This window comes from Adiantum capillus-veneris, chromosome 16 (assembly GCF_014529385.1).
Source record: "Adiantum capillus-veneris isolate H3 chromosome 16, ASM1452938v2, whole genome shotgun sequence".
Taxonomy (NCBI): Eukaryota; Viridiplantae; Streptophyta; class Polypodiopsida; order Polypodiales; family Pteridaceae; genus Adiantum; species Adiantum capillus-veneris.
Window position 1 is genome coordinate 132,911,680 of NC_140946.1, and position 288,358 is coordinate 133,200,037.

At 43.8% G+C, this 288,358-nt stretch overlaps 2 protein-coding genes across 7 annotated transcripts in view; both read right to left on the reverse strand.

Moving 5' to 3' along the window:
• Window positions 1-40,172: 40,172 nt before the first annotated feature.
• On the reverse strand, window positions 40,173-171,691 carry LOC147439895 (uncharacterized). 6 transcript variants are annotated; one of them, XM_086485612.1, is made up of 16 exons: window positions 171,221-171,681; window positions 166,272-166,388; window positions 132,766-132,825; window positions 119,094-119,207; window positions 92,896-92,983; window positions 65,076-65,218; window positions 64,883-64,984; window positions 64,702-64,773; window positions 64,530-64,629; window positions 64,359-64,441; window positions 41,558-41,635; window positions 41,341-41,439; window positions 41,067-41,117; window positions 40,923-40,979; window positions 40,814-40,855; window positions 40,173-40,747 (listed from the first exon to the last, which is right to left on the reverse strand). In XM_086485612.1, exons 1-16 carry the CDS (start codon window positions 171,362-171,364, stop codon window positions 40,676-40,678), a joined length of 1,422 nt encoding a protein of 473 aa, XP_086341738.1. In that variant the 5' UTR covers window positions 171,365-171,681; the 3' UTR covers window positions 40,173-40,675. The 6 variants fall into 6 exon arrangements, with proteins under 6 accessions (XP_086341738.1, XP_086341740.1, XP_086341742.1 ...); XM_086485614.1 differs by having other exon boundaries at window positions 166,272-166,385; window positions 171,221-171,678; XM_086485616.1 differs by lacking the exon at window positions 132,766-132,825 and having other exon boundaries at window positions 171,221-171,691.
• A 114,934-nt stretch (window positions 171,692-286,625) lies between these two features.
• Window positions 286,626-288,358, reverse strand: part of LOC147439896 (hydroxycinnamoyltransferase-like) — a 2,003-nt gene continuing 270 nt past the window's right edge. The window contains exons 1-2 of the mRNA XM_086485619.1: window positions 287,878-288,358; window positions 286,626-287,741 (exon numbers count right to left, since the gene is read on the reverse strand). The exon at window positions 287,878-288,358 is cut by the window's right edge and continues 270 nt beyond it. Coding sequence (XP_086341745.1) covers window positions 286,761-287,741; window positions 287,878-288,327 — 1,431 coding nt within the window. The 5' untranslated portion in view covers window positions 288,328-288,358 and the 3' untranslated portion in view covers window positions 286,626-286,760. The remainder of the gene's footprint in view (window positions 287,742-287,877) is intronic.

Consider the following 288,358-nt stretch of genomic DNA (forward strand, 5'->3'; position numbering starts at 1 on the left):
CAAAAAACTGATTTGCAAAGGAGTTTAGTACCTGAATTTGTTGAATATCAAAGTCTTGCTATTTCTCAAGCGGAGATGATCAACAATCTCTCATTAGAGTTGGATAATGAGAGGCATTCAAGTATGGTTGCGGCAAATGAAGCGCTTTCCAAAATCAATCAACTTCAAGAAGAAAAGGCATCATTGATGGTGGAGATTTCTCAGGTTCGAGAGGAATTTGACTTGCATATTTCTTACTGTTATGAGGTTCATAATGCTCTTCAAAAAGTTGTTTTGGATAAAAATAATCAAATTGAGGACTTGAAGCTTCAACTTACTCAAATCAAGAATGTGGAGTTTTCTTCAAATCTTGATGTTACAGAAGGTTTCTTGAATGATGATGTTGTTATCAATGATCTGTATGATGTTGGTTCTTTTACAAATTCAGTCAAGGATATTGGAAGTTCATCTGTTTTCAAGGAAGTTCACTTTCTTGATGATTTATACCAAGTTTCTGATGTCAATGGTTTTGTTGATGCTGAGGAGATGATTTTGACCGATGATTATGCAAGTCTTTTGGAAGTTCTTGGTGATGGTGAAGTGGATTTTCTTGGAGATTTTTCTACATTTCTATGTGATGTTGTTGATGGAGGAGATGATGTTGATATTCTTATATCTCATTGGTTTTATGTCTTCATGCTTGATGACATAAGGGAAGTTTTTCAAGGAGCAGAAGTCAAAAGTTTTGAGTTTCAGGGAGATATCACTGATTGGACAGTTTTGCAACTACTACAAAGTGGATTTCTTTCTATTTTCAAGGAGAAATGTGAGCAAGCCATCTTGGGGGTGTTTTTTATGTGTGAAGGAGGGCTCAACTTCTTATTTTCAAGCCTTGAATCAAATCAGTTTGATGAAGAAGCAGATCAATTTTGGTTTTTCTTGAATCAAGATTTTCAAGGAAATCAATTGTTTTGGCATGCGGAGTCTAAATCAGGTCTTCGAGTGTTGCATCTACATGCAGAGATATTGGATGTGTTCAAGAGACAGTGTCTAATGGTTGCAAAGTTTACATCCTGCCTTGAATCTTTCTTTATTCTTCTTGAAGGGAAACCTGACCCTGAACCTAAACCTGCACCTGAACTTGCTACTGAATTTGGATATGTATTTGAATATGAAAATGGGCCTAAAGACCTGAAATCACTTGAAGAAGAGGAGATTTTTCTACTTTGTAGAAGGTATCTCAATTCAACAGTTGTGGAGAAAATGAAGACTGAAGTGATGGAGTACATGAAGGGAGTTTGGGAGAAAATGAAAGTCATGGTGTATGATGTGGTGAGTAAACCATATCAGATGTTTGCAGAGGAGGAGATGAAGGAGGAAAACTTGTTTATGGAGAATCAGAATACTGAACTGAAGCAGCAGTATACTGACCTAAAAGAGCAGTTTGAGGACCTGAAGATGCAGCTGCAGCAACAAGGAGGTCAACAATCTGAGCAGGTGTTTGTTAATAAAAATTCTGAAGTGTTTGCAGGAACTAATGTGGCAGCAGGAGTTCAGGAGCATATTAGTGAAGACACAAGGAAAGGTGCAGCTACAGGACATGCTAAAGATGTTGCAGAGGAGGACACAGAAGCTGCAGGAGGAATTCACAACATAGATGATCCAGTGCAAATGATTGTGGATGAGATACTCTATCAGGACATTGAAAGTACCAAGGAGATGGTTACAGTTCAGGTGAATGCAGAGGTTGAAGAAGTTAACAGGGAAACTTCAACTGCAACAGTTTCACAACAAACTGAATTCAAGGATCAGCTAGTGGATGAATTTTTAGATCAAGGGATGGGTTCTCACAATGTTTGAGAAACATTGCCCACCAGGTGTGCCAAGTGTTAGTGCCTGCTCTGTCAGGGCATTCATGGTATTCAGGATATTATATTTTGAACTCTAACTAAGACCTTTAACTTTTGAACCTTAGGGATATGTGGACATTAGTACTTATATTTTTGGGTAGTTGTGAATGTGTCTCGTGGTGTCTCAGGACGAGGGGTAGTTATGGGCATTCCTGTCAATGCAGTTCTCTCTCTCCTGATCTCGTACATCTGTTTTTACTCTGTAATTGGGTGATGATGATGAAGATAACCTGATAGCAGTCTCTTTTCCTCTTCCTTATGGTGTTCTTTGCTTATTTACTTTGCAGTATTGTCTATGAATACTCAGTTTATTGTTCCTGATTCTTGTAAATTGCATGTTTCCTACATTGAATACCTATTAGGGCTGTGTGCCCCTAACATCCATCACTGAAAAGAGGCAACAAAGTGTCATAAATGTCATGTGAGCTTACATTATTGTCTCTAGTACATGACAGAATGCTGAACGGAATCTTCCACAAACACAACATCATGTGAGACCAAAATACTCTTTGTTTGCGTATGGTACTACCTGTAACCTTTGCTTTCAACACTATAAGCAACAAAAATACATTTGACATCCTTATCATCCAATGTTCTGACTAAACCATAAGCCAAACAGCCAAAAACATGCGCATGCTCAATAGATGGCTTTTTAGCATGCCATGCTTCATGCGGAGTTGTAGATTACAACGCTTTTGTAGGACACTTGTTGAGTACATAAGTGGCACACATGACAACCTCGAGCCAAAATGAATGTGGTAAAGCTTGACTCTTGACCATACATCTTGCCATTTCCATAAGAGATCTATTTTTCCTCTTAGCAACACTATTTTGTTGAGGCGTATACGGCACTGTACATTGGTGTTTTATCCCACGACTAGCCAGAAATGCATTAAATTTATGAGACAGATACTCCCCCCCCCCCCCCCTCCTCAATCTGAACGGAGGGTTCGCATAGTACATTTTGAGACATGAACACTTCGGACTTAACTTTCAACGGATATACCCATGCATGCTTGGAGTATTCATCAATGAAAGTCACGAAGTACAAGTAATTTCCCAAGGATGGAGTTTGCATAGGCCCACAAGCATCACTATGCACAAGTTACAATCTGCATGTAGCACGAACTAACCCATACTTTGAAAACTTAGCACGCTGTATTTTACCCCAAATACAGGCTTCACAAGTTTGGCAGGCGCTTCAAGAGGCGGCAAAGAAGCAGCCATTTCAGATTTCTGCAAGCGTAGCAAACTGGCAAAATTCAGATGCCCAAAACGTGCATGCCATAATTTTGCATATGAAACAGCCCTTGAATTGGCAAATGCATTTGCAAAATTTTTTCCACACTTTTCATACAAAGTGAGCTTATATAGCCCACGGCACTAAAGGCCAGATGCAACAATTTCATCACCAAAACTGAAATCATGAATTGTAAATATGTCATCCACAAACTTGACTACAAGTCCAAGTCTAGCACTTGCAGATATAGACAAAAGATTCTTCTTGATCCCAGGTACATAAAGTGCATCAATAAGTGTGAAAGAACGATCACTTGCAGCAGTAAGAACAATTTTTCCAAATTCCTGAACCGAATAAGAGGCATTGTTGGCACAAGTGACTGAATTCCCATGAGGGATAGACTCGAGAGAGGTGAACAAATCACGATGTGAGGTAATGTGCTTTGTAGCACCATTGTCAAAATACCACACATGCGAATCTACCACAACTGACATGCATGCATCATTGATAGCAGGATTATAGGAGGTACACTCTGCACTAAAAGCCCATTTTGCATCAACATCAGCATCACAGTCTCCTTTCACAAAAGACTCAACAATAACTGCATTTGTAGTGGAACCAGCATTTGCAATGGAACCACCCTCTTTCTTCTTTGCCTCTTTTGCCTTCAACTTAGTACACTGCTTGATCAAGTGATCATTAGCTTTAAAATAATGGCAACGCATCTTCTTTTTTCCCTTATCACCAAAACTTCTAGACGAATTGCTACCAGCAGAAGCATTAGGAACAAGTGATTTTCCACTCACAGAAGAACCATAAGAAGTGCATTGTTGTCACCACCCTTTCTTTGAGAAGCAATAAAAGCCTGTTCAATTGCACGCTGTCTAGTCTTGTTTTTTCTGGAAAGTGACTCTCCTCATGCATAATCTTTGACTCCAGCTTTAACGCAGCAATGCAAATTTTGCCTCATTGCGGCTTGCATAAAGACCAACCAGAATATCCCAAGCCTGTTTTGCAGATTTCTTTGAACAAATGTGAGGAGTAATGGTGCACTTCACAGACAACACAATCAATGCATGAGACTGCGCATCCTTTACATCCCAACGATATTTTTCTGTCGTAGGCAAAACAACTCTAACAGCAACAATCCTTGCAGCAAGACCTGCAACATCCTCAACATCACCTACATCCTCAGAACCAGGACGTACATCAATGCCCTTCACAATATTCCAAATAGAATTTGACACAAGAACATGTTTCATCATGTAAACCTGCATAGGGTAATTGTCCCCATCCAATCTATCCTCAACAGCAAACATCTTGAACACATCTGTGTTGTTGTCAGCCATGGAAAATGCATGCACCTGAGGTGATGAAAATTGCTCGAAGTGAGGAGAAACTGAGTGAGATCAGCACGTGCTATATAGCACAACCCGCAATAGACTATATAGGACATGTTATGCAGTAATTGGCACTGACAAAAATCTTCATGAAATGATGAAACAGCTTGTGCAGTACTGCCTGTAGTGAAAACGGAGGTCGAAATGAGCCCGAATCAAAAATCTAAGCAGACTAAGCTCTACAAGCCCTCCCAAAAAAAGATTCAACCTATGAACGCTTGCCAAAGCTCACTGAAATCGGAGGAAGTGAGTAGATATATATTGGAGGTGCTAACAACTAAGCCCAAGAGGATGCAACCTAATTTGATACCAATTGTTGGAATAAGGGTTGCAGGAAAACACACGCAGCTTGGGGAAGATGAAGGAAGCTCAAGGCACACAATAGAGAGTGTTTTAGTTAGTGTGCAATGGAAAAATAGATAGCCCTAGAGTGATGGGCGTATATACAATGCACGGGGGGGGGAAACCTCCTAAAGAGGGGAAAATTTCCCCGACGGTCCTAAGTGTGTTCACACACATCACTACCACACGTATATGGTAACACCAACCAAGCTCAAGGGACACAACAAAAGCTAAGGTCACCCCGTTCACAGGTAGTGGTAGAAGAAGGGACACAATTGATCAAGTCCTTTGACATTGACGCACATTTAGAACAAATCAAGCTACATTTTCAATTTCAAAGAGCACTCTAAAACTTGTGTGACTTGGAGCTGGAGGATACCAAGAAAGAGGTGGCTAAAGCAGCTAAAGGCTATCTGGAACATCAACAAAAGATTGAAGGATTACAAGTAGTTCAAGCACAACTCCAGTCGGAACTGCAGAGAGAACAAGAAAATGCTTCATATTACTACAAGGAAACTCAAGATTTCAATGAGGTAAATACAAATTTTTAGGTAGAGCAGTAGCACTTAGAAAGAGAGTTAGCCAAAGAAAAGCAAAAGAATGCAAAACTTGGAGAATCATACGCAGTGGTGAGAAAAATGCTTACACATCTCTTAGCCATGCAAGACATACCAACATCAGCGAGTACATCAGCTCAACCACCTTTGCTAACACAAGAACTATAGGATCTAAAGACTACCCTGGTTCAAGGACAGTATGTGTTGGATGGATACACTGCGACGGATGTTGGCACAGCGAACTCACCTAACAAGATTTGTCAGCTAAGCACGAAGCTCGACCCGTAGGTGCGTGGAAGCAAGCATAAGGTGTCAACATACACTCAACCGACTCCTAACTAATTCCTACAGAGGTCTCTACCAATTGTTTAAGTCACAGCCTTCAAGAGTGTATAAGAGGAAACTTCCTACAACGCTTTCTAGAGCCGAACACCCATCAAACAATCTCAAAACACCACAGAACTTGAAGGAGACCCTACTATCACCAATAGGTCGCTCTCCCTAAGGTCTATGAACCAAAATCCCAACCCAAAACACCCGATGCAAAATCACATAGGATGTCTGGCCGAAATTTGCAGGTTTTCGTTTCCGAAATCTAAAGTGCCTAATGTATAGCTCTACTCAATGTGAACGCGTGGATATGCTGCAATGCAGAATCGGACAACGTATGCTCACCAAATCACCAGATGAAGCTCGTAGAAGGAGCTCGCAAAACTGGACCGTACGCGCACAATGTATGTATCGGCGCATAGCTGTCGTCGGGGGCAACATACTACACTTCTCCGCACTCGATTCTGACCACCGGTGCACACGTAGCATCAAGATGAAGCTCACACTCTCTCTCGTACACAGTACGCTCACTCACAAACTTCAAAACTTCTTTTAAAAATGACAAAAGGTGTTTCATTAAGGTCAAAAAGTGGTATATATACCTTACAATTCTCAAACCCTAAAGTTCCAAATCAACCATCTACTCCATCTAACTATCAAAACTGGGATACAATCTGGAAACTTCTGTAAGTCCCAATATTTACAAGGTGAAAAATCAGGTTTCCTCAATAAATGAATAATTACAAAAAATGATAATCTTTCGAGTAGTCAGTTTCCGTGGGGTGTGTCCAGCTTCTAACACCCCCCCCCCTCCTTGCTCATGTCGTCCCCGACATGGCCGCTGAGCTGCTTCTTCATCGTATGGTTTCGCGCATCTTGATCAATGATTCGTATCTTGCATGTAGATTCATCATTGTGGGACCGAAAATATCAGTGTTTATTGTGAAGAAGCCTGTGTAGAACGGTTCTTCAAAGGCCTGGAGGTGATAGGATGGCAGAAACATTATCCTTTGATACAACGCATGTATCACCTCCTTGGAAGGTTGACCAAACAGATCATAGGCACATCTGTAAGTATCTTGGAAGAAGAAGATACTGTCTGTCACCTGGCCTGGCTTGAATGTCTCAAATACTGCTAAAAGAGTTTTGCAGATTTTCTTCATCATGATGCAATAAGGTCAAGTAAGCCAGTGAACAATTTGATGGCGCCCGTTAGGGTTTTCACCATGTATTGGACACTTATTCTCTCACCTGCCTTCAAGCCTGGCAGCTTAGGATAATTCAGCCAAGTGCGTTGGCTCCTTTGTAATATCTCCTGGGCCTTCCACTTCCTGATCCTTGGTAGAGGACAAAAGCTGAGGTTGTCTCTGATGTTTTTCGGTGCCTCTACCAAATGGATCAGGTATTGTGGGTACTTCGTCAGCCAAGACTTCCTCCATTTTGGCTAAGAGTCAACTATTAGCCTGACCCCTTCTGGTTGGGAGATATATGCATTGTAGAGTGGCACTGTAGGCTCTTCTCTAATCCTCTTATTGATGGTGGCAGCTTCATACTTCATCAAAGGATATGGGAGAGAGGGTTGAAGCCATTCGCACCTGAGGTTGGTGGCCTCAATCTTCTTGATAGTCATGGATTTGAAAACCCTCTGCTTCCATTCCAAGGCTTCCTTAGTCGTCTCTCTGATCTCCACCTCTATTGCCTTACACAAATTTCCTTCCTCTTCCTGTGTCAGATCTTGTGGCTCTTGAGAGGATCCTTCTAGGATTTCCTCTTGCATAGGTGTGTCTACAGGATCTGCCACATTTTCTAAATCTATGCCCTCATTGGCAGCTGGCCCTGTGCCTTCTTGCTCTCCGGCTTGCTGTCTTTGACTTTGTCCTTGTAAAGAGTCTACTTCCAGCTTTATCTTCACTTCAGTGGCCTTGAGAGCTACCATCTCACTTTCTGAGGCCATGGACTGTGCTCTTAACCCAGTTAACTTCGTCATCACCACATCCCAATCATTGGAGGGCCGGTGCAGGTCCACGGTATCTGTGTCCATCTCTTTTAGTTCTACTAACATGATGCTTTGCATTTGTTCCTTAGGTCCTGTGCTTGCCAAGTCGAATACGACTGTGGCAGCCTCTTCTTTTGTGTATCCTGCAACTAGCAGGTCCAGAAATGTGTTGTATGCTTCATTTGACTTTGTCTCCTCACTCTTGGGTTTAACCTCTTCCCTCTCCTGGCCTTGTTCTTCCTTGGACTCTTCCTGGCCTTCATGTTTGTCTTCCTCCTCTTTATCTTCTTGTGGAGGGCTGCTAGGAGGTGGTGAGGGCGGTGGGCTGGCCGGTAGAGATGTAGGCTTTTTCTTTAAATCTCGGTCTGCCTTTGTCTTTCTTTCTCTCTCTTGGTTCTCTTGCTCGTCTAGCAGTTTCTGTCGTACCTGCTCCACTTCCTCTTCTGTAAAAGGTACATGCGGGATATTTCTGATGCGGCATCAAGAATCTCAAAATTTTTAATGTAATCTTCGAATCTATCCCTTTGCACCCTTCGGGATGATCCCGACATTGCTTCTAGAGACGGTGGTGCAGCCAAAGTTGGTCCGCGCTATAAAGTGTGTTGTGCAATGCAAAGGGTGCTAACCGGTGCATGGTAAAGGGCTAAAGCCAGTGTGGGAGACCTCAGCAGGACAGTGGCAACGAAAATGCATGCTTAAAGTGTTTTTTTAGGCCAGGGGGCCTCCGAAGTGGGCTAATTGGGACGGTAGGTCAAAGTGTTTGAGATGTTTGAAATGTGCCCCGAAGTGTGGTATTTGAGATGCTCTAGAAGCTCGTCCAGACAGCTCATCAAACGGAGTTTCTGTGTGAAAGATATGACAATCCAAAGATGGAAGGCTTCGCAGGTCCCGACGGACAGGGCAGGTACAGACAGATGGCAAAAAATGGGATCAATGGATACACGTGTAAAGCTCAAGCTTTCAATCATGCTGGTCTTTTCGGTTCGCCATTCGGAGCTCAAATGTGCAAGTTATGGCCTGCGGAATATTTGCCGGGGGTCGGGTATGTGCTCATCTGGCCATGTTGGTGGGCGCACTGACAGGCATGTTTTGTAGGCTCGCCAAGATTCTAGAAAATTGTATGCGATGTGGGAGTGTGTGCCCCCCGAATCGATGACATATGTGTGTGCACAGAGAGAGTGAGTAAGATGAGTAGTGTGGGTTGAGAGGGTCGAGATCAGTAGCAGTGGTGTGTGCATATGGGTGGGTGATCTTGTTGGCAGTAGGTGCATTGGGCGAAGTGCAGGCGAAGCCCTGCTAGTGTGAGCTGCTTGTGTTGAAGGTGTTTTCAAGAGGACAGGGGTGTTGTGAATACCCTGGGCTATATAGGGGCAATTGTTTGTGTGTCGGGTGTGTTCCCCATTCCCCCTATCCATCTTCTGGTGCCCCCACAGAGGAGCACACTGATTGCTCCCAGTTAAGTGAAGAGAATCAGTTTTTGGTGTTGGTCGACATGGCGTCTCGAAGCTATGGGCCAATTTTTACAGGTGAAGAAAATCCTAATGAGTGGGTTGCAGACTTTGAGTTGTATATGCTGTCGCTGCGCATGCCGAACGAGGACAGCAAGATGCAGACATTTCCTTTGGTGGTGCGCGGGAAAGCAAAGATATGGTACGAAGCTTTGGAAGGTGAGCCGAGGCATGCTTGGCCCGCTCTGCGGGCGCGTTTCTTACATGACTTCCTCAAAGAGGCGTCCCCGGTCGAGATGGATGCCAAACTGAAGGCACTCAAACAGGATGTAAGTGAAGAGTTCGGTTTGTTTTTGGATCGTTTTGAAGTGTGCTGGGCAGAGTTAGCAGGTCATGCAATTGGCCAATGGCGACTACTTCAAATTGGATAAATTCATGGCATGCCTGCATCCTAAAGTGAGGGAGAAGGTGGATTTTGAGAGCCCAGAAAACTATAATGGTGCAGTGGCCATCGCAAAGGCAAAAAGCAGGAAAATCAAAAAGAAGATTGAACAAGGCGTGTCGGGCTATGAAGCAATGGTCCAACCTTAGGGTCCGAGGGATGTTTTTCATGATGAGAACCCTGCAAATCGAGGTGTAGCCATTGTGCCACAAAATTGGGTGCAAACCGTGCAGGATTTGTCTGAGCAAATGCAGGAATTGTGGCTGAGCGTGATGGATAGAGGTCAACCCAGAGGAGCAAGGGGCAGGGCAAGGCCACTGCCTGGCCGGTGTTACAATTGCGGTGAAGAAGGACACTACGCATCGGATTTCCCTCATCCGCTAAGAGAAAGAGGCGGTATTTCTCCACTGTTTAGCAGAGGTAGAGGCCAAGCACAGCTCAATGGCCCAAGGGAGCAGGTAGTCGAGAATCAGGTGCCGCCAGCTCCTCAGGATGGTGGTGAAGTCCCTAGGGTGAATATCATCGGAGTGGATAAGCAGGATGTTGAAGTTTTGGCCAACAAGAGAGCAAGGATGGAAAGAGAGACAGAAACCGAGCGGGAGACGAGGGCCCGTAAAGGTAAAGAGAAAGTGTATGAAGGCAAGGAGCAGCCGGAAACTAGCAAGAAGAGGAGGCATTGCAAAATCAAGCAAGCAGACTTTCAGCTAGGGCGCAACTACCCCGAATATGACTTGGTAAGCGATGTTCAAAATCAAAAGGCTAACATAACCTTTGGTCAGCTGTTGGCTTTAAATCTAAGCTACGAAGACAATGGTCTACAAGTGTCATCACGAGGCTTCCAAAGGCTAAGGGAAATGTGCATGCAATACAAAACATGGCATTGAGAGTCAGTAGTCCGACGGATGTCCTTCCTCTAGTGGATGCGGTCATTGAAAAGAGGATGCAGGTTCAAGCCTATATAGACGGTGGAGCACAAGCTTGCATCATGACGGAAGCTGCAATGAAGGAAACACGGGTCAAAGCAGTAGCTAAATCAAATGTACGCATGAGGATGGCTAACCATACCAAAGCCAGGTGTTTGGGCGTGGCTCAAGACGTAAGAGTGAAAGTGATGGGCATTGAGTGCCTGATCGATTTCTTTGTGATGAAAGCGGGTGACAATGCTTATCCAATCATCTTGGGTAGGCCATGGCTACTTGAAATAGGGGCTAAGCAGGATTGGGGGAGTAGGGTGTTCACCTTGCCTGACAAGGAGAGAGGGAGACAGGTGGTGCTTGATTTAAAGACCAAAGAGAGCCGTTTTCACCCTATGGCAGAAAAAGACAAAGATGATACGACAAGCTATGAGTATGAGACCGAGATAGCCTATGATGAGGGGTACACAGATACTGAAGAAGAGGAAATCAAAGATGATATGCTAAAGATAGATGCCGACTTGTTTGGGGTTACTGTTGAAGGCTCCCATGTAAAAGGAGAGGTGCAACCACCGGTTGGTGGCATAGGTGTGGAGGAGGTAACTGCTATGATAAGCAAAGATTTGACCAAGAAAGAGAGAGAAGGCTATGTTGAGCTGTGTGCCTCTTTTCCGAAGTTATTTGCGATGAAGTACGAGGATCTACGAGGAGCAAAGGGTGCAGAGCATAAGATATTTCTTAAAGAAGGGTGCAAACCAAAGGCATAGAAGCTAAGGAGGTTAGGGGAGATTCACAAGGAGGCTCTTTGGCAGGAGATTAACGAGTTAGATGCAGGTATCATATACCCCGTGAAGGAGTCGGAGTGGGTTTCTCCAGTGGTTATCACCCCTAAGAAGAATGGAAAATGGTGGGTGTGTGTCAATTACAAGCCATTGAATGCGGCAACCAAGAGAAAACACTACCCGCTGCCATTCCAAGATGAAATCTTAAATCAAGTGGCGGGTCATGAGAGGTACTCTATTATGGATGGATTTTCAGGGTACTTTCAGATAGGGATTGAGCTTGAAGACCAGCTAAAGACGACATTTATCTCTCCATGGGGATGCTTTGCATATCGCAGGATGCGGTTTGGTTTAGTGAATGACTACACCACCTTTCAAGACTGGATGAATAGGGTGTTTGGTCCCTACTTGGGCAGGTTTATTAGGGTTTTCATGGATGATATTGGGTGCTACAGCTCAAGGGTGGATCATTTGTCAAAGCTTCAACTGTGTTTTCAAAGGCTGGACGAAGAAGGAGGTCAATTAAACCCTAAGAAGTGCAAGCTAGCACAACCTTGAGCACAATTTCTAGGTCATGTGGTGTCACAAAATGGGATTGAAGCAGATCCGGAAAAGGTCAAGGCGCTAGTCTTGATGGAGCCTCCCTCTAGTGCGCAAGGCTTGGCGTCCTTTGTACATAAGCTAAAGTACCTGTCGCCTTTTTTTTGGATGCTGTCACAATATGTGTATCCTCTCCAAAAGAGGTCCCAACAAGTGCATGGTTTTGGATGGGATGAAGATGCTCAAGAAGCTTTTGATAGAGTGAAAGAAATTTTGTGTCAGCTGCCAGCTGTGTGCCCTCCAAGCCAAGAGGATGATTTCTATGTGTCAATGACAATAGGTACCGTGGCTATTGGGGCAGTATTACTGCAGAAGGTAGGAAGGAGCTATAAGCCTATCTACTTTGAAAGCAGGGTGATAAGTCCTGGAGAGGTGGCTTACACTGAAGCGGAGCAGTGGGTCACGGCATTGGTTTTTGCTTGTAGAAAGTTCAAAGTGCACCTCATTGTGCGTAAGTTTTATGTGTTGACGGCTAACAATCTATTGCCTGAAGTGGTGTTACACTTAAATCCGGGAAAGCGGATCATGAAGTGGGTGATAGAGTTGCAAGAATTCGAGTTTGAGTTCAAAATTGACCACACAAGTAGGTCCCATTTGGCAGACATTTTGGTTAGCAAAGCAGTGGATTTGCCAATTTATCCAAGAGTAGTACGAGATGAAGCCAAAGGGAAGCCTGACCTGATTGGAGCTTTTACCATGTGGTTTGATGGTGCATATAGGAGGGTGATAAAGAAAGCTGGTGGAGGTGTGGTGATACATGATCCACACGGCAAGGTAATCTTCTCAAAACACTACGATTTGGAGGATGTTCATACCAACAATGAAGCAGAATATATCGCCCTCCATCTAGGTTTGAAACAATGCGTCGAGTTCGGCATTTCCATGTTGGTGGTCAAAGGTGATGCGTTATTGGTCATCAAGCAACAGCTAGGCCAATGGCAAGTAAAACGCGATTCCTTAAAGCATTGGTTCTTTGCCATCAAGAAGTTGTTGAAGTTCTTTAGAGAAATCCAGTTCAAGCATGTGAAGAGAGAGCACAACCAAGAGGCAGACCAGCTAGCAAGCAGTAAGGTGCAGGTACATGTTGCAGGTATATATGTGGCCCCGGCCACATACACAGGCAAGGAGTCATTGAAGGAGGTGGAAGATTTCTTGGATACAGGGCAGTGTCCCCAAGGTTTTTCTAAACTGCAAAGGAGGAGGATAGTTCAGAAAGCACGCAAATTTACACTAGTAGGTGAAGACCTAATGACTTACGGCAGAGACGGGGTGCTAAGGAGAGTGCTCTATAAAGAAGAGATTAACTTGGTGTTGGAACAATGTCATGAGGAGAGCGGACACCAGGGGAAAGATCAAGTGTTGTTTCAAGTGTTGAGAGTGGGTTTTTGGTGGCCTTCAGTAGTGAAGGATGTGCACTATTGGTGCAAGACCTACCATGAATGTCAGACTATAGGAGAGAGGCGTTTGACAGTTGAGTCACAGGGAGCGATTATTTCTCAAAATGCTTTTGAAAAATGGGGTTTGGATGCCATCGGTCCACTCCCTAAGTCTACAAGTGGTAAGAAATATGTTGTGGTAGCCATCGACTACCTCACTAGGTGGGTCAAAGCCAAAGCTATGAAGGAGGTAAATGCACAGGTTGTGGCCCACTTTGTCTTTGATAACATTTGTTGCCGTTTTGGAGTGCCGTGGGTGCTCATTTTCGATAGAGGGCAAGGATTCAGAAGCAAGCTTATGCGGGCATTGGTGGAAAAACTAAAGATTCAACATCGGTTTTCCTCGCCTTATCATCCCCAATGCAATGGTCTTGTGGAGAGTGCCAACGGACAAATCATCAAAATGTTCACGAAGTATGTGTATAAGCAAGAGACAGAATGGGAGATCAATCTAGAAAAGTGTCTATGGGCCCACAGGACGTCCCACAAAGTGGCGACCAACTTTACTCCATTTGAGGCAAGGAGGCAGTGTTGCCAGTGCATGCACAGTTGGGTGCTTTGAAAGGTATGTGGCGCATCAATACCACTCCACAAGCTATCTTACAAGATAGGATTGTCGGCCTTGAGGCATTGCACATGGATAGAGAGGCAGCAGCAGACTACTATGTGAAGCAGCGGGAAAGGAGAATGGCCAAAGTCAATGAAAGTCTGCCATAAAAAAAGATAGAAGAAGGGGACCTAGTAATGAAGTATGAAAGCTACTTAGACTTCACCTTCCAAAATAAGTTCAAAAAGAAATGGACGGGGCCGTACAAAGTGCAAAAGGCCTTTCCGAATGGGATCTATCAGCTGGTGAGAGCCAATGGTAAGCTTCTCAGGCACAGGGTAAATGGTGTACGGCTCAAGCTGTACTTTGATAGGGGAGTGGTGCCTGATGTATATCAAATGATGACCAGGGGGGTTGGACAACCCACTTGAAGGGACTCAAGAGTAACAGACATACAGTTTTGTACATATTGTACATATGGTGGTGTGTTTTCCAGCGTGCTTGGGTGTTTGCAGAGTGTTGCAAGTTTCAAGTTCAATAAAGCTACTTTTGGTTGAACATGAATGTTCAACAGGGGGGTGGGCAATGATGGTGTAGCCAAATTTGGTCCGCGCTATAAAGTGTGTTGTGCAATGCAAAGGGTGCTAACCGATGCATGGTAAAGGGCTAAAGCCAGTGTGGGAGACCTCAGCAGAACAGTGGCAATGAAAATGCATGCTTCAAGTGTTTTTTTAGGCCAGGGGGGCCTCCGAAGTGGGCTAATTGGGACGGTAGGTCAAAGTGTTCGAGATGCGTGGAATGTGACCTGAAGTGTGGTATTCGAGATGCTCTAGAAGCTCATCCAGACAGCTCGTCAAATAGAGTTTCGGTGTGAAAGATATGCCAATCCGAAGATGGAAGGCTTCGCAGGTCCCGACGAACAGGGCAGGTACAGACAGGTGGCGAAAAATGGGATCAATGGATACACGTGTAAAGCTCAAGCTATCGATCATGCCGGTATTTTCGGTTCGCCATTCGGAGCTCAAATGTGCAAGTTATGGCCTGCGGAATATTTGTCGGGGGTCGGGTATGTGCTCATCGGGCCATGCTGGTGTGCGCGCTGACAGGCATGTTTTGTAGGCTCGCCAAGATTCTAGAAAATTGTATGCGATGTGGGAGTGTGTGCCCCCCGAACCGACGACATATGTGTGTGCACAGAGAGAGTGAGTAAGATGAGTAGTGTGGGTTGAGAGGGTCGAGATCAGTAGCAGTGGTGTGTGCGTGTGGGTGGGTGATCTTGTTGGCAGTAGGTGCATTGGGCGAAGTGCAAGCGAAGCCCTGCTTGTGTTGAAGGTGTTTTTGAGAGGACAGGGGCGTTGTGAATACCTTGGGCTATATAGGGGAAATTGTTTGTGTGTCGGGTGTGTTCCCGATTCCCCCTATCCAACGGCTTCCAGAGTTCACTCAAATCTCCTTTAAGGACCCTTTCTACTCTGAAGCTCTCCATCAGCCGCACTAGTCTTGCCACTTTTTGTGACTTTGTCTCTTTTGCCGGCACTTGGGAAAATTATTTCTTTCCCTTCTTTTGCTCTGGCTGCTCTTCTTGAACAGGCTCTAGCCATCTTTTCAATCTTGTAGCAACCCTTGGTGCTCTTTGTGGCTCGTCTTCTTTGTCTTCTTTGAGCCTCAACCAGTCGTTTTGTGACGAGAGGTCATGCCATCTTCCTTTTGCGTGCAATGCCCCATAAATCACCTTAGTGATTAGTTCTCCTGGCACAATATATGTGGGCTTCTTGTTACCCATCTTCACTAGGTTGTCATGTATATATGCTGCATAATTGATTATCTTTGGAGTATTGTTTATCATTGCCCAAGTGAATGTCGTGGCAATTGCTCGTGGCAGCATTCTGTACTTTTGTGGCCGCTTCATACACATATGGAAGTATTGGTTGTACAACTAAATCATGAATGCCACTCTTGGGTTGGCAATATCTTCAAAAGTGTAGTTACCTTTCTTCTCAGTGTACACCTTGACATCATCCCTTCTTTTAGTTACACTATCCCCCTTGTTGGAGAGGTCTAGTGCATCTGCTACAACTTGCTCGGTGATGATTATTTCTGTTTCTATCCTGCCTTGCAGATCGGTTACTCTGGCCACTCCATCTTCTTTGATGGTCTTCACAAACTCCCAGACTCTCTTTATGTCAACCCCTGCCGGCACTGCTTCAAAATAGTTATGGAGATCAATCTCCTCCAAGTACCCTGCCATCTTGCTTCTTACGAACTCATTGAGTTCCCGCGGTAGCATTGGTAGCTCGATCACATTCCCTTCAGTGTCTTTAAACACTCCTTGGTAGATCTTTACGTCGTTGGACTCTAGTAGATCTTCTTGGATCCATGTGCTGGTGGGCTTTAGTGTTCCTTCTGGTATGACGAAGGGCTCCACTTCTTCTAGGTAATCCTTAATGGTCATTCTTTTCTTCTTTGCCGGTGACTTCGCGGCTGCCATAGATCCTGTTGCACTCAGTAGTCCGAAGTTAGCGTTTTTTTTCCATATTAGCTGAGAAACTGAGTTTTAACTATCCAAATGACTTGGAAATTGAAATTAAAGCTTAAAAGGAACTTGTGAAGCTGTGCATATGCTCACAGTGCAATTCTGGCCAAAAATTTCCATTTAGACATCCTACGCGTAGGATGTCTTTTTCATCAGAATTGGTTGATACTTGACATGCTGGTAGTGCATGGCTTATGGAACATGGCTATGTGCTTGGATATGGATTTGGGCATCAAAAAGTGGATTTTTTGGGCTAATTCAGGCTTTAGGTCACAAATTGGGTAGAAAGTCCAGAACAGGTAGCAAGTGATGTCCAAATGGGTTGAAACTTGGTATATGGGCTCATTGCACCATGGTATTGGCTCCCATGATGTCACTCTTTTCACAGAAGGTCTAAATTATGTTGGAGACATCCTATGCGTAGGATGTCTATTTCATCAAAATGGCATGGGATTTGGTATGTGGGTAGTCCTTGGCCTATGGAACATGGCTATGCTCTTGGATTTGGATTTGGACAAGGATTTATGCTTGTAAGAGCCTGTGTAGTGTTTTTGGGCTCAAAAAGTGTATCTTGAAGGTGTCGGGGGTCAAAAATGATTAGAATGGCTTCAAAATTAGTATATGGGCTCTTGATGATGATGTGATTGGATCTAGAATGGACAAACATCCTCTGTAGGCCAAAAATGTCAAATAGACATCCTACGCGTAGGATGTCTACTTCACCAATTTTTGCTTCTGACCACACAGACTGGTTGGTGATGTGCTTGTGAATGTGTTGTGTAAGTTTCATGTGATTTGGACAAGATCTGGTAGGTTTATGGCCCATTATTGCCTCTATGCCCTAACTTTGCATTTTTTCATGCATATGAGGTCAATGTTGGTCCAAATGTGATGAAACTTGGTGGATAGCATGTAAAGGTCGTTCAAAAAATGTGTGTGATGAAAAATGTTGGGATCTGTGCCCGGAAATGCCCTTGAGACATCCTACGTGTAGGATGTCTCCTGATGATTTTTTTATGGAATGTGCCACTAGTGCCTGCCCTTGGTCCCCTTGAGTCCCTTTTAAGCCTAATTTCAACAAAAAAGTCAAATGGATAGAAAGTAACTCCCTGTGTGGACTTCAAAGCCTCCGAGCCGTTTTCTGACTTTTGAAGTGCTTTTTGGCGATGAAATTTCTTGATGTAGGTCTCCATAGCTTCCCGATCCCTTGGGGATCCTTGCCGTATGGTTTTTGTCGACTTTGGCTTCACCGGAGCTTCATTTGGCAATTTGTCGCTCTAGAAGCACCCGTGGTTGCGTTTACCTATCTTCGATGATTTGTGGTGGTCTACCACCATAGGACTTGGTTGTTGATAGTTTAGGAAAGCCGCTCGCGAAGTTTGGTGGCAAACGGGCATGCGGTTTGGCCGCGAGAGCTATTTGACGCTTTGTGTGTCTGATGCCGTTTATGAATTTTAGTGCCGCTTCGGGTCACTTTTTGGTCATGTGGGCCACATAGACTTTTTGAGCATGTCAAGATGCTCCTACCCATGAAATTTGGTAGCATTTGGGCGCCTTTTCGCCGATTTCCCATTTGGTCGCCTCTTGCGGGATTCTCGGATTTAGGGTTTTTTCCGATGGTTTTCTACTGCCTTTGGACATCCAAGACTGGTCTCCTATGCTAGGGTAAGCTGCCGATAAAGTTTCGTTGCTTTTGGGTTAGCCATTAGGTCGCCGCCTCTACTTGTAGGTCTCTACTGCTCGCTTTGTGTGTGAACCCTACGCTAGTTTTCACGACAAAACGACAAACATGTGCGAGAAGCTCAAGGTGGTGAGTCTACTTCTCATGTCTGAAGTCCGTCGGGTAGTCGTGCGCGTCGTAGAAGCTGCTAGAAGGTCGGTTCGCTCTAGGTGGCAAAAGCTCTCTCCAAAAGGTCAATAGTGAAAATGAGCTAAAAATGAGGTGAAATTTCTTATAATGGAGGTCCCCGAACCACTTTTCATGAAATTTGACATGTGCTCCCAACTTCTTGCGAGATATGGTTTAGGCTCAAAAATTTCTTGATTTGGACTCCATTTGCTCTGTTTACCAGAAATTTGGCATTTCGGTCAAAACCTGGCCAAAACACGCTTTCTGCTCCAGTCTCATAATTGCACCCCCACTGTACCATAGGTTTTCCTATAGTCACTTATCATCCCCATATTTTTTTTTTTCATTACGACCGTTTTTCACCTTCTTTTTGTATTTTTAAAGTTTTTCTACCGAAGATTATCAAAATTAAAAGGAAAATAGAAAATCAAACCCAGAAAATCCCCAAAAATCATAGTAAATCACAAACATCACCGCAAAACATTATATACACTCACATGTAATTTTTATGGCCGGATTTCTCCGTTTTACCAATATTTTGTCCGAAAAATGGCTATTTCTACTTATATACACACACCTAGGGGCTTGATTTGGCGTTTAGCCCCATATACCTATAGATACATACTGTATAAGGACATATATACTTGGGTTAGTCCAGAAAATTTTGCAATCAAACAACAACCCTTAAACTAGTCAAAAATCATGCCCTTTTTTGCTCTTTCTGCTATTGGTTCCGCATTTGCGAATGCCTCCTCCCATCCTAGCCGGAGTCCTCCCGGACGACAGGGTATCGCCTCGGAGTATGTGCCGTGCATAGGTTGAAAAATTTGTGCTAATGCTTGGCCGATTAATGTGGCCCTACTTTATGCATACTCGATCAAGCATGGAAAAATTAATGTTGTGCAAGAGAAGGAAATAAGCCAGATGCTTATTGGCATTCGCCGGCGAGGTTGCCTGTTTTCTTTGCAAGTATTAGCTGTACCTCTATTGCTCTCTGTTTAATTGTCTTTTTTGCAAAAGACAATCGCTTTGCCACTACTGTTGATATAGCCGTAGTTGTTTCTATGGAGAGGAGTGGCTTGGCCGGAATTGCCGTGGACCGTATTGCCCTTGCTTTCCATTGGTTGCTTGTTTTTGCCCGTTTTTGTAGGTTTTTTGCTATTTCCTTGGTTGCCACTGTGTTGTTGCGAATTGGCATCCACATAAGTCGGTTGTCCTTTTTCAAATGCAGTTGTCTGCCTTCCGTTGTTGCTTGTACTGAAGGGAGTTCCTTTTGCTTTTGTTTTGGTATCCAAATGCGAGTAACATTTGGGTTATTGTTGAGCATTTTCTTTGGGATCCATATCTGTTTTATGTCCTTGGTTTTTGGTTGAACTATCTGCTTCGGCTGAATTCTTTCGTTGCATTGTTGTTTGTCTGCCATGTCATTTCTATCCTTCTGCATCCATACTTGTTTCCCTTGTTTTGGTAACCTAGAACTTTGCATTGTGGTTGATGACTTCGTATGTATGTAGTTAGCATGGTTGGCTTTTACCTGTCTGTTGGCCTTGGGTATCATGTTGTTCTTTGGTGGCATTCTTGCTTTTGGCTCTTTTTTCAGTGATTGCGTTGCTTGCAGGCTGATTATTCGGGTATTGCTGAGCAAAGGCTATCACCTGTTGTTCTTGTGCATGCTGAATTTTGACTGTATTCGCAATCCAATCTATCTGCACATTGTACTCTTTTTGCCAAGGTTGTCCCAACATCATTGGGTGTTGTGTGCTTTCATCCCCGACTACATAAAATTTGTGTGGGTAAATAGATTGATATAGTTGTACATGCAATATAGTCCAGCCCAATGTTTTCAACGAGTGTGATGTACTACTTTCCAGCACTTGAGGCGTAGGATGAAGTTGACCTGTGGATTTGAGCTGTTGGTATAATCCGTAAGAGATTGAATTTTCTTGAGCTCCAGAATCAAGCAATGCCGTGGATTCAACTTGATTGCTACTCACTTTGACTGCAATTATTGGCTCCATTGTGTCTTCATCCAACTTCGTCAGTCGAATGGCATTGATTCGCAATGGTGCTCCACTTTGTTGTTGTTGTCGCAGAAGTCTTCGTTTTGCAATGCGTTCTCTTGCTTTTGCTTGAGCTTCTTCTCGTACTCTCTGTTTTTCCTTCATTCGTTGTTTTCCTTGATGAATTTGTTGAAGCATATCCTGTGTGAATGGTAGATGATATTTCTTCATTCAACATCCACTAATCCAGTTCGGCATTTCTTCACCTGCTAATGTAGCAAACTTGACAGCTCCACTTTGTGATAGATCACTAATCACAAAGGGTCCCATCCCTCGCTTTTTAAGTTTCTTGGCATGTTGCTTCAAAGTAGAAACAAGTACATAATCACCTGTTTTGAACTCTTTAGTGCGCACATGCTTGTCAAAAAACTATTTTTTCCTTCTCTTTTTAGCATATTGAAGCTACAGCTCTCAAGCAGAGTTCATCTAGCTTTTCAAGATCATCTATTCTTGAAGAGAGCTCATGCCCTGTCCATTCTAAGCGTTTCTCTACTTGTAGAGTTGAAATTAAAAACTCTATGGGTAGTATAGCATTTAGGCCAAACACCATGTTGTACGGTGTTGTTCATATCGATGTTTTGTAAGCTACCCTGTATGCCCATAGTGTTGAGTGTAGCTGCTGATCCCAATCTGTTCTTAACTCTGACACTATTTTAGTAAGAACCGTGCATAGTGTTTTATTTGTGGCCTTTGTCCATTTTCCTGTGAATGGTATGGGACAGATTTCCTATGTATGACCATGAATTCCTCTAGCAAATATTCAATGACTTCATTAAGAAAATGTGTCCCAAGATCACTGACAATTTCCATTGGTAAACCGAATCGTACAAAAACATTCTCATACAAAAATTGTGCAGTAGTTCGTGCATCTACTTTTTGCGTTGCCTTGGCTTCCGCCCATTTTGTGAGATAGTCAATAGCCACAATGATATATTGGGTATGGGTGAGATATGCAGGGGGTGAGATAGGTCCCACAAAATCAATGCCCCATTTTGCAAATGCTCTTACTCCCATCATTGGCCGTAGTGGCATCTCATCTCTCTTTATCGGCACTTTGGTGCGCTGACATACGTCACAATGCTTTACAAACTCTTCAGCATCCATGTGCAATGTAGACCACCATATACCTGCGGTTAAGACAATTTTTGTCGTCTTATCGCCCGAAAAATGGCCTCCACTTATTCCGCTATGTGCATGTTCTAGAATCAGCAGGTATTTGCTTTCACTTGCACAGATTCTAAGTTGATTGTCTTTTCCTCGCTTATAGAGTTGGTTCCCAATTAACTGAAAGTCACGAGCCTCCAGCTCTATAGCCCTTTTACGTGCTCTTGTGATGTTCTCAGGAAACGTCCTAGTGGTTAAGAAATCAATGATATATTGACTCCATGCAGGTGCAATGTTTACCTGAAACAATGTCGCATGATCCATTGGCCGTTTGGCACTACATATAGTACAATTGGTAACATAAGAATGTGTGTCCGCATACATAGTTGGCCAATAAACCCCTAACTATTTCACTCTCTAGTGTGTTTTCACTGTTGAACAATGAAAAGCACAATCCTGGACATGTGCTTCTTCAAGGTAGCACTCGAATTCTTCCGGATTTATACATAATCGTAGGATTTGGTCCGATCCTAGATGATACAGCCATCCTGCTATCAACTGGAAGTTTTTTGTTTGTCAAATTGTTTGTTGTTTGGATCTTTATTCCATATTATCAAACCTACTTCCAAAGGAAAGAATGCTAACAATTTCTTGAGACCATTTGGGTATCATTTCAACATTGAAAAGATAAGCATCTGGTATGTCATCATCTACTCCTTCAGGAGCTTCCCCGTTGTGTATCCTTGAAAGATGGTCCGCTTGTAGATGGGTTTTACCCTTTTTGATCACCACTGTGAAATCAAACTCTAGCAATATAATAAACCAGCGTACAATTCTCCTTGTATTGCATGGTTTATTTACCAGATACAAAAGAGCTTGATGATCTGTAAAGAACAAAAATTTGTTTGCGAGCAAATAATGCCGAAATTTCTTTGCAGCATAAATCATTCATAATCCTTCTCATTCGGTGGTTGTGTAGTTCTTTTCCGCACTGTTTAACTGTCGGTTTGCATAACAAACTGGAAAATCCATTGTTCCGTCTCTAGGTTGAGCCAGAATACTCCCAATTGCATATGCAGAAGCATCAATGTGAACATGGAATATCTTTTCCCAATCCGGTGCTTTAAGTACAGGTGCTGATATAAGGTTTTATTTCAGCTTTTGGAATGAAGTTTCACACTCCTTGGTCCAATCGAAATTGACTAGCAAACGATACGGAGGTTGTGCAATGACTGCATACATGTATATGAATCTTCGATAATATCCGCAGTGTCCCATGAAGGATTGCACTTGTTTAGCATTAGTAGACATGGGTAGGTCTACTATGACTTTGACTTTGTGTAGGTCAGTGGTTATGCCATTTCTTGAGACAATGTGTCCTAAGATGCGGCCTTGCTTAACCATAAAGATGCACTTTTCCGGGTAAAGACAAATTCGATATGTCCTGCATTTTTCAAATACCTGTTGCAAATGGTCAATATGTTCCTCTCGTAGAAGGGAGTGTACACAAAGATCATCCATGTATATTTCTAGGAATATTCTCAGGTATTCTTTGAACGCGTGCATCATTAACCTTTGGAAGGTAGCTGGGGCATTAGTTAAGCCAAACGGCATAACTCGATACGCATAAATTCCCCATTCTGTGGCAAACGCTATTTGTTGATCCTCCCTTGCAATTGCCAGTTGGTTGTATCCTGAAAACCCGTCCAGAAAGGAATAAGCCCGTTTTCCGGCCACCCGCTCAAGTACATGTTCTGTGATTGGCAAGGGATAATTATCCCTTATGGTGGCTGCACTTACCTTTTTGAGGTTTACACACACTCGCAGTTTTCCGTTCTTTCTGGGAACTACCACAATGGGTGACATCCAATCTGTATATTCAATTTCATGAATTCAGCTTCCATCAGCTTGTCAATCTCTTCCTTGATTCGTTTAGCAAATGTGTCATTGTATGTATAAGGACGTTGTTTGCTAGGTTTTTCATCCGATTTCAAAGGAATTGTATGTTGGCATATCGATGGATCAACTCCTTTGAGGTCTTTATAGGACCATGCAAACACATCTTTATATTTCTTGAGAAGTTGTGTTAGCCGTTCTTCTTCTTTATGCTCTAAATTGTTTTCTATATAGACCGGCTAAGGCTTTTCACCTGGTTCCGCGAGGTCTATCCTTTTTGCATTTTCAGACCCATCATAAGATTCTTGGTTGGTTCTTTCCTTGACTGGTGGTGTCATGATGATTTTTCTGTCTTGGATGGTAAATTTTTTATAGTGTGATGGTACATTCATGTTTCCTTTCTCTGACTCCCCTTTACCATCACTATCTTCCTCAATAGTCCACATCTCACGTAAAGACCGTTTCAGTTCTTGGTATTTCTGTTTACGCTCCAGTTTGTTCCACTCCTGGTCTTTTGTTGTTTCTTTTTTTTATTTTTGATATTTTTGTGATTTTGTTTCTGTTTTAGCTTTTCGTTCCTGTTTTATTTCCTCTCGCGTTCTTTCCCTTCGATCTTTTGAGAATCTTCCTGATATTTGATCTTTTACACAATCCTCTGCTTCTACAAGCATCAAATAGTGAGTTTTACCTTTTATCATGGGTATCAGATTCTCTCTCACTTTGTTTCTTGCTCGTTCCCTCCTATAGCGCTCCTGGCGTCTAGGGTGCTGATTAGCAAAATCATAAAACTTAATATTCTCGATTTTTCTTCCACGCTCACTTCAGGTGTCTGAACACTCATTATCAGCATCATCATTTACTTCCAGATGTTCAGAGGAGTTATAAAACTCTTCTTGTTCTAGTGGTTCTATCGTCTCATCTTCTCCGGGTATAATGCTTACCATGTAGTAGGGTAGCACATCATAGCCATCCTTATCGAAAAATTTTGTTGTTGGACTATCTGTAATGGTACAAACATCCAATGTTGCTAGTATGTGTTCCCATTCTAGAGGTTCCAAGACATCTTCAGGGAAAGGTTCTGGAATATACTCCTTGTCCTCAATCGCTCTTTCTAAGACGCATTCCTCCCTTCTTAAGCTTCCACAATGTGAAGCTCTGCACATCCATAGCTCTTTTTGTTGCCCTAACCATGCTGGGAGTTCCGATCCTGCTACTGTAGCTGAATCAAACTCTTCCACAGGTGTTTGGTTCACATCTTTGTAAATATGGTCTTTCAGGTGTATTTTAGTTGTTGTCTCGCCATGATCGTCCCAAGATGATCTCATAATTGTTCTTTTTGTCGAAATCGACTATCGCAAATGTATGCTCATACTCGATTCCACACGAAGTGACAATCACCTTTTCTAAGAGTCCTAGAGGCTTCTCCATGAACCCATCTGCCAATTGCAATTTCATTCTGGTAGCTCTTAAAGCTGGTTTTCCCCACTTTTTCCAGATTTTTTTGGTGGCGATAGCAACTCCCGCTCCACTGTCAAGAATAGCTTTGGAAACTACTCCTTGGAATTCTACTGGTAGCGTGGTGTTTCCATCTTCTCCGTTGCAATACTCTCCAACCTTGTTTAATGGTACTGGCCTAGTGTTTAGTTGAGGCCTGTCCAACTCTTTGATCCCTTCCTGCAGTCTCAAGGTGGGGTCTCTCACTCCAAATTTTTCTAAGCATTTACCTACTGTGGTCCACATGTTTGGTCGTAACCTTAGGAGTTCTACTAATGTGATTGTGCATGCCACCGGGGTGGACAATAACTCAATCAATCCTTGCGAATCCATCACCTTGTTAGAAGAAATTCTTTGAGCTGGGATTGCTCTCACTTCATACTTTGCTTCATACTCTCCTAGGTAAGAGGGTAAAGTTTTCAGCGAGTCTGGTTGGCTATGCCCCGGCTGAACTAATTGATCCCTGGTCTCCCCCTTGCGAATGTATCTCAAAGTTCATTTGTGACCTTGCCTCAAATTCTTCAATAGGAGGTAAGATCACATTCTTCTCTTTTCTCGTACTATTCATGTGGTTACTCATCCTGTTAGCCTCGTTGGCCTCACGGATTTGCTTCCACAGATCATCTAGATCGTTACAGTCCTTACCCATTTCTGTCAATGTTTTAGGCTGGAACCTGTCACTTGCCTCATCTGTTGTATTTGGCACTATGATAGGCTCTCCTCTGGACTCATAGGCATTAGTGAGTCTTTCCTTTGTTTCTACTTGTTTCTCTAAAGTTGGTTGGATAGGGGTTGGAGCTGGTGCTTCATACAAATTTGCAGGTTTACCTAGCGGGTCTTCCATCAATGATTGAGCTGTTTCAATCATCTTTTTACACATTTCCAACCTTTCTTTTTCTATTTCCGCATATGGATAAGTCATCCACCTTTGCTCCTGGGTTTGATCCTTTTTGAGTCTGGCTTCATAAGCTTTTAGAAGCGCATCCAACTGCTCATTTACCTTGTCTGCCAGTACAGATCCTCCTGATCTTGCACTTTTGGGCTCTGCTATTTCCTTGGGTGCTATGGTTGCCGTGGTGTGTGAGCTTAAGCTAGCTAGATCCTCTAACCACTCTAATCTATCCTTTGTATGTTTTAACTCCTCATATAGAGCTGTTTGCTCTCGTTCTTTCGTGGCTTTCACACACGCCTTTCTAGCCTTCCAAGTGCTTCTCTGATTTTTTTTTTCTGAACTTTGGGCATCGGTTTTTGGCTCTTCAACTATGGGTTCGTTCGTCATTCTTTGAGCTTGGGCTCGTGTCACCGCCTGAATAGGTATGATTGTTTCATTTTCCGACCCTCCACTGGAAGGTACTGTTTCTAGCATGTTCAAGGTGGTTTTTGCTCCTTTGCTCGGGTTTTTAGGGCAATCTGGAATCAAATGAGTAACTCCACACTCAGTGCAATATGCATTGACTCTAATGATTTCATCATAAGGACAGTCTCTTAGCCAATGGTCTCCACCACACTTGTAGCAGGGTCCCTTGGGTTTTTTGAGGTGCTCCTTGAGCTCCCCTTTGTTGGTATGCATGTCTATGTCTGCCCATGCCTTAGTTGGCTATGAACAACAATGTTCGTTCATCTAAGCTATATCTCCCTTCTCCTGCTGCCTGTGCAGTTGTTGGTGGTCCTGTACTTACTATCATGCTCCATGGTTCTGGTGTCGAGGGTTCTTCCGGTGGATAATAGACATATTTTTCCGCATATCCATTGGGATCTTCATAATATGCATGCATAGGCACCAAAGCCTTATCCTCTGATTCGTTTACGGTTGGTGTGTATCTTATACCGACTAGTCGTAATCCTGGTAGGGGTGGTTGTTGCCCCAACACCGGTTGTGGTCTTTCTACACCTACAGGTCTTGGTAGCTTCTCCTCAAGTTCCACCGATGCCTAGGTATCAAGCAGGCAATTTTTTTTCTCTTTCTGCTATTGGTTCCACATTTGAGAATGCCTCCCCCCCTCCTAGCCGGAGTCCTCCCGGACGACAAGGTATCGCCTCGGAGTATGTGTCGTGCATAGGTTGAAAAATTTGTGCTAATGCTTGGCCGATTAATGTGGTCCTAATTTATGCATACTCGGTCAAGCATGGAAAAATTAATGTTGTGCAAGAGAAGGGAATAAGCCAGATGCTTATTGGCATTCCCCAGTAGCGGCACCAATGTTGGACGGATACGCCGCGACAACGGACGTCAGCACAGCGAGAACTCACCTAACAAGATGGGTCAACTAAGGACGAAGCTCGACCCGCAGGCGCGTGGAAACAAGCATAAGGTGTCAACCTACACTCGACCGACTCCTAACTAATTTCTACAGAGGTCTCTACCAATTGTCTAAGTCACAGCCTTCAAGAGTGCATAAGAGGAAACTTTCTACAACGCTTTCTAGAGCCGAACACCCATCAAACAATGTCGAAACACCACAAAACTTGAAGGAGACCCTACTATCACCAATAGGTTGCTCTCCCTAAGGTGTATGAATCAAAATCCCAACCCAAAACACCCGATGCAAAATCACATAGGATGTCTGGCCGAAATTTGCAAGTCTTCGTTTCTGAAATCTAAAGTGCCTAATGTGTAGCTCTACTCAATGTGAACACGTGGATATGCTGCAATGCAGAATCGGACAACGTATGCTCACCAAATCACCAGATGAAGCTCGTAGAAGGAGCTCGCAAAACCGGACCGTACGCGCGCAATGTATGTATCGGCGCGTAGCTCTCGTCGGGGGAAACACACTGTACTCCTCTGCACTCGATTCCGACCACCGGTGCACACGTAGCGTCAAGATGAAGCTCACACTCTCTCTCGTACACAGTACGTTCACTCACAGACTTCAAAACTTCTTTTAAAAATGACAAAAGGTGTTTCATTAAGGTCAAAAAGTGGTATATATACTTTACAATTCTCAAACCCTAAAGTTCCAAATCAACCATCTACTCCATCTAACTATCAAAACTGGGATACAATCTGGAAACTTCTATAAGTCCCAATATTTACAAGGTGAAAAATCAGGTTTCCTCAATAAATGAATAATTACAAAAAATGATAATCTTCCGAGTAGTCAGTTTCCGTGGGGTGTGTCCAGCTTCTAACAGTATGATAGAAAAATCCTAACAGTAGGACATATAGAAATATAGAAATCCAAAGATGAGGGGATTGAACAGCTCCAAAGACAACTTGCCAAAGCAAAGGAGGACTTGGTTGCTCAAAGTGCAGCACATTAGGCGACACTACAACAGAAAGATCAAACAATAATGCCATGCAAGCCCAGTTAGCCCCTGTAGATATCTCTTAGACAACAGAACAAGGAGAGATGACACAAGATTGTCAACATATAGGGATGCCATGTATGAGCACAAAAATAGCATTGCCTGAGTTTAAAGATCCGGCCGATATGCAAGTTCTTGAAACTGCCAGAGACCAAATTCAGTGGTGGATCTTGGAAGTGCATGATCCTTTACACAAAGAAAATCTGCAATATGAACTCAAGGTGTTAGAATCAGCTGCTCTTCTCATGATTACACCTGATAAGGTTGTGAAGAATATGGAGCATGAAATGATCGCACTTCCATTGATTAGACAAGAAGCTCTCTTATAGAAAAGGAAAATGTTGCCTACCCTCGAGCCCAACCACAAGGGGATTTCAGGATCAACCCAACCTATTGTCCCATCAACAGAAGGCAGTCTTGGGATAGTTTCTATTCATGGCAAAGCAAAAGATCCACAATGCTCAACTCCCACGTGATAACAAAACCAGCTAATAATATTCTCCCCACAGAGAAATATATGGTTCGCACACTTAACGGAGTCATCAATCAAATGAAGTAGGTTCCAGATCTTGCATGCCAGATGCTTGTAAAATTACCAAAATGCTAGTCACAGGCATCACAGTGTTTGACGACATTGAAGTAGCGAAACATCTCTGGAAAGTGTTTGTGGAAGGAACCAGATGGTTATGCTAGAATCTGGAAATTGAAGTTCCAAGGAGAAACATCATCATGGGATTGTATGCACGAGTCATGTTTTTGTCCTCATACTAAATGCAAACCTTCGAAAAGGCATTCATGACAGGATTCTTTGAAGTTGACTCATCACTATTTAACCCCATGATGAAGGCACTTCCTGCTTGGCATATCGGCTACCAAAGCACTCTCAGCAATAACCCATTCATGTAGCTGGCAGCAAAGATAGAGATCAAAGCACGAATAGAGAAGTTCAGGAAACTCACAAGGACACTAGAAAAAATAACATTAGACTACTAAAGACTCCAGTCATTGGCCCAGCAAGCCCAAGCACACAAAGGCAGATAGATGCAGCTTACACGAGGACGTGCAATAAATAGGAAGGGGGGGAATGTTTGGAGGATGCAACTGAGACACACCTAAAGAGCCGTCTATACTCCACACTTCATTGTATTCTCTTTTTTCTAAAGAATCCTTGTAATTAGAAAGTAATGAATCTTGAAGTGTATTCATCTATCCCATTATTCTCTATATCCTGCTTAGAACCTACAAGCCTTGTAAAGTGGCCAATGACCATGGGAAAGGGTCCCAAGTCTTTGGGTCAAAACCCTTAGTTTCAAAAGTGACATTATCATTATCTAAAAAGAGCTTTTGGACATCGATAATGAGCTACAAAAATTGAGTACTTGTTTTAAGTTTTAGCCAAGTAAGTTGCGTCAACTTATTTTATGCATCGCTCTTATAAAAACATTTTTACGTTAATAATGCTATGTTTTATCTAGTTTTGTTTCATAGCAAATAAAGTGAATTTTTTTCCTCTTTTTTTGAGTCTCTTGCTTTTATAGTTTTAGGAGTGCTTTATTCCCTCTTATATTTCGTGAGTTTAGACTAATCTGAACTTATGAAGATATATCTACTAGATTCATTAAAAGCCACCAGGAATAGACAACTTTGATGTGTCATATAATGGGTGACATTAAGCATCGCGAAGGGGTTGTACTGTTAGTTCGGTAGGAGAGACCGGGAAATGGATATTCGTGATGCATCACGCGATGAGTGACGGGAACATTGTCCGCTACATCTTGTAATCAATTTTTCTCTTTGTCTGGTAATCAAAAATTGATTTCAAATAGTGCATTTTGTTCCTTGTCTCTTGCTCTTGAATTCAAGTGTGATCATTCTCAGTTTTGTTGTGGTTTGCAAAAACCTATTTATGAGCTAAACGCATGGCTTTGGTGTACATACATGAAAAATAGCCAACTTAATGCAAGCATGGTGAAAGTATAGTAGTAGATTCAACTATCTATTATAAGTTCTAGGCTATCCTACATGTATCTTGTCAAGCAAGGTCACCAAGATAGTTAGACTAGAGCCAAAATTACTATATAGCAACATTGCTATGATCATTAGCCAATACTAGAAATTGAGATCACTATAGAGCAGTCTTACATGGGTCTTATCAACAATGTCACCTAGATAGACTTGAATCCCATTATTAATATATAGCTGGCTTACAATGATCAAACAAGATATCAACTAAATAGTACTTGAAAATGAAAATTCACCACTTGCACATACCTTCTCCCTTGCGACATCCTTTGAAACCTTGTTGAGGTCCTTAGAAGCATCTTGGTCCTGCAGCTCTTGGAGCCAATCTAGCATGCATTTATAATCAGACTCCATGTTCAGTGTCTTGATCTTGCTCTTAAGGTGACCAATTAGTGGGTTTTTGAGATGACCTTCAGCCCCGTGCAGAGATCAAGTAGCATCTTCAACAACCAACCTTGCATCATCAAATATCTTTTTGGCTAAGATCACCCTTTGTTGGCCTAAAGTTATCATGTTATCCACCTCTATCAAATGTAATGGGTCAAATAGTAATTTGGTGTAGAGAACATCTTCATGTCTCCCTAGTTATTTGGTTTTTACTCACATTGATGCACCAGTATTTATCATCATCTCCTCTCACTTCTTGCACTTATTGTCCTTATTATGGTGTTCATCGCTGCTCTTCATTGAACACTCTACAAAAGGGGCCCATGCAACTGTGTACTATTCCTTACTTGTTGCACTTTTGTGGTAGAACAATGTTCTAATGCAAAACCATTCAAAAAAGACTGAGTAAACTCAAAGAAGTTAATACCTTCATAATAAATGTCCCAATGTCTATGGACAAGTTGCTCAGCCAATTTGTGTTTGATGTGATAAGCTTTCACCTTCTTGTTGCTCCCTATAGCTAGGTTCAAACATGTGAACACATCACTTTGGTCTGTATCATTGATATCTACCTTCCTATGTAGATTGGAAGGTTTAACTCCAATAAGTGAGAGGGTTAACTCCAATAAGTGAGAGGCCATGCTCATGCAACAATGAAGAAATTCAACAAGAAAAAACTAAGGAAACACACACAACAAAATAAACCACATGCATGATGCAGGAAAAACACAAGCACATACAAAACACTCACATAAACAAAACGCGACAGGGTGGAGCAAACATTAGGGCGAATGATGGAGGTAGCTTGCCTTGACTACAAGGCATCTTTCTAGGGACAACACACACAAATAATGAGAGCACACACACAACACTATCTCTCTCTCTCTCTCTCTCTCTCTCTCTCTCTCTCTCTCTCTCTCTCTCTCTCTCTCTCTCTCTCTCTCTCTGTGTGTGTGTGTGTGTGTGTGTGTGTGTGTGTGTGTGTGTGTGTGTGTGTGTGTGTGTGTGTGTGTGTGTGTGTGTGTGTGTGTGTGTGTGTGTGTGTGTGTGTGTGTGGAAAGGGGGGGTGAGGGGAAGATACCTATGTTTTCTCTACTTGCATGTTGCATGGATTTGAGATGCTTTTGGGACTTTTATTGTTGTTGTTTTTGAAAGAAGATGTTCATCTAGCTTTTTGTTAGGACCAGACTCTCTTTGACGTGATGGGAGTCGATTATGTAGAAAAGTGTCCTTGCGCTCCCTAGTACTCGCTAGGAATTGGTTTTTAAGAACTTGTGTACATTGTCTCTTCTAGCTCTTTGATTGGTGGCTTTCCCATCATTATGCAAGTGCCATAAGAAATTAGATTCCTTGTAGCATAAGAATCTATCATAACCGAATATGTAATAGTTTTGTCTCTTTTGTGCTCAATTTCCCCATCCTTTTCATGGATTAAAATTTCATGTTTAGGGATGTTTAGTTTTTCTGGCTCCATTAGAGCTTGAGATGTCTCTATGAACCTTTTGCACATTATAAAATGCTATTTCTCAACCTCAAGATGTGGATATATCAACTATGTTTGTTCTAGTGTCTAGTTGGTTTTAGTCTAGCCCCAAATGTTTATCACATAGCATCTAACATCTCCAGGACTTTGTTTACCAACATTTATCCTCCTGACAAAATCTTAGATGATTTTCCTTTCTCTACCTTTTTAGTTTGTTTCTTGTTTTCCCTTTCATCTTTTAGCTACTCCTTGGCTTGTTGCAGCTCCATTTCTAAGGTCATTTCATCTTTTAGCTACTCCTTGGCTTGTTGCAGCTCCATTTCTAAGGTCATTTTCTCTTTTATTATTTTTTATTTTATTTGTCTTGGTTTGACTTCCATGATTTTCATCGAGCCCACATCGATATGCTCTTAGTTTTTGTTTGAACACTCAGTTTAATTTCTTCCTCAATAGGTTTGTTCTTGGTAGCTTTATTGAGCTTGATCTCATGTCATCGCATTTATAGAAACCGTGGATTCTACCTCAGATCCACCTTAAGAAGCATTCTTTGTTGCTTTTCCCTTATCAAGATTTTTGGGAAAATCTATCAGAACTTGTGTGATTGAAAATTCTTCAAGGAATCCAAAAATCTCTTTACATTTACCATTGTGTGGAAAACTCCTTACCCAGTGAGATCATTTATACTTGTAGCATGGTTCTACTTGTTGCATAGCTAGTGGTGTAACCAATGGTTATTTTTGCATGGTAAGAGTAGTCTCTAACCCAGTAGTCTCTAACCCATACTCTTGGTTGGCTATGAACATTAAGGTGTTGTTGTTTATGACATATTGATTTCTCATGGGTTGTGGCACATACAATGGGTGTAGCAGGGCTATAGGGCTGCATAGGGCTCAACTTGCATGGCCACCTTGGTGGATGTTCTCCAGAGGACCTTCTCTTCAAGTTGGACCTTACTTGGTCCGCGCGCCCTAGCAACGGCGGATGTACACATGTGGCCAATCGGGGTGGGGCTCATACCACCTTGGCTAGAGAGGTAGCCTTCACCATCTAGAGAGTGGCCATCCCATGGCTACCCTTTTCAAAGCATTCAAAGAGCTACCAGACAGCACATCTTGAGTAGCCGAGGCGATTGTGGACCACACCGGGGGCTAGGGCTGTCCAATGGCCATCCAAGCGATTAATGGGAAGACTCACAAGTGGCCTCACTAGGCCACAAATAGCAGATGTTTTTAGTTGCTAGTAGTTGCCTTGACTATATATATCTAGTAGCAACAGATATGTGGTAGTCGTGCGATGGCCTTGGCTCATGGATACATACAACATTATGGATCGTAGAGATGGCGACAGTCTAGCCAAAGCTCTGAGAGCATTGACAACATTGTGAGTCTAGTCTTGTGAGATAGTCCACTATGTGTCACACTCTAGAGCCCTTCACTTCGGTTGAGCCTTGTAGTCATGTTATCTAGTTAAATTGTGTTTTTCACTTGTGTCTTGTACCATTTCACGCACCGCACTCTCCATTGCACCTCAACCTTTACACCCCCATTGTACCTTGTTGTGTAGTCGGGGACTGGGAAAAGTTGGTTGCATACAGACTAGTCGTTGTATGCTCATTTGGTTATGTACAAGGTGTTGCTTTGGAGGGCTGGTGGTTGTCTAGTCTATTGTTTCGGTTGTTGTTTCATTGTTCAGTTCTATTTCCATGTTTTGCAATGTCTGTTAGTTTTGAGCTAGCTTGTGAGTCTACATGCATACTTTATCTAGAACATCCCACCACTAGATAGAATTGTGAACCATTTCCATCTACAACTGCTCTAATTGGCACACCCGATGGGACCGCTTTGAGCCTTGTAAGCTAGCCCAGTCACCTTGGGAGTTAGATTGAGGCAAGCCAATAGTGTGACCACATTCTAGGGTGCCTTAGGCTTTCTAGTCGCTCCAAAGACCTATCCTAAATTTTAGCTTGAAATTTAGGAAACCCCATTTTTGCATCTATGCATGTATGTTACTCACTCTAAGTCAAGTGGAGCACGTTTAAGAAGTGTTGTGAAGGTTCCACATCATCGTCATTTGTATTTGCCTTCTACCCACCTCACCTGCACCATTGCCTCTACCCTCACCCAAGCCTTGCCCTTAGCCAGAGAGGTCACCTTTGCCATCTCAACCATCATTTCCCTCTCCAACCTCTTCACCAAAACCACCTTTCCACCCCTCTCATCAAGCCTGCCATGGTAGAGGAATTGACAACCCTTCTCTCGCGGGTAAGCATCAAGTTTTCTACTTTCAAGGGACTATCTCTTGAGGATTCTATCGGCAATGTGAGGTGCTTTTTGTCACTGCCAAAGATGTGGGCTGAATCGATAAGATCCCTATATGGTTCTTTTCTCCTCCACCTTGGAGGGATTCACCAACAAGTGGTATAGACAGTTTGCGGAGGGCTACTTTGCCAATTGGAATGCCCTCAAAGTGGCCTTTACTATTGAGTTTCAATTGGGTGACTATAGGGAGAAGGCCTTGGACCGGTTGGAAAGCTTGGAGTTGGGTCCTAGGGAAACCTTTGCCGAATTGATGACATGGGCTAGATCCCTTGTAGCCAAGTTACCCCAACAGTCGGGAGATTTCATGATCAAGAAGTGGGTGGATATGGCTTTGCCTGCTTTGACTCAATAGAAGCTTTGAGAAACCTTGCAGGTTGAAGCTACCATGGATGATTTTGTTGCCACTTCCACCAACATAAAAAATGCAAGACCACAATTTTCCAACTCACCAAGTAACCCTTTGTACATTGTTCTTATGAATGACCCTACTGCTGACACCCTGCTCTCTCCCAAAAGAGAGTTGGGAACCCTTAAACTGCAAAGGGCACCACAAGATGAAAAGACATTATTAGCAATATTGGCTTGGTCCTCTCCGTAGAAGATATGGTGGCACAACTCAAAGGGAGCTAGATAAATTGAAAGCACAACAAGAGGCCAAGGCCGAAGTATGGTGAAAAATCTACAACAACCCATATCATTCACCTCGGGAAGGGCCCCAGGTCCACCGTCAGTTCTCTGGTAAGGGAGGTCATGAGGCCAAGGATTGCTACCATATGAAGGTGTCCACCATCTGCACCAAAATTGTGCCTTGGCCATGTACATGAGCATTGCTTCCATAGGCTCCCTTGCCAGTTCACCTTGGGCTACCCACTTAAGCCCTAGTACAACCGCGCAGTTGTACCATCTTCCACTATGCCTACTCCATCCCCGTATGGTGGTCCTTTGATAGAAATCTTCTATACCACCCCTACCCCATACCAAGTTTCTGCTCCAATGGCACCTTTCCCTCCACGTCCAACCAACCCTCAGATAGCCAACCAACTGGTGATGTGCTACAAGTGTGGTAAATATGGTCACTACCAGACTAGATGTTCCCTACCAAAGGAGCTCCACCATGTAGACATTTTTCAGATGCCAAAGATCACTACTACACGAGAGGTTGCCCCAAGAAACACCCATCTTCTTCACTCAACATGATCTGGGTAAGTTCTCTGCTTACCTCACATGAGCCTATGGTATCCACTCATGTCCTCACCCCTCACCCTTCACATTCACCTGCTACCCTACCTCAAGAAATCTCAGGCACTAATGGAGTACCCATAAGAGCTCAAAAACTAGCCCAAAACCTCTCCTTGCCAATAGAAAAGACTTTGCCTACGAGATCCCCCAAGGCATCAACTCAATTGCAGCCGAGAGTGGAAGATGCAGAGAAAGAGCCACAAATATACTTATGCCATCGGCTTTGGAGCAAGCGTACATAGAAGCCCTACCAAACATGGAAGCCCAAGTTGTGCCATAAGGAAGGCTACACAGACTAACACCATTGCCATATGAGAAGATACTAAAAACCACCTACAAAAGTGTCTCGTTGTACGAACTTCTTTAAATAAACCCTACCTTTAGGGATGACCTTCTCATGGCAATTCAGACTCTACAACCTCATGCCCAAATAGTAGCAGGCACCTGCCAACACTTTCCTCTCAAGAGTGATACATGATTTCCTACCCTCTGGAACCCCTCACGGACTACAAGAGTCCTTGCCTCACAGTGTCCATTTATGGCGAGAAAATTACAAGTGTCATTGTGGATGGTGGCTCAGGTATCTACCTAATTCTAGAGTTCACCATGCAACAACTTGGCTTGGTGCCCACCCAGACTACCACTTTAACTTTTCCAGTAGGAGTGGTGGTGGGTGACTTTTAGGGTCGAATACTGTGAGTTGTATGAAAAATGGAAAGGAAAAAAAAAAAAAGAACACATTTTCACCACAGTTTAGGTTGAAAATGCTTTTAAACACAAATCTAAAGGTGAAGTCCCTAGCCCAAAAAAGACCCAAGTCCTTTTCAACCAGTAAGCTAACTTTGTGGATTTAGTTTACTTCAAAACCTGCTTTTATATCTCTTACAAAAAATTTAGAAATTTGCTTGCTTAAGAAATCTAGTGCTAAGTATACAGATGGCACCAATCAACCAACATCTTTATCCAAGTGTCCACAATCGCTCGCAAGATTGCCTGGTTCAATGCGGTCTTATGCAGGACAAAATAATAAAAAGGACTCGTATGTGGCTCTTTACTGGAAGGACCCATCACCCATTTTTATATAAAAACACCAAAAAAGTTTTCAATCATTCAATGCCTTTACATGCAAAAGTCCAATGTATGTCTGACTCCCTTCTTCATTGGGGCTTCATTATCTCAATCTTTGAACTAAAAATTTAACTTAACATCAAAAATTCACAAACGAGATACAATATCCTTTGCAATAATGAAAATATGTAGTTCCATTATGTTGTAACTTACAAAGTTACATGTGCAAGAAAGTAGTAAAACAATTTGTGATAGTAAAAATGATGTGACACGCATTGTTGGCCTCCACTGGCAAAAGCCTTGATCTTTGATTGACTTCTCAACTTTCTTATAAACAAGCCTTAGTGAAGAAGAGAGTTAGGCATACATTATGTGAAGTATTGACTGATTGAAATATTTTAGATTGTAAAACACTCCTTTATTCAAAATACTCGCATTGATCTATTCTAATAAATCATTTTTTTATTTTCGATGTTGATTGGACCTATTTTTCATGTGAAATCATGAAAATATCCCGTTGTTTTAGTTTTGGAGAATGTAGGAGGAAAAGTTTTCAATAACCAAGCCATTCTGGTTTATAACTAATTATCCGTTTTTGCTATCTCAAACAATCTTGGAAATCAAAAAACCTTCTAGTATTGAAATGAGACCTTGCTCAAGACAAGTTTGAAGAAATCCCATGTGTATGTTACATGTTGCTCAATGAATTGTTAAACAAGCATAAGACAAGTATCAAAAGTATACTAATGAGAAACAAAGATTAGTTACTTTTGAAGAGAAATGATCAACTTTTCCAAGTGTATGAAAACATTCTGAAAGTATAAAAATGAGTCCAATTTCAAAATGATTTCCTCGCTATTGTGATCCAGTTAGGGTCTTCAATCGCATTTACATAGCTTCCGATAAGTGAGATTTATCATCCTCTTCAAGTGTGCATCCAATGTTCCATGTTAGTTATCTGACGAAACAGCTTCGCACTAATGACAATGTTAAAGACACATGTTTTAATCGAATCACTAAGTTTGCCTCATGAACAAAAAACATATTATGGATTCTCATTCAAGGCATCATGAACACCATAAAGATTTGATTAAATGGAAGGCCAAAATTATAATGATCTCAACAATATGGTAGATACATATGCTATAGATCTACTTGGTCGAAACCATATGAAGGATCATATATTCTTCATGGACTACTACTAGGGTGTTTTGGGAGGTCCAAGACGATGATATGGATAGAGGGGACCAACCTGACATGTCAATTACATTGTGTCTAGCAACTGCCTAACAAATGGGAAAGCTCTCTAGTACCGAAGATTCTCTTGCTTTTGGGTGCTTCTATGCACGGCCTTTAGAGGTGTTATTCACTCTCAAGCATATCTCATATTTGCCATTCCTTGTTACAATGGCTCAATGCTTAGCCAATGCTTTTCTCCATGTACCTTGAACATAAGGTGTTCTTTTTGGAAGTTTCTCGATAAGATACACGTGGACAGTGGTCCAAGGATAGGTACTATGAAGAGTAGAAACTACCATTACATACATCAATCGCTAGTATCAAGTACACATTGACTTTAGCCTTACATGGGGACAACCTATCAGCCACTCAAGAAGTACAATGTAAGCTACCAATACTACCATGTACTAAGAGCAGTTGCCTCTCAAGCTGAAGTCACCCTTACAATGGTAGTTACTAATCCAAGTAGTGGTAGCTACCAACCTTTCAATGGAAAATTCCATACTAGCTTAGGTAGGCATGGGTGAAACCAAGTAGCATGATAGCTCCAAATCAATATCCTTCAGCTACTAGACTGGTCCCAGCTTCAGTATAAGTAACCTAGAAGCAGCACCCACGGAGCAACCAAGTACCAGGTAGTAATCTAATAACCACCAATGAGAAACATGCCACCATAAAGAGTCCATTCTTTGTGTTTATTGAGATTGTACTTAATACTTTGATAAACAAGTCGAGCAGTGGGATGGCACTACCTTTCGTGTGTGTGTGTGTGTGTGTGTGTGTGTGTGTGTGTGTGAGATGAAGGACGTATCCGTCCTTCATCATGTGTCCGTTACTTATCTACCCAGGAGGATGTTTGTCACCTCCTGTGGGATTGCTATGTCACTCGAGACTCTCTCCGTCAAGTATCTACGTGTATGCGGTTGCGTTTTCCCACGACGGTCTTCCATAAGCGGTTTTGGTTTTTGGTATCTTCTCACCGGCGTTGCTGTGCTTTGCAACCTTCTTCATGTGGGTCAGATTTTGGGCGTACTGGAGCTTGTGGCGATAGCGTACTGGCTATATGTTCCATCGCATTCATACAAATCCCCTACCTTTCTTCAAGATTTCCCTTCGGCAATCTTTGCGATTCGCCTTGGAAGTTGGTAATATCACGATAGAGATACGTCAGCTTTCTTATGAATGCTTTTTGATATTTTGTACAAGCCGAACACTGTTGTGTTCCTTTCCTTGTAAATCTTTTTGGTGGGTTTTCTTCTCTTTGAGATTTCCCACAGATAGATAAATCAAATTGATTTACAAAAAAAAAAAGAGTGTGTGTGTGTGTGTGTGTGTGTGTGTGTGTGTGTGAGAGAGAGAGAGAGAGAGAGAGAGAGAGAGCTTTTATTCACCTGATCTTGTGCCAATAAAAGCATGATTCTATCCCTCATAAATTTGTAATCACTATGCACAATTGAGCAAAATTACCGTTGCCTTAAATGTATGAGAATGGAGTCAAAAATGGCTCATTGAAGACACTGCAATAAATGATACTCCCTATGAAACACAATCATCAAACAGAGAAAATGAACTTCCATTTGACAGCCCAGTTGAGTCTAGAACTGTATCGACTATCACATTCGCGTAATCTCACATGTGGGTAAAACACCAGCTGAAACTACCAAGACGTGGAGTGTCAAGTACAACTCGAATCAAACCTTTGTATGCTAAAATTTCCTTTTGTGATCTATTTGCAATTGATGGGGCTTTCTTAGTATACTCCTCTTTGTACTTTCTATCTTGAACCTTAACACTATGCAGGGCTTCATCTGACAACAATATGGCATGCTGGAAAAACCTCCTAAACAATAGGATTAGTATACAAAAAGGTTCTGTAAAACTTCAAGCGATACTAACCCTGATGACCAAACCCACACTGTTGGGTATCAGTTGTAAAATTTTGTTCTCTTAATACATTCCCGTGCGCTTACCGTACAAAAACAAAAAAGGATTAGTTTAATAAAACATCCATTATTCGAACCTATTTAGGAGTGAAGTACCCTGCTTTCACTTGGAGATCACAGCAAATGCTATGACAATTTCTTACAGCTCCAACACTACGACAGCCATCTTTGAAGCACCATGAATGCAGAAGTTGTCAAAACATGCTGCAAGCTTAAGTAAGAGGAAAGGTTGGAGTGATGGCAAGGGTTGATGGTTGTACCAAAAAAGGATGGGCACCTCTCAAATACAAAGAGGGGGCACTGGATGATTCTCAAGTATTCAACTTTCACTGGTAGGAAATCATAAATTTAAAAGTAGGTTATCCCTTGGTATTTTTTACAAAAAGTCTACCAATCCCCTTTGACTTCAAAAAAGGTGCTAAAAAGTAATGTCATGAGCAGATCTTATTGGACTACCTCATTATGGCATAAGTAGATAAAACTGCATAGAGCACACCGCCGATGCATAGAAGTTTAGAACTTGGGGGTGGAGTCCAATGCAGGGCCAAAAGGCCACACAGAATGTCAAGAGGCCTAGGATGGGCCCATGTGTGTAGCCCGCCAGCACACAGTAGGAATGGTCATGCTCGGGCCAGTGTCCGGCCAAGTGCGAACAGGCCAAGACCAGACATTGTATATGGGACTCCTATGGTAGGGCGGACAGTTCCTTGTGAAGGGCCAAGGAGTACTTTCAGATACTTTAAGGTAGAGGCATACAACGCTTTAGTATCACCCCTTTCTAACTTCTGCTGGCACCTGCCTCTTGGAACTAATGCATTGAGTTTTCGTTGCTGCGCAAACCAATGCTTGTACCAGCAATGAATCCTCCAGTCCATGCATTCTGCACACCCCATCGTCATACATTAAACCTCCTGGCATTTGGCCAACATTTCTTAAATGAACTTACCTGAAAGTTGAATCCTCCAGTGACACCATCAACATTGAGCACCTGATGGTTCATACCGAGTGAAACACGTGTTCAACCAAAATTGGGAAAAACAAAGGAAAATGCTCACCTCTCCTGCAAGGTACAAGCAGGGGCAAATTCTGCTTTCCATGGAGTTCAAGTCCACCTGCAGCATAAAAAAGGTGTTGCATTCTTACCTTCAGAACACTAAGAAGCCATTTTGTTACTGCTAGAAGATTTCTTGCATTCGTACCTCAACTAGCGGTACTCCCCCAGATGTAACAAACTCATCTTTGAACTCACCCTTCAAATGGAATAAACGATCATAGTCAGAAAATCAAATTTCTTACTTGTTAATCTAAACTAAGATGGCTTAAGATTGAATAATGATCTGAAGATTTGTCTTCCTTATTTAGAGTGTTACTAACAGCTTCAGAGCTTTAAATCCAACATGTATACATCAATAAAGGTTGAATATGCTTTGCCAAAGTTTCTATCATTTTTTCATTACCAGCAGTAACTGTTACCTTCCCATTTATGTGAAAGGGACAGTGCTTTATTAAAGCTGCAAGTTTCCTTGCAGCAGTAGTGTTCAGGGTGGCCCAAACCTTATCTGGATCAATCTCCTTGAAACACCCAAAAAAAACAAAATGCTGTAAGCCCTCAATGCAAGGAGTCAAAGTTACAATAGATAAGGGGAACCCAAGAATGTCTGCGAGTGTAGTAACAGTAGATCAATCTCACCACTTTCAAGAGGAGGTATTCCCAAAATCTGCGCACCAAAGAAAGGTCACTTGGTGCAAAACTTCCAAGCTTCTTTTTCTGTGGGCAATAGAGCATATACAACTTAGATAATGGGAAACAAAAATATTGACCATCTCAACTGTCAGGGGCATCATTGCAGACAACGGAAGGAGTAAATGAGTTGAATTCAGCTAATAAATGTAGGCAATAGAACACATGAAGCTTAGATTATGTTGGAAACAAACAGTTTGACACATCACCTGTCAGAACATGGTGATTAGTGCAGACAACAAAAAGAAGTAAATGAGTTAATAGAGTGAACCAGCAAAATATTCATGACAGCCATATTCCAGACCAGAGAACAAGAACAGCTATAGCCAAGCAAAGAATAACATAGGATGATGTGACTTTACAGACATCCCTTGTGGAGGTTGCATGATAATCTACAAGACACCAGCTTCCTATTGGGATTAGGGTTGCACGTATGCACACTACTTGGAGAATGAGAATCTGACGAGCACACAGCACAAAGTAAGTAACTTAGAGCTGCAGTGGTTCCAGGGGTTCGAAGCCCTCGGTACCTTCTTGACAAGGGGTTCCACGAAATGACTACAGCTCTCCCAGTGCTTTGCCATCACCCAGTAACCCCTACTTAGCTTTTATGCAAATTTTACAGCGCAGGCTACTTGTCCAGCCCTATCAATGGACTTCGTCACCACTTGCAACCAGGAAAATGCTTCAAAAAGTTGGAAGGCCAGCGTTCTTTCATCACCTTCTCGGTAATCTGCCTATAGTCAGGCTTGCAGCGCACTGTCTACAGCTCCTGCTGGAGTTTGCGTGACCGTGTTCTCACACGTCCAGCGCATGTGTGTTAAAGGCACTAGAGCCCCTCTAAGAGATTGGCGAGACACAACTCTTAGTGCTTATGTACCTACAGAAGTTAACCCTGAGTGGTATGTGTATATACAATGAAGAGGACAAAACTCCTAAGGACATAAGAATGTGCCCCAGTGGTCCTGATGGGCCACATACATCAATACGATAAAATGGTGATTGATCCCCGAAGAGGATGTGAGAGCTGGCCCTGATATTTAGACAAGTGTTAAGCCCTATTGACTTTGAGTAATCCCCAAAAGGGTGGAAGCCCAAACCTTACCGAAAAGCTTAAATTCTCGGGCAAGGTCTATGTGAAAAGATCAGCAAGGTTGTGTCTTCTATTGGCACATGCCACATATGCCAATCTGACGTCTCCTATGAAGGGTTGTCAACAGAGCTCACAAAGCAATTCTGCCATGTGGCATGTCGATTTGGTGGAAGTGCATTCTATCGATTTGAAGTATAATGTATCAACATTTGGATAGTGTAGTCAAGCATAAGCCCACGAATCTCTACATTGGATAGCTCCACAAGTACTCATGGGGACGTTAAACCGTCTCTTCTCTTCTTCTTCTTCCATCATTCCAATGAAACTCTTGGAAGTAGGTGAAGCTGGCACTGACTTACTGTGATGTGGTTAGGAGTCAGGACAGATTAGGGTAAGTGTGTCCAGGTCAAAGATGCAGCTGATCACTGCGTGTCTAGCTAGGCACCATTATTCTCTCTCTAAAAGTGATCCTTGCCAAGTTTTGAGTCTGAGTAACTTCCTGGTTGCGCAGTGAGAACTCTGTCTTCTCTAGAGTGCTGAGGATCTCCCTCTACACCTGATTCTCTCTCGAGACCATTTATCTCTTAAAAACAGTTCCAAATTTTATCTTTTATTTTGGCAGGAAAAGTGGCTGTATACTGTGTACAAAAGAGAGCTCTGGAGATGCTCAATAGCCTATCACCCAGAGGATGTACAAAGAAGTGATAACAATGTGGGGGCTGTGTAGAAATCAAGGTTGCCTGTATGAGGAATGCAAAATGAACCACTTGGGGGGTGCATAATTGCCATGTGATGTGAACATGGTCCCGGCCAAAAAGAACTGAAGATGTGTGAAGACATGGGCATCTACGCCTCCCTGCTGCCCTAGATGAGCCTGCTGAAATATCCCACTGGCTGCGAAGTGCAGTCAGTCCAAATGTTGTCAAAGTGGTGGACGTAGGAGAAGACTGCGAGCCCAGAATGTGAGCACAACGAGCCTACCACATGGTCCAAAGAGTGATGCTGCAGATTGTAGTAAAAACAGTACCCCGCTATTAGAGGTCCAATTCATCTACAGGGTCTATATCCAATCAAGCAAGCATGAAGACTGGATCTGTCGGCAAGCCCTGGAAAAAATTGTGTGACACCGGAAATTGCAAGGCCATGCAACTGTCCCCCCACATCACGAACCCATCATGCACGCCCACTCTAATTAACAAACAACAAACTACTTTCCGCACTGGTTGAGCATATGGACAAACCCAAAAACAGTGTCTCAAAGACTCAAGCTGTAAAGTACATCTATAAGTCAAATCATCACGAGTGACCGCAGCCCGAGTGCCAATTGGCAAATTTGCAAGCGCTATCATCCACATGAAATAACATATCCTGCGGCCGATCCTGAGGATCTAGAGGCGACCAAAATTGTTGCTCAAAAGCAGGGTAGATGCGTTGATCCTGCCATACCTCTGACTGACGTGGGCAGTGAAGTGGGTGTCGTGTCCACAGGATAAGCCTCCTCCCATGCGAGACGGTGTACTCAAAGAGGGACCCCATCATCCTGCAAAGAAGGCCACTGCCACTCACCATGATCCCAATCCAACTCAACTAGAGGCTTTCCCTGCCAAATCCATAATCTCCAAAGCGATGCCTCCTCTGTAATGAAAACATGGTCAACACAAGAGCGCCTCTCTGAAGAGCCTACCACTCTAATAGGCTGCCAATGGGCATCCAACTGCTAATCAAGAGGGTACCTCACCCTGAAACTCCAACTTAATGTGATGGCTATAATGGCCAATCCGTGCAATGCCAAACACCAAAGTCCCATGTTGCACAACAATCGGGTCTCAAGAGTGAAAGTCGAAAAACACCCACCAACTCTGATGAGAAGGTAAAATAGTACGTCTCCCAATGTAGACATGCCAATCAGCAAGAATAGCCTCATCACTACGGGTAGCAAGCCCTCTGCGGATCCCTTACGTAGCACCAATGATATGTGCACAAACCAAAGGAAGCATCTGACGAACGACGTAAAGAAGCTGCCCCCATCTAGCCCAATCAATGTGTCTTCTCTCTTAGCTAACGTTTGTCACATATGCATTCCAAACAAGTGGCTGCCTTGCTACCTCCTCCACACAAGGAGGGTGTCAAATCAAAACAAGGCGCAAATCCTTCCAAATCCTCAATAACAAGCTGCACATAAAGGTGACAATGAAACATATCCAATGGAGCATCTGTAAAGATGAATCTGATGGTCGGGCACCAAGCTCCGGCACTATCCATAGATCCAAACCAAGGACACGACATGACAAAGCATGGTATAGAAAACGTTTCCAAGGCTCAGCCCCAAGAAACAACCCTCGTACTATGAGCTTAGCAACTAAAGCCTTGCTCTGTAGCTTTGGATCAATAATCCCCAAGCCTCCATCCTCTCTAGGCAATAACTATGTCTCAATGAACTCAAGGCCAAGTGTTAGTATATCCATCTAAACCACTCCACAAAAAGTTGCACATTAGGCGCCGCAAGCCTGCCATGACTCCAGAGTGAAGAGTCATGCAGGATGTAGTGAACCAAGCCATTGCAAGAAGTACCTAATTCACCACAAGGGCTCTACCAGCCAAAGACAAATGCAAGGAAGATCAATGCCAAAGCTTCCTCTGAAAGTTTGTAAAACGTGCTCAAACTACTGCTCAAAAGGGACATCAATGCTAACATGAAAAACCCAAGTATTTTTACATCTGTAGTTTGGGCAGCCATGTGAAATTGTCCTACACACCCCACTAACAATCCTCAACTCCTACAAGAAAACCAAAAGACTTGTGCGAGTTGATGAGTACAATTGCCAAGCAAAAAGGCAAGAGCATCTCCTATGAAAGAGGAGGTTCGCGAACCCAAGTTGGGTGAGTTTCAGTGTGACATAAAAACGCGTTTCGGTTTTGACAGGTAAATTTACATGTATATTCAATGTATAATTATAGGTACATACATGTAAAACGAAACATGTGTTTCGCTTTCTTTGAGCCCTGAAACGAAACGTTTCAAAAACCTTGAAACCCCAAAACGCACGAAACCCCGAAACGTTTCATGTCACACTGGCACTGAGTTTGGGCAGCGGAGTGTGTGCGCGCAAGTCGAGTGCAAAGAGGTAGAGAGAGGCAAAATTGAGAGCTAGCGCTAGTGCAGGAAGAGACTGTAATATGTTGAAGTCCTCAAAAACTCAAGTGATAAGGGTTTTGGGACCTTTTTATTAAAATGAACCATTTGGCCACTTGGACAATGTTTAAGCAGCTTTGCCTCATTCAATACAACATCTCGGCTGCATACAACCCTTTGAAGTTTAGGTAGCCATACTCGATAGCCCATTTCTCCTTCATCTCGATATCCCATGAAGATTCCTTTTATGGACTTCGCATCAAGCTTGCTCCTCAACTCAGGCCTACAAGCACAATCGAAACTGCGTAAGTTGGTCATGTGAAGTGGGTTTGCCATACCAAACCTCTTCAAAGATGCTAGCTTTCAACGTAGTGTAGAGTAAACGATTGCAAATATACCATTAGACGAAGGACTATAAGGGGCTGTTAGCTCCCTCTTGATACCATTTTCTTGCTAAAACTTGATAAATTTAGCAGATGTGAACTCACCCCCATTGTCTCTACACAAGCATTTCAGCTTTCTACCTATTTGGGTAGTCACAAATGCATAAATAATCTTCAAAGAAGCAAACGTGTCACTTTTATTCTTGAGAAAATAAACCCATATTTTCCTAGAGAAATCATCAACAAAGGAAACAAAATACGCAACACCACCCATACTCTGACAGGCATGCTACACATGTCAGAATGTAGACAATTAGATTTGCAAGAGACACCATAGTAATAAGAATTTCTCACTTGTTTTCCATATTGGCAGTCATTACAAAAATCAAGCTTTTTAAGTCTTTAGTATCAACACAAGAGGGAAGAACATCAAATCCTTTCTAGCTCAAATGGCCCAATCTTTTGTGCCAAAACTCTAAGTGAGATCCAATCTCTGCTATAGCAACAAACTTGCATGGCAAGGCTTTGCAATGCAAGAAATAAAGTGTCCCCTTCTTTGTGTCCTTAACAAATTGCATAGCACCTTTTGTGAGCTTCCAAGTATCACCACTGCCAATGGTGTTATAAACCATGCATGTAAGGTGTCCAACAGAGAGCAGACTCTTCGTGATGCCAGGAACATATCTAACATCATGCAAAACAAGTTCTTGCCCATTATCGAGGGCCAAATGAGTAGTGCCTATTCCATCAATCGTGCAAGCATGATTATTTCCAAGATACACTTTGCCATAACTACCTATATCAAAAGTGGCAAAACACTCCTGAGATGGAGTCAAATGAAAAGAGGCATTTGAGTCCACTATCCACGACTAGTACAAGCCATCACTCATAGATTGTAATGCGTCAATGACATCACCCTTGGTGATTTTCATGTCTTATGCATGATAAACCTGGGCATCCATAGGAGACATAGTGGCACACAAAATATCATCTATGTCAAAGAGTTCCTCAACCACCGCATTACATTGACCTTCTCCTTGTTCTTGGAACTATCAACTACATTTGCCTTGTCATCCTTTTCCTTCTTGCTCCCTGCATTCTTTTTCTTTTCTTACTCTTTCTTAAAGGACCTGCAACCTAGCTTCTAATGGCCTTTCCAACCACATTGGTAACAAGTGACATCAAAATGCTTTCTTTTGCCCTTGCTCCTATTCCTTTGACCAGCATTAGCATTTCATTTCTATCGTTGTCCTACCTCTAACCATGTGAACGAGGCATTAGCCTCACCACTGGCCTTTTGTCTAATTTCCTCGTTGAGGATAGAACCCCATACTCCATCAAAGGTAAGGTTTGGGTTATTAGATAATGAGACCACCAAGGCCTCCCAATATTCAGGTAATGTCATAAGCTAGAAAATGGCCTTTAACTTATCATCAAAACGAGGGAAATCAGAATCTAGCAGCTGGGAAAGATTACCTGTAAAAGCATCGATGTGCTCAGTTGCAGACTTTGCAATATCCAATTGCATGCGCATCAAGTGCACTTGGTTTACTGGCGTCTTGTTTTCATGAGGGGTCTTCAGCTTTTCCCACACAACATAGGCATGTCAAGACCCTAAAGGTCTAACAAAAGTTCATCCGCAAGAGCCATCTTTGCATACGCAATAGCCATCTTGTTTAGATTAAGCCACGCTTCATCTATCATAGTTGCAGGGCTTTACATCTTGCAGTGCACCATCGCAATCTTTTAAGAAAAGAATGCCCTCCATTCTCTCTTGCCATAAATCAAATCGAGTGCCTTCGGATCTCTTGATTTCGAAGAGACTCTTCATGTCCGAAGAGGAGGCCATATTATCAATTTTGTGCACAAAAACAGAAGATTGAATTTTTGAAAAAAAAAATGAGAAATTGATAATTTCCTCAAATTTCATTGATTTTTGCAAACAATTTGCAAAAAAAGTGCCACAAAGGTAATACAAAAATTCTAAAAGATCTCTTCGAATTTTGAAAAATTCTATAAAAAAAACAGAAATTATTAATTTCTGAATTTTTCTTTAAAAATTTCCAGCAACCGAATTTTTCGCCCAAAAAATTCGGGGATTTTCACATTGAAGCATATGAGAGGTGCAATTTTTGAATTGTGCTTGCTATGAGGGACAGGCACTGTAGTAATAGAGTCGGAGAGGAAACTTGCTTGCACGAGAGACTTCCCGCGATGAAAACTTCCTAAAATGCTAGAGAAAACTTCTCGTGGGTGTAGAACTGAAACATTCAGCTGTTCGCCACCAATTCCTCGCGAGGAATTTGCACGTGGCTCTAAAACCTGTCACAAACCAGTGACGTGGCAGCCAGCAGATACACACACACCCTCTCTTTGGCAAGCAGGCCCGAAAAATGCACTGACCAGCTGACGTGGCAGCAGCGTACGGATTTCCCTGATTTACGGCGTGAACTGCGGCGAATTTTACGGAATGCTGACGTGGCTGATTTGCGTGAGGAAAAGCAGGGAAAAAAATCATACGCAAAGCTAGAGAGAGAGAGAGAGAGAGAGAGAGAGAGCTTTTGAATAACTGCTTTATTTTAAATGAAGCTTTTGATTTTCAGCTTTTGGGGCTCTGCTTTTAACGTCCCTTGTAAACCTTTTATAAGTGTGGGCAGGGCTCCCACTTTGCAGAGCATCTGGACGCAGAGTCTGAGAGTGCGACCCTCCCACTCCCTTGTACTTTGAGTTGCAGATTAATACAAAAAGAATTATCGAAAGGGGCGCCAGTCTTTGAGGCCAATATCTCTAGGCACGGAACTCCGCCGGCCGTGTCGAATCAATTGTGAATTGTTTTGAAGTGAATCTTTGCTGTGTGGCAGTAGAATCTTGACTTGGAGTGTCCAAGTTCGTTACAGTGGTATCAGAGCGCAAAAAGATTCTTCTTGTACGGAGGATCCGATCCTTTTTACAGCGCACACTGCCACCATTCATACATCACGCATCACGCGCGCTCCCCTCTTCATCGCTCTGTCTTACAGGGCATAAAGCCATTAAAAATCCCAATTACACATGGGTTCTGGTGAAGAATCTGACAACGATGACACCTCTCAGTGGAAAGGCAAAGAAAAGTTGAAGATCCGACGCGGGTACTGAAGAAAAGAATGAAGATTTGGACAAACTTTTTTTCAGACAAGTTTGCCAAGGAGTACAAACGTCAATTGTAGATTGGCATATGTGTGAACAAATTGATTAAGTACTCCAAGGACCCGAGATTGGTGATACACCTAAAGGATTACCAAATTGATAAGATTTACTCCAAACGGCGTGTGGCCATTGCTTCTCCTCTCAGGTAGGGAGTAAAGCCGAAAAGACAGACAAGTGCAGAAAAGCAGAACCTGTACTCGCTGAAAGACATGGACAAGCGAAGCAAAAAAAGCAAAGCTTCGGAAAGGGCAAGAAAAAGGCAAAGAAACCTAGATTTCGCCCAATTTTTGACGATTCTACCGAGGACTCATCCTCACATACTTCGGACTCCGACGATCACATGTTTTAGGCAAAGAAGAAACATTTTTATAAATCCAACCAATATGACTTCCTCGAAGATAAAAGCAAGAAAGTAAAAGAATTTAAAGAAGCTGGACACTCGATTTGAATCCTTTCCAAGATGCTCGAACATGGTGGTTCACTCTTCTACTGAGAAAGGAAGCTCCGGTTAAATGGTTGAAAGGCTTTTTATTTCTTCTTGGTTGACTTAGGAGTACGAAAGAGATATATGAACAGCTTGGAATCATCTTCGGATGACCAAGGGAGATTCTTTGGACGCTTATTGCAAGAGATTTTGGAACTCCTTTCTACTAGCCTCTTCATTTACAAAGGTCTTGTTTAAAGAACAGATTGAGCGGTTTTGTTGCGGACTTCCTATAGAGATCCGAGACTACTGCTTGGAACAGAATTTGCATTCTTTTGAAGAATTGATGGATCATGTGAAATGGGGTTTTTGCGATACAGTCGAGACCTTTGACTTACCCACATGGATGAGATCTTGACTCAGAAAACCCAACAGACCTTTCACAATGAAAGTAGACAGAGAAAGAGTTCCCAGAACAAAGAAAAGAATGATACACATCCCCAACAGACTCTTAGAGAAAGGGTTATCTATCTCAAAGAGGGGAAGTGTTTTGGATGCAGGGAACATGGGCACATCTCCGCAAAGTGCCCCAAAAAGGCACAGCAAGAACAACCTGCAAACAGGCCAGAGAGTTCTACAGTAGCAAAGAAATGTGGTAGAAAAGGCAGATGAAAACAGAACTCGTACCACATTGCGTGGGGCCCGAACCGAATCAGATGAACGAAGTACAAACTTTGCCGCACCTAGGGCAAAGTGAAAGAACACGAAGCCCTCATTTTCTTTGATGGAGGAGCCAAGGCCAACTTCTTTTCACTTGAATTGGCGGCTCGATTTGGGATTACACCCGACAGGCTGAGGCCACAGGCGGAGGTAGTTCTAGAAGCACGCGGACGGGATGATGCCATTACACCGATCATTGGCAAACTTCATTTGCAATGTCAAGGGTGTTTAGGGCACGAGGACTTCTATGTAATGCCCTTGGGAGGTTGTGATGTCCTCCTCGAAATCCCTTGGTACCATACGAACAATGTCGTGGTTGACTCTCGGGCTGAGAAAGCGACTTTGACAAATGAAGGGCACGGAGATTGTACTTGATGAAATTCCGCTTCTTTTCTTGATTTTCTGGAGAGAACTGAATGATGATTGAAGGTCGAATATGTTTTGACCTAGAAAAAAGTACGAAAAGATTTTCATTGATCTGATACCTGGAAGCACACCACCGAACCGGCCACCTTACCATGTGAGCCGAGCCCAAAATGAAGAGATTATGAACCAAGTGAAAGACCTCTTAAAAAAGGGTCTTATCCAGCCGAGTACTTCACCTTATTGCTCTCCAGTGGTTTTGAAGAAAGACGGATCTTGGATAATGTGCATCGATTATAGAGCTCTCAATCAAATCACCTTCAAGAAACACATTTCCGATTCCTAGGATCGATGGTATACTTGACCGATTACAAGGATCCTCGTGTTTCAGCAGGATCGATTTGAAGAGCAGATATCATTCGATCCGAATCACGTTGGGAGATGTCTACAAGACAGCTTTTCGCACGACCTTCGGTTTATTCGACCTTTTGGGCTTACCAATGGTCCAATGACCTTTAACCGAATGATGGACAGGATTTTCAGAGAGTACAGATTTTTTGTGGGTACTTTCTTTGATGACATTATTGTCTTCTCCAAGGATGAGGCAGAACATAGAGAACATCTGCTACACGTCTTTCAGGCATTACGAGATCACAAGTTGGTGATTAATGCAAAGAAAAGTGAATTTTTCCTACCAGAGATACACTTTTTGAAATTGGGAGGTACTAGCGGGATATTCCATTCAGGATAGCTACTTGATGAAGAAAACGATGTTGTGCGTTACATAGCCGTTGAGAGAAGAGGTTTTAACCGAATGCCACTGTCCACCTTTTACGGGTCACCGCGGCATTGCTACCACCTTGAAAGGTGTGCAGAGATACTTCTTTTGGCCGAGACTCAAGGACGTGGACGATTTTGTATGCAGTTGCTTGGTATGCCAAAAGGTCAAGTTTGACAGACATAGAACACAGGGATTGTTACAGCCTTTACCCATATCCACCCGCCCCTAGGAAAGTATTGCAATGGATATCATTTTTTATCTTCCGAGAACACAGAGTGGTCACAATGGTATCTGGACTATTATTGACAGATTTAGCAAGCAAGCTTATTTCATTCTAGTGAAGAAAACAGTCAAGCCGGATCACTTAGCGAGATTGTTTGTGGCCCAGATCTTCAGATTACATGGCATGCCTTAGACAATTGTCTCCGACAAAGACCCCAGATTCACGAGTTTGTTTTGGAAGGCTATTTGGGAGAACATTGGCACATGGTTACAGTTCTCGTCATAGACTGACAGGAAAATTGGATGCGAAGTGGATGGAGCAAGAGGACCTGGCAGATACTCCTCAGATTGTGAAACTTTACCTTAAAGATTTTGGTTTAGCATAGTCTAATTCAAAATTGAACTATGCACGAGAGGGGAGTCGCTCCACTCCTTTGTCAACAGATTGCCCTGATTTTGATACTAAAGTCACTGATGTCTCTTTTGAGTTTCAGGGATACTGTGAGCTGACAGTATTCTGTTGTATGACTTTATGAACTGGAATTCCCGATAATATGATAATGATTTGTTCTTGACTTGTCTAAGTGCAAGAACTGATAGACGAAATGACTGCAGCATTTTCGTCTGAAAGATCTTGATAGAGGTGATTGCAATATGGATAAGTTAATCGGGCATCTATAAGATCCCGAGTGGATCTAAATGTGATTGCTAAATACGTTGCCAATTAATTATGGTCTGAGATCCGAACGAATTTTTTAATGTGATTTGTCATGTGATGTCCTGTGATGTCAAGTGATGTCCTGTGATGTGAATGTCGATTGGTACATGTGCTAGATGTGTGTTCCTAGTGCGTCGGTACTAACAGTCAGTGTCTGCTAAGACAGTACTAACAGTCAGTGTCTGCTAAGACAGTTTATGGCCTCTGTCTGTTTTGCAGGCGTAAGTGAGGGCAATTACAATGCTTTCAAGAGGGAGGTATGTCACAAACCAGTGACATGGCAGCCAGCAGATACACACCCTCTCTCTGGCAAGCAAGCCCGAAAAATGCGATGACCTGCTAACGTGGCAGTAGCATACGGATTTCCGTGATTTACGGTGTGAACTGCCGCAGATTTTTCAGAATGCTGACGTGGCTGATTTGCGTGAGGAAAAGCACGGAAAAAAATCCTACGCAAAGCTAGAGAGAGAGAGAGAGAGAGAGAGAGAGAGTTTTTGAATAGCTGTTTTATTTTAAATGAAGCTTTTGATTTTCAGCTTTTGGGGCTCTGCTTTTAGCATCCCTTGTAAATCTTTATAAGTATGGGCAAGGCTCCCACTCTACAGACCATCTGGATGCAGAGTCTGAGAGTGAGACCCTCCCACTCCCTTGTACTTTGAGCACAAATTTAATACAAAAAGAAATACCGAAAGGGGCGCCAGTCTTTGGGGCCAATATCTCTAGGCACGGAACTCCGCCGAGCCGTGTCGAATCAATCGTGAACTGTGAATTGTTTTGAAGTGAATCTCTGTTGTGTCGCGGTAGAATCTTGACTTGGAGTGTCCAAGTTCGTTACACACCAATTGAAAGAGGAGGTTCGCGAACTCAGGTTGGGTGGGTTTGGGCAGCGCAACGTTGCACGCAGGTCGAGTGTAGAGAGGCAAAGAGAGGCAATGTTGAGGGCTAGTGCTAGTTGCAGGAAGAGGCTATGATATGTTGAAGTTTTCAAAAACTTGGTTTTTGGGACTTTTTTATTGAAATGGGCCCTACAATATGTTGAAGTCTTAAATGACTCGGTTTTTGGGACTTTTTTACTAAAACAGGCCATTTGGCCACTTGGACGATATGAAACCTGTTAAAATAGTCCAAGTGGCCCAAAGGCCAATAAATAAAGTAAAATGCCTCGACAGGCCCAAAATGGTGGGCTAAAAATATACAGAAAATGTATTTGTGAAGCTCTCGATCAAAGCTACACGGTGGAAACGGTCCGGAGGTGACGTCTGGGCATTGACATGGCCTCAGCAAAAAACACAAAGAAGTAAGTTGCCAAAGGGCATCCCTGTCAGACTAAGCGAGGAGAGAGAGAGAGAGAGAGAGGCTCTTTTGACGACTCCAAAGTTTGGGGATACCTTCGGAGATGATACGGGCCATCTACGCTCTCTATGAGAGAGTGACTGGGAGAGTTCGCTGCCCAGGCGGTACGTCAAAGTCTATTGCTAGCACCATTGGTGTTAAGCAAGGATGCCCCCTCTCCCCAACCCTATTCGGACTCTACATCGACGAGATCTCCGACTCCATCCTACGAGCAGGAGGAGCACGAGCGGACCTAGCAAGTACTACAGTACACATTATGCTATATGCTAATGACACTTTATTGATTTCAGAGTCACCAGAGGGCCTACAAAGCCATCTGAGAGCTTTGAATGAGTTTTGTACAGGCACGCGACTCATACTGAATCCTCGGAAAACCAAGATCATAATCTTCCACACCTCCAAAGCAGTTCAACGAGCAGCCACATTTACAGCAGCAGGAGGACCAATAGAGGTGGTCACCTCCTACATCTACCTTGGAGACATTCACCAACAGACAGGGGCCTCCAAAGCAGTTCAACGAGCAGCCACATTTACAGCAGCAGGAGGACCAATAGAGGTGGTCACCTCCTACATCTACCTTGGAGACATTCACCAACAGACAGGGGCCTTTCTCCATGGCACACGCCGCCATTGACAGACTCACCAGAGGATATGCAGCATTGGGCATGCTATAACAAACTTGGATACCCCAAGCCAAGATTCTACCGCGACACAGCAGAGATTCACTTCAAAACACTTCACAAATCAAGAGAGTTGACACCGCCCGGTGTAGTTCCGTGCCAAGAGATGTTGGTCCCAAAGATCGGCGCCCCTTTCCGTATTTCTTTTTATATTGATCTTTGAGCAAAGTACAACCGGCCCGCGGGTGCTCGCTCTCATACTCTGCATCCAGATGCTCTGAGAAGTGAGCCCCCTTGGGTCACTTATACAGGTTTTACAAGGGTTGCTAAAAGCAGAGCCCCAAAAGCATTAAACTTCAAAAGCAATGTCTCCCAAAAGCAGCTAGCGGAAATCCGTACAGTTTTGCCACATCAACAGCCAACGCGTTTTACATCAATCCGTACACGCTCTTCGCTTCTTATTAATGCCACCTAGGCCCCTCAGTAAAGGTCCATAAGTTGGACATGCCGCATCAGATTGTGACATACCCCCCTCTTGAAAGAATTGTAATCGCCTCGATTACCCATGCAAAACACACAGAGCCCATAAACTGTCTTAGTAGACACTGACTGTTAGTACCGACGCACTAGACACGACACATCTAGCACTTGTACAAATCGACAGCCACATCAAAGGAAATCACATGACAAATCACAAAAAAATTCATTCCAAATCTCAAACCATGACTGCCAGCAACGTATTTAGTAGCCACATCTAGATCCATTCCGGACCTCACTGATGTCGGGTTAACTAATCCCTTATTGCGATCATGTCTATAGAGATTTTCGACTCAAAACACTGTCGTGTGCAAGTAGTCATTCGCCTCAAGCACTGTCGTGTGCAAGAATCGTTCGCCTCAAGCACTGTCGGGTGCGAGAATCATTCACCTCAAGCACTCTCGTGTACGAGAATCATTTCCACGGATCCCAATCCATCAGTAAGTTCATATTGAACAAAGTGGTCCAATCATTCAGTTCCAGCCCTGTGACCATCTCATTACGCAGCAACTCTTGATGCGCACACAACAGTTCCATTGAATCGGTCATGATTCAATATTCATTATGAGGTTCATTTGGGAACTGTCACTGCTCCAAAATCATTATCATCTCATTCTCGTTCCTATTATCTGTTCACAAATAGCAGGACCTTCATAAAACATTAGCTTCATTCAAAATTCATGATACTTATCAAGTTCATTCTGGAGCGGTCATTGCTCCCAATTTCGTCATCCATTATCATTGATTCACCTGTTATCTTCACACAACTAGCAAGTTCTTCTAGACAACATTAATCTCATAAATCAAAAATCATCTTCGGAAATTCCTATTTCAAACTTCTTCATAGTTCATATTGAACATAGAGTTTCAATCATCTAGTCTTCTCAGTCATCCAGAAGTCTTGATGCACCTAGATCCCTGTGTAGCCATCTCATCCCGCAGAACCTCTTGATGCGCTCACCACACTATCCAATCATCTCATTCATATGGGAATCTTGATGCACTAGATCATTCAACATGCCTCATCATTCATTCATTCAAATTCATCATTCTTATCTCGAATCAAAAAGATGTCCGATTCGTTCATGAGCTTCTGTCGCTCTCGATGTCACCATCTCATCCTTGATTTCACCTGCAAAACAGGCAAGGAGATGGCTCACCTCGTTGCAAAAGAGTGGATGTCCAATTCTAAGCTTCCCAATCCATACAAAAGCGAGTTTCCCGCTCCTATTTTCAGTTATCTGTCACAAACGACCAGATTGTCAGTTCATCAGTATCGCTTTCCGTGTCCTTTCCAGTATTTGGTTCATCTTTTGGTCAACAGTTCTGTTCCAGCTCTTCTTGCGAGTAAAGCTTCCGCTTCACTGCACTCGTTTGTCCTTTCAGCTTTCGTTTTGTCCTAAGAGGAGAATCAATGGCCTCAAGCCATCTTGAGTGAATCTCATCAATTGAGTACACTTCAGGTGTTTCGCAAATCTCAGGTTTCTGGGGTACTTAATCCATCATTTTTTTAACACCCATGTCAACCTGCAGTTGACGCTTGGACTTTGCTCTGGCAAAATTTTCCACCAAGAACTATCCAAATCTTCTTTCTTTCTTCAATTGCTTTTTAGATTTATTTTTCGTGTCCAAAAGCTGATTGATCTGGGTCTAAACCACCTCTTGAAGTTCTTGTTCTGTAAACATCCTCGGAGAAGGAGGTTTCTTGATTGCTGGTTTAATTAATGGTTCGATGGCTTTCTGGCACTAAGTATGCACTTCAACCATGGACTGCTGAGACAAAAATTTTGCAAACTGGGGATCTTTAGCAAACTGAAGCATCTGCTTTGTGCACTCGTCAACCTGTTGTCCACGTTGCATCTCCAAAAGTTCATAATGTGTAGGCCGAGGTGGCCCGTACTCATCTTCTCTTAAGTCATTTAAATCTTCTGCGTTGTCTCCTCCTGCCTCAACGGTTGCAGAAGAGGTCGAATGATTCTTTTCGGAATCCATGAGTGTCGCGAGAAAAGGGATCGGATTTCTCGGTAGAAGAGAAATCGTTCCTGCTCTGATGCCACTGTAACAAACTTGAACACCCCAAGTCAAGATTCTACCGCGACACAGCAGAGATTCACTTCAAAACACTTCACAAATCAAAAGCGAGTCAACACGGCCCGGCATAGTTCCGTGCCAAGAGCAAAGACTGGCGCCCCTTTCCGTATTTCTTTTTATATTAGTCTTTGAGCAAAGTACAACCGGCCCGCGGGTGCTCACCCTCAGACTCTGCGTCCAGATGCTCTGAGAAGTGAGCCCCCTTGGGGTCACTTATTAAGGTTTTACGAGGGTTGCTAAAAGTAGAGCCCCAAATACATTAAACTTCAAAAGCAATGTCTCCCAAAAGCTAGCGTTGCCAAAACCAGCCAGCAAAAATCGTGAAAATCCGTACAATTCTGCCACGTGAGCAGCCAGCGCGTTTTACGGCAGTGCATATAGCAACCACATCAACATGCTCTTAGCTTCTTATTAATGGCACCTAGGCCCCTCGGCAAAGGTCCATAAGTTAGACATGTCACCTCATCAGTTTGTGACACATGCTAGAGCGTAGATGCCATCAAGCACACATTCAGGAGCCTCGCACGAAGGGGTGGCTATTCAACACCAAAGTCACTCCAGCCCTGATATATGCCACAGCAGTGTGGGCACCCGGTTTGATCGATAACCAATGGGCATGGATTGAGACTCGAGAGACCACAGATCTATATGATTTCTCGCCTCTTTTGAGGTAAGCACACAGTGCCGCCAGACATCATCAGGGCAGAGCTTGCCACCACCCCCCATAGTAGTGGAGGCACTCTTCCAGACGGTTTGCTTCATCCAGAGAGTGCGAGAGCTTCCGACCGACAGACTCATACGACGAGCATTTGAGTGAGCTATACAGATATCAGAGACCGGATACAATAGAGCATGGTACACACATATTAGAGCATGGTTCGGAGCACACGGGCTTGACCTGGAGAGTTTGCCACCTTTCCAACTTCATCTCTCGCGCACTGAGATGACAATACCAGCTTCATCTCTCGTGCAGTGAGAGAAACATAGTGATTCGACAGGATCTCTAGCAGCTGTATATCAGACAAACTTGGATCACATCCCCCCTCCGGCAGAAGATGTCACACTACCATTTTGTTACCATACAGATGGGTTCATACAGCGACCATGCTATGTGGATACCTACATGCCACACAACTCACAAGTGGAAATTGGTCAGCTCAGAGTGTCATCACACATACTAGAGATCGAGATGGGGCGAGCTCATGACATTCCTACGGAGGGGAGAGAGTGTAGAGAGGAAGTGGAGAGCGAGGAGCATTTTGTTTGCACATGCAAAGCTTATGCGGATATTAGAGGTCAATACGAGCCCCTATTCAGAGGGCAGCCTACCTTCCGAGATATCATGCACTCTCGAGATCAGAGACAGCTGGGGTGCTACTTGCTAGAGATACAGAGGCAAAGGGACACACTTCTGCAGCCACCTACAGAGACCCTGGGGGGGGGGGGGGGGGGGGGGGGGGGGGGGGGGAGATAGTCACAGCTTATAGATTGCTTTCAAAGAGCTACACCTCTCCCACTCCCAGACCCACCGAGGGGAGTGACCCTTCAGCAAGCTGAGGCAAACCGGGCCTGACGACGCCCGCGGGCTACCAGAGGCCAAGCGCACGACTCCACTACAGATAGATCGACGAGATCCGGACTCGATCACATCGAGCTGCCGAGGAGAGACGAGCCCAAATGATGGCTCACCCAAAGGTGTATCAGGGCAGCCCTTGCTCCCGACCCTCCATGTACTACATTTTACAAACCCCCCCCCCCCCCCACCCCCCATTAGCAGAAGATGGAGCTAGCTAGATTGATCATAGTCACAGGGGATGGAGGGGACAGGGCCTAGGGGCGGGGGACCGCTCAAACCGGGACACGGACAACCTCGGACAGCAAGGAACGGACAAGTGGGGAGATTCTAGGCGAGAACGCATGCACACGTCCCGGGCATGGACCGAAACGGCCGAGGAGGACGGAGACGGACAGGGACGGCCGGCCGATCAACGGTCTTTTTATAAAAAAAAATTAATTTTGGGCCGTTTCAAACGGCCAATTGGCAACCCGACAGCTCTTTTTTTGGATGTTGAAAGTTTGAAGCGACTCGGTGGCTATAAAAGCCACCCTTTGGGTCACTTTGACATATGTCTCAAGCTCTCCACCTCAACGGTCCTCAAGTTCTCATTGCTCAAGCCTCTCCTCTCTACCTTCGGCACTTTGCCTCTATGGTCTACCCTCTCCTCGAGGCTCGGAGCTTTACCTTTGAGTCTCCTCTCTACCCACTTGGCACTCTCTCCCTCCTCTACCCCCCCAACTTTCAAGCTCTCCTCTGCTCTCTCCACACAAGCTCTCCTCTACTCTCTCTCCACCATCATGTCATCTCAAGCTGACTCCACTTCTCAAGCCGGCCCCGAAGGAGGCCCGCCGTGCAAACATGGTCGTGGTGGGATGAAGTCAACTCTACCACGCGTGGTCAAGGTGGCGGTGCAAGACCATGGACATGCAAGCTATGCCCGTACAAGAGAACGGGTGGTGCAAACAAAGTGCGATTCCATCTTCTTCATGAACCCGGCCACGAGGTGAAGTTTTGCCGACGCATTTCTCTCGAGAAGAGGTTGGAGCTTCTTGAGAAGCTCGCAGTGTATGAGGTCGCGGAAGCGGCCAAGAAAGGTCGTTTTGTTGCCGTTGATCCCTCGGCCACGGCAATATCGCGAGAGCAAAGGCAAGCCAACCTTGACTCCACCTCTCAAGCATTCAAGACAAATGCATCCACATCGGGGGCTTCCATCGCGCATCGCCAAAGCACCCTCAACGAAAATTGGAATCCTACATTGAAGGAAGAGGTGGATAGGTCCGTTGTCCGATTCTTCCACGACCACATTGCCTTCCATGCTTCGCGGTGAGTTTCCATTGTACCTTATGGCATATGCACATTGCAATCTCCCATTTTGTATTTCATTATGGGGTCTCAGCTCTTCATACTAACACAACATGCTCTTTTTTGGGTGGATAGGTCTCCATACTTTCGAACCATGGTTACGAATATAGGGGAATATGGCCCCTCTTATGTGCCACCTTCATCAGAGAGGCTTCGCACCACCCTCCTTGACAAAGAGAAGCTTGTCGTGGAGCAAGCGGCCAAAGCAACAAAGGATTTGGGACAAGCGCCATAGAGATCATCAGCCCGGAGAATGTCCTTTGTATGGTTGCAGATGGAGAGGCGTCAAATAGGGCAACCAAGGCTATCATTGAGGGCATGTATCCCACTATCCATGTCACATTTTGCATGGCGCATTGCCTCAACAACCTTCTCAAGGACATAGGGAGCTTGTCATGGATTTCACCCAGCATTAGTGACGCCAATCAAATTGTGTCCTTTGTGCTCAACCATCAAAAAGTGCGCCACGAGTTCTCAAAGAGGAGCCACTTGTCCTTGCTCATATATTCAGAGACAAGATTTGCATTCAATTGGCTTATGCTAGGCTGCTTGTCTACATGTGGAGGAGCCTTAAGGGGCCTCTTTCTCAGTGATGAGTTCCATGCCATACAGGAGTCTACATCAGCAACATGGTTGAAATGCCGAGAATGGGCCAACAACGCCGCTTGGTGGGAGGCGGTGAAGACTCTTGACGCCATGGTCAAGCCTATTCTACACCTACTTCAAGTTGTGGATAGCTTGCAGCCATGCATCGACAAAGTCTACGAAGCCATGGATCGGATGATAGAGACACTTGAGAAGCTTGTGCCTGACCATATTCAATATGCCGAGATTTGTGGCTTGTGTGAGTCCAAGTGGAATGGATACTACTCTCCACTTCATTCGGCAGCTTATGTGCTTGATCCCGAGTTTCACGGAAGGCATCAAGAGACCAACAAGGAGGTGAGCAAAGGATGGCGGCTTGCATTGGAGCGCCTTGAGCCTCGCAGTGACATTAGGCGCAAGGTTAGAGATGAGCTACTCAACTACACGCAAAAGAAGGGCTCCTATGGATGTGTAGATGCACAGGTTGATCGCAACAAGATTGTCTCGTTTTGTGGTGGGAGGCCTATGGAGGAGATTGCCCACATTTGCAGCGCTTGGCTGTTCGTGTCCTTAGCCAAGCATGTACCACTAATTGCTTGGAGCAACTATGGAGTGTGTACAGCCACATTGCCTCTAAGAAGAGAAATCGCCTTGGGGTCCACAGGGCCAATGATTTGGTGTTTGTGAGCGCTAGCTACGCATGCTTTCCAAGAGCGTCACACACAAGGCAGATCCCTTCATTGAGTGGGAGATGGCACAAGAGAATCCATCTATGGCCGAGACACTTTTGGAGGAGCTAGAGGAGGACTGTGAGCCTTAGTGCGAGCCTCACGAGGCCTCATATATCGCTGACGACCTCGACTACGACGATGATGTGGAGATTCAGCAGGCGAGCACTTCCGGAGTTTGATGATCATTGATCACTCTAGAGTCTAGAGTCTACTCCCCTTTGTACTTTTTGTTATCCTTGCGGCTTGTCCTTTTTGAGCCTTGTATGCACTTTTCATTTTGTATCCATAGATGTTTTATTAGCACATTTACGTCTATATGACTCATGCTCTTTGGTCTCTTTAGTGTAATTTGTGGTCAAAGTAATGCTCTATGTGTGTGGCATGTGTGTAGGTCAAAAAATGCCAAAAAAACTCTTTTTTTTTTTGCCATTCCGACCTCCGTCCCCGTTCCCTAACTTTTGTTGTCTTGTCCCCGTCCCCGTCCCCGCCCTCGTTTCCGACCCCGACCTGCCGTTCCATGTAACTATGAGATTGATGCATTTGCATGGTTGTACTACCCTCAGCATATTGACATGCACATACCCCTAGTACTAGAGTTCCACCCATCCCCATAGATTTCATCGCCCACCAGACGTCCTTTTTTCATTTTGTCTCAGTCTAAACTATTTTGTCTTTTCCGATAGACAAAGGACATGCACACATGTATACTTGATTTGTCTCATAGACCGACTTCGGCCACACATAGACGTTAAAAAACATTCTCTCTCTCTCTCTCTCTCTCTCTCTCTCTCTCTCTCTCTCTCTCTCTCTCTCTCTCTCTCTCTCTCTCTCTCTCTCTCTCTCTCTCTCTCTCTCTCTAATAGAGTGTTCTCTCCAACATCTTCTCTCGAGGCCACTCACGACGCCCGAGGATGCGAGGATCTTCACACCGTAGACGAGGTCTACATCGGAGGCTACGAAGCATCATTGAGCGACATCGAGCACGCACACCCCCCCCCCCCGCCCGGAGAGCTGACCATGGAGGACAATGACATTGAGGCCATACTGCAGAGACCCATGAGAGAGCTCATGGGATGATCACCATTGTCTACTTCCCCCACTGTGCACCTCATTAGCCCTCATGTGAATGTACCCAACCCCCCATATGTTTTGAGCTGATGTACTATTTTTATCTTTATGTTCCCCTGACACTATACTAGAGTCACACATGGTTGTACCCTTTTGGTCTCATAGGCCATTTTGGCCTTTTGAAGACGTTAATATAACATTTCATTTCATTTCATTTCTCTCTCTATTGTAGAGAGAAAGGTACACTCTTTTTCGTTGTGAGAAAAAGTTATCTCTATATTACTGTGTACAAAAATCCCAGAGATGCTAAAAGAAGCCTGTCTCGTGGGGTGTACAAGATTGTGTACATGGGGATAGAAAAATTGAAGGCTTATGCCACAATCAAGCTATACATCAAGGTGGCGCATGTGATGGATGGAGTAGAAACCACTGAGATGGAGCATACTGACACTGTATCTGTCCTCTGCTAAAACTAAAACACAGAGCTGATTTGCACCAACATCGAAGAGAAGCATGTTGCCGCTCCCCCACTGCCTCAGACGAACCAACTGATGTATCCTAGTGACTCTGAAGAGAGTGGATGATGTCAAGCCAAATGCTTGTGAGCACCTCCAGAGAACGTGCAGGCAACGAGCCTTCCAAACATTCCACAAGGTGATGCTGACTACGTGCAAAATATCTCGTCTCTGGACTGTGGATGACCCTGTCTGGCTATTGCTGGGAATGTGCTCAGAGTGCCCCTATTATACCCATCTGTTGTCAACATGAACATCGGGTCAGTGTCAGAACCCTCATAAAATACATGCTCTCTTGGGGGATGCATGAGCGACCCACCATAAAGTTAATACGACATGGAAATTATGTGCAAAACAACAAAATGATATTCAATAAATCATTTTGCAGTCTTAGGAACCCATCTTCGTTCATGTGCTTGTACTTGCATACTCTACACTATGTCCAGCTACTTACCTGCTACTTTTCAGGCTGGCAGCCGGGTAATCTTCACATATGGTGCGACGCACTGAGAATTTTCCCCATTTACAAATTCCTTGGTCCACATTGATATTCTTACATGCACAATAAAGTCATTTTTCTTGAATAGTTTCTTAAAACTTGAGCTATAGTCAAAATAGTCACACCTGGCCTTACTTTTATAGGCGATGATCCCCGTAAGCCTAAAAGCAACTTTTAAACATCATAAGTAAAAGCACATAAAAATCTGATACTTTAACTTGGAGCCTAAAAGCACCCAAAATCAATAGCTTTCAGTAACTCATGACAAAAGCATCTCCAGCACTGCATTTTAATGCAGCACACTCAGACTTGAGTCTTACAGCCCCGTCCCGGTTTTGACTCTACTCTTCCAACTCTCTTCCAATCCGGAGCAAGCATGCCACCTACGCAACCATGGATATTCCCAAGTGAGATCAGGGCCCTACTCTATGGATGTGAAGAAGAAGCTCTCAGTTAAAGACCAGCTGTGCGAATGAGCAAATGCCACCAAAGATAGAATTGGATGGAGAAGAGGACGAGTTGGAGAGATGGGCAAGGAGTTTGAGCTGGGGATCATGTTCTCATGTTTCCAGGTCTTAAGAACAATGAATCATGACATTCTTTTTTTTGGGGGGGAAAATCATCTCTGTATTACTGTGTACAAAGATCCCCAGAGATGCTATGTAAATCACGACATTTTATATGCAGCACTGTTTAAACCAAGACAAGGTTTATTTCTTTTGTATTAGTGTCCAAAAATCCTTATGCAAAGCAAGAAATTACACTATTAAGTTGAAGCAAAGAGGAAAAAAAAGTCAGAAAGACCTACTGATGCATATTTCCTCTGTGCGTTCAGTACCCCTAAAAGATCCTCCTGACTTAATTTTGGTTCAAAGTCTATCCAAAGGATTCCTGTACATCTTATCGATATAGATGGATCAACTACCTATAGGTAAGTCTAGAGATCCAGTCAAGAATCTTTTATAAAGCTTTCACACACCTTGATAATCTGCAGAGAACAAGTCCCTTGCTCCCCAAGCTGACAAGCGGAGGACCACAGGTCCACTAAGCCCCCAATGAGTTATCAGCATCGGTCCAGCCTGCAAGAGATTCCGACCCCCTAACATACTCTATTGCTTAGATTTGAAAAATTCATTGAAGAGATTGCAAACCTGTGTCAGTCTCGGGTTTTTGTGTTTTTGCCCTTTCACTTGCAATTCAGCATGCACCACTGGAAAGCTTACCTGCAAAACCAGAGGAACTTATGACTATGACACATTGTGAAGCCCCTGCTGTAGGCTTTGTTGATGCTCCAGAAGAACTCTTGTTCAAAGAAGTGGATTGGGCACTTACTCCAGCTAGCTCCTGAAGCTGTGAATCTGCAACTTTAAACGTAAATAGGCTTGGACGTGGATCAATGACATTGTGTCCAAGCCCTTTTGCCAAGTCAAAACCCTGAAGAAAAACATGGAGCCCATTACGATCGCAAACAAACACAATAAAATGGTCTACCATATAAAACAAAATCCCAACAAGGGCACCACACCTTTGGAGTGCCTCCCGTTGCAAGTAAGAGATAGTCTGCTTTGATAGAGCTGCTGGAAAATTTAGTGCCACCAGTGCAAACATCAAATTTAGAGTCTGAACTCTGCAAAACTTTTGACACCGATACTTTTGTCTGCAGCCCAACTGTTAGAGTTTTTAGCACACGACCAGAAGCACACCTATCATGATGAAGCAGATACAAGTTATGAAAGATCCTGACTCCTCGCTACGAGGCCAGCTGGATTGCCCACACATTTTTCCTAGATTTACATTCAAGTACGTGTTTCAAATAAAAAACTGCAATTTTTATGTAAGTGGGGCATGGTCGTGTAAATCTGGATAGACACAGGAAAAACCGCGGGACTCTCGCTGCTGCTGTACACTCTGCTGCGCCATCGCCATCGCCTCCCCCCCCCCCCCTCGTGTGCTCGCGCTGCCTCAGCCCCCGCTGCCCCCGCTCGCCTGTCCCCTCCCGCCTGCCCTCAGCCCCAGCTGCCCCCCCTCGCGCTGCCCTGTTCCAGCTAGTCCGCCCGCCCTCAGCCCTCAGCCCCAACCCATTTTATCCCCCCCCCCCCCCGACTCGGCCCATTCACCCATCAGTTTGGGCCCTCCGCCTCGGTTACTCCTTGCAGATTCGGCACTTTCGGCATCTGTTTCAACTCCTTGGAGCAATGTTGGCGCGCCCTTTTGCAGCACCCTCCCATCGTCCTCTTCTTACGCCACAGCAGTAGACACAGATGGAGGCTCCAGCTTCGCCACAGAGGGACTCGCCAGAAGCCCCCTCGCCCGACCCCGCTGAGCCCACCATTCGACTTGCTCTCTCGCCTACAGAGCAAGCGAGCCTTGCCGCCGAGGTAGAGCGATTGCAGGCGACCTCGGTCATCTGCAAGATTCTCGGCACCCGACCTAGCAGAGGAGAGCTGCGAGACCTTCTCCAGGCCCGCCTTCTCGCAGAGGTGGGAAAGATTTTGGATGTCCAGATTCTCGGACGGGGTTACTATCAGATCGAGTTTGAGTCCTCCGAGATGGCGTCCAAGGTCATAGCTATGAGTCCACTAGCCATCCCAGCCTCACATGCCCACTTTCGACAGTGGCGACATGATTTTGACCCAACTTCGGATGTTCTAGTAGAGGAGGCAGACATCCCCATCTCAGTCTGCTTTCCGGGTTTACGGAGGGAGTACCTACCACTTCTTTACAGGATCGGTTCCACCAATAGGACTGTCCTGGAGACACCTCGCACGGCAGCATCAGTAGCTGCCAAGGCGGCTGGCATTCCCTCAGTTCGAGTTTTGGTCAGAGATACCCACACGCTCCCGAAGGTTATCCTTCTACCTCGGGTGAGTGGGGGTTGGTTTCAACAAAATGTGGAGTACTCGGGCCTCCCGAACCAGTGCTTCATTTGCCGCCAGATGGGCCATCTAGCGAGGGCCTGTCCACGGAGGAGGCCGCGACCTGCACCACAGCCTCAGCCCCAACCTGCCAGGGCTGGCCTGCAGCCACAGCCAGCAGCACAGCGTACAAATGCAGAGCCACCCTCAGAGCTTGGGGCTCCAACGGAGGGGTGGCAGCAGGCCCGTGGCGGCCGACGCCAGGGGCCACAACGTCAGCCTAGCACTCAGAGTGGCCCTCAGGTGCCTACTCAGTAGCAGTGGGTTCCCACGGGGAACCGTTTTGGTCCTCTCGAGCAGGAGGAGATCCCTACGCCAGCCTCCACCTCCGCTTCTCTCTCGATAGCCGCTCCCCCCCCCCCCCCCCCCCCCCCAAGAGTGCCCTCCCTTTGCCTCATCCTCCCCGCCTTCTGCTCCCGTCGCCTCTCCACCCTGCCCCTCTACCTCTGTCGCCCCATCCCGCCCCTCTTCTCCTCCACTCTCCCCAACTCCCTCTCCTCCTCCTGCTCCAGTTCCTCAGTTGGCTCAGGCGACTGGTCCTTCTCCGACGGCTAGGAGATCTCTTGGCAATGCCTTCGCCACGAGTCGCCTAGCGCGAGAGGGTCACCCCTTCTTGCAGCCCCCTCTGCAGATTCAGACATCCTCCCTTGCAGCCATCCCTCGTGGGCTGACGAGCGTTGACATCAGACGCCGCTGGGACTTCTTTGACTACGGGTTCACTCGTTTTCTCGGCGACTCCGCAGCACACCATGAGGCAGCCTGTTTCAGGGTCCATGTTTTGTTCCTCGCCGCTAGGGGGACAGAGGCCCTGGACTCAGCAGTTGGTTTCTCCTTCCCCCTCTGTGGTAGGACCGAGACAGAGTGGTCCCTTGACTCAGTGGTGGGATGGTTGCATACACAGGTCTTAGAGTTCTCTCACAACATGGGAGAACTTGGAGTTACAGATATGCTGCAGACTTTGTGGCCATTGGCCAAGTTTGCGGTGACACCCCCAAACTCAGCAGGATGTAGGCACATTGTGGTGTACTTCTTTGCTGATACGGAGTGTTTGCCTTGCTATGTATACATTCATGAGGACTTTTGGACAGAGGAGGTTGCGTTACATACGGCTCGCTCTGCTTGGGCTTGGGCTAGGCACTCACTACAGTCACGCCTATCTAGAGGACGCTCGGATGCGGATTACTCCCCATCCAAGCCTGCCTCAAAGATAGCCCGTCTTGCTACTGCGGCAACATCTGTTCTCTCTCGCTCCCCATGAGGATCGTCTCATGGAACGTGCAAGGACTAGGTGGGCCCCAGTTTCAACGACAGCGGGACCGATTGCGTCAAGAGCTTCAACGTTCCCTTGTGGGAGGAGAGATTGATCTCCTTATGCTTCAGGAGCACCATCTGTGTGAGAGCCACATTCGGCGTTGTGGTTAGATTTTGCACGGACGGTATGATACCTTTTGGTCAGCCGCTTTTGGACCTAGAGGCATCCAGGGAGGGGTATGTATGACTATTGCGGACTCATTGCAACAGGCCATTGCAGGCAGAGGGATTATTGTGCCAGGCAAGGCTCAGTGGATTACTATGCAGGTTCAGGGTGGCCTTGTGGGCTTCCTGAACATCTATGCACCCAACGTGGCGAGTGCTTGTGCAGAGTTTTGGTCACAGATTGTTGAGTCTTTGCCGCAGGCCGATCATTGGTGTATAGGAGGGGACTTCAACATGTTGGAGGACCCTTCTGACAGGATTGGTGGCAGCTATGCTATTGTGCATGGAGTCGAGTTGGCAGCTTGGGAGAGGTTTTGTATGACTTTGAGGGTCTCGGATACATGGCAGCACTCAAGTTTTGTGAATCCCCCAGACAGTCTTGCCTTCTCTAGATCGGACCGCAGAGTGGGAGGAGTGAATCTATCGCGGATAGATCGCTTCTACACTAGTGACCACTTCAGTGACTTGGGGGGTTCAGTGGGCATCTTGGCAGGGACTTCCTTCTCCGACCATGCACCAGTGATCCTCACAGTGGCAGACAGGCAGAGGAGTGGGAGCACGATGCTCTGCATCCCAGAGAGGGTCTTATTAGACTCAACACTCAGAGAGAGGGTAGAGGCTCTCTGGATAGAGGGTATGGACAAACAGGATTCACCTGCAGACAGAGTGGCCTCAGGCTTGGCTCAGCTTAGCCACTTTTTTCTTCAAGAGTCTCTGGCTCGTTGGGCTGCAGCGAGAGAGGCGGAGCAGCGTCTCAGACAGGGCATTGCTTCACTGCAAAGGATGCAGGAGCAGCATTCAGACAGTCCATGGTTGGAGGAGAAGTTACAGCAGGCTCGACAGGAGCTTGCTAGCACAGAGGAGACGCGTCATGAGTTTGCCTTCCACCGACGGGCATCTCAGTGGACTCAGGTGGGTGACAGAGTGACTGGTGCTTTTTTTGAGACAGTGGGGCCTCGGCATTCGCATGCCAAGGTCAGTCAGTTGAGGAGGCCCGATGGGTTAGTTGCTTGTGAGCCTGAGGATATGCGTGCAGTCGCTACTAACTTTTACCGTGAGTTACTGTCGGCTGAGCCTCAGTCAGAGCGGCAGGATGCATGTAGGGAGCAGGTTTGGGCACAGATGCCATGTCTTGTGACAGAGGAGATGCGCCAGAGGCTAGAGATGCCACTTCAGCTTGAGGAGCTGCACACAGCTCTGAGGGCCCTCCCTCGTGGTAGCTGTCCAAGTGAGGATGGGTTGACTCCCAGCTTTTTCTTGGAGTACTGGGACCTGCTTGGCCAGATCTTTGTAGTGCTTTTCAGTACATTTTGCACACAGGAGTGATGCCTGACAGCATGAGTGAGGGCCTAATCTACCTCATTCCCAAGGAGGGTGGCTCCTTGGATGAGATTCGACAGTGGCGCCCCATCACCATCCTCAACTCAGCCTACAAAATTCTTGCCAAGGCTCTGAGTTTGAGGATTCAACCACTTTTAGAGAGCCTTATGCATGGGACTCAGAGTCCAGCCAGGTTTTCTCAAGGAACGCAGTATCCTTGACAACATCTTTACTTTTTGGGAGGCTTCTGCCCTGGCACGGCTCCGTGGTGAGGACCTTGTGATTCTTCTTCTCGATTTTGAGAAGGCCTACGACCGAGTTGACTGGGACTTTCTAGAGGGCACTCTTAGCAAGATGGGCTTCTCAGATACTTGGATCAGAGGGGTGTCAGCTTTGTACAGACAGGCTCACAGTCAGGTGCTTCTGGCATAGTAACAGGGGATGCCCTTTTTCGGGCTTCCCGTCCCCACTTTTCCGTCCCCACTTGCCGTCCCGCTCTCTTTTTTACACTAAAAATCCATTTCAGCCCCGTCCCTTGTCCCCCGTTCCCCCGTCCCGGAATGCGTCCCTTGTGACTATGGCTTCTGGCAGGGGGGAGAGGTGAGCGCTTCATGCTCACACGCTCGATCAGACAAGGCTGTCCTCTTGCCCCCTTTCTCTTTCTGTTCTATGTGGAGGCGATGAGCAGAATTTTGGTGTCACAGCAGGTTGGTCTTCGGGGCTTAGCACTCCCTATTCGGGGAGAGGAGCTACTGGACGCTGAGTTTGCCGATGACTCAGCTTTATACTTAGATGGCCAGGAGGCCAATCTTCATAGATGTGAGCAGGCTCTAGAGACCTTCTATTGTGCATCGGGCACACTGATCAACTGGAGAAAGACAGTGGCTTTCTCGGTTGGTTGTGCTCCTATGCCAGATTGGATGCCAGGAGAGGGTTTCAGGTGGATTCCCCCAGGGACTGCAGTTCGATACTTGGGTTGTCAAGTTGGTATGGACTTGTCTCCCGAGCAACAGATTGCTCCTCTTCTCCTGTCCATCAGGAGAAAGCTGTTACATTGGAGCTCAGCACGTCTGTCGCTGGCTGGTAGAGTAGTAGTTGCCAACCAAGTGTTGTTGGCGACTATGTGGTACATCACCTCCTGCTGGATCTTCTCGAGTTCTTGTATCAGCCATGTAGAGAGGCTGATCAGGAACTTCCTTTGGTCAGGACGTGACACTCAGATGGCCCGAGCCAACGTGGCTTGGTCGGTCATCACGCTTCCTTGTTCTCAAGGAGGGCTTGGGATCATTGATCCAGCACAGCAGAGCAGAGCCCTTCTAGGGAAGTTCATAGTCAGAGGACTTCTTCCTGGTGAGGAGCCCTGGAAGGAGTTCTTGTTGCAGAGGCTTCATGCCAAGGTGCCTCAATCAGGAGGCCCTTGGCAACCTTCGACCAGATGGATCTTTACAGAGATGCGCCGAGTTGGTTTGAGCAGGAGACTGGAGGATCATTTCGCAGTGAGTTTGCTTCGTTCTTGGGAGCTCCTACGGCATGGCCTGGAACAGCGACAGCCGATGTGCACGGAGGAGCGCCTACGGCAGCCCCTTGTCTGGAACCCCATGGTTAGCACTCAGAGAGGCTACTTGGTTGGTAGTCGACCTCATGTTTCTTGGGGTCCCATGGCAACAGGTTTAGCGCGCTCTCTAGGTGACTGGCTAGAGTTTACAGGTTTGTCAGAGGAGGTACACGGTTTCCAGCTACAGGGCATGAGAGGGGTGCAGAGCATGTGTCAGGACATCTCAGAATCAGTTCCAGCAGAGTGGCTCACGCCTCTCGAGCCAGTAGCACCCCGGTGGATGGGAGCCTTCACACGACTGGAGGTTCTCATTTCAGTCAGGGCCTCCTCAGAGACTGTCCCAGCCCTGTTCTTCGAGCTTCAGGGTGGGGGACAATTACAACGAGTTGCAGTAGAGGCCCCGCAGGTAGCAGAGTGTTGTTTTCAAAGGATCCGAGTTCTGGGCATCTGTGGGAGGACTGCGTCATAGACCCTGACCCAGCAGCTCTTGAGACTGGACACTGGAGGCTTTGGGCTTGGGAGTGCTGTCCACTGGCACGAGTACAGTGGGATCCTGGTGAGTGGCTATGGAGGGACCCCTTCTCTTTTGCAGACCACCCAGGAGTCCCCTTCTTTCAGTACACTGTTCGGCTTGGACGGCATATACTAGCAGCACAGAGAGAGGCCCTCCCCGCTGCAGCACGTCATTGGCACGAGGAGGGTCTCACAGTCGAGTTCTTGGCAGACTTTTGGGAAAGGTTGTGGGACTCCAGACAGCCGAGGCGACTCACCTTGTTTCAGTGGCTGGTCGCACATAGAGCCACAAAAGTAGGGAGCTGGCTAGTGCATAGTGGTCTCTCGGCCACATGTGCAGCTTGTGACCATTTGGTGGAGAGTCAGCGTCACTGTCTTTGGGACTGTCCCTCGGCCCAGCAGGTGTGGCTACAAGTTCTTCGGTTGATGCCTGCTCTCTCCACGGCTCGACAATACACTTGGGGGGCAGCGGCTTGGTCCACCCTCACGGGCCCGGCACTTCAGTTTGAGCTATCTTCCACCAGCAGGATGATAGTGATGCAGGGGGGGCATCCTACACTTCAGCCTGCTTACTCCACATGAGTGGTGCAGTGAGAGAGAGGAGTGTTGGGAGCTCATCAGTGGCCTGACACTTTGGCTCATCTGGCGGGCCCGCTGTTTCCGCATCTTTGAGGCTCGCCCTGTGCCACCAGCAGAGACTGTTCGTGACTTCTGGCTAGAGCTGATCCATACTCTCAGAGGACAGCTTGAGGGACTACAGGGCAGCTACGACCGCATGCGGGAGTGCCGCGAGGCTTTCCTTCGACTCTGGCGCCCTAGGCCTTTCTACACCATAGTCTAGGGGGTGCTCAGATGGCACTACTGTCCACCTGTGTGGCTCTTCCCTCCTCCCATCTCTTGATTTAGCCTCATTGTATATATGTTGTTTTTTCATTGGGAGAGTCTCCCCATCATGCTTGTTGTGGCCCTCTCTTGCAGAGGTGGTTGTAGCCCTATGGGCAGTTTTCATTAACTAATAGAAGGATCTTTTTCTCGAAAAAAAAAAAACCGCGGGACTCATTAACCGAGCAATTGGAGCTAGGGAAATCGAGACGCCCACGACTGACGAGAGGAGCTTCACAGCATCGACGAAGACTACAATAGAGGATTCGAGCCATACTATCTCGACATCCAAAGTACACGTGAGGATGGGTTCATCACCCATTGTATCTTTCTCTTGTATTGGGCACCCATTATATCAATGATCACACATACCCCACACAGTGTTTTAGTATCTCCTTTTTTGTACTCAGATACGGTATCAGATTCACAAGTTTGTAACGGATTGGTCTCATAGGTCATTTTGGCCTTTTGAAGACATTAATATATCATTTTATTTCATCTCTCTAGATATGGGACAGCTAGAGGAACAGCCATCACTGCAGAGCTCGGCATTGGACCACTACCGGCACTCTCATCGATCGAGATCCAGACGGCCACGATTGAGGAGAGAGGCTACACAACATCGATGGACACTACAGCAGAGGATTCCAACCATACTCTCTCGACATCCAGAGTGCAGATGAGGATGGATTCTAGTAGTAGTATCTTTGTTCTAGTTCTTTTGTACCCAGACATGGTATCAGATTCACTTTTTTGTAACAAATTGGTCTCATAGGTCATTTTGGCCTTTTCAAAACATTAATATAACATTACATTTCATCTCTCTCTCTCTCTCTCTCTCTCTCTCTCTCTCTCTCTCTCTCTCTCTCTCTCTCTCTCTCTCTCTCTCTCTCTCTCTCTCTCTCTCTCTCTCTCTCTCTCTCTCTCTCTCTCTCTCTCTCTCTCTCTCTCTCTCTCTCTCTCTCTCTCTCTCTCTCTCTCTCTCTCTCTCTCTCTCTCTCTCTCTCTCTCTCTCTCTCTCTCTCTCTCTCTCTCTCGCGCACGCGCGCCATGTTCAATGATTTTGCAATTTTTGTTCATGTGTTATTATTGATTTCTCACTTGGAGTGTCCAAGCCTGTACCAGTGGTATCAAAGCTCAGAAAGATTCTTCTTCTACAGAGGATCCGATCCCTTTTGCAACACACATGGTTTCTCATGGAGCATCTGACAGAGACAACACCTCTCTGCGAAGAGGTGAAGAAAAGTTGAAACCCGGCGCAAGAAGTAAAGAAACCAACAAAGATTTAGGCAAATTTCTATCGGGGAAATTTTCCAGAAGGAAGTACAAACATCAACTGCACGTTGACAAGTGTGTAAAAAGATAGATTAAGTACTCCAAACACCTGTAATATGTGAATCATCTAAAGAATTACCCGATTGACGAGATTCACTCTAGATGACGAGAGGCCATTGATTCTCCTTTCTGGTCTCAAAGGAAGCTAATGGAAAGCCGAGTGCAGAAAAGTGGAAATTGTACTCGCAGAAAGAGCTGGACAGAGGTCTTGAAAAGAAGATGATTCACTTAATGAAAGGCTTGAAGCACTCTCAAAAGAAGAGGAAATCGGCGGATTTCCCCGATTATCTGGGCCGGAAGTTTACTTTCGCGGTGGCAAGCAGATCCAGAAGAGTGTTTGTTTCGAGGATCTTCCTCTTCAAAGAGTTCCAACACTTCGTCGTCCTCTAGTTCCAATGAGGATAAGAAGGGGTGGAAGAAGCAGAGAAAAAGTAAGAAAAGTAGATTTATGTAAAAGTCTAGAAGGCATCGGAGGCCATCTAGCAGTTGAGAGGAGGAGAACTCGTCCTCTTCCGACAGTGAACAAATGGACAAAAAGACCAAGGAGCTCAAGGATGGGGATCAAGCAGTCAGATTTGACACGTTTTCAGGCTATCAGGACACCCATCGAGCCCTTGAGTTTATACAGTAGTTTGACGTCGCCTTCTCGTGAGGTCACTTCTAAGAACACTCCAAGGTACGAAGGGCGGCATCTTACTTGAAAGGACATGCACAGACATAGTGGTCTACTCTCTTGTTACGCAGAGAAGCACCTGCAACGTGGGTAGCAAGGGAAGCCAGCAAGGCTACCAACAGATCCAAGGCACAAGAAAAGAGCATAAAAGGAATCGGTTGGTAGATCAGAGAATTCCAAAGATCTACATTGTGGTGCCAACGACGAGGCCAACCAAGCTACTAAACACGTCATAGGGCACAAGAACAGAACAGAAAGGTACGCTAGGTCCACCGGATAATTCGGTCAAGGGTACCTTTTGACCCTTGATACAAAGTAGATGGAGGAGGAGAACATCGCACATTCTCTTCAGAGAGAGTTGTTGAAGCTTATGGATTATTAAATATCAAAATTTGCCGATGAATCAACACGTTGAATCTGGTGCGATGCAGACTACACAAGAGGGGAGCTACTGCACTCCTTTGTCACAAATTGCCTAGATTGAATGAAGTCACTAATTTCTCTCTGAGAATTTAAGGGTACTGACGGACTGACAGTATTTTGCGGAATGACTTGAACATATGTGCACTGAATTGGAAATTTTCTTAATTGAACTGAAGAAATGTACTCTTTTATGTGTGTATTTTTAGAGACATGTAGAAAGATGAAATGTTTGCACCATTTTGTTTGATGAATGATTTGAACTTAGTACATCTAGACATTTGTTAGCAATCAGCAAGATCTAGATGTGATGGCTATGTAAATAAGAATTGAATGTGCATTGACGAAGATTCTAGTGCATCAAGATGTCTATCTGGATGAGATGACTGGATACTGTTGTGAGTGCATCAAGAGTTTCGGGAGGATGAGATGGCTGCCCAATGATCTAGGTGTATCAAGAGTTCTAGATGGAATGAGAGCTAGATTGAATGATTGAAACACGGTGTTCAGTGTGAACTAAGTGTGTGATTTCGTGAACTGCATGCTATGTGGATTAACTGTCATGGTTTGCTTGATTCAAACGTGAATCTGATAGCAACAAGATTTAGTAGATCAAAACATCCGTGAAAAGATCCGCACGATCTGGATGTGATTGATAAATGGTTACAATGATCATGATTTGTATTTGAGACCCTCAACAAAAATGTGATTTATCAGTGCCTGATGCCTTTGTAGAGGTTCTAGATTGATGGAGTTTGGTGCATGAGTACATAGAGTCAATGTCTACTGAAGAAATTTTCTATCCTTTGGCTGTTTTTGCAAGCGTAATCGAGGGCGATTACAATTCTTTCAAGAGGGGGAATATCACAAAGTGATGATGTGGCGTGCCCACTTAGAAAGGAATGGTCGAGGGGACAAGAGAAACTGAACCCGGATAAACTTACAGAACTTAAGGAGCACCGACGGTGGGGCCTAAAACCCAATATACTCAAAAGCTTGACATCTAGACTACTGGCCATAAAACATACTGACTGCTGATGTGGTGGCAAACTGTACCAAGATTTTCGTAAATCGCACTGACTTGACACGTGGCTTGGCTGTATGGAATCCCGTGATTTGCGCTGATGTACTCGCGTGGCAAGATGTATGGATTTTCAGTAATCTGTGCGAGCAGATTTTTGGCCAGCTGTACATGGGGCTTTTGGATCAGTTGCTTTTGGGTGATGGTGCTTTTGGACCATGTGCTTTTGGGGCTCTACTTCTGGGCATCCCTTGTAAGTTTAAAAGGAACCCGTGGGCCACACTTCAAGAGAACATCTAGACGCAGAGTCTCAAAGAGAGTTGGACCCTCGAGAAGGGGCGCCAGTCTTTGGGGCCAGCGGCTCTTCGTGCCATGTCCTCTCTCTCTCTCTCTCTCTCTCTCTCTCTCTCTCTCTCTCTCTCTCTCTCTCTCTCTCTCTCTCTCTCTCTCCACTACCTACATTCAGTTCAGTTTTGTTTCATTTGTCTTTCCGATAGACGGATGACATACACACCATGTACATTTGATTTGTCTCATAGGCCGATTTCGGCCTGACATAGACGTTAAAAATCTTTCTTTCTTTCTTTCTTTCTCTCTCTCTCTCTTTTGGAAAAAGTCAGGGTTGTATATTACTGAGTACAATATAATCCCCAGCGGATGCCAAAATAGCCTATCACGTGGGGTGTACAAGCTGAATGTAAGGAGGAGAGCCACTATAGTGACAACTCAACTAGAACAATCTCATGGTGGTCGGTTGTGATGAGTGGAGGAGAAACCACCGAGGAGGGGCATAATGCCACGTAATCTGGCCACCTGTAAGTGTGAAGAAGAGTGGGGATCGAGCCCAACGCCGAAGGAAGGCAAATCGGTGTGCCTCGGCTGCTCGAGATGTACCTGAGGATGAATCCCACTGCCAAATCAGGGTATGAATGATGTCCAGCCAAATGGCAGTGAGGGTATCCTGAAGGAGCTGTGGAGCCGCACTTAGAATGTGGAGACAACGAGCTCTCCAAACATTCCATAGTGTAATACTAGTGATGACTGAAAAAACTCCATCACGTGTCTGAGAATCCTCCTGCCAAGCAATCTGTGGTAGCATAGCCAAAGTACCTCGCCGATAACCATTCGATGTGAGCATAAAGGCTGGATCTGTGTCTGAGCCCTCGTAGAAAAGATGGGGGCCGGGCATCGGCATCAACCATGAGACAGATCCCCAAGTAAGAAATCCATGATGAACACCTGCTCTGCTAAGTAGAAAGCAAACTGCAAGCCACAGTACATGGGAAGTTGAGCATGACCAAAGACAGTGTGCAGGTGACTCAAGTAGTCGCAAAGGACAGCGAGTACATAACGGATCATGACCCATAGTAGCTAGCCAAGTCCCAACTGGAAGTCCCGCATGTGCAATCATCCACATGAAAAAAGAAATACGACGAGCCGCATGTAAATCCCAGATGGTGGACCAAAACTGTTGCAGATAGGCATGGGAGAGGCCTGAATGTAACTAGAAACGCATACGAGTGGGCTGCTCTGGTTGTTGTCTCATCAATGCTAACCGTCCAATCCTGACAGTGTACTCAAAGAAGGATACTGGCGCACCGGTGGGGTCAGAGTGAGGCCAATACCACTCGCGTGGGTCCCAATAAAGTTGAGATAGGGCACGACCCTCCCACACCCAAAGCCTCCAAAGTGCAGCATCGGCAGAAGCGAAACGAGGGTCAACACAACGACGCTTCTCGCGGGAGCCAACTACTCTGATGGCCTCCCATCGAGCTCCGGGAAGGGCAAGGTGCGGAGAGGTGGCATCATATGTCAATCTAGCATGAATCCCCTGAGACTGGTCAATATCAACTGTGAATAGCATGGTGTCTAAACGAGCTAATAAGAGAGTGCTCTGAGCAAAGAGGCCTTCCCAGCCACAATGGGGAGGCATTTGAACCGTGCCTCTCATGACTGCATCCCACTGTGAAGGAACGGCGGAATCAATCTCAAGCAGTCTGTCTGTCACCCCGCGACCAATGTCATAATGTTCTGCCACAAAATTAGCATCCAACATACGTGACTCATGAAACAACCGCATACGTGACTCTCTCTCTCTCTCTCTCTCTCTCTCTCTCTCTCTCTCTCTCTCTCTCTCTCTCTCTCTCTCTCTCTCTCTCTCTCTCTCTCTCTCTCTCTCTCTCTCTCTCTCTCTCTCTCTCTCCCCGAGAAGGAGATGAACAGAAATCGAAAACGGCATCTTCATGGGCGGAACGTCTTTTTAAGACACAAGAAAAGGTTGATGAAGCAGAGAAATGGATTAAAGATGCGAAGAAAGGGAAGGCCCAGATGCCCGAGACCACACCTACCTCTACCATTATTAATATGACCATTGAGCAAGAGCAGAAAAGGAAGAATCGGGCTCTGCATATGCGGTTCATAGGAGTCAAAGACAAAGAGAATGTAGATGAAGAAGTGAAGGAACTGCTACAATGCACGGGCATCACAGAGCCTACTCACACAAGTGCATGGAGAGTGGGCAAGAAAGGAATCGATGAGAAGGGAAACGTAAAGGATAGGGCACTTATTCTCCGCTTCCCGAATATAGAAATAAGGAAAGAATTTCTAAAGAAGAGGCTAACTCTTAAGAAAACCGGTATTTTCTTGGGAGATGACCTTACATTAGCACAAGTGGCACACATGCAAGAGTTGATGCCAGAGATCAGGGCAGCAAGAGAAAAGGGGAAAATCGCCTTTTATAGAGGAGGGAAAGTAGTGGTTCTGGAAAAGCGCTCAGCATGATGGTGCGAGACCTATGGGGCGACGCTCCGGATAGCGGCGTGGAATTGTAATGGATCATATAGGCTAGATGTAGGTGCCTTTGAAGACAGCTTTAGGGACAGAGACATAGTTTTCTACTCAGAGACACACCAGATACCGGGACAGCGTATGCCACATGTGAAGGGTTATTTATGGGAAACAGCTGGTCGACCAGACAAGAGATCTCTACGGGGTAGCCGGGGTTCAGGAGGAGTAGCAGTCTTATTTAAAGAGGAGCTGAAACCACTACTACAGATTATCAGGAAAGATGAGCAAGCAAGGTATATGTGGGTGAGAATGAGAGCCGAGACAGGTAGATTTCTATATATCGCTATATGCTACTTCCCTCCAAGTACATCAGTCTACTCCTCACCTAAAGGACAGTCCCCTTTCTCCATATTGAATAATGACATATGGGAGTTCTCTAGAGATGGAGACATCGTTCTCTTAGGAGACTTTAATGCCAGAACGGCCAACTCTCAAGCAGTATTCTATGATACTTCTGAGGAAATGCTCAGAGAAGTGGATTTATCACAGAGGGGGCTTACTAGAAACTCACAGGATAAAGAACACACTGAATATGGGAGACATCTCATGGAGATGGCAACTATACATGGTTTGGCCATACTTAATGGTCTAGAGAATTTCCCTTTATCTGGGGGATTCACATGCTTCCCGCACACGCATGGGGCTAGTACAGTGGATTATGTCATGACTTCACCAAGCTTTATTTCTAGTATAGAGGACTTTAAGGTGGGACCCAGACCGGTTGGGATTGCAATGGATCATGCTCTCTTGACCTTATCAATCTCCTTCCAATACAATGCCTCTCAAGTACAAAGGAAGAAGACACACACAAGATATACTTTCACGCCAGAGACTGATTCAGTCTATGTGGAAAAGATCTATAATAGGATGTGGCAGCCGAGTCAGTATATACTGTAGAGGAGATTACTTCTCAGTTAACAGAGATACTACATGAAGCAGCACAAGAGGCATACCCACATACTCAAACTGATCAGAAGAGAGGATCTGGGAACATGCCTCAAAACAGTTGGTATGACGAGGAATGCAGAGAGACGAGAACACAGGTCCAGAAAGAGCTTACACTTGGGATCATCACATATAAGCAGTCTCGGATTGCTCTTCGGCGTATAGTACGTCGCAAGAAAAGGGCATTTTTAGCCAAACTGGAGAAGGATTTATATCAGCTCTTCTTGAGTCAGGACTCACATGAGGCCTCGCGCTAATTTCACGAGCACTCACCGCCTCCGACGATTACTTCTCTTGAGATTTGGGGTCAATATGTAACATCATTATATATGGTATCTAAACAGCCTCCATTACCAGATCCGCTAGAGCCATGCCCTGCTACTAGTACTTTTTACTACGGAAATGGTGAAAAAAGCCATTGATAAGATGAAGACAAGAAGAGCATATGATCATGATGGTTTAGTAGCAGAACATTTGATCCATGCCAGGGATCTACTTTCAAAAGTCCTTGCTCGTTTGTTTAATCGGGTCATGTGTGAAGGATTACCTGAATCTTGGAAATTATCTACTATCGTACCTATTTTCAAGTCAGGGGATCCTATGATACCCGGGAACTACCGTACCATTATGGTAGGTCACACATTGACCCGACTTTACGCATCCATTCTTGAACAAAAATTGAGCAGATGGGCAGAGAATGAGGGCATAAGGGCAACAGGACAAGCTAGATTCAAGAGGGGTTATTCCACTTTAGATCATATTCTTACACTCAGAGCCATTATTGAGGAAGGAAGAGCAAGCGAGAGAAGGATGTATTGTTGCTTTGAAGATTTTTGGAAAGCTTTTGATACAGTACCAAGGGCCAGATTGATGCGCAGGATGCAAGAGTTAGGGGTCCCCAAAGAGATTATTTGGGGGATCATGGCCTTATACGGGTCAGTAATTGGTTATGTACGTACTCCAGAAGGGGATTCCGACATTGTTCATTCCACCGTTGGAGTAAAGCAGGGATGCCCACTGTCCCCTACTTTATTTGGCATGTACATAGATGAGGTATCAGATTACATTGATAGAGAGGGTGACAGAGGTGCTCAACTTGCAGGGTCATGGATCCCTTCGTTGTTGTATGCAGATGATATTGTATTGATAGCAGAATCACCAGATGGAATGCAGAGGCAGCTAGATGCATTACATAAATTCGCAGAGGACAGTGGATTGTCGGTAAACTTGGGTAAAACCAAAGTTATGGTGTTTAACACCACACCGCAGTGGGTTAGGAGATCGGCACCTACATTTGCATATGGCCAGGATACAGTAGAGTACACAGATGCATACACATACCTTGGTGTGGTATTTGCAGGACCGAAGTTTACTCTTAAGATAGCAACGGATGCTAGATTATCCAGAGCCTCTGCGGCCTTGGGAGGGTTGGAGAGGATGTGTTCACAAGTGCAGTTTCAGGAACCACGAACAAAACTTTGGCTCTTTGATACTGTGGTGGCTTCGGCTATGCTTTATGGGGTCCAGATTTGGGGACCATCTGTGGATCAGGATAATTGGAAGTCAATGGAGAGACATTTGGTATCTATGATTTCCCGAATGATTAGAGCCAAGGCCTCTGTACCACATGCAATTACCCGAGCGGAACTAGCTGCCCCTCCGATAGAAATTGAAGCTCTTACCAAATCAGTGTCCTTTATACATGGTTTGTGGGATACAAATAATTGCCGATATACTAGACTGGGCCCTCGAATCCTCTCGACAATTAGCAATGAAAGGGGATACATCATGCTAGTATGCGCAACTGTCCTCGTGGTTTCAGAGACACGGGTTCAGTATGGAAAGATTACCCCCCTTCCAATACTCTCTTGAGGCTCCATCACTGGCAATTACACGAACGGAGATTAATAAAATCATCCGTCCGGATCTTATACAGTTGGATACTAAGAGGACATGGGTAGACCCTACACAAGAATTGGGCACGAGGATGGCCGACTACAAAGAAAACTTCCTACAGCTCTCTGGAGATGGATTTGTGATTCGCCCGAGCTACATGGATACCCACCTGTCTCATGGTTTGAGATGTGCTATTGGTCAGATTCGTACATCCTCACACCAGTTGGAAATTGAATTTGGCAGATTTAGGGGAATCCCACTTGAGAGCATAATTTGCAAGTTATGAGGAATGGAGCCGGAGACAGAATTACACTACATATGCCACTGCACCATATACTATGAGATACATGGGCGTTTCCATTGCCTATTTAAAGAAGGCTTTGGACCTCTAGATAGAGTCATGCAATACCAAGATCAAAGATGCTTAGGCTTGTACCTACTGGAACTACATCGGCACAGGGATAATCTAATGAGAAGACAAAGAGCACTACAGACTCAGAGGCAGATCACAAATTTCTTCGGATCGAGAGAAGCAGGAGTGGAAGGAGAAGCAAGAGGCCAGCAGCCAGCACAAAGGAGTACCCACATTCATACCAAAGGCACCCTCATTGACAGGGCGATTGAGCTTAGGAAATCAAGACGACCACGACCGAGATGCAGAAGCACACTTCACCGGAGGAGACTACAACAAAGGATTAGAAGCATTCTAGCCAGACACCCAGAATGCTCCTAAGAAGTTTATTTAATACTTTGTATTTAGTTTTTCACATTTATTTTCACACTCACACTTTTCGCCCTTAGTACTTTAGTACTAAGGTACCCAGACATTGTAACAGATTCACCACTTTTGTATCAGTTTGGTCTCATAGGTCATTCTGACCTTTTGAAGACGTTAATATAACATTTCATTTCTCTCTCTCTCTCTCTCTCTCTCTCTCTCTCTCTCTCTCTCTCTCTCTCTCTCTCTCTCTCTCTCTCTCTCTCTCTCTCTCTCTCTCTCTCTCTCTCTCTCTCTCTCTCTCTCTCTCTCTCTCTCTCTCTCTCTCTCTCTCTCTCTCTCTCTCTCTCTCTCTCTCTCTCTCTCTCTCTCTCTCTCTCTCTCTCTCTCTCTCTCTCTCTCTCTCTCTCTCTCTCTCTCTCTCTCTCTCTCTCTCTCTCTCTCTCTCTCTCTCTCTCTCTCTCTCTCTCTCTCTCTCTCTCTCTCTCATGGTTTGCGATGTGCTATTGGTCAAATTCGCACATCCTCACACCAGCTGGAGATTGAGACAAATAGATTCAGAGGGATGCCACCAGAGTCTAGGATATGCCAACTATGCGATAGAGAGCGAGAGACAGAGCTACCCTACATATGCCACTGCACTGTGTATTATGAGATATGAGGGCGCTTCCATTGCTTATTCAGGGAGGGTTTTGGACCCCTAGATAGAGTCATGAGGTATCAGGATCAGAGATGCCTTGGCTTATATCTACTTGAGCTACACCGACATAGAGATAGTCTGCTGAGGAGACATGGAGTACGACAGTCACAGAGACAGATCACAGACTTCTTTGGATCGAGGGAGACAGGAGACCAACCATCAGCACAGGGTTGTACCCACATTCATACCAGAGGCACCCTCATTGACAGGGCGACTGAGCTCGGGAGATCGAGACGACCACGACCAAGACACAGGAGCACACTCCATCGACGGAGACTCCAGCAAAGGATCAGAGGCATTCTAGTACGACACCCATAGTGTCATTGAGGGCCTATTCTACATTTCACATTTCACATTTCACACTTCATTTTCAGTTTTCATTTTTACATTAAGTACTTTTTGTACTTGTACTTCAGACATTGTATTAGATTCACCACTTTGTATCTGATGGTCTCATAGGTCATTTTGGCCTTTTTGAAGACGTCATTTCATTTCTCTCTCTCTCTCTCTCTCTCTCTCTCTCTCTCTCTCTCTCTCTCTCTCTCTCTCTCTCTCTCTCTCTCTCTCTCTCTCTCTCTCTCGTCAAGTTCAATCATTTTGCAGTTTCTTTTCGCGTGTTGCTATTGATTTCTCGCTTGGAGTGTCCAAGCCTGTAACACTTTTTCTTGGCAGTGGTGCACTCATCGACTAGTACAAGTCCTTTGGGGGTTTCTTGTAGGAGTTCATGTGGGGGTGTGCAGGACGATTTCACATGGCTGCCCACAAAACATACTTTCAGATATTTGGGTTTTCATGTTGGCATTGATGTGATTGTTGAGCAACACTCTTGAGCGAGTTTTACATTCTATCAGGAGGAAGTGTTGCCATTGTTCTTCCTTGCATTTTTTTTTGGCTGGTAGAGTCCTTGTGGTGAATCAGGTACTTCTTGCAATGGCTTGGTTCACTACATCTTGCATGTCTCTACATTCTGGAGTCATGGCATGTTTGCGCCGCCTAGTGTGCAACTTTCTGTCGAGTGGTCCAGATGGATCTACTCACACACGGCCACGAGATCATTGGGACACAATTATATTTCCTAGAGCGCGGATTGTTTCCTGGGGCTTAGCCTTGGAATCTCTACTGCCACTTGTTTGGAAAGCATATGTGAAAGATTCAGAAGGGCGTGAGCTAGGCAAGAGGACACACATTGATTGGGCTAGATGAGATGTAGTGATTGGCATGGCTACATTGAGAGACAAACTGTTCTACCTTCTCACCAGGTCGGTGGGTGTTTTTCGACCTTGCCTTTGGAGACCGATTGTTGCACACCAGCAGACTTTAGTGTTTGGCATTGCACGGCAAACTGGCCATCATAGCTATCATATCAGATCGGTTTTCCAGGGTGAGGTGCTTCTTGATCAGCGGTTGGATGCTCATTGGCATCCTGTTTGAGTGGTGGGCTCCTTAGAGAGGTGCTCTTGTGTTGACCCTGTTTTCACTACACAGAAGGCACCGCTTTGGAGATTGTGGATATGGCAAGGAAGGCCCCTAGCTGAGTTGAACTGGGATGTGCTCACATTCTGGGCTCACGGTCCTCTCAACATCCACCACTTTAACAACTATTTGGATTGAGCTGCTGTACAATCTTCGCAGCCAGTGGAATACTGCAGCAGGCTCCTCCAGGGCAGTGGAGAGGAGTAGATACTCCCTTCTTCAGACATGGGTGAGATCTTCAGTTCTTTTCAGTCTCGACCTCATTACATGGCACTACGCACCTCCACAGTGGTTCATTTTGCATTCCTCATACAAGCCACCATGACATATACATAGCCCTCACATTGTTCTCCCGTCTTGTACATCCTCTAGGTGATGGGCCTTTGAGCATCTCCAGAGGTCTCCTTTGTACACACTATACAGCCACTTTTCCTAACACAGAGAGAGAGAGAGAGAGAGAGAGAGAGAGAGAGAGAGAGAGAAATGAAATGAAATTAAATGTTACATTAACGTCTTCAAAAGGCCAAAATGACCTATGAGACCAATTTGTCACAAAACAGTGAATCTAATACCATGTCTGGGCACAAAAGAACTAGAACAAAGATACTACTACTAGAATCCATCGTTATCTGCACTCTAGATGTTGAGAGAGTATGGCTCGAATCCTCTGTTGTAGTCTTCGTCGATGCTGTGTAGCCCCTCTCCTCAATCGTGGCCCTCTCGATCTCCGTAGCTCGAGTGCTCGGTCGATGAGAGTGGTGGTAGTGGTCGATGAGTGTGGGCCAAGCTCTGCAGTGATGGCTGCTCCTCTCGCTGTCCCATATCTAGTGAAAAGAAATCTGTAATCTGTCTCTGGGACTCTCTCTCTATATCTCTCCCCATTAAAGTGTCTCTATATCTGTATAACTCAAGTAGATATAGCCCAAGACATCTCAGATCCTCATAAGTCATGACCCTAGTGAAAGGACCGAAACCCTCTCTGAATAAGCAGTGGAAACGGACCTGTATCTCATAGTACATTGTGCAATGACATATGTAATGTAGCTCTGTCTCTGGCTCTAGCTGGCATAAGCGGCCTATCCTGTTGTCTGCTCGTATCCCGCTAAATCTACCAGTTTCAATCTCTAGCTGATGTGAGGATGTGCGTATCCGACCAATGGCATAGCGCAAACCATGAGACATATGTGTGTCCATGTAGCTGGGTAGAATCACAAACCCATCTCCTGCGAGGTGTTGAATATGTATACGCTACAATCTCCTGACCATATGTGAAAGTCGGTGTTGATCTCCTGATCCACTGTGGTGTGGTGGTATTCAACACCATAACCTTGGTTTTACCAAGGTTTACAGGCAATCCACTATCCTCTACAAAATTGTGTAATGCATCTAACTATCGCTGCATACCCTCTGGTGAGTCAGAGATCAACACGATATCATCAACATATAACAACAATGGGATCCACATCCCTGCCAGCTGGGCACCTCTATCACCCTCTGTCAATGTAATCACACACCTCATCAACATACATACCAAATAGAGTAGGAAACAATGGGCAAACCAATGGGCAACCCTGTTTCACCCCAATGGTGGAGTGAACTAAATCAGATATCCCCTCCGGAGTGCGTATATGTCCCATCACCGATCTGTATAGAGCCATAATCCCCCAAATCAATACTGTGGGCACCCGTCTTCTTGCACGTGGGGGAAGCCGTTGGCACTTCGCCGATGCTTTCACAGAGAGAGAGAGAGAGAGAGAGAGAGAGAGAGAGAGAGAGAGAGAGAGAGAGAGAGAGACTCTAAAACAACAAAAAAATACAAGAAATCCTTAAAAACAACAAGAAACGCTTATGAACCTTAAAAAACAGCAAAATACAAATTTGAAACCCTAAGAAACAACAAAAAAAAGTGGTGAAACCCTGAAAAACAACAAGAGGCAGTGACGAAACCCTAAAAAACAGTGAAGAGAGAGAGAGAGAGAGAGAGAGAGAAAGAGAGAGAGAGAGAGAGAGAGAGAGAGAGAGAGAGAGAGAGAGAGAGAGAGAGAAATGAAATGAAATGAAATGATATATTAACGTCTACAAGAGGCCAAAATGACCTATGAGAACAACTGATTACAAAGATGAGTCTAGTACCAAGTCTGGGTACAAACAAGAAAACTACAAACAAAGAACTGATAGGAGTGCTACCGACTCCTATGGGTGGCTGGTAGGCTGAGCAATGGTATAATGCCATAAAGGTACAAAGTGGGGATAAGTGTCACCATGATACAATATAGCAGTAGCATGAAGCCTATCCCGATCGACATTCTGGGTGTCGTGCTAGAATCCTGTGGATCCTCTGCCTCAATCTCCGCCGGTGCTGCGTGGCTCCCCTCCTCAGTCGCGGTCGTCTCGATCTCCCTAACTCTATAGCTCGATCAATGAGAGTACCGCTGATGTGTGTATGGGTGGGAACCGAGCTCTCTGGTGGTGGTGTCCCCTCTGACTGTGGTACTCAGACTGAAGAAATCTGAGATGCGTCTCTGGGACTGTCTCTGTCTTTGCCCATTCAATAGAGCGTCTCTATGTCTCTGAATCTCAAGTAGGAATAATCCGAGACATCTTTGATCCTGATATCTCATGACTCTGTCTAACGAGTATAAACCATCTCTGAATAGACAATGAAAGCGTCCCCGTATCTCATAGTAGACTGTGCAGCGACATATGTAGTGAAACTCTGTCTCTGGCTCTGCATGGCATAAGTGACATATCCTACTGTCTGCTGGTATGCCTCTGAATCTACCTGTCTCAATCCCAAGCTGGTGTGAAGATGTGCGAATCTGGCCAATAGCACATCGTAACCTATGAGATAGATGTGTGTCCATGTAACTGGGCCGTGTGACAAATCCATCTGTCGTGAGTTGAAGAAGATGTTCTCTATAGAAAACCCTCTTCGTAGCCAACTCCCGTGATGGTTCTATCCATGTCCTCTTGCTATCAAGCTGGATGAGATCCTGCCGAATGAGTCTAGTAGTCTCCATCCGTGTAAGAGCCAAGGATGGTGCATCAAGAGAATACTGGAAAGGGGGCAGCCTGTCCATGCTGAAACCATGCCTCTGAAACCATGAGCTCATCTGTGCATACCAACATGATGTATCTCCCTGTAATGCCAGCTGTCTGGATGACTCGAGAGCAAGCCTGGCACACCAGTCCCTGGTATTGTCCCATAAGCTGTGTACAAATGATATTGATCTGGTGAGTGCCTCAACCTCCATAGGTGGGGCAGCCAGCTCCGCTCGTATGATGTCATGTGGGACTGAGGCCTTGGCTCTACTCAGCCTAGAAATCATAGATATCAGGGGTCTCTCCATATTAGTCCATCCAGCACTGTCAATAGACGGTCCCCAAACCTGAACCGCGTAGTGCATAACTGAAGCGACCAAAGTATCGAAAAGCCAGAGCTTTGTTCGAGGTTCCTGGAACTGAACTTGCGAACAAATCCTCTCTAAACCACCTAGGGCTGCATAGGCACGAGTCAATCTAGTGTCTGCTGCCACTTTCAGTGTGAACCTCGGTCCACTAAAGACCACCCCAAGATATGTGTATGCATCAGTGTACTCCATACTGTCCTGTCCATATGTGAAAGTAGGTGCTAATCTCCTAACCCACTGTGGCGTGGTATTAAATACCATGACCTTGGTTTTACCAAGGTTGACAGACAATCCACTATCCTCTGCAAAACTATGCAATGCGTCCAAATGTCTCTGCATACCCTCTGGCGAGTCTGATATCAACACGATATCGTCAGCATACAATAAAAGAGGGATGCATGTCCCTGCAAGCTGAGCACCTCTATCTCCTCCTCTGTCAATATAATCAAAGACCCCATCAACATACATACCAAATAAAGTAGAGGACAGTGGGCATCCCTGTTTCACTCCGATGGTGGAGTGAACTATGTCGGATATCCCCTCTGATGTGCGTACATGACCCATCACTGAACTGTACAATGCCATGATCCCCCACATCAGCTCTGTGGGTACCCCCAATTCCATAAGCCGGTGCATCAATCTGGCCCTCGGCACTGTGTCAAAGGCTTTGCGAAAATCCACAAAGCTGCAGTATATCCGTCTACCATGTGCTCGACCCTCCTCAATGATAGCTCTGAGTGTAAAGACATGATCTAGTGTGGAGAAACCCCTTCTAAAACCAGCCTGCCCAGGTGCTCGTATGCCCATAATCTCTGCCCAACTGCTCAGCCTATGCTCGAGGATGGATGCATATAACCGTGCCAATGTGTGTCCTACCATGATAGTACGGTAATTCCCCGGCACTGTGGGGTCACCTGTCTTGAAGATAGGTACAATAGTAGATAATCTCCAAGACTCAGGGAAACCCTCACACATGACACGGTTGAATAGCCGTGCAAGCATCTCTGCCAACAAATCCCCAGCATGTATAATGTGCTCTGCTGCCAAACCCTCATGATCCTGTGCTCGTCTGGTCTTCATCCTGTCAATGGCCTCCTTTACCATCTCAGTGGTAAAGAAGGTGCTCGTAGCCGGACATGGCTGTGGTGGGTCTGGTAGTGGTGGTTGTCCAAGTACAGTGTATAAGGATGTTGCATACTGCCCCCATATCTCTGTAGAAGTAATCACTGGTGGGGGAGACTTCTCATGGAATAGACGCCAAGCCTCTCCTGAATCTCTACTAAGGAAGAGCTGATATAAATCTTGCTCCATCTGGACCAAGAAAGCTCGCTTCTTCCGTCGCACTAGTCGTCGTGTAGCAATGCGAGACTGTCTATAGGTGATCACTCCCAATGTAAGGTCCCGCTGTATCTGAGCTCTCCTCTGTCGACACTCCTCATCATACCAGTTGTTCTGAGGCATGTGCCCAGAACGACGTCTCTGCCCAGGCTGAGTGTGTGGATATGCCTCTGTCGCTGCCCCATGTAATGTCACTGTCAGCATAGATGTGATCTCCTCCACTGTGTATACTTGCTCTGATATGCATAAAAGCCTACGTATCTCCTCTACATAGACTGAGTCAGTCTCTGGTGTAATAGTATAGCGTGTATGTCCACCACCCCGTGAGGCCTGAGATGTATTGTACTCAAAGGAGACTGATAATGTTAAAAGTGCATGATCTACTGCTATCCCAACTGGCCTTGGCCCCACTGTGAAATCCTGAATGTGAGAGATAAAGCTCGGATGTGTCAGAACATAGTCTACAGTGTTGGACCCATGTCTATGTGGAAAACAAGTAAAACCTGTAGACAATGGGGAAGTCGTTAAGCCATTCAGTATGGCTACACTGTGAGTAGTCGTCATCTCTCTCAGGTATCTCCCATACTCTGTATGCTCTCTGTCGTGTGAGCATCTCTCAAGTCCCAACTCCTCTGGCTCTAGCTCTCTAAGCATCTCCTCTGATGTGTCATAGAAGACTGTCTGTGAGCTGCCTGTACGGGCATTGAAATCCCCCAGGAGTATGATGTCTCCATCTCTGGAGAACTCCCAGATATCATCATCAAGTACAGAGTAAGGAGACTGTCCTCTGGGTGAAGCATATACTGAAGTGCTGGGAGGAAAATAGCATATGGCGATGTACAAGAAACGTCCAGTCTCTTCCCTCAGCCTCACCCACAAGTATCTGGCCTAATCATCTCTCCGAACTATGTGCAATAGTGGTTGGAGCTCCTCTCTGAAAAGAACTGCTACACCTCCTGATCCTCTAGTCCCATGCGCAGTTCTGGTGCATGTCCTACAAGCTGTCTCCCATCTGTATCCTGATATATGCGGCATCAACTGTCCTGGAGCCTGATGAGTCTCTGAGTAGAAAACAATGTCTCTGTCTCTGAAGCTATCCTCAAAGGCCCCCACATCAAGTCTATACGAACCATTACAGTTCCAAACTGCCATCCTGAGAGTGGTCCCATAGGTCTCGCACCGTCATGTAGAGCGGTGCTCTGTAATCACTACTCGTCCATTTCTGTAGAAAGCTAACTTCCCCTTCTCCCTTGCTGCTATAATCTCTGGCATGACCTCTCTCATATGTGCAAGCTGTGAGAGCGTAAGATCATCTCCTAAAAAGATACCTGTTTTCTTGAGGGTTGGCCTCTTCTTTAAAAAGTCTTTCTTTTCTTCCATGGAGGGAAAGCGCAAAATGAGAGCCCGTCCTTTTGAACTCTCCCCATTACCTTCACTCTTCTTGCCCACTCTCCAAGCTTGTGTGTGCGAGGGCTTCTCCACCCCCATCATGGACATGAGGCTCTTCACCTCTTGGTCCACCTTATCTGAATCTTTTAGGCCGGTCACTCTCACGTGTAGAGCGCGTACCCTTCTTCGTTGTTCCTCTTCTAGTGTTTTGTTGATGATGTCGGGTGTAGTCGGAATTTCCTTGCCCTTTCCCTTCTTGACAACTTCAATCCATTTTTCAGCCTCGTCCATTTTCTTTTGCGTTTTGGAGAGAACCTCCACCCATGAGGTCTTCATTTCTCCTTCCTCCTTTATTTCTTTGACTTGTGCTCGTATACTATTCAGCTCGTCAATCATTGATGGCTGAATTTCCCCATCTTCAAGGCGTCTTCCCTCTTTGGTTTCGTCGAGTTCCTCCAGAAGGGCTGAGATGCTACTTTTTAAAGCTTGAATTTCATCCCGGAACTCCTTGCGTTCTAGTTCCCTCGCCTGTTCCTCCCTCTTTTTCCATTCAAGAATTAAATTCTTCTCTTTCTTCCACTCATCCATGTGGGCTTTGCATTCTTTCAACTCCTTTTCAATGGCTGTCATCCTCTTGCTTGTGACCATGTAGTGCGCCGCCATTTGTCTTGCCTTATTTGTTTCACTTTTTGAGAGAGAGGAGAGAGCAACCTATACGCACCGCATTATGCATACATATGTTTCCACATTCAGCCTACATGGCATATATTTGCTTTCTGTATGTGTCAATTTGCAATTTCTGTGAGCTCTGCAGTTTCCAAATTCCTTGCAAATAAATCCCTGCAGGTCTGAAAATACAGGATTTTGAGAATGCGAAGATTCGGAAAATCCGGAAAGGCCGAGATTGAAAGTTCCTGTGGGAATTCCTCCTGTGTTTTGAACTTTTGCCTGGATCTGAGCGGAGCTCAGCCAATCTTCCTCCAACTCTCTGATGCCAAGCTCTAATCGTTGTCACCTCTCTATGGTAGACCTAGAGCCTGGGCATCCGGTAGCCTGGTTCTCTCTACCTCCTGCCAACTCGAAGGCTCTTGGCTCGCTTAAGTGTAGGAGTGGACCTCTCCAAAAATTCTGTAATCTAGAACTACCGTCCTCCCCCGTGTATGGTTCGGGCCTAGAAGGAGACCTCTATATGACGCTATAAATCCAGTATGTATCACCCAAGTCTGTGCTGATCCCCAAGCTTTAGAATCTGGAATAAAAAAATATGCTCCACAATTGCATGCATAGAATCAGCAGCATACCTCCTCTAGGCATAATCTGCATCTCCTCTCCATCTCCAGGATTTGAGCTGCGCAGTTAAGACTGAAAAGCTCCGTGAAGAACATGCCTGGATCTGCGCAGAGCTGAGCCAATCTCTCTCCTCTATCTCTCTGCGATGTCAGGCTCTAATCTTTGTTAACTCTCTCTAGTAGATCCTGGGCACCCAGTAGCTTGGTGCTCTCTACTATCTAGATCCTGCCAGCTCGAAATCTTTTGGCCCGCTGTAATGCAACCCCCTGCTGTGTCAGTGCAGGTGTAGTAGTGGACCTCTCAAAAAATTATGTAATCTGGACTAGTTGTATCTATCACCCAAGTGGTAACCTGCTGTGTCGGTGCAGGTGTAGGAGTGGACCTCCTCTATGTGGGCATTACAATGTACAACTGCCAATGTAAGCCACCCATTCACCTCTGAGTGATAATGGCTCACCCAGACACATATTTATAGGCACTTGGCCCACAAAGAAAACCTTTCGGCAGTGCTCAAAAGCACTAAAAGTATCTATTTTCGATCTGCACAAAATTTCTCAAAAGTCAATTGCTTTCAATTGATCACCCAAAAGCTCCCAGCATAAAAAGTGCCATGTCAGCCTGCCCGTATAGCAGCAGATCATGAAGTGTTTTTGCGGGCCACATTCTCTACAATCACGAAGCATGCACTAGCACTTATCGAAATCCATAGCACATATCCTAATCCATATTGGATGTCTAACAACAATTATCAATCACATTCACATCTTGGTCCTCATGGACATCAGATGCTCTCTCTCTCTATGGCTTGCCTGATGCCTATCTATTTTCTATAGAGTTGGTTCCTAAATGGTTGCAAAAGCTAGTCACCTTGAGTTGCTCCCCATCAGGGAAAGTCAGCAGGATTAGTGGGAGGTGGTCCTACATAGTTTCCATGTCTGTTTGCCGTCCAGTCACGAGAACTGCTTGCAGAACTCCCACCGTAATAGTTTTTCATAACTTAAACGTCAAATGAAGTGTTTGATGTGATAAACTTTCCTATCTCAAAGAAACATGATAAGCCTTTAATTAATAAGCGCATAAGGCCAGCAACTCAAGCTAGACAACAGTTTTGATATCATAAGCCCCCAATTCTGAGGAGTGAATATTCCATAGAGATATTCAAGACCAATAACACCTCTTACTGTTTAATAAGCAAAAAAGAACTGCTTACAAGTTCAAGAAAAAGTTACCTCCAAGTTTATGGGCTTCTGTTAGGAGACAGTCAACGATGGTAGAGGAGGTGTTGCTTGCTGGGAACATTCTCCCATCATCCTCTGTCTGCAAAATGTCAGCTAGCATAACAAACTTTGTTAGGGCTGTGCATGTAGAAAACACAAATACTTCCTTAGCTTTGAGTAGTATAACAAGGAACCAAGTTAAATCTTTGAACTGTCATCCAAGATCAGCTTGAAATTAAAATGATTCAGCTTTCTCTATTTGAGTTTTTTCAATGCGTTGAACACTCTCTCTAAACTTGAAACAGTGATACTCCAAAAGAGGATAGAGTTGTCACACACACACACGTTTTTTGTAAATCAATTTGATTAATCTAACTGTGAGAAACCTCAAAGCGAGGACAACCCACCAAAAAGATCAGGTACAAGGGAAGGAACACAGACATGTTCGGCTGTACAAAATGGCTAAAAGCGTTCATAGGAAAGCTGATGTATTTCTGCAGTGATATCACCAACTCCGAAGGGGAACTGTCATAAAATCTAATATCTAACCAATCCAAATGATTTTCTCATATTAAACTAATCGTTTAATGTGGGAGAATAAACGGGAACAAAGGTTAGAATATAAAGATGTGCTTATGGATCTATCTCAACACGGGGCCAAGGTGAAAGGGGTCCAAATGAGAGATGGTTTGTCAAAGAGCAAGGCTAGCTAATGGAGCTTAAAGACCTTAGTGTTAGCTTCATTAAAGACCTCCAAAGGTTAGTGTTAAAAGTCCTTAGACCTTAGGTTAAAGCTAGGCCTATGCTTGAGGTGCTTGATGATTAAAATGTATGAGATGCTTGATAACTAAGGTGCATGCTTGAACCCAGGCATGTGCTTGAAGTCGAACCTAATCCCTACAAGGAGGGGGTGAGCCCTTGAAGCTAGGGGCATGAGAAAGAAATGAAATGAAATGAAATGTTGAAATGTTATATTAATGTCTTCAGAAGGCCAGAATGACCTATGAGACCAGAAAGTTACAATGTGGTGGATCTGATACAAAGTCAGAGTAACAAAAATGACAAAATAAAATGACAGAATAAAATGCTATGGAATCTGAAACGGCTAGGTGTGATCTAAGCAGATAGGTGGGATGGCTAAATCACAGATCACAAAAGATCCAACTAGGTGGGATAGCTAAATCACAGATCACAAAAGATCCAGCATCAGGGCGGATCTCATCAATCTAAACCATGGTCAATATCTTGACCGGGCGTCGTGCATGCTGGGCCAAAGTGATCCGAATCCTCTGATGCAACCTCCGTCGATGTTGTGTGGTCCTCCGCAGTCGTGGGCGTCTAGATCTCCCTAGCTCAATCGCTCGGTCGATTAGTGTGCCTCCAGTGTGAGGTGGCGAGCTCTCCTGTGGTAGCAGCTCCTCTAGGTGTCCAGTGTCTGCTCTAAAGAAGTCTGTGATCCGTCTCTGAGACTGGCTGATCTCTCCTCTCATCAGGCTCTCTCTGTGTCTGCGCAGCTCGAGCAAAAACAAACCCAAGCATCTTTGATCCTCGTACCGCATGACTCTGGAGAGTGGTCCGAAGCCCTCTCTGAACATGCAGTGGAAGCGGCCGCGTATCCCGTAGTAGACGAGAGAGAGAGAGAGAGAGAGAGAGAGAGAGAGAGAGAGCCCATGATCTTACTAACCCTATGCTTGATGACTAGGTGCTTAAGCAAGTAGGGGGCCAAGTTGCTTAAAATGTATGAGATGCTTGATAACTAAGGTACATGCTTGAACCTAGGCATGTGCTTGAAGTCGAACCTAATCTCTACAAGGAGGGGGTGAGCCCTTGAAGCTAGGGGCATGAGAGAGAGAGAGCCCATGATCTTACTAACCCTATGCTTGATGACTAGGTGCTTAAGCAAGTAGGGGGCCAAGTTGCTTCGGCTTGAAAGTCAAGATGCAAGCCTACAAAGGAGGGGGCGAGCCATGCAAGTAGGGGAGGTGGTTGAGAGCTCTCTCTCTCTCTCTCTCTCTCTCTCTCTCTCTCTCTCTCTCTCTCTCTCTCTCTCTCTCTCTCTCTCTCTCAGGAAGTGAAACAAATAAGCAAGAAAGATGGCGGCGCACTTCATGGTCACAAGCAAGAGAATGACAGCCATCGAAAGAATGCAAAGTTCACATGGATGAGTGGAAGAAAGAGAAGAGCTCACTTTTTGAATGGAAAAAGAGGGAGAAACAAGTCAGGGAACTAGAGCACACAGAGTTCCGGGCTGAAATTCAAGCTCTAAAAGATAACATCTCAGCCCTTCGGAAGGAACTTGCCGAAACTAAAGAGAGAGGATGCCTTGAAGATGGAGAAATTCAGCTATCAATGATAGATAAGCTGAATATTATACGAACACAAGTCAAAGAAATAAAGGAGGAAGGAGAAAAGAAGACCTCATGGGTGGAGGTTCTCTCCAAAACGCAAAAGAGGGTGGAAGAGGCTGAAAAGTGGATTGAAGTTGTCAAGGAGGGGAAGGGCAAGGACATTCCGGCTACACCCGACATCATCAACAAAACACTAGAAGAGGAACAACGAAGAAGGATACGCGCTCTACACGTGACAGTGACTGGCCTAAAAGATTCAAATAAGGTGGACCAAGAGGTGAAGAGCCTCATGTCAATGATGGGGGTGGAGAAGCCCCCGCACACACAAGCTTGGAAAGTGGGCAAGAAGAATGAAGGTAATGGGGAGAGTTCAAAAGGACGGGCTCTCATTTTGCGCTTTCCCTCCATGGAAGAAAAGAAAGACTTTTTAAAGAAGAGGCCAACCCTCAAGAAAACAGGTATCTTTTTAGGAGATGACCTTACCCTCTCACAGCTTGCACATATGAGAGAGGTCATACCGGAGATTATAGCAGCAAGGGAGAAGGGAAAGTTAGCCTTCTACAGAAATGGGCGAGTAGTGATTACAGAGCACCGCTCTACATGACGGTGCGAGACCTATGGGACCACTCTCAGGATGGCGGTTTGGAACTGTAATGGGTCGTATAGACTTGATGTGGGGGCCTTTGAGGACAGCTTCAGAGACAGAGACATTGTTTTCTACTCAGAGACTCATCAGGCTCCAGGACACTTGATGCCGCATATATCAGGATACAAATGGGAGACAGCTTGCCCGACATGCACCAGATTTGAGCATGGACTAGAGGATTAGGAGGTGTAGCAGTTCTTTTCAGAGAGGAGCTCCAGCCACTACTGCATATAGTTCGGAGAGATGATCAGGCCAGATACATGTGGGTGAGGCTGAGGGCAAGGACTGGACGTTTCTTGTACATCGCCATATGCTATTTTCCTCCCAGCACTTCAGTATATGCTTTACCCAAAGGACAATCTGCTTACTCTGTACTTGATGATGATATTTGGGAGTTCTCCAGGGATGGAGACATCATACTCTTGGGGGATTTCAATGCCCGTACAGGCAGTTCACACACATTTTTCTATGACACCTCAGAGGAGATGCTCAGAGAGCTAGAGCCAGACGAGATGGGGCTTGGGAGATGCTCACACGACAGAGAGCATGCAGAGTATGGGAGATACCTCAGGGAGATGACGACTTGTCACCAGGAAAAATACGAGTGTATTTTTCCTGTTGCCTTCCGTAAATAAGTACTAGATATTTTGATTTATTTTTATTTTTACTTGTTTTCCCCGGAACCCTTGAAAAGGTGCAAGTGGACATTGCATGGCCAGTGTGAAACGGTTGCGGCCGAATAGGTTTCTCACAGCGGGAGTATGGGTCGGTCAATCTGGGACTGGTCGGGCCAGTTAGCACTGAATTCTGATGAGTATGGAAGCCTGTGTGCACCAAATGAAATCTGGGCCACTCGGAAAGTCACTTACAACTTTATAAGTCAGTGGGAACTAGAGAATTAAGTCAGAAGGGGCAAACTCGACACATGGTGGCTCCTGGTGCAGTTTTCCACTTCCATCAGCAAGAGGGGGAGCCCAATTTGAGAAAGGAGGCTGATTTGACTCATAAGTGACCTACAGTGTGTGTGTGAGTAGTGGGTGCAAGTCTACATCTTTAATGGAAAGCTTGCCTTCTCCTCTGTCTCATGTAGCGCGATGATTTTCTCTCGTGCATCTCTCTCCCCCCTTTGGCACATATGGTAATGCCCCACTAGATGGGATACTCAGATGAACATGTAAAGTTTTGGGGGTTTATGCGCGTTTGCCAAGGCAAGAGCCTTCTGAACAGGAACCGGATTAGCTAATTGCTAATCCCCCACAGGTACGCACAATTCCATCGCGAAAGATTGCGAGTTTGGAGAGTTTTCTCGCCTGAAAACTCGTCCGATTCATAGGGGAACTGTCCCATTGCGTGCGGGAGCCCTTCGGACACGCGTAGGCGTGTTCGCTCCACTAAAAACGATCCGAAACAACGAATTACAGTCTGCTGTGTTTTTCTGCACGTTAAGGGTTTCGCACCTAAACTGCAAGGGAACCCCGGGGGAGCCTTGTGAGAGCCTTGGGATGCGTGTAAAAGCTTTTGGGCACCCGGCAGTGAAAAACAGGGAATTACAGCCCGCTGAATTTCTGTGACAGCTCACCAGAAAGCTTCCAGATAGTGAGGGAATCCGTCCTAGACAGGTGCTTTTGACCACTTTGCAAAAGCTTTCACAAAGCTGTCAAAACCTGCGAGGGCTGAAAACGCAGGTTTTCGATGTGATTTTGGCAGCATAACGACGTAAAAACCCCTGTAGGTCGGATCGTCTACCTTAATTTGAATAAAGAAATACAGAAAGGGGCGCCAATCTTTGGGGCCTACAGGGTGTCGGTATCGTGTGCGCAGTGACATTCTAGTCGCTGGACGCAACTGTGTTCTCTTCCCTTCTCAGTGCTCTGTGTAAAGTTAACAGGTAATTGAAATAGTATCTCCCTCTACGTTGTATAGGCCAGTTATATGGTTCCATCGCCGGGATAGTCACTTTTTCTTCAAAAAGTGCAGCGTGGATTGTTGTGGGTGAAAGCAACACAGAGCTTGTCGATATGGCAGAGAAGAGAGACCAAGTACCTGAAGAGGGATCTTCCTCACATGGCACGGAGAAAGTTCCTTCAACTCTTCAAGAAGAGGACAGGTTGTTTAGAACTCAACTGCGTTGCTGCATGGACATGTTTCAGCAGTTGGCTAACAACCCAAGGATGCAGGAGTTGTTACACGCTCCGACACAGGGTTTTCAGCCTCCTACACAGGGCATGACTGAGCCGTTGCAGGAAATGGAGATTTCCAATGCGCAGAGGACTCATGATGCTCGAGGGAAAGCCCATGTGGTTGAGCAACTAGCGGTGTCCAATGATCCAAAGCAACTTGCTTTAGCTGGACAGGAACCGTTTGTGAATGGTCAAGGGAGTAATGAACACACTATGCGTCATACACTTCCATTACCTAATACTTATCCTGGTTATTTTGGAGGTGGTTCAGTGTTTCAAACTATGGCTGGACCTTCCACAGGTTATATGCCAGGGAATGTGTTCGGGACAATGCAAACGGGCATGGGTAACCCTATGTACGCGAACATGGGTGTCCAACCAGGTTTTCAGGGTGCCTATGGCCAATTTCGAGAGCCTGGAACACAATTTGGTATGTCTGGTTTTTCGCAGCCATACGTACCAAATGCAGATACCACAGGTAAAACAGTTGATGCGAGTGCTGGAATGAACAATCATGGAGCACCACTGTTACAGGCACCTGTTTCTGATCATGTGGCTCCTTTGAGTCAGCTTAAGGATTACAAGGAAGGTGGGCAGGAAGTGACGTTTGAAACTTTCAGAGGAACTGAGGATCAATTGAAGACTTTGACCTTCATGCAGCAGTTCGATGCAGCCTATGCTGGACGAAACTTCACGGAATCTTCAAAGATACGCAAGGCTGCCACTTTCTTGAAAGGGAATGCGCTTCAATGGTGGTCCGCATTGTTGAACCAGGGTCAAGCCCCAACAACGTGGGTCCAATTCAAACATCGTTTTGCGCCTGCATGGTTGACAAACACTTTTGAAGTGGATGTGATGACAGAATGGCACGAGTTGAATGCTAAACAGTGTGCGAATCTGGAAGAGTACAATACACAGTTTTAGGCCGCACTGTTGCCAGTCACCTCTTACAGGTTTGTGCCATTGTCAAAACAAATTGAGAAGTACTGTTGCGGATTGCCCAAGAAAATCAGGGACTATTGCACAAAGACTACTGTCAAGAATATGTTTCAGTTGATAGAGAATGCAAGAGTGGCCAGCAATCTGTCGAAGGGAGATTCCGATGGATTTAATAGCCACAAGAAAGGGTCCCAGGGCAAACAGTTTTCAGCCAAGGGCAATGTTGCAGCAAAGCCTTCTGAGCCTCCCACAAAGAAGCCCTCCACTAAAGAAGGTGATACGTCCAAGAAGCAGTCTAAGTCTTCTTCGGGACGAGGACAAGGACAAAAAAGGCATTTTTCTGGCAAAACCTTTGAAGAAAGGAAAGCTCTTAGGGAGGCCAAGAAATGCTCCATTTGTGAACAAGAACGACATTTTTCAAATGAATGCCCACAGAAGAAGTCACAGGATAAGGATGACAAGTCAGACCATAAAGGGAAGAAACCAAAGCCAAGTGCAGGACTTGTTCCAGATTTGGTTGGAGACCAGCCAAACACAGATGCGACGGAGCTGTGCAGAGCTTGGGGCAAAGTTAGAGACCAGACAGTGCTGGTTTTCTTTGATCCAGTAGCCCGTGCAAATTTCATATCACCAAAATTGGCATCAAAGTTGGGCATTCGTGCAGAGGAGATGGGTATGACAGGGGAAGCAGGTTTGGCATGCCCAGGTCATTCAGAGCCCGTTACTCCCATTTTGGGAAAGCTTCGTCTGCACATTCAGAGCTATGTGGATGCGGAAGAATTTCATATTATGCCACTTGAGGGCTGTGATGTGTTATTGGGTATCCCATGGTGTTACAGGTTGCATGCTATGGTGGATACATACAACAAAAAGATTACCCTTGTACATAGAGGAAAGAATCATGTCCTTGATGTAAAGCTTAGAGGCGAGTCTGTTCCAGTTGTTTCTGCTTCTGCTATTTCATCTATAATAAAGAATCATCTTTCTGCGTACTTGATCTTTGCAAAAGAAGTACCTCAAGTTGTATCTAATTTGTCTACCTTAGATAAAGACAGGTCAACTTTTCTGAGTGGTTTCAGTGATTGTTTTTCAGACTCTTTGCCAGGAGAGTTACCTCCTGAGAGACCTGAGGATCATACTATAGATCTTGTGCCAGGTTCTAGTCCACTGAATAGACCACCATACAGGGTTAGTGCAGCCCAACAGAAAGAGATTATGAGTCAGGTCAACGAGCTTTTAGAGAAGGGGCTGATTGAGCCCAGTTCATCCCCTTTTTGTTCGCCTGTACTCTTAGTGCAGAAGAAGGATGGTTAATGGCGCATGTGCATTGACTATCGCGCCTTGAATAAGAATACTATCAAGAACACGTTCCCCATACCGAGGATAGATGACATTCTTGATCGGCTTGAGGGAGCGTCATTGTTTACAAGAATAGACCTAAAGAGTGGGTACCATCAGATACGCATTAGGCCAGAAGATGTCCATAAGACTGCGTTCAGGACAACATTTGGTCTCTATGAGTTTCTTGTCATGCCATTTGGTCTCACAAATGCTCCTGCCACGTTTAATAGAATGATGGACAGAATTTTTAGACCACATAGAAACTTCGTGGGTACCTTCTTTGATGACATGATTGTCTATTCGAAGTCTGAAGAGGAGCATAGGGATCACTTGACTGCAGTTTTCAATGAGTTACGTAAGAACAGGCTACTCATTAATGCGAAGAAGAGTGAATTCTTTTTGCAAGAAATTCACTTCCTTGGGCACATTGTTTCAAAGGATGGGGTACGCATGGATCCCGCTAGAGTGGAAGCAATTAGATCATGGCCAAACTTGATGTCCGTACATGACATTCGAAGCTTTCTAGGCTTATGTTCCTACTACAGGAGGTTCATCCGAAATTTTGGTGAGATTACTTCTCCACTCCATGCAGTACAAGGAAAAGGAGTTACTTTCAAGTGGACAGCCAAGGAAATTTTAGCGTTCAAACACTTGAAAGAGAAGCCGACTTCAGATCCGGTAATCATTTTGCCAGATCTTTCAAAACCTTTTGTGGTTCAGTGTGATGTGTGTGGCCATCTTGGTGCAGTTCTAATGCAGAATGGCCGAGTAGTCGCATATGAGAGCAGAATTCTTTTGAAGACATAAAGGAACTTGCAAGGCTATGAGAAAGAATTGCTGGCAGTAATTCATGCTCTCACTAGTTGGAAACACTATCTGCTAGGGGCTGATTTTGTTGTCCAAACGGATCATCAAACCTTGCGATATTTTCTCACACAGACGAAGTTGTCTGAGAAGCACATGCGATCGGCAAACATCTTGTCAATGTTCCATTTTCAGATTGTGCATGTGCAAGGGAACATCGCACTATATGCTTAAGAATGACTTTCTCATGATGCATGGAAAGTTATGCGTTACTAAACAGTTATGGCCGAAGATTTTGATGGAAAGTCATGCTCCACCTTATGCTGGGCATCGTGGAATTGATGCGACAGTGAAAGGGGTTGAGGCATTCTTCTATTGGCCAGCTTTGCGTCAAGATGTTGACACATTTGTAAGATAAAGCTTAGTATGCCAAAAAGTCAAATTTGACAGACAAAAGCAACCAGGATTATTGCAGCCATTGCCGATCCCAGATAGGCCATGGGAAAGCATAGCAATGGACTTTATCTTTGATCTTCCAAGGACGCAAACAACCAATGATGGGATTTGGACTATTATTTGTAGGTTCAGTAAGCAGGCCCATTTCATTCCTGTGAGGAAGAAGATAAAGCCAGAACACATGGTCAAGATATTCATGAGCAATATCTTTAAATATCACGGGATGCCTCAGTCAATTGTCAGTGATAGGGATCCACGTATGACGAGTCTTTTCTGGAAGGCATTGTTTGGGAACATGGGCACTACGCTAAAGTTCTCTTCTTCGTTTCATCCGCAAACTAATGGACGGTCAGAAGAGGCAAATTCTATTGTTCTGGACCTGCTCAAATGTTATGTGTCAGAGCACAAGGCAACTTGGGAACACCATCTTCCATTGGTTGAATATGCTTACAATAACACTCTGCATACGTCACCAGGTAAGGCACCATTTGAGATAGTGGAAGGAGGAAAGAAAGTCCCGCCCATTTTACAGACTAAAGACAAGATTTTTGAGGCAGACAAGTATGTGCAAGATATGGATGAAACATACAGGAAGATAAAGATTGCTCTTGAGAAGACTCGGGCTAAGCAAAAGAAAGATGCTGATCGTCACCGTCGTGAACTTGTATTTTCACTTGGTGATTGGGTGCTTTTGCGCTTTGAAAAGGCCAGGTTAAGGAAAAGGAAAGGCAAGGAACGCTTGTTTCCTAAGCTCAGTATGCGATATTATGGTCCTTTTCAGATTTCAGAAAAGATCAGCGATGTAGCTTACAGGTTGAAGCTACCCGAAGGCTAGAAAATACATAATGCTTTTCATGTCAACCTTCTAAGACCCTTTGTTCGTGATGTGCCAGAGAGTATGCTTGATGAGGAACAACCCGAAGTGGAAGAATTGGATGAAATCCTTGTTCCTGAACAAATATTGGCACATAAAGAAAGAAAGGTTAGAGGAAAGGTTGCAAGACGCTATTTGGTGAAGTTCAAGAACTATCCATTATTGAATGTCAAATGGATGGAAGAGTCTGAATTGCTTGATTCACCTCAGCTATTGCAATTGTATCTTGAAGCCTTTCAAATGGAACCCACAGTGACTTGATGTAGCCTTTTTGGAGCAAGGCAAGAGCATGGTTCATGATGCTCAAGAGAGTAGTTAAGCAATTGTATCTACTCTTTCCATACAGAATTTAGCTAGAGAAGTTTGTGCTTCAGAGTACACTAGAAGGCTTCTATGCTTGATATATGTGTCGTAGCCAGGTTGGTGGAATGGTTTAATCGTCCAACGCTACATTTCCAGAAGCATGTATATCTTGGATTCCCATCATAGAATATATGTGATATCAGGAGATACTGCATGTATTATTGGCATGCAAGCGAGGTCGCTTGCAGTATTTCAAGGGTGGGGTGTGTCACCAGGAGGTGTATTTTTCCTGTTGCCTTCAGTAAATAAGTACTAGATATTTTTATTTTTACTTGTTTTCCCCGGAATCCTTGAAAAGGTGCAAGTGGACATTGCATGGCCAGTGTGAAACGGCTGCGGCCGAATAGGTTTCTCACAGCGGGAGTCTGGGTCGGTCAGTCTGGGACTGGTCGGGCCAATTAGCACTGAATTCTGATGAGTATGGAAGCCTGTGTGCGCCAAATGAAATCTGGGCCACTCGGAAAGTCACAACTTTATAAGTCAGTGGGAACTAGAGAATTAAGTCAAGAGGGGCAAACTGGACACATGGCGGCTCCTGGTGCAGTTTTCCACTGCCATCAGTAAGAGGGTGCGCCCAATTTGAGAGAGGAGGCTGATTTGACTCATAAGTGACCTACAGTGTGTGTGTGTGAGTAGTGGGTGCAGGTCTATAGCTTTAATGGAAAGCTTGCCTTCTCCTCTATCTCATGTAGCGCGATGATTTTCTCTCGTGCATCTCTCTCTCCCCTTTGGCACATATGGTAATGCCCCACTAGATGGGATACTCAGATGAACATGTACAGTTTTGGGGGTTTATGCGCGTTTGCCAAGGCAAGAGCCTTCTGAACAGGAACCGGATTAGCTAATTGCTAATCCCCCACAGGTACGCACAATTCCATCGCGAAAGATTGCGAGTTTGGAGAGTTTTCTCGCGTGAAAACTCGTCCGATTCACAGGGGAACTGTCCCATTGCGTGCGGGAGCCCTTGGGACACGCGTAGGCGTGTTCGCTCCGCTAAAAACGATCCGAAACAGCGAATTACAGCCTGCTGTGTTTTTCTGCAGGTTTAGGGTTTCGCACCTAAACTGCAAGGGAACCCCGGGGGAGCCTTGTGAGAGCCTTGGGATGCGTGTACAAGCTTTTGGGCACCCGGCAGTGAAAAACAGGGAATTACAGCCCGCTGAATTTCTGTGACAGCTCATCAGAAAGCTTCCAAATAGCGAGGGAATCCGTCCTAGACAGGTGCTTTTGACCTACAGGGGTTTTTGCGCCGTTATGCTGCCAAAATCAGGTCGAAAACCTGCGTTTTCAGCCCTCGCCAGGTTTGGACAGCTTTGTGAAAGCTTGTGCGAAGTGGTCGGATCGTCTACCTTAATTTGAATAAAGAAATACCGAAAGGGGCACTAGTCTTTGGGGCCTACAGGGTGTCGGTATCGTGTGCGTAGTGACATTCTAGTCACTGGACGCAACTGTGTTCTCTTCCCTTCTCAGTGCTCTGTGTAAAGTTAACAGGTAATTGAAATAGTACCGCCCTCTACGTTGTACAGGCCGGTTATACGACTACTCAGAGTTTAGCGGCTAGCCATACTGAATGGCTTATCGACCTTCCCATCGTCTACAGGTTTTACTTGTTTTGCACACAGACATGGGACCAGCACTGTAGACTATGTTTTGACACATCCGAGCTTTATCTCTCACATTCAGGATTTTACAGTGGGGCCCACGCCTGTTGGGATAGCAGAGATCATGCACTTTTGACATTATCAGTCACCTTTGAGTACAATACATCTCAGGCCTCACGGAATGGTAGACATCCACGCTATACTTTTCCACCAGAGACTGACTCAGTCTATGCAGAGGAGATATGTAGACTTTTATGCACATCAGAGCCAGTATACACAGTGGAGGAGATCACATCTATGCTGACGGTGACATTACATGGGGCAGCGACAGAGGCATACCCACACACTCAGCCTGGTCAAAGACGTCGTTCTGGGCACATGCCTCAGAACAGCTAGTATGATGAGGAGTGTCGACAGAGGAGAGCTCAGATCTAGCGGGAGCTTGCATTGGGAGTGATCACCTATAGACAGTCTCGTATTGCTACACGACGACTAGTACGACGGAAGAAGCGAGCTTTCTTGGTCCAGATGGAGCAGGATTTATATCAGCTCTTCCTTAGTAGAGATTCAGGAGAGGTTTGGCGTCTATTCAATGAGCAATCTCCCCCACTAGTGATTACTTCTACGGAGATGTGGGGGCAATATGCAACATCTTTATACACTGTACCTGGACAGCCACCACTACCAGATCCACCACAGCCATGTCCGGCTACAAGCAGCTTCTTTACCAGTGAGATGGTAAAGGAGGCCATTGACAGGATGAAGACCAGACGGGCACAGGATCATGAGGGTTTGGTAGCAGAGCACATTATACATGTTGGGGACTTGTTGGCAGAGATGCTTGCACGGTTGTTCAGCCGTGTCATGTGTGAGGGCTTTCCTAAGTCTTGGAGATTGTCTACTATTGTACCTATCTTCAAGACAGGAGACCCCACAGTGCCGGGGAATTACCGTACTATCATGGTAGGACACACATTGGCACGGTTGTATGCATCCATCCTTGAGCATAGGCTGAGCAGTTGGGCAGAGACTATGGGCATACGAGCACCTGGATAGGCTGGTTTCAGGAGGGGTTTCTCTACACTGGATCATGTCTTTACACTCAGAGCTATCATTGAGGAGGGTCGAGCACATGGTAGACGGATATTGCAGCTTTGTGGACTTCCGCAAAGCTTTTGACACAGTACCGAGGGCCAGATTGATGCGCCGACTTATGGAATTGGCGGTACCCACAGAGCTAATATGGGGGATTATGGCATTGTATAGTTCAGTGATGGGTCATGTACGCACACAAGAGGGGATATCTGACATAGTTCACTCCACTATCGGAGTGAAACAGGGATGCCCATTGTCCTCTACTTTATTTGGTATTTATGTTGATGAGGTCTCTGATTATATTGACAGAGGAGGAGATAGAGGTGCTCAACCTGCAGGGACATGGATCCCTCTTTTATTGTATGCTGACGATATCGTGTTGATATCACACTCATCAGAGGGTATGCAGAGACATTTGGATGCATTGCATAGTTTTGCAAGGATAGTGGATTGTCTGTCAACCTTGGTAAAACCAAAGTCATGGTATTTAATACCACGCCACAGTGGGTCAGGAGATCAGCACCTACATTCACATATGGTCAGGACAGTATGGAGTACACTGATACATACACATATCTTGGGGTGGTCTTTAGCGGACCGAGGTTCACATTGAAATTGGCAACAGACACTAAATTGACTCGTGCCTATGCAGCACTAGGCGGTTTAGATAGGATTTGTTTCGCAGGTTCAGTTTCAGGAACCTCGAACAAAGCTCTAGCTCTACGACACTTTGGTCGCTTCAGTTATGCACTACAGGGTTCAGGTTTGGGGACCATCTGTTGACAGTGCTGGATGGAGTAATATGGAGAGACCCTTGGTATCTATGATTTCTAGGTTGATTAGAGCCAAGGCCTCAGTTCCACATGACATTATACGAGCGGAGCTGGCTGCCCCACCTATGGAGATTGAGGCACTTACCAGATCAGTATCATTTGTACACAGCTTATGGGACACCACCAGGGACAGATGTGCTAGGCTTGCTCTTGAGTCATCCAGACGGCTGGCATTACAGGGAGATACATCATGTTGGTATGCACAGATGAGCTCATGGTTTCAGAGGCATGGTTTTAGCATGGACAGGCTACCCCCTTTCCAATATTCTCTTGATGCACCATCTTTGGCTCTTACACGAATAGAGATTACTAGACTCATTCGGCAGGATCTTATCCAAATTGATACCAGGAGGACACGGATAGAGCCATCACGAGAGTTGGGTACGAAGAGGACTTTCTATAGAGAGCATCTTCTCCAACTCGCGACAGACGGATTTGTCACACGGCCCAACTACATGGACACACATCTATCTCATGGGTCACGATGTGACATAGGCCAGATTCGCACATCTTCACACCAGCTTGGGATTGAGACAGGTAGATTCAGAGGCATACCAGCAAACAGTAGGATATGTCAGTTATGCCATGCAGAGCCAGAGACAGAGTTTCACTACATATGTCACTGCACAGTCTACTATGAGATACGGGGACGCTTTCACTGTTTATTCAGAGATGGTTTTGACTTGTTAGATAGAGTCATGAGATATCAGATCAAAGATGTCTCAGATTACTTCTACTTCAGACACAGAGACAAAGAGACTCTCTATTGAGAGGACATAGACAGAGACAGTCCCAGAGACGCATCTCAGATTTCTTCAGTCCGAGTACCACAGAGGCAGAGGGGACACCACCACCACGGAGCTCGGTTCCCACCCATACACACAACGGTATTAACCGAGCTATAGAGTTGGGGAGATCGAGACGACCACGACTAAGGAGGGGAGCCACGCAGCACGGATGGAGATTGCGGCAAAGGATCTATAGGATTCTAGCACAACACCCAGAGTGTCGATCAGGATAGTCTTCATGCTACTGCTATATTGTATCATGGTGACACTTATCCCCACTTTGTACCTTTGTGGCATTATACCATTGCTCAGCTTACCAGTCACCCATAGGAGTCGGTAGCATTCCTATCTCAGTTTCTAGTTTGTAGTTTTCTTTGTTTGTACCCAGACTTGGTACTAGACTCACCATTGTAATCAGTTTTGTCTCATACGTCATTTTGGCATTTTACAGACGTTAATATATCATTTCATTTCATTTCTCCCAAAGGGCACCCTTTGCTCAAGAGGCAAAAGAGACACATGTCAAGCCCCTAGCTAGGTTGCCCTCAAGGAGTGTCCAAAGCCTATTGGTTGATCCTTGAGAGGTCCAATGAGGATTTAGCAAATTAAATTAATTGATTAGGCACTTATCAAGCCCTCTCTCTCAAAGAGGAAAGGAGGACACTTGTCCAAAGACTACCTCTACTGCTTGACTTGACCCTGGCTTGTGATTGGCTAGGCTTGAGAGAGCCAATGAGCACAAAGCACGAGCTAGAATGAGGGGTCGATCCAATCAACTAGGGCTTGCAGGGTATACTCTCTCACACACACACACTCTCATTGTGTGAGGTACAAAGTGCAAGAGCTCCATCTCCTTCTCCAAGCTTGTTGAGAAGTTGAGAGCCTATACCAACACACTTGGCTATGGAATGCAAATCCAACCAAGAGCCATGCTTCAATGCTTAAGCTTGCCATCTTCTTCATCATCATTATTATGCTATTATGCTATGCTATGCAAGAAGAGTGATGATAAGTGAGGAACTATCTCTTTCTCATATGTTACTTCTTCTTCCTCGTCCCTACCCTCAATCCCCGCCAGCTCTCTCCACCTTTGAAGGTGTTTGAGGCCTTGGGACTGAGGTTGGGGATGGTTAATGCTTTTATAAAGTTTATGTTATGCTCGTGATGCATGAAGCTTTCCATCTTCATTGCATCACCTAGGTCACAAGGAACACCAAGATTGTATTGTACCAAGTCTCTCTTTATGGGAGAATCTATAATACAAAAGCCTATTGGAGGGGAGACCGGCTCCACATACCTCAACTGTTGTTATGTTCTCTAATTCTCTCTCTTGCAAAAGTATTGTTCATGCCAAGTTAATTAAGTCTAATGGGTATGTTGCTACCACTAATTAAGTTCACCCTCTATGTTCTCAAAGTAGCCTCATAAAAATGCTCACTGTAGTTCTCTTAATTCCGCTATTCTCAAAGTTCATAGGCCATTTCCATTACAGAAACCGTAAAGACTGCCTAAGAGAAAGCTTGAAGAACGAGAAGGGATGTGCATCAATGCGATGGAACATCTCACGAGGAAGCGGCAACTGCTAACCTTAGTTGTTGGTTTCTTTCTGATGATTTTTATTTAATTTTTGGGACCCTCTTTTTGAAGTTGCAAATGGCCGGACATTGTGTGGCCACTGTTAAACGGCCGATGGCCGAGAGTTTCATCCGCAGACGGGAAGGCCTTGTCGCCACAAGTTGGTCGGGCCGAACGGCACTAGAATCCGAACAGTAAAAGGGTGTGTAGGCTCAGTTCAAAGTCATTTAGGCCCCCTCGCTACACTTATAATTCGGTGGGTACTAGGAAAATTAACTCAAAGAGGCATAGTGGACACTTGGCAGCACCAGAGCCTGCAGAAAATCAAACTCAGCCACCTCAGCCAAGATTTGGCGCAAAAAGCAATTTGGGGCTGCCTTTCTCTCACTATGACTTACAATGTATGTGTGAGTAGTTGGTGCAGGTGTTGAAGCTTTAATGGAAAGCTTGCCTTCTCCCTTGCACTATGTAGATTCTGCTCTCGCGCACCTCTCTCCCCTTTTGAATACAGAAACGTGATGCCCCGCTCGAGGGCTTTTCATCTATATGTACAGTTGTGTGGGTTCATCCACGATTGCCGAGGCAAGAGCCTCTTGCACAGGTACAAGATTAACTAATTGCTAATCCCCCGCAGGTACAAGTGAATTCGGAGAGATTTGACGCGAGAAATCTCATCCGGTTCAAAGGGCAAGGAGCCCTACACGTGCGGGAGCTCGAGGACGTGCTACGGATGCAACCGGCTCGCAATTTGGAACCCAAAACAGGAAAATACAGCTTGCTGTGTATTTTTGCAGGTTTAGGGTTTCGGCCCTAAACGGTCCCAAAAAACCCCAGGTTGGCCGGGGACGCGAGGGGACCGCTATGCGGGTGATCTAGTGCATTTTCAAGGCAGAAAACAGATTCTCGCCAAGTTTTGCAAAGTGTTCGTATGCATCGGAAAAGTCACTTTTTGCGTGGGGATACTGTTTGTGAAGAGTCCTAGTATAATTATGTTGCCGAAATTGGGCTAAAATAGGTCATTTTCAGCCCAGATTATGAAATACAGCTCGTAGGAGATCACAGGTTTTATTCCCTCTTTGAATACAATAAAGAAATACTGAAAGGGACGCTAGTCTTTGGGGCCAACAGGTGTCGGCGTTTGCATGGTAGCACTCTAGCTTTGCAAATGATGTATTAAGGTGGGAATACTTTTGCTAAGTCCCCGCTACCCGAAAACACTGAAATTGCCGAAAAGCAAGCCCTAAAACAGGTGTTTTAAGCAAATTTCAGATTTGCACAGGTTTTTGCAAGTGTTTTTATGGTGCGATTACATTGGGGAAAGTGCAAATTGATGCAATCTACGCACATTTGACAAATTTTGTCAATGTATAATCATTTGTCGCTCAATTTCATGCAATTTTGATGCTACAAATTGGGGCTTTTGCACTTACATGCTTCTAAAGGCTGTGTATTAGCCTTATGTATGTCTTCTGAGGCTGAAAACAACTAAATTTGTTGTTTTCGAGTACAAATTCGATCGCTGAAATCTCGTACGCATAAATTTCAGAAATTGAATTTTGTGCCCAAATCGACCTATTTTGCCCCAAATTGCTCATGTGACCATTTGGAGCTGTAGTGCACATCTCTGTGAAGCTATACTCCGATTTTTGCGCATTTTTTCCAAAAATTCAACGTATTATCTCTCTTATTTCGTGCAACTATGGCCTCATCTTCTTCGGATGTGAAGAACCTCTTCGAGATTAGGAGGTTCGATGGTACAGGTTTTGATCTTTGGAAAGATAGGATTCAAGGAATTCTATTTCTTAAGAATTGCGAAGCGGCACTTGAACAGGTAAAGCCACATAATATGACGGATGAAGCATCAGTTAGCATGAACAAGAAGGCCGTTACATACATTAAAATGGCCATGACCGATGAGACTGTCATTGATGTGAAAGATCTCACGACTGCTTTTAATATGTGGAAGAAGTTGAAGGGAATGTATGAAAATACAACGCCTGTCAACCAGGTGCACTTGATGCGAAAACTTGTTGGCATGCAACTAGATGAGTCCAAGAGCGCGGCAGAGCACTTGTCATTATTCGCAGGTACTATGTCGCAGTTACAGGATTCTGGCTTGCCCCCTTTTGATGATAAGCTGAAAGCTATCTTCTTGCTTATGACCTTACCTGAGTCATGGAAAACTTTGATGGTTTCGTTGTCCAATAACCCCAATTTGACCTTTGATGGTGTTAGGGGTTCTATCTTGAATGAAGAAATCGGGAGGAAAGCAAGTGGAGCGGGAGGAAGCTCTACCAACATGGTTAGAGGCAGGACAGAAAAGAAGAATGCTTATGCACAAAGGAGTAAGAGTAAGAGTAAAGAAATGGGAAATGCAAGCAAAGGCAAGGGTGATGTGACTTGCTATCAATGTGGCAAGAAAGATCACCAGAAACCCAATTGCAGGTACTATAAAGTTGAGTTAGAAAGGAAAAAGAATGGTGGAGACAAAAAGAAAGAGAAGAAGGAAGTCAAGGCAGATGCACAGGATAGCTCAAAGGACAAAGAGAAGGCCAATGTGGTTTCTAGTGTCGTGATTGAGGAGCTGTCAGATGTAGAGGACATCTTGTGTGCCACTTTGTCAGATGATGATGCTTATGACTTTGATGCCTCTCTAAATCTTCATTCACAGGACATGCAGATCACCAAGAGTGATCTTATTGATGCTTTGTTGACTGTCAATGATGCATTGTCTCATACTTGGATTGTTGATTCCGGTGCTTCATTTCATGTGACTCCTATCAAGGAGTGTTTCTCTACTTTTGATGCGGGCAAGCGTGGCCATGTATACCTTGGAAACAATCATGCATGTTCCATTGAGGGTATTGGCACTGTGCATCTCTCCATAGATGGCACAAATGAGCTTGTCTTGCATGATGTTCGATATGTGCCGGGAATCAAGAAAAGTCTGCTTTCTGTTGGTCAGATGGATATGCATGGTTACAGCATCTTGTTTGAGAGAGGGTCATGGAAAATGACTAAAGGCTCAAGGCTGATTGTAAAGCGCACAAAGAAAGGGACACTTTACTGCATGCATGGAAAGGCCGTGTTGGGCAAGTTTATTGCATTGGCTGAAATTAACTCTCGCATGGAGTTGTGGCACAAGAGGCTTGGGCATATGAGCCAAAAGAGCCTTTCTAAGCTTTGTACTTTGAACAAGCTTGATGCTAAAGACACAAAGCTTGATTTTTGTAATAAATGTCAATATGGCAAGCAAGTAAAGTGTTCTTATTACTCTGGTGTCTCTCGTAAATCTTGTGTGCTTGATCTTGTACATTCTGATGTATGTAGCATGCCTACTAAGTCTATGGGTGGTGCATGTTATTTTGTCTCCTTTGTTGATGATCATTCTAGGAAAATTTGGGTTTATTTGCTTAAGTCTAAGGATGAAGCCTTTGCTGCATTTAAGAGATTTCATGCATTTGTGACCACCCAAACTGGTAGAAAGCTAAAATGCTTGCGTACAGACAATAGGGGGGAGTACACAAGTGCTGAATTTAACAAGTTTTGTGAAAATTTGGGCATTAAGAGGGAGCTTACTATGCCATACAGCCCCTCTTCTAATGGTGTGGCTGAAAGATTCAATAGGACACTTTGTGAGAGGGTGAGATGCATGCTGTCAACTAATCTCTCTCATGGATTTTGGGGAGAAGCTTTGAAAACTGCAGTGCATATATGCAATCGATCCCCTCACATGTCTTTGAAAGGTGACATCCCTGAAGAGGTTTGGTTTGGCAAGCCTGCTTCATATGATCACTACGCATTTTTGGTTGCGAAGCTTTTGTGCATGTTAGACCTAAGTTGAGGAATAAACTAGATGCGAAGTCCATTAAAGGCCTCTTCATGGGATATGGTGAAGAAGGCGAAATGGCTTGCAGGATTTGGTTACCTCAGCTCAAAAGGGTTGTACGCAGCCGGGATGTTGTTTTTAATGAGGCAAGGCTGCTTGAAAACAATTGTGCCTCAAAGCATGACCATAAAAGGGTGAAATTTCAGCATGACCAGCCACCTGTTAGGCCTATTTTTGACCCTCAGGATGCACCACAAATGGCTGAAAATGTAGATGATCCAGTGGTGTTTGAGCCAGATGATGTTGGACAACAAATTGAGGCTCCTGAAGGGCATTTGCAGCCAAGAAACAATGCTGAAAATGATGCTGAGAATGATGTACAACAGCCATTGTTGATGATTTTATAGTGCCACCTGATGTAAACCCATTGCCGGATAATGTGGATCATTGGGTGAGGCGGTCTACTCATCAAAGACGGCCTGTGAGTCAATATGACCCCTCTTTGTATTACATTATGTTGACAAATGAGGGAGAGCCTCTTACGTATAAAGAGGCAAAGACATGTGAGCACAGCGACAAGTGGGAGCATCATCTATGCATAGAGATGGTGGGAGTCACGTAGCTTAAAGGCGCCATTTATGCCTTTAAGTGGGAGGTTGTTGGGTTAAAGGCTTAAATAACCCCTTTTTGTACATTTTTATACTTTGTCCAGGTTCATATTCATCCTAGACACATTTTTTAAAGGTCACTTATAATAAAAGTGGGAAAACCCAAAACTCACTTATTGAGTTTTCCCCAAAAACGTGAGCCCTCTCTCTTCTGCTAGCGCTTCCTCTCCTAATGGCCTTCGCCTCCCCTCTCTGCACACACACTGCACTTCCTCGCGTGCTCTTTCACTTGCACACACCGCCGCACGCTCATCAGACTGCGTTTAGGACGACATTTGGTCTCTATGAGTTCCTGGTGGTGCCATTTGGTCTTACAAATGCTCATGTTACGTTCAATAAGATGATGGACCGGATTTTCCGCTCGCATCAAAAGTTTGTTGGCACATTCTTTGATGACATGATAGTCTATTCGAAGGATAAAGAGCACAGGCGTCACTTGACCATTATGTTCGAAGACTTACGCAGTCAGAGGTTACTTGTCAATCCTAAGAAAAGTGAATTCTTCTTGGAAGAGATCCAATTTCTTGGCCACATAGTGTCAAAGGATGGTGTCCGAATGAATCCCGCAAAGGTTGAAGCTATTAAGATACAATTCCGAAGCTTCTTGGGATTGTGCTCATTCTATATAAGATTTATCATGAATTTTGCAGAGATAGCTTCACCTCTTCATGCTTTGCAAAAGAAAGAGGCCACTTTCAGATGGCACCAAAGAGAGATTTCAGCTTTCAGTCTCTTAAAGGAAAAGTTGACTTCAGATCCCGTGATCGTTTTACTAGAACTTAGGAAGTCACTTGTGGTCCAGTGTGACACGTGTGGCAATAGCGTCAGAGCAATGCTAATGCGAGATGGTCGGGTAGTAGCTTACCAGAAAAGAATCTTGCAAGGGCCAGAAAAGACTACGCAAATCTATGAGAGAGCTACTAGCCGTCATTCATACGCTCTCTAGCTGGAAGCACTAGCTGTTAGGTGCTAATTTTGTTGTCCAGACAAATCATCAGACCTTGCGATACTTCTTGACACAGTCAAAGTTATCCAAAAAGCATATGTGATGGGCAAACATTCTTTCTATGTTCCACTTCTAGATTATGCATGTGGAAGGCAAGAAGAATATTGTGGCTGATGTGTTATCAAGGAAGCCACAAACTTCAGTTGTGTCAATTCCTTATCATCATGAGCTTGATGACATGAAGGAACAGTATGCTCAAAATGAAGATTTTTTGAACAGTTGTAAGATGGGAAATGCCATGAGCACTATCTCCTCAGAGAGGGTTTCATGATGATGCATCGCAGACTTTGTGTCACTAGGCCATTGCGACATAAGGTCATGGTAGAAAGGCATGTCCCATCGTATGCAAGGCATCGTGGTATTGATGCAACAGTTAAAGCGGTAGAGACATTCTTTTATAGGCCTACTTTGAGGATGCCTTTGAAGTTTGTGCGAGCATGCATGATTTGTCAAAAGGTCAAGTTTGACATGCAAAAGGCACCAGGATTATTACACCCACTGCCGATTCCGGATAAGCCATGGGAAAGCATTGCTATGGACTTTATCTTTGATCTTCCAAGAACGCCGACAAGGAATGATGGTATATGGACCATTATTTGCAGGTTCAACAAGCAGGCCCAGTTTATTCCTGTCAGGAAGAAGATAAAATCTGACCAGATGGCACAGTTGTTCATGTACAATGTGTTAAGTACCATGGTATGCCACAATCGATTGTCAATGAACGTGATCCTCGTATGAAGAGTTTGTTTTGGAGAGGATTATTTGAGTACATGGGCACTACGCTCAAGTTCTCGTCTTCGTTTCATCCACAAACTGATGGACAATCAGAAGAGGCTAATTCTACTGTCAGCACCTTTTGAGACTATTGAAGGTGGTAAAAAGGTTCCTTCCATTTTGCATACAAAAGACAAGATCTTTGAGGCAGATCGATATGTTGAGAACATGGATGAAATGTATAAGAAGATTAAGCTTGCCTTGGAGAAGACTCGGGCAAAGCAGAAAAGGACTGTTGATCATCATCGTCGTGAATTATTGTTTTCACCTACTGATTGGGTACTTTTACGGTTTCAAAAGGCGAGGTTAAAGAAGATGAAGGCCAAGGAAAGGTTATTTCCAAAACTCAGCATGCGTTACTATGGGCCTTTTCAAGTTCTTGATAAGATCAGCGATGTTGCTTATAGGCTTAAATTGCCTGACACCTATGAGATTCATAATGTGTTTCACGTGAGTCTTCTAAAACCCTTTGTAAGTGATGTGCCAGAAGTTATGCCACAGGAGGATCAGCCAGAAGTCGATGAACTTGATGAGATCTTGGTCATAAAGAAAGAAAAGTTAAGGGACAGGTTGGATGGAAGAGCATGAACTGTCAGAGTCACCAAATGTATTGCATCTTTACCTTGAGGCCTTTGGGTTACAGCCTACATATGCCAGAAACCCATCGTGTTCAAAGGAGGAATAATGATGGAGCTAGCACATCAAATGTACATATGGATTTAGTGCAATATAAGTGTGCATCGCTCTTCAAGTGTTTCTTAACGCATCGCTAACCTTAGTTCTTGGTTTCTTTCCGATGATTTTTATTTAATTTTTGGGACCCTCTTTTTGAAGTTGCAAATGGCCGGACATTATGTGGCGAGTGTCAAACGGCTAATGGCCAAGAGTTTCATCCGCAGACAGGAAGGCCTTGTCGCCACGAGTTGGTCGGGACGACCGGCACTAGAATCCGAGCAATAAAAGGGTGTGTAGGCTCAGTTCAAAGTCATTTAGGCCCCCTCGCTACACTTATAAGTCGGTGGGTACTAGGAAAATTAACTCAAAGAGGCATAGTGCACACTTGGCGCAACACCAGAGCCTGTAGAAAGTCAAACCAGCCACCTCAGCCAAGATTTGGCACAAAAAGGAATTTGGGCTGCCTTTCTCTCTCACTGTGACTTACAGTGTGTGTGTGTGTGTGTGTGAGTAGTTGGTACAGGTGTTGAAGCTTTAATGAAAAGCCTGCCTTCTCCCTTGCACTATGTAGCATGATGATTCTGCTCTCGTGCACCTCTGTCCACTTTTCAATACAGAAACGTGATGCCCCGCTCGCGGGCTTTTCATCTATATGTACAGTTGTGTGGGTTCATGCGCGATTGCCGAGGCAAGAGCCTCTTGCACAAAAACTAGATTAGCTAGTTGCTAATCCCCCGCAGGTACAGGTAAATTCGGGAAGATTTGACGCGAGAAATCTTGTCCGATTCAAAGGGCAAGTAGCCCTACAGGTGCGAGAGCTCGAGGACTTGCTACGGATGCGACCGGCTTGCGATTTGGAGGCCAAAACAGGGAAATACAGCCTGCTGTGTATTTTTCCAGGTTTGAGGTTTCCGCCCTAAACGGTCTTTAATACCCCAGGAGATCCGGGGACACGAGGGGACCACTGTGCGGGTGATCTGGCGCATTTTCAGGGCAGAAAACAGAGAATTCAACGTGCTGCAGATTCTCGCCAGGTTTTTCAAAGTGTCCGTAAGCGTCCGGAAAGTCACTTATTGCGTGGGGATACTATCTATGAAGCATCCTAGTACAGTTATGCTGCAAAAATCGGGTCAGAATAGGTCATTTTCAGCCTGGATTATGCGGCACGGCTCGTAGGAGATCACAGGTTTTATTCCCTCTTTGAATACAATAAAGAAATACCGAAAGGGGTGCCAGTCTTTGGGGCCAACAGGTGTCAACGTCTGCTTGGTAGCGCTCTATTTTCCAAGCCGTGTGTGTTTGAAGTGTCAATTCCCGTTGGAGGTTTTTATTTGCAAAGCTTCTTTGTGTTCTAAAGTCTAAAGTAAAGTTTCGGGTGAAAGCCAAAGTCTACCGCCCTACAGGCTGGTTTCAAAACATATAGCCATTACGTTGTCGCCATAGGCTCCAGTAAGCCCAAAATCTGACCCACATGAAGAAGATCGCAAAGCGCTGCAACACAAGTGAGAAAATGCCAAATGCCCAAAACCGTTTATGGAAGACCGTCGTGGGAAAACGGAGCCGCATGCACGCCGATACACGGCAAAGGAAATATCGAGTAATACAACAATCCCACAATAGGTGACAAACATTCTCTTCCACAATTGAGCAACGGACACAAGATGAAGGACGGATATGGCGCGTCCTAAGAAAAGTACCCACCGGGAGCACACCAAGCAAACAACATCAAAGAAACAATCGCTCCTTCAAAGGCAAATGGCTTTTCCATAAGGCAGATAGAAGCTTCCTCGAGCAGATATCAGATTTATGCATTTGCCAAAGAGCGTTACAATGATCAGCAAGCCAAGGTTGAGATAGAAGAAGAGCATAAACTCGACCGGCTGAAATATCCTGAAAGGGAATTTCCCGAAGATTCCAGTCAGAAATGCGATCACCATCAAGCAAAGGTGACATGGGTAAAAAGCCAACCAACATTTGCTGTAGTTCTCTCCAGAATTGGCGGTAATGCATGCCCAATCCAAATCAATGAGCGGCGAAGGGAAACTCCAAAGTGACACCGGCTACATCCACCACATCCTCAACCACCTGAATGCCACGGCAAGAGAGGAAGTACGCCTGGAGAGGCGAGTGGTCAACCAAAGTAAGAGAGAAAGCCTGGCTCCAATGAAGACTCTCCAGACGAACCGAATTTCCTTCCCTCCAAGCATTCCACAATAGATGAATCATAAACTCTTTCCAAGCAGAGAGCAAGGTAGCGGACATCGAAGAACATGCCCGTCCATCTTACCAAATACAACCTCCAAATAGATCATTGCTAGTGACCAAATGAGGACGTAACAACATGCTGAATCAAGTGTGCAAACATAAGAGTCCAAGGCTGAGACTGATGCACAAGTGTAGGCAATAGCATAGCCTTCCTAGCAAGAACATGCCTACGGAGGTCAAAGATATTTAGACCACCGAAGCGTTTGGGTGTACAAAGCTTTGCCATCGACATCAAACGCAGGCCTTTTTTGTGCGCATGAGTTCGCCACAAATGAGACAAAATGACTGACATGAGAGAATCAAGACAATGGCAAGCCCAGTGCAACAATGGCAAAAAGAACTGAACATATGCCATCAGGATACTCTGAAATGATAGTCTTTGTGAAGCCAAAACTGCATTATGCACAATTAGGCTCCCCCACTATCGTTTATTCTCCACTCATCTCACATACCACCTTGAGGGATGTTCATAGTCTTTAGGCTCTTTATCTTACTACACTGTACAGTCATGTACCTCCACCTAGAGGGTGTGTGTGTGTGTGTGTGTGTGTGTGTGTGCGTGCGCGTGCGCGCGTGCACCTACACACATTTTTATGAAAATCACTTTTGAATTACTAGTGGGAAACCTCAAAGTGAGGAAAACCGCAAAGGAAATCATACACAAGAAATGCCCAAGTTCATAGTGAACAACCACATAGTCAAAACACAGCTGATAAAAGGGCATACAATGATGGGTCTCACACACGCGTGCGCAGACAGATAGAAAGATTTTATAAACGTCTTTTAAAGGGCGGACTCACCCCATGAGACAAATCAATGTACATGTGTGGTATAACCTGTGTCATCCAAAAAAAGGAAAAGCTGACCTGAAAGTAAAGACTATAGCTAACTATAAGCTGAAGTTGGGACTCACTCTGCAGTATACAATGAGTGGGGGAGTGATATTGCAGGTGGTGACCTTGATGGATGGATGGAGGATGGAGCTCTACTGCTAGGGGCTTGGAATGCACGACTATATGCATAGGGTATATGTTATCTGACTCTTTTGGGTCTATCGCAGCTTCTGTGTCTCAAAAATTTACAAAGCCTATTGGCAGATTACATAACTGCAAAGAAGGATGTATTACAGTTATAAAGTAAAGGAGCAAACCTTTAAAATAACTCCCCTTTCTGTGAACCAAGAGACTGTATCCATTGGTCCATGCGATCGAAAAAATGAACCTCGCAATTCTTTGTGTCCCCTTGGGTATTGTTCTGCCAAAAGCTTTTCAAAATCATGTATCAAAGACAATGTTGATTAATATTAGTTCACAAACCATCAAAACTGACAAGAAGTGACCAGAACAACATAAGATCTTTATGATAATAACAAACGGATGGAGACAATCACTAAAAATTGTTCCAAATATAAATCCCCACACTTTTTGCACTCTCTCTCTCTCTCTCTCTCTCTCTCTCTCTCTCTCTCTCTCTCTCTCTCTCTCTCTCTCTCTCTCTCTCTCTCTCACATTTTTGGTGCAGAGTCTTTATGCGGTGGTGATGCTTACTCTCGTCGTAAGCCTTGGAGATCCGGAGTTTGATATTGAAGATTCTTAGGTCACGTTTGTACTTTTCGGCCTCCTCGTCGAAATCTGGATAGCTTGTTTTGCCTTCAGCTCTCTGCTAGTTTTTCCTACCTCCTTTAATGTATCAACCGTCTTTTTTAACTCCGTATCATTGGCAGTTTTTCCCCTAAGGTTTTTTATCCTTGAATATTTCAAGGGTTTTCTCACTATCAGTTCCATTTGTTCCATTATGCCTATGGGCTGATGTAATGCCTACAGACCTGTAGTTTGTTTTTGTAATACAAAGGTCAAAGCCATCCTTTTCTTGCAAATGAGAAATTCAAAACTCAAAAAATAATCGAAGTATAACAGGACAACTCGTGAGCATCCGTAGGCCATCAGTATTACATCAAAATATAGCCAATAGAGAATCCAAGCAAATAGTGAATAGGAGATATCCTCAAGATTAGAGAATCCACATTGCTTACAGAGTACAGCATTTACCATATACCTTCATAAGGCCAAAATAGTATACACTTATGAATTAAAAGAGGCGATAAAACGACACGCTCGCTGCTGCTGCTCACGCTTCTGCTCGCCCACGCAATCGCCATTGCTCTACCCCCCCCCCCCCCCCAGCTTCCCTTCGTGCCGCCCTGCCCTACCAGCCCACCACACCCCCGCCCCCTCAGCTGGCCGCCCATCACGCGCTGCCCAATGTTGCCTGCCCGCCCCTCATCCCCCCTTCCTCGCGCTGCCCAAAGCCTATCCACACTCCCCCCACCCCCACCTCGGGTTTTCTTTCGAGGTTGGTTCACGGAGTCACCGACTCGCTTCATTCGCATCGACGCCCTCGACTCGCCTTCGCAGAAGCAGACGCAGATGGAGGATTTTGCTCCGCCCACAGAGGGACTCCACTGCAGCCCCCTCCCCCGACCTCGCAGAGCCCACCATCCGACTTGCTCTTTCGCCGACAGAGCAAGCGAGCTTAGAGGCACAGGTGGCGCGCCTTCAGGCCTCCTCTGTTATCCGCAAGATTCTCGGCAACAGGCCTAGCAGAGGGGAGGTACGCGATCTCCTTCAGGCCCGCCTTCTCGCAGAGGTGGGCAAGATCCTCGATGTTCGGCTTCTCGGACGTGACTACTACCAGATAGAGTTTGAGACTCCCGAGATGGCGTCCAAGGTCATTGCGATGAGCCCCCTCGGCATCCGAGCAGTTCGAGCACACTTTCCACAGTGGTGCCACGGTTTTGACTCAGCTACCGACGTTCTTGTCGAGGAGGCAGACCTGCCCATCTCAGTCTGCTTCCCCGGCCTGCGAAGGGAGTCCTTTCCAGGACAGGCTCAGTGATTGAGACTGTCCTAGAGACACCTAGCACGGCAGCCTTGTATTTGCCAAGGCGGCCGGCATCCCCACAATACGTGTTCTCGTTCGGGACACCCACACTCTTCCGAAGGTCATCCTATTACCTCGGGTGAGTGGAGGTTGGTTCCGCCAGAGCGTGGAGTATTCTGGCCTCCCAAATCAGTGTTTCATTTGCAGACAGATGGGCCATTTGGCAAAGGCATGTCCTCGCAGGAGACCTCGACCCACAGCGTATGCGTAGCCTCCCAAGGCTGAGCACGCCCAGCAGGCAGATACACAGGACGCACATGCTGGTACCTAGACTGAGACCAGAGATCAGACAGCTAACGGTTGGCAACAGGTGCCTGGCCGTCGCCGACAAGGGCGGGCTCGCCCCACTGCTCCCCATTCTGCAGCTCAGCAGCACTAGGTTCCACTAAAAACCGCTTTGATCCCCTTCAGCAAGACCCGCCTGAGGAGGCCCCGTCCACTTCAGTTCCTCCACCTTCACCTCCTCCTCCCTCAGACACTACCGCTCCGCCTCCCGTCCTTCCTCTCTCCCCAGTGGGGCCCACAGCCTCATCTCCCGACCCCTCCTCCACTCCTTCTCAGACACAAGGGACTGGACACGCGTCTGCCGCGAGGCGATCTCTTGGTAGTGCTTTCGCTACGAGCCATGTGGCTCGAGAGGGACAGCCCCACCTGAGACCGCCTTTTTCGGTGCAAACTTCTCCTTTTACAATTGTCCCTAGAGGTTTGACTAGTTTTGACATTCGTAGACGCTAGGACTTCTTCGACTACAACTTCACACGGTTCCTGGGTGACTCTTCTCCTGACCTAGAGGAGGCTTGCTTTCGAGTCCACGTCCTCTTTCTTGCAGCTAGAGGCATTTGGACACAGCGGTGGGCTTCTCCTTTTTGCTATGCGCTAGGAATTCCACAGAATGGACCCAGCACACAGTTCTTGACTGGCTCCAGATTCAGGCTACTGAGTTCTCACAACACACAGGGGACTTGGGGGTGACAGATCTGGTGCAGACACTTTGGCCTCCTGCCAGGTTCAGCGTATAGCCTCCGGATGCACCGGGTTGCAGGCACATTGTGGTGCATTTGTTTGCTGACACCCAGAGCCCTCCTTGCTATGTATTTGTACATGAGGATTCTTGGACGCAAGATGTAGCCCTTCGGGCTGCACGCTCGGCTTGGGCCTAGGCGGGACAGTCACTCCTTCCACGCTTGTCTAGAGATCGTTCGGATGCGGATTACTCCCCATCCAAACCGGCCTCAAAGATAGTGAGGTTGGCTGCTGTGCGAGCATCTGTTTTCTCTCACTGACTCCATAAGGATTATCTCATGGAATGTGGCCGTTGAAAATGCCAAATTGTATATGCTTCTAAGTTAGAACTAAAATCAATACCAAACTATTGGTTTGAACAATTATTGTCCTTGTCCCTCTACTGGTTTGATATGAAACAAGTCAAGAGGTTCATCTTCTGACTTTGGATGTGTTTCTGGTACTGGTATTGTTGGGATCTCATCTGACCTAGCATAGTACAATTTGATCTTGGCCCCATTGTACGCCCCATGCAACAGTAGAGATCTCGCTATAAATTCAAAACCTTCCCGCCTAAATTTAAAATTCAAAATCTGATTGCCTAAATTTTAAATATCCCTCCCAAATTTTAAATATCCCGCCTAAATTTTAAAATATCCCGCCCAAATTTTAAAATTCAAACTTTTTTATAAAAATTTAAATTTTACCACTTAAATTTAAAATATTCCACGCGAAATTGATTTTAAATTCAAGTTTACCACAAAAAGATATCATTATACCACCTAAATTCAAATATGCAAACCTCAAAAGTGGTGAGATTGACATTCTTATGCTACAGGAGCATCATCTTGGTGAGAGCCACATTAGACAGGGTGGTCCAATTTTGCGTGGTTGTTATGAGACGTTTTGGTCAGCTGCATTTGGACCTGGAGGCATCCAAGGAAGGGTATGTATGACTATTGCGGATTCTTTGCAGCAGGCCATTGTGGGCAGAAGGATTTGATGAGCGCGCGGCGGTGTGCAAGTGAAATAGCACGCGAGAGTGTGCGGGGAGTGTACAGGGAGAGGTGGCGAAGACCAGCAAGAAGGTGGGCGCTAGCAGATCGAAAGAGAGAGAGAGAGAGAGAGAGAGAGAGAGAGAGAGAGAGAGAGAGAGAGAGAGAGAGAGAGCACGCTATCTGCAAGGGAATAAGTGAGTGAGTTAGTTGAAACTCACTTACCCTTTATTATTTGTATAAGGACCAATTTAATAAGTTCGTGGCCAAGTTCAATGTGAACTTGGCCAAAGGTTAGTAACCTTTAAAATGTACATTAAAGGGGGCCATTTGGGCCTTTAACCCAACAACCTCCCACTTAAAGGCATAAATGGTGCCTTTAAGCTACGTGACTCCCACCATCTCTATGCATAGATGATGTTGTGCTTTGGGTAAGCACTTAGTGAGAGCATCTGCTGGATTTTGTGATGTATGGACCTTAACCAATGTAATAACTTATAAGGCCATCCTCAAGCACTTCTCGTATGAAGTGATACCGCACATCAATATGCTTTGTGCGTGCATGAAACATGGCGTTCTTTGCCAGACATATGGCACTCTGGCTATCACAACCAAGCATAGGTGCCTTGGCAGGCAAACCAAACTCACTGCATAGGCGTGCTAACCAAATAGCTTCTTTGGAAGCCTCAGTGGCTTAAATATATTCAGCCTCTGTGGTAGACAATGCAACAATCTTTTGCAATCTTGAACACCATGAAACAGCACCTCCGCAAGAGTAAATACATAGCGACTTGTGGATTTTCGTGTATCCACATCACCAGCCATGTCAGAGTCACAAAATCCCTTCGACTCCATTGGTCCTTTACCATAGCAGAGGCATTTGTTTTTAGTCCCTTTCAAGTACCTCATAATGGATTTTACAGATCCCAATGCAACCTCCCTGGATTAGCCATAAACCGGCTCACAACTCCCACTGCATGGGCTATGTCACGCCTAATAGCAACCATAGCATACATAAGTGAACCACAAGCTGAAGCATAAGGCACGCTTTGCATGTCATTGGCTTCTTCCTTCGATTTGGGACAATCATCTTTTGAGATTTTGACATATGGCTGTAACGGCATACCAAGAGGCTTTGCTTCAACCATGTTAAATTTGTCCAACACCTTTTCAATGTACTTTTCTTGCGACAAATACAATAGGCGCTTGTCTCTTTGCCGTGTAACACGCACTCCAAGTATATGTTCAGCTGCCCCAAGGTCTTTCATTGAAAACGCAGATTTCAGCTGTCCTTAAAGAGCATCTACAGTGTTTCTTTCCTTGGCAGCTATCAACATATCATCTACATAGAGCACAAGAATGATAGGGCTGCCATCCTCATCACGTTTGGTATACAAACAATGGTCTGCATGGCTTCTTTTATAACCATGTTAAAGCATGAAGCGATCAAACTTCTTCTACCACTGTCTACATGATTGTTTCAGCCCATACAAGCTTCTATTGAGCATACATACCAAATGTTCCTTGCCAGGGATAACAAAACCCTCGGGTTGCTTCATGTAAAGCTCTTCTTCCACATCACCATACAAGAAAGCGGTATGTACATCCATTTGGCCCATTTCCAAATCAAGAGCAACCACTAGGCAAACAATACACCCAACGTGGTCATCTTCACAACAGGAGAGAACACTTCCTGAAAGTCTATGCCCTTGGTTTGAACATATCTCTTTGCCACAACCCTTGCCTTATACTTGGGTTTTGCATCAACAGTTTTGATTTTATACCTCACATGCCGTCTTTGATGAGTAGACCGCCTCACCCAATGATCCACATTATCCGGCAATGGGTTTACATCAGGTGGCACTATAAAATCATCAACAATGGGCTGCTGTACATCATTTTCAGCATTGTTTCTTGGCTGCAAATGCCCTTCAGGAGCCTCAATTTGCTGTCCAACATCATCTGGCTCAAACATCACTGGATCATCTACCTTTTCAACCATTTGTGGTGCATCCTGAGGGTGAAAAATAGGCCTAACAGGTGGCTGGTCATGCTGAAATTTCACCCTTTTATGGTCATGCTTTGAGGCACAATTGTTTTGAAGTAGCTTTGCCTCATTAAAAAGAAAATCCCGGCTGCGTACGACCCTTTTGAGCTGAGGTAAACAAATCCTGTAACTCATTTCGCCTTCTTCACCATATCCCATGAGGAGGCCTTTAATGCACTTCGCATCTAGTTTACTCCTCAACTCAGGTCTAACATGCACAAAAGCTTTGCAACCAAAAATGCGTAAGTGATCATATGAAGCAAGCTTGCCAAACCAAACCTCTTCAGGGATGTCACCTTTCAAACGCATGTGAGGAGATCGACTACATATATGCACTGCAGTTTTCAAAGCTTCTCCCCAAAATCCATGAGAGAGATTAGTTGTGGACAGCATGCATCTCACCCTCTCACAAAGTGTCATATTGAATCTTTCTGCCACACCATTAGAAGACGGGTTGTATGGCACAGTAAGCTCCCTCTTAATGCCCAAATTTTCACAAAATTTGTTAAATTCAGCACTTGTGTACTCTACCCCATTTTCTGTACGCAAGCATTTTAGCTTTCTACCTGTTTGGGTGGTCACAAATGCATGAAATCTCTTAAACGCAGCAAAGGCTTCATCCTTAGACTTAAGCAAATAAACCCAAATTTTCCTAGAATGATCATCAACAAAGGAAACAAAATAACATGCACCACCCATAGACTTAGTAGGCATGCTACATACATCAGAATTTACAAGATTAAACACACAAGATTTACGAGAGACACCAGAGTAATAAGAACGCTTTACTTGCTTGCCATATTGACATTCATTACAAAAGTCAAGCTTTGTGCCTTTAGCATCAAGCTTGTTCAAAGTACAAAGCTTAGAAAGGCCCTTTTGGCTCATATGGCCAAGCCTCCTTGTGCCACAACTCCATGTGAGAGTTAATTTTAGCCAATGCAATAAACTTGCCCAACACGGCCTTTCCATGCATGCAGTAAAGTGTCCCTTTCTTTGTGCCCTTTACAATCAGCCTTGAGCCTTTGGTCATTTTCCATGATCCTCTCTCAAACAAGATGCTGTAACCATGCATATCCATCTGACCAACGGAAAGCAGACTCTTCTTGATTCCCGGCACATATCTAACATCATGCAAGACAAGCTCATTTGTGCCATCTCTAGAGAGATGCACAGTGCCAATACCTTCAATGGAACATGCATGATTGTTTCCAAGGTATACATGGTCACGCTTGCCTACATCAAAAGTAGAGAAACACTCCTTGATAGGAGTCACATGAAATGAAGCACCGGAATCAAAAATCCAAGTCTGGGACAATGCATCATTGACAGTCGACAAAGCATCAATAAGATCACTCTTGGTGATCTGCATGTCATGTGAATGAACATTTAAAGAGGCATCAAAGTCAGAAGCATCATCATCTGACAAAGCGGCACACAAGATGTCCTCTACATCTGACAGCTCCTCGATCACGACACTAGAAACCACATTGGCCTTCTCTTTGTCCTTTGAGCTATCCTGTGCATCTGCCTTGACTTCCTTCTTCTCTTTCTTTTTGTGCCCGCCATTCTTTTTCCTTTCTAACTCAGCTTTATAGTACCTGCAATCAGGTTTCTTGTGACCTTTCCTGCCACATTGATAGCAAGTCACATCACCCTTGCCTTTGCTTGCATTTCCCATTTCTTTACTCTTACTCTTACTCCTTTGCGCATAAGCATTCTTCTTTTTTGTGTTGCGTCTAACCATGTTGGCAGAGCTGCCTCCCTCTCCACTTCCTTTCCTCCCCATTTCTTCATTCAAGATAGAACCCCTAACACCATCAAAGGTCAAATTGGGGTTATTGGACAACGAAACCACCAAAGTTTCCCATGACTCAGGTAAGGTCATAAGCAAGAAGATAGCTTTTAGCTTATCATCAAAAGGGGACAAGCCAGAATCCTGTAACTCCGACAAAGTATCTACAAACAATGAGAAGTGCTCTGCCGCGCTCTTGGACTCATCTAGTTGCATGCCAACAAGTTTTCGCATCAAGTGCACCTGGTTGACAGGCGTCGTATTTTCATACATTCCCTTTAACTTCTCCCACACATCAAAAGCAGTCGCGAGACCTTTCACATCAATGACGGTCTCATCCGTCATGGAAATTTTAATGTATGTAACAGCCTTCCTGTTCATGCTAACCCATGCTTCATCCGTCATATTCTGTGGCTTCACTTGTTCAAGTGCCCCTTCACAATCCTTAAGAAATAGGATTCCCTCAATCCTGTCTTTCCAAAGATCAAAACCTGTTCCATCGAACCTCCTAATCTCGAAGAGGTTCTTCACATCCGAAGAAGATGAGGCCATAGTTGCACGAAATAAGAGGGATAAAACGCTGAATTTTTGGGCAAAATACGCAAATATCAGAGTATAGCCTCACAGAGATGTGCACTACAGCTCCAAATGGTCACAGGAGCAATTTGGGGCAAAATAGGTCGATTTGAGCACAAAATTCAATTTCTGAAATTTATGCGTAGGAAATTTCAGCGAGCGAATTTGTGCTCGAAAACAATAAATTTAGTTGTTTTTAGCCTCAGAAGACATACATAAGACTAATACACAGCCTTTAGAAGCATGTAAGCGCAAAAGCCCCAATTTGTAGCATCAAAATTACATGAAATTGAGCCGCAAATGGTCATACATAGACAAAATTTGTCAAACGTGCGTAGATTGCATCAATTTGCACTTTCCCAATGTAATCACACCATAAAAACACTTGCAAAAACCTGCACAAATCTGAAATTTGCTTAAAACACCTGTTTTAGGGCTTGCTTTTCGGCAATTTCAGTGTTTTCGGGTAGCCGGGACTTAGCTAAAGTATTTCCACACCTTAATACATCATTTGCAAAACCTGTATTTTGCTGTCATAACCTGTAATTTGCTGTTTTTGACCTAATTTTAGCCTGTTTTGGGTCAATTTGGGTTGCCAGGAGCTCTCTAGTGTCCAGGGACAAGTCCTTTGGCGACGAAATTGCAAAATCTCGTGTGAAAGTTGACCTTCTTGGCTGAAATTCAGCGTTTGCAGGTTTGGGGGCAAACCCTAATCGGGCTTTGATACCGGTTGATGAGCGCGCGGCGGTGTGTGCAAGTGAAATAGCACGCGAGAGTGTGTGGAGAGTGTGCAGGGAGAGGTGGTGAAGAGTAGCAAGAAGGTGGGCGCTAGCAGATGGAAAGAGGGAGAGAGAGAGCACGCTATCTGCAAGGGAATAAGTGAGTGAGTTAGTTGAAACTCACTTACCCGTTATTATTTGTATAAAGACCAATTTAATAAGTTAGTGGCCAAGTTCAATGTGAACTTGGCCAAAGGTTAGTAACATTTAAAATGTACATTAAAGGGGGCCATTTGGCCCTTTAACGCAACAAGATTATTGTGCCAAGCAGGGCTCAGTGGATTACTATGCACGTTCAAGGTTGCCTCATGGGCTTCCTCAACATCTATGCGCCCAATGTGGCGAGTGCACGTGCAGAGTTTTGGTCTCATATAGTAGAGTCTCTACCACAGGCAGAGCAATGGTGCATTGGGGGTGACTTCAACATGTTGGAGGACCCCTCAAACAGGATTGGAGGTAGCCACACTACAATGCATGGAGTTGAGCTGGCAGCTTGGGAGAGGTTATATACGACTGCGGGTTTCAGATGTGTGGCAGCATTCCAGCTTTGTGAGGCCCCCATATAGCCTGGCCTTCTCTCGTTCAGAGCACAAAGTGGGAGGAGTGAATCTATCTTGGATAGATCGCTTCTACACTAGTGACCACTTCTATGACTTGGGAGGTACACTTTGCATTCTGGCTGGGACTTCTTTTTCGGACAATGCACCAGTGATCCTCATAGTGACAGATAGACAGAGGAGGGGGAGCACGATGCTACGCATCCCTGAGAGTGTCTTACTGGACTCTGAGCTCAGAGAGCGAGTGGTGGCTCTTTGGACAGAGGGCTTAGACATGCAAGACTCTCCTGCTGAAAGAGTGGCCTCTGGACTTACTCAGCTTAGTCGGCTTTTTCTCTAGGAGTCTACGGCCCGCCTGGCTGCAGCGAGAGATGAGGAGCAGCATCTCCGACCAGGTGTTGCTTCCTTGAAGAGGATGCAAGAGCAACATCCAGACAGTCCGTGGTTGGAGGAGCAGTTGCAGCACGCTTGCCAAGAGCTTGCAAGCACAGAGGAGAGGCGCCATGAGTTTGCTTTTCATCGACACGCATCTCAATAGACCCAGGTGGGTGACAGAGTGACAAGGGCTTTCTTTGAGACAGTGGGGCCCCAACATGCGCATGCCAAGGTCAACCAGTTGAGGAGGCCTAACGGGTCAGTTGCTTCAGAGCCAAAGGACATGCATGCAGTTGCTACTGACTTGTACCGTGACCTGCTGTCAGCAGAGCCTCAATCAGAGCGTCAGGATGCATGCAGAGAGCAGGTGTGGGCACAGATGCCTTGTCTTGTGACTGAGGAGATGCGCCAGAGACGTGAGCTGCCTCTTCAGTTAGAGGAGCTCCACGCGGCCCTCAGAGCACTTCCCAGTGGTAGCTGTCTAGGTGAGGATAATTTGACTTCCAGCTTTTTCTTAGAGTACTCGGACTTGCTTGGCCCAGATCTCTGCAATGCTTTTCAGTACATCCCTACACACAAGAGAGATGCCTAACAGCACGAGTGAGGGCTTGATTTACCTCATTCCCAAGGAGGGTGGCTCCTTGGATGAGATTCGACAGTGGCGGCCCATCACCATCATCAACTCAGCCTACAAAATTCTAGCCAAGGCTTTGAGTTTAAGGATTCAGCCACTTCTAGAGAGCATTATACATGTAGCACAGACAGGTTTTGTCAAGGAGCGTAGTATCCTTGACAACATCTTTACTTTTTGGGAGGCTTCTACCCTCGCGCGCCTCTGTGGTGAGGATCTGGTGATACTTCTTCTCGATTTTGAGAAGGCCTACAATAGAGTTGACTGGGACTTTTTGGAGGGGTACTCTACGCAGGATGGGCTTCTCAGATGCCTGGATCAGAACGCTGGAGGCTCTGCAATGCTGAAAAACGCTGGGCTTGGTCCTTGGCTGAAAACGCTAGGTTTACCGCCAGTGGGGGGTCTTGTTGAGAAGGTGCCTGTTGAACGCGAAGTTCCTGCTGCCACTTCTCCTTGGTCTATCCTTTGCTGTCGCCACGCTGATGCAGACGTAAAAACGCTGGCTGATCTGGGTTCTTGATCCAAAAACGCTGCTGTGATGCAAAAACGCTAGAGAAACTTGGGGTCCTGCTGAGAAGTTGCCTGTGAACAAGCGCTCCTGCTGCCTCTTCTGCCAGAAAGTGCTAGCTTTGGTTTCCTTATATATTATCTTAACAAAATTGCCCTACCTAGTTCCCAACAAACGTCACTTAATAAATAAGTGAAAAATGTCAAAAATAGGAAAAATAGGTTTAATGCACTTGGAAATTCCCCTGATGGATTCTGATGGATTCTAATGGGAATGCTGATGATCATGCTGTGTGCAACCGGAGGATAGGCATCTAATCTAAGTGTCTGGACATGCACGGTCTACGAACAGACTCACAAAAGTGCCAGATCACTTCCTATTCTAGACTGACTTGAGTGAACTAAACCTTGGTCGTGTTGTAGCTTGTCCACGGACACATAGGGTTGGATGTGTCATGTGGCAAAGTAAGATCAAAGATACTAAAAGCACTAAAGATCCAAACAACAGAAACGTGCGTTACAACATTTACCAAGTTACATTAAGCATGTTGTTGGTGATCTTTTCAACAACATACCATTTGTAATTTAGGTAGAAAGGTCAGCAGGTAGGTGCCTTATGGAACCCTTCATATACAGTAAAGCTTCAAATACATAAACAACTTTAAGCATGTTAAGAGTATTGGAATCCATGTTTTTCTTCAAGCCCACTATAGCAACGGGTTTCTCAACAGGAACAGACGATAGTCAATTTACTTGAGAGCTATGAGTGCCAAAGTGCAAATGACAAAAACAATGAACGTTTTCAAGCCAAGTGAGCAGTGAGATGCTCACCTTGTACAACTTGTAGATGATAGCCCTCATCATCTTTCATCGAAGACAGCAAAGCAAGGGTTGGCATAGTTGTAAAGGCATGATGGCATCAACATTGTCGCAAGCAATGCAAGCCCTAGGGTCTGCAATGGAGGTGTCGAGGTCGCAGAACAAAGCAAGGTAAGTGTAAATGCCCGACTTGTCAGTAAAGGTGAAGTTCACATAGGTTTTAGTGAACTTATTTACATAGGGTTACATTGTTTTTTTTTTTTTTTTTTTTTTGGAAAAATCAGGGCTGTATATTACTGAGTACAATATAATCCCCAGCGGATGCCAAAATAGCCTATCACGTGGGGTGTACAAGCGGAATGTAAGGTTGAGAGCCACTATAGTGACAACTCGACTAGAACAATCTCATGGTGGTCTGTATGATGAGTGGAGGAGAAACCACTGAGGAGGTGCATAATGCCATGTAATCTGTCCACCTGTAAGTGTGAAGAAGAGTGGAGATCGGGCCCAACGCCGAAGGAAGTCAAATCGACGAGCCTCGGCTGCTCTACATAGGGTTACATTGTAGTCCCCTAGTTGGGACCATTCCCCTAGTAAGTGCCTACTGAGTTCAATCATTAGTAGTAGATTTCCTTAACAATAATTGTTTCCATTTTTGGTCACGAAGAGAATTCATTAGTGATTTCAAGTTAATAAAAAAAAAAATTTAATTAAAGGGTTCACTCTCTGACTACGTATTTTTCTAAGGAGTTGTGTCCCCGCCAAAAGGTACCCATAAACCTTAAGCCTATAGACAAAACTCTTGAAGAGTCTAGGCAAAACAGAATAAGAGACTTGCCCAAAGAGAATATACCCCAAGGTTTTCCCTAGTGTTATCATCAATAGGGTTATAAAATTACACGTAGAAGTGACAAGGCATCCTAAGTGACAAGATATCCCAAAAGAAGACTTCATCACCTCAAAAAGTTAATTAGTATATTTGCAAAGACAAGACTAGATCCTACAGTAGTCAGGCTTTTAGGAAGGAAAAGTTGGATCTCTGCTGCTCTAGTTACAATATGCGTGTGCGCGCACCCGCAGACATATGGTGAGAGAATGTTACCTTGTTTATTTGGTAAAATAAGCTCCTTTTAATAGAGTGTCTTTTTCTATGGAGATATATTAAGGGCATTTTGCCTGTTGCAAGCCTATTTCATGCTCGAAGAATGGTAACTTGTTGTGTTCAGTGTTCAATTACGATGAATTAACACTGTTTCCCATCTACTCTGGCTTTGTAGACACACCCAGGGTTTCGTGCGTGCGTGCATCAGTGCTTGATGTGCTTACAAAAGCTCCAGGAGCACCAATGCTCTGTGTCAGGTCCACCAGAAACTTCGTGAGGTGGAGGAGAGATGTTTTTACGTCACCAGCAGACCTCTAAGTGGACACTGTTGAAGGACCCAGGCATTACTAAGATGCCATGTGCTTTGATGGGTAATTGTCCACCTTGGTCATCGCTCCTTGGATTGCCATGCTGTAGAGTTCTTGGATGCTTATTTCAGAAAGGCAAATAACCATGTCGCTGCTAAAGTGTACAATAGACAAACAAATCCAGGGGACTGATATTGAAATGGTGCATACAGTGGAAAACTCTAGCAGGAGCGGAGGAGTGTACAGCTCTGGACAAATGACAGCTAGAGGCCATTGCACACAAAGAATGAACGAGAACTTTGCAATGTACTAAGACACCACGAAAACATAAATAAACTATATGCAGTGCAAAAAGATGTAAGAAAAGTTGAATCCGTGATCCTTATTACCAAAGGGTTCTCATATAAGGCTGTTGTTACATTACACCGTCCTCCCCCAGATATCTTCACCTGAATGCAAGACAGTGCAATGAATTAAATAATGAAGTTATACATCTTTTACTTCACAAACAAGGTAAATAGTCACATGGCCTACATAGGATGATAAGCGTGTCACGCCCCTAATTAATGCCCCTCTAAAACAACGGATGAGAAATATCACTGACTTTGCCACATAGGACTTATCAACAAGCTGAATCCAACGGTCCACAATTGCTCCCAAAGTTCCAGCCTTATGTAGGGCAAAAGTAAGGTTGAAATCTTCAAGAAAAAACCGATAAACAAATTTTCACCCAAATTGCAGTAAAAGCTGCCTAAAATGTTTACCTGCAAGTAATGGATTATGATTGCCGTAAAAGCTCCTTCAAATGGGCACAAGCCCCAGAAGTAGAGGCTCTTTTCAAGTTACAACATAGCCTCAAGCAGCAACCTACAGCTATCTAAAGAAGAGAAAGTACACTTCTCCTGAGTACACTACTTTTTGAAAGCCATAAAGAACGATTTATCTGTCATCACGCCTGGTGAGTTTATAGAGGATGCCCAAGCTGGCTCCTGTAACGTGTCAAATTTCCTTCATTGGGGCATTTGCCGTCATATTTTTTTAGTTGGGTGCTCGTACAGTAGGCCTTCACTGAACACCCACTTGTATACTACTGATAGATCCGTTCTTCCTACCACCTGTTTACTGCTAATTCAATTAAATCTACTTGAATTTCTCTAATCCTCTCTTTTACATCAGCATTCTCTCTCAACTGTGCTGACTTCTGGCTGCTGCTGAACCCCCCCACCCTCCCCTCTTGCGTCGCCCCCGCCCCCCCCCCCCCCCCCCCCCCCTTCACTGTGCTGCGCAGCGCGCTGACCTACAGTGTGCTTCCCTGCAGCCCAGAGCACCCCCCTCCATTGCCGTGTAGAACCCCCTGCTGTGCAGTGCGCTGAAAAACAGCGTGCTGTCTGGCTGCCCCCCCCCCAAACAAAATCATACCTTCTCTCGCCTTTTCCCTCCCGCTGCGTCCCGCCCCCTCCTCTGCTGGGTTGTGCCTGCTCTGTGTGAGCATTTCGCAGCGGTAGCCTCTTCTTCAACGTCCTCGCCCGCCCCTTTCTCTTTTTCAGCAGAAAGAAGACACAGAATGGTGGCCTCTGCTCCACCACAGAGGGACTCCTCACAAGCCCCCTCGCCCGACCCCGTGGAGCCGACCCTTCAACTTGCTCTTTCGTCAGACGAGCAAGCGAGCTTGATGGCCGAGGTGAAACGATTGCAAGCCTCCTCGGTTATCTGCAAGATTATTGGCACTCTACCAAGCCGAGGCAAGGTTCGGGACTTATTTCAGGTCCGACTCCTCTTCGATGTGGGCAAGATCACCGATGTCCAGATCCTCGGGAGAGGGTATTATCAGATAGAGTTCAAGTCTCCAAAGATGACGGCCAAGGTGATATCGATGAGCTCGCTAGGTGTCCGAGCAACTCGAGCTTACTTCAGACGATGGCATCATGGTTTCGACCCTACTGCAGATGTGCTTGAGGAGGAGGCCGTCTTGCCTATCTCAGTCTGCTTCCCAGACCTGAGGAGAGAGTGCCTCCCTCTTCTTTCCACGATTGGTTCCATGTTCGGGATAGTTCTGGAGTCACCGCGCACTGCAGCTTCAGTTGTGGTGTTAGGTGCAGCGGAATGATTGTTTACGCTTTGCTCAAGATGAGTGCTCCGAACTGTGCTCAAGGTTCCTTTTGTTCTTATGAAAGGTAGAGTCTTCCGTTCTTAGTAAGAGAATGCTATGATCACAAATAAAGTGAATGGACATTGTGCGTGCAAGTGTATGAGACTGAGAGATAGAGAGAGAAGAGATACGACACTAGAGATGTTGTAAAAACCCTCCTCGGAAGGCCCTACTCTCGTCGGCGAGAGTGGTCTACTATTGATTGCATAAAGTGGTACAATGACGATGCAATGGACTGATGCAACTTGGGACTATGCCAGTGACGACGACGGGAATGACGATGACAACTCTAGGGCTGAAATCTGCGGTCTTCTATCTGCTGTCCATAAAAACACTATGGCTGAAAATCTGGGACTGATTTGGGGTGGCTGAAAACTCTGTTTTGGCTGCGTTTTTAAGGGCTGAAAAGGACGATACTCTGTAAGTCTCTATGGCTGAATCTGCTGCTGTATGGAATGCTGAAAACGCTGCTGCAAATGCTTCATTTATGGCTGAAAATGAAAATGCTCCAGCCATAAATGAAAATGCTGGCAAATCTGGTAAGCGTTAGCAAAAACGTTGGACATGTGGGGATGATGGCGATGAAGCAAAGCTGAAACGCCAGGCTAGGGGTTGATGGCAATGCTACAAAACGCTAGGCTGAAATCTCGGCGATCAGGGTTGACCAAAAACGCCAGACGCTTGTGGGTGCTGATGGGTTCTTGCTGAGAAGATGCATGTTGAGTGCGTAGCTCTTGCTGCCTCTTCTGCCATTTAGTGCTAACTTGGGTTTGCTTATATATTTTCTTAGCAAAATTGCCCTACCTACTTTTGCTGGGAAGTCACTTAAAAATAATAAGTGAAAAATGTCAAAAATAGGGAAAATAGGCTAAATGCACTGGAAAAATCCCTAACTGATTCGAATGGATTCTGATGGGAATACTGATGATCATGTTGTGTGCAACCAGAGGATATGCATCTATGCTAAGTGACTGGGCATGCACGGTCTACGAATAGACTCACAAAAGTGCCAGATCACTTCTAAATCTAGACTGACTGAACTGAACTGAACCCTGATCATGATGTAGCTTGTCCACGGACACATAGGGTTGGATGTGTCACGTGACATGTGGCCAAGGCTGTAGGTTTATCTACTCTACGACCCGCGGGTTCTTGTTCGAGACACACACTCCCTCCCGAAGATGATCATGTTCCCTCAGGTGAGCGGGGGTTGGATCAGACAGAGTGTGGAGTATTCATGTCTAACGAATCAGTGCTTCATTTGCAGGCAGATGAGCCACTTAGCAAAAGGCCTCTCCTTGCAGGAGAGAACCCGACCCACATCGCATGCGCAACCTCCCAAGGCTGAGCATGCCTAGCAGACAAATACCCAAGGCACACAGGCTAGTACCTCGACAGAGGGCAGCGATCAGACAGCTGACGATTGGCAGCAGGTGCTTGGCCACCTCCGACAGGGACGAGCTCGCCACACTGCTCCCCTTGGTGCTCGACCCCCCTGTAGCTCAGCACCATTGGGTTCCGACAGGGAACCGTTTTAACCCCCCTTCAGCAGGACCCCCCTGAGGAGGCTCCCTCCGCCTCAGCTCTGCTGCCTCCACTGCCTCCCTCGCCACCACCCTCATTCGCCTCACTCCCACCTCCACCACCCCCACCCCCACCTCCTGCTCCTCCTCTCTCGCCGGAGGGACCCTCAACCTTATCTCCCGACCCATCTCACACTCCTCAGACGCATGGGTCTGGACACGCATCTACAGCGAGGCGATCTCTTGGTGGTGCTTTCGCTACGAGCCGCATGGCTCGGGAGGGACAGCCCCATCTAAGGCCGCCTCTTCTGGTTCGAACTTCTTCTTTTGCAGTATACCCTCGAGGTTTGACCAGTTTTGACATTCGCAGACGATGGGACTTCTTTGACTACAGTTTCACACGTTTCCTAGGTGATCCTTCTCCCGACCTGGAGGAGGCTTGCTTTCGAGTCCACGTCCTCTTTCTAGCAGCTCCAGGCATTGGGGCTCTGGACACAACGGTAGGCTTCTCCTTTCCGTTGTGCGGCAGGGATCCTACAGAGTGGACCCTGCGCACAGTTCTTGACTGGCTCTAGGTCCAAGCCACCGAGTTCTCACACCACACAGGGGACCTAGGGGTGACAGATTTGGTACAGACACTTTGGCCTTTAGCCAAGTTCAGTGTGACGCTGCCAGATGCAGCAGGTTCCAGGCACATTGTGGTGCATTTGTTTGTTGACAGTCACAGCCCCCCTTCTATGTATTTGTACATGAGGATTCTTGGACAAAGGATGTAGCCCTATGGGTTGTACGCTGGGCCTGGGCCTGGGCCTGGGCCTGGGTGGGGCAGTCACTTTAGACGCGCTTGTCTAGAGGTCGCTCAGATGCGGATTACTCCCCATCCAAACCGGCCTCAAAGATAGCGAGGCTCGTTGTTGTTGCAGCATCTGTTTTTTCTCACTGACTCCATGAGGATCATCTCATGGAATGTGTAGGGATTTGGAGGGCCCCTATTTCCACGTCAGAGGGGTCGGTTTCGTCAGGAGCTTCAGTAATGCCTTGTGGGTGGTGAGATTGATATTCTTATGCTACACGAGTAATGTGGTCAGATTTTGCGTGGTCGCTATGAGACGTTTTGGTCAGCTGCATTTGGACCCGGAGGTATCCAAGGAGGGGTATGAATGACTATTGCGGATTCTTGGCAACAGACCATTGTGGGTAGAGGTATTATTGTGCCAGGCAGAGCTCAATGGATTACTATGCAGGTTTAGGATTGCCTTATGGGTTTCTTGAACATATATGCGTCCAACGTGGCAAGTGCACGAGCAATGTTTTGGTCTCATGTTGTTGAGTCTTTGCCACATGCAAAGCAGTGGTGTGTTGGGGGGGACTTCAATATGTTTGAGGACCCCTCTGACAGAATTGGAGGTGGCCATGCTATGGTGCACGGGGCTATGTATGACTATGAGGGTTTCTGATGTTTGGCAGCACTCAGGTTTTGTGAGAGCCCCATACAGCTTGTCTTTCTCACGCTCTGACCCCAAGGTAGGAGGAGTGAATCTATCTAGGATAGATCGCTTCTACGACAGTGACCACATTTGTGACATGGGGAGATATGTTTGCGTCCTGGCAGGGACTACTTTTTCCAACCACGCGCCAGCGATTCTCACAGTAACAGACAGACGGAGGGGGGGGGAGGGGATGTGCGCGCAATGCTACACATCCCCAAGAGGATCTTGCTGGATCCAGAGCTTGGAGAGCGAGTGGAGGCACTTTGGACAGAGAGTTTGGACACGCAGAACACTCTTGCTGGTAGAGTGGCCTCTGGACTGGGCAGAGCTTAGTCGCTTCTTCCTTCAAGAGTCTGCATGTAAGGATTCTAGGTACTAATCCTTAATTAAGTACTTAAACTCATGATTAAGACTTAAGAAACTTGAACTTGACTCTGAGATAAGACTTAAAAGACTCTGTGTTTGATTCATTCATTAATTGATTGAAATGTGTTACAAGGGCGTTCTTAGATAGAAATTGAAGAGACACAATGAAGAGAGATGACCATAGGTCAAAAGGCGTGACTCTAGGCCAATAGTCATGTCTCTCTACTGTAGAGTCGTGACCCTTTGGCGTAAAGGTGCATCCATTCGCTGAAGAGGCAGGGCTATTCGCCGAACAGGTGCGACTCTTGGACGAAGGGACGCATCCTTTGGAGAATCGGGAGTCTCGGATCTGGTGCATCTTCGTATCTAGAAAAGAATCAAGCAAGAAGGTAATACAAAAACAAAGAATACGTCACAATCGTGACATTCCCTCCCATTTAAAATAAAACCCAAGGGTAGTTGTAGAAACTCCGGGAGAAGGAAAATGTATTCTGCTTGCTTCTGCATCCAAAGCTCTAGCTGTCAAGTCCCGTGTCATGGCACTATTATTGACCATAACTATTTTGCCAAACTGAAAACTGATCATATCTGCAACTTGTTTCATCTTTGTCAAAAGTATCAGTATCACATCTGCAACTTGATTAGTGCTTTTGTCAAAGTCATTTGTAACTTCGAGCTTTGTCCAATAAAAGATTGAATCTTTATCTGCTTCGAGTGAAATTATCGGTAAATTGACTTGAGTTTTCTGTTGAATGATGACCACTTGTTGGAAATCTGTAAGGTATCTCATTGGTTTATCTCGAACAGTAAAATCCTCCTGAAGGGATGTCGTAGACTGAGACAGAGTAGTATTTGGAGGTACATCTATCTATAAAGCTTTATCACTAGAATAATTCGTGTCCAAAGATTCAATTACAGCGATCGAAGTCGTGCTGCAAGAGTCTGTATCTATTTTCTCCTTTGCACCGTTGAAGGTGAGGACTGGTATCTTCAAGTTTGAAAAATTATCATTCACCACTGCATTTGGTATCTATTCAGAGAGAGAGACATTATTCTGCAAGAGCGGTGACAAGGCGAGTTTTTTTGCCTTGATCACGGCCAAAGAAGGGGTCATGTGCTTCTTGGTTGTCACACAAGAACCAGAATCTTCTTAATCTTCAGCTGTTTCAACGGGTATTAAGGCTTCCAGTGGGGAACTTGTCTAGCGTCGCGACATTCACGACCGAGTACTCGACTAGGGTCGGATATATGTGCCACTAAGTAAGCCCATCTTGATATTGTTGATTTCTTTTTAAGATGAGATCCTTTGGAAGCTTCATCTTGATATTGTTGATTGCTTTTTAAGATGAGATCCTTTGGAAGCTTCATGTTGTTGCTTTTGTTGCTGACAATTCCAATAAGAAGTGAGTTGCTTAAAATTGTAACATTTCCAAGAATATTCATGCTTAGACTTTTGCTGCTCGCACGAAGGTACTTTGTGTCTAGTTGTCTCTCAGAAACCATGCTTTGGGTGAAATATTTGGGTTGGAAAACCTTTGGTTTGAGCGGTTCTTCCTGGTCGGCCACTGAAGCTTCGGAAGAAGATGGCGGAGAAGCAGCATTAGTGGTCCGAGAAGTTGTAGGACAATTCCGAGAGTTGGCCTCGACTTGTCTCCTGAGCAACAGAGTCACAGACTAACCCCCCTCCTCTTGTCCATCAGGAGCACGTTGCTACATTGGAGTTCGGCACGGCTCTCTTTGGCAAGCAGAGTTGTAGTGGCCAACCAGGTGTTGTTGGCGACTATGTGGTACATTACATCTTGTTGGATCTTCTCGAGCTCCTGTATCAGCCAATTAGAGAGACTGATTAGGAACTTTCTTTGGTCAGGGCGCGACACTCAGCCCGAGCCAAAGTAGCCTGGCAGGTCATCACTCTACCATGTTCTCAGGGGGGAATTAAGGATCATAGACCCAGCACAGCAGAGCAAAGCCCTCCTTGGGAAGTTTGTTGTCAGAGGAATGCTTCCAGGGCAGGAGCCTTGAAGGAGTTGTTGCTTCAAGTGGAGCCTTGGAGCCTTCCATCAGGTGGATCTTTACATAGATGCGCAGAGTTGGTCTGAGCAGGAGACTGGAGGATTGATTTATTGAGAGCTACGGAGTGTCATGGAGCAGCACCAGCCCACCTGCACGGAGGAGCGCTTGAGACTGTTGCTAAATTGGCTTTATCTGACAGAAAAATAATTCTAAATGAATTGTTGGATTTATAAGTGAGAGGGTTTTCTCGCTTGGAACACCAAGAAACTAATTCTAAATGAATTATTGGAATTTTAAGTGAGAGGGTTTTTCTCACTGGAGACATCCGAGTACAGAGTATTCCTAGTGCGTCATTCAAAGTAATGACACGAGCACTGTGAAAGGGAATATCTGTAAGGCCACCAGGAACAGGTACTTCTGATGCGTCACATCGGATGGGTGACAGGGAGCATCGGAAAGAAGTATCCAACCATCCGGGAACGGACATCTCTGATGCGTCATAGGATGGGTGACATAGAGCATCGTGAAGGGGATTGTACCGTAAGTTCGGTAGGAAAGGACTAGGTGATGGGTATTCTTGATGCGTCACAAGGAGGGTGCCGGGTGCATCGGAAAGGGGATATCCATAGTCGAGAGGAAATCCGAACTGGAAAAGAGGAATACGCGTAAAGACGCAAGCACAAGAATAAAGACGGGTTCCGAGAAGCTTTTCTCAAAAAGCGGAATATTTTAACGACTTTTCCGGGAAGAGCAGACGCTTTCCCGCGAGGAATCTATGTCTGCATTGCATTTGTGCATGTAGTTGCATCCAGGGACGCTTGGGAACTGTTCTGAAAGGTATTGTTTTTAACTTATAAGGTTTTATTGAGTTTTTGGGCAGGTTCATACCAATTTTACAATATGCCGGCCGTCCACTTAATAAGTGGGCAGCCACTTAGAAAATAAAGCAACACAACCAGCCAGCGAATTCTCTCCCCCTATTTCGGGTACAACAGCAAAAAAAAAAAGCAAAAAAAAATTTCTCTCTGCAAGAAGTCGACACAAGACTTGGGATTCTTTGCGAAGGTGACAAGAGCATGATGCTCAAGAACCTAGAGAATCCAAGGAGCGGAATGCTCAAGATCCTTCAGAATCCAGAAAGTATCCATGAACATCAATCCATAACCATAGCCAAGAAATCCTGTCATTCTGGGAAGGATATGAAGAAGGTCTTCAGACCTCATAACACTCCGGTCAAGTTTGATACTTTTCACGGATGGGAAGATGTCCCAAAAGCTAACGCTTTCATTCGACAGTTTGAAGTTGCCTTTGCAAGCGGCAATTTCTGAAAAGCGTCAAAGGTGAGGCATGTGACCAAACACCTCAAGGGAGATTGCAAGTACTTGGTGGTATACCAAAGCTCAGCAAGGAACTTACAACAAGACCTAGATTCAATTCAAGGCTGAATTTTTGGACAAATTTTTTTCCTCTACGCTTTGAGAAAGGCATCAACGAAGATTAGGATCAGTTTTTGCAAGAAGAAGATGCTGCTGCAGAGTTCACCCGCAAAGAAGACGTTTGCCGGTGATGCCCATGATTGTCCCAACTGTACCCGATGTCGCCAAGACCCAATGCGCGAGTTCCCTCACGAAGAAGTGCCTACGGAGCGTGTTTCCATCGCGAGAAGTTGCTGTTTTTCTCTGTTTTCAGCCCATAAACGTCGTAGACGGGGCTGATTTACGAGAAGGAACCCAAGAACACACCTCTTTTGTGTGTAGGATTGGAAGAGAGGATTTTCTATGTAGAGATCTCTTCCGGGGAATTGCTTTTTCGAGACTTGAGTTGCGTTACGAGCGTCGAGACTTTGAAGGTACGATTTTCATGTTATGATCTCTAAGTATTTGATTGCAGGTGTACTTCCTCTTCGTGAGGGAGTAGGAGCAGAGGAAGGCATGAGCCTCTGCAGGAGAAAAGCGCTCTGAGGAACTAGAGCCAGATCAGCCCAAGGGTTTCGTACCCAAGTTTGGGAAGCAGACCCACGGATTGAAGACAGGTAGACTCTCGAGATGTGATCCGGAAGTTGAAATTCCCAAGGGAAGGACTTCGTGTCCAAGAAAGCGGAGAATCAAAGAGGGTTCGCTCTATTGTGAACTAGGTTTGAACGTACGTTCAGAAAATGCTATGGCTAGAATCCTATCTGCCTGAGATTTTGCAAGGCGTCATTGATGCTTGCAAGGAGGAAAAGATTGGAAGGAAGTGCGCCGTGCACAAGGAATCTTCGGATTGGAACCGTCCGCCTACGTTGAGCGACGGCCCGAAACAAGAACCTTCTTTAAGGTGATCACACACTTTGTTTGTGAAGGAAGACATCAAGATTAATACTCTTATGATTTGGGCATTCCCTATGTGGGAGGACACAAGAGGTTTAATATCCTCAGGACTAATAGCGCAAGGTTATGCGCAAGGACATAGACCTAAATTTATTTTCTCGGGATTGAGAAGGTGGAATTGAGTTAACAGATTCTCGGAAAGACACGAATGACGAGTTCTTACATGGCTCGTAAGTTTAATGAATGGTGAAGGATATCCTCGAGGTAAGGACATGAACTGGTAAGGTAAGTATTGAATTATTGAATTTTTGTTTAATTTTAATTTCTAAGTTCTGTACTGAGAAAGGACCAGCTCAACTCACCATTGAGCAAGATTTGAAATTTTCCGGTTTCTCCCCGGCAGTTCAGTTGGACCTCTACAGTTGAGGACAACTGTTTATAACTGAGAGGGATGTTGCTAAATTGGCTTTATCTGACAAAAAAATAATTCTAAATGAATTATTGGATAAGTGAGAGGGTTTTTCTCACTGGAGACATCCGAGTACAGAGTATTCCTAGTGCGTCATTCAAAGTAATGACGGGAGCACTGAGAACGGGAATATCTGTAAGGCCACCAGGAACAGGTACTTCTGATCAGAGTTACCGGGGAACGCCAATATGGGGGCTTGGAACGCCGGAACGGCGTTCCGGCCGGTCAAAATTCACTGGAACGCATCGGAACGGACTGTCGTTCCGACAGACATGCCATCACCGGAACGGAACGGCCGGAACGGCAGCAACGGGCAGATTTCAACTATTAAAAATGTAGCTGTTTGGGACTTTTGGGCAGCCAACGGCCATTTACAACCCTATATAAATCCCCCCTTCCCCCATTCTTCACCAAAGCATCAAGGAAGTTTGAAGGGGGCCATCTCTCCCTTGCTCTCAACTCTCAAGCCATAGGGGCCTAGCCTCTAGCTCTCAAGTTTCAACCTCTCTCTCTCTTGGGCTAACCCTCAAGGCTCAAGGGTCAAACTCTCTCTCGGTCTCAACTTCCAAGAGGTGAAGCCTGTCTCTCAAGCTCTCTATCTCAACTTCTCATTGCTCAAGCCTCAAGCAAGAACGGAATCAAGCCTCTCTCTCTCTCTCAAGCCCTCTCTCAAGCTATCTCTCTCTCTCTCAAATCCTCAAAGATCAAGCTCTCTCTCTTTCACGGATAATCCATGGCTTCTTCTTCTCGTACAACCCCCTCCGTTCATGCGGGCAACACTCAAAAGGCGAAGGCATGGTCGTGGTGGGATGAAGTGAGCTCGGAGGGCACCTTGTCGGCGGCAGGAGGTTCTCGTGCATGGGCATGCAAGCTATGCTCTTACACGCGGAAAGGGGGCCATGACAAAGTGAGGGCACACTTTCTTCGAGTGCCGGGACATGAGGTGAGATTTTGCTCCAACCTAACCATCGAGAAGAGGAAGGACCTCGAGAAAAAGGATCGGCAATTCAACCACAAAGCCAAGCCCGCACGCAAAGGTATTGATCCAAAGACCCTCATTTTCCCTTCTTCCTCTCTACCCGGTGTAGGTGTTGGTGCATCTTCACAAGGTCCAAAACGTCGCCAAAGGACCCTTGCCACCTCTTGGGACCCAAAGAAGAAGGAAGAGGTGGATGCGGCCGTGGCTCGATTCTTCTATCACGACCATATCCCATTTGTCGCGGCGAGGTATGTTCATTGTTTTATGATTTATCAATCTTCTCTCTCATTTCTTCCGTTATCGTCGGTTCCACCTTTTTGATACTAACCTCTTCTATGTTTGATCGAAATAGGTAGGAGTATTGGAAAGTCATGGTGCAACAGATAGGAGAGTATGGCACCGGCTATGTGCCGCCATCTTCAGAGGCTCTCCGGACCACTTTGCTCGATCGAGAGAAGGCTATCGTGGAGCAAGCAACCCTCAATATTCAGCGTCTTTGGGCAAAGCATGGCGTTTCCCTCATTGCCGACGGGTGGAGCGATACAAGAAAGAGATCTATCCATGGTCTCGTCGCATACTCGAGTGGAGAGATGTACTTTGTGCACTCTCATGATGCCACCGAGAGTGGCAAGTCCGCCGATGTCCTCTCTACAGAGTAGACAGCGGCCATAGAAACCATCGGTGAGCAGCACGTGGTGGCCTTTGTCACAGATGGGGAGGCATCAAATAGGGCAGCAGCAGCTATTATAGAGGGCCACTATCCGCATGTGACAGTGTGCTTCTGCATGGCACACTGCTTTAACAACCTTCTAAAAGACATCGGCAAGCTAGACTGGATCGCTCCAGTCATTGCTGATGCAGTGAAGATTGTTACTTTCATCAACAATCACAACTTGGTTCGGAGTGAGTACCTCAAGAGGTCGGGCGGGAAAGTGCTTCTAAAGTATTCAGACACCCGCTTCGCATTCAACTTTCTTCTTGTGCGCAGGCTGTCTGAATGTCAAAATGCGGTCCGACAAGTCTTCATCAGTGATGAGTTCACCACCTCCCTCTATGCAAAGACAGTTGCAGGGATTTTGTGCAAGGATAAGGCAGAAGATCTTGAGTTCTGGAAGGAGGAGTCTAGACGCACAGGTAAAACCGGTGGTTCATTTGCTTCGAGTTCTGGATGGCATGGATCCTTGCATTGGCAAGATTTATGAGGCAATGGACCACATGATTGAGCAGCTTGCACAGCTTGAGCCGAACGCAGAGCGGTATGAGGAGATCCATGCGCTTTGCAGCTCAAGGTGGAATTCATATGCCTCTCCTTTACACGGGGCAGCGTACATGGTGTCACCAGCGTGTGACTACTATCTATCCTTTTTGTTGATTTCTTTCTTATTATCTATTTACTTTCACTTTTTGGAAACACCCCTCGGGAAATCTAACTGCCCTGCATTGCATAGCTAGTGTGGAACTGTCCAGAGGGAGTCCAGGCCTGAGGGCAAGAGAGCACTAAGGTTGGACAAGGACTATGGTTAGCCAAGTGGGGTCATTGACTAGCCAAAGTGGAATCCTTTGCTACAGAGGCTACATTTCAGTTTTGGATGTGGCCACAGTGTACAAAGAGGGTCGGATGACCTAGAAAGATATAATGGCAGCATCTCCTAAAATTTAGGGAACTGCTATTTTGGGACCTGAAAATGTCTTCGCGTCATTACGTGCAGTTTGACATGGGGATCATTTTGTTACTCTGTGGCCAAGTCAACAGAGGCTGCAGGTGAGATATTTTTAGACCCGAGGGTCTAAAGCGGGAAAATGCACAAATGAGTGACACTTGGCACTCTGAGGCCAGTTTACTACTTATAGAGAAGGCAAAAACGTGATTTATAGCTGGGAGGCTCATTTTGCAAGTCTCTGTCACAGGTTAAGAGCTATGGAGTGCTTGCTTTCCCTCTTATGCACAGTGCGGTGCCAGGAGTGATGCCCTGCACGCTACGCACTGCCCTCTCTCTCCCCTTTGGCAGTATGTTATGCCCCTCTAGTGGGCTCTTCATTTGACCAATGTACAGTTGTGTGGGTTCATGCGCGATTGCCGAGGCAAGAGCCTCTTGCACAGGTACTGGATTAGCTAGCGGCTAATCCCCCCGCAGGTACAGGTGAATTCGGAGAGGTTTCACGCCAGAAATCTCGTCCGATTCAAAGGGCAAGTAGCCCTACAGGTGCGGGAGCTCGAGGACTTGCTAGGGATGCGACCGGCACGCGAAACGGAGCCCGAAACAGTGAATTACAGCCTGCTGTGTATTTTTGCAGGTTTAGGGTTTTGGCCCTAAACGGACCCTAATACCCCCAGGAGGTTCGGGGACGCAAGGGGACCGCTGTACAGGCGATCTGGCGCATTTTCAGGGCTGAAAACAGAGAATTCAGCGTGCTGCAGATTCTCGCCAGGTTTTGCAAAGTGCCCGTATGCGTCGGGAAAGTCGGTCAATGCGTGGGAATACTGACCGTGAAAGGTTCTAGTACAGTTATGCTGCCGAAATCGGGCTGGAACAGTGGAAATTCAGCCGAGTTTGTGCGGGGCAGCTTGTAGGAACCACAGCGTTTATTCCCTCTTTTGAACAATAAAGAAATACCGAAAGGGGCGCCTAAGTTAGGGGCCAATCTGGTGTCTGTCCACTCATACAGGTGCAATCTAGCAGCCTGTATCCCTCTCCCCTTTGTTGTGTCTTGAAAGTACAGGTAAAATAGACGACTAATAATGGTTGAAAGCTAAATCAAGGTTTAAAGTAAAGTCTACCGCCCTTTTCGGATTGAACAGGCCGGTTACATGGTTCCATCGACGGGATTAAATCACTTTTTTCCATAGAAGTGAGCCTTGGTCAGTTTTGGGCTTGAAGACACAGGGGATCATAGACGAGACACAGGGAATTGTAATTATGGCTGACAGACCAGATGATGTGACTGAAGAGGTTTCCTCTTCACAGGGTCAACAGACACATGAAGTGGGTGAGTCCTCAAGACCACCACAGACTGATGATGATATATTCAGGACCCAGTTGGCTACTGCTGTGGCTATGTTCACACAAGTAATGCAGAATCCGAGGTTTTTAGCCTTTCTGCAACCTCCGGTTCCGTCTCAGCAAGTTGGGTCACTGGATCATATTCAAAAGCCTGTTAAGGCTCGAACACAGGTGATTCATACCGCACAGTCAATGGAAACACCTGTACACTTGACGGAGAACATGCAGTCTCCACAACGTATGCCTAAGGTGCAAGAACAGGTGGTTGAGATGCCAGTTTTTCAAGCTGTACCAATTCAGCCCGCCACCTTTCAACAGCCTATAGCTGGTTCTAATGGGCAGGGAAGCAACTTACAGGCTATGCAACAGGTCTTCCCACCACCTTCAGTACACCCTGGCTATTTTGGAGGTGGATCGGTATTTCAGAGCATGGCTGGTCATGCACCTGGAAATCAGTTTTATACGCCAGGAACAGTGTTTGGGGGTGCTCAAACGATGATGCCTAACCCCATGTACAGTGTCATGGGTATGCAACCAGGGTTTCAAAGCACTCAGGGACGATTTGGGATGCCACAAGCAAATTTTGGTATGGCTGGAATTACAAATCAGCAGCCAAATATGGCATTTCCAGGTCAAGTTAATAGCGGCCAAGGAACACAGATGAACCCTATTAGTGTTCCCATGTTTCAGTCACTTCCATATGACAATTTAACGCCGCTGGAGAGGCCAACTCCGTACAAAGAAGGTGGCAAAGGAGTGTCATTCACGACCTTTACAGGGTTTGATGACAGGAAGAAGGCTCTTTCATTCCTCCAGCAGTTTGACAAGGCCTATGCAGGGGGAAACTTTACAGAGGCTTCAAAGGTCCGCAAGGCAGCCACTTTCTTGACAGGGAATGCGGGACAATGGTGGACAACTTTATTGCTTCAAGGGCAAGCTCCGTCCACATGGATTTACTTCAAGCAGATTTTTGCAGCAGCATGGTTATCTGATGATTTCGAAGCAGATGTCATGACAGAATGGCACCAGCTTAATGCTGCCACTTGCAGAAATCTGGATGATTACAATCGGAAGTTTTGGAAAGCTCTACTTCCAGTAACTTCCTATAGGTTTGTGCCATTGACAGAACAGATTGAAAAATACTGTTGTGGCCTACCCAAAGGATTGAGAAAATACTGCACAAAGACCAAAGTCACTACTTTGACGCAGCTCATCGAGGTAGCAAACACTGGCAATGGTTTGCTCAAGGGAGAAGATTGTGAATTTAACACTGGCGTCAAGGCAGGATCAGGCAAGAAAAATTCAGCCAAGAAGCACGTTCCCAATGAGGCTCCTAAAGGGACTCAGGAGTCAGCCAACGCAGGGAAAGACAAAGCTACGGCTGAATCAGAAAAAGGACCAGCAAAGAAATGGAAAAGACGTTTTCCTCGCAAGTCAGAAGAGCAAAAGAAGGTCCTGAGGACAGAGAACAAATGCTTTATATGTGAGCAGCCTGGCCACATTGCTTACAACTGTCCTACAAAGAAAAGGCCAGCTGATTCTGAAGACAAGGAAGACAAGAAAGGAAAGAAGCCCATGGCTGGTCTAGTGCCAGATATGGTGGGCGACAAGCCAAATTCAGATGCAAGTGAGCTTTGCAGAGCATGGGGAAAGGTTAGGGATCAAACAGTGCTTATCTTCTTTGATCCAGGTGCCAAAGCCAACTTTATTTCCCCAGAATTGGCTTCAAAGTTGGGAATCAGACCTGAAGAGATGGGGTATACAGCAGAGGCAGGTTTGGCATGTCCTGGCCATACAGAGGCTGTGACACCCATCATTGGAAAGTTGCGTCTACATATCCAGTCCTATGTAGATGCTGAAGAATTTTACATCATGCCACTGGACGGATGTGATGTGTTGTTAGGTATTCCTTGGTTATTTCGTGTACAGGGAATCATGGATGCCTACAACAAAAAGATCACTGTACAGAGCAGGGGAAAGACTCACATTCTGGATGTAAAGCTTAAAGGGGAGTCTATTCCTACTGTATCAGCTTCTGCTATTACTTCTGTAATGAAAAAGCATCTTTCTGCGTACTTGGTTTTTGCACGTGAAGTGTCAAATTGTGATGAATCAAATTTATCTGTGCTAGATAAAGAAAGGTCAATGTTTTTACAACAGTATAGTGACTGTTTTTCCGATTCATTACCGTCTCAATTACCGCCAGAGAGACCCGAGGACCATGCGATAGATTTGGTGCCAGGCAGTAGCCCACCAAATAAGCCTCCGTACAGGGTTAGTGCGGCTCAGCAGAAAGAGATAATGGGCCAAGTACAGGAGCTGTTAGAAAAAGGGCTGATTCAGCCCAGTTCATCTCCATTCTGTTCTCCAGTGTTGTTGGTGCAGAAAAAGGATGGCTCATGGCGTATGTGCATCGACTACCGTGCACTGAACAAGAATACCATCAAGAATAGGTTTCCTATACCTAGAATTGATGATATTATGGACAAATTAGAAGGAGCAGCTATGTTTAGCAGGATAGATCTAAAGAGTGGGTACCATCAGATCCGCATTAGATCAGAGGATGTGCACAAGACTGCTTTTAGAACAACGTTTGGCCTTTACGAATTTTTAGTGATGCCCTTTGGTCTCACAAATGCTCCTGCTACGTTCAATAGGATGATGGACAGAATTTTCCGTCCACACCAGCAGTTTGTTGGTACATTCTTTGATGACATGATAGTCTACTCAAAGAATGAAGAGGAGCATAGGCATCACTTGGCCATTGTGTTCAAAGAGCTACGCAGTCATAGGTTGCTCATCAATGCAAAGAAAAGTGAGTTTTTTCTGGAAGAGATTCACTTTCTGGGACACATTGTCTCAAAGGATGGTGTCAGAATGGATCCTGCAAAAGTCGAAGCGATCAAGTCATGGCCAAATTTGAAGACGGTGCATGATGTCCGAAGCTTCTTGGGACTATGCTCCTATTACAGAAGGTTTATCCGAAATTTCGCTGAGATTGCTTCACCTTTACATGCTCTTCAAAAGAAGGCAGTCACCTTTAGATGGACACAAAAAGAGATTTCAGCTTTTAATCTCTTAAAGGAAAAGATGACTTCGGATCCAGTCATTGTGTTGCCAGATCTTAGGAAGTCATTTGTGGTCCAGTGTGATGCCTGCGGTAGTAGCATTGGTGCAGTGCTAATGCAAGATGGCAGGGTAGTAGCCTATGAGAGCAGAATTTTGCAAGGGCCAGAGATGACCATGCAGGTCTATGAGAAAGAGTTACTGGCTGTGATTCATGCGCTCTTAAGTTGGAAACACTACCTGCTAGGTGCAGATTTCGTTGTCCAAACGGACCATCAGACCTTGCGATACTTCTTGACACAGACAAAGTTATCTGAGAAGCATATGCGATGGGCAAATATCTTGTCCATGTTCCATTTTCAGATTGTGCATGTGGAAGGCAAGAAGAACGTTGTGGCTGATGCCTTGTCAAGAAAGCCACAAATTTCAGCTGTGTCGATTCCTTATCATCATGAACTTGATGATATGAGAGAACAGTATGCAAATGATGAAGATTTTGCAAGGGTCTTCGAGCAACTAATGGATGGACAACGTCATGAACACTATCTTCTTAAAGACGGGTTCATGATGATGCATGGCAGATTGTGTGTCACAAAGCCATTGCGACGCAAAGTTATGGAAGAGAGTCATGTCCCACCGTATGCAGGGCATCGTGGTATCGATGCTACAGTTAAAGCGGTTGAGACATTCTTCTATTGGCCTACATTGAGAAGGGATGTGGATGCCTTTGTGCGAGAATGCCTAATATGCCAAAAGGTCAAGTTTGACAGGCAAAAGGCACCAGGGTTATTGCAACCACTACCTATTCCAGATAAACCATGGGAAAGTATTGCTATGGATTTTATCTTTGATCTTCCAAGAACGCAGACAGGAAATGATGGTATTTGGACCATTATTTGCAGATTCAGCAAACAGGCTCATTTTATTCCTGTCAGGAAGAAGATAAAGCCAGATCAGATGGCACACTTGTTTATGAGCAATATTTTCAAGTATCATGGCATGCCACAGTCGATTGTCAGCGACCGTGATCCACGCATGACAAGTTTGTTCTGGAGAGGCTTGTTTGAGAATATGGGTACCACGCTCAAATTCTCTTCGTCATTTCATCCTCAAACAGATGGACAGTCAGAAGAGGCAAATTCTACTGTCCTAGATCTGCTGAAGTGCTATGTGTCAGAGCATAAAGGAAAGTGGGAGCAGTATTTGCCATTGGTGGAGTATGCATACAATAATACAGTGCATTCATCAACTGGCAAGGCACCTTTTGAGATAGTTGAAGGTGGCAAGAAAGTTCCTCCCATACTGCATACAAAGGACAAGATATTTGAAGCAGATAAGTATGTTCAAGACATGGATGAAATGTACAAGAAGGTCAAAGTGGCCTTAGAAAGGACTCAGGCAAAGCAAAAGAAAGCAGCTGATCGTCACCGTCGTGAAGTGGTATATTCACTTGGTGATTGGGTGCTTTTACGCTTTGAAAAGGCAAGGTTAAAGAAGATGAAGGGCAAGGAAAGACTGTTTCCAAAGCTCAGCATGCGTTACTATGGGCCTTTTCAAGTGTGCGACATAATCAGTGATGTTGCATATAGGCTGAAATTGCCTGACAGTTGGAAGATTCACAATGCGTTTCATGTGAGTCTTCTCAGACCCTATGTGGGTGATGTGCCAGAAGATATACCAGCTGAAGATCAGCCGGAAGTCGAGGAACTTGACGAAATCTTGGTCCCTGAACAGATTTTGGCACACAAAGAAAGGAAAGTGAAAGGCAAGGTTGCTAGGCGTTACTTGGTAAAGTTCAGAAACTATCCACCAATGGATGCTAAGTGGATGGAAGAAGGTGAACTTGCAGAGTCACCAACTGTGTTATCACTTTACCTGGAAGCCTTCGATTTGCAACCTACCTTGACCCCTTGAGTTTCAAAGCTAAATGGATTGTCAGTGTGACAATGGCTTCTGAAACAAATGATGTACATGGTATTTAAAGTGAGCTCAAATGAAATACCTGTTACATGAATGTTAGAGCTGTACAGATTGTCAGTTTGGCAATTGCTCTTATGGAATGTCCAAAAGTTTGGTTAGTGCTATAGAAGTGAGTATTTCTTGTCAGTTTGTCAAGGATACAGTGATTGCTTCTATTGAAGAGTACATGTGTAACTGCATTCTTAAACTGTCGGTTTGGGTATGCTCGAAAGTGTTACGGGATCCAACGTGTACTATAAGACAGTGGCAAAATGTGCAGCTACCATTTTGTCATTGGAAAGTTAGTGACTCAAAGCAATGGCAGAGTGCGAAGCTACCACTATGTCATTGGGACAGGGTTCACACGCAAGCAATACATGAGTCGACGAGGTGTTGAATACACCAGGGTTGACAATGAGCATGTATGTGTCGTATATGTGTCGACAGGTGTTGACAGTAAGCATGTACGACATAGATGCAAACGAGGACGTTTGAGATTTCAGGAGGGGGGTATGTCACCAGCGTGTGACTACTATCTATCCTTTTTGTTGATTTCTTTCTTATTATCTATTTACTTTCACTTTTTGGAAACACCCCTCGGGAAATCTAACTGCCCTGCATTGCATAGCTAGTGTGGAACTGTCCAGAGGGAGTCCAGGCCTGAGGGCAAGAGAGCACTAAGGTTGGACAAGGACTATGGTTAGCCAAGTGGGGTCATTGACTAGCCAAAGTGGAATCCTTTGCTACAGAGGCTACATTTCAGTTTTGGATGTGGCCACAGTGTACAAAGAGGGTCGGATGACCTAGAAAGATATAATGGCAGCATCTCCTAAAATTTAGGGACCTGCTATTTTGGGACCTGAAAATGTCTTCGCGTCATTACGTGCAGTTTGACATGGGGATCATTTTGTTACTCTGTGGCCAAGTCAACAGAGGCTGCAGGTGAGATATTTTTAGACCCGAGGGTCTAAAGCGGGAAAATGCACAAATGAGTGACACTTGGCACTCTGAGGCCAGTTTACTACTTATAGAGAAGGCAAAAACGTGATTTATAGCTGGGAGGCTCATTTTGCAAGTCTCTGTCACAGGTTAAGAGCTATGGAGTGCTTGCTTTCCCTCTTATGCACAGTGCGGTGCCAGGAGTGATGCCCTGCACGCTACGCACTGCCCTCTCTCTCCCCTTTGGCAGTATGTTATGCCCCTCTAGTGGGCTCTTCATTTGACCAATGTACAGTTGTGTGGGTTCATGCGCGATTGCCGAGGCAAGAGCCTCTTGCACAGGTACTGGATTAGCTAGCGGCTAATCCCCCCGCAGGTACAGGTGAATTCGGAGAGGTTTCACGCCAGAAATCTCGTCCGATTCAAAGGGCAAGTAGCCCTACAGGTGCGGGAGCTCGAGGACTTGCTAGGGATGCGACCGGCACGCGAAACGGAGCCCGAAACAGTGAATTACAGCCTGCTGTGTATTTTTGCAGGTTTAGGGTTTTGGCCCTAAACGGACCCTAATACCCCCAGGAGGTTCGGGGACGCAAGGGGACCGCTGTACAGGCGATCTGGCGCATTTTCAGGGCTGAAAACAGAGAATTCAGCGTGCTGCAGATTCTCGCCAGGTTTTGCAAAGTGCCCGTATGCGTCGGGAAAGTCGGTCAATGCGTGGGAATACTGACCGTGAAAGGTTCTAGTACAGTTATGCTGCCGAAATCGGGCTGGAACAGTGGAAATTCAGCCGAGTTTGTGCGGGGCAGCTTGTAGGAACCACAGCGTTTATTCCCTCTTTTGAACAATAAAGAAATACCGAAAGGGGCGCCTAAGTTAGGGGCCAATCTGGTGTCTGTCCACTCATACAGGTGCAATCTAGCAGCCTGTATCCCTCTCCCCTTTGTTGTGTCTTGAAAGTACAGGTAAAATAGACGACTAATAATGGTTGAAAGCTAAATCAAGGTTTAAAGTAAAGTCTACCGCCCTTTTCGGATTGAACAGGCCGGTTTCACATGGTGGATCCAGAGTTCCAAGGTGCAGGGCAAGAGACAGATAGGGAAGTCATGAACCAATTTACAGAGATCTTAAACAAGATGGTTCTAGACAGAGATGGTCGACGCATTGTCAGAGATCAGTTGAGACAATACAGAGAGATGCGGGGGTCATTTGGCAGTCCAGATGCTCAGATTGATCGCAGGAAGATGGGTTCAGTGCTATGGTGGGAGGACTATGGCTATGATGGCCCTGAGCTTAAGAGATTGGCGATCCGTATTCTCAACCAGTTAGTTAGTACCTCATGCTTGGAGCAATTGTGGAGTACCTTTAGCCACATTGCTTCCAAGAAGAGGAATCGCCTTGGAGTGGAGAAGGCTAATGATCTTGTCTTCGTCATCGCAAATTTGAAAATGCTTTGCAAGAGTACAGACAAACAGACAGATCCTTTTACACAGTGGGAGATGGAGCAAGAGGCTCCTCAGGTAGGTGGAGATGCACATCCACCAACACAAGGTACTTCATCCGTGGCTGAGATTGAGCCGGACCTAGAGCTCGATGATGAGGAATGGGAGGAGGTGCATGATTTGCAGCCGGCTACTACAGATTGGGAGGCCTCTCAGGCTAGTGGCTCTTGAGTCTTGAGTCTTTGCCATTTATCCTTACCTTTTTGTATGGCTGCTTGAGGCTTGCCCTCTTTGCCATTTGTAGCTACTAGCATCTTTATGTTATTTGTCACCTTCAGTCTTTTGGTATTGTGGTCAGTGGTCACTGGTTTGCCCCCCTTTGTTTTTATTGTAGCACCTTGGCGGCCCTTGAGGCTTGTTAGCCATAATTAATTCCAAAGTGTTATCTCTGACTACTACTCTTGCAATTATTTGAGAGCATTGTGTATGGGCATTGTGTTTGCTCAATGTTGTATATGTGTTATGTACTCTGGGCGCCGCACATCCCAATCAAGTCATAATAAGGTTGAATGGTCTTCGAATCGTGTTTTTTGTGGGTATTAGAGTCAAAGGACTCTAGTACTACTTGTATTCAAACACATAACGCTAAAAAAAACAATATTTGGGTGTTTTTTTAGCCTTCCGTTCCGCGTCGTTCCCGTTCCCCCGTTCCGCACGGAGGCCCGTCGCCGTTCCCGTTCCGCGTTCCGGGTAACTCTGCTTCTGATGCGTCACATCGGATGGGTGACAGGGATCCGGGAATGGACATCTCTGATGCGTCGTAGGATGGGTGACATAGAGCATCGTGAAGGGGATTGTACCGTAAGTTCGGTAGGAAAGGACTAGGTGATGGGTATTCCTGATGCGTCACAAGGTGGGTGACGGGTGCATCGAAAAGGGGATATCCATAGTCGAGAGGAAATCAGAACTGGAAAAGAGGAATACGCGTAAAGACGCAAGCACAAGAATAAAGATGGGTTCTGAGAAGCTTTTCTTAAAAAGCGGAATATTTTAACGAGTTTTCCAGAAAGATCAGACGCTTTCCCGCGAGGAATCTATGTCTGCATTGCATTTCTGCAAGTGGTTGCATCCAGGGACGCCTGGGAAGTGTTGTGAAAAGCATTGTTTTAAACTTATAAGGTTTTATTAAGTTTTTGGGCAGGTTCGGACAAATTTTAAAATATGTCGGCCGTCCACTTAATAAGTGGGCAGCCACTTAGAAAATAAAGCAACAAAACCAGCCAGCGAATTCTCTCTCTCTATTTCGGATAGAACATTAAAATTTTAAAAAAAAAAAAAAAAAACCAGCTGCTGTCACCAGGAGGTGTATTTTTCCTCTTGCCTTCCGTAAATAAGTATTAGATATATTTATTTTATTTTTACTTGTTTGTCCCGGAACCCTTGAAAAGGTGCAAGTGGACATTGCATGGCCAGTGTGAAACGGCTGCAGCCAAATGGGTTTCTCACATCGGGGATCTAGGTCGGTCAGACAGGGACTGCCAGGGCCAATTAGCACTGAATTCTGATGAGTATGGAAGCTCGTGTGCGCCAAACTGGAATTTGGGTCACTCGTCAAGTCACTGCAACTTTATAAGTTGAAAGGGGCCAGTAAATTAACCCACATTGTAGATGTTGGTCAAATGGTAGTCTTCAATGATGGTCAGGAGACCGATAGGGACGCCATGGAAGCATCTCCGAAAATTTAGGGAACTCCTATTTTTGACCGGAAAATGTGTTCGCGTCATTAGCTCTGGAATGACAAGGGGAACATTCTATTGCTCTGCTGCCAAGTCAACTGACGCACCAGTTGAGATATTTTTAGCAGGGAAAGCCCAAACTCGGAAACTGGGCGACGTGTCAGCTTGTGAGCGATTCTGCCACTCTGGGAGGCAAAAACGAGCTGCATATCAACAAAGGGGGCGTCATTTTCAGCCTCAGGTGGATTGTAGCAGATACAGAAGCTATGGAATGCTTACCTTGCCCTCTATGCACAGTATGGTGACGGGAGTGATGCCCCGCACGCTACATACTGCTCTCTTTCTCCCCTACGTACAATATGTTATGCCCCACTAGTGGGCTTCTCATTTGACCTATGTACAGTTCTGGGGGTTTATGCACGTTTGCCAAGGCAAGAGCCTTCTGAACAGGAACCGGATTAGCTAATTGCTAATCCCCCACAGGTACGCACAGCTCCATCACGAAAGATTGCGAGTTTGGAGAGTTTTCTCACGTGAAAACTCGTCCAATTCACAGGGGAACTGTCCCATTACGTGCGGGAGCCCTTGGGACACGCGTAGGCGTGTTCGCTCCGCTAAAAATAATCCGAAACAGGGAATTACAGCCTGCTATGTTTTTCTGCACGTTTAGGGTTTCGCACCTAAACTGCAAGGGAACATCGGGGGAGCCTCGTGAGAGCCTTGGGATGCGTGTACAGGCTTTTGGGCTCCCGGCAGTGAAAAACAGAGAATTACAGCCCGCTGAATTTCTGTGACAGCTCACCAGAAAGCTTCCAGATATCGAGGGAATCCGTCCTAGACAGGTGTTTTTGACCTACAGGTGTTTTTGCGCCGTTATGCTGCCAAAATCAGGTCGAAAACCTGCATTTTCAGCCCTCGCCAGGTTTGGACAGCTTTGTGAAAGCTTGTGCGAAGTGGGCGGATCGTCTACTTTAATTTGAATAAAGAAATACCGAAAGGGGCGCCAGTCAAGTGCTCTGTGTAAAGTTCACAGGTAATTGAAATAGTACCGCCCTCTACGTTGTACAGGCCGGTTATATGGTTCCATCGACGGGATAGTCACTTTTTCTTAAAAAGTACAGCGTGGATTGTTGTGGGTGAAAGCAACACAGAGCTTGTCGATATGGCAGAGAGAGACCAAGTACCTGAAGAGGGATCTTCCTCACATGGCACAGAGAAAATTCCTTCAACTCTTCAAGAAGAGGACAGGTTGTTTAGAACTCAACTGCGTTGTTGCATGGACATGTTTCAGTAGTTGGCTAACAACCCAAGGATGCAGGAATTCTTACAGGCTCCGACACAGGGTTTTCAGCCTCCTACACAAGGCATGACTAAGCCGTTGCAGGAAAAGGAGATTTCCAATGCGCAGAGGACTCATGATGCTCGAGGGAAAGCCCATGTGGTTCAGCAACTAGCAGTGTCCAATGATCCAAAGCAACTTGCTTTAGCTGGACAAGAACCGTTTGTGAATGGTCAAGGGAGCAATGAACAGGCTATGCGTCAGACCCTTCCATTACCTAATACTTATTCTGGTTATTTTGGAGGTGGTTCAATGTTTCAAGCTATGGCTGGACCTTCCACAGGTTATATGCCAGGGAATGTGTTCGGGACAATGCAAACAGGCATGGGTAACCCTATGTACGCGAACATCGGTGTCCAACCTGGTTTTCAGGGTGCCTATGGCCAGTTTCGAGTGCCTGGAACACAATTTGGTATGGCTGGTTTTTCGCAGCCATATGTACAAAATGCAGATATGACAGGGAAAACAGTTGATGCGAGTGCTGGAATGAACACTCATGGAGCACCACTGTTACAGGCACCTGTTTATGATAATGTGGCTCCTTTGAGTCAGCCTAAGGATTACAAGGAAGATGGGCAGGGAGTGAAGTTTGAAACTTTCAGAGGAACTGATGACCAATTAAAGGCTTTGACCTTCATACAGCAGTTCGATGCAGCTTATGCTGGAGGCAACTTCACGGAATCTTCAAAGATACGCAAGGCTGCCACTTTCTTGAAAGCGAATGCGCTCCAATGGTGGACCGCATTGTTGAACCAGGGTCAAGCCCCAACAACGTGGGTCCAATTCAACCAGCTTTTTGCGCCTGCATGGTTGACAAACACTTTTGAAGTGGATGTAATGACGGAATGGCACGAGTTGAATGCTAAACAGTGTGCGAATCTGGAAGAGTGCAATAAACGGTTTTGGGCCACACTGTTGCCAGTCACCTCTTACAGGTTTGTGCCTTTGTCAGAACAAATTAAGAAGTACAGTTGCGGATTGCCCAAGAAAATCAGGGACTACTGCACAAAGACTACTGTCATGAATATGTTTCAATTGATAGAGAATGCAAGAGTGGCCAACAATCTCTCGAAGGGAGATTCCGATGGATTTAATAGCCACAAGAAAGGGGCCCAGGGCAAATAGTTTTCAGCCAAGGGCAATGTTGCAGCAAAGCCTTCTGAGTCTCCTGCAAAGAAGCCCTCCACTCAAGAAGCTGATACGTCCAAGAAGCAGTCTAAATCTTCTTCGGAACGAGGACAAGGACAAAAAAGGCATTTTTCTGGCAAAACTTTTCAAGAAAGGAAAGCTCTTAGGGAGGCCAAGAAATGCTACATTTGTGAACAGGAAGGACACTTTGCAAATGAGTGCCCACAGAAGAAGTCACAGGATAAGGATGACAAGTCAAACCATAAAGGGAAGAAGCCAAAGCCGAGTGCAGGACTTGTTCCAGATTTGATTGGAGATCAGCCAAACACAGATGCCACGGAGCTGTGCAGAGCTTGGGGCAAAGTTAGAGACCAGACACTGCTGGTTTTCTTTGATCCACGAGCCCGTGCAAATTTCATATCACCAGAATTGGCATCAAAGTTGGGCATTCGTGCAGAGGAGATGGGTATGACAGGCGAAGCAGGTTTGGCATGCCCAGGACATTCAGAGCCTGTTACTCCCATTCTAAGAAAGCTTCGTCTGCACATTCAGAGCTATGTGGATGCGGAAGAATTTCATATTATGCCGCTTGAGGGCTGTGATGTGTTATTGGGTATCATGGTGTTACAGGTTGCATGCTATGGTGGATACTTACAACAAAAAGATTACCCTTGTACATAGAGGAAAGACTCATGTCCTTGATGTAAAGCTTAAAGGCGAGTCTGTTCCAGTTGTTTCTGCTTCTGCTATTTCATCTGTAATAAAGAATCATCTTTCTGCGTACTTGATCTTTGCAAAAGAAGTACCTCAAGTTGTATCTAATTTGTCTACCTTAGATAAAGACAGGTCAACTTTTTTGAGTGGTTTCAGTGATTGTTTTTCGGACTCTTTGCCAGGGGAGTTACCTCCTGAGAGACCTGAGGATCATACTATAGATCTTGTGCCAGGTTCTAGTCCACCGAATAGACCACCATACAGGGTTAGTGCAGCCCAGCAAAAAGAGATTATGGGTCAGGTCAACGAGCTTTTAGAGAAGGGGCTGATTCAGCCCAGTTCATCCCCTTTTTGTTGGCCTGTACTCTTACTGCAGAAGAAGGATGGTTCATGGCGCATGTGCATTGACTATCGCGCCTTGAATAAGAATACTATCAAGAACAGGTTCCCCATACCGAGGATAGATAACATTCTTGATCGGCTTGAGGGAGCGTCATTGTTTACAAGAATAGACCTAAAGAGCGGGTATCATCAGATACGCATTAGACCAGAAGATGTCCATAAGACTGCGTTCAAGACAACATTTGGTGTCTATGAGTTTCTTGTCATGCCATTTGGTCTCACAAATGCTCCTACCACATTTAATAGAATGATGGACAGAATTTTAACACCACATAGAAACTTCGTGGGTACCTTCTTTGATGACATGATTGTCTACTCAAAGTCTGAAGAGGAGCATAGGGATCACTTGACCGCAGTTTTCAATGAGCTACGCAAGAATAGGCTACTCATCAATGCGAAGAAAAGTGAGTTCTTTTTGCAAGAAATTCACTTCCTTGGGCACATTGTTTCAAAGGATGGGGTACGCATGGATCCCGCTAAAGTGGAAGCAATTAGGTCATGGCCAGACTTGAAGTCCGTACATGACATTCGAAGCTTTCTAGGCTTATGTTCCTATTATAGGAGGTTCATCCGAAATTTTGCTGAGATTGCTTCTCCACTCCATGCACTGCAAGGAAAAGGAGTTACTTTCAAGTGGACAGCCAAGGAAATTTTAGCGTTCAAACACTTGAAAGAGAAGCTGACTTCAGATCCGGTAATTATTTTGCCAGATCTTTCTAAACCTTTTGTGGTTCAATGTGATGCGTGTGGCCATAGTCTTGGTGCAGTTCTAATGCAGAATGGCCGAGTAGTCGCATATGAGAGCAGAATTCTTTTGAAGACTGAAAGGAACTTGCAAGTCTATGAGAAAGAATTGCTGGCAGTAATTCATGCTCTCACTAGTTGGAAACACTATTTGCTAGGGGTTGATTTTGTTGTCCAAACGGATCATCAAACCTTGCGATATTTTCTTACACAGACGAAGTTGTCTAAGAAGCACATGCGATGGGCAAACATCTTGTCAATGTTCCATTTTCAGATTGTGCATGTGCAAGGGAAAAAGAACGTGGCGGCTGATGCGTTGTCACGAAAGCCCCAAATTTCAGCAGTGTCAATTCCGTACCATTGTGAACTAGACGAAATGAAGACACAATATGCGGAAGATTCAGATTTTGCAAGGATCTATGACCAGCTTGTTGATGGGCAACATCATGAGCACTATATGCTTAAGAATGACTTTCTCATGATGCATGGAAAGTTATGCGTTACTAAACAGTTACGGCCAAAGATTTTGATGGAAAGTCATGCTCCACCTTATGCTGGGCATCGTGGAATTGATGCGACAGTGAAAGGGGTTGAGGCATTCTTCTATTGGCCAGCTTTGCGTCAAGATGTTGACACATTTGTAAGATCATGCTTAGTATGCCAAAAAGTCAAATTTGACAGACAAAAGCAATCGGGATTGTTGCAGCCATTGCCGATCCCTGATAGGCCATGGGAAAGTATAGCAATGGACTTTATCTTTGATCTTCCAAGGACGCAAACAGGAAATGATGGGATTTGGACTATCATTTGTAGGTTCAGTAAGCAGGCCCATTTCATTCCTGTTAGGAAGAAGATAAAGCCACAACACATGGTCAAGATATTCATGAGCAATATCTTTAAATATCATGGGATGCCTCAGTCAATTGTCAGTGACAGGGATCCACGTATGACGAGTCTTTTCTACAAGGCATTGTTTGAGAACATGGGCACTACGCTCAAGTTCTCTTCTTCGTTTCATCCGCAAACTGATGGACAGTCAGAAGAGGCAAATTCTACTGTCTTGGACCTACTCAAATGTTATGTCTCAGAGCACAAGGCAACTTGGGAACACCATCTCCCATTGGTTGAATATGCTTACAATAACACTGTGCATACATCAACAGGCAAGGCACCATTTGAGATAGTGGAAGGAGGAAAGAAAGTCCCACCCATTTTGCAGACTAAGGACAAGATATTTGAGGCAGACAAGTATGTGCAAGATATGGATGAAACATACAGGAAGATAAAGATTGCTCTTGAGAAGACTCAGGCTAAGCAAAAGAAAGCTGCTGATCGTCACCGTCGTGAACTTGTATTTTCACTTGGTGATTGGGTACTTTTGCGCTTTGAAAAGGCCAGGTTAAGGAAAAGGGCATGGTTCATGATGCTCAAGAGAGTAGTTAAGCAATTGTATCTACTCTTTCCATACAGAATTTAGCTAGAGAAGTTTGTGCTCAAGAGTACACTAGAAGACTTCTATGCTTGATATATGTGTCGTAGCCAGGTTGGTGGGATTGTTTAATCGCCCAACGCTACATTTCCGGAAGCATGTATATCTTGGATTCCCATCATAGAATATATGTGATATCAGGAGATATCTGCATGTATTATTGGCATGCAAGCGAGGTCGCTTGCAGTATTTCAAGGGTGGGGTGTGTCACCAGGAGGTGTATTTTTCTTGTTGCCTTCCGTAAATAAGTATTAGATATATTTATTTTATTTTTACTTGTTTGTCCCGGAACCCTTGAAAAGGTGCAAGTGGACATTGCATGGCCAGTGTGAAACGGCTGCAGCCAAATGGGTTTCTCACATCGGGGATCTAGGTCGGTCAGACAGGGACTGCCCGAGCCAGTTAGCACTGAATTCTGATGAGTATGGAAGCTCGTGTGCGCCAAACTGGAATTTGGGTCACTCGTCAAGTCACTGCAACTTTATAAGTTGAAAGGGGCCAGTAAATTAACCCACATTGTAGATGTTGGTCAAATGGTAGTCTTCAATGATGGTCAGGAGACCGATAGGGACGCCATGGAAGCATCTCCTAAAATTTAGGGAACTGCTATTTTTGACCGGAAAATGTGTTCGCGTCATTAGCTCTGGAATGACAAGGGAAACATTCTATTGCTCTGCTGCCAAGTCAACTGACGCACCATATGTTGACCGGAAAATGTGTTCGCGTCATTAGCTCTGGAATGACAAGGGGAACATTCTATTGCTCTGCTGCCAAGTCAACTGACGCACCATTTGACCCACATTGTAGATGTTGGTCAAATGGTAGTCTTCAATGATGGTCAGGAGACCGATAGGGACGCCATGGAAGCATCTCCTAAAATTTAGGGAACTGCTATTTTTGACCGGAAAATGTGTTCGCGTCATTAGCTCTGGAATGACAAGGGGAACATTCTATTGCTCTGCTGCCAAGTCAACTGACGCACCAGTTGAGATATTTTTAGCAGGGAAAGCCCAAACTCGGAAACTGGGCGACGTGTCAGCCTGTGAGCGATTCTGCCACTCTGGGAGGCAAAAACGAGCTGCATATCAACAAAGGGGGCGTCATTTTCAGCCTCAGGTGGATTGTAGCAGATACAGAAGCTATGGAATGCTTACCTTGCCCTCTATGCACAGTATGGTGACGGGAGTGATGCCCCGCACGCTACATACTGCTCTCTTTCTCCCCTACGTACAATATGTTATGCCCCACTAGTGGGCTTCTCATTTGACCTATGTACAGTTCTGGGGGTTTATGCGCGTTTGCCAAGGCAAGAGCCTTCTGAACAGGAACCGGATTAGCTAATTGCTAATCCCCCACAGGTACGCACAGCTCCATCACGAAAGATTGCGAGTTTGGAGAGTTTTCTCGCGTGAAAACTCGTCCAATTCACAGGGGAACTGTCCCATTGCATGCGGGAGCCCTTGGGACACGTGTAGGCGTGTTCGCTCCGCTAAAAACGATCCGAAACAGGGAATTACAGCCTGCTGTGTTTTTATACAGGTTTAGGGTTTCGCACCTAAACTGCAAGGGAACATCGGGGGAGCCTCGTGAGAGCCTTGGGATGCGTGTACAGGCTTTTGGGCTCCCGGCAGTGAAAAACAGAGAATTACAGCCCGCTGAATTTCTGTGACAGCTCACCAGAAAGCTTCCAGATATCGAGGGAATCCGTCCTAGACAGGTGTTTTTGACCTACAAGGGTTTTTGCGCCGTTATGCTGCCAAAATCAGGTCGAAAACCTGCGTTTTCAGCCCTCGCCAGGTTTGGACAGCTTTGTGAAAGCTTGTGCGAAGTGGTCGGATCATCTACTTTAATTTGAATAAAGAAATACCGAAAGGGGCGCCAATCTTTGGGGCCTACAGGGTGTCGGTCTCGTGTGCGTAGTGACATTCTAGTCGCTGGACGCAACTGTGTTCTCTTCCCTTCTCAGTGCTCTGTGTAAAGTTAACAGGTAATTGAAATAGTACCGCCCTCTACGTTGTACAGGCCGGTTATAGCTGCGATCTCTACGCGAGCAGCTATTCGTGCCATGGTGAAGGAGCTATAAAAGCACCACATGCCCTCACTGTAAAGGAGGTTGCCAACGCCAGCAAGAGAAGACTCTGCCGCCAGAAGACGCGAGAGATCGCGAGACTACGAAGCACGGAAGTCGCTTTTCTCGCGCAAGAGCGACAGGTACCTATTGTGGATTCGCCATACGAAATGTTGTCGTGTGTTTGCATGTGTGTTTGCAGGTACTTCATCGCGAAGGAGAAGCGAGAAGGCTTCGGCCTACACTTGGGAATGCCGGAAACGGAATTCGGAAATTGTCTGCGGAGTCTCAACTCCGAGTACAGACGGAAAAAGCTTGTCTCTCGGATTTCCCTTACGGGAAGGAACGACCATCGAGTCAGAGATTTAGAACGGAGGGGTTTTCTCCGGTTCTAGTGCTTGTAAAAAGATTCTCCCTAATAAAGAATACTCTTTAAGGGGGGGACCATCCCATCTTCTGGTCCCAGTACTGTGTCGATCTTCTCTCTCTCTCTATTTATTTCTCTCTATATCCTTTGGCTTCAGTATTAAGTGATAAATTCTATTTATCCGAGTATATTTTATATTGTTATGCGCTCCCGTTTGTGATAGAGACAGCCCCTGGTTTGGAACCCCATGGTTAGCACATAGAGAGGCCACTTGGTTGGTAGTAGGCCTCATGTTTCTTGGGGGTCCGATGGCAGAGGGCCCAACCCGCACTCTAGGCGACTGGCTTCAGTTTTCAGGTTTTCCAGAGGAGGTACAAAGCATCCATCTACAGGGCATGAGAGGGGTGTAGAGCATGTGCCAAGACATCACAGAGGCTTTACCAGCTGAGTGGCTCACCCCTCTAGAGACAGCAGCTCCCAGATGGATGGGCGCCTTCACGCGACTGGAGCCTAGAGGTCCTCATTGCAGTTCGTGCTTGCTCGGAGTCAGTACCCCCCATGTTCTTCGAGATCTAGGGCGAGGGTTGACTACATAGAGTGTCAGTAGAGGCTCCACAGGTTACAGTGTTGTTTTCAGAGGATACAAGTAGTGGGCATCTCTGGGAGGACTGTGTCACAGATCCTGCCCCAGCAAGTTCCACAAGTTGCAATGTGTTGTTTTCAGAGGATACAAGCAGTGGGCATCTCTGGGAGGATTGTGTCACAGATCCTGACCAGCAGACCTTGAGACAGGCCACTGGAGGCTATGGGCTTAGGAGAGTTGCCCTCTAGCACGAGTGCAGTGGGACCCAGGAGAGTGGTTTTGAGAGACCCCTCCTCTTCAGCCGACCACCCTGGGACCCCTTCCTTTCAGTACATTGTTCGACTGGGGCGTCACATACTGGCAGCACGGAGAGAGGCTCGTCCTACTGCAGCACTTCATTGGCACGAGGAGGGTCTCACAGCTAAGTTCTTGTTGAGCTTTTGGGAGCGGTTATGGGACTCCAGACAACCGAGGCAAGTCACTTTGTTCCAGTGGCTAGTTACACACAGAGCTACAGCAATGGAGAGCTAGCTGGTACATAGTGGTCTTTCGGCAGCCTGTGCAGCTTGCGACCATCCTTTGGAGAGTCAGCGTCACTGTCTGTGGGACTGCCCCAATGGCACAGCAGGTTTGGCTTCAGATTCTTTGGCTGATGCCAGCACTTTCCACAGCGTGACAGTACACTTGGGGTGTTGCTGCCTGGTCCACCCTTACGTGCCCTACGCTCCAGTTTGAGCTATCTTCCACGAGGAGGATGATAGTGCTCCGGGGGGGTCGACCTACACTTCAGCCTGCTACAAAGCTTACCCTCCGGGAGTGGTGCAGTGAGAGAGAGGTGTGTTGGGAGCTCGTCTGTGGCCTGACACTCTAGTTCATTTGGTGGGCTGCTTCTGCATCATCGAGGCTCGCCCTATCCCACGGGCGAAGACTGTTCGTGACTTTTGGCTGGAGTTGATCCATACTCTCAGGGGTCAGTTCGAGAGACTTCGTGGCAGCTCCGACCGCATGCGGGAGCGCAGAGAGGCCTTCCTACGTCTCTGGTGCCCTGGGCCCTTTTTCACCTTGGACCAAGATGTGCCCAGATGGCACTATCGGCCAACTATGTGGCTTTTCCCTCCTCCCATTTTGTGATTTAGCCTCATTGTACATATTTTGTTTACTCACGGGGAGTGTCTCCCCATGCTTTTGATGTCACCCTCTCTAGTAGAGGTGGTTTGTAGCCCTATGGGCAATTTTATTAACTAATGGAAGTCTCGGAAAAAAAAAACTGTGCTGACTTCTCAAACATCTAATATCATATGATTCAGCCAGACACAATCTACCATGTTGGGAACAACCCAGACCACACTATGAATTGCAAGCATGATGGCATTCCAGAGCATGCAAAGTTGTGCCTTGGCAATACCTGTTAGCGAAAAATCTTCCATGAAACAATGATCTTGTAATGATTTTATTTAATATCTTGGCTAAAATGAATCTATTTAATTCTGAGTATAGGTTGCAACAATTACTTGATGTGACCTTAGCCAAATATACATTTTAATAAACCAGTCAATAAACTTAATCCCTGTGTAGCATCATCTGATACAAAAATATCCAAAATATCCAAAAAAAACTAGTACCTTTGCCAGAAGTTGATTTTGCTCCAAAACAAAAACATTCAAAGAGGGGCAAAGTGATTTTGCTCTAATTGCACCAAATACGCCAGCTGCACCGCCACCCACCACAACCAATACCTGCTGTGAGTCAGGAAATTTACTTTACTTTTGTCAAGCAAAATATACACAACCTAATTAACAATCAAACACATGACTACAGAACCGATTGGTCACATCATTTTACTAACAATTGAGAGAGAAGAAGAAGAAAAAAAAGAGAATCTTTAACGTCGTGGGAAACTATCTGTCACGAGATTGTGACAACCACTATATTTATTTGTTGGTTTCTTTCCCTTGATTTTTATTAAATTTTTGGGACCCTCTTGTCAAAATCACAAATGCCCAGACATTGCATGGCCAGTGTGAAACGGCTGTTGGCCGAGAGTTTCATTGTCACAAACTGCTGACATGTCAAGTCACTAGAGAGCAAAGCCAACCTTCATATCACAGCCGAGGGGCCTAAACCCTGAGAAGAACAAGCAACAGCAGAAGAAGAAGTCCTACCAACTTATGGGATCCCGTCCGATGGGGCCCAAGTGACAAAGGAATTAAAATAAAGCTAGACCCTCACACACACACACACAAGACTTGCACAGAACCTGATGACGTGGCAGCTGTATAGACAGCCCTGAAATTGCGTTGACATGCTTACGTGGCAGCCTGTATGGATTTCCGCGATTTGCGCTGCTGGACGTGGCAGTTGTAGGGATTTTCGTAAATCACGCTAGCAGGTTTTTGGGCATTGCTTTTGGACCAGATGCTTTTGAGTTTGAAGGCTTTTCATGTAAACTGCTTTTAAGGCCTAGGGCCTTTAAATATGAGGCCATGGGCTCATTCTCTAGCATGCTTCTGGACGAAGGTGCAAAGGATGGAGTACTAGCTTGTACTTTGATGATGCAATATAAAGAAATACGGAAAGGGGCGCCAAGGTTTGGGGCCAATACTCTCAGGGGTAGATTTCTGCCACTCCGTGTCGCGTGTCGTCTCTCTCTCTCAGTTCAGTTGTTATTGAAGTGCTAAAAGTTGTTCAATCTGTTCTTTTCTATTGGCACGTGGTGCCCGTCTTGTGATAGTGGTATCAGAGCATCAGGCGTGTGCTTTTCTAAAAGCATTAAGGTCCTACAAAAGAGCAGACAAAGCAAACCAAAGACTAAATGGAATTTTACTTGAAGTATCTTCGGGTCCCGACCCCGGACTTATTAGCCAGTCCCACCCTTACTTCATCGCGCATCGGACGCGCTCCCGTCTTCACCGCTCATGTCTTACAGGGCATAAGCCATAAAGATCACTTGCAAGAGAAGGATCCAAGATTTGTTTCGAGCTGCTGTTTTTCTCAAATGCAACACCATGCAATGATGGATATCTATAGCTACCAAGCCGCACACTCCAAGGACTTGGCAAGCTTTCAAGAAAATTTTTGTCCGAAGTTATATGGTTTTTGACATCTTCCTTCGAAGTGCAACTTCTGGCAGAGTGGGGTATCCTGAAATGCTTGCCATGGAAACCCTAGCAGATTATAACTTGAAACTTCTCGACATCTCTCAGTAGGTGTCTCGTATAACCATGAAGGTCCAGTGTGATTGCCAGGTCTTGGGACTACCATCACTGCCACAGGAACATTGCTTGTCGAGGCTTGTTTCGACTATTCAAGAGTTTGTGGATCGTGTTGCGGTCGGCTACGACCTTATGGAAGGAACCTAGCCCTAATTTTTGGTGCAAGTTTCAAGGTAGAAAGTCAATCGACTTTTCAAGCTCGATTGATGTCGAGATTGCTTTTTAAGTTTGAGCTCTCTTTGAGAACTTGTTTGTTGCTTCTGTTGAAATGGATGGTATCTGTTTTGAACCTGTTTTGGTGCCGATTTGAAATGTTTGACTCTGGTTTTAATACAAGTTTCATTGAATGATGATTTTACTCCCGGGTGGAGTAGTGAGAAAACTGTTTTGGTATTGTTTGAACCTCAGAACGACGCAGACGGGATGTCTGGGGAGCGTTTTGTTGTATGCTAGAAAACCTCCGAACGACGCAAACGCCATGTCTAGGGAGCGTTTGCTTGTATGCTTGAGGTGACGGAAGAGGTCATACCTTTTGGGCAATATTTGCACCACCACTTACAAGCGTTTTGCTTGCCCCCCACCCGCTCAAAATAGCGGCAATGCTTCTCAAAGGCTTCATGAAGAGGAGGCATTATGTAGTATGTAGCTAGTAGCTACTAGTATGATGTATCGATAGATTATAGAGAGAGAGAGAGAGAGAGAGAGAGCGCACTTGGAAGGATGGGGTGGGGGTGGGAGAAAGAGAGAGGGAGACGTGAATTATGAGAGCTTGAGAGGGAGAGATCCAAGGGAGTGAAGATGGAGAGCTTGTCACTTGAGACTCGAGAGCTTCAATGGGAGCTTGAGGGGGAGAGACCCAAAGGATAGAAGATGGAGAGCTTGAGCCTTGTCACTTGAGAGCTTCAATGGGAGCACATGGATGATGAGAGCATTGAGAGGCTAGAGCTTGTAGCTTGTATGTTGTGTTGGAGAACAAGGTGGAGGAGTTGCTTAAATAAATTATAGGTAGAGGAAGAGCATGGGAGAGGAAGAGCATGGGGCATTATGCATGTGAGAGGGAGAGCATGGCAATGGGCATTGGTACATGCCACATGGTTGCAAACATGCTCCAAAATGGCTCCCTAAACGCCCACTAACATTCGTTTGTCGACGTCCAAAAACTGCCGCCAACGGTCATAAACGGCTACAATTTTCGACCAAACGGAACGTACTAAACGAACTAAACAGAACGGGTCAGACCGAACGTTACTAGACGTTCCATACGTCGAACGAAACCTACCCCGTTGTGTAGGATATGAGTAGGGGGCAGAGGGTGAATTGAATGGGAGGCTATGACAACACAATGTGGGTGTATCCTCAGTAATAGCTAACTCAGAGGAGATCCAGCATTGGTCGCTGGTGGATCTCATCAGTCTCCTCTGTAGTCAATCAAAAAAAATTTAACATCTATTTGAGGCCGAAGTCAGCCTATGAGACAAATCACAGATACATGTGTGTATGTCCTCCATCTATCTAAAAAGACAAAACAGTCCAAACTGGTACAAAATAAGGATGAGGATAAAAACCTTTGTTTGTGATGGGATCTGCGGGGGGGAAAGGAGCTGTAGTACTAGAGGTATGTGCATGTCTATATGCTCAGGTAGTACAACCATGCAAATGCATCAAGCTAGCTAGCTCCATCCTGTGTCAGTAGGGGGGTGTAAAATGTAGTACATGGGAGGATCGTGAGCAATGGCTGCTCAGATGGACGCAGCCGGGTGAGCCATTATATGGGCTTGTCTCTCCTTAGTAGCTCGACGTGCTCGGGTCGAGATCTCCTCAATCTATTTGCGGTGGTCGTGGGGCCCTACATCCAGTAACACGTGAGCGTCGTCTGGCCCGGCTTGTCTCAGCCTGTGCGAGTCATTCCCTCACTGGATCTGGAAGTGGAGGGGGTATGATCCTCTAGGGCTCCAACTGTCTCTCATCTTAAGAGTGCATGATCAAAAGAGAGAGAGAGAGAGAGAGAGAGAGAGAGAGAGAGAGAGAAATGAAATGATATATTAACATCCTCAAAAGGCCAAAATGACCTACAAGACCAATTCGTTCCAAATTGTTGAGAGAGAGGAAATATAATGATATATTAACGTCTTCAAGAGGCCAAAATGACCTATGAGACCAATCTGTTTACAAATTGATGAATTTAATACCATGTATGGGTACAAAAAAGAGATACTAAAGTTCCATGCAAGTTGGAGTGGCGAGGGTGAGAGACTCACAACCTTCGCGTCCTTGATACCACTGTGAGGATTAGTGGTGCTAATCCTAGAATTAAGACTAAAACTTCATACTTAAGATTAAAATGAGACTCGAGAGACCAGAACACTTGTGGTTTGATTGATTGAAGAAATGAAAATTGAGTACAATAGGCTCTAGGTATTTGGAGAATGCAAACCTCTCTTATGTCCACCTTTAGTCTCATAGGAAGCTTAGTAAGTATGACAAAGCTCTTAAATTTGAAAATACAAGGAAGGAATCTACAATTGCTTGGATCTTTTTGGCATCTTACACTAGAAGGCCAGATATTTCTCATGCAATTGGCACACCTAGCCAATTCTTAAGCAATCTTCACATTATCATTGGCAAGAAAGCTCGAGAGCGTAGGCAAAAGTGATTATGGAATCATTTGCTCTCTGAGTGACTCATCTCTTCAGCAGATCTATCTTTGAATATTGCTTACTTTGGGCAATGTACTCGTCTCTGTGATGGGAAAGCTTCAGAGTTTAGATATTCAAAAAAGTTGAGAAAAAGCTTAGTATTCTGTAACATCTAAAACATAAAGCCCTTGCCTATCTGACACGCAAAGTGCAAGTGCTAAAGCTCTTGCAAGGAATCCAATTGATCATTCAAAGGTGAACCACATTGGTATTTCTTATAGCTTCGCAAGAAAGCATTTACAAGTTGGAAACATCAACCTACTTTATTGTTCAACTCAAGACAATGTAGCTGATATGTTTACCAAGGCTCTCTAAGTTTCTAACAATAGATACTTTGAGAGTTTACTTAAAAGATGTGGCATTGGTCCTTCACTCAGATCTGTACAAGAGGATGTTCGGATGTCAGCTGAAGTGTGGGTGCGACATGTGGCAATGTAATGGTCATGTGGAAGAGCAGTGGTTACTCATTCTATTGAAATCCCTGTTAAAATTCTACTCTCACCTAATTGAGGCACCCCCTCTACATCCCCTCCTGGGATGGCAGCAAAAATAAGGGCTAGTGATTAGCTTCACCATCTGCCATGTCTACCTTTTAACTGTTCCTTACTTCAATGTTATACATGCCTACTGCTGAACAACCAGCTCAAAAGAGAAAATGAAAACCTCTTCTTGCTTGGAGCAAGTCCACTGATGAAGGAAGGAATGGTGTCGCCTGCTTGAATAAGAAAGTGGAGAAAGCCTCGAGCCAAGCCATTCCAACGGGAAGGTCGCCTTAGGCTGCAAAAGACCTGCCTCTAGAGAAGACATCCAGCGTACCGTGCTTCTCAGAAGTAAGCACGTCGAGAGCGATTGTTCTAATTCAAACACTCAACCAAGAAGTAATCACGCGAGGCTTAGTTTCCTCTGACCCTCTCTGACGGCGAACAGCTTTCCACCGGCATAGTTACAAAACTATGCCCGTCCATTACCGGTCATCGCTCGGCTTTCCCTCTTTCTACCTGCTGCTCACGGTGACACGGTCAGCTCCTGTCAGACGGTGTCTCAGACCCACAACACTAAAGGGCACGGGAGAAAAGAAATGGGATCCGCAGTGGGGGTCCAAAGGGGAAATCTCGAGGCGGATGGATAGCGGAAAAAATGGGCGTCGATCGCAGGCTCGAACCCGCGTGACCACCATGAGAGCCCAATGCTTTAACCGCTACACTCGCGACGGGGAAGTTGACATATGGGCAAACCAAATAATGATAAATAAACTCGGACATCCCTTCTGCTTGTCCAAGTTTACCTTTTCGTGTCCTAGTTTACCTCGGCATCTTACGGTTGCGCGCGTCTCGATCGTCGTGTCTTGACTTCGCTGTCGTGGATCCCACCGCTTGAGCTTCAAAAATTTCCCGTGCCTTTAGTGCTGAGGGTCTCAGACCTACGGATAACTAAGCATCGTGTGACCATAGCCTAAGCACGTCCTTATTACACCTCTTCTCAGAAACTCTTATTCTACCTCTTGTCACTTCATACCATACAAATCTTTTATATCATAAGGATACATATATACCCACAAGTGAAACTCCCTCCACCTCCAGCGGAGCATAGGCGGTAAAATCGAGAAGTTATTAAGCTACATGCTACATGCACATGTATGGTGGTGTATGAGCACAGGTACCATGGAAAGAAGCAAGAGAGACAGAAATCTAGAGACGGTGTATATCACATCATCAAGATTGTTAAAGGAAGTTGGTGAGCATGAGCACGAGATAAACATAGCTTTATAATATGTTCAGATGCTTGATCATCAAGAAGAAAGAAAGGGAGAATGCTATCATTGGGCACCTTTAGGGAGATCACATCCTCCTCTATGTAGGGGTGGACCCCCATGATGTTGTTTTTATAGGAGAGCTATTATACGCGTTGCTTCCAAAAGGCAAGCCTTGCACCACAAGACTATCATTAGTAAGGATGTTTCTTTTGTGGAGCGGTAAATTTAGATTAAGAAAGATTAGAAAAAAGTACATGGATTCCATAAGGTGGGCTAGATGCTATATTTGATAAATTTACTTTTGGCCTAGTAATAGTACACTTTTTAGCGAATCAAAGGAGGGCACATATCAAAATCTTGAGCATATTCCAAATACTAGTTTTTAAATTGGGGCTGGGAAAGTTTCCATCGGAGCATGTCTCATAATTGGCTTGTGGAGTCTCTCTCTCTCTCTCTCTCTCTCTCTCTCTCTCTCTCTCTCTCTCTCTCTCACACACACACACACACACACACACACACAACAGGTCTTAAGTTCATGTTGGGATCTTTGAGGTCTCTTTTAAAAACTTATCTCTCTCTCTCTCTCTCTCTCTCTCTCTCTAGGCTTCCGGTCCATGCCTAGGACTCTTGAGATTCCACAGGTTAATTTACATGCATGCAAGCAACATACCACTCCTTGATACCTCCACAATCAGAAAATTAATAAAGAGGGCTTTCATATATAATATGTTGGATGGTTTTAAAGCATGATGTGTGATGCATGACTTATTTTACCTTCGCACTCATGTGCCATTCGCCCAGTCTCCATTTGGCAATTGCACTTTTCATTATTGATTGGTAGTTATTGATCGCTGCTATTTCTATCTCCAATGTTATTGATTGGTATTTATTTGCTTTTTTGAGACCCAAAAAATAGCTCCAAAATGCCTCCACCAAAGTGTCTTTTAAGGTCAGTTCCCCCTTATCTGATGAAGACTATCAAGTATATGTTTCAAAGAGAATTAATTTTTTTATCTCTAATTACTTTTTGTCATTTTACTTCATAAATATATTTTTTTCTTTGTTACTTGTCGCATTAACATGAATAGTGTTATGAGAAGTTGGATCATTGGTTGGGGTAGATCTTGTAGAAGATGTTGTGCTTGAACCGCAATCCATATTATGAGAATTTTGGGCATTAAGCAGAGATCCACTTCCCCCTAAAATCTATAGAGATGAGGCATGCACCTGATGCGCACCTCACTAACGGTGCCTAGGGCCCAAATGCCCAATTGCTCATGTTGGTCCACTCTTTATCTCTCACCTATCTGTTGTCCTTCTCTCTCTCTCTCTCTCTCTCTCTCTCTCTCTCTCTCTCTCTCTCTCTCTCTCTCTAATAGACTACAGACATCCATTCAAGATAGATGATGAAGCTATGTCAAGCATGGAGAGACCAAGTAAACAGCAGAGGCCATGTCGCACTCACCCACTATGTGCGCATAGATAGTAGCTTCCTCTTCAACCCATTGCACTACAGGATTGTAATCTTGCCAAAATCATTGCAATCTAAAGAGAAACCTTCCCAAACATGTACATACACCCTTACTTAAACGTTGAGCATGCACGCACGTGCACGCATGCGCGTGTGTGTGTGTGTGTGTGTGTGTGTGTGTGTGTGTGAGAGAGAGAGAGAGAGAGAGAGAGAGAGAGAGAGAGATTTACTTGGGTATACTAAAACAAAAATAGGAGAAGCATGCGCTTATCATGTTGAGCCAAGGTATGAGTGGAAGCCATCGCTTATTCGATACATTTTTAAGATGTAAGGCTTGAAAAAACAACCAATAACTGAGTCGAGTTTGGTTTGCTACATTTTTTGTCTATGATTAAGCCCAAAGATGCCTAGCATTTGGTACCGTATCATGAACTTGAGCAAAATGAAACTGAAAAATACTTCAACTCTTTGTTCTCAATTAGTGCACAATCATCACCAACCACAACTCTTTCTCTCATTCAATGTCTTCAAATATTACATTCTTACGACTTGGAGGGTGATATCAATTTGTCAAATTCTTAAGATAGCAAAAGTTGAGCAAGGAAAATGGGCAAGTAAAAGCAATCACTAGATGTACTACTATGTGCTAAGTGCCAAGAGTCTTGGTTCTCCTCTCCAATATTACATCCAACAGCCTCAGCCTGAGCCTTTCAACACAACCCTTGGCCATGCAACAATACAACGACATCTTGATTGCTTGACGGAGAGAGAGAGAGGGAGAAGGGGGGGGGGGGGGGGGGGGGGGGGGGGGGGGCTGGGGGGCTATGGAGAACCTCTCCCTTGTGTGCTTGAGATCATTTGTTTTGCAATCTTCTTGAAGATATAAGAGAGAGAATAAAAGATGTGTCAAGAGTGGGTGTTGCATGCGTGTGAGTTAAGTTATTGCTTCGACTACCTCCGGGCATTGACGTGGGCTTGCGCTGGTAAACAAATGGGTATAAGCCCTTTAAAAAAACAAAAAGGGAGCCTCTGCAAGTGTGTGAACAGGAGAGAGAGAGAGAGAGAGAGAGAGAGAATGTTCTAGCTTCCAACAGTCGGTGGATACATTTGTTGCCTCCTCTTCTTGCACCTCAAGATGGCATCCTCTCAGTCCCGAACCTCAAGGATAGCAGCCCTTTCATGTACACCAATTTAGACAGACTTGCTCTCAAAAAGAGGAGAGAGAGTTATCACTGATTCACGTTGGTAGCGAGACTGAGAGACATGAGAGAGAGAGAGAGAGAGAGAGAGAGAGAGGTGGCTCTCAGGCCATGCTCCATTCGGTGCTCCATCTTGTAGGTCATGAGAGAGAGAGAGAGAGAAGCCCGCTGGTCAAGCATCGTAAGTCAAGAGCACCACAGCCTCAGAGAGCCGCAGGTCAAGGGGGAGAGAGAGAGAGAGAGAGAGAGAGAGAGAGAGAGAGAGAGAGAGATAAAGAAGCCCGCACTTGTCCACCTATCGAGGGGAGCGTCAATCGAAATATTCAAGGGGAGCGAACGATTGCAAGAGGTTGAAGCCCTCAAAATTGTAGGCAGAGGCATTTACAGCCACGTGTAACCCTACCCTTCCTTTTTAATACTAGTGTGGCCGGCGGCCTTCGGCCGCCTCTCTCTCTCTCCCCCTCACTCATATAAATCGGAACTCACCAGATGCAGCAAACTTTGACACGTGGCACTGGAAAACCAGTCTCCTTAATATATAGTATAGATAGTAATATATGTAGATATATAGATATAGATGTGACTTAGTGAAAGCACCACTTACAAAAAGGCACCACCATTGTTTATCTTTCAAATTTTGAAGTCTTTGCCCATCGTTACATTACTAATTTTTGCAAGTTTCCTTCAATGAAATTTGGCCAAGATTTGGTATCCTAGCCTACAAAAAATACAATTTAGGTTTGTTTTTCATTGGCACTTCCACTCTCTAAATCCCAAGAAAGTTTTCTTGGACTCATACACATGATCCACTCCACATTTTCACTTCTCTTTTTTCAATGTAATACACTTTGTTTGGCGTTTCATTTAAGAATAGTTTAACCAAAGTAAATTGTACGACCTTGGGTACTTGCATGTTGATCTCCTCCCCATCCAACTCCCTTAAGTATCACTTCTTGGCTCAACTATCGAGACCCTTGCCATGCATGTTTTACACGTGGCTCCTAGCCATCCTTGCCCTTACAAGACCACCCTAGACCACCCTAGACCTGACATGAATGGTTCTTGCTGATAATGGTTGAGCGAGAGGTTTATTTGGAGGTTGACGCAACCAACCACCTTCCAATTCATTAGTAGTGAATTCATATTTGAAAACCTTATATTGGCACATTAATTTGCTTATGAAGCTGTAGAACACACGCTGATTGCCCTCCTAAAGAACCACTCGTTGGCCTATTCGGAAGTGCAAGAAATAAAGCCTCTCTCTTTAATCGAGAAAAATATTTTTTCGTATGTACTTAGTTATAGTAAGTTCAATATGCCTAGAACCTAGGATCTTTGATACCTATGTATCAAGGAAGACAACCACAATGACCCCGAGCTTAAGCTTCACGAATGCAACTATAGTTAAGTCAAAGCCTCTAAGACACGGGAGGAGAAAGACAAAAATGTTATGAAACACATTGAGCTCTTCAAAAGAAGCATGGGAAACCTTGGTGCGGCCCAAGAAAATCAACTTAAGGATAAAACGTATGACATGAATGGGACTAGCAACATGTCTATCAATGGCTATGTTGGCTCGATGCTATCAAATAAACATCAGTTTGAGAGGGGACCGAGAAGGTGTGAAGGGCCTCTACTATGATAGTTATGAGATAGATAAACTAAAACAAAGAAGAGATGCGAAAGTAGACAAGAACCCAAGTACGTTATATTGGTTTAAAAATAGGTAGAAGAAAGATGTTGTAGAGTGACTGCTTGAAAGATGTAGAGGTGACTGCTTGAAACCCTATATGAGAACCCTAATAAATTTTGCAATGTGTATTCAAAGTTTGTAGCGGCACACACTTGAGTTACCTTTGTTATCCTCTTCCCAATATGTGCTCAAGCCATCGTAGGGCACATACTCGAGATTCCTTTGACACGTTCTGTAGGGGAGAGAGAGAGAGAGAGAGAGAGAGAGAGAGAGAGAGAGAGAGAGAGAGAGAGAGAGAGAAGAGAGAAGAAGAAGAAGAAGAAGAAGAACAACAAGAAGAAGGAGAAACTCCAACTTTGCCCAAAAAACCCTTCTCCTTCTTCCTTCTGTAGATGAGAGAGAGAGAGAGAGAGAGAGAGAGAGAGAGAGAGAGAGAGAGAGAGATTTTATTATCATCGTCGGAGGTCAAATATGACCTATGGGACCAAAGTTACATGTGATGTAGTATGTGTGTGGCTGACGAGTGACTCTCGATGCTCTAAAATTGTGGTGATGAGAGTCGCAATGGAGAGCCCACATTGTGGTTAGGAGAGGAAAATGTGTAGGTCTAAGTCATGGATAAAAATGTGAGAGAAGCAAGTTCGGATGTGACCAAAAGCTGAGCACTCTAGTAGGGTGTGGTACTCAGACTCTCAAACTTGCAGTGAGCATAATGTGCACAGTCAATTTGACTCTTCTCCATTGCCCCAACGCCCTGTCTCACATCAAAGGGAGTGGGAGCTAAGCCAAATGGCTGCGATAGTTCGTATCACTGACAAGGGGATAGGCTCAAGCATGTAAGTATGAGTACGGTTTCCCCTTTTAGCGAAGAACACGGTTTTGTAATTGGTTGCAATATGGGTGGTGTAATGTATGAAGTGTGACCCACCGGATTCCTCCCAAGCTGTAATACATTGGCGTTGTAGGAAAGCTTCATTCACTTGAGAGTCAATTGAGGCATCAAGTAGCAAGTGTAATGCATCCCATCTCCCAAACCACTTCTTTATGTCTTGCATCCATCCCGTGCTCAAGATCTTGCTTTTATTCATCTTTTGAACTTTTTTGCTTGCTTCCCTTGCAATTTAGGAAGTCGATGTGAGGGGTTTTGATGCATCTTTATCATGTACTCCACAACCCTTTCCATGCCCATAACCTCAATTGGAAGAGATCCTGACTCAAGAAGTAGGAGTATATATGGTGTTTGTGTCTTGACTTGGAGAAAGCGTGTAAGAAAATGCTTTTGGCCATTCTCAAACTCTTTCCAAGTAGATTTTGAGATGCTTTCACCCCACACTTCAACTCCATAAAGAAGAATCGGTGTCACCAATGTGTCAAAAAGGTACTCTTGAGAACCCAACACTTGATGTTTCCCACATTACACATGTTCCCAAATGCATACTATGCTCTCTTTCCCACTTCCAAACGATGCATAGAATATTCATGCCACTTGTGATTGGCCAAAACCTCAAGGCCAAGGTACTTAAAGCCCTCACAACTTCAAGTGTCTCATTGTTGTACACAATGCATGGCTTCTCCTTATGGTTAGTTTTCACGAGAGAGAGAGAGAGAGAGAGAGAGAGAGAGAGAGAGAGAGAGAGAGAGAGAGAGAAGGAGAAATTTCATCTCTGCCCAAAAAACCCTTCTCCTCTGCTTCTACCCACCAACAAGTTGATTTCCATCCTCCCCTATGCGATGAACCAATATAGAAGAAGAAACTTCTTCTGATGGCAAAGTCCCCAATGCACAGCTCTCCACATCATCACATGGAAGATTATCCCTCTCTTGTTGACGAGTAACAAGATGCCTTCCTCCTTGGGCACATGAGCAAGATGAAGTCGAGCTCCCCTCTATGCCACAAACCACCAAAGAAGAAGAATCTCTCCTTCACTATTATGCCCACACACCAACTGTTTCTCCCCTCCTTTGGGTGAGCCCTCTTCCTTTTCACCTTTGTCCCCTCTGTTTTCAACTTAACTTCCCCTCCAAGTCGTTTTCTCCCCAAACTAAAATGGACTTTGTTTTCACATTTAATGTAGTCTCGAGTAAACTCGCTCACTCATGAACACCCCAAGTACATCACGATGCCATCATTATCTCCTAAGGACACTCATGGGAAAGCCCTCTAAGGAGGCACCAAGGAAAGCCACCTAGCCATGTGGGAAAGCCCTACAAAAAAACACCCAAGGCAGCACACATGTTGCCACATTGGAGGCCAAGGAAACTACCCACTATCCACTAGAGGCCACTATCCATGAGCCACACTGTGGGACGGGTTTCTAACCTCACTCCTATCTTATTGCAGACATCACGAGAACCACGAACATAATTGTCAATCCATGGGACGAAGCTAACTCGACTAGTGCATAGAGGCTACAAGAGGGTGTCAACCTCTTGGAAAACAACTGACAACTTGCATCTAACTCAAGCTATACTCAAATGACCAAAGTCACCAAAAGCTAGTCACTAATCGGCAAACAAAACATGACCGTTATAGCATCAACGACATCCAAATGTTACGAAACGTCTAAGACATGTATATAAGACCTAGCATACATGTTTATGGTCTCAAATATCACTGTAGGTCAAGTGAAAAAATCACGACTATTAACAGCAGTGAGTTTTTGACTTAGTCATTTTCGACCCAGAATGCATCTAGTTGCTTAGCAATGATGCCCCAATACCCCGCCTCTACTTACTTTGTGATTTCCTAGCTTAAATTCTTATTTATGATGAAATTATGCCGCGGGTTGGCGACGCCATAAGCTACGGTTTAGCATGATATGTTTACGTCAATGCGTAGAGCTTTTACATGTGATTGCAACACAACAGATGGCACTGCAATGTGAAAACCGGGAAGGGAGTAGGAAGCACGAGAAGGAGAGAAGTGAGCGCCGTTAGCTCACGCTGTGTTTCTACTATGCAAAACTTGAAAATAACTTACAAAAATTGGCCTTTATACCTTAGTCAAGGTTTCTTTGGTCAAAACTAATAATCTGGGAGCACTAACTAAATATAAGTTGATACAATTTGGAAGCTTATAGCCCCGGGTCATAGATTACACTATCCATCTGGAAAATAAGAGTTAAAACATTCCTGATTTATCAAAAGTATAAGTGTTTTTACAATAAAAGCTCTCAAAAAATGTTATCTGAGTTAGCTTGCTGCTAACATTCCCCCCCTCCTGAACCGTGTCATCTCTTGACACAGCTTCATGGATTGAAGTAGTCTTCAGGTTCACGGCTGGCGAGGCGGTCTTCAAATCTTCTATCTCCTTGAGTAGTTGCTCTTCTCTTTGTACCCTCATTAATGCAAGGTCTTGTCTTTGTGCTTGTTCAAGCTTCAACTCAAGTTCAAGGTCATTGTTCCTCTTTTCCAAGGTCTTGTAGACTTCATCTGTTCCCTTGCGTGAAGCTACGGCAGGGTTTTCCCTTCTCTGCCTTAAAAATGCTGATTGGTCATTGATTCTTTGCTCAGAGTACTGCAAGGAGGCATTGGCTACATCTAGTTGCACTTGGATCTTTTGAACTGATTGAGTAGTGATTTTAAGTTCGTTGATCACTTCAGTCAGTTGTTGGTCCTTACTCTTGCATGCATCAGACAGCTTTGTGAGGAGGATCCCCAAATCTTCTATCTCTTTTTGATGTCTTTCCTTGACAGTTTGGTGTTGTTATGCTTCGTTTTTCAGCTATTTAATTTGTCTTTGAAGATCTTCAATAATGTTCATTCTGTCTTCTAGCTCACCTTGTAGAGCATCTATTACCTGTTCCAGTTCGTTAGCCTTGGCACTGAGCTAAGTGCTACTGTTTGCATTCTTTTTGTCATCAACTACATTTTCTTTGCATACTCATTCACCTGCATGATCACTTCATTTGTGGTCTCCTAGTCTTCAGGTTCTACCTGCAACTGCTTAGAAGTTTTTGTGATGTTGGTTTGTGACTATTTTGATGGTGCATCGACTTCTGCTTGTGGCCGTGTAGGTTCAACTGATTCTTCTTGAGGCTTTGTAGCTAGTTCAATTGGTTCCTCTTGAGGCTTCGTGGATTCCTCAATTGCTTTTGCTTAAGTTGTTGTAGAAGGTCCAGCTTCAATTTTTTCTGATTCCTTGGGATGTTCAAAATTTGCCTCTTCCTGTTGCTTAGGATCTTTTCCCTTTGTATCCTCGCCTTCATTGGATTTAGTTGTGGGTGAAGGGCTTGGACTTGGCATGGGCTGATCTTCTTATTCTGTAGTTGGTGAAGAGGGTCTTGGAGACATCTCTTCTTGTTCAGGGTGTGATTCACTTTGTTGTGTAGCTTTTGCTTGCCTTTGTTGCTCAGCCGCTTCTTCTTTTGCTTTTCTTTGAGCTTCTAGAGCTTCCTGAATCTTCAAAGCTTCAGCTTTTGCATACATCCGCTCCAGTAAATCTTTCTGATCCTCGAGGACCTTCTTCGCGGGGTTCTTGCTCCTTGGACCCTTGACCTCCCTCGGGCTCCATGACTCAGGGTTCTCGCCTGCAGCTTGGCGGCTTCTTTCATAAGACTGTTTCTCTCTTTCAAACCTTGCCTTTTTCTGCTGAGGTTCCTCTTGATGAGCTTCCACTGCTTTGTTCTTCATTTCTTCTCTTCTTGCCCTCGTTTCTTCATTAATTTCAGAGCTTCACTGTTGTGGGCTTCACGCGTGCTTTCTGCAAATTCCTCATCTGATTTATATACTCTTCTCTTCATCAATCTCATGGTTCGTGGAGAAGGTTGAGCTGATACTATCCATGTTTCTAATATGGTTGGCGGCAAGTTATCTGCCATTCCAATAGCATGGTGTGCGATTTGTGTTAGAACTTCTGGAGCGCCCATATATGTGATCTTACCTTCCTTTTTTGTGTTCTTGAGTGTTGTAAGCACGTATTGCACGTGAGCTATTGCCTGCCTTGTTGTTGACTTCAACACTTGAGTGAAGGTAGTTGCGACTGCATGATTCGAAGTTGTGTATCGTGGTGGTCTCTTTGAAAGGAAGTGAAAATGTTGGTGGTGAAGACGAGCTGGATCCTCCACTGGCCTTAGAATGAGATCAGAGAAGGTGGCGGTATCTGTATCCTTGGTAAAACTTCCTGTTGTTTTCCTATCCTTGGCCCACATTGTCATACCTTCTGCTGGCACCTTCAGTGCCTCGGCTACTATATTTTTTTTGATAACCACTTCAACTTTTTGCCCCTACTAATTCGTGATCTGAGGAGATCCATCTTCTTTGATTGTGGATAACAGTTCATAGGCTCTTTGGAAATCCACTCCTCATGGCTCCTGGTCGTAGAATTCTCGAAGCCCTAGTCTTTTGTTGGCTTCTTTAGTGTCTAGCTTTGCAAGTACATCATAAACCTCTTTGGGTAGCATTTGTAACTCTACCTGGTGTCCGTCTTCACTCTTGAATGTGTCGGTGAACACCGTAGTGTTGTTTCCTTCAAGTTGCTCTTTGGACAGGTAGGTTGCCTTTTTCGTCTTCACAGAGCTCGGATCCAACTAGTATGGTGACAATTCTTGCAACTTATCTTTCTAAGACATCCTCTTCTTTGCCTTCTCAGCCGCTTGCACTGCACCTATTAGGGGAATACAGTGCTAAATTTCACATATTCCTCTCTGAAATGCCCCGAGTCTGAATTGCTGGCAAATGATGTCGATGTTGCTTCAAATCAATTTTGGAGCATATATAGATGCATAAAAACATGTAGAGATCAAAATCATGGAATTCAGGCAAGATTTGCAACTAAAGTAAATAATCACGATTATTAACAACTTGGGAATTTTTCCAAATTTTTGCATTTTTGACATCATAGGCTTGAAACATATGGCATTTAGATACTCTGACTGAAGTGTAGACTCATTTGAGTGCATTCGGTGAAAATGGTGCCAGATTTGGGCTTCAGGCTCTGAAACAGTAGATATAAAGAGATTTTGAGTTTTTGAGATCCAATCTTGATTGGTAGTCTTGGACTATCATGTACTTTGGTCCCATAAGGTCAAAGTTAAAATTTGAACCCATTTTGGTAAAAAAATAAATAAATTACGATTATTAACTTTTTCATCAAATTGTACATGTTTTGATGCAATTTGGTTCTAGACATGATGTAGAGTCTGTGTGTGAGATATGGGGTGATTTGGATCAGAAAATGTAACTATTAACTCAATATTTGGACAGAAGAGCCTTTAGTGCGTTTTGTTTACAAAATCAGAGGTTTTCTTAATTTTTTTGGCTCATAGTTGACATGTGGCATGTAGTAGGTGTGTACAAGTGATAGGTGAAGTGACATGATAATTTTGAAGCCAAATATACACAAAAGAAAATAATTATAATTATTTACAACAGTCACTTTTTTTGCATGAAATGATAATTTGATGACCTAAACATCTTTAATACATCTAAAACAAGTGCTAAAATGAATTTGGTAAAGTTTGGTCTTGTCGGCATCACTTCGTGCTCTTGTCGACTCTGAAATTACCAATTTTTGTGGCTACTTGGCATGTAGAGTTGGTTGGTCACTTTTGAAGCCATGGACTTGTCTGTTACATAGTTCTGATGCTGCTCATTCAGTTTGGGCTCATTTGGAGTCAGTTTGACTTCATATGTCAAATTTGACACTTTGTAGCCTTCGAGCTGTTTCCTACTGTTTGAGAGCTTGCCTTGACTGTTTCTATGAAACCATCTAGGTACACTGTGTATAGATCTTGTCTATAAGCTGCCCATGGAGTCAGAATCCAATTCTGGCATATGGCAAAAACCTCCCCCTTGATCCTTGCCAATTGGCATCTAATGATATGGAAATGTTCTATTATCTAGGGGCATGCTACAGTTCAAGTCTCGTCGAATTCGGTTGAGTTGATAGGCCACTATGGTCAATTTTGTGTCATAGGAGTTCGTGTGCAGCTGGGATTCTAGGGTTCTTTCCTGAGCCTAAACTTGCTACCCGACCATATAGAAACGTTCTTTGATGAGTTTAGAACTTACCCCTCATGTCTCGTCTGAGATGAAGCTGAAAATGAAAGCTCTCTCCTCCAAGAGTGACTAGCGGAAATGAGGTGATTTTGGGCTACTTTGGATATCTATACTCGGACTTCCCAAACTAATTTTCCTAGATTCCCATGTTAGTCCTACTAGGCCTTGAAATCTATGTTAGACTCAAAAATTTATTCAATCGGATTTCGTTAGCTCAATCTGCAAGAATTTGCAAAAGTAGGCTTTGGCGGCCTAATTTAGGCTTCTCGCTTCCGTTTGTCGTTTTAATTGACAATTTTTGTGCTTGTCTGCCTTATTCTTCTGATCATTAGCGTATCTTCAATATCTTCATCTGAGCTCATTTGCTATTTATTATTAATTTTTTACCTGTTTATTAAAAATCAAAGAAAATAATAAACTACGCTAAAAAAGCAGTGGAAAATCAGTACTTAAGAAAATCCATTGAAGAACACTATTTTATTGTTTTTTGGTGGATTTCTCCATTTTTAGGCTCCAATATCAAGAAAAATGATGAAAGTAAGCAAAAAAGGCTATTTTTTAATAGTATTTACACTATTTACACTCATCAGGGAGATGTTATGAGTTCAAATTCCCTTGTTGATGATTTTTTAAGGGCATTATTAGGTAATTATGTAAAAAATCACACGTTAACATCCAACTTTTTCCTCCCTCTTCAAACATTGCCCTTAATTAGTGAAGTTCCCTTCCACCCCTCCTAAATGGAGTACTCCGGGACGGCTGTGTGCATGGGTTGAACAATCGTGTCTATGCATAGCCGTGGTTCGCTCTACCATGCTTTGAAGATCAGTGCAATTCAAACCAGTATGTTGTGCAAGAGTTGGTTCTTGAGTAGTTAACTCAAGGGGTTTCGGTCGAGGTTTCCTGTTTCCCAAAGAGCAAATTCTATAGTTTGTGTGCTCTTTGTTTGATAGTACCATCTGGATGCTTTGGCATATTGATTTCGTGAGCTGTAGGTATCAATGATGACAGTTGTTGAACTTTAAATCTCCACTGGTAGCTTGGTTTTCTGTTGATGAACTGTTGTGGTTGAGTGTTTTGAGACATAACTTTTAACTGCTTCATCGGCTTTACAGTTTGTGGAGAAGATAAATGCTCCTTTTTCCTTCAAACCCTTCTAGTGCTATTTTCTCTTCTGACTGATGTTTTTCTCTGAGTTGTTAGATTTGGAACTTTCTTTGGTATGGTAGATGAATTTTTAGGCATCCAAATCTGAGACAGATTGTCCTTGAGTTGTGCTTTTGGTACCCATATATTGCCTGACTCCTTGCATGCCACTTGTAACATTTGCTTGTTTAGAGGATGAAGAAGATTGCCTACTCCCTTGTGTCTTTTGTGGGTAACCTCTTTTCCATTCCTCTTTTCTCGGTGCAATTGGAATGATGAGTTGTCCTCCTTTCGATGATAGCTTGAGTTGATTGGTGTCCCAATCTGGTACTGCCTTGTACATCCTCATCCATGAGATTCTAAGAATCATTGTTTCATTCATGTGTTCATCTGGTATGCATACAAATTGAAGAGGGCATGAACATCCATGTACTATTACATTTTAGTTGACTACTCCCAATGCCGGTGTTGGGTTTTTGTTGCATCCTTTGATAGCAAATATTCTCGATGCTAAAGACTGATTTGTTACTTTCTTGTAAGTGGAACAACTGACTGCATTCATTCAAGCTCTGGTATCTATCAGTGCATTTGTGCTATGATTGTTTAGTTGTACTTTGATGCAAAGGTCCATTCCATCCAATCATCATCCATTGACACTGCATCCTTCTGCAATTCCCATAGTCTTTCATCTGGTTCCAAAGTGCTGATGGGAATAGGAGTTTGTTGATTACTGAAAACAACTTTCCTCTTGAGTACTCAAAGTTGAGCTTCCTCCTGGGCTTCATTAATAACCTGCTGTCGTTTCATCTTTCTTTGCTTTGCTACCTGCATCTTTTCTAGCAAATCATTGGTTAGTGGCATATGATACTTCTTTAAGAGACATCCACTAATCCAGTTAGCCATTGGTTCACCATCTAGAGTGGACAACTTAAGTGCTCCACTTGGAGATACATCTTCGATGATAAACGGTCGTTTCATCTTTCTTTGCTTTGCTACATGCATCTTTTCTAGCAAATCATCGGTTAGTGGCAGATGATACTTCTTTAAGCGACATCCACTAATCTAGTTAGCCATTGGTTCACCATCTAGAGTGGACAACTTAGCTGCTCCACTTGGAGATACATCTTCAATGATAAACGGTCCGTTTCCCTTTTTCTTGAACTTGGGAATGTGTTGCTTAAGGGAATAAATTAAATCTAGGTCCCCTTTTTTGAAGATTTTAGTGACTAGATGTGAATCAAAAAATTGTTTCTGTTTCCATTTTTGTGCATAGATGTGAGCTACAGCGGTTAGCCTTTTCTCATCAAGTCTTTCTAAATCTCCGAGCCTCTCTGACAGTTCATGTCCAGTCTACTCAAGATCCTTAGCTACCCTTAGTGTCGGCAATAGTAACTCTATCGGTAGTATGGCATCAAGACCATAAGCAAGGTTGAAGGGTGTAGCATTTAAAGCTGTCTTGAATGAAACTCTATAAGCCCATAGAGCGGCATGTAGATTCATTTCCCAATCAGTTCGTCCTGAACTAACCACTTTAGTCAATACAGAGCTAAGAATTTTATTCGTGTGCTCAGCTTGTCCATTTGCTCGTGGATTGATAGGGAACATATTTGTTATGGATGACCATAAATTCATTCAGTAGATACTCAATTACCTCATTGAGGAAATGAGTTCCCCTATCACTAATAATTTCTATCGGACGTCCATATCTTGTGAATACATTCTCATACAAGAATGCGGCTGTGGTTCTAGCATCATTCTTTCTGCTTGTGTCCACTTGGTCAAATAGTTCGTAGCTACAATAATATATTGAGCTTGAGTTCTATAAGCAGGTGGTTGTATCGGCACGACAAAATCTATGTCCCATTTTGCAAAAGCTTTAGCCCCCATCATTGGTCTTAAAGGCATGCTAACTACCCGGGTTGGCATTTTAGCTGGTTGATAGGCATCACACCTTCGAACATATTCTTTGGCATTTGCAAAAAGTGTAGGCCACCATATGCTTGCCATTAAAATTGCTCTAATGGTGGTTTCACTTGAAAAGTGACCTCCAGCTAATTCAGTATGTGCTTGTTCTAGAATGGGTATATATTCATCTTCATTTGCACAAAGACGCAAATGTTGATCCTTTCCTCTTCGATACAATTGGTTTCCAATAAGAGCATAGTCTCTTGCTTCTGTTTCAATAGCTCTTTGGCGGTGTTTACTCATATCCTCGGGAAATGTTCTGCTTGATAAGTAAGTAACTAGATAGTTACTCCACTTAGGAACAAGTGAAATTTGAAATAATATCACATGAGATATGGGTGCTTTTTTTTGGCATTGAAGGCAATTTTTTACAAATGAATGAACATCACTTCTCATGGTTGGCCAAAATACCCCAAGTCTCAAGATCCGTTGCATAGTTTGGTCTTCTGCAAAGTGAAGTCCTACTATGGTAATGTGCACTTGACTTAGATATTGGGTTTTATCCTCAGGATTAATGTACAAAAGAAATATTCCATCCCAATTTCTTTTGTATAACCTTCCAGCTAGTAATTGACACATAGCCGATTTCCCAATTAATCCGGCTGTAAATAATAAGAAGTGATGTTTGAGAATCCACTTGAGCTATGGTCATCAATGAAACCATATCTTCTGACCAACGGGGTATCACTTCCATGGAGAACATATATGCATCTAATAGATCATCATCTACCCCTTTTGGTGGTTCTCTTGAAATAATTCTCGATAAATGATATGCTCTTTGGTGTGTGGTGCCCTTTTTTACAACTATAGTGAAATCAAATTCCAAGAGAGTGATGAACCATCTCACTATTCTTCCTGTGTTGCATGGCTTGTTGACCAAATACAACAAAGCTTGGTGGTCCACAAAGAACACAAATTTGTTGGCTAATAGGTAATTTCTATACCTTTTTACCGCATAGATCATCCCTAATCCTACCCTTTCAGTGGTTGTATAATTCTTTTCTGCCACGTTCAACTGTCTACTAGCATATGTAATAGGAAAATCAATTTTTTGGTCTCTTGGTTGAGCTAATATACATCCAATGGCAAAATTGGAAGCATCAACATGTATATGGAATATCTTATTCCAAGCTGGTGCTTCAATATTGGGGCTGAAGTGAGAGCTTGCTTAAGCTTCATGAAGGATTCTTCACATTCATCAGTCCATACAAGGAGTGTAATCAGGCTATACATGGGTTTTGTGATTATAGCATACATGTAAATGAATCGTCTGTAATGTCCACATTGTCCCATGAAGGCTTGAACCCCTTTGACTATTGTCGGTCTCGACAATTCAACAATAAAATTAATTTTATCCATATCCATCGCTATGCCATTTTTAGACACTATGTGTCCAAGAAATTTTCCTTGTCTGCCCATAAATGTACACTTTTTAGGATTTAAGCAAATCCTACAGAGTCTACATTCTTCGAATATCTTTTTGAGGTGTTCAAAATGATCGGCCCGGATTGATGAATGTACACATAATTCATCCATATATACTTCCAAGAAATTCCGCAGATATTCTTTAAAAGCATCTCTCATCAATCTTTGGAAGGTGGCAGCAGCATTAGTTAACCCAAAAGGCATAACCCTATAGGCAAAAATACCCCATTCAGTTGCAAATGTAATTTTTTGGTGCTGATCTTTGGGATCAACCAAAAGTTCATTGTACCCCAAAAATCCATCTAGAAAGCTGTAAGCTTCTTTTCCTGCAACTCGTTCTAAAACATGCTCGGTGATTGGAAGAGGATAGTTGTCTCTAATGGTGGTTGCATTTATTTTTTTGAGATTGACACACACTCTTAATTTCCCATTTTCCTTGGGTACCACCACAATTGGAGACACCCAATCTGTGTGTTCAATTTCATAAATGTATTTAGCTTCCTTGAGCTTTTCTATCTCTTCTTTGGTCTTTATGAAAAATGTTTCATTATAAGTATATGGATGTTGTCTACTTGGTTTAGCATTATCTCTCATAGGTATGGTATGTTGACAAATTTTTGGATCAATACCCTTGAGATCTTTATACAACCAAGCAAAAATATCTCGGTACTCTTTCAATAAGCTTAGCAAAAGCTCCACTTCTTCTTCAGTCAAGTCGTTTGCAATGTAAGTAGGTCTAGGCTCTTCTCCTGCTTCGGTTAGATTTATCTTCTTTGTATTTTCAGGTCCTTCATAGGACTCACCCTGTTTTCTTAGTTCCCTTACAAGTTGTTCGACTATAATCTTTTGGTTTTGGAGAGTATATTTTTTGTAATGGGATGGAACACTCATTACATCTTTACTTTCTTCTTCTATCATTTCCATTTCAGTGGTATACATCTCCTTTAGAGCTTTCTTTAACTCTTGATATTTCTTCTTTTGTTCAACTTGGGTCATGGATGAATCATTATCCTGGTAATTAGGTTTTGATTGAGTTTTCTCTCTCGTTTTCCTTGATGTTTTTGATGTTCCTTGTTTGTTTTTTGAAAGATATCTACCCGTGATTTTGTCACAATCATGTGTATCTATCTGCATTAGAAACTGTGTTCTGCTAGAAACTCACGGCATAGGTCTAGATTTCAAGTTTCTAGTGTCTCTTTTTCTTCTATATCATTTCTGCTTCTTAGGTTTTTAGTTTGGAAAGTCAAAAAACTTTTCCTCTCCTCCTTTTATGAGTAATTTGGCTCTCGGATGTTCTTTTTCTGACCTCGAATTATGAGATGTAGCTGAATGTTCTTCAAACTCGTCTATGGCATCATAATAGAGATCTGAAAAGACTTGTTGAGTTTTTAGTAAGTCCTTGGGTTCCTGAACTTCATCTTCAATGTGAATGGTCGAAATCAATTCTATGGGAATTATGTCATAGCCATCCTCATTGCAAAATTGAGTAGGCATAGATTTATTCACACACACATCCATTGTTGCCAAAATTTGAGTCCACTCAAATTGCTCAAACAAATGCTCCGAAAAGGGTTCTGGTACATATGCTTCATCTGTGCAATCTCTTTCTAAAATACATTCTTCTCGTTTTAAACTCCCGTTTTTTGAGGCTCCACACATCCAAATAGGCGTGTCTTTGTTTAACCAAGATGGAAGCTTTCATTCAGCTGAAGAAACTGAGTCAAATTATTGAATGGGTGTTTTCATTACATCTCTATAAGTGTAATCCTTCAAATTGACCCTTGTGATTGATCCCACTTGCTTCAAGTACAAATAACTGTTTCCCCGATCCTGAATGAGTTGTACTTTTCACACAAATGGTATTCCCAAGATGATTTCATAGTTATGTTTTTTTCCAAAGTCCACTATTGCAAAAGTATGTTGATAATCAATTCCACAGGAACTAACTATCACTTTTTCAAGCAGTCCTAAGGGTCTCTCGATGTGTCCATCAACCAATTGTAATTTCATTTGAGTATGTCTAATGGCCGTTTTTCCCCATGATTCCCATACTGCTTTTGTGGATATGGCTATGCCTGTTCCACTATCCAGTATTGCCATGGTTTCTACATCATTATATCTCACTGGAAGGGTTGTGTTTCCTTCTTCCTCTTCATAATATTCTCCGACTTTGTTCATTGGGACAGATCTAATTTCTTTGTTATCCAATTCATGTTTCAATTTCCCCAAAATTTTTGCAATTAGCCATGTTATCCCCATTTTCTCTAGAGTTTTCTGTAAGTCGTTTCATAAATATGGTTTGATTTTTAACAATTCTCCCAAGGTAAGAGTACATTGGATTGGTGGAGACATGATTGAATGCATGTTGTCTACCTCTAGGGTCTATTATGTTCTCTTTATCTGAGTGGTTTTACACACTATGGATTCGTCTTCGTTGTCTCCTAAGTAAGAGGATCGTGTTCTCAGAGTCATTGGTTTAGACATTCCTGATGCTTCAGATCCGCAATCCCCATACAAGGATTGGATATCATTGTCCATATCAGGAGGTAAATGGTCTAACCAAACTTCATCTATAGGAGCCGACTTCAAGGTTATGCTCCCATCATTAATCTCCCTTACTTTTTTCCATAAATGTCCTGGCCAGTCTTCCTCCACAAAAGGAATTCCATCTAAAGCGCCTTCACTGTCAGGCGCTATGAGTCCTGGCTCTTTAGTTTCAAGGTGGGGTTCTACCACTTCGAATTTCTCTTTATTGGTTTCTACCACAAGCTCCCAAGGTTTTGCTAGACTCTCAAGCTTGGATTTTTGTTTTTCCCACATTTCTTGAGTAATTCTTACTAAATTTTGATAAGCTTAAAGTTTAGCTGCTTCCATATCTGAAGAAGGATAGTTTTTTCATTTGTTTTCCATGTTTTGGCCTGCTTTAAGTCGCGCTTGGTAAGCTTCCAAGGCTGCATTTATTGGATCAAAAATTTTGTCTACCAAAATTGATCCTCCAGATTTCATTGTGGTTTCTTTGATTTCACTTCCAATTTCTTTCACTTTTTCTTGGAATAGTTTCTTGGCTTTTTCCTCGATTTCAACCCCTTGTTTCTATTTTCTCATCTCATACCTTTGACTTCTTCTTTTCTTAGTCTTTTGAGAGGAAACTTTAGTGTTCTTTGATTCATCAGAGGAGTTATGTTTCTTTTCCTTAGCCTGGGCTCTAGTGATAACTTTGATTGGAACAATAGGTTCACTCTTGGATGAGCTACTCGGTATCACTTGGACTACATTCACTACTGTTTTTCCCTTATTTAAAGGATTTTTTGGACAGTCTTCAAGGAAGTGTCTCCCCTTTTTGAAACATTGTGTACAAAAAGCTTCAATTGGCTTAATGTTCTTGTTTGGTTATGGGCATTCATTTTTCCAATGATCATACCACAATTATGGCAGTTTTTCAATACTTTGCTTAATCATGGGTCTTATCATAGGAGGTCTAACACCTTGATTAGCTACATAGTACATAGGTGTAATCTTCGGTGTAGCATAAGTCACAGGTTCTTCTATTGGAGGTGGATGTGAATTATACCACTCCCCTTCTACCATTATTGTAGATGGACTAGGCTCCACATAGGGTGTAACATGCATTAGTGCTTGTTCATCTATGACTCCTTCTGAATGCATGTACTTTACAGGCACTACATTATATCCAGGATATGGAGGTTGTTGACCCAATGTTGCTTGTGGTCTTTCCATACCCATCGGTGGTCTTTTTATTGGGGCCATATTAGGATAATATATGTACATGGGGTTGTCCTTGTGGACTCATGGGCACATATTGAATAGTTCCATAGTACTTTGGTCGGTAATAGCACTCATTGGTCTCATGGTTGGTCCATTTACCCTTGATAGCACACCATTTTTGTGATCTAATCGGTTGTCCCTGTTGACGTATCCCTTGCCCTGGTCCTCTCATAGGTGCTTTTTACATGTTATTCATCATTTTGTTCATCCTTTTGAGCATATGTTCTATGGTTGTTAATGGTGCTGCAACAACTGTTCCCACTTGTGTTGGTTTTGAGGATGCTGTTTTCTCACTCTGAGTATCCTTAGGGACATCTTCTTCATTGAAAATATCACAATTGTCTCCCAAGTCAATAGAATCTCATACACCCTCTTCTAGGGTCATTTGTTTCTTGCTATACAGTATAGCATGAAGTTCTTTGTTCAGAAATCCTTCAAGAAACAATGACACTAACCTTTCTTATGCTGGTATTTCTAGTTATGGGCATCTTGCAATGTATTGTTTCATCCTATTTGCACAATCCCTAACAGACACCTTGTTTCTGTTTGAAGCTATAGATTTGAGCTACCGTATATGTTTGATCCCAATTTTGGAACATGCAGCTACAAATCCTTGAGCTAATGTATTTAAGTCCATGATTGACCTTGGTGGAATGTTTTGGAACCATGTCAATGCTTTTCCTTCTAATTTCATTCCAAATCCCTTAAATTGAGTGTGGAAATCAAATATATGTTCTGCTCTCAGCACTTGCTTAAAGCTAGCTAAATGGTCATATGGATACCCAGATCCATTGTATTTTTTGACCCATTTTTAAAAATCAGCTAGTCCGACACGTCTATTTGGTTCGGCTCCAACTCTTCTGACAGTTGGTCCTGTCTCAAGTCCTTCAAACCAATCTGTTGAAAATAGTGACTCATGTAGCCCTGGACTGGCTTTAGTGTCACCCGGTTTTCTTCATGATGAGGTAGGTTTGGGTTTTTTAACATTGCTCCCAAAAGATCTCTCGCGGAGTTCCTCTCTTGGAATAGTTTCTGGTCCTTGGCCCTTGGCCCAATATCCAATCTCTTATAGAGTACCCTTGGTATTTGGTCTGTTCTACCTCCTCAGGACTCATCATAACAAAGTTATTGCTATAACAATCCCTAAAAAGGTAAGTTGGTAGATCTACTGAACCCTTCTCTTTGATTTTAAAGATTTAGATGATGTTCATGGGTGTTAACTGCCCTGATTTGGCATGAGAGGTCCACAAAAGATCCTTGACGTTCCTATCCTCCCAACAATAGACTCCGATCCTAGGATTTTCCGTTCTGAGCCGTTTCAAAGATTTCATATCAACTTGATCGCATCCCTCAAATTCTAAAGTTGGTGGACCTTCTTTTGCTACAATATAAAGAATTATGGTATTCACTTCTAACCCCCATTTGTCTATCACATCAAGGTTTTCAACTTTTAAATATTGAGTCCCTTTCTTATTCATATACATTTTCCCTTGTTTGTTTGCCCTTATTTCCTCTTAAAACTCTATGTCATGGTCATCAATGCAAATAGCATACTTTTCATTAGGATCTAGGTAAACGTGAGCTCCATGGCCATTAGTCTTATAAAAGGTGAGTATGTGCTTATATCGCAATGTCGTTCCGGTTCCTGAATGAGTTGAATAGGAAGACATTTCAGATGTTGAGTCTGAATAAGTGTCTGAGACTCTTCAAAGATAGTGTCCAAGTGATCACCTTGATTCACACTCTCTTCGGTGGATACTCTACTAGCGGTCTCTCCAAATATGCCTTGATTTGCTGGTATATGACCAGATCTAAGTTTCATATAGACTGTTTAAGCTCTGGATAGAGTACTTATCATAGGATTGACTTGTCATCCGTTTTCTCCACTTGACTTGAATACAACTCCTGTCAAGCTTTCAATTCCTTGCCTGCAACGTGATTCCTGTATCAGTTTTAATCAAGTTAGCTATTCTTTCACAGAGACTGTACAATTTTTGCTAACTATCGTGATTGGTCTGTGTATATCAATTCAATTTGAGCTAAGTGAGTCAGCAATTGAGACTTCCCAATTTTATTCTTTTGCAAAGAGCTAAAGAGCTAACCTGCAAGCTAAAAACTGAGTGAACATGTACCAATTTGGACCCGAAGGAACCCAAACTTGACCAGTGGCCTTGTATTATGTTGTTCTAACACTGTGCAAGCTTAAAAGTAAAAAATCTTGTCTATGGGTCTCAGTAGTAAATAATTGCGATTATTTATTTTTCTCAATTTTTACACTTTTCAGGCTTGTTTTGCCAGGTAATCACCTTGTTGTGGTCTCTGGACAAGTTTGGTTGACTTTGAACAAGATTTGTCCAAGTTATCGACTGTTTAGTGTCTGCAGACTCTGATTCCAAGAATCTGGCTTAAGTCTCATTTTGTGATCCAAATTTCACCAAATTTGATTTGTGGATCTACTTGATATGCTTGACCTTGTGGTATATCCAAATGTGCAAAAATATTCAATTTTGAAGTAGATGTAAATAATCGCGGTTATTTACCACTGGGAATTTTTACCACTGGGAATTTTTTGCAACTTTTTGCCAAAATGTTGATACCAACTGTATAAGCAACTCAACTTAAGCTCCCTAGCCAAGTTTCACCAAGTTTGGATAATTAATGCTCAATTTGTCAACAGTTTCTGTCCGCAGATTGACTTTACAAATCTGGGATCTATATCTTACCAAATTTAATATGAGTGCTCAATGTAACCTGATAAAATTGGTGGTATGCTTAGTTGGTTAAAAAATTTGAAAAATAGGACAAAAGTAAATAATCACGATTCTTTACTTTTGGTAAATTTTTGCATCTTTTTGGTTAACAAAGCATATACACCTGATTAAAACTTCAATCTAAGCCTCTGAGTCAAGTTTCATTAAGTTTGAGCAAGATTTACCAAGTCACACTCAAGTTCTCGACAATCAGTAAAGATTTCAATTTTTCTCAAGATTTTGGTATGTTTTGTGATCCGAATTCTATGAGCCTTTGCAAAAGATGTTTGCAATCATACATAGAGTCTCTGGTAGTAGCCTTGGTCATTGGCCTAAAATGAATACTTTTTGCAAATTTTTCAATGGACAGTCTTTTTATGACCTGTTTTAAACCTCCGAGTCAAGTCAAAACTTAATTTGGTCAAAAATCTCAAGAAAAAATAAATAATTTGAGTTTTTGCAAACTCTTGAGAAAATTTACCTCAAATGCATCATTAAGCTTACCCACTGGTTCATACAAATTTTAGAGCGTTATCTCTAGCCGGATTCAGTGGTTGATAGTCTTTTGGTGTTGTTTCAAGCCATAGACTTGAATTTCTGCAACTTCACATAAACAACTTACAATTGATTCTTTTGGAGTGAGCAATGCTTTGAGTTCCCACCGCGGATACTACTTAACCTACTCCTAGGTTCTAATGCGATGGGGTTGTGGAAAGTATCCACAAACAATTGTTTTCTTGTTTTTAATTATTTTCTTAGCCTTGATCTTAAGACTTGTCTTGTCCATCAATCATTCTCAAAATACTAATCTAATCCTACAAGGTACTTAACAAGTACAATCTACTTCCCAGCTACCTCTACAAAGCAAAAGACGACTGTCATAAAATCTAATATCTAATCAACCCAAATGATTTTCTCATATTAAATTGATCACTTAATGTGGGAGAATAAACGGGAACAAGTGTTAAGATATAGACATGTGCTTATAGATCTATCTCAACATGGGGCCAATGGTAAAGGGACCCAAATGAGAGATGGTCTATGAAAGAGCAAGGCTAACAAATGGAGCATAAGACCTTAGGGTTAGCTTCATTGAAGACCTCCAATAATGTGTGTAAAAGGCCTTTGACCTTAGGTAAGCTAGGGCTAAGCTTGAGGCGCGGGAACCCAACCCAGCTTGAGGTGCTTGTCCTGCTTGTCATGCTTGATGACTAAGGTGCTTGAGGTGCTTGATGATTGAGGTGCTTGAGATGCTTGAGGTGCTTAATTAATGAGATGCTTGAGGTGCTTGACATACTTGAGATGCTAGGGTTGCACTTGAGGTGAGAACCCACCCCAAGCTTAAAGTACTTATGAGCCAAGCTTGTGGTGGGAACTGTGCCTATGCATGAGGGGCTTGAGGTGTCAAAAAGTCAAAGATTCAATCCTTACAAGGAGGGGGCAAGCCCTACATGAGGGGGGATGAGAGAGAACACCCACACACTCACACACGGCATGCATGGTACAAAGAAAGCAAAAGGGACACTTGTCAAGTTCCTCCTCATGTTGCCCTCATGGTGTGCCTGAAGCCTATTGGTTGGCCACCCAAGGGGTCCAATAATAATTTAGGAGATTTAATTAATTGATTTAGCATTTATCTAGCCCTCTCTCTCAAAGGGAAAAGGGGGACACTTGTCTCAAGGCTACCCTTGCTGCTTGTAATGCCTCTTGCTTGTGATTGGCTAGGCTTGGAGGTGTCCAATGAGCTTCAAGCATGAGCTACAAGGGGGGGTCGACCCAAGAAATGTAGGGGGTTGCTTAGGGGGTATACTCACCCACACACACTCACAAATACTCTCATTGTGTGCTATGCAAAGTGCAAGAGCTCCCTCTCCTTCTCCAAGCAAGTAGAGGTTGAGAGCCTACACCAACACTCTTGGATATGGAGTGCAAATCCAACCAAGAGCCATGCTTCAATGCTTAAGCTTGCCATCTCCTTCTTATTCATTACTATGCTATTATATATGCTAGCAACAAGAGTTATGATAAGTGAGGAACTAATTCTTTCTCCTACGAAATGTTTCTTCTTCCTCTTCCCTACCCTCATTCCCTGCTAGCTCTCTCCACCTTCGAAGGTGTTTGAGGTCTTGGGACTGAGGCTTGGGATAGTTAAAGCTTTCTTCAAGTTTATGTTATGTTTGTGATGCATGAATCTTTCCATCTTCATTGCATCACCTAGGTCACAAGGAACACAAAGATTGTATTGTAACAAGTCTCTCTTAATGGGAGAAATCATAATACAAATGCCTATTGGAGGGGGGACCGGCTCCACATAAATCCGGTCCTCAACTGTTGTCATGTTCTCTAAATTCTCTCTCTTGTAAAAGTATTGTTCATGCCAAGTTAACTAATTACTATGATTATGTTGCTATCTTCAATTATGTTCACCCGCTATGCTCACAAAGTCATTTCTCAAAAGTATTCTCATTAATTTCCGCTACTCTCAAATTAAGTAGGCCAATTTCATTACAACGACAATCTTAAGCTATGCTGTTTTCAAGAGAAAGTTTAACTCTAGGTGAACCTAGAGGAAGTTAAAGGACAACTACACAAGACTCTCATGTTTTTTCCTAGTTTAGGTCTATTCGATCCCCGACAATGACGCCAAATGTGGGATGGGTTTCTAACCTCACTCCTATCTTATTGTAGACATAGCGAGAACCACGAACATAATTGTCAATCCATGGGACGAACCTGATTCGACTAGTGCATAGAGGTTACAAGAGGGTGTCAATCTCTTGGAAAACAACCGACAACTCGTATCTAGATCAAGCTACATTCAAATGACCAAAGTTAAGCTAGTCACTAATCGACAAACCAAACATGACCTTTACATCATCAAATGACATCTGAATGTTACGAAACTTCTAAGACATGTATATAAGACCTAAGCACAATGCTTATGGTCTCAAATCTCACTTTAGGTCAAGTGAAAAAATTGCGATTATTAACAGCAGTGAGTTTTTGACCTAATTGTTTTCGACCCAGAATGCATCTAGTTGCTTAGCAATGATGTCCCAATACCCCACCTATGCTTACTTTGTGATTTCCTAGATTAAATTCCTACTTATGATGAAATTAGGCCATGGGTTGGTGACGCCATAAGCTATGGTTTACCATGATATGTTTACGTCAATGTGTAGAGCTCTTACCTGCGATTGCAATGCAACAGACGACACTACAATGTGACAACCAAGAAGGGAGTAGGAAGCGCGAGAAGGAGAGAAGTGAGAACTGTCAGCTCACGTTGTGTTTCTATTATTCAAAACTTGAAAATAACTTACAAAAATTGGCCTTTCTACCTTAGCCAAGGTTTCTTTGGTCAAAACTAATAATCTGGGAGCTCTAATAAAAGATGATAGAATCTGGAAGCTTATAGCCTTGGCTCATCTATTACACTATCCATTTGGAAAATAAGAGTTACAACATTCCCGATTTGTCAAAAGAATAAGTGTTCTTACAATAAAAGATCCCGAAAAAAGTTGTCTAATTTAGCTTGCTGCTAACACACACAACAGAAAGGAGACTCTCCCTTTCCAGTTGGAAGATTAATGCACTTGCTTTCCTATATATACCCGCCACTTTCTCCTCACACCTTCATGTGAGAGTTCTCTCATTGCCACATGGTAGCTGTCTCCCAAGGCTCCCCCCCTTTTCCACCCAAAACGTCCCCTTTGGCCATCATATTGGACCCAATACGTGTCTAAAAGCTAGCATTGTGGCACCCATAATGCAACTCCCTTATCAAGGAGTGTTTTGAGCTTTGTAATGACACTGCATTGGGCTCAAATATCAACCACAACACCACTAAGATAAACTAAAGCTTCAAGTTGAATGCTCAAAATTTTCGCATTGTGGAAGCAATGTGACATGGCAAAATGATATCAACATGCCGGATATTAGAGCACATAGAGGAAGGAAAGAGCTAAAGAAAAAGAGACTTGGAATGGGTGGTAAGGTTATTGTATGGCCATGTAGGAGGGTGACCACCTACATGACTTTTGACTGCTGGGTCAATAGCACGACATAACTCAATGTTTCGCACCGAAGTCTCATCTTTTGCGAGTTAGGAATGCTGCGGATTATGGTTATAAACATCATTTGTAATAAGTAGGTAGTCTAGTAGCAGAAGCCGAGGGAGGTGCAATGGCACTTCCAGATTGTAAATACAAAGCCATGTAGCCCCACAAACTTTATTTTTGGTTAACCTAAGGTAGCCTTAGTATATAAGGTACCTAGGTCACTTTTATAAACAGACTTTTATCATAATCAAGCTTTAAGATGCCGTCAATTGTGTGTGCGAGAGGAAGAGAGAGAGAGAGCGTGAGCTTCATCCTGGTGCTACTCCCCCCTTGTTCATCACATTGTAGATCCGACTGCATCATTGCACTAGACTCAACAAGAGCTACGTGACAACTCCAAGCATTCCACACGAGACGGAGCACGTGCGCTCACGCATCTGCGAGCTCTTTGCGACTGTAAGTATATCAAACGATGTTTTTTTTTGCCTACAAGTAGTCATTAGAATTGTAGCAACATAAGCTACGCATAGGTACTCATAGATTTCAGTTTTGGACACTTTCAAAATATGGCTCTGTCTTTTTACGCATTTTTTGCAAATAGATTTAGAGCTATGGTTTTGGGTGTAGAGGCTTTGGGACAGGTGTATCCTAAAAAGGGGATGGTGTTCCTTAAGTTTCGTATGATTCTGGTATGGTTTAGTGAGTTTCCTTCGGTTTGTGTGCATGTGGGTTGGGTGGTGTAGTTGAGAGCAGTGAGATTATAGTTTGTGGTTTAGTTGGCCTTCCAGAGTGTTGTATGTGTAGGATGCTCTTAGCGTGACAAGCTAAAGAGATTTCCTCCGTGTGCCTAATCGTGTCATCTGTGTCTTGGATTGACATTATGTTGATCTAGGTTGTGTTACATGCACTTTATGGGTGGTGTGATTCGCCCCTGCAACATTGGCGCGGTGCCGGAGACACAAGGACTTAGGTAGGTATTCCTACTAACACTCAATACTTGCTTGCTTTAGTTTCGGCTAAAGAAAACATTTTCCTTAAGTGGATCTGGAAGAGGTTATTCCAAGATCAAATGGATAAGTAGGAAGCGTGTGTCTTGCCGAGGGTCTACGACTAAGTAGATTTAGTTAGGATTTGTAGATTAGAGTAGTTGTTGGTGGTCTAGTGATTTGTGAGGTGATAAAAGCGTTTGCTAGTCCGTGTGTGGCAGTGAAACATTTTTCTACTCATAGATGCCAAACCCCATATGATAGGTAGGAGTAGATTTAGGTAAGTGATTTGATTCTGATCTAGAGCTATTTATCACTGATTTATTTGCTGAAGTGCTTGTTTGCATTCATGATCTCTGAAAAGTCTGCTTTTGAGAAAAAAATGCGATAAAAAGAATTCTGTTGACATTTTTGCATGGTTGATTGGTGCTGAGTATATAAGAGGGCATGTGCAAGAGTTCTGTGTGGAAAAACTGTAATTTTGTAAACTTGGACATCTGGAGACCAAATCTGAAAAATTTGATTGCTCCAAAGTGTTCAAAAGGGGGGTTTTACCCTATGTACACGTTGAAACTAAAGTTTTGACTAGCTCTTGGCACCCAAAAGACAAAAGACGGAGTGTCTGAAATGGAAAATAGAGAAACTTGAGATTCTGAGAATATTTTTGCGTGAAAATTTGTAGAAGTGCTTAAAAGCTAGTGCTAGAGACTCGGGGATGCTTGTGAATGAATTCTGTCCAAAAATTCATCATCAGACATCATATGTGTATGATGTCTGATGGGTGATTCTGACAACAATTTTGAACTTTTGACATTATATCAATCTTCTGTATGTTGTGTTCAGCACATACACCAAATTTCATATCATTTGGACTTATAGATTGAAAACTAGCGGGATTTTACTCTTTTAGGGGATTTCCTTATGAAAAGTGATGATTTTGTGCATTTTTGACATCCAAAATTTGATGTGAGGACATATTCTTGTTCTACACATCAAGGGGTACCTCTGGTAGAAAAACGTCCATTCTGACCACATGGACATCATACAGGTATGATGTCTTAGAGGCCAGATGTCATAAAATATGATATCTAACTTTACAAATGATTTTCTTATATTAAACTGATCATTTAATATGGAAAGATAAAAGGGAAACAAGAGTTAGGATATAGATATGTGCTTCTAGACATATCTCAATAGGGGACCAAAAGGAGAAATTGTTGCATCTCAATAGGGGTCCAAAAGGAGACGATCTACCAAAGAGAAATGTGCAATGAGTGCTTCTAGATTTACCTCAGCAAGGGACCAAGAGGAGAGATGGTTACATCTCAATAGGGGTCCAAAGGGAGGTAGTCTATCAAAGAGCAATGTGCATCTAATGGATCTTGAAAGACATTAGGGTTAGCTTCATTAAAGACCTCCAAAAGTTAGTGTTAAAAAGTCCTTTGACCTTAGGCAAGCTAGGGCTGACCTTGAGGTGGGAATCCTACCCAAGCATGAGGTGCTTGTTGGCTTGATAAAGTGCTTAAAGTGTTTATGGGAATCTTGCCCAAAGCTTGAGGTTATTTCTATGCTTAAATGATTAAGGTTCTTGAAGTGTTCAATTCGAAGATAAACTCTCAAGAGGCATAAACGGTTTTCATGCTTAATTGACTAAGTACTTGAAGTGCTCAATTCAAACCAATTGACTTTAGAAGCATAAAAGACACATGTCAAAATCCTCCACATGTGGCCCTCATGATGTGCTTGAATCCTATTGGATAGGATTTAAAGGGGTCCAATGAGAATTTAGATGCATAAAAATAGATAATTATGTTCTTTCTCTCAAAGAGGAAAAAGAGGATACATGTCCAAATAATATAATTAAGTAATACGAGAGTAAGAGAGAGAGAGAGAGAGAGAGAGAGAGAGAGAGAGAGAGAGAGAGGTGGACCAAGCATGGGAGGGGGTATACTCTCTCTCTCTCACACACACTCTCATTATGTGAAGTGCAAAGTGCAAGAGCTCCATCTCCTTCTCCAAGCTTGTTGAGAAGTTGAGAGCCTACAACAACAATCTTGGCTATGAAATGAAAATACAACTAAGAGCCATGCTTCAATGCTTAAGCTTGCCATCTTATTCATCTTCATTACTATGCTATTATGCTATGCTAAGCAAGAAGAGTGATGATAAGTGAGGAACTATTTATTTCTCCTATGAATATTTCTTCTTCCTCTTCCCTACCCTCATTCCCCGCTAGCTCTCTCCACCTTTGAAGGTGTTTGAGGCCTTGGGATTGAGGCTTGGGATAGTTAATGCTTTATGCAAAGTTTATATTAAGCTCGTGATGCATGAAGCTTTCCATCTTCATAGCATCACCAAGGTCACAAGGAACACAAAGATTGTATTGTACCAAGTCTCTCTCTCTTGATGGGAGAATCTATGATACAAACGCCTTTTGGAGGGGGGTCCGGCTCCAAGTAAATCCGGTCCTCAACTATTGTCATGTTCTCTAATACTCTCTCTCTTGCAAAAGTATTGTTTATGCCAAGTTAATTAAGTAATATGTTTATGTTGCTACCATCAATTAAGTTCACCCTCTATATTCTCAAAGTGATCTCACAAAAATGCTCACTCTAATCCTCTTAATTTGCTATCCTCAAAGTTCATAGGCTATTTCCATTACACCAAATCTGAGGTCAAAAGTTACCTCTAAGTGTACCCTTGTGATCTACAACATTTAGGAAGCATATGGGCCAAATTTCATCAAATTTGAAGCATTTTTGGGCTTGCAAAGACCATAAGATGCATCTAGGCAAGTGAATGCTTGTATTGATCATAACTTGCACAAAAAGTGGTCAAATTCAGTTTTGAAACTTGATGCGAGTTTCCAGTGTAGTGAGGAACCTTTGGAGTGAAATTCACTTCATTTTGACCAGTTAGACATCATATGCGTATGATGTCTAAAGGACACTTTCAGGGTTCAAAATTGAGATCTAAGCATACCAGGGTGTTAAGCACCACAAGACAAGCTCACAGACCAAATTTTATCAAAATCTGAACACATAGACTTTATACACGTATAATGTCTCAAGGCTAGATTTGAAAGTTAAATTTTACTTTTGACCACATAGGGGGTTGGGAAAGGATGTGTTAAGCTTGCTTGCAAAATTTCAACTCATTTGGACACATACTTTTGCATTTAAAGAGATTTTTGCAGATACAAGAAGGTAAAGGTGAAAAAGTAGCGATTTTGAGCAATTTTGACGTCGAAAATTTGCTGTGATTACATATTCTTGTTGTATGCATCAAGGAGTACCTTGGGTAGAAATATAAGTGAAATCTGAGCAAAAAGATATCATACGTGTATAATGTCTTAGGGGCCAAATTTTGGTCAAATCAGACAATTGAGTATACCTCAGTGCCCTAGAGCATAAAAGAAGTTCCTAGCCAAAATTTCATTGAATTTGGAGCTCATTTGAGCTTGTAAATGCCAGAAGATAGATCTAAACAGATTCATGCTGATAATGATCATAACTTGCCCAAAACATGTCCAAATTGATTTCTGAAAGTTGCCCAAGTGATAAAGATCCTCTGGAGTAAAAATCACTTGATTTGGCCACAATAGACATCATACGCATATGATGTCTCTAGCCCTAATTTGGAGGTGAAAACTCACATTGAGTTTCTAGAAGTATTAAGCACTGTAAAGTAAGCCTAGTGACCAAGTTTCAACAAATTTGGGTCACATTTGGTCAAGATACAAGCAAAAATCCTTGATCTTGAAACTGTTTTCAATGCTGGTTGAAGTGCAGTTCACTAAAACTGCTCTAACTTTTGATAGACAACTCCAAATTGAGTCAGGTATAGCCAAGCAAAAAGCTTGTGGGCAATAGGACACACCTAGACCGTTGAATTTTCCCAAGTTTCCTAAATGCAAACTTTTAGGGTACCCAGAACTAGTATCTAGAGGTCAAAAGACCACCCAGATTTGACTTTTAGGGACCTGAAAAAGGGCCAAAGGTGCTTATTAAGGACTATCTTGAAAGTATTGAGTGGGCCTGACATTAAGAAAGTTAAGATAATTAGGATGGAAAGCCAATCTACCAATCCTTTTGTAGATATGACTAGAGGTATGCTAAGCCAAGTTAGAAGTGTTAAAATGCCAATCTATCCACATTTTGACACAAGCCCAACTACATTGCCACCATGGCTGTACCCAAATGCAACCATAGAACATGACTTTTATATAGGTGAAATTACGACCACAATAGGACCATATGTACCACCACCACCCCCTATAACTTACTCCTATCCAAATCAGAGCAAAACCGTGAGAAGACATGATAATGTGAGTGAGAGTGACATATCTTCTTAGAGGATTGATTCACCAAGAACCCAACCCACAATAAAGCCAGAGGTATCTAGTGAGAAAATGAAGCTTATAGAAGGATTAGTTCAGAGACTTGCTCCTCTAGTCAAATATTCTGACCTCCAAGAACCTCTATGGTGCGAAATTGAAAGAAAATGGACAAACCATACGAGGGAAGAGTGTTACTATAGCATGGAATATGCTAAGGAGAGGTATGTACAACCTATTCCAGTAGCACCTCCTCCACCTAGATACTATATGGAGAATGCGCTAGGTCAAGTAGGAGTTTCAAGGCCACAGCTTGTCTTAGGACAACAACCTCTACTACTAGGTGCTAGATTGCCTATAAACATGAGACACGCACCAATGATGGAAGCATCTAATAAACAAGCACTAGTACCAGCTACAATGTATTATAATAACCAAAGCGGGTACTACCCTTCGAAGCGACAGAAAATGAGAGAAACACATGGAATGGTGAGGCCGATACAACCTCCACCTCCTGCATTTTGACCTGAAGAAAGAAGGTATAAGATGGACAAAAGGACATTGCGATTCATTGTGAATAAAGGCTTAGCTAGGTCAGATCTTGCTATTTACAGCCAAGAGGAAATGCAAGAAGAAACTCCTCAACCTGATTGTCACAAAAGATGTGACAAAACCACTTGGTCAAACAATGTCCACAGATGGAGATCACACAAGTAAATGCCTATTGTCTTGACTGTGGTGTTGGGGTATAAAGCCCAATGTGGTCACCCAGGTAAGTGGGTGGGCCGCCAGGTATGTACACATATTCTTTTGTAAAAACCTAATAAGAACTCACTATGCTCTACACATTACAGTAGAGCGAGTTCACCATATTGTCGTGCTCTTCTTCTCGCACTCTCTCTCTCTCGCGTCGCACTTCCGCTTGTACTCCTTCAACTGGTATCAGAGCTCAGATCGAGGCTCGGGGCAGCACTGCAGGAGGCTAGAGTCACCAACTCAGATTGGAGTGAAATTCGACAGGCAAAGACACGGCCCCAAATCTCGTGGGTAAGCCTGAAGGGCTTAGTGTTGTCAGAATTTCATTCTGAGGTCATCTCGGCCACCGTTCGGCTTTGACAAAGGTCTGCGCAGGCCATTTTCGACTACGTGGTCTCGACGGGTGCAGATCCGACTCTGCAAATTTGGGGTTTTCGGCCTACGACTGCAGGTGCTGAGGATATCGACACTCCCAGAGTGTTGATTTGTGGCTGTCTACACATCGAAGGACGGCTCACAGTTCTTGGAGGCGTGTCACATACGACACAGGCGCATCTACACACAGACTGTAGGCGACATCCACTAGTTCATCAGGTAGCTTGTGTTTGCTGCTTGATATTCCAGATTTCATCCTGACATTGCAGGTACTTCCACATGGGATGTATTGTCAGAGATGATGTATGTTTGTTGAGGGTTTGCTGGCTGTGAGTCACGCAGCAAACAACCTCCGCAGCGGTTACAACATACAGTGGGAAATTTGTGGATGTATGACTTTGTGGGAAGTCTATGTATTGTCAGATTTACTGCAGCCTTTGTTGAGGGTCGAGTGAGGTTTTATTGAGCTGGGGGATTCTCGAATGTTGAGATCCTTTCGGTGATACAGGTCTTGGAGCGATCCCTCGAGCACCCTTAGATAGGCAGCTAGGATGTATTGAGTGTGAGTTAGACAGTTGGGATTGCATCTTTGCTTTACTGCCGTTGAGGCATTGTCGCAGTCTATGCTTATAGGACAGTGAGAGACAGGACAGGTGTAGAACAGGTTTACCCGCAGCTTACAGTGTCAGAGAGACAATGTTTTTTGAGCTGTTTTTTGGTCTGTTTTTAGTACACCAGAGCCATTTTACAAAGGAGACTTTGCCGAAATTTCTGCAGAATCTGAAGCTTTCTTGGTTCATTTGACAGGTTGATATTGGTTCAGAGGTCAGTTTACAGGGGAAACTCTGCCGAATTTTTCCCAGGAAAGTAAACCACTGTGAAGCGTAGCTATGGCTGGATCACAGGACACTGCTCTTTACAATATCAAGAAGCTGGATGGAACCAATTTCCCATTGTGGAAGAAGCAGATTTGGCACGTGTTGGTACAAAAGAAGCAGATAAAACCTATAAAGCTCAAGGGGATGAAACCAGAAGATATGGACGAAGATGAATGGAGCGAAATGGATGAATTGACACTTTCTACCATTATGTTGACTTTAGCAGAAAGTGTTTACTTCAATGTAGCAGACGAGATGTCGGCTTATCAAGCATGGTTAAAGCTGAGTGATCTTTATGAGAAGCAGAGTGCAGCTTCACAGGTATACTGGCTTAAGAAGCTTGTTGACTTGAAGATGAAAGAAGGGACACCTATGTCCAATCATCTGAATGAATTCAACACAATCTATAGTCAGTTGTTAGCTCAAGGTGTCAAGTTTGATGAACCTGTTAGAGCTATGTTCCTGTTGATCACATTGCCGGAAAGTTGGGACACTTTTTGCACAACTTTGAGTAATTCTGCACCTCCAGATGGTTTGAACATAGCAGGTGTAGAAGGAAGTCTGCTTACTGAAGAAACCAATAGAAAGACAATGGACAAAGGCAAAGGAACAGCCTTAGTTGTCAGGGGAAGGACCAAAGAAAAGTACAAAGGTGGAAAGATGAATCAGTCTCGTAGCAAGTCCCACAGTGCTAAAGGCAAGAGTGACATAGAATGCTACCATTGTGGCAAGAAGGGTCACATGAAAAGAGACTGCAGAGAATGGAAAGCAGAAAAAGGCAAAGAGAAAGCTGAAGACCATGGTGAGAAGAACAAGTCCTCAATGAAGATTCAAGAAATAAATGTGACAAACACTATTGCAGAGGATGACAGTCTAGTGTCAGGAGACATCTACTTCTTGAAGAATACAATGGACTCAGCTCTTCTTACAGCACCTGATGGAAATGCACTTAGTGACTGGATTATAGACTCAGGGGCATCACTTCATGTGTCTCCAAACAAGGAGTGGTTTACCTCTTATGTGACCACTAAAGATCATGTTCGGCTAGGCAATGGGCAGACATGTGAGATCTTAGGTGTTGGAGATGTTCAATTGAAGTTTCAGAATGGCTCTTCTTTCACGCTGGAGAATGTGAGACATGTTCCCGCAATTACAAAGAGCTTGATCAGCACAGGTTTACTTGATGATGCTGGCTACGTCACCACTTTTGGACAAAACATGTGGAAGATATCCAAGGGTTCTATGTCAGTAGCACATGGAGTAAAGTCTGGAGGACTTTACATGATTTATGTATCAAATGTCTCTAAAAATGTAATCAATGTAACCGAGCAGCCGAATGTTTCTTTGTGGCATAGCCGGTTAGGACATATGTCCAAGAAGGGAATGGAAATCTTGTCTCATTCTGGTTATTTGCCTGGCTTTTCATTTAATGATTTTGAATTCTGTGAACATTGTCTGTATGGTAAGCAAACACAGCAGCCTCATAAGCATAGAAGCAGTAGAAGAGATACACACTTGGCACTTGTTCATAGTGGTTTGTGTGGACCTATGCCTAACCTATCTCTAGGAGGGGCTTCTTACTTTATGACATTTATAGATGATTACTCGAGGAAAGTATGGGTTTACTTTCTCAAGCACAAGGATGAAGCGTTTAGTGTTTTCAAAACGTTTGTGACACTTGTGGAGAATCAGAGTGGCAAGAAGCTTAAATGCTTACGCATTGACAATGGTGGAGAGTATGTTTCAAAGGCCTTTCAGGACTTTTGTGAGTCAAAAGGTATAAAACGTGAACTTACTGCTCCTTACAATCCTCCTCAAAATGGTGTTGCTGAGAGGATGAATAGGACCATACAAGAGAAGGTCAGAAGTATGTTGTCTAATGCACCTCGCCAAATGGGTTTTGGGCTGAAGCTGTATCAATAGTTGTTCATCTTGTAAATAGATCTCCTAGCAAGGTTTTGCAGAAGGATTCAATGCCAGAGATGGTATGGTCAGGCAAAATTCCCTCATACAAGCATCTCAGAGTCTTTGGCTGTGAGGCATATACTCACGTTCCAAAGGAATTTAGGAACAAACTTGAGCCAAAGAGTAGAAAGTGCATCTTTCTAGGCTATGGTAATTCTGGTGAGATGGGGTACAGACTTTGGGATCCCGAATCCAGAAAGGTTGTCCGCAGCAATGATGTTCACTTTAATGAATCCAAATATCATTCTAAACCAGAGAGGGTTGAGGAGATTAGAAGAGTTGTCTTCCAAGAAGATGGACCTGCACGTGCAAGACAAAATGTCAGGGCTCAAGAGGAGCAAGGACAGGATAGAGTGGAACCACAGGTTGTGGCTGAGCCTCAGCCACCTATTGTGCGTCAATCTGGACGTATCATGCGACCTCCTGATAGGTTTGTTCCATCTATGAACTATGTCATGTTGACTGATTGCAATGAGCCTTCATGTTACAAGGAAGCAGTGCAAATGAAGGACTCCGCGAATTGGCAATTGGCCATGCAATCAGAGATGACAGATCTGCATAAAAACCAGACATGGAAGCTAGTTAAATTACCACGGGGCAAAAAGGCTCTACCCTGTAAATGGGTTTACAGGTATAAGATCACCGCTCATGATAGTCAGCCAAAGTACAAAGCAAGGCTTGTTGCCAAGGGCTTTAAGCAAGAACAAGGCATTGACTTTGATGAAGTCTTCTCTCCGGTGGTCAAGATGACTACATCGAGATGCTTTCTTGCAGTGGTTGCCATATTAGATTTGGTGTTGCACCAAATGGATGTCAAGACAGCGTTCTTGCATGGTGATTTAGATGTGGAAATTTACATGCAGCAGCCAGAGGGGTTTGTTGATAAAGGCAAGGAAGATTGGGTATGCCAGTTGTTAAGGAGTCTTTATGGCTTAAAACAATCACCGAGGGCATGGTACCATAAATTCCACAAGTTTATGCTTTCTCAAGGCTACAAACGTAGTGAGTTCGATCACTGTCTATATACAAAGAAGGCTAAGGATGGCAGTTGGCTGATCCTTATTTTGTATGTGGATGACATGTTGATTGCTGGCAAGCACTTGGAAGAAATTTCAGCTTTGAAGTCAAAGATGGCAAAATCGTTTGACATGAAAGACATGGGTGAGGCAAGTCATATACTTGGTATGCGCATTGAGAGAGACAGATCAAAGAAGTTGATTTGTTTATCTCAAACAGAGTATATTGACAAGGTTTTGCAACGTTTCAATATGGAGAAGGGAAAGGCATTGAGTGTTCCATTGCCACCATATGTGAAACTTAGCAAACAAGATTGTCCTGTGTCTGAGGAAGAACAGGCTGAAATGGATAAGATTCCATATGCGTCTGCAGTGGGTAGTTTGATGTATGCAATGATTGCTACTCGCCCAGACATTGCATTTGCATTGGGAGTAGTAAGTCGATACATGTCAAACCCAGGCAAGAAACATTGGGAGGCAATGAAAGGAATATTGAGATACCTGAAAGCTACAAAGAGTATGCGTATATGCTATGGGAGTCAGGAGCTAAGTGTAAAGGGTTTTACAGACTCAGATTATGTAGGTGACTTAGACAACCGAAGGTCTACGTCAGGGTATGTCTTTACATTGTCTAGTGGAGCAGTATCATGGCGTTCTAGATTACAAGATTGTGTTACTCAGTCTACTACAGAGGCTGAATATGTTGCAGCATCAGAGGCATGCAAAGAATCAATTTGGCTTAATCGACTAGTAACAGATTTGGGAATCAAAGAAGAGATCCCTGTGTTATATTGTGATAGTCAAAGTGCTATACAATTGGCTCGCAATCCAGTTTATCACTCAAAGACAAAGCATGTGGATGTGAAGTATCATTTCATCAGGGAAATGCTCGAGGATAAGCAACTTCAGCTTGTCAAAGTTCACACCACAGAAAATCCTGCTGATCTACTTACAAAAGGACTTCCCTCAGAGAGCTTTGCGCATTTTCGCAAGCAGTTAGGTGTAGGGTAGTACATCACTTCTCTACATCTCTTGTATATTAGCTTGTATAGTAGCTTCTCTCACACTTAAAGTACCACATTGGACTTTAAGTGGGAGGTTGTTGGGGTATAAAGCCCAATGTGGTGGCCCACGTAAGTGGGCGGGCCGCCAGGTATGTACACATATTCTTTTGTAAAAACCTAATAAGAACTCACTATGCTTTACACATTACAGTAGAGCGAGTTCACCATATCGTCGTGCTCTTCTTCTCGCACTCTCTCTCTCTCGCGTTGCACTTCCGCTCGTACTCCTTCATGTGGTGTCATTCACTTGATCCCCAACTATCCAGAATACCCAAACCAAATCAAAAAGATCACGACAACTATCTCAGGAATTGTTCAACTACCCATATTAGCTCGAAAAATGAAAACGTTGTACCAGTTCATGTAGTTACGAGAGCTCAAGCTCAAAAGGAAGCTGAGGAGACCTAGAGAGAGAGAAAATGGAAACTGACACGAATCTAGAGACGGGTGAACCAAAGACTGATGCACCTAGTAAAAAAACCAAGAGCAAACGGAACAACTGGAAATCTAGAAAGTCTAGGATGAAAGATGTAGGGAATGAGAGCAAAAATCCCTGGTTGAGAAGCTTACCCAAGTTGAAGAGAAGACAAGAAAACATGAGAAAATGGTTGCACCTTCTCTTACGCAGATGCCTCAACCTGTAGAAGAAACATCCACATATGAGAAACCGAGAAGTGCTAGTTCGGGAGGATCAGTATTGGTCGAGAAGGTTAATGAGCCATTAGAGGCCCTCCTAAAAGCCTATGAAACACGACTCAAAAACTACCAAACCAAGGAACAAAGATGGATGACATATCCATATGTGAAAGAGAAAAAGTATAGGCTTGAAATGTGCAAGAAAATGATTCAAACAATCCAAGCTTTACTAGAACCACTAGTTGGAAAACCTGAGGGTGTCATCCCTGTCCCACCTACACCAGTAATCCAACTAAACTAGGAACAAAAAGAGCTAGATTCTAGTCACGAGCATGGAAAAAAGCTCAAGGAACCCGTATTAGAGCCAAAAATAGTATTGAATACCATGCATAACTCTTTCGAGGGATTTCACATAGCTATATGTGAGAGTTGTAAAGAAATAGATGGTCTTGATGAATAGTGGAAACAAGTCAAAGAGGCCAATGAATCAAGTGAGATAAGCATACAAGTAAACCAAACGGGTGATAGAAGAGCAGTGTCTCTTTCACCAATAGAGGAATTTGAGGCTGGATCTCAAATGAATCTAGAAGTAGAGTTGTATTGGGGAGACAAAGGATATGTACAGTCTATGGACATTCAACCCCATTCGCTAAGAACACTACCATCTTATACGGGAGAGTACAAAGCCAAGTCAGTGGTTGTTGCAGTCCCATCACAGAGTGTCTCCCAACAAGGTCATAGATTTGAAAGGGTTGATAGACACTTTGTCTACCCTAGTCAACTGTACGATAACGTTAGTCGAGTTGCTCAGATTACGACCAAACATGTGGGCTAATGTGGGAAAATTCCTAGAAAAATTTGGCGTTAAAAAACCAATGACTCAAATCGAGAAAGGGATCAAAGAGCTTGAAATGCCTCAGCTAAACACTTGGCCAGTGTCATTAAACAAGGTAGGTGAGTACTATGAGGGAGAAGATGGGAACACCACTCTTCTTGTGGAATTCCAGGGTATAAAAACCATGGCAATCCTTGATAGTGGAGCTGATGTTGCCATCGCAACAAAAAAGGTCTGGAAAAAATGGGAAAAACCAGTAATGAGGGCTACTAGGATGAAATTGCATCTTGCAGACGAACACATGGAAAGGCCCATAGGACTGCTAGGAAAAGCAATTGTTACTTCTTGTGGAATTGAATAGGAGAAAACCTTTCCTACTGTTGACTTCGGCAAGAAGAAAAACTGTGATATCATTCTAGGAAGACCATTCATGCAACAACTGAAAACGGTCCAACATTGGGGATATGACTATATCTACCTGAGACATATGGAAACCACAACAAGGATAAATATGAAGGACCATAGTTACAGGGATGTGATGAGAACACCTATGGAGGAGTTTGATTCCGCTAATGTAGCAGGATCAGAACTTCTAGAATGGTTGGGTAAGCCTAAAGAAATGTGGATGTGTGGAGCTTCGCAATGTGGAAACTTAAAGCGAAAAGAACATATGCTAGAAAGGGAAATTGAAGATACAAATAACCCTTCCCTGAGGAAGAATTAGAGCCACTTGTATGGGAGCACATCTTGGCTACTCTCAATGTGTGCACTATTCAAGACGATCCAACAACGATGTTTTGTGATGAAAATGGCTATGATGTTGTTCCTTACTTTGCAGTGAGTGTAATCCAGGAAAATGAAGATGAAGAAGAAGACGAGTTCTATGACTCCGTAGAACACTTGGAGCTTCAAGAAGATGCCGACAATGAAAATTCGGATGACACAGTAGGTGACATAAACAAAGCTTTTACAAATGCACGGTTTTATGATTGTCCATATCAAAAACCCAAGAATTAATGCCATTGCTACAAAAATAAAGTGCATCAAAAATGGATTTCAAAATCCTCGGTGGAAACGAAACTGCACCAAGCACCCTTATATGTGGCTCCCATACATGAATAAAAAAATCAGTGAAGAAGAACACAACCATGCCAACGAGCTACCAATGCTCTAATCAAGTGGATATCGAATTCATCCCAAAAACAACAATCCAAGAGCAAACAGATAGCAACTTTCCATACCCAGCCAAACCACAAAGGGAAAGTGCTAGAATGCAACATTGATGAGGATAACAACAATAGTGATGATTCTTATAACATTCCTTACCAGGTACTCAGGTCATCACCATCACGAGCAGCTTCCGTAACAACCAAGGAAGGCCAAAAGCAAAAAGGAACAAGTTAGAACCAAAAAGTTCGACAAATCGAGAAGTTATGGATCAAGAAGATGAAGATCTCTGATGAAAAGTCCGCCAAAAGAAGGTATGGATTAAGAAGATGAAGATCATTGATGAAAAATCACAAGATCCAATGTCAACAGAAAAACAGTTGAAGCCTGCAAAAGCATCTACAAAAAACACAAAGTCGCAAGCTTTCGCAAATTGGATTTGGGTTCCAAAGAAGTTGACTCAAGCACAAAGAGGTTAGGAATTTATTTGGATTCCAAAAAAGTTTAAGGATCAACTCCCAATGCCTGAATCTCGTCCTCAACCAAGAGTACAAGGGCTGAAGCAAAGACTGCTAAAGTCTCACACAAAGACAAGGTGGATCCCAAAAAAGTCTCTTCAAACACAAACAAAGCAGGGACACATATGGGTTCCCAAACGAGCAACATCAACAAAAGAGCCAGTAATCACAAATAAGTGGGTCCCAAAGGAAATCAATAAACCTACTGTCAGTGCACCGTTGCTTAAATCCTTTCAATTCCTCCTATGGTTACAATACAGTTGGAAGAGAAGCTACTACTGTAGAACAATGCCAAATACAAAAACCAACCACAAGGCTAAACTGGATTCCAAAGAAGCATCAAACAGATGAGCGAGCCTTTGAAAAAGCTCTACAACTTTCAATCAAGCAAATGACGCAGGAGCTTCAAAGAAAATCACATTGCTTAGAATGCAAAGCCTCACCAGAAAATGTCAATAAGTAAATTGCTTATACATACATGTTGCACAACATAAATCTTTTCCATGCATTGATTGTGTATGCATAATAGGGCTACATTACAAGGCCTACATAGGCACAATTTCTGATTGCCCAAGCACAATACATATCCTTGGCGATACCGTGTCGTTAAGGAGGACTCCGAAAATAGGAGGGGAGGAGGCATTCCAAATGCAGACCTAATATATGAATATTAGAGGCAATGTTTTGTGAATTGTATTGAATTTTTGCGTTTGATTGTGACATTTTTTGACAAAATTCAAAGTATATGCCCTCATAATAGCATTACACGAGGAGTATGGGGACAAAAGCCATATATGAGCCCCTAGGGACATGTCTATAGTGTACATAGTGTTTTGATTCTATTACCTTGATTTTGCTTTTTGAGTTGAGCTGATTTGTGGTTTTATTTAGTCGTTTTTTGAGGTTTTCTTGAGAAAAACAAAAAAAAATCCATAATTCGGATAAAGAATAGCTGAAGAACACACTAAAGAGACGTTGAGCAATACAAAGAGAAGAAGGTCCAAGAAAATGAACAAAGCATGCACCAAAATCCATATGCACAATGGGTAATGTCAGAGGTAAGAAAAGAATGTTGAACAATCTTCAACAACAACATGAGGCCATATATGACTGAGAATGGTCATCAAACTCTAGGATGGACTACAAGGACAAAGGAAGTTGGTGATACGACTAAAAGAAAGTACCCATCAAGTGTAAAGTTTCCATCAGACACTTCATGCGACTACAAGGTCATATACAGGAAGTAGATCTTTATATTGTAATCTTCTATCTTGTATGTGACTTAATGAAGCCTAACAAACAAAAGGGACTAACAATATTGACAAGAACAAAAGGGGCAAAGATGAAAGTTCAGTCATCTATCGTGATAGATGTTTGCAAGAGCAACCAAGGGTTAATCCAAATTTTGGTCATCATCATTGGTTCTACATGTGTTTGGTAGGCATAAGGTGCCAACGATGCCCATTAGTCATTTTCGAGGCTGACATCCAAAAAAGTTAGCTTGTAAAGCCAAATACAAGTCCAAATCAAGCCAAACTTTGTCAGGAGGCTATAAATAGAGAATACAATCTAAGGGTGTGCAAAAAATTAAAATAATTTTTTTTAAACTCTTAGCCAAAGATGCAATTTTTTCAAATCTGAAGCCATGATAGCCACCCTGTACATCGTGTATATGAGTTTTGGAGACAAATGGACAATGATAGCTCATCGATGGTCATCTATCGCAAATGATGTTGGATGAAGCCCTTTTGAAGCAAGTTACTAAGGTGGGAATTAACTAGGGTTTGTCTTTAATTACGGATGTATCAAGTAGAAGTAGTATAATGATTTACAGAGCACACAAAAGCTAACAATGGCAAATGCAACTTTGATCAACTTGATGTAGGAACAAAGAAGTCACCACTGAAGAAGAGAAAACACAAGTGGTAGACAAACCAATCTTCGCAGGGTTACATATCTTGTCCTTGCTAAAGCGAAACAAAGGCTGGACATGGGTCTTGAATCTCAAATCAAAAAAATTATTTCCCAGATTCAGCATGACATATATACTTTGCATTGAAGTGCAACGAGAGTGCAACTTGGCCTAAAGAAGTTGAAGGCTTAGCTAGACAATTTCTACAGAATCATTACAAAGTTGTCTTTATCTCACAATATATGAAAGCCAATCACTCAATTCTACAAATTGTAGAAGTTGTTCTGAGAATCACAAATACTCAGAATTGAAAGATTTGCCGGAGCAAATGATGGATGGAGCTTTCTATATCCATGATGATAAGAGTCAAGCTGAACGAGATTGGGTTCGTTCTAAATTAAGATATGGCAATAGACCTATAATGATAGAAACAGATGCTGAATCTGAGCATCGTATGAAGGACATAAAATTCATCATCAATTATGAACTCCCTGAATCATGTAAAGACTATGTACATTAGATTGGATGAACTGGACAAGCTCGTGCAAAGGCTACTGCCTCTACTTTCTTTACATCAGCAAAGCGACAATAAAGACCATACTGACATTGACCACCAGGTCATGTCAGTGATGAGTTGAACTCGGAGGGGGGAGTGTTGACTACTGGGTCAACAACATGACGTAACTCAATGTTCACACCAACGTCTCATCTTTCGAGAGTTAGGAAATGCTGCGGATTATGGTTATAAACATCATTTGTAACCATTATAAGTAGGTAGTCTAGTAGCAGAAGCCGAGGTGCAATGGCACTTCTAGATTGTAAATACAAAGCCATTTAAGCCCTCAAACTCTATTTTTGGTTAACCTAAGGTAGCCTTAGTATATAAGGAACCTAGGTCACTTTTGTAAATAGACATTTATCATAATCAAGTTTTAAGCTGCCGTCGACTGTGTGTGAGAGAGGAAGAGAGAGAGTTTGAGCTTCATCTTGGTGCTACTCCCCGCTCGTTCATCACATTGTAGATCCGATTGCACCATTGCACTAGCCTCGGCAAAAGCTACGTGACAACTCCAAGCATTCCACGCTAGATAGAGCACGTACACTTGTGCATCTACAAGCTCTTTACGGCTGTAAGTATATCAAACGATGTCTATTTTTTTCTTGCAAGTAGTCGTTAGAATTGTAGCGGCATAAGCTACGCATAAGTACTCATAGATTTCACTTTTGAACACTTTCAAAATTTGGATCTATCTTTATATGTGTTTTTCACAAATGGATTTAGAGCTATGATTTTGGGTGTAGAGGCTTTGGGACAGGTGTATCCTAGTGAGGGGATGGTGTTCCTTAACTTTTGTATGATTTTGGTATGGTTTAGTGAGTTTCCTTCCGTTTGTGTGCATGTGGGTTGGGTGGTGTAGTTGAGAGCAGTGAGATTCTAGATTGTGGTTTAGTTGGCCTTCCAGAGTGTTGTATGTGTAGGATGATCTCAGCCTGACAAGCTAAAGAGATTTCCTCCGTGTGCCTATCGTGTCATCTGTGTCCTCGATTGACATTATGTTGATCTGGATTGTGTCACATGCACTTTATGGGTGGTGTGATTCGCTTCCGCAATAATGAACAACCATAATGCACAAGGCCTATATACCCAACAACATCCCATCGGCTTTAAGTAATCTATGGACATATATACAACTATGGAAAGTTCATATCTTTGCTCAATGTCCATAAGCTCACAATTGTTCTTCTTGTCAGTCATCACAAGTACATCATCTACATATGTAATCTTTTTGAAAAATGTAAAGAACCTTATTTTTCTCACATAACCTACATGCCAAGAACATGATTTGGTTTACCAAAACATCGATCTCAAGATTGTTCTTCTTGTTAGTTACAAGGGATGTCACCTAGATGAAGTATTAATTCAACAGATTACCATCCAATTTTGCTCCTTCTATATCCTTGAGACTTTGTGAATGCAACAAACTTTTAAAACCATTCCCTTGGTACCTGCTTTTAACCATATATACTTCTCTTAAGTTTACACACCAATTTCCATTGCCTTTCTTGAGAAGACCTTTCGTTGGTCCATATAAATGCACTCATAAAGATCACCGTGTCCAAATGTCCGCATAACATCCATTTTGACAAGCTCTATGTCCTTTTGAGCATCCAAAGCAAGAACTATCTGCTCATAGAGCATCTTGAAAATGGCAAAAAAGACCTTGTCAAAAACTATACCTTGCTTGTACATGATCCCTTCAACAATGAATCTGGCCATCAGCTCAGGCTTCTCATCAGTGGGGTTGATTTTCAATGTGCCGAAAACTAGGTCAAGTGGCAAAGCATCCCTTCCTTTCGACAAAGGTACTAAGTCCCAAGTCTAATTTTTATATAGAGAATCCATGTTTGATTGCATAGCACATTCCCACTTAGGGTTTTCATCTCTCACCTAGCTTCATCATAACAATAGGGCTCTCAAAAATTTGTCAACATGATGTATGTGAGGTGGCACAAATTTTTGGTGAGAATATTCTAATGCGCACTTTTTGGCATTTCCATTTTCTTCTCTCTCTCTCTCTCTCTCATGCCCATAAAATAATAAATCTAGAATATGTAGGTTCAACTTTTTAATAATAACAAAATCTCTCTCTCTCTCTCTCTCTCTCTCTCCACCATCAGTGTGTCTCTCTCTTATGCTCATATAATAACAAATTTTAAATACACAAGCTCAACTTGTGTATTTAAAATTTGTTATTGTACGAGCATGAGAGAGAGACAAATTTTACTTACACAAGTTCAACTTTTTCAAGAATAAAAATATCTCTCTCACCCTTACACAATGATACACATTATCAAAGAAAAAATCACATTACATATCGACCTGGTTTATTGAATACATCTATTTGAACATGTGGCACATGGGTTTATTCCTTGTTGGCATCATCATCCCCATTCATTGGATTGTCATCAACATGTACTTTTGGCTAGGTAAGTATGTGCTCCTTCCAACCTACTCTTCATTTATCAACCTCCCCATGTGGGGTCATGGCTTCTCAGTTACAAATGTAGGCCATATCCTCATCCCATCATATTGGTGTCATCAATGGAAGGCATGTCATTGCCTTTAACATGATTGAATGATTGCTCCATTAGCCTAAAATGGAGGCAACGTGGTGTTGTTGATAACATGTTTTGCAAATTAGTATACCTTGCAAGTGACCTAGTCTTTTAGTGCAAATGTATGTGATAACTGAGTGGTTACTTTGTAGAAGTTCTATTTTTGGGGTCTCATGCTTGTTGGTTAGAAAAATTTAAGTGATTAAAGAGTGGATGTGGAGTTCCTTAAGAGTGTGGAGTTAATCCAAAGACTATTTCTTGAGGAAAATTGAAAACATTGACGTTTGGCATAACATAGTGGACATACACATGTGCAAAGGCTAAAAATAGTGTAGGGTTAATAATTCGTTAAGTGCTAGCCAATGTTCAAGGTGGCTGATATGCATAAGGTTTGTGAGGCTTGACAATTCAAAAATCAAGAGACAAAGGCATCATTTTCTCATGACAAGCATGTAAGCAAAATTGTGTTGAAGATAGTGCATTCTGATGTCTGCGATCTTGCAAGACTTCTTCTATGGGTGGATGATCTATGGTAGCAAAGTGCTATGCACAAAGTTATGGCATTGATTATGAGGAGAAATTAAGCCCTATAGCTAAGATGGATATTGGTCGTGCCATTGAGGGCCGCTTTTCAAATTTTGGACCACCAAATTTTTCTAGTATGCTGTATTTACAAAAACTTGATGTGGTTGCTTTGCTACCCCCTCTTGAGGCTGCATTGAAACATGTATGGAAGGCTATATTTTGGGATAAATGTAGCATTCTAACTTTTTAAAGGATAGTTATGTGTGGACTACTTGCAATTTGTAGCTTGTACACAATGATGTTTACGGTACAATGCACACCCCTTCCCTTGGAATCATTTATACTTTGTGAGTTTCATTGATGATTACTGTTGGCATACATGGGTGTATGCACTTAAGGTAAATTCGCAAGAATTTGTGTGCTTGAGGATTTTTGCTTATGGCTGAAATTTCTAGTTGTAGTATACGCACCCTCTAGTCTGATCGAGAGAGCATATGTCTAAAAATTTCAATGCACTTGTGGGTGGCTAGTTGTGGGATAGAACACCAATGTATAGTTTCATGCACCCTCAGTAAAATAGCATTGCAAAAGGGAAAAATGGGTCACTTATGGAGTTAGAACAATGTATTGTCAAAAGCCCAGCTTTGCCACATGTGTTTTGGCTTGAGGTAATCATGTGTTCCAGATCTATACTAAACCGGTGTCCCACTAAAAAAGTATTGTAGTCTATCACTTCTTATGAGGCTTGGCATGACAAGAAGCCATCCATTGGTCATGTGCGTGTGTTTTTCTACTTGGATTAGGCTTTATTATGTGAGAAATAGTGCAAAGCATTGGATGATAAGTCTAAGAAATGTATTTTTGGTCGTTAAACTTTAAAAAGCAAAGATTACAGGTTGTTCCATTATGAATGAAGCATATCCTGATTAGTTGAGATGTCCGTTTTGTGGAAGATGCAGTTCAGCCCTTATTAGTATGTACAAAGGATACAAATATGAACTCATAAAATGTATTTAGATTTTTCCCTCTATTTAGGAGTGGGAGTACAAATGTATGTCCTAACGAGGCACATGTGTAAGCTATGTAGCTTTTAAATGACGTTGTTGGGCGCATTTTTGACACCCCGTTTTTTGTAAATTTGTACATATGGACATGACGCCCGATGTCAAAAGGGCGTGTGGGCTTTGTTTTTGTGTGTTTTTTAGCTTGCTTTAGCAAGAACATGTACATGCACTGCAAGTCGCTAGTCTAGTGACAGCTGTTGGGCCACTGTAAGTGCCCGTGAGTGAGTTTTTTGAAGGGAGACTTGTATATAACTTAAACTCATGTACAAACTAAAAAAAGTTCAGCCAAACATCAGAAATTTGCAGGTTTTAGCTCGTTGTGTCTCCTTGGTGCTCTTGGATGCAGTTTTTTGCCCCGACTAGCCTGCTCTATGTGTAGTCGTGTTGGGAGAGCTTCCTGTTCGCGTCAATTTTGCTCATGGAGGCATATGGAATCAATTTTGGTCATCTTCAGCTTTCTCGCCAGTCATTTTTCAATATTTTTTTCAAGCTTTAAAGTGCCCCAATTGGAGTTGTGCTCTTTAGGTTACGACTAGTTCTCTGGTTATGGCTATGGCAGCCTAGTGGCAAATTTGCGTGTAGACAGATTCGGAGGGCATGTATCTATGAATGGTGGAATTGATGTTGAATTTATGGGTTTGTGATGTTTGATTGTGAAAGGAGAGGCTCTTGTATTCATCTGTATTGGTCGGTGTGTACTCTAAATCCGTGCTTTGACATAGTCTCTTGGGTGGGCGACGACTAGTAAAATCCCAAGGGTCTACTCCTATTGGACTTGTGGTGTTTCAAAAGGAGTTTGCAAAGCTTTTGGTGTCTTGTAGTTCTCTTTCAACGCTCTTGGGTGACATCACTATAGAGGTGTTTCAGTTTGCTTGTATCCCGACAGTGTTTTGGTGCCCGCCACCGAGGAATCGCTTCAAGTTACCTTCAGTTTACAGGTTTTGAAGACATGGCGTTTAATTTTCCGGAGTTTAGTGGGAAATCAAATGAAATTTCCAAAGCTTTCATTGAGAGAATGGAGTTTTCTTGCCTTCTTGCTGACAAGCAAGACCTAGCGTTGGTGCTGCGAATCTTCTATTTTTGTTTGAAGGGAGACGCTAGGGAATGGTTGGAAGGCTACAAAAAGGAGCTACAATCAGCCCAACCTCCTCAAGTTATGACTTATGAAATGGTAAGGTATGCTTTTCTTACACACTTTCAACAGGTGGAAGACCCACAAAAGGTATGGCAGTCTATTCAAGGCTTAGTACAAGGTGAAGGCCAAACCATAGAAGACTTTGTGAAGGCGTTCAATGCATTGTGGACAAAGTGGTGTACATCTTTGGGGGCTAAAATTCCTCCAGCCATGTTGAAAAAAGACAGGTTTCTTGCAAGCTTGAGGAGTAACCTACGCTTGAAGGTAGAGCTTAAGCAGCCAAGGACCTTCGAGGAGGCAGTTGAAACTGCAAAGAATAAAGAGTGGAAAGCAGAGCGTCTTCATCAACTTGGAATCAATGTCGAGCCAAAGGTTGAAGTGAAAGTGGTAGAGCAACCAAGGGTCCTCATCAGGGAGCCAGGTTATGATCAACAAGCTTCTCATGATGTGAATGCCTTTCGCAAGGAGATGCAAGAGGTTGTAGGTTTTATGAAGAATCTTAGTGTGCATATGATGGGAGGTGGAAGAGGTCAAAGCTATGGATATGGATGTGGTTATGGAAGCAATGAGGGTTATACAGGTGGTAGAGGAAGAGGCATGGCTGGAAGAGGAGATATGTTTCAATGTTACAATTGTGGTGAATGGGGCCATAAAAGCCCTCAATGTGACAAGCCAAAGAGAATGGGTGGCGACATGTTTCCTCTTCCTCCACAAATTCGTTCTCGAGCTCAAGATTATGGTATTGAGATTAAAGGGGAAGCAAGACCAAGTGGTTTGACAGCAGAAGAAAAGGGCAAAACAAAAGTGGTAAGCATAATTCGTTTGGAGAAGAAAGAGGATGATTTGGGAGCTATGGTCATGCCTGTAGGTAAGAGGGTTACAAGAGATCATGACATGAGTGATGCAAGTCCAAGCAATAAAAGAGGGAAACAGGTTGAAACAGGTATAGGTAAAGAGAAGAAGAAGAGAAAGCCCAAGAAACATTACAATGTATCCGAATTTCCTTTGGGAGAAGGGCAACCAAATTATAGTTTAAGGGCTGATTTGGTGGGTAGAAAGGCTGATGTTACCTTTGGGAAACTCATGGAGATGTGTCCCAAGTTAAAGAGGCAATGGAAGCACGTAGTCAACCCCATGAAGAAGGAGCCTGCAAGGGGGTCACTGAGAGTCTTGTCTTTGAATGAGCTACCTGATATATGTCCTACTATGGATGCATGGCATAAGAGGATGTGCATTGGAGAGGCTTATATTGATGGAGGTGCACACGTATGTGTTATTACTCAAGCTTGTGTATCAAAGTTGGGACTCAACATGGTAAAGAATTCAGGTTTTTGCATAAAGCTTGCCAACCAATCAAGGCTGAGGTGCTTGAGAGTTGTAAAGGACTTGGAGGTGGATGTATTTGATGTTAAAGTGCTGGTCAATTGCCACGTTATGCCCGCGGGTATTGGTGCTTTCCCTCTTATCCTTGGAAGACCATGGTTACAGGCAACCAAAGCTGTACAGGATTGGGGACGTGGTACCATCACTCTCTACAATAGAAGGTTGATAAGAAGAGGTTTGACATGGCTAGCAAGAAATCTTTGGATGCTGATTTTGATGAGAAAAGTGATGAAGAAGAGTACTCAAGTGAAGAAGAAGACAATGGGGATGATGGCAGTGAAGGGGAAGATAGCAGCGATAGTGATCTAGATGTTTCCTCCTTGTTTCTTGAAGAAGAGCATGATGAGAAACAAAGATTTATTGGCCTTATGGATAATGAGGATATCTCTGGTCCTTATCAGCAAATTGAAGAGCTGATGCAACCCAAAGCTCAACCTAATGTCAAATAGGAGTTGATACAAGGTATGTTGTCGCCCAACTTGACTAGTCATGAGAAGGGTGAGTACCTACATATGATACAACAATTTCCCCATTTATTCATCACTTCTTCTGAGGAATTAGAGGCTTTAAGGGAGAGGAAATCCACATTCCAATCAAGGAAGGAACTCAGCCCGTACGCCAAAAGCTAAGGAGAATGGGACAGTTACAACTTAATGCTTTAAAGGAAGAGGTAGACAAGCTTCTTGAAGCAGGTTTCATATGTCCTGTGAATACTGCAGAATGGGTGAGTCCTGTTGTTGTCACACCCAAGAAGGATGGAAAGTGGAGGATATGTGTTGATTTGAAGCCTCTAAACGCAGCCATGAAGAGGGATCCATACCCTCTTCCTTTCATAGATGACATACTTGATTCTATTGTAGGGCATGAGAGGTATATTGTATGTGATGGATTCTCTGGATGTTTTCAGCTCACCTTGGCTTTAGAAGATCAAAAGAAGACCACATTTATCACACCATGGGGATGCTTTTGTTATTGTGTGCTTCCTTTTGGTCTTATGAATGGCTGTCGTGGTATCAAAAGCTCGTCAACAACGTGTTCTCTCCCTTTCTTGGCAAGTTTGTGAAGGATCTTATTGATGACTTTTGTGTTTATAGCTCTAGAAAGGATCATTGTGCAAAGCTTGGGATGGCATTGAAGCAATATGATGAAAGTGGAGGTCAAATGAACCCAAAGAAGTTTCATCTTGCTCAACCAAGAGTGAAGTTTTTGGGGCATATGATCTCAGAGAATGGGATTGAAGCGGATCTTGACAAAGTGAAGGCTTTGGTGCTCCTCCCATCACCTAAAGATACAAAGCAGCTTTCTACTTTTATTGAAAAGGTGAAGTATATGGCAAGGTTCATTCCTTTGTCCTCTCAACTTATTTATCCTCTACAACAAGTAGCAAGGTTGGATCCTCAACAATGGACATATGAATGTGAAGAGGTTTTTCAAGGTATCAAAGAGGTTCTTGGTTCTCTTCCTGCTATGCAAGATCCTAATTGGGATAAGGAGTTTTATGTGAATCCATCAGTAGGTGAGGATGCTATTGGAGCTATGCTTCTTCAACGAGGTAACAATTCCCACTACATGAAGCCTATCTATTGTGCTAGCAGGGTGAAGCTAGAGGTGGAAACAGGCTATACTGAGGTGGAGCTCATTATGGTGAGTGTGATTTATGCATGTAGAAGGTTTAGGCATTATCTTCTCCCTAAACCATTCACATTCCTCACTAGCTACACTCTTCTAACTCAATTGGTGAATAGCCCTACTTTGTCAAAGAGGCTCATGAAGTGGATTGTGGAGCTACAGGAATTCCAATTCTCTTTTCTTGTTGAGGAGAGTACAAGGGCTACATTGGCTGATTTGCTTACTTATAAGGAAAGCCCTCTTCTTCTTAAGGAAGATGCAGTGAAGAAACAACACATGGAAGCTCCTGACATAGACAATGCCTATCTATTGTTTTTTGATAGATCTTACAGGAAAGCGCATGGTGAAGCATCGGGAGGTGTTGTAATTTATGATCCTCAAGGTGCGTTGGTAACTAAAAGGAGTTTGAAGCTTACATCACAAAGCAACAATGAAGCTGAGTATGCTACTTTGGAGAAAGGTCTCAACCTTTGCCTTGAGCTTTTGGCATCCGTTGTGTGAGGGTAAGAGGTGATGCTCTTTTGGTGGTTAAGCAAGTACTTGGGGTGTGGAAAAGTAAGAATCCAAGGCTGAAAAATATGTGTTTTCAAGTGAAGAATCTGCTTAAGCATTTTGAAGCTTGGAGTTTAAGGCATGTGGACAGGTCTCAAAATGAAGAAGCACATGGTGCAGCGCAAGCTTCAATTGGGCAATTGTATGTGATAAGGGCTGATTCTCCTTTTTATTTGGGAAGGGAAGCTTTAGAGAGGGAGGAAGAGTTTCTACAAACAGGTATGCTTCCATCAGAGTTGGAGAAGTCAAAAAAATATGCCTTCCTACGTCGTGCCAAAAGGTATGTGCTACTTAGAGATGCCTTGTATATGAAGGGGGCTGATCTTGTGATGAGAAAAGTTCCTTGGAAAGAGGAAATTTACAAAATTTTAGAGGAGAATCATGAGGGTTCTTGTGGTGGTCACTTTGCTTCAAAGATCACTTTGCATAAAGTCTTGCAGGAGGGTTATGTGTGGCCAAGCGTTCAACGTGATGTTCATCATTGGTGCAAGTCTTGTAAAGAGTGTCAAAGCATGGAAAATAGGGTTCTCAAATTAGAAATTAGAGGCACCATTGTGGCTTATGATGTGTTTGAGAAGTGGGGTATTGATGCAATAGGTCCTCTACCTATGACAACTAGAGGCAAATGTTACATACTTACTGCTGTTGATTATCTATCCAGGTAGAAAGCTATTAAGCACATCACGAGTAAAGATGTTTCCTTATTTATATATGAATATATTTTCTACAAATTTGGCATGCCATTGGAGTTACTTTCTAACAAGGGTCCAGGTTTCAGGGGAGACTTGGTGGATTATCTATGTGAGAAGCTTCATGTGCATCGCAGGTTTACTACTCCATATTATCCCCAATGCAATGGCATGAATGAAAGATTTAATGGAGAGCTTATAAGGATGCTTACAAAGATGACAAGAAACAATGTGAAGACTTGGGATTTAGAGCTACCTTGTGCTCTATGGGCTTATAGGACTGCCATCAAATCAGGTACTGGTTTTTCTCCCTTCCATCTAGTTTTTGGCAAAGAGGCTATACTTCCTATTGAGGTGGAGATACCAGCCTTGAAGATGATGCTAAGGCTTGAAAAAGAGCCCGATGATGCATTCAAGGAAAGGCTTCTATATTTGCAATGTGTACAGTTGGATAGGTTGTTGGCTTTTGACATTATGAGCATGTCTTGAAGAAGAATCAAGCAAAGGCAAATGAGAAGGTGAAGGACAAAGACATCAAGAACGGTGACATTGTGCTTCGTTACAATAGTAAGCTTGATAGAACTTTTCAAAAGAAATTTCAAATCAAGTGGCAAGGTCCTTTCTTGGTCTTAAACAGGTTTCCAAATGGCACATATCAACTTGCTGACTTGGATGGTACCCCACATACAGCACGTGTGAATGGCTACAGGTTGAAGAAGTATATTGCAAGGTTGATGACTGTGATTGAGGATGAGCCTTCTTTTGAAGAATTTTCTGATCATATGGCTAATGATGAAGATGAAGTGAAGACTCCCTCATGTAGTTTACATGATCTCTTTTGTGCTGTTGCTCATGAATGATCTAGCAGGTTGGGGTGTGGCAAACTATGTTGGGCCCATTTCTGACAACCCGTTTTTTGTAAATTTGTACATATGGACATGAATCCCGATGTCAAAAGGGCGTGTGGACTTTATTTTTGTGTGTTTTTTAGCTTGCTTTAGCAAGAACATGTACATGCACTGCAAGTCGCTAGTCTAGTGACAGCTGTCGGGCCACTGTAAGTGCCCGTGAGTGAGTTTTTTGAAGGAAGACTTGTATATAACTTAAACTCATGTACAAACTAAAAAAAGTTCAGCCAAACATAAGAAATTTGCAGGTTTTAGCTCGTTGTGTCTCCTTGGTGCTCTTGGATGCAGTTTTTTGCCCAACTAGCCTGCTCTACGTGTAGTCGTGTTGGGACAGCTTCCTGTTGACGTCAATTTTGCTCATGGAGGCATATGGAATCAATTTTGGTCATCTTCAACTTTCTCGCCAGTCATTTTTCAATCTTTTTTTCAAGCTTTAAAGTGCCCCAATTGGAGTTGTGCTCTTTAGTTTACGACTAGTTCTCTGCACTGTTATGGCTATGGCAGCCTAGTGGCAAATTCTGTGTAGAGAGTGATAGCCGACTTTTGAAAATCAAAGAAAAAGAAGAAAAAAAAACTTATTTTTTCTCTGTTGAAGCCTTGGAAACACCGTTGGAAGGCTCGGCACCGCCTGGTCAATCCTCCCAACACCCCTACGAGCATGACAACCCCCCCCCCCCCCCCTCAATTTGCCGGCCTTGTCACCCTCAGCCCCGTTGGTCCATACCCCAGCCTAACAGGCCGCCCTCGGTTTCAGATACCTTAAATCCCCCCGTAGTTTATTCACCCCCCGCCCGACGGGCATTGGATGAAATAACACCCCCTCTCTTTCTCTCTCATTTTCCCTACATACCTCTCTCTAATATCCTAACTCCCTCGCTCCCAAATTTACCACTCCCCCGGACAGGCGCAAGCTTTGAGCACTCACCTCGACTCCTGTCTCGTGCTCCCTCTGTGTTGAGCCGCATGGAAACCCCCCCCTTCGCTCTCCCGTATTCTTACACTCGCCCTTTACACCCCCCACCTCACACTTTTTCCCCCACTCTCATTTACACCCCCCCCCCCCCCCCCCCCCTCTCACACACTCTCTTCCCCCCCCTCCCCACGGTGGGTACCTGCCCTAGGAGATTCCCCCTCCCTCTCTCTCTCTCTCTCTCTCTCTCTCTCTCTCTCTCTCTCTCTCTCTCTCTCTCTGTTCCGTTTCAAGCCCGAAGGTGCAGCGTGCATGACCATGGAGCCCACGCCTTCATACACCACACACTCACCCTCATCCGCACCCTCTCGCTCATCCTCACACTCACACACACCACCCCCAGCCCCCTCTCCCTCTCTCGCGCTCTGTTTTGGCAGCAGCCGCCCGCCCTCCTGCTCTCTCTCCCTCTCGGCCTGTACAGGCGCAACGCGTTCTCTCTCGCTCAACACCAGACACACACACACACACACCCCACTCATACCCCCCCCCCCCCCCCCCCCCCCCCCCCCCCCCCCCCCCCCACCCACACACACACACACACACACACACACCACCCACCCCACCCCACCCCACCCCAAGCTTGCGTAGCTGCTCGCCGGTCGTCGAATAGAGAAGAAAAAAATAAAAAAACATATATACATTATGTAGATAAGCCCCCCGTTTCCATCGCACGCTCGCTCACACATACAAATACACACATGCACTCACGCACACACACCCATATACATATACATATATACATATACATATATACATATATATATATATATATATATATATATATATATATATATATATATACATATATATATATATATATATATATATATATGTATATGTATATATATATATATATATATATATATATATATATGTATATATATATATATATATATATATATATACACACACACACACACACACACATCCACCCACATGCACATACGTACACACACACACACACACACACGTATACGTACCACGAATTCAGAAAAAGAACGAAGGACTTCACAACTACGACAACCACAAAAAGATGAAGGATCCAAAGCACGCGCCGCCAACAACCAAAAGAGGAAGTGTGCCGAAGGCATGCCTCGTTCGACCCCGATGCACCGACAACACACCATTCGCCGGCAACACGCAACCATGACGCCATCCCAGTAATTTATAGGTTATTTTCATCATTTTCTTCAGTTTTCATCCGAGCCATTGTAAATTCCCATTTTTTTGTAAATATCCTCTCTCTAGGTAATGGTCACAAAGACCCACATAGAGATTCCCATCTTTTAATAAACCTCTCAAAACAAAGCAAGGGTCAACCACACCGGGCCCACCACTTGCTTTGCTTCCCCGATTAAGCTTACCCTAACCACACTGGGATTACCATAATCCAAGCAGCCAACACCTATAAATTGGCACTGAGAGGTCACTATCGGGGGGGGGGGGGGGGCAATTCATGAGGAGCCAAGCATTTGGTAGAGTGTAGTGGGAAGGATTGACACTATCACCATCATGGGGAGGGGGCTTGTGTGTTGGGTTTGCCTTGGGAATTGCACCATGCGAAGGAAACCACACCCATCTCTCGACTCCAATGGTCGGTGCACACACGTATACACGCTCTTGGTAGTAAGTTTCACAATCATTGAGTCGTCTTAGAGAACGCACCAAGTAGGTTGCACCACCTCCTCTCCCTACCACTCTACCACCACGGCATGCCACTTTGTAAATACTGCAGAAATAATTCACCCTCACACCCCCCCCGAGGGTTTTCATCATTTGCAATTTTTTTCTCTATCTCTCTCTCTCTCTCTCTCTCTCTCTCTCTCTCTCTCTCTCGGTGTGTAAGTTTGCGGTGTTCATATCATTGTGGTTTGTGTCCTAGCCGCTCAAAGCTAGGTGGTGCCTCCTGTTCGCTTTACCGTGGGTAGGCTCGAGGCGCATCATTCGGATCCCGGCGTTTTAGAGGCCGTCGGGGTTCGGGGGTCCGCTTTGCGTCCGTCATTTGGTGCCCCCACGGAGGATGCCTTATTAAGACCCTTCGGTTTACAATGCTGAAAGTGACGCCCACTATCAATCATGGACAAATGGCTGAAGGAATTTTCTAACTAGAGGACGGAAGAAGAGGAGACGAAGGAGGCACTAGCCGCCTTCATTGAGGTGCTACTGCCAGGCTGCAGTGTCGTCAACATTCAAGAGAAAAATTCTCCATCTCGTGTCGCTCGTTCTAACTATAAATTGAGAGCATCAGGTGGGAGGTCGGTGAAGTGCCATCACTGTTGTCAACTAAGGCACACTGTCAATGAGTGCCAACAACGAAGGCAGCAAAAGGGCTGAAGTCATCTACATCGACATTCATCACGAAGAAGTCATTCACATTAAGGAAGGGAAGCAAATGGTGAGACCTCTTTTCCCTAAAGAAACTGCAGTCCAAGTTATAACTCCAAAGTGGCCTAAAGGGGCTGCTCGAACCAAAGGCAAGGAGAAGATAAGCCAATTTGGAAACACATGACCCCGAAGGGAGAAGCATCTGGCTAAGCAAGTGCTTCAAGCTCATAAAGCCGGGTTGTACCCACTTTGCCAAAGAAGAAGTCATCCGAAGCTAAGCGGCGAAAGGTCGCCTATCGATTTGCACGACGCATGCGAGTGCTACCAATCCAGTTTGACAATCCGGAAGAAGAAGTGGTAAGAAGATTCCCATGTCCTTGAGAAGAGTGGTTTGGCTACTGCTCTCGCTGTTTTGGAAAGCTAGTGGAGGATCTTTCTTCTCTCCTTGTACAACTTATCCTGAAGAAACTCTCTACCACGGGAGAAACCCAGTGGGCTGGGGACGAGATGCAACTGAATGGAGTAGAATTCATGCAACACACCGACTACGGAAATTACTTGCAATTACTATTAGCCAAGAGGCTGGGAGTGGTTAGACACGTCGCCATCACCCCGTACGTGTTGAGCAACGAAGGAAAGGTAGAACCCATGAAAGGCGACGACCTCTCGTGTATGTGCCGACTCATCAACACTGGAACGATAAGAGTATGAGTAAGTATTCCACCCTCTGTACATGATGGAGAACGGGCCGATGGCATTCCCATTCAGATTCCTGTAGCATATGCATGCGAATATTTATGTAGATAGGAAAGTCTTCTACCAACAGAAGGTCGTACACCTATTCGGTGCGGCGGTACTAGGAGAAATCCTCAATTCCGCGAACCCTATCATTCTCCCCATATTAAATAATTATCATTCCTTTAATGTCTCTATCTTTATCCTGTTTTAACCTATCCACCCACCCCTGTAAAAAGCCGCTATGAGCCGCTACTGTTAATGTAATGTAAAAAAAAAGAGAAAAAAAGAAAAAGAAAAAAGAGATTTGTAATTTCCTGAGTCACTACCATGGCAAGTGTTTCTTTCCCCACGTTCAGTGGAAAGAAGGGAGAGGATCTCACCACTGACTTTTTGGATGATTTCGACATTGCTTGTGTCGTCTCCAACAAAGATGACGACGTTTCACGATTTATAATTTTTCCTCTACTGATGAAAGTAGAGGCCAAGTCCTGGTATAATGCATTGCCCCAGGCTACCAAGAATGCATGGGAAGTGTTAAGGGATGCTTTTGTAAAGAGGTTTGGTGGAGGCACAACCTCGAAGAAGCTATGGAAACTACTGACAGAATTAAAGCAGGGAGGCCTGCTGGAGTATGCCACCTACGAGTTCAAATTTGTGGACTTATGGGAGAGATGGGTTGCCTCACTGGAGGAAGGCTAAGGAGCGCCTAATTTCCTAAAGAAGGACCGTTTCATTGGTGGTCTATGGTCGCCGCTTAGAGAGAAGGTGAAGGGAAGGTTTCCTGCAACATATGAGTTGGCAGTCAAAGTAGCCCACCTTAAAGACAAGAAGCTGCGCATGCAAGCAAGAGTAAACGAGTAGGAGGAAACAAGCTCGGCCCAACCAACCCCAGTGGTTGCAACAACCAATCATAGAGTCCAACCGCAGGTGGCATCAGAAGAGCAGCAAGACCTGCTGAGTCGCATCACCACCCAACTAGAGAGTTTATCTGTGCATCTGGTGCAGCAAGGGTATGCATATGGCAGGAACCCAGAACAAGGAAGAGGACAACGAAGGCAGAACCCAGAGTACCACTATTACAACTGCGGGAAAGATGGCCATGGAATGTACTACTGCCCATACCTGAGGAGACATAATTTCAATAGAGGGGGGAGAGACAATCAGATCTCTCCACCAAGAGCAAGACCACCACCACCTAGGCAACCAAGACCAATCCCACCGGTCCAAATCCTTTGACCACCTGTACAACAGCAACCACCACCCCAACCTCTCATTCCGCCACTACCCCCACCACCTGCTGTGAACCAATCCGTGAGTGTTATTAGCTTGGAGGCTAAAGGGAAGGCAAAGGTAGAAGAATCAGCTCGAGAGAAGCACAAAGGAAAAGTGAAGGTAGAAGAAGTGGATGCTATGGGAGTGAAGCGTGCGAGGCATGAGGAGGCATCTCAAAGAGAAGAGAAGATGAAAGGAAAGGCCGAGTCTAGCAAGCAAGCAGCTAAACCGCGGCGGAAGATAGGCATCGTTGTTAAAATTAGGGTTGCAGAGAAACGCACACAGCTTGGAGAAGAGGAAGGAAGCTCAAAGCACACAGTAGAGAGTGTGTTTCTTAGTGTGCAATGGAAAGATTGATAGCCCTAGAGTGATGGGCGTATATACAATGCATGGGGGAAAAAGCCTCCTAAAGAGGGAAAAAATGCCCCGGCGGTCCTAGTGTGTTCACACACATCACTACCACATGTATATGGTAACAAATCCCCCCTGAAGTGATGCGGTGAACGAGAGCTGGCACATGAGTAAAGGGAAGTGCCATGCCCTGAGGACAGGATCAGTCCACAAAGGGGAGTAAGCCCAAAGATTTGCGGAAAGCTTCAAGCTTCTCACGAGACAATGCCTTTGTGAAAATATCTGCAAGGTTGTCCTGTGTTGGCACATAAGCCAAGCTGATCTCTCCTGCTGAGAGCCTCTCCCTGACATAGCGGTAATGCACCTCAATGTGCTTTGTGTGAGCATGAAAAATTGGGTTCCTCGCAACTGCCAATGCGCTCTGACTGTCAGTGTAGATAGTGTTGGCAGTGTCCTGTCCAACACCCAAATCAGCCATAAGGAGTCTGAGCCATACACACTCAACTGTAGCTGTGAAGACTGCCCTGTACTCAGCCTCACAACTCGAAGTGGCCATAATAGGTTTCTTCTTGCTCAACCATTATATACATGAACTGCCAAGCATGAAACAAAAACCACTTGTGGACACTCACGTGTCAAAACAACCAGCCCAATCTGAGTCCGAAAAAGCATGTAAGTCTGGCGGCAATGACCCCCCCTTGGGATAAAACAAGCCAAGATGTAAAGTGCCACTAAGGTAGCGGAAAATCCTCTTGACAGCCTGCCAATGCTTAGACCCTGGGCTATGCATAAATCTGCTGACCTGTGAGACTGCAAACTGAATATCCGGCCTCGTGTTGCATACATAAATGAGGCAGCCAACAACAGTTTGGTAAAGAGTGACATCAGCAGGATCACCAACATCATGTAGACTCAACTTCAAACCTGTTTCCATGGGAGTGGCAATAGGTTTGCAATCCTCAAGTCCAAAATTACATAGCAATGTCTCTATGTAACTTTTCTGACACAAGGAAATACCACCATCACACTGCTTAAACTGTATACCCAAATAATGATGCAATAGCCCCAAATCTTTCATCTTGAAAGTAGCATTCAAATCAGCCTTAAATTCAGCAATATGTCTCTCATTTGGTCCAATGATCATCAAATCATCAACATAACGAACCACAATGAGAAGTACATCATCCTCATGCTTTACATACAATGTGCTTTCTGTTGGACTGATACGAAAGCCTCGTTTAACCAAATGAATGTCAGCTTTCTCATACCAAGCACGAGGAGATTGCTTCAACCCATACAAAGCCTTCTTACATCTGCACACTTTTTCCTCTTGTCCTTTTATGACAAAACTGCGAGGCTGCGTTACATAAACTTCCTCAAATATGTCACCATTCAAGAAAGCAGTAACAATGTCTGATTGATGTACATCCCAACCAAAATAAGCTACCAATGCACATAGAAAACGTACAGTAGTCATACGACAAGTGGGAGCAAAAGTCTCTTTATAATCTATGCCTTTTTGCTGTGCATAACCTTTTGAAACAAGTCGAGCCTTATGGCGATCGATCTCACCATCCGGCTTGCGTTTCAACTTGTAAACCCACTTTGTACCAATGGCCTTTTTGCCAGGAGGCAAATCAGATAAAGTCCATGTGTCATTTTCTATAAATGCATCATATTCTGATTGCATGGCAGCCATCGAATTTTCTGAATTTTGTGCTTCATCAAAAGTCAGAGGCTCCTCAACATCATGTAAGCTAGACACAGCCAAAGCATAACAATCTGATGCATAAGATGCATGGCGAGAGCCTGAACGAGTACGACTAGACAAAGGTGCATTCAATTTAGTGTGACGCAAAGTGTGCACCAGCCATTTTGGCATATCTCTAGCCTGCTCATTTTCAGCCCTTTCCTCATCAAGTACATCATGTACATTTGCATCAGGAATAGGCTGATCTAAAATATTTTCAGAAACCCCCATAGGCTGTACATTTGCCTCATTGGAACTTACATTCGTATTTCCACCACTGAAAAGAGGCAACAAAGTGTCATAAATGTCACGTGAGCTTACATTACTGTCTCTAGTACATGACTGCAAGGGCTAAACAAAATCTTCCACAAACACTACATCCCGAGAAACCAGAATACGTTTTGTTTGCGGATGATACAACCTGTAACCTTTGCTTTCAGCACTATAACCAACAAAAATACATTTGACAGCCTTATCATCTCCAATTTTCTGCGCTGCACTTGTGGCACCAAAGCATATGCCAAACAGCCAAAAACACGCATGTGCTCAATAAAAGGCTTTCTATCATGCCATGCTTCATATGGAGTAATAGACTGCAAAGCTTTCGTAGGACACCTGTTAAGTACATAAGTGGCACACATGATGGCCTCAAGCCAAAAAGAATGCGGCAAAGCTTGACTTTTGACCATACATCGTGCCATTTCCGTCAGTGACCTGTTTTTCCTCTCAGCAACACCATTTTGCTGAGGTGTATAAGGCACTATACATTGGTGTTTTATCCAACAAATAGCCAGAAATGCATTAAATTCATGAGACATATACTCCCCCCCTCGATCGGAACGGAGGGTGCCCATAGTATATTTTGAGACATTTTCAGCCATAGCCAGAAATTGTTTGAAGCACATAAAAACTTCGGACTTCGCTTTAAGCGGAAATACCCATGCATGCCTGGAGTAATCATCAATGAAAGTCACGAAGTACAGGTAATTGCCCAAGGATGGAGTTTGCATGGGCCCACAAACATCACTATGCACAAACTGCAACCTGCATGTGGCCCGAACTGAACCATCCTTTGGAAATTTAGAACGCTGCATCTTACCCAAAATACAGCCTTCACAAACATGTTTGACAGGTGCTTCAAGAGGTGGCAAAGAAGCAACCATATCAGATTTCTGCAAACGCAGCAAACTGGCAAAATTCAGATGACCAAAACGTGCATGCCAAAGTTTTGCATCTGAAATAGCCCTTGAATTTGCAACAGCATTTGCAAAGTTTTTTCCACACTTGTCATACAAAGTGATCTGATACAGCCCACGGCACAAAAGCCCAGATGCAACAATTTCATCACCAAAACTGAGATCATGAACTGTACATTTGTCATCCACAAATTTGACTACAAGTCCAAGTCTAGCAAGTGCGGATACAGACAAGAGATTCTTCTTGATCCCAGGTACATAAAGTGCATCAACAAGTGTGAAGGATTTTCCATTAGCAGCAGTGAGCACAATCTTTCCAACTCCCTGAACTGGATAAGAGGCGTTGTTGGCACAAGTGACTGAATTCCCATAAGGGACAGACTTGAGAGAGGTAAACAATTCACGATGTGAGGTAATGTGCTTTGTAGCACCACTGTCGAAATACCACACATGTGAATCTGTAGCAACTGACAAGCATGCATCATGGACATCAGGATTGTAAGTGCACTCTGCGCTAAAAGCCCATTTTGCATCAACATCAGCAACACAGTCTCCTTTCACAGAAGACTCAACAATGGCTGCATTTGTAGTGGAACCAGCATTTGCAGTGGAACCACCCTCTTTCTTCTTAGCCTCTTCTTAGGACACGACTTGATCAAGTGATCATTGGCTTTACAATAATGGCAACACATCTTCTTTTTGCCCTTATCAACAGAATTTCCAGACGAACTGCTGCCAGTAGAAGCATTAGGAACATAATTTTTGCCACTCGTAGCAGAACCATAAGAAGTGGCTGCATTGCTATTACCACCCTTTTTTTGAGAAGCAATAAAAGCCTGTTCAACTGCACGCTGTCTAGTCCTGTTTTTTCTGGACAGTGACTCTTGCAACAACAATGTGCATAATGCATCAAACTTGACAACTTCAGGATTTCCTTGGGTCATCAGTCTCCAAGTACTAGCAAAAGTCTGGTAGGAATCTGGTAAGGCATCAAGAACAGTCTGCACAAGGGAACTGTCTGAATGACTTCACCTGCAGAAATAAGCTGCTCATTGATATCCTTGACACTAGCAAGGAAAGTGTCCATATCATCTTCCTCATGCATAATCTTCGACTCCAGCTCTTTACGCAGCAAAGCAATTTTAGCCTCATTGCGGCTTGCATAAAGACCTACTAAAATATCCCAAGCCTGTTTTGCAGATTTTGCTGAACGGATGTGAGGAACAATGGTGCGCTTCACAGACAACGCAATCAATGCATGAGCTTGCGCATCCTTAACATCCCAACGAGCTTGTTCTGCCGTAGGCAAAACAACTCTAACAGCTGCAATCCTTGCAGCAAGACCTGCAACATCCTCAACATCGCCTACATCCTCAGAACCAGGACGTACATCAATGCCCTGCACAATGTTCCAGACACATTTTGACACAAGAACATGTTGCATCATATAAGCCCACATAGGGTAGTTGTCCCCATCCAACCTGTCCTCAGCAGCAAACATCTTGAACACATCTGTGTTGTTGTTGTCAGCCATGGTAAATGCTGCACCTGATGTGAAAACTGCTCGAAAATAGGAGAAACGGAGCGGGAACAACCTGTGCTATATAGCACAAACCGTAGAAGACTATAAGGCACTTGTTATGCAAAAAACGGCAATGACAGAAATTCTGCACAATATGACGAAATAGCTTGTGCAGTACTGCTTGTAGTGGAAACGAAGGCCGAAATGAGCCCAAATCAAAATATTGAGCAGACCAAGCTCTTCGAGTACACCCAAAAGTTTTGTCAACCTGCGAATGCTCGCCAAAGCTCACTGAAATTGGAGAAAGTGACCAGGCGTGTGCTGGAGCAGCTGGCGACTAAGCCCGGGAGGACGTGACCTGCTCTGATACCAATTGTTGGAATTAGGGTTGCAGAGAAACACACATAGCTTGGAGAAGATGAAGGAAGCTCAAAGCACACAATAGAGAGTGTGTTTCTTAGTGTGCAATGGAAAGATTGATAGCCCTAGAGTGATGGGCGTATATACAATGCACGGGGGAAAAACCTCCTAAAGAGGGAAAAAATGCCCTGGCGGTCCTAGTGTGTTCACACACATCACTACCACATGTATATGGTAACAATCGTGGACTTCTCACTAGGTGAGTATGCAAAACCCTATGACTTAGTTCAAGATGTGTTAATGGAGGGCCCGAAGATAACTTGGCCCCAATTACTCCACCTTGAACCCAGAATGAGGAGGCAATGGACAAAAATGGTAAGTACCAGGAAATCAAGGCCTAGGATAGTTGGGGCTATCTCTGGGAGGGATCTCGACGACATCCTGCCAACCATGGACGCTCACATCAAGGGGCAACGAATTTCAAATGTCTACATAGATGGTGGTGCGTAAATATGCGTCATGAGTGAAAAGATGATGCACCATCTAGGTCTAGAGGTAAGTAGGCCGGCACCCTACCGAGCCAAGATGGCAAACAATGTAAGAGTGAAATGCGTAGGCATTGTAAATGTGGTCAAAGTAAAAGTATTCAATACAGAAGTAAAGGTAGACATCTTTGTCATGCCACACAAAGGGGAGGGCTACCCCATCATTCTTGGGAGGCCTTGGCTTATGGCTATGGAAGCTAAACAAGACTGGAGCACCGGGATGATCCAGATAAAGGATGCTAAAGGGAAGTCCATATTCTACGACATGAGGAATGGAAAGCAGTGCAACATGATCTTGGAGGCTTCAGAAGATAAGTCCACCAGCGACTACTCGTCTACCTCAGGAGAAGAGAAGACCACCACCGACGGAAGTGACAGTAGCATCGAAGTAATGGGGGTCATTCTTAAAGACCCGAACAGATTAACAGAATCTGAAAAAAACTCGACAAACCAAGAGGGATCATCAGGTATGGAGTCCTTGAAGGATGCAGGTAAGCTACAAAAAATGCTCTCGAATGAGTTAACCAATGAAGAAAGGAAGGAGTATGTCTCCATGCTAGGTAACTTCACTACTTTGATCATTGATGGCTATGATAAGATCACAGGTATTATAGTAGTACAACACCACATAAAGCTCAAGGAAGGCAGTAAACCCGTAGTACAAAAGCTCAGAAGAGTTGGAGTAATCCAACAAGAGGCATTGCTTAAAGAAGTGAGAAGTTTGCTACAAGCAGGTTTCATCTACCCTGTCGAAGACTCAGAATGGGTCTCCCCAGTAGTAGTCACACCAAAAAAAAAAGGTAAGTGGAGAGTCTGTGTGGATTATAAACCTCTCAATGCAGCCATGAAGAGGGACCACTTTCCCCTCCCATTCCAGGATGAAATACTCAATGAAGTGGCAGGTCACGAGCGATACACAATATGCGATGGCTACTCAGGATACTTCCAGATTAGCATTGCGGAGGAAGATCAGAACAAGACAACCTTCATCACACCTTGGGGATGTTTTGCCTACAGAGTGATGCCGTTTGGCTGCACTAACGCCCCGGCCACGTTTCAATGCTATGTGACTTTTGTTTTCCAACCCTAGTTTGGAACATCAATACGGGTTTTCATAGATGATTTTTGCATTTATAACTCACGAGCCCTTCATTTAAGCAAAGTCTATGATGGCTTAACCAGGCTACAAACCTTGGGGGGACAACTCAACGTGGAAAAGTGTCACATTGGTGAAAGCAAAGTCACTCTCCTTGGTCATGTAATTTCAGAAAAGGAATCGAGGCTGACCCTAGCACGATTCAGGCCCTGGTATCTTTATCGTCACCCACCACCGCCAAGCAGCTGGTTTCTTTCCTTCAGAAGGTAAGATACTTAAGCAGGTTCATTCACCTACTATCTCAAGTGGTCCTTCCCCTACAACAACTCACCCAGAGGGATGTCTTCTCATGGAGTGAAGAGAATGAGCAGCTGTTTACTGAGGTAAAGCAAATCCTAGCTAAGCTTCCCACTATTTCGCCTCCTAAGTGGGACGAGCCATTTTATGTGAACCCTAGTGTGGGAAGTGATACACTCAGAGCAGTGCTAAGGCAAAAGGACCCCAAAACTTCTTTCATGCGCCCTATTTACTTCTCTAGTTGTGTCATGACCCCGTCAGAAAAAGGATTTACCGAAGTAGAACACATGGTTCTGGCACTAATGTTTGCTACCACAAAGTTTCGCTCCTATCTCCTGCCTAGACCCTTTGTAATCCTGACAATGGAGGAGGTTTTCCCATATGTAATGCGACACATGGATGTCTCATCTAGGATCTCAAAGTGGTCAATTAGACTACAAGAGTTTGACTACACCATGCAAGTAGAAAACTCCAACAGGGCTAGTTTAGCGGGAATTCTCACTCATTGCCATTATGAGAAGAAGCTAAAGGTCAACACGGAAGCAAAGGAAGAAACACCAATGGTAGAAAGTCCTAGGCTAGAAAGAGCTCACTCTCTTTTCTTTGATGGATCATACAAGAGAACAATGGATCAGTCTGCAGCATGCATGGTCATTTTCAATGAACGACAAGAAAGAGTATTCTCTATTGGGCAGTTATTCCCACTCCAACAATGAATAAAAATATGCAGCCCTAATTCTTGGGTTGGAACAATGTATTTCACAAAGAATTCAGCGCCTAAATGTGTTCGATGACGCTTTACTTTTGATAAGGCAGATAAATGGCACCTAGGATTGTAAAAATCAGGTTTTACTTGGTCAACTTCGCGAAGTTAAGGACCTTCTAAAGAAGTTTGAAGCAGTGAAACTATTCCATGTCCCCAGAGCAGAAAATCAAGAGGTAGATGCTCTAGCTAAAGAAAGAATACAAGACGTTCCCATAGGGGCGATCAAATTAAAGCTACCCCTCTTCCAAGGTAGTGATGCTATGCCTGATATCATCGGTTTTCTAGATACAGGAGAATGTCCAGCAGGACACACCAAAGGCCAAAAACAGTGGCTGTTAAGGAAGGCTACTAGGTACCGCCTTATAGACGACCACTTGTATTGTAAGGGCAAAGATCAAATTCTTAGGCGGGTGCCAACCTCCAGTGAAATCACAGAGGTAATTTCAAGTTTCCATGATGGCGTCTGCGGCGGTCATTTTGCTCTAGATATCACGAGTAGGAAGATTCCACAAGCAGGATACTTTTGGCCTAGTTTGAATAGGGATGTACACCATTGGTGTAAAACATGCAAGGCTTGTCAAGTGGCCAGTGATCGCATGTTAACCTACGAGCCACAAACCCCTATCATCTCATATGGTCCTTTTGAGAAATGGGGAATTGATGCAATCGGTCCTCTACCAAGGGCCCAATCAAGTAAACTGTACATCATAGTGGGTGTAGACTACATGACTCGATGGGCAGAAGCAACGGCCACCACCCGCATTACAGCCCAAGAAGTGGCAAAGTTCATTTTTGAGCATATCGTTTGCCATTTTGGCACTCCTCTTGAGATAATATCAGATAGAGGACCAGGATTCAGAGGTGATTTGGTGGGAGAACTGATGAAGAAGTTAGGCATCACACGTCGGCATTCCACACCATACTATCCACAATGCAATGGTCTGGTAGAGAAGGTAAATGGAATCATTTGCAAAATCATCACAAAACAGGTGAACAATCACACAGGGCACTGGGATAAACATCTCATGGTAGCTCTTTGGGCCTACAGAACAACATTCCGAACATCACTAGGTTTCACCCCTTTCCATCTAGTTTATGGGAAGGAGGCAATTCCACCCATTGAGGTACAGATAGCAAGCTTATGAGTTTTGGCTAGCCAGACACATCGTCCGATTGTAAACCTCCGAAACCATATCTTGGATCTGGAGAGACTCCAATTGGATAGGAAAGAAGCAATCAATCACTATGCAGTGAAGGAGTACGAGTGGAAGTGCGACGCGAGAGAGAGTGCGAGAAGAAGAGCACGACGATATGGTGAACTCGCTCTACTGTAATGTGTAGAGCATAGTGAGTTCTTATTAGGTTTTAACAAAAGAATATGTGTACATACCTGGCGGCCCGCCCTCTTACCTGGGCGACCACATTGGGATTTATACCCCAACAACCTCCCACTTAAAGTCCAATGTGGTACTTTAAGTGTGAGAGAAGCTACTATACAAGCTAATATACAAGAGATGTAGAGAAGTGGTGTACTACCCTACACCTAACTGCTTGCGAAAATGCGCAAAGCTCTCTGAGGGAAGTCCTTTTGTAAGTAGATCAGCAAGATTTTCCGTGGTGTGAACTTTGACAAGCTGAAGTTGCTTATCCTCGAGCATTTCCCTGATGAAATGATACTTCACATCCACATGCTTTGTCTTTGAGTGATAAACTGGATTGCGAGCCAATTGTATAGCACTTTGACTATCACAATATAACACAGGCATCTCTTCTTTGATTCCCAAATCTGTTACTAGTCGATTAAGCCAAATTGATTCTTTGCATGCCTCTGATGCTGCAACATATTCAGCCTCTGTAGTAGACTGAGTAACACAATCTTGTAATCTAGAACGCCATGATACTGCTCCACCAGCCAATGTAAAGACATACCCTGACATAGACCTTCGGTTGTCTAAGTCACCTACATAATCTGAGTCTGTAAAACCCTTTACACTTAGCTCCTGACTCCCATAGCATATACGCATACTCTTTGTAGCTTTCAGGTATCTCAATATTCCTTTCATTCCCTCCCAATGTTTCTTGCCTGGGTTTGACATGTATCGACTTACTACTCCCACTGCAAATGCAATGTCTGGGCGAGTAGCAATCATTGCATACATCAAACTACCCACTGCAGACGCATATGGAATCTTATCCATTTCAGCCTGTTCCTCCTCAGACACAGGACAATCTTGTTTGCTAAGTTTCACATATGGTGGCAATGGAACACTCAATGCATTTCCCTTCTCCATATTGAAACGTTGCAAAACCTTGTCAATATACTCTGTTTGAGATAACCAAATCAACTTCTTTGATCTGTCTCTCTCAATGCGCATACCAAGTATATGACTTGCCTCACCCATGTCTTTCATGTCAAACGATTTTGCCATCTTTGACTTCAAAGCTGAAATTTCTTCCAAGTGCTTGCCAGCAATCAACATGTCATCCACATACAAAATAAGGATAAACCAACTACCATCCTTAGCCTTCTTTGTATATAGATAGTGATCGAACTCACTACGTTTGTAGCCTTGAGAAAGCATAAACTTGTGGAATTTATGGTACCATGCCCTTGGTGATTGTTTTAAGCCATAAAGACTCTTTACCAACTGGCATACCCAATCTTCCTTGCCTTTCTCAACAAACCCTTCTGGCTGTTGCATGTAAATTTCCACATATAAATCACCATGCAAGAACGTTGTCTTGACATCCATTTGGTGCAACACCAAATCTAATATGGAAACCAATGCAAGAAAGCATCTCAATGTAGTCATCTTGACCACCGGAGAGAAGACTTCATCAAAGTAAATGCCTTGTTCTTGCTTAAAGCCCTTGGCAACAAGCCTTGCTTTGTACTTTGGCTGACTATCATGAGCGGTGATCTTATACCTGTAAATCCATTTACAGGGTAGAGCCTTTTTGCCCCGTGGTAATTTAACTAGGTTCCATGTTTGGTTTTTATGCAGAGCTGTCATCTCTGTCTGCATGGCCAATTGCCAATTCGCGGAGTCCTTCATTTGCACTGCTTCCTTGTAACATGAAGGCTCATTGCAATCAGTCAACATGACATAGTTCATAGATGGAACAAACCTATCAGGAGGTCGCATGATACGTCCAGATTGACGCACAATAGGTGGCTGAGGCTCAGCCACAACCTGTGGTTCCACTCTATCCTGTCCTTGCTCCTCTTGAGCCCTGACATTTTGTCTTGCACGTGCAGGTCCATCTTCTTGGAAGAAAACTCTTCTAATCTCCTCAACCCTCTCTGGTTTAGAATGATATTTGGATTCAGTAAAGTGAACATCATTGCTGCGGACAACCTTTCTGGATTCGGGATCCCAAAGTCTGTACCCCATCTCACCAGAATTACCATAGCCTAGACAGATGCACTTTCTACTCTTTGGCTCAAGTTTGTTCCTAAATTCCTTTGGAACGTGAGTATATGCCTCACAGCCAAAGACTCTGAGATGCTTGTATGAGGGCATTTTGGCTGACCATACCATCTCTGGCACTGAATCCTTCTGCAAAACCTTGCTAGGAGATCTATTTACAAGATGAACAACTGTTGATACAGCTTCAGCCCAAAACCCATTTGGCAGCTGTGCATTAGACAACATACTTCTGACCTTCTCTTGTATGGTCCTATTAATCCTCTCAGCAATGTGACCCTTCTTGCCACAATGGTAGCATTCTATGTCACTCTTGCCTTTAGCACTGCGGGACTTGCTACGAGACTGATTCCTCTTTCCACCTTTGTACTTTTCTTTGGTCCTTCCCCTGACAACTAAGGCTGTTCCTTTGCCTTTGTCCATTGTCTTTCTATTGGTTTCTTCAGTAAGCAGACTTCCTTCTACACCTGCTATGTTCAAACCATCTGGAGGTGCAGAATTACTCAAAGCTGTGCGAAAAGTGTCCCAACTTTCCGGCAATGTGATCAACAGGAACATAGCTCTAACAGGTTCATCAAACTTGACACCTTGAGCTGACAACTGACTGTAGATTGTGTTGAATTCATTCAGATGATTGGACATAGGTGTCCCTTCTTTCATCTTCAAGTCAACAAGCTTCTTAAGCCAGTATACCTGTGAAGCTGCACTCTGCTTCTCATAAAGATCACTCAGCTTTAACCATGCTTGATAAGCCGACATCTCGTCTGCTACATTGAAGTAAACGCTTTCTGCTAAAGTCAACATAATGGTAGAAAGTGCCAATTCATCCATTTCGCTCCATTCATCTTCGTCCATATCTTCTGGTTTCATCCCCTTGAGCTTTATAGGTTTTATCTGCTTCTTTTGTACCAACACGTGCCAAATCTGCTTCGTCCACAATGGGAAATTGGTTCCATCCAGCTCCTTGATATTGTAAAGAGCAGTGTCCTGTGATCCAGCCATAGCTACGCTTCACAGTGGTTTACTTTCCTGGGAAAAATTCGGCAGAGTTTCCCCTGTAAACTGACCTCTGAACCAATATCAACCTGTCAAATGAACCAAGAAAGCTTCATATTCTGCATAAATTTCGGCAAAGTCTCCTTTGTAAAATGGCTCTGGTGTACTCAAAAAATAACTCAAAAAACACTGTCTCTCTGACACTGTAAGCTGCGGGTAAACCTGTCCTGCACCTGTACTGTCTCTCACTGTCCTGTCACTGTCCTATAAGTATAGACTGCGACAATGCCTCAACGGCATTAAAGCAAAGATGCAATCCCAACTGTCTAACTCTTAGTCAATACATCCTAGCTGCCTATCTAAGGGTGCTCGAGGGATCGCTCCAAGACCTGTATCACCGAAAGGATCTCAACATTTGAGAATCCCCCAGCTCAATAAAACCTCACTCGACCCTCAACAAAGGCTGCAGTAAATCTGACAGTACATAGACTTCCCACAAAGTCATACATCCACAAATTTCCCACTATATGCTGTAACCACTGCGGCGATTGTTTGCTGCGTGACTCACAGCCAGCAAACCCTCAACAGACATACATCATCTCTGACAATACATCCCATGTGGAAGTACCTGCAATGTCAGGATGAAATCTGGAATATCAAGCAGCAAACACAAGCTACCTGATGAACTAGTGGATGTCGCCTACAGTCTGCGTGTAGATGCGCCCGTGTCGTATGTGACATGCCTCCAAGAACTGTGAGCCGTCCTTCGATGTGTAGACAGCCACAAATCAACAGTCTGGGAGTGTCGATATCCTCAGCACCTGCAGTCGTAGGCCAAAAAACCCCAAATTTGCAGAGTCGGATCTGCACCCGTCGAGACCACGTAGTCGAAAATGGCTTTCGCAGACCTTTGTCGAAGCCGAACGGTTGCCGAGATGACCTCAGAATGAAATTCTGACAACACCGAGTCCTTTGGGGTCTCCCACGAGATTTGGGGCCGTGTCTTCGGCTGTCGAATTTCACTCCAATCTGAGTTGGTGACTCTAGCCTCCTGTAGTGCTGCCCCGAGCCTCGATCTGAGCTCTGATACCAGTTGAAGGAGTACGAGCGGAAGTGCGATGCGAGAGAGAGTGCGAGAAGAAGAGCACGATGATATGGTGAACTCACTCTACTGTAATGTGTAGAGCATAGTGAGTTCTTATTAGGTTTTAACAGAAGAATATGTGTACATACCTGGCGGCCCGCCCACTTACCTGGGCGACCACATTGGGCTTTATACCCCAACATGCAGCACAGGTAGAACGACGCCGGCTCACTTTCAATCAAGGGCTTAAAGAAAAGGGATTGGAAAAAGGCATGTTAGTACTGCAATACGACAACAGATTTGACACTAGGAAGGATAAGAAATTTCAACCCAGATGAGAAGGGCCATTCATCATCAAGAAGCGCTATGACAACGACAGCTATAAGCTGATGGAAGCAGATGGGAGAATTCACAAGACTAGGGTCAATGGATGGAGACTGAAAAGGTATTTTCTTAGGTTTGACCCATAATTCGTGCTAGACATTCCAGAGGAGGGAGAACCCTCTAACTCTACAGCTGAAGAAGCAAAAGAAGGGCTAGAAGCATGAATGCCTCTAGCCAAAGGGAGAGGGCTAATGATAGCCGACTTTTGAAAATCAAAGAAAAAGAAGAAAAAAAACTTATTTTTCCTCTGTTGAAGCCTTGGCAACACCGTTGGAAGGCTCGGCACCGCCTGGTCAATCCTCCCAACACCCCTACCGGCATGACCCCCCCCCCCCCCCCCCCTTTCGATTTGTCGGCCTTGTCACCATCAGCCCCGTTGGTCCATACCCTAGCCTAACCGGCCGCCCTAGGTTTCAGATACCCTTGATCCCCCCGTAGTTTATCCCCCCCCCCGCCCGACGTGCATTGGATGAAATAACACCCCCTCTCTTTCTCTCTCATTTTCCCTACATACCTCTCTCTAATATCCTCTCTCCCTCTCTCCCAAATTTACCACCCCCCCGGCCAGGCGCAAGTTTTGAGCACTCACCCCGACCCCTCTCTCGTGCTCCCTGTGTGTTGAGCCGCATGGAAACCCGCCCTCCGCTCTCCCGTATTCTTACACTCACCCTTTACACCCCCCCCCTCACACTTTTTCCCCCACTCTCTTTTACACCCCCCTTGGCCTGCTAATATTCTTCCCCTCCCCCCTCTTCCCCACCCGCTCGCCTCACCCTCCCCTCAGCTTCACTCACCCTTCCCTTGGTCCGCTATCCCCACCATCCCCCCCACACCATTGACTTCTACCCCCCCCCTCATCCTTGAGATAGCATACAAAACGGAGGATAAGACAACACCCCCCCCCCCCCCCCCCCCCCCCCCCCCATGGTGGGCACCCACCCTAGGAGATTCTCCCTCCATCTAGCGCCACCTCATCCTCTCTCTCTCTCTCTCTCTCTCTCTCTCTCTCTCTCTCTCTCTCTCTCTCTCTCTCTCTCTCTCTCTCTCTCTCTCTCTCTCTCTCTCTCTCTCTCGTTTCAAGCCCGAAAGCGCAGCGTGCATGACCATGGAGCCCACGCCTTCATACACCACACACTCACCCTCATCCTCACCCTCTCCCTCATCCTCACACTCACACACACCACCCCCAACCCTCTCTCCCTCTCTCGCGCTCTGTTTCAGCAGCAGTCGCCCGCCCTCCCGCTCTCTCTCCCTCTCGGCCTGTACAGGCGCAATGCGTTCTCTCTCTCTCTCTCTCTCTCTCTCTCTCTCTCAACACCACACACACACACACACACACACACACACACACACACACACACACACACACACACACACCACCCCAAGCTTGCGTAGCTGCCGTTGGCCGCCGAACAGAGAAGAAAAAAAAAAAAAAAAAAAAACATATATACATTATGTATATAAGCCCCTTGTTCCCACCGCACGCTCTGTTTCGGCAGCAGGCGCCCGCCCTCCCGCTCTCTCTCCCTCTCGGCCTGTACAAGCGCAGTGCGTTCTCTCTCTCAACACCAGACACACACACACACACACACACACACACACACACACACACACACACACACACACACACACACACCCCCTCCCACCCCACCCCAAGCTTGCGTAGCTGTTCGCTAGCCGCCGAACAGAGAAGAAAAAAATAAAAAAACATATATACATTATGTATATAAGCCCCCTGTTCCCACCGCACGCTCGTGCACACATACAAATACACACATGCACTCACGCACACACACCCATATACATATATATATATATATATATATACACATCCGCCCACATGCACATACGTACACACACACACACACACGCATATACGCACCACGAATTCAGAAAAAAAACGAAGGACTTCACAACTATGAAAACCACAAAAAGATGAAGGATCCAAAGCACGCGCCGCCAACAACGAAAAGAGGAAGTGCGCCGAAGGCATGCCTCGTCTGACCCCGAAAAGAAGTACGCTCGACACCGACGCACCGGCAACACACCATTCACCGACAACACGCAACCACGATGCCATCCCAGTAATTTATAGGTTATTTTCATCATTTTCTTCAGTTTTCACCCGAGCCATTGTAAATTCCCGTTTTTTTGTATATATCCTCTCTCTAGGTAATGGTCACAAAGGCCCACCTAGAGATTCCCATCTTTTAATAAACCTCCCAAAACAAAGCAAGGGTCAACCACACCGGGCCCACCACTTGCTTTGTCTCCCCGATTAAGCTTACCCTAACCACACTGGGATTACAATAATCCAAGCAGCCAACACCTATAAATTGGCACTGAGAGGTCACTATCGGGGGGGGCAATTCATGAGGAGCCAAGCATTTGGTAGAGTGTAGTGGGAAGGATTGACACTATCACCATCATGGGGAGGGGGCTTGTGTGTTGGGTTTGCCTTGGGAATTGCACCATGCGAAGGGAACCACATCCATCTTTCGACTCCAATGGTTGATGCACACACGTATACACGCTCTTGGTAGTAAGTTTCACAATCATTGAATCGTCTTAGAGAACGCACCAAGTAGGTTGCACCACCTCCTCTCCCTACCTCTCTACCACCATGGCATGCCACTTTGTAAATACTGCAGAAATAATTCACCCTCACACCCCCCCCGAGGGTTTTCATCATTTGCTATTTCTGTGTGTGTGTGTGTGTGTGTGTGTGTGTAAGTTTGCGGTGTTCATATCATCGTTGTTTACGTCCTAGCCGCTCAAAGCTAGGTGGTGCCCCCTGTTCGCCATTCGGATCCCGGCGTTTTAAAGGCCGTCGGGGTTCGGGGGTTCGCTTTGCGTCCGTCAACAGATTCGGAGGGCATATATGTATGAATGGTGGAATTGATGTTGAAGTTATGGGTTTGTGATGCTTGATTGTGAAAGGAGAGGCTCTTGTCTTCATCTGCATCGGTCGACGTGTGCTGTAAATCCGTGCTTTGACAGGATTTTTCTTCTATGTGACAGTCTCTTGGGTGGGCGACGGCTAGTAAATTCCCAAGGGTCTACTCCTATTAAACTTGTGGTGTTTCAAAAGGAGTTTTCAAAGCTTTTGGTGTCTTGTAGTTCTCTTTCAACGCTCTTGGGTGACATCACTATAGAGGTGTTTCAGTTTGCTTGTTTCCCAACAACGTTATAGATCAGCTATTTTTTAATGCAATTATACAAGATGTAGGATAGGGCTAAAAGTGAGGAGGTTTAGAGGTATGCAAATATGGCTAGTGAAAACCTTGCATGAGAGTATATTGGGTACCTTTTTGTCTAGTCATACTCATTCCGGTTTTTGCATCTCTCTTATGTACCCTATTTTCCCCCTCTACCATTGTATTTTTATATATTTTTATAGTTAATTACCTCTTATATTTGCATAGAATCATGATGCATGAATTTCCTCTAAGTATTTAAGAGAAGGTTGAGGTGGTCAATCCCTCAATCACTTTCTACCTTAGGATAGAAGTAGATGTTCATGATCTTACAAGGTGAATTAAAAAATGGACCATGATTGGTGTGAATCTCATTTATGACGATGAGAAGTAAATGATTTTGAATGTTATTTTTAATGAACCTAAGCTCCCTTGTGTGTAAATAAGTGATCAATGTGATCTTCCACCTTTTCTTCCATGTATGAAAGGTATTCCATGTCCTCCCTCTTGAAATGGGGTAATATGAAGGTGGAAGTTTTGAGAAGGAGGGAAAAATAGAAAGTGTTCCTAGGAACAATACCTGCAGAGGTGAATGAATGGGTGTGGGCCCTATGCTTATGCCACAATAGCTACAATTTTTTGTGGAGCAAGAATGGCATGTTTCTAGCTCTGAGTACATGTTTGTAGATTTATGTACTATATTTGTAGCTTTTATTTTACTTATGCAGATTGTGTGGAATGAGTTTCAATGCACGTATAGCATGTTGATTGTGCCTTTGTAGCACAAAATTTACTTGCTTTCTCATATACTTTCTTATTCCTCATCAACCATTCTATTGTTCTAATCTCTACATAAGTGAATAATGAGCACACATAAGTGGTTGAAGGAATGAAAGCTTGATCCGCCATGTCTACATGTTGCATCAAATTCCTCAATGACACCCTCAAGCTGGTCAAACTCAACTATGACATGATAGAGTGTACAAACCAAAACACAAAGGCTAAGAGCTCAAAAAAGTATACATGGCATGAGCCAAAGGCAAGTAGGTGGTCTATGAAAGGAAATCATACAAGACAGGAAATTTCCAAACTAGATTGAGAATAAGTGTCAGATACCTCTTCAAGAATAGGGGAAAGTCTAGCTAATTGGTTGACACTCTCTTCCATGGATGTTTGACTCTCAATCCTTACTCTCAATTTAAGGAGTGAGGTTGATTCTTGCATATCGTAGCCATGCTTTCTTGCTATTGTTACTTCAATTTGTCAATTCGAACCCTTAAGTTTTCCCATTTTCTATGTTTTCTAGTCTTGCATACTTTTGTGATGATTGTGATTTTTTGGCCAACTTTCTAAGGTTTGAATTGTTTAAGGCTCCAGGATTAAAATCTACAGAGCCTCTAGAAGCCTTTATTAACTCATGTAGTCTATTGGCCTCTACCCATGGATCATGATTAGGGAGAAGACCCAGCGGCCTGTATCTATGAGTGAGTGATTGGAAAGAATCAAAACTCAAAAGATGATACATAATGTGAAAATTGGAACCAAGAATTCTATTGCTTATGGAGCTAGAAACCGGCTATAGGAAAGTGCCAGAATCAAGGCTTTGTGCATGCTTGATATAGGTGGCAACCACTGGACTTAACTCTCCCTCTATGCAACTTGTAGGTGGCGTACACTAGAGGGGAGGAACAAAGAACATGGAATTCCTTGAAGCCAATCTCCAACCTTCATCCTCTTAAGTTCTACACAAGAGCTACTACAAAATAGAATAAACCTTGACAACCACGTGTAGAGAGAGAGAGAGAGAGAGAGAGAGAGAGAGAGAGAGAGAGAGTGTCCAAAACCCTCCATCATCTTCTTTCCCTTCTTTATGCCATTGCAAGGGAAAATGTGTTAATATATTATCTTTTACCAAAAATTGAGGATACTTTGATGTGAGCAATTGTTGAAAATTACTCTCTCTCTCTCTCTCTCACTCACACACACACACACACACACACACACACACACATATGTGCATTAGCAATGGCTTATCCATGATCCTAGAACGCGATTCACACAAGCGAATGTGCTCTTGTCAAATCTGATAATGGATTACTCATAAATGTCCTTTGTTTGCTAGTCATCTCTCTCTCTCTCTCTCTCTCTCTCTCTCTCTCTCTCTCTCTCCACCCCTCGACAAACGTGAATTGCATTGAGAGTTGACAAATGGATGGCTCAACTTTGCCGAAGCAAGCAAGCCTTTCTCTCTTCGTAGAAACATACTCAATTTTTGAGTTTTTGTTAGTCTCTCTGTCGTGTGCGTGTACACACCCACATACACACACATACACACCAAATTAAACGTTTTGTAAGGTTTTCTTTGAAGTGAATGAGTGTTCGACATGGGAAGGCACACTCTTTTCCTGAAAATTTTAAGCTCTTAAATATATAGATAATGTATTGTTCATTGGGAGACTAAAAATTGGTATGAAGTCTATTGAAGTTTTACATTAAGGTTTGCACAAAACTACCAAGCCCAAAAACCAAGAATGTTATTGAATGAAGTTTTTCTTGTACATTGCACCAATCACTCTTGTAGCTTTTGGTAGCTAGAAATTATGATTTTACTAATTCTAGGATCGATAAACTTTTTTTTATCCATAGTAACAAGATTCTACAAAATTTTAGTGAAACCAAAAAGACAAGTCAAAAACTATGACAATGACCTTATAGTCTGCAAAAAAAAAAAAAGAAGAAGCGAAAAGGACAATTATCAAGGGTTTTAACAAAAGGACCTAGTAGGTCTCAATTTTATATGAGGAGCTTCAATGCTTTACACGTAAAAGTAAAATGTATGCATAACTCTCTTCTTCACTAAAGCTTGGTTTAGAAAGCCAAAAGCTACCACCCCTTTGGTTTCAAGCCACATAGGCATTTTTTTTTGTCTTTTGGTGGTGGAAACGACTAGAATATAGGAGGCGAAAAGTTCATCACCATTCGCTTGGCGCCAAAAGCATCACTTAGACCACATCAAACTCAGGTTTACACGAAAGCATCATCACCCACTCAACTTTGTGCTACCTGCTCGACATCAAAGTCTTGTCTCACATTGCTCATCATCAACGACCCACTCCCCCTTGAGATGGCAATGCGTGCCACATCACCACCGTGAAGACAGTTGCTACCAAACAAATGTTCAATCCCTCAACAACGACAAAAGTTCAATTTCTCAACAACACCAAAATATTAAAATGAAGGCAAGGATAAATCTCTCTTCCTTCTCTAGTGTGAAGAGTGGCTTCACTCCGGTGAAGAGGAGCTTCACAATAAAATTCTCCCTCTCTCTCTTGCAATTAACTCTAAAAATTTGGCAAGCGAGCATCACTATTGCAATGTCTGTGTATTTTACTCCATTCACCATGGAGATTGCATCTTTGTCCGAACGTACCAAAACAACATGAATAAAGAAGATCAACATCAACATGAAAATGATGAAGAAAACATCGATATACGATGCAATCATGACAACATCAAGACGATGGGACATATTCAAAGTCCTTTTGCATATCATCAATAATTTGAGGGCTTTTTCCCACGTGTTCTTTCTCTCTATTGTACATATATGTGCATTATGTCTTACTTTGCATTTTGCATTGGATCAAAACATCGACAACAGCAACATCACAATGTGGTAGAACAATGACGAAATTACAACAAGTTTTGCGGTACGTGGGGGAGAAAATCTTCCAAAACAAACAACAAATGAGCTGTGATGTGAGCATTCTCTCCATTGTACCTTAGCCTCTATTTGTGCTAGGGATGGCTTGTGTGTGAGCCTACACCCTGATATTTTGTGTGCCTATACCATTTTTATATAGGAGAGGCAGAGTTGTGTTCAAGGGGAGGCTTGTGTTTTATCTGTCTCACCCTAGTGTGTTTTGAGGGGAGGATTGTGTGAGTGATATGCAACCAAAACCCACATAGGGGAGGATTGTTGGGATGCGGGATTTTGTTGCATCTTTTGTGTGAACAATCTCTTCCACCTTGAAAAGTGTCATGTGTCAATAACCCATGTGAAGAACCTCTTACAACCCATGTGTACACTTGTGTTTGTGCATAAGAAGCCATATCTTCTCATGTGTCAAAAGGCCATCTCTTTTGTATATGCCTATATAGAGGCACGTTATGCTAAAAAAATATAGGTCTATCATTTGCAATCATACTCTATTGTATTGTGCAATAGTTTCTCTCTCAATCTTTACACTAACCTCTCCAAGCATGCCATTAGCATGAATGGCACATTAATCCATTCTCCTTAACCCATCAACACTTTTGTATTTGATCGGATGAAAATGCCCAAAGTGCTACCAAAAAAAGAGAGAGCCAAAAGCTTCTTCTCCATCTCCTAAAACCCTATAGAAACAATGTAAAAATGAAGTATGCAAGACTTCAACATCCTAGGGAAGAACAAAAGTAATGAAGGCAAACTAAAGATTAGATATTGGTGTAAATGAAACCAGCATCAAATAGGAAGCATGCCGTGGAAAAACATAATGTAATAAACTAAACTTTCAGTGAAAGCATGTTGAGAAAAAATACAATGCAAAACACTAAACTTATAGTAAATGCAACATCAAAAGAATAAATTTATTTTGCACGATCAAGAACTATCTTGAAGACCCATGTGTACTTAATCACACTTTAAAATCCTCAACAATGCATGATTGCACCTAGACAGGCTTGCCAATTTTCTTCACCAAATAGATTGCTTTTTTGTAACAGAGTATGCCTAATAACATTGATTGTAGTGGAATTAGAGTAACAATAGTGAGCATTTCCTTAAGAGAATTCTTAGAGAGCATAAGGAGAGTACTTGATTAAAGGTAGAAAAATGAACATTATATCTAGATAGCTTGTCATGAACAAGACTTGCAAAAGAGAGAGAGAATTAGAGAAATTGACAACACTTGAGGACCGGATTTACTTGGAGCCGGGTGTCCCCCTCCAAAAGGCTTTTGTATTATAGATTTTGCCTTGAAGAGAGACTTGGTACAATACATACTTTGTGTTCCTTGAGACCTTATCGATGCCATGAAGATGGTAAGATTCATGCACCAATATTATGCCCGTAACTAACTGCAAAAGCATTAACTTGTCCCCGGCCTCAATCCCAAGACCTCAAACACATTCAAAGGTGGAGAAAGCTTCTAGGGAGTGAGGGAAGGGAAGAGGACGAGAAGTAACATACGATAAAGAAATAGTCTCCTCACATATCATTACTCTTAGAGCATAGCATAGATAGTAATGGATGAAGAAGATGGTAAGCATTGCTTTGAAGCATGGATCTTGGTTGGATTTTCATACTATAGCCAAGAGGAGTTGGTGTAGGCTCTCTTGCTTAACACATGAGAGAATCTGTGAGTGTGTGCGAGAGAATGTGCAAAAAGGAGGACTTCTCCTTGCCTTGGTTGACCCCTTTCTCCCTTTACTCTAGCTTGCATCTTATTGGTCCTTGCCAAGCCTGGCCAATCACAAGCTATGGTCATATCAAGCAACAAGGGTAGCATTTGAACAAGTGTCCTTCTTTTCCCCTTTGAGAGAGAGAGCTTAATTAATTATTTACATGCATCTAAATTCTCATTGGACATCCATAAAGACCATCTAATAGGCTTTAGGCATATTATGAGTGCAACCTAGCTAGGGGCTTGACATGTGTCCTTTATGCCTCTTGTGGAGAGGGCTTTCCTTGAGTGTGTGTGTGTGTGTGTGTGTGTGTGTGTGTGTGTGTGTGTTCTCTCTCATGACCCTACCTTTAGGGCTCGCCCCCTCCTTTGTAGGAATCATCTTTGACTTGAACACCACAAGCACCTTGGTCATCAAGCATGAGAAGCACCTCAAGCACCTTAGTCATGAAGCACCTCAAGCACCTCAGTCATTAAGCACGACAAGCACCTTAGTCATGAAGCACCTCAAGCACCTTAGTCATTAAGCATGACAAGCACCTGAAGCACATGCCTAGCTTGCCTAAGGTCTAAAGTACCTAAAGGTCCTAGGTCTAAGAAATTTTAACACTAACCTTTCGAGGTCTTTAATGAAGCTAACCCTAAGGTCTTTTAAGCTCCATTATCTGCTCATTGCTCTTTGGTGGACCATCTCCGTTTTGGAGCCTCAATGAGATGTAGCCTTCTATCCCTTTGGTCCTGTGCTGAGAGAGATCTAAAAGCACACATCTATATTCTAACTCTTGTTCCCATTCATTTTCTCACATTGAATGATCAGTTCAATATGAGAAAATCATTTGGGATAGGTAAATATTAGATTTTATGACATTACCTCTCTTGAAACCATAGTCATCCTCGACTATGAGGTAGAGAAGATAAAGTCTTAGTCATTAGTCTATGTTTCTTAGCGGGTAGAGGATCCCTTTTTACTCTACAACATCATTCCAAAATGGATAACTAATCCATTTGGTGTTTAGGAGACGTCGTCATCACAAACATGATTCTAAGCATGCAAATTACTTAAATTTGTGCACAACAAAAAGAGAACTAGTCTTATAAGACAAAACATTGTTCATTTAAAAAATAAATCTACTGTAGCATTGTAAGCATTGACAAGGTTCATACTATCTTTAAGCTGTGTTCCTTGCATCCATCTAGCATCTTCAAAAGCATAATTTTTGAACTTAATAAGATACCATTGGATAATCTTACCATGTCTTAATACCTTGTCTTCATGTCGAAGGAAGATCTTCCCATGTACTTTAAGTAGCAAGGGACTTTTAGGTCTTCCCTCAATAATCTTAAAAGGTGCCTTCCCAGTAGTAGTATGGACTGTGTTATTGTACACATACTCTATAAGGGGTCGGTACTCCTCCCATTGTGAGCATTGATCTACTTCCGTAACATAGGTCTTTATGTCTAGAACTGTATTGTTAGCTATTTCACTTTGGCCATCCGTTTGTGGGTGATAGGCCGATGAGAAATTTAGTTTTGTACCTAGATTCTCAAAGAGACCTTTCCAAAATTACTGGTCATTCTAGGATCTCTATCCGACAGTATGAATGTTGGCAAGCCATGGTGTTTGAAAATCAAGGATATGAAGAGGGTTGCCATTTGATGTGCCTTTATAGTCTTTTTGACATGTATAAAGTGTGCTTGCTTGCTAAACCTGTTGACTTGTGACGACGGGACAAGGGAGAGAGAAAAAGATTGATGAACAAGGAAAATACAAAGTACACATAGTAAATAGATGAAATAAAGAGTTTGTATGGATATAAGATAATGATTACATGAAGCATAGCTCGTTTCATAACCTTCCGACAACCCCGAGCTATCTCAATCTCAATCTCAATCTTGTGCACAATCTCAATCTCAAATAATTCTTTATGAAGGTTAAGCTTAATGAGTTTGAGGACATAAGAAAGACAGACAAAGATTTAGAAGTGCGGATTGAAGAACTCAAAGATTTGGATTATGCTTTCAATATGGAGAGCAAGACCACCAGACTTTCGAATATCCAAACAAAGCGATCAATAAGGTAGTATGTAGCAAGATGACTAAAGTGGAGATTATTGGCGATGCACATGATAAAGGTCTGTCATTTGACCCTCTTTTCTAATGCTTTATGTCTTTGATGAATCCTTTGAAAGCTTCTATGATCGAATTGATGCGTAAAATTTGAGATTTGAAATTAAATTTCTTAATTGATTCGGGTAGTATACATTGCTTTTGGTCCTCTAAATTGGCTGAGAATAAAACCTTAAATTAGACTGAGAAGCTAAAAGAATTGTGGACTTAACTAGTGGTAATAAAAGTTCCATGAAAGAACTTACTGAAAATTTATTTTGTTCTTTGAACAATCAAAAGCATAAAGATAACTTTAATATCATAAACATGGGTATGCATGATGTAATTATTGGCATCAATTAGATGATTAAAAATCATGTTTTGATCGATTGTAAAGAAGGAAAAATATCTCATTAATCATTTGATGAATATAGTCACACTATTCACGGGGACATTTAATTTGCATAAGGATAACTTATATTATCATGATGCCTTATGTGTGTCTATAAATTTCTCTTTCAAACATCAAATTTTATACGAGTGCCAAAATATTTTCTTTTAAAAGAAACTTTGTTTTAAACAAAAGATATGAGATAGTGAAATAGTCATTTTCAAGGCAGAACTAGAAATCATTTTAATTGTAGAGTTAGGCAGCTTAAAAGTAGGATTCTTCTTGAATTTTTGGTTAAGTGAGATGTATCCTATAAAAGATGCCTCTTGGGTTGACTTCGATGTTTTATATGCTGAAAGCCCTCCTTCCAACTCTGAGCACAAAGTTAATTTTGATAAGGGGAGAATGTAATAGGATCTATCTATGAAAATTCTTAAAGTAAAAAAGAATATAAGAGACCATATCTTTCGTTGAACATGGTTTAAAAGATTGTTGAGTAATTCATTAGGTAGAGAGTATTAAGACGTTGAAAGAGAAAATATATTCTCTTCTTTTAAAACAATATACTAAAGACATTTAATAAAGATTAGTGAATAAAGGCTAGTTTGACTATAGACAATAAAGTGGAAACATAGTCAAAATTGATGTTTTTATCAATATCAATGTTTTATTTTTATGTGTTTTAGCATAATATACATGGACAAGCTTGAAATAAGTTGAAAAAGTTATGGAGACCTAAAATAGGATTTTTATGAGTCGCGATCTGAAAATTGCATTTTTAAGTCAAAAGAAGGGGTTTTTCGTAAATATGCCGCCGTGGCCTTGTAGATCAGACTTGTTCTTGTCATTTTGAGTACCTGAAACTCTATATTATTAGTTTGTATGACAAAGTTATGACATAAACAAATTTCCAACAGCAACAGGGTAGCTTACAAGCAACAATATGTTAGCTTACAAACAAATATGCACAGACATTGAAGAAACCAATGTGATATCTACTTAACAAAGTGAAACAGGATCTGTGCAAGGTGGCAGTAAATTGAGATAGTGATCGTATTGCTACTCGGATTATGATCGTCGTTGCCATCCAAGGACTGAGATTGTGATTGAGAGTGAGAGTGTGATTGCGATTGAGATTGTGCACAAGATTGAGATAGTTCATCGGGGGTGGTCGGAAGGTTATGAAACGAGCTATGCTCTTCATGTAATCATTATCTTATATCCATACAGACTCTTTATTTCATCTATTTACTCTACGTACTCTATATTTTCCTTGTTCATCAATCTATTCCTCTCTCCCGTGTCCCGTCACACGACTATTGTCCATATTCTCGTATTCCCATGGATAGACTTGGGTAATCCAAAGATAAAATCCATGGATATGCTCTCCCAGGGTGAATTAGGAATTGTCAATGGCTGGAGTAATCCATGTTGCTTCCCTCTATCATATTTTGTCTTTTGGCACACCATGCATTTTGAAACATACTCTTGTATGTCTACTTTCATGGTAGGCCAATAGAAATACGTCTCTACTCCTCAAAGAGTAGGTTGAATCACTCTATGCCCCGCATATGGAGGAGCATGGGATTCATACAATACTTTCTCACGAAGGGAGTTAGTAACACATAGCCTATTTCCATGGAGAAGATGACTATCCTGCAAGGTAAACGGTTCTTCTTTCTTCCCTAAGGCAAGGGATGCAATTATATCCTTGAAATTAGAATCTGTAGCATACTCATCTATCATAGAAGATAGATCATTGTGAGTTTCTATAGACACTACATTTACTCTTGGTCATCGTGATAGTGCATTGGCCACTTGATTGTGCTTGCCAACAATATGAGCAATATGAAAATTAAATTGCAAAAGAAAATTTTCCCACCTCATTTGTTTGTCGGAAAGCTTGATTTGCATCATGAAGTACTTAAGACTTTGGTGATCCGTTCATAGGATGAATGGAGTCCCCAAAAGATAATACTTTCATGTGTCAAGGGCATGTAGAACAGCTAGATGCTCCTTTTTGTATATGACCAATACTCGCTCATTGAAACTGAGTCTTTGAATCTCATATGCTATGGCATGCCCTTCTTGAAGCAAGACTGCTCCATGGCAATCTCCACAAGCATCACATTGGATCTCAAATGGTTTTGAGATATCCGGTAGTGTAAGTACAAGTTGAGAGGTAAGCCTTTCTTTGAGCTTCTCAGAAGCATTTTGCTCTTTTGTAGTCCATGTATACTTAATGTTCTTTTTTATTAAGTCATGTAATGGTCTTGCTATTTGCGAGAATTTTTCTATGAAGCGTCTATAGTATTCACACAAACCAATAAAGCTTCGTAGCTCATGTAGACTCCTTGGATTAGGCCATCCTTTTATTACTTGTAACTTTGGACACCATCTTGAGAGATACTATGACCAAAGTATTGAATCTCTTGAAGGAAAAAATCCCTCTTCTTTTGATCAATGAAAACTTTATTCTCCCTCAAAGCTTGAAAGATTATGTGGAGATGTTACTTATGCTCCTCAAGAGATTTGGAGTAGATGATAATATCATCAAAGAACACTCCAGTAAACTTGCAGTGGGGTTTAAAAATTTTCTCAATCAAGCGGTTGAATGTGGACGGAGCATTTGTCAAGCCAAAAGGCATGACATGATGTCCATAAAGACCAACTATTGTACGAAAAGCAATCTTTACAATTTCTTCATCAACTATTCTTATTTGATGGTAGCCACTTTTAAGGTCAATCCTACTGAAGTAGGTAGAGCCTTGTAGCTTATCAAAAAGATCTTCTACCTACGGCATGAGAAATGTGTTTTTGATAGCGATCCTATTTACTGCTTTATAGTCAACAGACTTACGATATGTGCCGTCTTTCTTTTGCACTAAAAAGACAAGTGGAAAAAGGGAGAGAAGCTAGGCCTCACCATCCCCTTATCCACCAGTTTGTATACTTGCCTCATAATCTCCTCTTGTTGAGCTTGTGAAACTCGATAAGGAGGCTTATTAGGCAGTGAGCTCCCAGCAGGTAGAAGCTCTACTCTATGATCATCATCCCCTTGTTTTGGAGGTAACTCTCCAGGGATGTCATCAATAAAAAATCTTGGAATCTATTTAGGAAATTAGAAAACTCTAATTCCTCTTGATTTCTACAAATTCCATTGGATAAAACATTAGGATCATTTATGGACTCTTTCACAAAAATCATGTACACGGAAACTGAGCTTTTCATTGACTTATCAAAAGCAAGTGTATTTACAAGGGGTATAGTACGACCCGATTCATCATCATCTATGTACATGTTCTTTTCCCTGTAGTTGAAATAAAGTGTCCTTTTAGGGAACTTCATATTGGTAGCCATGCTATTGAACCATTGTTCCCCTAGGATAACATCCTCATGCTTGAGAGGGGAGATAAAAATGTATTCTTTGTCGACATAGTCTTGGACATGAAGCCTTAATTTCCCAATCAAGGGAGTAAGTGCGGCTTCTTGTCCCTTGAAAGATCCATCATCCATAACGGTGTTGTCGGCCCCTTTGTCCATAAGCAAGAGAGAGAGAAGGTGGCGGTTAGAGAGAGAGAGAGAGAGAGAGAGAGAGAGAGAGAGAGAGAGAGAGAGAGAGGTTGTAACCACTCATTCACATGATATTGACATTGTGTTATACTCTCAATACAATACAAGGCTCTCTTTAAATGGTGCAAGATGTGAGTATGGGGCTACTTGGGGCCTGTCCTTGGCTCTCTTGGCTCATAGGGTCCTCTCTCTTCACTGCAATCTCCATCCCATTTCTACAATTCCCATGTTCATCATGGTCGTGATCATTATGTGAGTAATCATCTACTCCCTCATCAACTATGGTATAGCATGCTCTCAACAATTTTTTAAGAAATCTCTGAGTATTAAGCAACTCATACAAATGCTTTGCATTTTTGTGCAACTCCTTTAGACAGTTCAATTGACTATGAGTGTGAGATGTATTGTCATCATGCTTGCAAAACTATACATATGATTTTTTCAATGTATCAACAAAATCGTCTACCCACGCTTTGGGTTTATGCAAAGAATTTTGTGCAATGTCATGTTCAAGAAGTAATATTGCTCCAAAAGATTTAACCAGCCATGTCGTGCTATGTGGTCCTCATGATCACACTGAGACGACGGCTTATTGTAGCACTTCTGCCGTTTGTGGTCACTTTTGCCGCAAAAAATGCAAGGCAGTCTACATTTTTTCCCCATGATGCCTTAATTTTATGTCTGCATTTACATTATGTGATACACACATGAAAACTCTTAGCATTGTGTGGACGACAAGCTTTGCAGCAAAAAAACTTTCGGGCTCCATTAACAACATTTTTGCCACATGCAAAAGACATCTCCATCTATGTGCGTGTGTGAACAAACTCTTTGTAACAATTGAATTCCACTAAATTAGTGAGAAAATAGTTTTCTTTTTAATAAATTATAAGCACAATGTGCATTACCAATACTGCTACTGTGAACGCATGATTGCCAAAGCCAGAAGCCGAGTTGATCCTCATCTTTTGCCTTGGTGTAGTCGGCCATTTTTCATCTCTACAACTAGTTTCTTGCTTGCACTCGGTCATTATGCGATGGTGCTCACCGAAAAGACATTGAGTATTGAGCACACAATTGAATGCAAACTATGGAACGCACAATAGCATTACTCAAGTGCTTGCCCCTTGTAGCGTAGTGAACGCCACTTCGTGTGCTTGGCTTGCCATTGTTACAGTTGAGTGATTCCTTGTTGTCGACGTGCTACCCCACACAAAAGAAAATAATCGCATTTAATTCATTTTACGTGTCGTACATCAGAAGGTGATACCATTGGATATGCTGCTTTACGGTATGCTACCTTTTAGAGGTTGGAATCTCGCTGCCGGCTATCGATGTAAATCTGTTTTGTCTGCGCAACAGCTTGCAATGCAGCGTTTCGAATTTGATGAATTGAATGGCATTCAGATCACCGTTGTAACCGCCTTGCCTTTTCTCTCAAGATACCCTAAGCTCGAGCCCATCTCCATAAGGAGACAACCAACATCGCCATGTGTTGGCCTCTTTGCCCATGTGTGTGTGAAAGAAAGAAAAAGAGAGAGAGAGAGAGAGAGAGAGAGAGAGAGAGAGAGAGAGAATGGAGCCTTGTAACCACTCATTCACGTGATAATGGCATTGTCTTATGCTCTCAATACAATACAAGGCTCTCTTTAAATAGGAAAGAGAATGAGTCTCTTCACATCTCCCTAGCGTTCAAGCTTTAGGCCCAAATTCTCAGCAGTTGTCTCCCATCTCATGAGCTTGTATGCTTAACTTAGTGGCAGACTCTGTTGATATGAAGTTGTGAGTAGAGCCAAGGTCAAAAAGGATAAAGGCATCATTCTCCCTCACCTTTCCCCAAGCATAGGAAAGGGATGATCCCATGCAATAAGTATTCTTTTTTGGAGCTTCAAACATGGAAGCTCTAGGAGTTTCATTGTGTGAATTTCTTTTGGGACAAAAACGTGTTGGGGTTGAAGAGGGGGAGACCAGTTGCTTAAAACCATTCAATCTTGCTCACAAATATCATCATCAACCTATCCACCTCTTTTCCCAATTTCCAAGCATACACATATACCTAGACTATATCACACACACAGAGCATGAAATTGACATAGACAAGATTGTAAGAGTGTGTAAGAGAATTGCAAGGGATAGAGACTTGATTAGAGAGTACACAACAAATTAAGCATAGCATAAGAGAGTAGAGAAGAGAATCTGCAAAAGAAAGGCCTAAATCTAGCCCTAAACTCCACTGCACCTCTCTTGTGGAGCTGATATTTAATATATTATTTGTGAGTTTAAGGCGCCAAAATTTGAGGCCCCTCTTTTACAACCACTTCAATTTTGTAAATGAGTGAAGCTCATTAGTTCTTGCATGACCTATAAGGGGAGTTCCCACTACAATTATTTACAGAGCCATAGTGGCTTATTGGAATGCAAATCTAAAATACTGTGCGAGTATAAAATGACTGAGAATTATTGCCTGCACCTCTTCGTCAACTCCCCGCATTCCACTCTAAAAAATCATCATCATCAACTCAGTTAGAAAAATAAATAGACAGCACATAATTAACCATTACGTCAGCTATCCCAATTGGGAGCTAACCACTACAATAGGAGGGTGCCCATTCTTGTAACATCCCTCCCACCAGGGATTGCAAATGTCCTCAGTTGCTCAATAGAGAAATCAACTGGACCATGAGTGATGGAAATTGTGGAGAAGGTGTGAAAGTTGCGAAAGAACTTTTCAGGCATCCATTTGGCATCCTCTCTAGGGTGGCCCTTGAAAGTCAAAAGGTAACGGTTATAAACCATACCAGTGCGTGTAGTGATGGTCTCATGATCAACTATTTTGTCAAGAATGAGTTGTTCTTGTTGGTCTACAAGTGAAGGTGGGTCGTCATAAATGTGGTGTGTAGGTAGGGGTCCTCGGAATGGTCTTAAAAGACTAATGTGAAATGCATTGTGAATGTGCCAATGTGCAGGTAGGTCTAAACGGAAAGAAATATCATTAATCACAACTGAAATTTTAAAAGGTCCATCAAAACAAGGAACAAGTTTAACAAAGACATTGGTATCAACACTTTTGATCCTTCGTTTTCAATGCGAAGTAAAACATTATCACCTTCCTTAAACTGGTGTACCTTGCGGTGCTTGTTAGCATGTTTAGTGTAAAGCTCTTGTGAGTGTTTAATTGCAGAATGCACACTTGCATAAAATGTATGAAAGTCTGTCATAATAACTAATATCTAATTCTCCTAAATGATTTTCTCATGTTAAACTGATCATTTAATATGGGGAAGTGTCAGGGGAGAAAAAGCTAGAATATTGGTTAAGCTGGCAGACTGGCCATAGTAGGGATCCAAAGGAGGGAAAATAGGGATCCAAAGGGGAGGCCATCTGCAAAAGATCTATGTGCAACAATGGGCTCCAAAGACCTTAGGGTTTAGCCCATTAAGACTTCCAAAATGCTAAGGTTCCAAAATTCAAAGGTTGTGTCCAAAGGTCAAAGATTAGGAAATTTGGACGCTTTGTGTGTGTCCCAAAAGTATTTCTCAAAGCCTACAAAGGAGGGGGCGAGCCCAAGAAGTAGGGGATGAGAGAGAAACTCTCTCTCACACACACACAACCTTCCTTTGTACACAAGGGGAAAGAGGGACACATGTCAGCTTCCTAGTCCAGATGCCCACAAGGTGTACTCAAATCCTATTGGATGCCCTTGGAGGTGGACCAATGCGAATTAGGCTAGAGTAAGTCTAGTCTAATTAATTTAAAAACACTTAATAAAAAAACAATAAGAATTAAGCTGTCTAGAAGACTGTTGGATAGTCTCCCTAGGGGTCCAATGAGCATTCAACAGCCCAATGGCTTGCCTGATTCCTACTGCCCAGGAGACAAAGGGGTCCAATGAGAGTTTAGTTGCATTAATTAATTAGCAAAAGCTCTCACAAAAGGGAAAGGGGGACACATGTCAAAAGGCTATCACTTATGCTGCTTAATTTCCATTGGTTAGGCCTGGGGAGGTCCAATAGGGCTGTAGCATGAGAAATTAGCAAGGGGGGTCGACCAAGAGAGAGAGGGGGCTGATTTTTCAAAGGCATTATTCACTTACACACTCACACAATTTATGTGTGAAGCAAGAAGACTCTCTCTTTCCCCTTCTCAAGCTTTAATGGAAAGCTTACCACCTACTCCAAGCTTGTGAGAAGGGAGGCCTACACCACCAACTCTTGGCTTTGTGATGCAAATCCAACCAAGACCCAAGCTTCAATGCATGCTCATCTCCTCTACCATGCGAATTACTAAGCTAAGCTATGCTAATATGAGTGATTATGTGAGGAGATGTACATCTTTCTCGTAAGAATACTCCTTCTTCCTCTCAATCTGCTCTCATACCCCGCTAGCTCTCACCATCTTCGAAGGTGTGTGAGGTCTTGGGTCTGAGACCGTGAGGGAATTGATGTTGTGTTTGATAAGTGTTTTGCTTAGTGCATGAAGTTTCCATCTTCATTGCACTAGCTAGTATTGAAGGAACACAAAGAATTGTATTGTAAAATGTCTCTCTTGATGGGAGAAACCATAATACAAAGACTTTTGGAGGGGGGACCGGCTCCATGCAAATTCGGTCCTCAACTGGTCAATTTCTTATCTCTTTTGAAGTATTATTCATGCTATCTAACTAGGTGTTATACTTTTTGTTGCTCTCTCCACCCAAGCACTCTTGTTATTCTCATTAGGAAGCTATTCTAATGAAATGCTCACTATGTTCATGCTATTTTCCGCTACACACAAGTTACTAGACCATTACATGTTACAAAGTCAGTAGTGAAATCATCAGCGGCAGGCACAACATTAGAAAGACGCAAAGCAGGAGTAGGAGGAGAGTGACTATATACAACTTCAAATGGAGATTTACCCGTGGTAGTGTGAGTGGTGTTGTTATATGCAAATTGTAGAATATGCAAGTAATCATCCCATTTCTTAGATTGAGAAGGAACATAAGCCTTTAACAAATTGATGATAGTGCGATTGGTGACCACTTCAGGATGGAATGCCAAGATTTTCAAACATAGTAGTCCAAAAAGCACTACAAAATTTTGAATCTCAATAAAAAATAATGACTTTAGGCAAACAATGATGTGGGAAAACAGTCTTAAGAAACAAAAGTGCGGCTTGATGTGCTGTGAGTGTTTTCTTACAAGGAATAAGCCGGTGCATTTGTCAAACCAAATGGCATGACAAGAAATTCATAGTGTCCAGTTTATGTTCTGAATGTAGTTTTGTAGACATCATGTTCAAACATTTTGACTTGGTGATACCTTGATTTAAGGTCAATTTTGCTAAAGATGTTTGCCCCTTTCAATTTGTCTAATAGATCATCCACTCTAGGAATAGGAAACCTATCCTGTAGGTGATCTTGTTTAAGGTTCCATTTTTCTTCTTGACAAGAAGCACTGGAGCTCCATATGGTGAACTACTAAGTCAGATTAGGCCTCGGTCAAGTAAATTGGTGATTTGAGTTTGCATCTCTCTGTGTGCGGTTGGGCTTACACGATAAGGTGCTCTACAAGGAGGTTCACTACCCGGTATAATATCTATTTTGTGATTTTCTGGGCGTGATGTTGGAATTTCGGATGGAAGATCATGCATGAAAAAATCTTTAAATTGTGAAAGAAATTCATCGTGTGTAGAGTTGCGTGAAGTTTTAGTTTCAACAGATTTGATTTACCAACACTAGATATGTTTTCCCCTGTTTGCGAATTGCTCTTTTGGCTTGAGTGTGAGAGAGGAGTGGAAATTTTTGATGTGCTAGTGTTCCTTGGATGGAGAAATTTTTATTATTATGAGTAAGAGACATAGTATGTGCTTTATAATTAATTAATGGGTCAAATTCATGACGAAATGGCATTCCCAAAATCATATCAAGACCATGCAATGGTGCTACCAGAACTGTACGTCCTTGTGTAAATTCACTTATGCAAAGTTCAACAATGACTTGGGTTTTACAGTTAAAACGTTGATTATTAAAAGTAGTTTTGACTTTGTGAGGTGACGAGATTTGAAAGAGAGATAGTTGCTGTGCCAAGCGTGTAGAAATGAAATCATGGCTACTACCATCATCTAATAGAATGGTGACACTTTCACCCTTGAAAGTGCCTTGCACTTTAAACAAAGTGTGAGGAGATATAAGAGGTACCTGAGGATGGGTTTTCATCATTATCAAACTCAGGATCATATCCCTCACCGTAATTAGCTTCCACTTCATTGTCGTCGGGATTAGCATCTTCGATGAGGTTAAGAGTAGCACCGTTGGGGCGGTTGTTGTTGAAGGGTTTTTGGCTTGAATTTTGATTGACTCCATTGGATTGACTATTGCCCTTAGCAGGACCATTTGGGCACTTATCTACATAGTGACCATACTGAAAACATTTAAAACACTTCACCTTTTTGTTACCATAGAGTTTGGAGCAGGGCGTTGGTTGAAAGAATTTTGGTTGCCTCGTTGCTGTGTATTGTTGTTGTTGTTGTTGCTTTGAGGTTGAGCAGTTGTAGGAGAATTGTCAAATATGCGCCTCTTGAAAAAGGTATTGCTTTGATGTTTGTTTCTGTCAAAGTTAGTAGAGAAAGGAGTCTCTTGTTACGGTTAGTGTTAGTAGTTTGATCAGTGTGAGAGGTTGCCCACCTGTCTTATTCTCTGCATTGAGAGCCAAATTAATAGCCTTTGACAGAGAATCTGGCTCGAACATATCTACCTCAACACCAATTTGTACATCTTCATTATGACCCTGTACATCTTCATATGACCCTGTTGAATTAAATCCCATCGATGCCGTGCTTTAGCTTTGTACTATGTGGGCAAAAATTGAGGTAAAAACACTTTTTTAAATGCATGCCAGGTACATGCTCTTTTCCTGTGCTGTTTGGTGGCGTTCCACCAAAGTGCAGCGCATTGCTAGTGAGATGCTTTGATGTACATTTTACCATTTCACGTTTGGGGAAGTCTTCATCATAAAAATAGTCATCTAGCTGACTAACCCATGCTAGAACCGTGCTAGCATCTTTAGTGCAATCAAAATCCTTGAAAATGAAAGCTTTTCTGCTTATTTTGTTTTACTTGGGATGCAGATTCTGTGCGTGCAGAATGCAATAATTTATCTTCAAGTTCTTGCCTTCACATGCATTCATACGTGAGGGATTGTTGCAAATGGGCAAGCTGTTCAGCAATTGTGGGTGCTTGTGGAAGATGTGCCATGATTGCTTGCTTTTTTTTTTGTTTTTAAATATTTATGCTTAAAAGGGCTATATGGTGATATTTACAGGTGCAATAGGCGGAATAAGTAAAATAAATAATAGAAATGAAATGTACTTAGCTAGGACATCACGTTGGCGTCCAGTCCAGAATGGCGGTGTACGAGGAAATCGAGATAGTTCGTTTGCGAGTTGGTTGAGTTTCATGGTGCCCGATCTCGCGTATCCCCAAAGGAGACAACAATATCAGTTGTAAAAGAGAGTCTGCAGGTTATTCACATAATTGATAAATCTTTTCGATTAATTTGATGATGTCCAGATCCTTGGCAGGTGATTTGGCAGCTGCATTGGGATAGTCGGTGTCAAGGAGGGATTAAATTGGATGAGCCGACAATTTCTGTTCCTAAATCTTTGGCACTTGTGAAATTTTATGTGCCAGTGCCAATCCGTTGACTTGCAAGAAGTGGAAAAATCCGAGCTTTGGGAAGCAAATTGCCCTTGGGACCGAATGGGCGGCCGATCAAGTTGGGAGTTTATGCCATTCGGTTGGTCAAGCTGGGAGGTTACGGTTTGAAGAGGGGGAACTGAGGCTTAAGTAAGGAGGTTTTAAGTTGCAATGGGCAGTTGTCCATTCTCTTTTTAACTAAAGCCTCACCTTTTTACAAAAGGTGTGTATTCAAATGCATGGCAGCGTGTAGGAAGGTAGTCGACAGCGCAAGCAGGAAAGAAGGTGATGGAGACTGCGGTACAGGCGTTATCGGGCCGCAAGCAAGGAGGAGAGAAGACTCAAGTTGCCAAGGTGCTCCGTCCCATGCTGGCCTTGCATAATTTGAGCAGGGTTGGTGGTGTGGTTCTCTTGCATGCAAGGGGTGTTTCCCGCGACCATCAGCGACAACCTTCTATGGGAAATAATTTCTTTTATCCCTCGGAACTCAAACTTCGTTTATAGAATCACGGTTGGTGGATTGCCGACGGCTTCGATTCCTCCTATCAACTTTGAAGGATCTCACAAACCGTTCTTCTTTTAATCTCCTTCTTTATACTATTTAGTCTATACCAGGTTTTAGTCGTCCAAATTTCCTTCTGATTTCTCCGATGTCGGATTCGACTCTTGTTTTGACTCATGCTCTCTTTGCTTCACCATCCGCAAGAATTAATCCCTTAAATGAAATTTAAAACTCGTCTTACCGATTCTTGATATTTGCTGAGCATGATTAATGGATTGGTTATCCACTGATTTGCGGCATCTAGAAAATTTGACGTGGTCTGCTTTTGAAAATTCCTCTTCGAACTTGAAAATTTGATTGCCGATTTCCTCGAATCCAAGGCTCTGATACCACAGTTGGGGTTGAAGAGGGGGAGATAGGTTGCTTAAAACCATTCAATGTTGCTCATAGACATCACCATCAACCTATCCACCTCTTTTCCCAATCTCCAAGCGTGCACACACACACACCTAGACTATCACTCACTCACACACACACACACACACACACACACACACACACACACACACACACACAGCATGAAATTGACATAGACAAGATTGTAAGAGTGTGTAAGAGAATTGTAAGGGATAGAGACTTGATTAGAGAGTACACAACAAATTAAGCATAGCATAAGAGAGTAGAGAAGAGAATCTGCAAAAGAAAGGCCTAAATCTAGCCCCAAAATCCACGACACCTCTCTTGTGGAGTTTGTATTTAATATATTATTTGTGAGTTAAAGGCGCCAAAATTTGAGGCCCTTCTTTTATAGCCACTTCAATTTTGTCAATGAGGAAGCTCATTAGTTCTTGCATGGCCCATAAGGGGAGTTCCCACTACAATTATTTACGGAGTCATAGTGGCTTATTAGAATGAAAATCTAAAATACTGTGCGAGTATAAAATGGCCGAGAGTTATTGCCTGCACCTCTTCGTCAACTCCCCGCATTCCACTCTACAAAATCATCATCATCAACTCAGTTAGAAAAATAAATAGACAGTACATAATTAACCATTACACCAGCTATCCCAATTGCAGCTAACCACTACAATAGGAGGGTGCCCAGTCTCGTAACAGAATGATAGCCATGTCCTTGCTCCCGGTCTTTGCAAAAAGACTCTAACTCTCTAGGAGAGTTTATTTTACCTTTGTAATCTCATTTCTCCTTGGTCTTGTTATTGTTGTTGTTGTTGTTGCTAGAATTACCTTGGGAAGAGTTTTAAGCATTGTTCTTCCCTCTATGTTCATTTTGGTCTCTAGTTTCCGTGGGCTTAAAATTCCTTTTAGCTCCTTGTTGGAAATTGATCTGTGAAGCGACCATAGTATGGTGAATCACTTCACTGATGATCCTAGGCCTTTGAGAGTTGACATGCTCGGCCATATCTTCAGGTAGTCCCGCACAAAATTGTTGCTTTTGTTCGGCAAAGTCTATCTTTTGATTGATTGTAGCTTTGAGATGTAAATCCCAAAACTTGTCATCATACTTGTGGATAGACTCATTGGGAGATAGCTTCAAACTTTCCCATTTGATAAGCACTTTGTCTTTGGCATCGCTTGCAAGAAACTGCTACATTATGGAATCTTGTAGAGTTTTCTATGTCTTTGGAGCTTTTCCATTACCTCGTAGACTAGCCCACCATTGTCCGACAGACTTTTGAAAGTGCATAGCTACATGACGTAACTTGGAGGACTCCATGAAGCCCTCATTTCCAAAGGCCGCATCAAGTTGTTGGATGAAGGCCAAAACATTGTCCGTAGCAGCAAAGGTGCCATCATAGGTGAGAAAAGAGATTCTCTTTCCTCCCTCCTTGAACTTTTTAAGCTTGTAGGATCTTTTCCAGGCAGCATAGGATTTGTGATGTCCTCTCCTCTTATACTCTTTAGGAGAAAAACTACTGCTTTCATTGAAAGAGGAGGAAGATGACGAACATGGAGAAGAGAATGACCTATTTCTCGCCTTTTGCTTCTTTTGATTCCTCTCTTCCTTCTCAGAATGACGAGGAGAGGGACTATATGATGATCTCTTTCCCTTGGGAGGAGTTGGGGATTGTCGAGACCGCCGTCTTAATGGAGCCACATCTTCTGATAAACTTGGAGATTCACTTCTTTCCCTTTCATATGATTCCTCCTCTTCTCTCACTGAAGTCTTCTTTTGGAAGTCTCTACAAGAGGCTTCCTAAGCTGTCTCTCTTCTTGGGGAGTTTGGAGAATCCCATGGGTGCGAAGTTGTTGGTTAACTTTGCCTTGCAAGGCAGGGTTGTCCATTGCTTGTTGCAACCTAGTAACAAGATAGATATTTCACAAACATGGGGGCATCATTAGTAGCACCTTAAAGTGAAAAATCAAAGTTGCCGATATTCATTCTACTCCTTTTATTATTGTCAGCGGCGCTAACTAAATTTATATCTATGCCCCTTTGTGCTTTGACAACTTCAAAATTTTAGTTGCTACTCTTCTTAACTTTTGAAAATTAGCTCTCAAGAAACCACACCCATGGTTTAGATAGTATTGATTGCAAAGAATAGTGGAGAGTGTCAAACAATGCTTAATTGATTATAGTTCCTATTGAGCTTGCTAGTAGCTCAATAATGGTTAAGCCAAAGGCAAGCCCCGAAAGACTCCAATATTAAGTCTATAGTTCCCAACGGTGTACCTCAAACTTGGTTCATTCCAATCGGGATAATAAATCCCTGTCCCACTTACCCTCTTCCAATGAACAGGTCCAACTTTTGATGGACAACTTAAGGACCTCTCTTCTTAAGCAAGAAAAGAGAAACCAATAACTATGATACCAATGTAATGGAATATGGATAATAACGTTGATTAAAGCGGAATTAGAGTAACAATAGTGAGCATTTCCTTAAGAGAATTCTTAAAGAGCATAAGGAGAGTACTTGATTAAAGGTAGAAAAATGAATATTATACCTAGTTAGCTTGGAATGAAAATACTTGCAAAAAAGAGAGAGAGAGAGAGAGAGAGAGAGAGAATTAGAGAAATTGACAACAGTTAAGGACCGAATTTACTTGGAGCCGGTCCCCCCTCCAAAAGGCTTTGTATTATAGATTTTCCCTTGAGAGACTTGGTACAATACATACTTTGTGTTCCTTGAGACCTTGTTGATGCCATGAAGATGGTAAGCTTCATGCACCAATATTATGTCCGTAACTAACTTACAAAAGCATTAACTTGTCTCCGTTCTCAATCCTAAGACCTCAAACACCTTCAAAGATGGAGAGAGCTAGGAGGGAGTGAGGGAAGGAAAGAGGAAGAGGAAGAGGAAGAAGAAGTAACATACGAAAAAGAAATAGTCTCCTCACATATCATTACTCTTAGAGCATAGCATAATCAACATAGCAATGGAGATGAAGAAGATGGTAAGCATTGCTTTGAAGCATGTCTCTTGGTTCAATTTGCACACCATAGCCAAGAGGAGTTGGTGTAGGCTCTCTACTTCTCAAGCTTAGAGAAGGAGATGAAGTTCTTGCTCAACACATGAGAGAATGTGTGAGTGTGTGTGTAAGAATGTGCAAAAAAATTAGGACTTCTCCTTGCCTTGGTCGACCCCTCTCTCCCTTTACTCTAGCTTGCACCTTATTGGTCCTTGCCAAGCCTGGCCAATCACAAGCTATGGTCATATCAAGCAACAGGGGTAGCATTTGGACAAGTGTCCTTCTTTTCCCCTTTGAAAGAGAGAGCTTAATGAATTAGTTACATGCATCTAAATTCTCATTGGACCTCCCTAAAGGTCATCTAATAGGCTCTAGGCACATTATGAGGGCAACCTAGCTAGGGGCTTGACATGTGTCCTTTATGCCTCTTGTGGAGAGGGCTTGCCTTGAGTGTGTGTGTGTGTGTGTGTGTGTGTGTGTGTGTGTGTTTTCTCTCTCATGTCCCTACCTTTAGGGCTCGCCCTCTCCTTTGTAGGGATCATCTTTGACTTGAACACCACAAGCACCTTGGTCATCAAGCATGACAAGCACCTTAGTCATGAAGCACGACAAGCACCTTAAGCACCCTAGTCATTAAGCACGACAAGCACATGCATCATTTGCCTAAGGTCTAAAGTACCTAAAGGTCCTTGGTCTAAGGACTTTTGACACTAACCTTTGGAGGTCTTTAATGAAGCTAACCCTAAGGTCTTTTAAGATCCATTATATGCTCATTGCTCTTTGCTAGACCATCTTCTTTTTGGACCTCAATGAGATGTAGCCTTCTCTCCCTTTGGTCACGTGCTGGGATAGATCTAAAATTACATATCTATATTCTAACTCTTGTTCCCATTCATTTTCCCTCATTAAATGATCAGTTTAATATGAGAAAATCATTTGGGATAGGTATATATTGTAATGAAATTGGCCTATTTAATTTGAGAGTAGCGGAAATTAATGAAAGTACTTTTGAAGAATGACTTTGTGAGCATAGCGGGTGAACATAATTGAAGATAGCAACATAATCATAGCAATTAGTTAACTTGGCATGAACAATACTTTTGCAAGAGAGAGAATTTAGAGAACATGACAACAGTTGAGGACCGGATTTATGTGGAGCCGGTCCCCCCTCGAATAGGCATTTGTATTATGATTTCTCCCATTAAGAGAGACTTGTTACAATACAATCTTTGTGATCCTTGTCCTAGGTGATGAAATGAAGATGGAAAGCTTCATGCATCACAAACATAACATAAACTTGAAGAAAGCTTTAACTATCCCAAGCCTCAGTCCCAAGACCTCAAACACCTTCGAAGGTTGAGAGAGCTAGCAGGGAATGAGGGTAGGGAAGAGGAAGAAGAAACATTTCGTAGGAGAAAGAATTAGTTCCTCACTTATCATAACTCTTGTTGCTAGCATACATAATAGCATAGTAATGAAGAAGAAGGAGATGAAAAGCTTAAGCATTGAAGCATGGCTCTTGGTTGGATTTGCACTGCATATCCTCGAGTGTTGGTGTAGGCTCTCAACCTCTACTTGCTTGGAGAAGGAGAGGGAGTTCTTGCACTTTGCATAACACACAATGAGAGTGTTTGTGAGTGTGTGGGGGTGAGTATACCCCCTAAGAAACCCCCTAGGTTGCTTGGGTCAACCCCCCCTTATAGCTCATGCTTGAAGCTCATTGGACCCCTCCAGGCCTAGCCAACAAGCCTAGCCAATCACAAGCAGGAGGCATTACAAGTAGCAAGGGTAGCCTTGAGACAAGTGTCCCCCTTTCCCCTTTGAGAGAGAGCTAGATAAATGCTAAATAAATTAATTAAATCTCCTAAATTATTATTGGACCCCTTGGGTGGCCAACCAATAGGCTTCAGGCACACCATGAGGGCAACATGAGGAGGAACTTGACAAGTGTCCCTTTTGATTTCTTTGTACCATGCATGCCTTGTGTGAGTCTGTGGGTGTTCTCTCTCATCCCCCCTCATGTAGGGCTCGCCCCCTCCTTGTAGGGATTGAATCTTTGACTTTTTGACACCTCAAGCCCCTCCTGAATAGACCCAGTTCCCACCACAAGCTTGGCTCATAAGCACTTTAAGCTTGGGCTGGGTTCTCACCTCAAGTGCAACCCTAGCATCTCAAGCATGTCAAGCACCTCAAGCATCTCAATAATTAAGCACCTCAAGCATATCAAGCACCTCAATCATCAAGCACCTCAAGCACCTTAGTCATCAAGCATGAGAAGCAGGACAAGCACCTCGAGCTAGGTCGGGTTCCCGCGCCTCAAGCTCAGCCCTAGCTTACCTAAAGTCAAAGGCCTTTTACAAACATTATTGGAGGCCTTCAATGAAGCTAACCCTGAGGTCTTATGCTCCTTTTTTTTGCCTTGCTCTTTGATAGACCATCTCTTATTTGGGCCCCTTTACCATTGGCCCCGTGTTGAGATAGATCTATAAGCACATGTCTATATCTTAACACTTGTTCCCGTTTATTCTCCCACATTAAGTGATCAATTTAATATGAGAAAATAATTTGGTTTGGTTATATATTAGATATTAGATTTTATGACATTACCTCTCTCTTGAAATCATAGTCGTCCTCGTCTATGAGGTAGAAGAGATAAAGCCTTAGTCATTAGTCAATTTTACTTAGCGGGTAGAGGATCCCTTTTTACCCTACGACATCTTTCCAAGATGGATGACTAATCCATTTGGTGCTTGGGAGACATAGCTGCCGCAAGCATGTCTGCTCTTTAGTCCATTTCATTCTTCCAAAGTAGAGTGACAAATTCTACTTGGTGTTTGAGAGATGTCGTCATCACAAACATGATTCTAAGCATGCATACTAGTTAAATTTGTGCACAATTAAAAAGAGGACTAGTCTTATAAGACAAAAACATGAGCCATTTAAAAGAAATTTGTACATTTGCTTACTCTAATGTAGCATTGTAAGCATTGACAAGGTTCATACTATCCTTAAGCTGTATTCCTTGCATCCATCTAGCATCTTCAAAAGGGTAATTTTTGAACTTAATAAGATACCGTCAGATAATCTTACCATGTCGTAGTACCTTGTCTTCATGCCGAAGAACAGCTTCGGGTTGTAGCACCTCTTCTTGGTCTTCAACTTCGGGAGGGTCATCAATAATTGGTTCATTTGGTGGCTCTCCTTTGTAGGGCTTAAGTAGGCTTACATGAAAGGCATTGTGTATGAGCCAATGGTTGGGCAACTTGAGTCGATAAGCCGTCTCATTGATGGGCTTCAAGATTTGGAAAGGACCATAGTATCTTTTTGCTAGTTTAGCATAATACTTTTGATGGCCCGTAGTATTTTTGCCCGTAGTTTGCCTTAATCGAGACTTAGGAAACTTGAGTAAGACCCAATCATTTTCTTTGAACATTAAGGCTCTTCTGTGCTTATTTGCAGCAACAGCTTTTTGCCTTTGTTGAGAGATGGATATAGCCTCCTTAATCTTTTGAAAAGATTCTTGTAGGTCACAGCTATACTCATCAGCGGCGAAGATCTTCCCATGTACTTTGAGTAGCAAGGGACTTTTAGGTCTTCCATCAATGATCTCAAAAGGTGCTTTTCCCGTAGAAGTATGTACAGTATTATTGTAGGCATACTCTACAAGAGGAAAGTACTTTTCCCATTGTGAGCGTTGATCTACTTCGGTAACATAAGTCTTGAGTAGATCGAGTATCGTAAGATTGGCTATCTCACTTTGGCCATCCGTTTGTGGGTGATAGGCCGAAGAGAAATTCAATCTTGTTCCTAGATTTTCAAAGAGACCTTTCTAGAAATTCCTGGTCATTCTAGGATCTCTATCTAACATGATGGATGTGGGTAATCCATGGTGCTTGAAAATCTGAGATATGAAGAGAGTTGCCATTTGATGTGACTTAATAGTCTTTTTGACAGAAATAAAATGTTCTTGCTTGCTAAACCTGTCAACTATTGTCCATATTCCTGTATTCACATGATAGACTTGGGTAATCCAAAGATGAAATCCATGGATATACTCTCCCATGGTGAATTTGGGATAGGAAATGGCTGGAGTAATCCAAGTTGCTTCCCTCTATCATACTTGGTCTTTTGGCATACTACACATTTTGAAACATAATTGTATGTCCACTTTCATGGTAGGCCAATAGAAGTACGTCTCTACTCCTCTGAGAGTAGGTTGAATACCTCTATGCCCCGCATATGGAGGAGCATGGGATTCATACATAACTTTCTCACGAAGGGAATGGGTAACACATAGCCTATTGCCGTGGAGAAGATAACCATCCTGCAAGGTGAATGGTTCCTCTTTCATCCCCAAAGCAAGGCCTGACATTATGTCTCTAAAGTCAGGGTCAGTAGCATACTCATCTATCATATAGGATAGATCATTGTGAGTAGCTATAGACACCGCATTAACTTTGGGTCGTCGTGAAAGTGCATCGGCCACCTGATTGTGCTTACCAGCTATGTGAGCAATATGGAAATTAAATTGCGAAAGAAAATTTGCCCACCTTATTTGTTTGTCGGAAAGCTTGGTTTGCGTCATGAAATACTTGAGACTTTGGTGGTCGGTTTGTAGGATAAATGGAGTCCCCAATAGGTAGTGCTTCCATGTGTCTAGGGCATGTAGAACAACTAAAATCTCTTTCTCATAAATGCCCAAGACTCGTTCATCAATATTGAGCCTTCGGCTTTCATATGCTATGGCATGCCCTTCTTGAAGAAAAACTGCTCCAAGGCAATCACCACAAGCATCACATTGGACCTCAAATGGCTTTGAGAGATCCGGAAGCACGAGGACTGGTTGGGAAGTAAGCTTCTCTTTGAGCTTTTCAAAAGCATTTTGCTCCTTAGCAGTCCATACAAACTTAACGTTCTTCTTAGTTAAGTCGTGTAGTGGTCCTGCTACTTGAGATAATTTTGCTATGAAGCGTCTATAGTATGCGCACATACCAACAAATCTTCTTAGCTCATGTAGATTTCTTGGGTTAGGCCATGCTTTTATTACCTCCAACTTTGATGGATCCATTTGGATACCATCTTTAGAGATAATATGACCTAGGTATTGAATCTCTTGAAGGAAGAATTCGCTTTTCTTTTGGTTGAGAAAAAGCTTGTTCTTCCTCAATGCTTGAAAAATCACTTGGAGATGTTGCTTATGTTCCTCCAAAGACTTGGAGTAGATGATGATATCATCAAAGAACACTCCAGTGAATTTGCGGTATGGTCTAAAAATTTTCTCCATCAAACGATTGAACGTAGCTGGTGCATTAGTCAAGCCAAAAGGCATGACTAGATATTCATAAAGACCAAACGTTGTGCGAAACGCGGTCTTTAAGATATCTTCATCCACTATCCTTATTTGATGATAGCCACTCTTAAGGTCAATCCTACTGAAGTAGTTCGAGCCTTGTAGCTTATCAAACAGATCTTCTACCCGAGGTACGGGAAATCTGTTTTTGATAGTGATATGGTTTAGTGCTCGATAGTCCACACACATACAATATGTACCATCTTTCTTTTGCACTAAAAGGACTGGAGAACAAAAGGGAGAGGAACTAGGTCTCACCATCCCTTTGTCTACCAGCTCTTGTACTTGCCTCATGATCTCCTCTTGTTGAGCTTGTGAGACTCGATAAGGAGGCTTGTTAGGTGGTGAGCTTCCAGAAAAGAGCTCAATACCGATGGTCATCATCCCCTCGTTTTGGAGGTAAGTCCATAGGGATATCATCGATGAACACATCTTGGAATCCTTTTAGAAAATTAGACAAGTCTAACTCTTCTTGATTCCTACCATTTACATTTGATGAAACATTAGTATCTTTTAGAGACTCTTTAACAAAAATCATGTACGCAGAAACTGAGCTCTTCATTGAATTATCAAAAGCAAGAGGATTTACAAGTGGAATAGTGCGACCACGCTCACTAGCATCTATATACATGTTCTTTCCCCTGTAGGTGAAGTAGATTCTCCTTTCAGGGAACTTCATGTTGGCAGCCATGCGATCAAACCATGGTGCCCCTAGGATAACATCCTCATGCTGGAGAGGAGAGAAGAAGAAGTCTTCCTTGTCGACATAGCTTTGGACATGAAGCCTCAACTTCCCAATCAAGGGAGTAACGGAGTCTTGTTGTCCCTTGAAAGCTGCATCAACCACTACTATATCTCCCATCTCAAAAGCTTTAATGCACAACTTGTTGGGGTATAGGCGTCTGTGCCTTGCCAAGCCGCCCAGAGTCTGGGCTCCCACTGACTTGTATACCTTATACATAGCATAAGTGTATAGGGGGCTGCTCACTCTTTGAGTCTCCCCACCCATATCTGTGTTGTGTGTCTCCTTCTCTCTCTCTCTCTCACTCTCCGTCTGTGGTGTGCTCCCCGATCCCCTTCAATTGGTATCAGAGCGTAGGTGCGGAGGGAGCGTGTGTGTGCACACTCACGACGACAGCGGAGAGCCAGTTTCATTCCCGAAATCGTGTCCGCGCGCTCGCACTTTCAAGAGTGCAAACAAGGTTTCGACTTCGGCATCGGCAAATTCAGCTTTCCGAGAGCGTTTCTACCAGGTGTCCTGGCGTTTTACCCCCTTTTCAAAGCCATTCGAGGCATCAAAAACTTCATTCGAGCTACAATTGAGGAGCTGCATTTTCAGCCCTCTTTTGGCAGTTTATGCTGCGTTTTTGGGTCGAAATGGAGGTTTTTGGCATAGCTTTCACACTCGGACTCGGATACATGTGATCCAGGAGTCTACCTTGGGGTTTTGGAATGCTCCGGACGCGCTCGTTATATCAAAATTTTAAAATTCTGAATGCTGAATTTTCTGCAGCAGCAGCAGTTGTTAATTGTGTGTCGAGGATTCCACACATGGTTTGCTCTCAGATGTGAGAGTGATATTTGCTGCAAGTTTCCTCACAGGTGGGAGGATACGATGTATGCCTTATGTGGTTTGATGCTCAGGGAGACTAATGTGATTGCATTTTGAGCTCGGCAATGTATGCCTCGAGCATGTTTTTTGGCAGTCACAGGTAGAGCAGATATTTGTGTACTAGATTTGCAGGTGTTTGCAATGATGTATGCAAAGTGTGGAGATTGGTGCATGCATTTGGAGTGCGGCTTGATGCGCTTTGGTTGCTCATGGTTTTGAGCGTGCAGTCAGTTTGGTTACTGGTTTTGTGGCCGTTTTACTGACGAAACTCTGGCGAAATTTTCCCAGGAGTTTTATGCGCATCATTTATGCGATCTAGGTAGAGATTGCGGGTTGCACTCAGCATTTGCGTGCGGTGTTCTCTGTAGGTGGGAGATTTGTGCATGTGTATGCATCGATACAGCACATTATGGGCTTGGTGATTAGCTCACGGGTTTGACAGGCGTACAGTTATCTTGGCACACTCACAGCAGTGAGTATTGTGATTTATGCTTGTGTGGCTACAAGCTAGGTAGCTGGATTCGAGCACGAATGGCTTGAGGTTTTTCAGCAGGTCTCAGCTACAGGTTTACAAGTTTACAGGCAGGTTTGAGGGCTTATTTGGGCGCTGAATTTTCAGCCATTGTTTCCTCTTTGCAGGTGTCCATGTATGGCTCAGTTGTAGGCTGATTTGGGACACATTTGTGACTTGTTTATGCAGTTGTTTAAGAGCTGAATTTTGGGGCTGATTTACAACCATATTTGCAGACTTTTGTTGATGCGATTCGAGCCAGTTTAGGGCTGATTTGGTTGACATTTGCTACTCATTGTTGGTTGCTCTTTTGCGAGCATTATGGCTGATTTTTCATTTGACTTCCAGCGTTATGGTCTGACACAGTTTGATGGTGTAGATTTTGTTGCTTGGAAGGAACATATGCTTGTTGCATTGATAGATTTGGGGCAGGATAAACCCTTGCGTGGTTTATCGGCAAAGCCCAAGTCTATGAGTGATGATGATTGGCAGGATCTTGATGAGTTAGCCATGTCTACGATTCGTTTGCATCTGGTTGAGTCTGTTGACTGGCAGGTCTCGAGGGAGACTACAACTCATGCTTTATGGCAGAGTTTACATGCTATGTACGCGACATCCATGTCTACAGGGGAGTCTAGTCCCACTTCTATGTCCATGGGAGAGATTGATCCCACACGCAAGTCTCGACGGCATAGAGACTTGACATGTTGGCATTGTGGACATAGAGGGCACATTAGGCGTCGATGTTTCACGCGTTTGAGACAATGGAGGCGACAGATGCGTGATGCAGATTTGGTCATGGCAGATGCTAGTGAGATCAGTACGGTGGTTACTGAGTATGCTTGTGACGGCGATGTCACATTTACATCTAGCTTGTCTTCAGACAATCTTATGTCTACGGATTGTATATCGGATTGCACATTGTCTTCACATTGGTTACTAGATTCAGATGCTACTTTCCATGTCACGTCGCATCGTGAGTGGTTTAGCACGTTTTCTAGTGGCAGACTTGGTTGTGTGCACATGGCTGATGGTGTTGTGTATGACATTGAGGGTGCAGGAGACGTATGTTTGTCCTTGCCCAGTGGTATGAGATTTACCCTGCGTCATGTGCGTTATGTGCTAGATATGAGACGGGATTTGATCTTAGTCAGACGGTTACGGGATAGTGGATGTCGGGTATCGCTGCTTGAGCGATCTTTTGTGTTGCATTTGGGTTCGCTGGTGATTGCGAGAGGTGCTAGAGTTGGCACATGGTACCCATTGCACGTAGTACTGGTGCGAGATGGTCGAGTCTCAATCTTGTTACAGCCATGCAGAGAGCGAGAGACCCAGACAGTCTCTTTTGCTCATGGGTTGCAGGGTACTTTGCATGGAGTGCAGAGTAGTGAGCTCGTTGTGCACACAGTTGGGGCACGACTTGAGCAGTCACACAGAGAGGTGACAGAGTCAGACATGCATGCTTTGCTAGTGACTGAGCAAAGCAGAGAGTCAATTGTGCGAGATACTTCTATGCAGGATAGACAGGTAGAGCGGTCTTGCTCTAGTGAGTCACGACAGGAGGACGTTGTGCAAGAGTCTATGCATACGGAGTTAGAGCATGAGAGCTCTAGTGAGTGACAGCAGATTGAGTGGTCATGTTTGCAGTGGATGATTGCAGAGGAGGCTGAGATGTCAGCGATTATGCAGTCATTCCTTTCTATGCTCGACAGTGAGCATGGGGATATAGTTGTGCACGATATGTCTTCCAGTAGACACCTAGAGCAGCTGGTTTGCTCTGAGGTTGCACGACAGGTTGATGCGTCTTTTGTGGACAGTCAGGAGATGCATGTGGCTGACACGCCTTGTCAGTCAGAGATGCCTATTGCCAGGGATATATATGTTGATGCATGCTCCGTAGAGCTAGCAAGTCCCGCTAGCATTGCATCGGCATTCGGTGGTCTCATGTATGAGATGCTGATCTTGAGACCAGATATCGCAGCTGTAGTGGGAGCATTTGCAGTTGGGGTTGTCAGTCGTTTGTTGACTGATGATGGCATAGTGCACGAGGGAGATATGAAGGTATTGCGTACATACTTGCAGTACGTGTGCGGTACGTCTGGTGGTGTATGGACTTACACGGGAGCAGGACAACCGGATGCACACGATCACAGCCAGCCAGTGGGCATCGATTGAGAGCGGTTTTCTCTCACCTTTTGTAGTCTTTAGACTAGGTTCCCTTGCTTAAAGGCACAGTCACCTTTAAGTGGGAGGTTGTTGGGGTATAGGCGTCTGTGCCTTGCCCGGCCGCCCAGAGTCTGGGCGCCCACTGACTTGTATACCTTATACATAGCATAAGTGTATAGGGGGCTGCTCACTCTTTGAGTCTCCCCACCCATATCTGTGTTGTGTGTCTCCTTCTCTCTCTCTCTCACTCTCCGTCTGTGGTGTGCTCCTCGATTCCCTTCACAACTTGGTGGCCAACTCCATTGATATGAAGTTAAGAGTAGAGCCACGGTCAAACAAGATGAAGGCATCATGCTCTCTTACCTTTCCCCAAGCATAGAAAAGTGATGATCCTTTGCAATGAGCATCCTCTTTTGGAGCTTCGATGGTGGAAGCCCTAGGAGTCTCATTGCGAGTATTCTTCTTGGGGCAAGAACGATAGCCATGTCCTTGCTCCCCACACTTGAAACACTTATGGTCCTTGCGAAAAGCTTCAAGCTCTTCAGGAGAGAGTTTGTTTTTACCTTTGTAAACTCCCTTCTCCTTGGACCGATTGTTGTTGTTGTTGGAATTGACTTGGGAAGTATTTTGAACATTGGTTTTCCCCTTTGCATCATTTTTTTCTTTGTTTTCCATAATAGTACCAGGCCATTGAGAGTTGATGTATTTGGCCATCTCTTCAGGTAATCCCGTACAGAATTGTTGCCTTCGCTCGGCAAAGTCTATCTTTTGAAAGACAGTAGCTTTGAGATGTAAATCCCAAAACTTGTCTACGTACTTGTGGATAGACTCATGAGAGAGAAGCTTCAAGCTGCGCCATTCAGTAAGCACTTTGTCCTTTGCATCGCTTGCAAGGAATTGCTTCATGATGGAAACTCGTAGAGTTTTCCATGTCTTTGGGGCTTCACCATTGCCACGAAGGCTAGCCCACCATTGACGAGCTGATTTTTGGAAGTGCATAGCTACATGGCGTAGCTTGGAGGACTCTGTGAAGCCCTCATCTCCAAAGGCCGCATCAAATTGCTGGATGAAGGCCAACACTTTGTCGGTAGCACCGAAGGTGCCATCATAGGTGATAAAAGAGATACTCTTTCCTCCCTCCTTGAACTTCTTTAGCTTTTGTGACCTTCGCCATGCATGAAATTATTTGCGATGTCCTCCCCTCTTCTATTCTCTAGGAGAATAGCCATAACTTTCGTCGGAAGAGGAGGAAGGTGAAGAAGAAGGAGAAGAGGGTGACCTCTTCCTAGCCCTTTTCTTCCTTTGTTTCCTCTCTTGCCTTTCAGAGTGATGAGGAGAAGGACTATGTGTTGATCTTTTTCTCTTGGGAGGAGTGGGTGATCGTCTAGACCGCCGTCTTCGTGGAGCCACATCTTCAGAGGAACTTAAACTTTCATTGCTTTCTTGCTCTTTGGATTCCTCCTCTCGAATGGGAGAGAGTCTTCTTTTGGGGGTCTCTTCAAGAGGCCTCCTAAGCTCTCTCTCCTCTTGGAGAGGAAGGGAAATTCCATAAGCACGAAGTTGTTGAGTAACTTCGGCTTGCAAAGCAGGGTTGCCCATAGCTTGCTGCAACCTAGTGATGAGATAATTCACAAACATGGGAGCATCATCATTAGCACCTTCATGTGCAAAATCAAAGCTATCAATGTTCATTCTACTCTCTTGATTATTGTCAGCCATGTTAACAAAATTTATGTATGTACTTAGTGTATGCTTTGGCAATTCAAAACCTTAGTTGCCACTCCTCTTAGCCTTTGAAAATCGGCTCTTAAGTATCTACACCCACGGCTCGAAGTGGTTAATTATAGAGAGTAGAGGAGTAGGTCTAACATAGTAGAGTTGCCAAGAGCTAGCTCCTTTCGGACTTCTTATGGCTCAATAATGGTAAAGCCATAGGCAAGTCTTAAAAGACTCCATTATTAACTCCAAAGCTCCCGAGGTGTGCACCATCCTCCACATAGTGGGCTCAACAAAACCGATAATAGATCCCAGTTCCACTTACCCTAATATAATTAACAACATCAACCATTTATAGGCTACTTAAGGACCTCTCTTCTTAAGCAAGAAAAGAGAAACCAAATGCTCTGATACCAATGTAATGGAATTGGCCTATTTAATTCGAGAGTAGCGGAAATTAATGAGAGTACTTTTGAGAAATGACTTTGTGAGCATAGCGGGTGAACATAATTGAAGATAGCAACATAATCATAGCAACTAGTTAACTTGGCATGAACAATACTTTTGCAAGAGAGAGAATTTAGAGAACATGACAACAGTTGAGGACCGAATTTATGTGGAGCCGGTCCCCCCTCCAATAGGCATTTGTATTATGATTTCTCCCATTAAGAGAGACTTGTTACAATACAATCTTTGTGTTCCTTGTGACGTAGGTGATGCAATGAAGATGGAAAGCTTCATGCATCACAAACATAACATAAACTTGAAGAAAGCTTTAACTATCCCAAGCATCAGTCCCAAGACCTCAAACACCTTCCAAGGTGGAGAGAGCTAGCAAGGAATGAGGGTAGGGAAGAGGAAGAAGAAACATTTCATAGGAGAAAGAATTAGTTCCTCACTTATCATAACTCTTGTTGCTAGCATACATAATAACATAGTAATGAAGAAGAAGGAGATGGCAAGCTTAAACATTGAAGCATGGCTCTTGGTTGGATTTGCACTGCATATCCAAGAGTGTTGGTGTAGGCTCTCAACCTCTACTTGCTTGGAAAAGGAGAGGGAGTTCTTGCACTTTGCATAGCACACAATGAGAGTGTTTGTGAGTGTGTGCGGGTGAGTATACCCCCTAAGAAACCCCCTAGCTTGCTTGGGTCGACCCCCCCTTGTAGCTCATGCTTGAAGCTCATTGGACCCCTCCAGGCCTAGCCAACAGGCCTAGCCAATCACAAGCAGGAGGCATTACAAGCAGCAAGGGTAGCCTTGAGACAAGTGTCCCCCTTTCCCCTTTGAGAGAGGGCTAGATAAATGCTAAATCAAGTAATTAAATCTCCTAAATTATTATTGGACCCCTTGGGTGGCCAACCAATAGGCTTCAGGTACACCATGAGGGCAAATGAGGAGGAACTTGACAAGTGTCCCTTTTGCTTTCTTTGTACCATGCATGCCTTGTGTGAGTGTGTGGGTGTTCTCTCTCATCCCCCCTTATGTAGGGCTCGCCCCCTCCTTGTAGGGATTGAATCTTTGACTTTTTGACACGTCAAACCCCTCATGCATAGGCCCAGTTCCCACCACAAGCTTGGCTTATAAGCACTTTAAGCTTGGATTGGGTTCTCACCTCAAGTGCAACCCTAGCATCTCAAGCATGTCAAGCACCTCAAGCATCTCAATAATTAAGCACCTCAATCATCAAGCACCTCAAGCACCTTAGTCATCAAGCATGAGAAGTAGGACAAGCACCTCGAGCTGGGTCGGGTTCCCGTGCCTCAAGTTCAGTCCTAGCTTACCTAAGGTCAAAGGCCTTTTACACACATTATTGGAGGTCTTCAATGAAGCTAACCCTAAGGTCTTATGCTCCATTTGTTAGCCTTGCTCTTTGATAGACCATCTCTCATTTGGGCCCCTTTACCATTGGCCTCGTGTTGAGATAGATCTATAAGCACATGTCTATATCTTAACACTTGTTCCTGTTTATTCTCCCACATTAAGTGATCAATTTAATATGAGAAAATCATTTGGGTTGGTTAGATATTAGATATTAGATTTTATGACAAATATTAAATTTTATGACAACTTGGGGGTTTGCCAAGAAATTTGGGATCTTGTTGAAAGGCATTCTTGGAGAGGCAAATACAAAATTATACATCTCTTGTATCCAACTTTGGATTGCCTCTAAAAAGAACTACTTCTCCATCTCCCGGCACCTTCATAGATCTTATTGCACCAGGCTTACTCTAATGTATGTCGAATGGATAATATAATGTAGTTTTTTTTTTTCAAATGATAATGTGCAATGTGAACCTTCGCCTTATTATTTAAACGGAGTCTTTCCTAATATATAAACTATTTGTAATTATGTATGTATGATTGATAATATAATTTTATATTAAAACACAACAAAAATTCCATGTGATTTGAGGCACTCATTTAAACTTTTGATTAGCGCAACAACCCCCCCCCCCCCCCCCCCCCCCCCCCCCGTTTATTCTCCCACATTAAGTGATCAATTTAATATGAGAAAATCATTTGGGTTGGTTAGATATTAGATATTAGATTTTATGACAAATATTAAATTTTATGACAACTTGGGGGTTTGCCAAGAAATTTGGGATCTTGTTGAAAGGCATTCTTGGAGAGGCAAATACAAAATTATACATCTCTTGTATCCAACTTTGGATTGCCTCTAAAAAGAACTACTTCTCCATCTCCCGGCACCTTCATAGATCTTATTGCACCAGGCTTACTCTAATGTATGTCGAATGGATAATATAATGTAGTTTTTTTTTTTTCAAATGATAATGTGCAATGTGAACCTTCGCCTTATTATTTAAACGGAGTCTTTCTTAATATATAAACTATTTGTAATTATGTATGTATAATTGATAATATAATTTTATATTAAAACACAACAAAAATTCCATGTGATTTGAGGCACTCATTTAAACTTTTGATTAGCGCAAACCACACCCCCCCCCCCCCCCCCCTTTCGCAAGAACAAAAAAGCCCTATAATGCCTTCATTTCTCCTTACCTTGTTAAGCTCCATCGTGCATAGTATAGATAGATAATGCATTGCTCATGGGCAACTAAAAATTGGTATGGAATCTGATGTTTGATATTGAGGTCTGCACAAAACTACAAAGCCTGAAAACCAAGAAAATGTCCGGAATGAAGCTACACTTTCTTTTACATGCACCAATCACTCTTGTACCGTTTGATAGCTAGAAATTTAAAATTTAGTAATTCTAGGGTTGATAACTTTATTTATACACCAACAAGAAGATTTTACAAAATATAAATTCTTCTCTATAATTTTATTGAAACCAAAAAGACAAGGCAAAAACTATGACAATGACCTTATAGTCTGCCAAAAAAAAAAAAGGCGAGAAGGACAATTATGAAGGGTTTTAACAAAAGGACCTAGTAGGTCTCAATTTTATACGAGGAGCTTCAATGCTTTACATGTAAAAGTAAAATGTATGCATAACTCTCTTCTTCACTAAAGCTTGGTTTAGAAAGCCAAAAGCTACAGATGGGAGCTAGATTGGTTGGTTGAGCATTCGAACGTCGTGATTCGAGGTCCTGGCGACTGAGTGATGCCCAGAGACGCATGATGAGACAAAACATAAGGCAAAACACTGAGCTTACAATTAATGCAACATCAAAAGAAAATTCGTATTACATGATCAAGAACTATCTTGAAGACACATGTCTACTTAAGCACACTTAAGAATGCTCAAGAATGCACCTAGGAGGGCTTGTCAATTTCCTTCAGCAAATAGATTACGTGGGGGTTTGCCAAGAAACTTGGGATCTTTTAATAGGCTTTGTAGGGCATCCTTGGGGAGGCAAACACAAAATTCTACATCCCTTCTATCCAACTTTGGATTGCCACTAAAAAGAACGACTTCTCCGTCTCCTGGCACCTTGGCCGATCTAACTGCACTAGGCCTACCCCATCCAAAATCTACATCATACACTGGGAATCGAGGGGAACTTGCAACATTGATACCCGTACCTTTAGGGATGTGTGGGAAGATAGCTTCCAAAAGGTCATTTCCAGGGATTTCCACCCAATTTCTGAAACCCACAAGAGAATCTTGCATAATTGCAACCACGGTGTCATGAATTCGGCTAGATGTGGCGTGCAAGCTTTCACTACAAATTTTGCCGATTGAGCTTGAACATATATCAAACCAAATAGCATTGCCAAAATAAGTTGAAGGCAAAGGGGGTTTTAGGCGGGTGCGACAATTGGCGAGGACAAAGAAGTTTGTGGGTTCATGGGATGGCCTTTGCCGGGCCATAGACACATGCTTCCATAGGTGGGCACATATTACCTCGTAAGAGGTGTGAACACCTCCATCTTCTAATTTAAGTTGATTTATTGCTGAGAAAGGCAGAATGAACAAGGATTGGACGAGGATAGGAGGTTCATCCAATGGAGAGGCGGTTCCCGCGGGGCTAAGGTCCTGATCCATGTGAATGGAGGCCGTTCCCACGGCTTGGGGCTCCATCATGTCTTCCTCTCTCCGCGTGGCGTAGAATTTCCAATTAGCTTTCTCTGGGGAAGGGTTGGGCAGGGCGAGGATTTCTCTGTCGAGCAGGGGCGGCAAGCTTAGAGGGAGTTCACGCGCGCACTCGCTCCAGGAGACCATGAAGTTCCAAAGGGCCTGCCCGTCAGCAACGACATGGCTTTGACTGATGCCCAAAGAGAGGCCGCCATCAGAGAAGAGGGTAGCCTACACACACATAAGCAGAGGAAGAGTCTCTCTCTCTCTCTCTCTCTCTCTCTCTCTCTCTCTCTCTCTCTCTCTCACACACACACACACACACACACACACACACACACACACACACACACACACAGACGCCCACCTGGATGGATAGAAGAGGGCTGTCTTGCTCTGCTGGATCCACTCGCTGGCAGAGGTCCTCAAAGAAGGGCTGCATCTGGAAGCCGCAAGAAGAGAGTTCAGACATGGGCAGATCCACAGATGCCTCCACAAATTCGACTCCGGCATCGTTGCAGTCAATGAAAGGCCGGACAAGCGGCCACTTCTGGCCATTGACAAGCCTGCCGCACCAGGGATAGTAGTGGACAAGGCAAAGGGCCAGGCTGCTCTTGAGGTCGGCTATGGTGGAAGAAGAGAAGGCATTGCCCTCGTAGAAGAGGAGGCGCTGGTTGTAGTGGTGCTTGGCCCAGATGACGTCAAAGCAGGAGAGGAAGAGGTGGCGCTTGTGTGGGGGCGTGGGCGTGGCTGGCACCACTATCGCCCGGCCCCTTACGCTCACCTGCTGCTCTCCCCTTGGACCTGCCCCTGCCATTGCTACTTTGCTCGGCTCGGCTCGGCTCTTT

What these genes read in the sequence shown, in the direction of transcription:
- LOC147439895 (XM_086485612.1), bottom strand. Translation starts at nt 171,364, where the DNA reads ATGTCTTCTCTAGAGGCAGGTCTTTTGCAGCCTAAGGCGACCTTCCCG. An exon ending in AAAATCAACTTCTGGCAAAG is followed by an intron (nt 132,826 to 166,271) that starts GTACTAGTTTTT and finishes TCTTGCATTCAG; the next exon opens with GTGAAGATATCTGGGGGAGG. An exon ending in CCTTTCACATAAATGGGAAG is followed by an intron (nt 41,118 to 41,340) that starts GTAACAGTTACT and finishes TTCCATTTGAAG; the next exon opens with GGTGAGTTCAAAGATGAGTT.